Source organism: Drosophila bipectinata, chromosome XR (assembly GCF_030179905.1).
Source record: "Drosophila bipectinata strain 14024-0381.07 chromosome XR, DbipHiC1v2, whole genome shotgun sequence".
Taxonomy (NCBI): domain Eukaryota; kingdom Metazoa; phylum Arthropoda; class Insecta; order Diptera; family Drosophilidae; genus Drosophila; species Drosophila bipectinata.
In genome coordinates, this window is record NC_091735.1 from 10,978,641 (window position 1) to 11,246,783 (window position 268,143).

Here is a 268,143-nt window from a genome sequence, read left to right on the forward strand (position 1 = left end):
GACTATAGCCGTCCTTTCTTGTTTTTAAATTATCTTAGTATTCACAATACGATCAAACGCATACTTAGTCACTAAAAAAAAGACTGGGGTTGGGAATATGCTTTGACTAGGAGCAAGATGTGTTGGCGTTCAAAGTCTGGACGGAACTGTCGGCTTTAGGAAATCCGAATGATGGCTCAGCAAGTATAAATACCAATCTGATGAAATGCGTTGGCGCCGATAGCACTGGTGACGTGATTGATAAAAGACAACCTTACGAAACTAACAGCTGTCGTAGGCAATTAGCAGGCGGCAAGTAACCCACAGGTAAGACAACTCATCCTCTTTTTCCTCTTATTCTTTAACACAAAACCTGCCTTTGTCTTTTTAATTGATTCGACGATAAAAAGTATTGTGTCTATATATGTATGTTTATATACATACATATTATATTGCACATACATATTATATTGCAAAATATATTTTATATGTATTTTTTATATATATATTATACATGTTCGTTGTTTAAAAAAATTTAATCAAAAAATTAAACAAGATTTGACCTAGGAAAAGTTTTCATTTTTTTGACCTTATCATATCTTATCTTGACCTTTCCCCATTTCAAATTCGTAAGAAAAACAAGAAAGGAAAGCTAACTTCGAGCGGAGCCGATGTTGATATACCCTTGCAGTTAAAACCGGATATACATATATCGCAAACATCGGATATAGTTGGCCGATCCTTATGATTACGTCATTATAAAACCAATTACATAATTACAATAAAAAATCCGAAAAAAAGTCCCAAGCTTCTATTTTCAAAAATACGAAAGTTAATATATCTACCAAATACCAATTCCGATCGTTCAGGTATATGACAGCTATAGGATATAGTCGGCCGATCCGGGACGTTCCGACTTATATACTGCGTGCAAAGGAAAGAAGGGTGTGTGCAAAGTTTCAAGTCGATAGCTTTAAATCTGAGAGACTAGTTTGCGTAGAAACAGACAGACGGACATGCTCATATCAACTCAGGAGGTGATCCTGATCAAGAATATATATACTTTATAGGGTCGGAGATGTCTCCTTCACTGCGTTGCACACTTTTGGACAAAATTATAATACCCTCTGCAAGGGTATAAATCAAACAAGAAAGAAAATCTAACTTCGGACGGAGCCGAAGTTGATATACCCTTGCAGTTAAAACCGGATATATATCGCAAACATCGGATATAGTTGGCCGATCCTTATGAGAACATCATAATAAAACCAATTAATTACAAATACAAAAAAAGTCCCAAGCTTCTATCTGCAAAAATACCAAAGTAGGTATTTCTACCAAAAACCATTTCCGATCGTTGAGTTATACGGCTATAAGATGTGCAAAGTTTCAAGACGATAGCTTTAAAACTGAGAGACTAGTTTGCGTAGAAGCAGACAGAGGGACAGACAGACGGACATGCTCATATCAGCTCAGGAGGTGATCCTGACTAAGAATATATGTATATACTTTATAGAGTCGGAAATGTCTCCTTCACTGCGTTGCACACTTTTGATCAAAATTATAATGCAAGGGTATAAAAATATGGATAAAAAAGATTCTAATATTCATAAATTTATTCCTATTCGTTTAATAGGATCGAATTGTCGGAAAAAAATCGTTAAAGTAAATCCTTTTTCCATCGGGTTTGCCTTTCAACTGGATTCTTGCATTATCCTGGAATATAAATGGATTTTATTGATTTTCACTTTAAATTTAAATTGGTCTTACCATTCCTACAGGTCCTACAGGACGTAGGGAGCTTTTGTTTTGTTCACTATGAAAAGATTGTTTTGCTTTCATTTTTAAAAAAATTATTTAACAACAGATGATGCCTTAACAAAACAGTTAGAATATTAACAAAAAATATTTTACCATCTTGGTATGAACATCCAAGTTGTCAGTTAAATTTTCTATCTAATTTAGGAACTTGCTGCCATTAGTTGATTGGTAGAGCACAATTCAAGCAAACTTTAATTATTTATATTGCTTTCAAAGTTTTCAAAAATATTTTCAAAAGCCATATCCATGTAAGTTTACACGACTACACATGACAAAACATCTTGCGATAGTTTCTTTCTCGACTGTACCTGAAGAAAATAAATTGCAAACATGCGGTTTTTTTCATAGTAACAGCTAAAAAGAAATGGGTTGAAAGAACCAACTTAAATTTCGAACAAGTTTGTTCGAAAAGTTTAGTCAAGCCCTGCATTTGTGCATGTGACAAGACCGTAAGTGAGGGATATCTCCAAGTGGGCTGTTGAGGAGTGGCGGTCCCTTTTAATTTCTGTGTCTTATTTTAATAATGACATTTGGCATGACATGCAATGCAAAAGAATGTTCTTAGCACTCAAAGGAAGGTAAAAGAAACACGATGGGATTTCTTTTATTTTTAAATAATATTTTGAAATTACAGTCCAGAATGTTTTCCGTGTTATTATAATTTTAGTCATCATTTGAAGACTAAATTTTTTTTAAATTTACGTGCTGTATCACATGTTTTTTTCGTGCTGTAAATAAAATACAAATAAAATAGGCACTTTATTAAAAATGTAAAAAAAAAAAAAGCTAACTGCGGTCATGGCCACAGTTTCAAACCCTTTTTTTCCATAGTTACATTAAGCCATAGCTGGCAGTGAAAATGCCAGTGATTACTTTTTACGCCCGGTACTCGAAAAGTACAAGGGTATATTGTAGTCGTATAAATGTATGTAACATAAAGTATGTATGTATATTCTTGACCAGCATTAACAGCCGAGTCGATAAAACCATGTCCGTCCGTGCGTCTGTCCGTCTTTCCGTATGAACGCGTGGATCTCAGAGACTATAAGAGATAGAGAAGATAGAGGATTTGGCATGGAGACTCCTATAATTCTGTTCAAGTCTGTTTCAAATTTTTTCAAAAATTTTAATATCTTCAAAAATAGAGAAATTTGTACATATGTATATAATTTGTTTTGTAAGCATATACATATCAATTTCGAAGCCTCTGAATTTATTTTTATAGCTTTCCAATTTTAATCAAATTTCTTCGGCGACCGCTTGATATATAATATACATACATATGTATATAGGCTCTATAATATACAATATACATATGTACATATACAAGTATAGACTCTATGTGTAAACTTCACTTTAACTAAAGTGTAACTCTTTAACTCAAAGAAGTTAAATATGAGTAGGATATTTTATCTTGAACTCTGCTTTTAATACTGACAAAAAATTGTAGTGTTTTCTGCCCTTTTTTTTAATGAAAAACACATGCAAACATATATATTTTCTTGAACCAAAGAATTTATTAAAAATTCCTAACAAAATTATTATTCATTTCACTACTTAACACTACGTTTTCTTTTCAATTTTCGTATACCTTTTTTTATTCTATAAAATATTTTAAAATTAACACAATACAAAACTTTGGTTCTGCTTCGTTTAAACTTCAGACACGTTTTGAGGATAAATATGTTCAAGGAATGCTTCGCTTTGAATTTCAGTAATATACAGTCAGCACAGAAATTATTCGGACATCCGTTAACATACACTTTTTTTTTATTAATAATTCGAAAGCAAAAGTAAAGCATAGCATAAAAAAACGCACGTATTTTTTTTAGATCGAAGTATTTCTAAGTAAATTTCCGATTTACTTAGATTAAATTTACGAATTTCCTAAGTAAAGTAAAAATGCTGATTACCGTTGTATTCACAAAGAAAACAGATAATCTTGAAGGCGTACGAATAATTTTTTTGCCGAATTTTAAGCCCTTGTTTTGCTTTTCTTTTTATATTTATGTACACAATAAAAATAATTAAATTTTTACTTAATAATATGTTTTTAAAAATCAGTTTTTAATAGAAAAAAATAAAAACACTGCCAAAAAATTTTTTTTTCCCCAGAAATAAGCCGTTATATAAGTATATTTCAGTGTCCGAATAATTTCTTTGCTGACTGTATATGTACATACATACATACATACATACATATATATGTACATATATGTACAAACATATAAGTAAAAATATAAGTATGTATGTATTTATGTTGCAATAAAGTTGACATCGGATATGGAGACGCTTTATAACATCGTCCGAATTTGGGGCAGAATCGTTTGTACCCTTACATACAACTATAATTAATCCTATCGAAATGAATATTAAAAGTATTGACTTATTTAAATTTTTTTTTGTAGTAATCTTATTTCTACAAAGGTATTCATTTATATTTTAAACTTTAAAATTTTAACTTTAAAATTTAAAGCATAAAACGTTTCAGTAATCAATCATACATACACATTAACATATACATTTTTATATTCTGAAAGACTGTTTTAAAGGGTACTCTAACAAAAAAAATGCTGGGGCAGCATAAAAAATACTCTATTTTTCAGTGAAGCCATGAAAAAAATTAAAAAAAAAAAACAAGAAAGGAAAGCTAACTTCGGGCGGTGCCGAAGTTGGTATACCCTTGCAGTTTAAACCGGATATATATCGCAAACATCGGATATAGTTGGCCGATCCTTATGAGAATATGATAATATAACCCAATTTATTAGAAGTTTCAGTTTTCTATCTTCAAAAACACGAAAGTTTGGTCATTTTCGATCGTTCAGCTACATGGCAGCTATAGGATATAGTCCACCGATCCTTTGGCATGCCGTATTATTTTGCCAAAAATAGCTCTCTTGTAAAATTTGAACTCTCTAATTTAAAAAACACCAAAGTTATACCATTTCCGATCTATCAGTTATATGACAGCTATAGGATATAGTCGGCCGATCCGGGCCGTTCCGACTTATCTACTGGGTGCAAAGGAAAGAAGGGTGTGTGCAAAGAAACAGACAGACAGACAGACGGACAGACGGACATGCTCATATCAACTTAGGAGGTGATCCTAATCAAGAATATATATACTTTATAGGGTCGGAGATGTCTCCTTCACTGCGTTGCACACTTTTGGACAAAATTATAATACCCTCTGCAAGGGTATAAAAAGAAAGGAAAGTTAGCTTCAGGCGGAGTCGTAGTTGATATACCCTGCAGTTAAAACAGGAAACATCGGATATAGTTGGTCGATCCTCATGAGAATATCATAATATAACCATTTTATTAAAATAAAGCTAAAACAAAGTCCCAAGCTTCTATCTTCAAAAATTCCAAAGTTTCCAAAATCGAAAATTCCAGTTATATGGCCGATCGTTCAGTTATATAAATTAGGAACCGATCGTTCAGTTATATAAGTCGGACCGGCCGGGATCGGCCCACGATATCTTATAGCTGCCATATAACTGATTGATCAGAAATGGTATAACTTTGGTGTTTTTAGAGTTAGACAGTTCCAATTTAACGTGAGCTATTTTTGGCAAAACATTACGACATGCCTAATTTCATGAGGATCGGCCGATTATATCCTATAGCTGCCATATAACGGAACGATCGGAAATGACCCAACTTTCGTGTTTATGAAGATAGAAAGCTGGAACTTAGTACAGATTATATATTTCATAACGATTGGCTGACTATATCTTATAGCTGCCATATATCTGAACGATCGGAAATGGTATTTGGTAGAAATACCAACTTTGGTATTTTTGAAGATAGAAGTTTGGGACTTTTTTTTAGATTTTGTATTATAATAAATTGGGTTATATTATCATATTCTCATAAGGATCGGCCAACTATATCCGATGTTCGCGATATATATCCGGTTTAAACTGCAAGGGTATATCAACTTCGGCTCCGCCCGAAGTTAGCTTTCCTTTCTTGTTTCCTTTTTTTCTTAAGAACTGTAACAGATATTTATTCAATTTGTTTTCAAACATATATTATAGTATGTATTATAAAAATGAACAAAAAAATTTTTTCAAACTAGCTAAGGACAACAAAAAATTAATACAATTTGCTCTCCTTGGAAAAAATAATAGAAACAAAATGGATAAATTCATCAATAAAAGGTGTTTTCCCAAATTTTGCAATCGAAACATGGTTTTAGCTAATATTTAGTGGTACAGCCATTATATTTTATAACTGCAATGCACCGACGATGCATAGAATTTACCAATTTCTTCTTCCGAAGAAATTTCTTCTTCGGAAAATGGCAGCATCACATTCTTGAGTATACCAAGGTATTGTGGAGCACACATTTTGTCATTAATACGGAATATCGGACCAACTCCAGAGGAGAAGCATCCCCATAGCATGATATTTCCTCCACCATGCTTAATCGGCTTTTTGTATGATTCGGTTTGAAATCTGTAGTTTTTGGGCGTCTCACTTATGCTCTAATCAAGTTGGTTAGATTTTTTTTGACATTCCAAGTAAAATTTTTTTACCAAAATTTTGAAAAAAATGTTTTAATTGTAGAGGGTAGAGGGTATTATAATTTTATCCAAAAGTGTGCAACGCTTTGTTGTTCTAATTTTTGTTCCAAGTAACCTTTAAAGCCTAGTACTGAGTTGACGAAAATCCGCCGTTGAAAATCCGATAACGATATCGCACTTTATTCAGCTACCGAGCTAGTGTGACCAAAAAAATTAAAAAATAAGGTAATACTGAACAGCTGTTGTTTGTAAACAAAAAACAAATAAGCAAAAATGAATTCAAATCAATTGGATGTTGGTGTTTTGTTTATGTATTTCGCCGCTAAGGAGCTGATTAAATAGAAATAGAAAACTGGGTCAAAATCAAAATCAATCATAAATCATTTCAATGCCATTTTATGGAATTAAAATTCCCCTTGTGGGTCAAATCCCATATTATGGGCTTCGCCTTGACCGCAGAAATTAATTTTAATTTCTCCTGGCGCGTCAAAAATTTTTCGGGCCGACTATTTATTTGTTTGATCAATTGACCCTCCATGTCACACCTATAGAAATAAATGCAATTATATCTATTAACTCCCCGATCAGCTGTTTATTTTTTTTGATCCGGCAACACCATTAAAATCGATAACAAAAATTTTCGTCAACTCAGTACCCGCAAAATCTAGAAGGCAAAAATTTCTTCTTCTTCTTTTTTTTACACCGTTTTTTTTATATGGAGTTTGCGCACCCTTTAAGTACTCTCGGTACAGTGGGTATTCAATATATGTGCATACTACAGCTGTAACTCGTTCGACAGCGGATTTTCGTCAACTCACTACTATGTTTTAAGTCCAACTATTTATAAAAATCAAAATTATAATAAAAAGATGTGTTGAAGAAAGTTTTTTAATGTTTTGCAGGTCACTTGAAATTAATACCCAAAATTTGGCACCATTATTAAATGTATAGTTAGATATTTTTAATATTTGATAGGAATAAAAGTTTGAATTAAAAACTGGCGAATTGAGCCTGAGTTGGCATCCTATTTTTTAGTACAAGTAAAATTTACGCATTCAAATTGCGCCCACATTTTTGTCGGTGTGGCAGCCCTATTCGGTAAAAGACATCGATAGAAGCACACATAGTTGCACGTTTCCGAGCCCGTTAATCGAAGTGGGCCCACTCAGCAGGCGCAACAAACAAAACAATAAAAAGCCACCACAGCAGGCTGTTTTTTACTGTTATTGTGGCAGCATAATACGGAGCTCAGTAATTTCAGACTCAGTTGATTTTGGAACAGTACGAAAGTCGGTGAATAAGAAGCATCGTCATCCAAAATCTGGCACACTGCACGCTGAACGTGCCCCGAATTGTCTAAACACTCGGGATCATTTCACGCGCAAAACATTTTCCCCAGTCTATCTGCTGCCACTTGTATCGCCGTATTTCTTAAGAGTTACAGAAGTATTAAATCGGCCCATCATAGCGTCAAGAATAGTGCCGCGCGGGCAAGGCAACAAGTCGAAAAGCTCAAGTTAGCCTGTTAACTAGTTGGCAGGTCAGCATTCTGCCGATCCAGGCACCAAATTACCGATAATACAAATTACAAAGAATTGCCTCTAAAAAGAAGCTGACTGTGGCTGAGGCGTGATGAGCGTGGACACGTATGCGCCGAGCTCGACGCTCTCGTTCCTGGACATGGACGAGAATGAGCTGCTGCCGGGAGCGGACACGCAGCCGACGCAGTATGACTACCGTGACTTCACTATGCCGTCCACTTCTCAGAGCCAGACGCAAGGCGAACAGCTTGAGCTGCACGTAAGTTTTACCTGCCATTCTTCATTTTCATTACTCTTATAGAAATATTGCCTTTCCTGATTCACTTAGCCGCGCCGCTCTGGTGGCGATTCACACCCTCGAATTGCCAGCATCACCAACGATCTGGGGGACCTGCAGTTCGAGGAGGAGGACGACGAGGCCGGCAGTTCATACGTTAAGGAGCTGCCAGCACATGCATGCAAGTACTGCGGAATTCACGACCCTGCCACGGTTGTGATGTGCAACAACTGCAAGAAGTGGTTCTGCAACGGACGCGGAAGCACTTCCGGATCGCATATCATAAACCATCTGGTGCGAGCCAAGCATCGTGAAGTGACTCTTCACGGTGATGGCCCGCTGGGCGAGACAATTCTCGAGTGCTACTCGTGCGGCGTACGAAACGTTTTCGTACTGGGCTTTATCCCGGCCAAGGCAGACTCGGTGGTGGTACTTCTGTGCCGCCAGCCGTGTGCCGCCCAAAATTCGTTAAAGGATATGAACTGGGACCAGGAGCAGTGGAAGCCTCTGATCACGGACCGCTGCTTTCTTCCGTGGCTAGTAAAGCAGCCTAGTGAGCAAGGCCAGCTGCGGGCGCGCCAAATCTCGGCGGCACAGATAAACAAGCTAGAGGAGCTGTGGAAGGATAACATCGAGGCTACATTCCAGGACTTGGAAAAGCCAGGCATAGATTCGGAACCGGCTCAGGTACTGCTGCGCTACGAAGACGGTTACCAATATGAGAAAACCTTCGGTCCGCTAGTGCGGCTCGAGGCCGATTACGACAAAAAGTTAAAGGAGTCTGCAACGCAGGAGAACATCGAGGTGCGCTGGGACGTAGGTCTCAACAAGAAGACCATCGCATACTTTACCTTGGCCAAGACCGACTCTGATATGAAGCTGATGCACGGTGACGAACTCCGGTTGCGGTACGTGGGCGAGCTCTACAACCCGTGGAGCGAAATCGGACATGTGATTAAAGTGCCAGATAACTTTGGAGATGATGTCGGCCTGGAGCTGAAGACCTCTTCGAATGCGCCGGTGAAATGCACAAGTAACTTCTCTGTGGATTTCATTTGGAAGTGCACTTCGTTTGACCGCATGTCTCGCGCTTTGCGCAACTTCGCCATGGACCGCAACTCAGTCTCCAACTACATATATTCTCGCCTGCTCGGTCACGGCCGACCCGATGCCAACGACGAGGTTCTTTTCCGTGGCCCTCAGCCGAAGTTGTACAGTGCTCCGCATCTGCCAGACCTCAATCGCAGTCAGGTCTACGCCGTGAAGCATGCGCTTCAGCGTCCCCTCTCGCTGATCCAGGGCCCGCCCGGCACGGGAAAAACGGTTACCTCGGCCACCATTGTGTACCAGTTGGTAAAGCAACACGGAGGCACCGTGCTTGTGTGCGCTCCCAGCAACACGGCCGTCGACCAGCTCACTGAGAAGATCCATAGGACAAATTTGAAAGTGGTGCGAGTTTGCGCCAAGAGTCGTGAAGCCATCGACAGCCCTGTGAGCTTTCTGGCCCTGCATAACCAAATCCGCAACATGGAGACAAACTCGGAGTTGAAGAAGCTGCAGCAACTGAAGGACGAAACTGGTGAGCTGAGCTCGGCGGATGAAAAACGTTACCGCAGCTTGAAACGCGGAACCGAAAACCAGCTGCTGGAAGCGGCCGACGTCATCTGTTGCACGTGCGTGGGTGCCGGCGATGGGCGCCTTTCTCGCATCAAGTTCACCTCCATCCTTATTGACGAGTCGATGCAGTCCACGGAGCCCGAGTGCATGGTCCCAGTGGTGCTGGGGGCCAAACAGCTAATCCTCGTGGGTGATCACTGCCAGCTGGGACCGGTGGTAATGTGCAAAAAGGCGGCTCGCGCTGGACTCTCTCAGAGCCTGTTTGAGCGCTTGGTGGTGCTGGGCATCCGACCCTTCCGACTGGAGGTTCAATACCGCATGCACCCTGAACTGTCTCAGTTTCCGTCCAACTTTTTCTACGAAGGATCACTGCAAAACGGCGTGTGCGCTGAGGATCGTCGGCTTAAGCTGGATTTCCCGTGGCCGCAACCGGAGAGGCCCATGTTCTTCCTGGTGACACAGGGCCAGGAAGAGATCGCCGGCTCTGGCACATCTTTTCTCAATCGCACAGAGGCGGCCAACGTAGAGAAGATCACTACTCGGTTCCTAAAGGCAGGCATCAAGCCAGAGCAGATTGGTATCATAACACCATACGAGGGCCAAAGGGCATATCTCGTTCAGTACATGCAGTACCAGGGCAGCCTTCACTCGCGGCTCTACCAAGAGATTGAAATCGCCAGCGTCGACGCGTTCCAGGGTCGCGAGAAGGACATCATCATCATGTCGTGCGTGCGCTCCAATGAGCGGCAAGGAATCGGCTTCCTGAACGACCCGCGTCGCCTTAACGTGGCACTCACTCGCGCCAAGTACGGCATCATCATCGTGGGCAACCCCAAGGTTCTAGCCAAGCAGCAGCTGTGGAACCATCTTCTTAACTTTTACAAGGACCGCAAAGTGCTCGTGGAGGGGTCCTTAAATAATCTCAAGGAGTCTCTCATTCATTTCCAGAAGCCCAAGAAGCTGGTTAACAACCTCAACATCGGCGCCCATTTTATGACCACCATGATTGCCGACGCCAAGGAAGTGATGGTGCCTGGCTCTATTTACGACCGAAGCGGGGGCACTGGCTACAGCCACAACCAAAGTCGACAGCTCCTCAACCAGGCGGTCAACGGCGGTCAATACGGGGCCAGCAGCGCCCCCTATGGCAGTTCTCCCCTTGGATACGGCGCCCCTACTTCCGGTTCCATCATGAGTTTTGGTTTGGGGGGTGGCGGAGGTGCCGCTGCTAGTGGCAACAACAACTATGGTGCGTCAAACGCCGGCACCAGTTGGGCGGCTGCCCAACTGCACCACGACTCCATCGGCTACATATCCAATGAGCACGGCGCAGCGGCTCTGGGCAACATGCCCGTGCCCGTGGGAATGTTCATGAACATGAGCAACCATCCGCCACGATTCTACAACCAACACCAGCAGGCTATTATGGCCGCCAAGCAGAACCGGGCCATACATCAGCCGGGAGGTAATTTCATCGGCGGCATGGGAGCCGGTAGCGGTTCAATGGGAGGCAACAAGAAGTCCCAGAAACCGATGAAATCAAGAGGAACCGGACAAGGAGGAGGAGGAATCGGTGGAATGGCCGGTGCATCCGTCACGCCCTTCAGCCAACAGCCGGCACCACTGTCGCTGCAGATGACCCAGCCAGGTGGATTCGCTCTTTCCCAGCAGCCTGAGTTGTCGCAGGACTATGGGCAGATCTCCCAGATGGACGGCTTGCTCTCCCAAGATGTGGCTTTTAATGTGGTGAGTGTGTCTCCGTCTACTTGTTAAAATAATAGTCTCTAATCTCTAATTTTCAGTCCGGCGAACGCAGTTTGAACCAATTCTCGCAGCCGTATTGAGAACCCGACTTGAGGAACACTAACTACAAACGATTACAAAAGCAACCCAACAAACGAAAATTTATAACAACTCAACTTTGAAGTCATCATCAAGGAGCAGCATCAGTAGGCAGCAGAACAGAGAAAATAGACGCGTACGGGAGACAGCGATTCTTATGAACACGGAAACGAGTGGGACACTAGACACCAACGGGATGGGATAGAGACAGCAGGTGGAGAAAGAGTGAACAGAGACTGAGTCTAGGAGATATTGGGACATTAAAAGTGCGAAGTGGGGTATGTAGCGGTCACGAATATCTCTCAATGAGGGCTGCCAGGATGCAGTGCAGCCGCAGCCGCATTCCAGTCCAGCCCCTGCGGCAACGTTTCCCAAACGAAACGCCGAGCCAAAACGCCATATAGACATGGACGCGCAACTAGCCCACAAGTATGCTCCAGTGGAGTGAGTGCTCACGGATCAACCAGCTGGTGGAAAACGACGCCCCATGGACCCATCGAGTTTCGTTTGTTTTGGCAGCCAAACGCACCAACTGGAACCGCAGAGACAAATACTCCCGCACAGAATACGAATTTACCAAGTGGCTTCTGGTCTCGAGCATCATTGATGCAGCCAATCTTCAGCTCCAGTTTTCGAGTTTTTTTCCCCGAACGGTTTACTTAGATCGACCCTAAACTGTCTTTTAGCATTTGTTACTCAAAACAAACCACAAAAAAAACCACAACTAAATGAAAAAGCAAAAAAATTAACCCAAACATAAGATGGGGAAAATCGCATTGGAACGTTATGGCCCACAGCGGCTGCATCGTTCCACCGAAAAAAAAATTTGAAAAATGAAAAAAAAAAATAGAAGAAACGCGTTGTGATCTTTCACCTTACCTACCACCCTTAAAACCACCCATTATTCACTGACACACCACACACATACCACAACCGGATTGCCGGATTTGGGGTCACGATCAGTACAGAAATATATAAATGCAGTTACAGCAGTGTGTTAATTGTTTTTAAAACGATGTGGAAACTGTATATTTTTTCTAATGGTGCGATTATTTTTCCCCACGCGACACTTTGAATCAAAAGAGATATGGTTTTTTTTTGTTTGAAATTCTGAATAAAGAATTTTTATTTTCCCTCGTGAAAATGTTTTTATATCTTGGCATGAATACTGAATGAATTATATTGGGTTTGAGTAAATGTGCCTATTCTTGGATCATGAACTTTATTTCCATTTTATTTAAAATAAACAAAACTATATAATTCATACACTTAGCATCCAGAAGAAACCCGTACCGAGCTTATTTCAACACTTGCAATGATTTTTTGGAAGATCATATGCAAAAAAAAAATTGTTTTATTGGGAAAGTAAACATTATAAAAGCCCAATAGATTTTGGGATTTATTAGAGCGCGGCAGATGAAGATACTGGGGGATACCCAGAAAACTGACTTTACTTCGTATATGCATACGTATGGTTGCCTGCCCTAGATAAAGGATCAGATCAGAGGGGTAAGAAAAAGATCGGACATTCTCGGGTGCGTCTGACGAAGGTACACACTGATGATTAATGACTTAGACAGAGTGATGAAGACTTAGTGAGTTAATTAGGAGGGTTTGTAAGTTTGCTACAAACTGGTAATATACAATCTGAATATTCAATGAAAAAGTGTATTTTATTTTACAACTTTGGTGTTTAAGTTTGGGACTTTTTTTAAATTTTTAATTTAAGAAATTATTTTGAAAGGAAATTTATGGATCAATTCCATTCACCCATTCATATTTAGGAAACATATCCGATCTGATATATGTCTTATATATATCTTATTATATATCATTTTCGGCTCCGCCTGAAGTTATCATATCTTTCCTGTTTTGGTTTTCAATTTTGGAATGACTTTATCCTCTTCTGGATAAAGAATACAAAGGTTTATGCGATGCCAAATTCACACTTTCATTTCTAGATTTCAGCCCATTCGTGTGTGCATAAACGAATGGTGGCAATTTCAGGTGAAATTGAATATAGGAAGTAGAAAGTAGAAATCTTTGGAAATTAACTTTCCGGTTCTTATTTGCCGATTGTTAATAACAAATTTTTTGTATCCATCGCGTTGATTGGTTTGTTTACTTTTTGTGAAAGTCTGGTCTTATTTTACACGGCTGTCATCTCTACTTAAAACAAATCCCGAAATTATATGTGTCGCATAATCAGGGGCTATTTCTATATCAAGCTTTCAAGAGAAGCTAGAAGGAACCATCTCCGACCCCATAAAGTAACTTTATATATTATTGATCAACAGCCGAGTCGATATTGGCATGCCCGTCTGTCCGTATGAGCTCATAGATCTTAGACTATAAGAGATTGAGCTATAAGATTTATCATGGAGACTCTTAAAATGCTCACGCAGTTCAAGTTTGTTTAAAAAAATTTTGCCACACCCCCTTTCGCTCCACAAATTGCAAATTTTTATAGCGCCAGTACTGGAAGGTTTTTTAAAAAACTTTTGACGCCAAACTATTTTATAGTTACATACATACAAACGGACATAATCCCATACAAACAGGCTAAAATCTTGAATGCGTGGATCTAAAAGAGCTATGTACTCAATTTGGAAACTTCGTTAATGTTTTTGGAAAATGTTTTGATGCCAAACTGTTCCAATGGCTTACGAATCAATAAACCGCCAAATCGAATAATTTTTAGAGGAGTTTTAGACTTCCTATTCTGCTTCCCTACTGAATCGGTATTGAATTTTTGCTGAGAATCTATACCGGTAAAGTTTAAAATTTAAAGGTTAGGTAAATTGTGGGGGGAAGAGATGGACCGGATCGGCCGACTATATCCTATAGCTGCAATATAACTAAAATATCGGAAATAGCATGTCCGTCTGTCTGTCTGTCTGTCTGTCTGTTTCTTTGATCCTACCTACCATTTCATAAGTATCGACCGCCTATATCCCATAGCTGTCATATAACTGAACGATCGGAAATCTATCGGAAATTAACATTTTTGTAGATAGTAGCTTAGGACTTGTTTATACCCTTGCAAAGGGTATTATAATTTTGTCCGAAAGTGTGAAACGCAGTGAAGGATACGTCTCCGAACCTATAAAGTAAATATATTCTTGATCAGGAACACCTCCTGAGTTGATATGAGCATGTCTGTTGGTCCGTCAAGTTTTGTGTTTGTAGACAGAAAGTTGGAACTTCGTACATATTCTATATTTAGTCAGTTGATCCGACCTACCAAACTTCATAACGACCGGCCGACTATATCTTATACATAGTTGCCATATAACTGAACGATCGAAAATGGCATTTGGTTCAAATACCAACTTCGGTATTTTTGAAGAAGCTTGGGAATTTTTTTCGAATTGTGTATTCTAATCATTTATTTTTAATTTTTATAATTCTCATAACGATTTGCATATGTATGTATATCCGATCATAACTGGAAGGGTGCATCAACGTCAGCTTCTCCCGAAGATACCTTTCCTGTCTTTTTATACCCTCGCAGAGGGTATTATAATTTTGTCCAAAAGTGTGTAACGCAGTGAAGGAGACATCTCCGACCCTATAAAGTATATATTTTCTTGATCAGGATCACCTGCTGAGTAGATATGAGCATGTCCGTCTGTCTGTCTGTCTGTTTCTTTGCACACACCCTTCTTTCCTTTGCACGCAGTATATAAGTCGGAACGACCGGGATCGGCCGACTATATCCTATAGCTGCCATATAACTGATTGATCGGAAATGGTATAACTCTGGTGTTTTTGAAGATAGAAAGCTAAAAACTTAGTACAGATTGTATTTTTGGTCAGTTGATCCAACCTACCAAATTTTATAACGATCAGCTGACTATATCTTGTAGCTGCCATATAACTGAACGATCGGAAATGGTTTTTGGTAGAAATACCAACTTTGGTACTTTTGAAGATAGAAGTTTGGGACTTTTTTAGATTTTATATTATAATAAATTGGGTTATATTATCATATTCTCATAAGGATCGGCCAACTATATCCGATGTTTGCGATATATATCTGGTTTTATCCGGCAAGGGTATATATACTTCGGCTCCGCCCGAAGTTAGCTTTCCTTTCTTGTTTTCCTGTCATGTTTGGTCTAAAATTTCGAATTATTATTAGCACGAATTTAAAAAAATTAAAAAAATTAAACCAATAACTATCATGACCACAAATTACTTTTTATTTCTAAGGAGGTACGATGGTATCTATATATTTAAAATTAATATCCATCCTTTTTGAACCAGTTTATACGGCCAACTTCGTGTAAATTGTTTATAAAAAAACTATGTTTATAGAGAATTACATTTTATTTTATTATTTTATTTTATTATTATTATTATTATTATTATTATATTATATTTTTTATATTATATTTTATTATTATTATTATTATTTTTATTAAATATCATTGAATAAATGCATACGATTGTGTGAATTTGTAGTTTATTGAACAGAACCTGGGTGCTTACACTTTTAGTACATTATTCTCTTTTTAAAAAGAAATACATACCACATGAGGGACAAAAATCGTTCACCTGGGTGGATGTTTACAATGATTAAAGGGGTTTTAGATAAAACAAAATTTACTTTGCGAATGCACCTTGACGTTGTATAAATTGTGAAAAAAGGTAGCAATTTACAATTTTTCTTTTGACGGATTTGGGAACACAAAAATTTGTCAAGGGTAATTTATTCATTTAACATTTCGTGAATTTAGAGTCGAAATATTTGTTTTTTTAATTTATTGAAGCGGCACACGTACCTGAAAACTTATGTGACTTCATGCGACGTTTTTTATCAACTAACCCTAACGGAGCACCTATAGTGTGACTACAGTCTGCAATCTTAAATGTAAATTTCGGCCTAGAAGGCAACGTGTGGACTTGTCGCTTCACCTAAACCCAAAGGAATATCCGAACTAGTACTGTCAGCTGATACGGTACGGCTCCTGCTATCCAGATTACTGCGGACATGGTTGTGATGGTTGTGAACGTTTGCAATTGGCCGAAAGATTGAAGCCAGGTCCAGGGTGTGCTCCAAGCGGCGACCGGAGGTCACGAATATGTATTTGACGCGTTCGAAAGTGGCATAGTCATAAACGGAGCGAGCCGTGTTGGATAGATCGAAGGGCTCCTCTATATTCAGCTCCTTCCATTGGTACACGTCGTTTTTTTGGCTCTTAGCCAGCCTGCAAGTAGACACGGGCAGAACGCCTCCAGTGCGTATGGAGATCGCATAGTTGCGGAAGCTACAAAGAATGCAAGTCAATTTATATGGATATATCTAAGATATTGAGACATCAGTGGCTGTACTCACTCAAAGTTGCTATAATACTTAAAAAATCCAAGCAGATGCTCCCCAAGAGCCTGGGTATTGTGCGTCTGGTACGGCTCGATCGGCTCAATGAGATCCAGGTCAAGGCAGTCCTGCTGATCAAGATGGAACTTCTCCGGGTAAAGGCTGTGCAAACACGGTAGAACGTGTGGAATGCATCCGTACTGCAAATAGTGCAGGACCATTAGCACCAGCGAGTAGCTAGAAATGGTCATCCGTTTGGCGTCGTTGATGTCGTGGTACTGGGCCCAAAGTTTTACAATCACCACCAGTGGCCGAGTCCGCCAATCCACTAAGTATTAAGGAAAACACAAAATGTCTATACTCGAGCTTCCAAACTATATGATAACTGGTACTCCTCTCCTCCACCCACAGCCTTTCTTTCTGTATACCCTTGCATATATATATAAGCATGGCCGTCTGTCTGTCAGTCTGTATCAAGACGAACGGGATCGGCTTACTATATTCTATAGCTGCCATATAACTGATTGATCGGAAATGCCATAACTTTGGTGTTTTTATACCCTTGCAGAGGGTATTATAATTTTGGTCAAAAGTGTGCAACGCAGTGAAGGAGACATCTCCGACCCTATAAAGTATATATATTCTTGATCAGGATCACCTCCTGAGTTGATATGAGCATGTCCGTCTGTCCGTCTGTCCGTCTGTCTGTCCGTCTGTCTGTCCGTCTGTCTGTCCGTCTGTCTGTTTCTACGCAAACTAGTCTCTCAGTTTTAAAGCTATCGTCTTGAAACTTTGCACACACCCTTCTTTCCTTTGCACGCAGTATATAAGTCGGAACGGCCCGGATCGGCCGACTATATCCTATAGCTGCCATATAACTGATTGATCGGAAATGGTATAACTTTGGTGTTTTTAGAGTTAGAGAGTTCAAATTTGACATGAGAGCTATTTTTGGCAAAATAATACGACATGCCAAATTTCGTAAGGATCGGCCGACTATATCCTATAGCTTCCATATAACTGAACGATCGGAAATGACCCAACTTTCGTGTTTTTGAAGATAGAAAGCTGGAACTTGGTACAGATTATATATTTGGTCAGTTGATCCGACCTACCAAATTTCATTAGGATCGGCCGACTATATCCTATAAGCTGCCATATAACTGAACGATCGGAAATGGTACTTGGTAGAAATATCAACTTTCGTATTTTTGAAGATAGAAGTTTGGGATTTTTTTTAGATTTTGTATTGTAAAATATTGGATTATATATTCCTATTCCCATAAGGATCGGCCAACTATATCCGATGTTTGCGATATATATCCGGTTTTAACTGCAAGGGTATATAAACTTCGGCTCCGCCCGAAGTTAGCTTTCCTTTCTTGTTTAAGTTAAAGATTGGATTCTATATTTGACAAAACAATACGACCCACCCACGAACTTTCAACAGATTTTATTTTTTGATCCTACGTACCTATTTTCATAAAGATCGGCCGTCTATATCCTATAGCTGTCATACAACTGAACGGTCGGAAATGGTATTTGGTAAAAATACCAACTTTGGTATATTTGAAGATAGAAACTTGGGATTTTTTGTATACTACTAATACAATTTTTCAAATTAACAGTTTTCTGGGATATTATATGGGCTTTTAGATTTTTCTTACATAATAAATACGACCAAAGACTGATTTTATTTTTTCCGCTAGAAAAAGAAAAAACTTTGTTTACAACTTACGTTGAGCATAAAGTTGGAGCAGGTAAGTGTTTTTAATGCCCACACAATTGTTGAAATTAAGGTCGACTTCGATGCCATTAAGGGTGTCCTTAAATCGGAGGATCGGCACTCTCGCCTCAATCAGATTAAAGTCTTGGAATACCTCTGTAAACAACCATTAAACAACTGCCCGCCAACAAAAAATATGAGTCTTACCAGTGTCCTTGAGAACTACATTAATCAAAGACAGGATGAGCAGGGCATCGGTGCGCTTTTCATTATGGAACTGGTGCTGCATTTGATGCTGGGATTGGGGGCGTTGCGTCAGCTGCTCCGGAAGGAGGCACATGTCGATGTCGGAGGAGTCTGTGCCAAAGCCCGTGATGGTCGATCCAACTAGGCAAATTCGATACCGCTCGAACATGGGCTGCTGCGAGAATTGTCAAAATTCAAAATTTAATCGTTCCAGTGGCCACTATGCATCGCAAAAATTTTACTCACATTCATCCAGAGAAATAGATAACGCCAGAGCCGCATCTTAACCTTGAACTTCTTGTGGGTCTGCTGAGCATCCCGGAATCTTTTCCAGATCTCCACCGAAAGGTCGTCGTACTTGCACAGGCAAACCAGTTGCTCCGGCTGGGTTACGATTTCTATGTTCCGGGCCTGAGCCAAGTAACGGTCGGGGGGTAGGACTAGGTCGTACCACGAAGCACCCAAGGCCCCAACCGGCGGGGTCGGCGATGATACTTGGAGAGGCTGGGGGCGAAGTGTCCCATAAGTGGGCATTCCATGCACATTAATTGGCCCATGTACGCTGGAATGGGTGTGGTAAAGTGGTGGGGGTGGCGGTGGTTGAGGGAGTGGAGAGTGGTATATTGGCTTCGGCAGAGGGGCCCGTGGACCAGATATCTCGACCAGATGGGGTGACAACTGGCCGGAAATCGACAGGTCTCCTTGACCCAGGCTGTGAATGAAAGAAAATTTTTTATTTCATTCACCACAGATAAGATTATCCATCACGTACCGACTGCGATTACTGCAGCTCCAATGAGAGTCACTGCCCAGGGAGCAGGACGAAAGCGCCGGTGAGACTGGACGCAGGCCAGCGGAGTAAACATCCTTGCTGTGGTTAGAGCTACTACTGACACTTGAGCCAAATGAAGCCTGGTAACAGGCTGACCCAGGATGCGACCATACAGCAGATGGGGTCCCTGATCCTCCAGAGTTGTATCCGTCGCCAAAGTGGAAAAAGACCGGTTGCGGCGGCTGCGGTGGCTGTGCATTGTTGGTCGGTGGTACTAAGTGCAGCCGCTGCGGGTGCGACTGCTGGTGTGTCAACATGTACGGTACAGTTGGCGGATAACTAGGATTTTGCACCGAAGACAAATCTCCAGACCCACTGGCTGCAGCCGCCGTAATCTCCTCATCCAGCTGGGCGCAGCTGATCATGTTTGTGGGCGTGGTGGCCACGGGAGAGAGGACAGCATGCCCATTAATGGGCACTGGAAAAGCGTTCGGGGACGTCACGTATATACTATGACCGAGAGTGGGAGTCGGTAGGGAAGCGGAACAGGAACCACGCACAGAGGCAGTGATAGGAGTCGGCAAGGAACGAATTGGATGCCCACCTCCTCCCACAGGTGGCGGGGTTGAGATTGTCGTCAAGGTAATGCTCGGTTTCACCAGCAAGGAGGACTTGACGCCTAGCTGCTTCGAACCTGCTGAGGCTCCGGTGCCTAATCCTGCTTCAGTTCCTATGGCTGGATCGCTACTAGGCACTGAAATATCCACATTGATGTAGGTGAGATTGTATAAGTTTTGGTGTTCTGCCATGAGGGGATGGTAGTGCTGGTAATATCCGTTTTTTCCCTCGCCTCCATGCATGCGCCGATGCATGGCGTTCACGTTGCTGCTGGCTAGGATCTCGATAGTGTTCTGTAGCTCCATTTGGTGCGGATGCTGTTTATACGACTCGCCGCTTCCACCTGGATACATATAACAAGAGCATATTATTTCTCACTTCCAGAAGCCAACGTAACGTATGTGGAAATAATTTTTTTTACAACTAATAAACTCAATTTCAGTTTTTAATTAATTTGAACGACATTGTTTTCTTATCTGAAGATATTGTAAATGTTATTCCTTGTGTTTCATCTCCTTCGACGATATCGTTACAATAAACCAGTGGTCGGCACCCCAATACATTGATATGATTTTACCGCATTAGTGTTAGTAACGAATAGCAGAAAGTAGGCTGTAAGCATGACGTTTCACACATGCATACTGTGTGTGTGTGGCAGAGCTTGGGCAGAGAAATTTCCTATGCCCCCGAGATAGGGCCGTGCCGACCTCTGCAATAAACTAAAGCTTGATTTCTATTTAACACGTTAAGTTCAAAGCCGCCTGGGGTGGAACATTTTTATACTTTTGAGACTGTTATACAGTTTTGTCCTTAGATATGAAGGACACATCTCCGACTATATAAAGCACATGTACATATTTTTGATCAGAACGAAATCAGTCTTCTTTCCGTTATTTTTTCAGTTTTAAGAGTACTGATACCTAAGTTTGGAAACACTATTTCTTATATTGCCCTCAATAATGTGAAGATGTGATGATTTCAACTCTAACCCCACGAAGTATAAATGGATTTGCTCAGGTCCACCTCAAGAGTTGCTGATGGGTATAAAAACTGCTTTTGAATGAACATTGGTACACTTGCAAACGAAAAACCTTGTATTTGCGGATCTAAATTTCGGTAGTAAAACCATGATTCAAATATTGATCTGCCTATTTCATATTCTGAAATGAATGTGAAGACCTACACTGACTTTGGTAAACGAAAGAAAAATCGAAGGAAACAAAGATTTTTCGATCGTTGAAATAGAGGCATTTTTTTAGAATTCAATCGAATCGAAATGTTTTTTGAATTGAAGGAACGTAATAATAGCATCTTCTCTCTCCTCTAAATTAAAATGTCTTAATTTTAAATAGTTAAAATCCTTCGATTTAATTGCCAGAAGTGTCCTAGATGTACATACCTGGCGCCTTCTTGTTGTTGTTGCAGCTTTGTCCATGGCTATCAGCGTGCTTACGCCTGAAGTGCGAGGAGTTCATCCCGTACTGATGTGGGTGGTGATGTTGTGGATTGTGGTGATGCTGGTATTGCTGGTACTGGGCATAATGGGAGTTGCGGTACCGTTGCGACGAATAGTCTGATCCCACAGACTGGTGTGTGTTTTGCTGCCGCAAAACGTTGTTGTTAGCACTGGCATTGGCATTGTTGGTGCCATTACCAGTTGCCGTTCCACTACCGTTCTGTTGACTGCTTGCGTCACTACTATCGGGAAATAGCTCTTTCTGCAAGAAAGAGGCGATTGTCAACTGCTTCGGCTGCGGATAATAGTATTGATAGTAATTCTGCTGCTGATGTGAGTGGTATCCGGAGTTACGTCTATGTTCAAACGATAGCGGCCGTTGCTGCTGCTGTTGCTGATGATCAGCAGATCGTGACACTGGTGGTGGAATCACTTGCTTCTAAAAATGAATATTTCTTTAATCGATTGATTGATCTTGCTTACTGGTATTATAAGTTTATCCAAATGTTTAAAACCTACGAAAGGGGATCTTACAAAAAAATGTACCTTCTGACTATGAATGTACCTTCTGACTATAATGTATCATATAAGTAAACTTTACTAAACTGAGCCAAGCACAGTTGAAATTGAACGGAATGGAGTGCATAGGTATACTTGCTTACATCTTTAATTTGATTTTCCGCTGGCTGCGAGTAGTTTGTCTTCCAGAAGCTCAGTGGCTGTTGCTGCAGGGGTCGCTGCTTAGTCGCTTCTTGAGTAAGTTGTTCCTGCTCCTTGCGCCTGAACCCCACGGCCACTAGCTCTTCCGCTTCCACCCGAGGCTCTTTGGGTTGGCTAGGCTTCGAAGCTGGATGACTTCCATGGGTCGTATTCGGATCCGCGGTGGATGATTTTGAAGTTGCTTCCAACTCTTCAGCGAGTTCGCAGTTTAAGGAGCTGGGACAACCCCGGTAATAGGCAGAAGTTACTTCTGCTGATGTGGGAAGCGAGTTGCGCTTCTTGTTATTGTTGCTGCAGCTGATGTTGCAATTGACGTTAATTTTGGTGCTGTTGCTGCTGCCGTTGAGCCATTTTACTGGCTTACTTTGCATCTTGCTGCTGTTGCTGTCACTAATCTTGCAATCAGGTATTGGTTGCTCAATTATATTTTTATTCTTCATTAACAAATTGTTATTATTGTTGTGGTTGTTATTGTTTAGCTGGTGTTGCTGAGGCTGATAGTATGAAGATTGTTGCTGCTGCTCGCTGTTATTGTTGTTGGTGTTGTCAAAGTGTTTTTTGCGTGCCATAGAGCTGCTGTTGTTGCTGTAATGGTTAGACTGATGTTGCTTGTTGACTTCGCCAATGTTGTTGTTGTTGCTGCCGCTGTTGTTGTTGTTATGGTAGCTTGTCACCTGGCGCAGCAAATGGCCGGTCTTGCCGTTGTATTTGGGGAACTTAAGCTGGCACTGCCCCGTCTTTGGGATTGGCGACCCGGCGGACAGCCGCTGCCGAAACTCACGCTGCTGCTGCGTTAGCTTCTGCTGCTGAACGGACGTGGATGCTGGCTTGCTGCTATCAACGACAACGTCTGCTGCAAAGATCTTCATTTTGCTGGCTACAAAAGTTGCATGCATAGCCAATTAATATCCACAGAAATATCAATTCCCCTTTTCGCAGATAAAGCTTTTATTGCAATAAATAATTGCTTGAAACGGCTAAGAAATAAATTTAATTTAGGCTAAAATTCGATTTTTTTGAACGGATTTTCTTGTTTTTGAAACAATATATAATTCTTTTTATTTTAATTTGCGCCTTTTTTAAAAATTTTTTATTTTTGCAAATATTTTTTGTTTGTACGCAATTTTTTTCGTTAAACTTTTTAATTTTTTTTCTTTTTTTTTAGTTTTTAGATTTTTTTATCTCATTATTTTAGATTATTTATTTATAATAGTTTAGTTCATTTCATTCGAGGTGAACGTCTCTTCACTTTTGGTACTAAAATTTTTTGACGGAATGCAGTGTAAAGTACCGTTTTTCCTTCTATTTACTTCAACAAGAGAGACATATATACACACTAAGTCGAACACTTGCGATCTCCTTTTTTTTGTCTTTCTTTCGCTATGTGCGAAAAGGACGGCGTGCCCGAATACCGTTACTTGCAGGGAGAACCCCTTTAAAAGCTGCCCCGCCAACTATGAAAATTAGAATCAATACCATGTATTAAGGTTTGAATTATGACCACAAACTTACCAGCCAAATAAGTACGTAGAAGCGCACGGGCTCGATCTAATCGGTTATTATGCTTGAGCGATTTGCGGGACAATCCGCTTTTTTAAATTTCAATACACACTTTCAACATCACTTCAAACATTCATAAAAAAAAATAAAACTGCGCTCTGAACGAGGTCAAAAAGTGCGCGGGTATTGCTCGCAATTGAAGGAAAACTACAGCACTGATTCGAAAAAGGTATTTCAGTGTTGGGTAATGCAACATGAGGATCAGCTGGATCATGCGCAGGAGGTTCTGTACTAGTTCCAGATCTGTTTTAGGGCATCGTTTCAAGACGAAATCTCGAAATAAATTTTTTGACTGGCTCAAATATTATTAAGAGTAAAGCAATAGTAACCATCTTACTTATTTAAAGAACATACCATTACCATTACCACTACCATTAAAAACAAAAGTTTCCGCAATTAAATTGTGGTTTAATTACCTGAAAGGGAAGCAAGTTCCATCTTAGGACCAAGAGTAATTTTAACTGATTTATTTTCTGAAGTGAATAGATCACTTCTATTAAAACTGATACTAAAGTTGAAATAAAGTTGAATAAAGAAACAAAGTTGACATTAGAACCGATTAAAGAGTGATTTCCACAAGAGTCGAGCCGGCAGCATGGAGTCCCGTCCAACGCAGCTTTTGTGGGTCAATCTATGGAAAATTAAGACATAAAATTACTATATTTAATATATATTATATATACTTATTCTGCATAAATAACAATTCTATAAAAAAAACCAATTAAAACTTAAATTTAGAAGAAAATAAAAATAAATTTAAAAAAATCTTAAACAGAAAAACTAAAACTGTTTTAAAAACAATATATTTTTTGAATTTTTTCAATTTATGTAGAATAAAACTCACTGGAAATTGGCGCGCCGTAAACGCTCCAGATAGCCTTCTGTAGAAACAGCGGAGAGAAATATCTTTCGCACCAGCCGCGGGACCTGATCATGCAACTGCCGCGCCAAGGTAAGATGCGTATTCGCAGCACTAGCCACCTCGAAGATACACTCCTCCACACCCTTATCTCCACTCTCGCCACGGATGATTCGCTCCTGACTGACGCCGTGCCGAATGAGTACCTCTATCGGCACACAAACAACCTGTTTTCGACCAGCAAGGGGAACGGCCCGCAAAAGAGTGGCGATGCCCTGCGCCTTGCCCAAATGGGAGGCTGCATGGTCAACCTGTACGTCGCGCACTTCGCTCACTTCCACCAGCAAGTGCAGCAGTGAGGAGAAGGCTTGTTCGGCATACTCTTCCAGTTCCTTCAGGGATTCAAAGGCTTTGTTGACAGGGCGTTCTCTAGCTGTAACCAGACGCCGCAGGTAGATCCTGCTTAGCTTTCGGGTGCCGACTGTGTTCTTCAGCTCGCGTAACACGGGTTGGTCCTTTATGTAGGAGCCTTGGGAGTCCTCTTCAAAGCACTTGTTAATGGAGTCATACCAGAACTTGAGACGCAATTTTCCTATTTGCGGTTCAATGGTCTGAAAAAACAGCACTTTCATTAATATCCAGATATAGAAAATTCTGTATTTTTTTTTAATTCAAAAGGCAAGGCAAGCAGATCCTATCCATTTAATGATGTAATCTATAAGTTTTGGTCCTGTGCTGAGCACATATACATGTGCTGGCTTGCGTAAAGTAAGCCGATGGAACAACACAAGCGATCGTTTTAACCTGTTCAAACTAAAATAGTATGCAGGATTTAAGTTACCGCCATTTGCTTACTTTTCCGCTGACTGATCTGGAAATCTCTACGTTAAAAGCCCGTAGAGCAAAGGCTGCTCGTCGCAACTCACGGGGAAGCAGCAGTGTACTCAGATAATTTTCGTAGTCGTATTTTCTAAAAGACACTTTTTTGAAATATGCTTGTAGACAAAACGGTCGATTTTTACATACTTAACCAGGTTCATGCAGTGCTTTGCCCCGTGTCCATTGCTCTCTGCGTCGCCCACATGTTCCTTGTTGGTTTTGATCTGTTGCTGGCTGCCCGCATGTCTGGCGATATATTTCCCGTAACCGGCATTGAGTAACAATCGGTCATTCCAACTTCGTACCAGGCGCCGCATCTGTTTTTTTTTTCAGCTGACTCGGTTATTTGGTGTGACCAAGATCTAGGTTACGTCACGCCAGAGTGGCCAAAAACCATTGAAATATTACCGCTCAAATTTTATTATTTTAATTCAAGAAAATTTTAATAAATAATTTCAATTTTAATTTTAATTTTCAATTATTTATGTTATTATTAAACTTTAAAAAGAAAGGAAAGCTAACTTCGCGCGGAGCCAAAGTTGATGTAAAACTAAAAATCGGATAAAGTTGTCCGATTCTAATAAGAATATCATAAAAATACCAATTTATTTTATTTATTTATTAAGCATAGTACTGAGTTGACGAAAATCCGCTGTCCAACGAGTGACAGCTGCCAAACTCCATATAAAAAAAACGGTGTAAAAAAGGAAAGAACAAGAAATTTTTGCCTTCTAGATTTTGCGGGTACTGAGTTGACGAAAACTTTTGTTATCGATTTTAATCGTGTTGCCGGATCAAAAAAAATAAACAGCTGCTCTCGGGGAGTTAAAAGAAATATTTCAATTTATTTTTATAGGTGTGACATGGAGGGTCAATTGACCAAACCCAAAAATAGTCGGCCCGAAAAATTTTCGGCGCGTGAGGATAAGTTTAAATTAATTAGTGCGGTCAAGACGAAGCCCATAATATGGGATTTGACCCACAAGGGGCATTTTAATTCCATAAAATGGCATTGAAATGATTTGTGATTGATTTTGATTTTGACCCAGTTTTCTTTTTCTTAATCAGCTCCTTAGCGGCGAAATACATAAACAAAACACCAACATCCAATCGTTTTAAATTCATTTTTGCTTGTTTTTTGTTTACAAACAACAGCTGTTCAGTATTACCTTATTTCTTCATTTGTTTGGTCACACTACCTCGGCAGCCGAATAAAGTGCAAAATCGCTATCAGAATTTCAACAGCGGATTTTCGTCAACTCAATACTATGCTTTACAATACAAAATCTAAAAAAAAAGTCCCAAACTTCTATCTTCAAGAAGTTTATGATCGCCAACTCGTTGGGGTGGTTGTGTAGTCTCTGGATGTACTTGCTGCTGCTTCTCTGGATCTCCTCCTTCACCCATGGGAAGCCAAGCGCCTCGTGGATTGTCTGGTTGTCGTGGTAGACGTGGGCCCCAGTGGCGATACGGAGGGCTCTATTTTCAAACGTCTGGATAGTCTGAATATTAGTCTTGCTGGCCGTGCCCCAAAGTTGGATCCGTATGTCCAAATTGGCCAAATAATCGCCTTGTAGATTAGGATTTTCGAAGAGGTCCTTAGCTTCGACCTCCTACCCATCAGCATATAGTACGCCTTCAAACTTACTTCACACTGCTTTCGCTTTTTGGGTTGGGAATTCAAGAATGATATAGTTTTTTAATGAATACATTGTAAAAATAAATTATGAATTCAACAAGAAAAAATAAAAAATTCTTTTTTAAAAAAAAACCTAAATTTGATAATTTTTTTTTTATTGATTTTATACAGGTGCATCACTTAGAACCTATTAGGTCCGACGGCCAGTCCAAGGGAATGTGGACCTTAGCAGGGGAATAAACGTTTTTTCTATCTTAATTGTGTTCGTTTGCTTGACATGATTCAGTTTTAAGAACCGCAACAACCGCCTGCACTGCAAGTCTGAGTTGGCTGAATTCGTCCAATTCTCCGGTTTGGTCTGAATCCTCCATAACCACCAAATCCTCTACCATTACCGCCCCCGCCACCGCCACCGCCTCCACCACCCCAACTACTGCTGCTCCACCCGCTTCTTCGGCGGGAATCGCCGTTATTGTCGTCGCTATTGAAAGGAGCCACAAACGATTGGAACCTAATAATATCACATTAGCGAAGAGTATTATTTGGTAGCCGCTTTAATTACTCACAATTGCTTAATAGCAAACCAGATAGCCACAAATATGGCTAAAATGCGCCGCATATCCCAAGGGCGCTTCTCCCAAAGGCGACCATCTGCAAGAAAACACAGGAATCAGTAAGTGACCGTTTAAAAGAAGGCGCATCCTTACTGTGATCAATGTACACCATTCTGCCCTAGAAATCTCGAAACCGTTCTGGCTTTGGAAATTTACTTCTAATATTGCTGGATTTTTGACTATTTGTATACACAACTTGACGTGGTTTATTAGAGATGGACGAACGAGGGCTACTTGGTATTTTTCAATAACTTTTTAGTATAAAATACTATGGATCGTCAGTATTTTAAATTATTTTCAACGCTGAATTGAAAAATTTAGTAGGTAAAAAAAAAAATGGCCAAAAACTTACTTAAACGATTTTAGTTTTGTTAAAGCTTACTACCTCAAACAATTTGTTTCAACAAAATCAAACTAAACGTTTTCTAATAAACTTAATGTGTTGCAAATAGCTACTGAAGAGCTAATAAGCTTGATATCTAAAAAATTATACGAAACTTGTAAAAATCTTTCTAAAAGGCCAAACTTCAACCAAGAGTTCCGAAATCAGAATTTGTGTTGTGTTGATTTAACATCTAAAATATTTATTGGGCGATTATTACTTAAAGCATAGTACTGAGTTGACGAAAATCCGCTGTCGAACGAATGACAGCTGTCAAACTCCATATAAAAAAAACGGAGTAAAAAAAGGAAGAAGAAATTTTTGCCTTCTAGATTTTGCGGGTACTGAAGCATAGTACTGAGTTGACGAAAATCCGCTGTCCAACGAGTGACAGCTGTCAAACTCCATATAAAAAAAACGGTGTAAAAAAGGAAAGAAGAAGAAATTTTTGCCTTCTAGATTTTGCGGGTACTGAGTTGACGAAAATTTTTTTTATCGATTTTAATCGTGTTGCCGGATCAAAAAAATAAACAGCTGCTCTCGGGGAGTTAAAAGAAATATTTTCATTTATTTCTTTAGGTGTGACATGGAGGGAAAATTGATGAAAAGAAAATATAGTCGGCCCGAAAAATTTTCGACGTGCCAGGACAAATTAAAATTAATTTCTGCGGTCAAGGCGAAGCCCATAATATGTGATTTGACCCACAAGGGACATTTTAATGCCATAAAATGGCATTGAAATGATTTGTGATTGATTTTGATTTTGATTTTGACCCAGTTGTCTTTTTCTTAATCAGCTCCTTAAGCGTAGTACTGAGTTGACGAAAATCCGCTGTTGAAATTCTGATAGCGATTTTGCACTTTATTCAACTACCGAGCTAGTGTGACCAAAAAAATGAAGAAATAAGGTAATACTGAACAGCTGTTGTTTGTAAACAAAAAACAAGCAAAAATGAATTTAAAACGATTGGATGTTGGTGTTTTGTTTATGTATTTCGCCGCTAAGAAGCTGATTAAGAAATAGAAAACTGGGTCAAAATCAAAATCCAAATCAATTACAAATCATTTCAATGCCATTTTATGGCATTAAAATGTCCCTTGTGGGTCAAATCCCATATTATGGGCTTCGCCTTGACCGCAGAAATTAATTTTAATTTGTCCTGGCACGTCGAAAATTTTTCGGGCCGACTATATTTTCTTTTCATCAATTTTCCCTCCATGTCACACCTAAAGAAATAAATGAAAATATTTCTTTTAACTCCCCGAGAGCAGCTGTTTATTTTTTTGATCCGGCAACACGATTAAAATCGATAAAAAAAATTTTCGTCAACTCAGTACCCGCAAAATCTAGAAGGCAAAAATTTCTTCTTCTTTCCTTTTTTACACCGTTTTTTTATACCCTTGCAGAGGGTATTATAATTTTGGTCAAAAGTGTGCAACGCAGTGAAGGAGACATCTCCGACCCTATAAAGTATATATATTCTTGATCAGGATCACCTCCTGAGTTGATATGAGCATGTCCGTCTGTCCGTCTGTCCGTCTGTCTGTCTGTCTGTCTGTCTGTCCGTCTGTCTGTTTCTACGCAAACTAGTCTCTCAGTTTTAAAGCTATCGTCTTGAAACTTTGCACACACCCTTCTTTTCTTTGCACGCAGTATATAAGTCGGAACGGCCCGGATCGGCCGACTATATCCTATAGCTGCCATATAACTGATTGATCGGAAATGGTATAACTTTGGTGTTTTTGAAGTTAGAGAGTTCAAATTTTAGGTGAGAGCTATTTTTGGTAAAATAATACGACATGCCATTTCGTAAAGGATCGGCCGACTATGTCCTATAGCTGCCATATAACTGAACGATCGGAAATGACCCATCTTTGACCCAACTCGTGTTTTTGAAGATAGAAAGCTGGAACTTGGTACAGATTATATATTTGGTCAGTTGATCCGACCTACCAAATTTCATTAGGATCGGCCGACTATATCCTATAGCTGCCATATAACTGAACGATCGGAAATGGTACTTGGTAGAAATATCAACTTTCGTATTTTTGAAGATAGAAGTTTGGGACTTTTTTTAGATTTTGTATTGTAATAAATTGGATTATATTTTCCAATTCCCATAAGGATCGGCCAACTATATCCGATGTTTGCGATATATATCCGGTTTTAACTGCAAGGGTATATAAACTTCGGCTCCGCCCGAAGTTAGCTTTCCTTTCTTGTTTTATATGGAGTTTGACAGCTGTCACTCGTTCGACAGCGGATTTTCGTCAACTCAGTACTATGCTTAAGCTAATAAAAGTACATAGGTATTTTGAAGGTAATTTTTGGTTGGTTCAAATCCGACAATAAAGGTTGTTTGAACGTATGTTAAAGCTTGTATAAAAATAAATTGCATTCCACCCATGGCAATACAACAAAGGGCTTGTTATAAGTCTAATAGCACTAAACCTTTATTTTTACAAGCGGGTATTGCATATTATATAGGAATATCTGCAGGTATTATTTTTAGAATAGGATATTTATAGGTATTGGAAAAAAGTACATATAAATTGATGCTAATATTACAATATTACAAACAATTAATAAAATAAACATTCGATATAAAAATGATAAATTTAACCATAAATGGTGGTTAAAAAGTTGACGACCTAGTACTGCAACCCAGGAATCACTGATCCATTGTTTGGCAGTATTCCGCTCAGCTTAGAGTTTAGAAACACCACGTCATAAACGTCACAGGGACGAAATGGAACGTCACGGCCGGGTCATGGTGAAGCAGTTTAACATGATCATCTTTGGATTGGCGCGACATCCGCCCAATAGATGGGACTGGACATCGCTACTATCCTCAGCCGCCCGCAGCAGGTGCATTGCAGGTCATGGTTTGAATTCGCCCTATTCGCTGGTTGGGTCTTAGTCCTCCGTTGCCAGCGCTGTATCCACTTCCACCCCCACCTCCACTGCCACCTCCTCCGCCACCTCCTCCACCACCACCACCACCTCCACCTCCACCCCACCTGTCCCAGGTATTTCTGCGTTGAGAATTGTAGTTATCGTTGCTGTTAAAAGGTGCAAGGAAGCTCGCAAGCCTAAGATAAAATTTCAAAAATTATGTATATACGCTGACATGTAATTAGTTTTGCTTTCCAAACTTACAAATGCTTGATGGCAAACCATATCCCCAAAAACAATTTAACTATTCGTCTCCAATCCCAGGGTCGTTTCTCCCACACGCGGCCATCTGTTTTAAAGCAAAAAAATAACACACATTGCATTAAATATGAAAAATATCTCTTACTATGGTCGATATACACCATGATGCTGCCTCATCTGCGCAGTTTCGATCGTTTTCAGAAACTTATTACACTTTATAAAATTTGTAAAAAAAACATCTGACATGTTTTAGAGAAGGCAAAAAAAGTGTCTCAAAAACATCGATATCAAGTCCATCATGTCATGAGTTTTCCACACTTTGTTTGGCATGACCAGAAGAATTAAAATTGTCAAATTCATTCAATGTTTTTTAGAACATTTATTTGGGCCCAATTATTTGTACTTTTGAAGTTATAATATGTTCATTGCATTTTCAAAACTTTCATTTTAAACGATAACCGTTATTTAACAAATATTGAAAAATAATCGATATATTAGAAGTGGCAATTATACCAGCTCTAGTGACCGCAACGTTTCGGGAATTGGCGTTTGTTGTTATAAAAATTGGTTTGGCGAAACGTGCCCACCAATATTTTTGTTGAAGCAGAGCGGTTATAGGTATTAGTATTAAGTAGAAATGGACTCCAGGAAGCACTGAGGCAAATCACCAACAGGTGAGTTCAGGTGGAGACTGGAACTAACTGGAGGAACTAACTTGCTTGGAACCCATTAACGCAGCATTGATACTAACCCCGGTCCTTTTCCGGCCAATACCCTCCGGAAGACGAAACATCATTTTGATAATTGTGGGCAGTGAATTTTTCTAAAAATAGAGGAACGTGTCAAATGTCGATGTATTACACCTTGGGACTACGTCACACATACTTTTTCTAACATTTTGCAATAAACGCTACCCTGTTCCCTTAAATGTGTGATAAATTTGGTTGCCTCCCGTGTCTAAATGGTTCATTATCTTCGTTTGGAAGAGTGTCGTTCTTCCACTTCCTTTTACTTAAATTTTGCGTGCCTTGAACTATTTTTGAATATGAATTTGTGTTCGTACGTGGGTTTATGTGGAGCTGGTTTTATTATACCCTTGCAGAGGGTATTATAATTTTGGTCAAAAGTGTGCAACGCAGTGAAGGAGACATCTCCGACCCTATAAAGTATATATATTCTTGATCAGGATCACCTCCTGAGTTGATATGAGCATGTCCGTCTTTCCGTCTGTCTGTCTGTTTCTACGCGAACTAGTCTCTCAGTTTTAAAGCTATCGTCTTGAAACTTTGCACACACCCTTCTTTCCTTTGCACGCAGTATATAAGTCAGAACGGCCCGGATCGGCCGACTATATCCTATAGCTGCCATATAATTGAACGATCGAAAATGACCCAACTTTCGTGTTCTTGAAGATAAAAAGCTGGAATTTAATACAGATTCTATTTTTGGTTAGTTGATCCAACCTACCAAATTTCATTAGGATCGGCCGACTATATCCTATAGCTGCCATATAACTAAACGATCGGAAATGACCCAACTTTCGTGTTTTTGAAGATAGAAATCTGGAACTTAATACAGATTATATTTTTTGTCAGCTGATCCAGCCTACCAAATTTCATAAGAATCGGCCAACTATATCCGATGTTTGCGATATATATCCGGTTTTAGCTGCAAGGGTATATAAACTTCGGCTCCGCCCGAAGTTAGCTTTCCTATCTTGTTTTTTAATGATATACATACATTTGGCTGATACCAAAATTTGGTCTTAAATTCATTCAAGTTACAACAAAAAATTAGAAAGTGTAACAAAATAAATAAACTAAAATAATTCCCTCAACATGTGTAACACTGTGCAACGTCACATCTCGCTGCACTCCTTTTTGGGGAATCAGTTTATTGTACTAGTTGCCGGCAATGCCAGAGTTGCTCAGTTTGGTTAGCTGGTTGGTTGGCTGATTGGCGGGTCTGGCATGCTGAATGGGTGACTGGAAAGGCTTAAAGAATTTATGCGTTCTGGTATTATTATTGTCTCTGTACTTTTTTTTGTAGACGGCAGCCAACGCGATCGTATGTACGCATTTCTTTTCGGCGGCTCAGCGTTTATATGTATTTCCCCTCTGACATCATTCGCGTTAGATCAGATCGTTCAGTGTGTAGGGGCTTATGTATTATTTTGCCTGGGTTTACATTTTCGTTTGTTTGTATTTGTTTTGTGTTTGCGATCCGATCCGATGGTCGAAACCAAAAGGCGATTCCGAATCAAGCACACTCTCCGCTACCGCCAGTCGTTAAACGTAATGCTTCGGAACCGGCCTCTGAAAGTCTGGAAATTGTCGAATGAGCCGCAACCTCGATCGCAAGGATTCGCTAAAGAAAGCAGCAGTACGGATTAGCTAGCTCCCAGGATTCCACTAGCCGAGTGATTCCTTGAGGGGTTACTCAGACAATCACCACCTCCTCTGCCCCCAACAATGTATTCGGCGGGTAAATAAGTTAACTTCTTAATAAATTTCATCACTTGTACCCATTCTCATTCTCTCTGTTATGCAAATTGTGTTCTTTTTCGTGTATATTGGATTTTTTGAAACTGTTTCTGTTTTGTAGCCGAGAGCATTTTGTTTTATCTTTAGTTTGATGAGTTTGGAATTAGTTTCTCTTTTTGTTTTGGTCCAACGCTCCAATGGAACTGTGCACCGGGAGCGGACCATCAGTTGCAGCTGACTAGCCGCATAGTGCGTACATTAATTCATCATCACGTCTATTTGTAGTTCAGATAGTAGACCTACCGCTATATCGGACTATTATGTAATTGACCGCATTTAAATAACCTAAAATAGTGGCCATGGGAACAGCTGGCCTTTCCGACGAAGACGGCCCGTGGGCCAACGAGCCATCAAATAAAATTATCCCCACTGGGGCTCTATTATCGGCATTTATAAGCTTATCGGTAATAAATTTAAGATGGTATTCGCTACCCTCGGCACACAAATTAACGCGACTTAGGCTCTGGGTTTCTTATTTGATTTCCTTAAATGAATGCCACGGAGCATGCTGTTGCTCCCCGTATCTAAATTACACGTCAAATGTAAATGAAAACATACGGGCGATAGGTGGAAAATATTAAGAACAATAACTGAATGTTCAACTACAGATTATAAAAAGTCAAAGTTCGCCAAGCTCCAAATCGGATTAAAGCTTAGATTGGGCAGAATACAAAACAACTATTCGAAAATAATCTTTGTAATATCATGGGTTCTTTTTATAAAAGTTTCAAAGCTTTTTAAAAATTTTAAAAAGTTCACCGGTAACTTAAAAATTAAGAATAACTGACCCTAATACTTTTTTTAATTGCACAACCCCTATCAGTTTTAACGTCCAAGTAAGTGTAATTGGCATTTCATTTAGCAATTAAATTTTTCACCACCGCCTTATCGCTTCTTCACTCATGCCACCTCATCTGCCTCAAACCACTGTTCTGCTGTTACTCCAGCCGACTAATCACTCCATGCCCTTTGTTGCAGTCCGCACTTACGACTACGAGTATCCCGAATCTGAGATGGACGAACGGGAGAGCCTATACTTTGACACAATTTCTCTGGCCGACTCTGAGGCGGCCGCCGCGCACCGCAAGTCGATGTCCCAGTCAAGGAACACCATATACCACTCGGCGGTTGACTTGGCCGACAACGAAGGACGTAACAGTCTTCGTTTGGGCGCTGCTGAGAACGCGGTTTTGGCATGGCAGCCTGGCTACCGCCAGTCAACAGCGCTTGAGCACCTAAGAGAAACGGGAGGCGGTGGTGACCACACGGATGCGGCCATTACCGCTCAAATCCTGGCCCTTCAGAACGGACGCGGCCACCTATCCACCGGGATCGGTGTGGGCGTAGGTGGCGGACACGGCAGAAACGGCTCTGGCGGCGCTGACGCAGGATGTGGTGACGATGAGGTCTCTAGACGTCTTTTAAGAAATAGTAGCACCATTTCTAATAAAGATAAGAAATTGCCAATAACATACTCCCAGTGGAAATCGAGGGTAAACAACAACAGTAACATTACTATTCGATTCAAAACCCAAATGCAATTGCCACGACGATTACTTCGCACCTAGACAAATTACAACCGCTTTCGCTCTGCTTTCGCATTAGAAACTCGAATATCCCCATGTTTGCGCGGCTGTTGCTGTTCCATCTTGTCACACCTCTCAACGTGTTTACCAGCACAACAAATCGACTTCACCATTTATATCTACATTTTCATCCTTATTGCTATTTTTAGTCCTCATTTGTAAACTTCAATTTTCGGTCGTGGGCTGTGATATCTCTGTATCTTTAAATATTCTGTAAAAACTGAGGTATAAGTATTAAAATCCATAACAACTATGGACAGTTTAGGCAGGTTTCTTAATTACATGTTCGCGAAACCAACAGCGCTCTGATCCTTTCTCTCCCAAATTAAACATAATTTTCTAAATTTAACGGGCAGAATTATTATACCTTCTCAGGCATAAGATTTCTGTTATTATTTATTTCGAGAGTTCTGGAAAATATAAACATTTAACCAGTACGATCAAACATACTTTACTCTTGGGTTTCAGTTAGGACTAAACAAAAATTTTAACAAGAAAGGAAAGCTAACTTCGGGCGGAGCCGAAGTTGATATACCCTTGCAGTTAAAACCGGATATATATTGCAAATATCGGATATAGTTGTCCCAAACTTCTATCTTCAAAAATACCAAAGATGGTATATCTACCAAAAACCATTTCCGATCGTTCAGCTATATGGCAGCTATAAAATATAGTCGACCGATCGATATGAAATTTGGTAGGTCGGATTAACTGACCGAAAATATAATCTGTACTAAGTTCCAGCTTTCTATCTTCAAAAACACGAAAGTTGGGTAATTTCCGATCGTTCAGTTATATGGCAGCTTTAGGATATAGTCGGCTCTTGTGTCAAATTGAACTCTCTAACTCAAAAAACACCAAAGTTATACCATTTCCGATCAATCAGTTATATGGCAGCTATAGGATATAGTCTGCCGATCCCGGTCGTTCCGACTAATATACTGCGTGCAAAGGAAAGAAGGGTGTGTGCAAAGTTTCAAGTCGATAGCCTTAAAACTGAGAGACTAGTTCGCGTAGAAACAGACAGACAGACATGCTCATATCAACTCAGGAGGTGATCCTGATCAAGAATATATATACTTTATAGGGTCGGAGATGTCTCCTTCACTGCGTTGCACACTTTTGGACAAAATTACAATACCCTCTGCAAGGGTATAATAAGAAAATGTGGCTTTATGAAAATTTTATTTTTCCGATGCTGAATTGGATTTGCCCTAATCAGAAACCATATTAATTATAAACCCCATATAGATATGTACATACACAAGTGCATGAGAAGGGTTTGAATATTTATGCATTTTATATTGAAAGATATATCAGATGTTTTAGTGCTTACTAAAAAAATCTTTAGACTTTTTACTCAAAAGTAAGATTTTTAAATATCGGCGAACAACAACTTAAAATAGTTCAAAATAATTTTATCCGATTTGATTAAAAATTTAGCACAACTAAATACCAAAGCTCCTTCATAATCCGAAGAACTTATATCTGTTAGTAATAATCACAAAAAAGGTATCTTTTTTATATTTTTGAGAACATACGTTTAACTTTTTAAAGATTAAACTCCCTGAAATGGCAGCTAACTTGCCATAAAAGGAGGCCCTGGAAGGGATCACTGCTCACTCTGATGTATCATTTAATCCGCATCCAGTCCTTAAATTACTTTTAATCAAGTTCAATGTGATCGAGTTCTTGCCGCCTTGTTTACCGCTCGCTTTTCTTTGTTTGTTTGTTTATATTTTTCCGATTCCTATAGTTTGCTTGCCGGATTGAGTATGAACACTTTTTGCGAATTTTGTATACCTCATGTAACTCTTAACACTAAGAACGGTCCGGGGCAGGCTGGAGCCTATCACCGTTAACGTATTAAGTGTATGTGTCATGTGTTCCGGCAGCCGTCACAGCTGAGAGCAGATGACGCCAAGCACCAGCACCGGCACCAGCACCATTTCATTTGTGTTTCCCAGCCAAGACGCGTCGGTTGTTTGTTTGCCGCTTTTGGTTTTCGGGTTCCACCATGCTGTGCTGCGGCTTACTGTTCTTCCAGCGCTCCAAAGATGAGCAAGAGGAGTCCGATATGGTGAAGGGGGTGTTTGGCAGGGGTCAAATCATTGGTGGCCTTGTACCTTAGGTGTAAAGATGTGATACGCCATCAGCTCTCAAGGGCACCGGGAAGTGAAGCACGCGCACCCACACGCTTTGTTTTAGTTAAGATAAGCAAATGTATTTTTAAGATACTTTCGTTGTATTTCATTCGCTCAGATACTAATGCTCTCTCTTTTTTTCTCTTTGTATCTGCGGATCTCTCTACGGACTATTACGGAATGCGGTATAGACGTATCGACGCTTCGACGATGGTAATCGCAGCGTGGACTTTGTGCTTGCCTACAATGGGGAGATCCAGTTGGAGGAGCATCGGCGCAAGCGCGAAATCTTTGAGACAAATTTGCGGCGGGAGGGCCTCCAGCTGGAGCACAACAAGGTACAGCGCGTGCACTTCATTAAGATCCATGCGCCGGCGGAGTTGCTTTACCGCTATGCCGAGATTCTCAAGATCAAGGTGCCGCTGAAACCCATTCCAGGTGAGGACCAAATCTTTGCCGAGTCCGCGCACGAGTTCAAGTCCTGCTTCACGCGAATGTGTCGCAGCCTATTCAGCTCTGTGCAGCTGAACACGGCACTCTTCCCGGAACGAGAGAGCCGCATTCACCTTGAGTTCAGCCGTAACTACCTGGATCTGTACGACAAGGAGCATCCAAACTTCATCGACGCCAGTACCCGCTACTCTATTATCAACTTTATTCTGCAGCGCCAGCATTTTGTCGAAGGCGAAGAGATGGCCGACAACCTGGGCATCGAGAAGCTCGTCCAGGACGGGGTCTACTCTTGCGCCTACACTCTGCACGACGTAAGTACGGTTGTGCCCTCGTTATGTGTGTCTCCTATGTAACGACTCCTATTTATTTCGCAGAAAGACGATCGCGATCGCTTACTAAAGGAATGGGCCAACGTCAGCAAGTGGAAGAAGTAAGAAAATACATTGTTTATGTTATGCTTAGCAGAGCTTCTTCTCGGAAACTTTGTTTACCCAACTACAGAAATTTTAGTAGGATACAACGTCTTTCCTACAACTTAGTATAAGTTGGGAACTAGATAGGTGAACAAATTAAAGAAAAGTTTTGGCCGAGATAAGTTTTTTTGAAACGCAAAAGAAGGTTATACATCGGATATAGTTGACCGTCCTTATGAGAATATTATAATATAACTAATTTATTACAATAAATTTAAAACAAAGTCTCAAACTTCTATCTTCAAAAATACAAAAGTTGGTATTTTTACTAAAAACCATTTCCGATCGTTCAGTTATATGGCAGCTATAAGATATAGACGGTCCATCATTATGAAATTTGATAGGCCGGATCGACTGAAAAAAAATCTGTACGAAGATTCAACTTTCTATCTTCAAAAACACGAAAGTTGGGTCATTTCCGATTGTCCAGTTATATGGCAGCTATAGGATATAGTCCGCCGATCCTTATAAAATTTGGTAAGTGAAGTTAATTATTTTACCAAAAATAGCAATCATGCAAAATCTGAACTCTCTAACTCTAAAAATACCAAAGAACATAATACCATTTCCGATCCCGGCCGTTCCGACTTATATACTGCGTGCAAAGGAAAGAAGGGTGTGTGCAAAGTTTCAAGTCAATAGCTTTAAGGATGTAGTCTCATGTGTGAGGTTGAAAAAATCGATTTTTTTTTTGTCACATATTTCGAAAGTACTGTTTATTAAGAATGTACTGTTAGTGTTTCAAATAAAAATCTCAAATAATGACAGCGATACAGCCCATAATCGAGAGCGCGCCTACACCGAAAAGTATGAGTTTCTCGGTAGCGTCTAAACTTTAAACGCGTTTTTCTCGAAACGACATTTTTGTGTGCGGCGCAGGTGATTCAAAAAATTCTATGGTACCGATCTAGCTGAAATTTAGATATGTTGTTTTAAAATGTAACACCTCTGTCCCGTACTAGAATCATTTATTTTTAATGATTAGTTTTTTTTTTATCATTAATTTAAGATAAATTTTTTAATTTTTTGTTTTGTGAGTTCGCCATTTTGTTTTTTATTGATGAAAATATTTCATTCTAGTACGGGACAGAGCCATAAGCCTACAAAACAATAATCTATTCTAATTTTTTGTTTCGGATGACTCTAGCAGTCGAAATCACCTGCGCCAGGGACCTACCTTTTTTTTTATATGCATACTTTGGGCTGCTATAAAGTGTATTAAACTACACAAGAATAAATTAAACAAAATATTTTCAAATAGTTTATGATGCTTATAAAAACATATTTAACAAGAAAGGAAAGCTAACTTCGGGCGGAGCCGAAGTTTATATACCCTTGCAGTTAAAACCGGATATATATCGCAAACATCGGATATAGTTGGCCGATCCTTATGATTACATCATAATAAAACTAATTAACTAAAATAAAAAATCTAAAAAAAGTCCCAAGCTCTTATCTTCAAAAATACGAAAGTTGATATTTCTGCCAAAAATCATTTCCGATCGTTCAGTTATATAGCAGCTATAGAATATAGTCGGCCGATCCTAATGAAATTTGGTAGGTTGGATCAACTGGCCAAAAATAGAATCTGTATTAAGTTTCAGCTTTTTATCTTCAAAAACACGAAAGTTGGGTAATTTCCGATCGTTCAGTTATATGGCAGCTATAAGATATAGTCGGCCGATCCTTATGAAATTTGGCATGTCGTAATATTTTGCCAAAAATAGCCAAGCAATATTTTGCTCTTGTGTCAAATTTGAACTCTCTAACTCTAAAAACACCAAAGTTATACCTTTCCGATCAATCAGTTATATGGCAGCTATAGGATATAGTCGGCCGATCCGCCGTTCCGACTTATATACTGCGTGCAAAGAAAAGAAGGGTGTGTGCAAAGTTTCAAGACGATAGCTTCAAAACTGAGAGACTAGTTCGCGTAGAAACGGACAGACAGACGGACAGACGGACATGCTCATTTTAACTCAGAAGGTGATCCTGATGAAGAATTTATATACTTTACAGGGTCGGAGATGTCTCCGTAGGTGGCTCAATCTTCTTCAGATGAATGACGTTCCTGGTGTATTTTTATCCATTTCAAGTCACTTCGGCTATATTTCCATCTCTTCTAGTCACTTTATATATTGTCGGGTCGAATGTCGGGGTGAGCTTGTGGGGAAAATAACGTTTTTAATGAGAACCTTATCTCCTGGCACTATTTGCTATCTCTTTTCTATTTAGACTATGTCCCTGTCTTTTTCTTTGTAATCAACTATTTCGTCGAATATTTGGTATATTTCCTGGGATATTTTATATATATTATTAGGATATATTATCCCTTATTGTTCGTCTGAACATCATCTTCGTTGGAGTTTCTCCTGTCGTACTGGGAGGTGCGACATTATACATCATGACAAATTTTTGCAGCTCCTTTATATACCCTTAGAGAGGGTATTATAATTTTGATCAAAAGTGTACTGGGTTGCACACTTCTGCGTACTGCATAGGAGACATCTCCGACCCTTTATAGTGTATATAGTCTTGATCAGGATCACCTCCTGAGTTGTTATGAGCATGTCCGTGTCTGTTTCTACGCAAACTAGGCTCTCAGTTTTAAAGCTATCGACTTGAAATATTGCACACACCCTTCTTTCCTTTGCACGCAGTATATAATTAGGGACGGCCTGGACTTGCCATAACTGGCAAGTTATGTCATATAGAAAAGTTATTCCATCACTTTTTTTTTTAGAATTAAAGAATTAGAGGAATTTTGTATGGGTTCTAGTTTTGGCAAAGTAATACGATATACCCAATTTCATAAGAATCAGTCGACTATATTCTATAAATGCCAAACAACTGTCGTGTTTTAGAAGATAGGAGGTTTGAACTTTCTACAGATTCTATTTTATGCCAATTGGTCCGACCTACCAAGTTTTATAAGGATCGGCGGATCAGTTAAGACATATAACTGACCGGTCGGATATGGTATTTAGTGTTTGGTTAAAATACCAACTTCGGTATTTTTTGAGATAGAGGCTTGGAAATATTTTTTTTAATGTTGTTTTAAAAATTAGTTTATTATTAAATTCTATTAAGAATCGGCCCACTAATCGGCCTTATTATCAAAATATATTCTATGTTAACTGCAAGGGTATTTTAACTTCGGCTCCGCCTAAACTTCTTTTCTTGTTCTTCTTCAGTTTGGCCGACGTAAAGAAAGATTTGTCCGGTCACAACTATGACCATATGGTTTTGTCTATGGTTTGTCCCTATATAGGCAATATTGAAGAAATTGGTTCACATATTCAAGATTTAAATAAGATTATTTATTTGGGGTAATTTTTTATCTTATTTTATATGAATTATATTGAAATATATCTATACTTGAAATATTCGGTTTTATTGAGATTATTAAGCTCGTGTGTAAATACGAACTAAGATTTGATGAAATATCTCTCGCAGCCTTCAACCACTGGACCAAATCAAAGACTACTTTGGGGCCAAGGTGGCTCTGTACTTTGCATGGCTAGGATTCTACACCCAGATGCTGATACCCATTAGTGTGCTGGGAATACTCTGCTTTTTCTACGGATTTCTTACATGGAGTAACGATCCGATTAGCCGGGATATCTGCAACGACAACGGAACCATCATGTGTCCACAATGCGACCGCAGCTGTGATTATTGGAGGTTAAATGAGACCTGTACGTCTTCGAAGTTTAACTATCTGATCGACAACAACATGACCGTAGTGTTTGCCCTGGCGATGTCGATTTGGGCCGTGGCCTATCTGGAATTCTGGAAACGGTACTCCGCGGGTCTAGTACACCGCTGGGGTCTAACCGGATTCAATCACCATGTCGAGCATCCGCGCCCGCAGTACCTGGCCAAGATATCGCGATCCGAAAAGCTGTCTGGCAAGACGGAGCTCCAGGACGAGAATGGCAAACGGTCGATTCTGGACCCCGACGTGCCCTTCTGGAGCATCAAGTTCTTGCCAAATTTTACCAGCTATAGCATAATGATATTGTTCGTAAGTTTAACTCAAAATTTTGCCGAGTTTGGATGTTTATCGTTTGACTTTCAATAGATTTGCATATCAATCATCGCCATCGCTGGTATCATAATTTACAGGATGGCGCAGCGCGCTTCGCACAGCATTTTGGGCAACGAAAACTCCATGACGTTCAAAGTTATGATACTGCCCATGACTGCGGGAATAATCGACCTTATTGTCATCTCCCTTCTGGACTTGGTTTACTCCAGCCTCGCCGTCAAACTGACCAACTACGAATACTGTCGCACCCAGACGGAGTACGACGAGAGCCTGACCATAAAGAACTACGTATTCCAGTTTGTTAACTACTACTCCTCGCTCTTCTACATCGCGTTCCTCAAGGGAAAGTTTGTCGGCTATCCGGCCAAGTATAATCGCGTCCTAGGCTTTCGTCAGGAGGAGTGCAATCCGGGCGGCTGCCTCATGGAGCTCTGCATGCAACTGGTCATCATAATGGCTGGCAAACAAGCTGTGAACGCTATCGTGGAGATGCTTATTCCTTATCTGATGCGCACCTTCAAGGAGCTGACCTATCGCCACGGCTGGTACAAGAACAACAAGGACCAGCGACTGGTGCCGTACAACCAGTTTACTGAAGACTATAACCTCCTGCCCGCCGAAAATAACTCTCTTTATGCGGAGTATTTGGAAATGGGTAAGTTTCCTTTGAAAATAAATTTAATCAGCTATAATTTTAAGGAGTAATAGGGGCCTATGGTTGGATATATGCAGGCATACAATTCTGTTAAAAGTTGATAGTTTCGTACCCTTGGAGAGATTATTACAGTTTTTTATACCCTTGCAGAGAGTATTATAATTTTGGTCAAAAGTCTGCAGCGCAGTGAAGGGGACATCTTTGACGCTATTAAGTATATATATCCATATATTCTTGATCAGTATCGCCTTCTGAGTTAATATGAGCATGTCCGTCTGTCTGTCCGGCTGTCTTTTTCTTCGCAAACTAGTCTCTCAGTTTTACACGCAGTCTATAAGTCGAAACGGCCGGTATCGGCCGACTATGTCCTATAGCTGCCATATAACTGTTCGGAGCCATATAACTAACTCTAGAAATGCTACTAACTGGTGTTTTTAGACATAGAAGTTTGGGACTCTTTTTTTAAATTTTGTTTTGTAATGAATTGGTTATATTATGATATTCTCATAAGGATCGGCCAAATGTATCCGATTTTTGCGATATATATCCGGGTTTAACTGCAAGGGTATATCAACTTATGCTCCACCCGAAGTTTGCTTTCCGTTCTAGTTTTTATCTGTTTTAGTTTGTTTTTTTTTTGCCATATTTTACCTTATATGTATTTTCTCCTTCAGTTGTGCAGTTCGGGTTCATTACACTATTCAGCTTGGCCTTCCCCCTGGCCCCGCTTCTGGCCTTGCTAAATAATGTGATTGAAGTCCGACTGGACGCCATTAAAATGCTCCGCTTCGTGCGACGGCCCGTTGGGATGCGGGCACGCGACATTGGAGTTTGGCACAGTATTATGACCGTCGTTACTAGAATAGCCGTAGCCTCGAGCGTAAGTCTATAAAAATATGAATCGAAGCCGGTGGCTCTTCTAAGTTATCATCCCATTCTTCTTCTGCTTTTCAGGCAATGATTATCGCATTTAGTTCGAATCTGATACCGAAAATTGTGTACGCCGCGTCGATGGGCGACCCAGAGTTGAACAACTACCTGAACTTTACTCTGGCGGTGTTTAATACCAAGGACTTCCAGGTGGAGCCGCTGTTGGGGGGCAGTCAGTATGTGAATGAAACTCAGTGCCGCTACACCGAGTTTCGGAATCCGCCATGGGACGAACAGCCATACAAGCGCCCAATGATCTATTGGAAGATTTTGACTGGCAGGCTGGCCTTCATTGTAATTTACCAGGTGGATAATAAGCCAACAATTGATTAAGTTTTCACTAAACATTTGCTCGATTCCACAGAACATTATCAACATGCTGCAAGGTATTCTGCGTTGGGCGGTTCCCGACGTCTCTGGCCGCTTGATGAAGCGCATTACGCGCGAGAACTTTCTGCTCCGGGAGCATATAATCGACTACGAGAAGCATCACGCCATGAAGCAGGCCCAGATGACGGTAAATGGCCTGCGTCAGCGAACAACGGACACCCAAGCACCTGGTTACGATGACGCCACTACTTTCGTGTAAATAGAGCGGTGTGTTACTCCTTGGTTTCTAGACTAAAACCCGTGTACATACAAACACTTATGATCCCCGCAATGGGGGCTCGTACTTAAGATGTTTTTTTTGTACTGTTTGCATTGGGAATGCTCAATGAATTTGGGACACGGTGCTCTTGAGTCAAGGAACTGCATTTTTATATATACCCACACGAATATTTTTTTAGATTTTTATTTAATTTCCAGTTTAGAGCCAAGAGAATCCGGTAGTTGGCAGCAAATGATTATACAACTATAAGTATATAAACATATAAATATTAAATATACATTTCAATATTTTAAAATAATATTTTCACGTCCAAAGTGCTTTAACAACGAGGAAGCATATATGATTTGTGAACAAACCCGTTGCTGATAGCAATCTACTTCTATGAAGCTTACCTACGAAACATCATGAAAAAACCGAATAGAACCTACACCACAGATTGTGTTAACACTAATATTTTAACCAGTGGTCGGCACGGCCCTATCCCGAGGGCATAGGAAATTTCTCTGCTCGAGCTCTGCTCCACACACACACTATAAATGTGTGAAACGTCATATTCACAGCTTACTTTCTGCTATTCGTTACTAATACTAATGCATTAAAATCATATTAATGTATTGGGGTGACATAACCATTCAATGTACCTAACAATGTTGCCCACAGCCGAATACCGAATACCCTTTCCCTACAATTATTTTTTAATTGTTGATTATTGCCAAGCGAGAGCATTGCACATAGCGCAATATTGTTGTTTTGATAAAAATATATCTACGACTAACAAACTATTAAGATAGAGACTAAGCCCGACATTCATTTTTACGTTGTGTGCAGCCTGCCGCATGTGAAATTAGAAAAAAAAAATAAAAAAAAGAAGAATTCAAAGGCAATATTAGTCATTGTGTTTTAATTATTAAATGCCTTATTTTATTAAAAAGGCATTTAAATTATTAAATGTCTAAAAAGCAAGTCAATTGGGTAAAAATTGACGAAGCTATGAATATTTAGACTAGACATGGGTAATCATCGTTCCTTTTAGGGAATAAGTTCGTTCGTTCTTTTTTTAGGACTGAACTAGGTCGTTCTTTTTGTTCTTTTTGTAAATTTAAAAAATATTAGAAATTATTATTTAAGCAATTTAAAATTAAAAACTTTAAACATTAAAAAAAAAAAATTTTTAACACTTTTGAAGTGTTTCCATATTTTACTGTGTTTTTTTATACCCTTGCAGAGGGTATTATAATTTTGTCCAAAAGTGTGCAACGCAGTGAAGGAGACATCTCCGACCCTATAAAGTATATATATTCTTGATCAGGATCACCTCCTGAGTTGATATGAGCATGTCCGTCTGTCCGTCTGTCTGTCCGTTTCTACGCGAACTAGTCTCTCAGTTTTGAAGCTATCGTCTTGAAACTTTGCACACACCTTTCTTTCCTTTGCACGCAGTATATAAATCAGAACGGCCCGGATCGGCCGACTATATCCTATAGCTGCCATATAACTGATTGATCGGAAATCACCCAAATTTCGTGTTTTTGAAGATAGAAAGCTGGAACTTGATACAGATTCTATTTTATTTTTCTTTCTTGTTTTTAGATGCATTTCGCTGTTGTCCACTCAAAAGTTTGTTTACAAACAATTTTCAGTTACAGGGATGCATAATAAGGGTGTAAGAAAAATGACCAGGGATTGAGAAAAAATATCAGGGAATGTGAAAAATTATCAGGGAATAATAACAAGGAACAAAGATCAAAGAACCAAGACCAAAGAACAAGAACAAAGACCAATAACCAAAGACCAAAGAACAAGGAACAAAGACCAAAGAACAAGAAACAATGACCGATGAACGATGTGAACTAGTTCAGATCGGTCTTTTGAGTGACCGGGTCTTTTTTGTTCGTTCGTTCAGGAACAACCCTACTCTAATTTAGACGGGTTTTAAGGTTTCTTAATAGGTGATCAAAAGGGTTTAAATCGTTTTCTCACATAACATGTTTTCAAAGTCGGTGGCCATCTTTGTTCCAAAACTACTGTACCGGCCGACTATATCCTATAGCTGTCAAATAACTGTTTGATGAGAAATGCTGTAACTTTGGTGTTAGAGTAAAAAAAGTTTGGATTTTGCAGTAATGTTTTTTTTGGCAAAATAATACTAGTCTTCTATCAAGGTGGACGCCAAGGAACGTTACTTTGTTGGCTTAAGGGATCTGCATCCCGTTTGGTGAAAGCGGAGGGCATGTTTGTATATTAAGAGTAAAGGTTACATGTTTACACTTTTTTTCGTTTATTTTCATGCGCCAGTCGGAAAACAACCTTTGTGGGTGTATGTTGGCAGATACGTTTTAATGTTGTGCATGAGTCCATTAAGCCTAACTCGGTCGAAAGCTGAGCGTATTTCGAATGTAAATCTTTTCACGTGCTCGATAATTCAGTGGTTTCTTCGGAAGCCAAAATGGAGTGCCGGGATAATATTGCAAGCTTCCAGATGTGGTATTAAGAGCATTTTTATTACAAGCATTTTTCAACCAATTAAAAAAAAAAAACAAGATAAAAGGCTTAGGGACTGTATGATGACGGAATTGTGTGGTCTTTTCCAGACTTTGGTATCATTATAATTTTGGATGTCTTCCACTTTATTGGGAAATAGCCAAGATTCATGATCCCATTATATAGTTTCCAGACGACCTCTATAGCGCATTTTGGAAGTTCGATCAGCATCTTTGGCGTCAGTAGGCCACCACCGGGAGCCTTTTTTGGTTTTGGCCCTCTTATGACATTTTCGATTTCGTTCGGCCGGAATGAAGGTGCAGTTGGCTGAGGCATAAACTCTGGCTGAATTACTGGCAGGAGGAATGAATTTGGGGCAGGGTTTGGCTGGAAGACACTTTGAAGATGTGTAGCGAATGCTTCAGCTCGGTCTTCGTCGCTGCGAGCCCAGCATCCCGAAGAGTTTCTTATTGGGGTGGTCGTTTCAATTGGGGCGTTAAGATTTGGGTGGGTCCTCCACAGGGAGGCCGCTTTGTGCTTCTTGGCGAAAGATTGTGGATGTACCTCAGCTGTGCATTTTCTTCCTGTTGGTGAAGAGCCTGGTCGAGTGATCGGGTTGCTTCCTTAAGGTGTTGCTCTGAAGCTGGTTATCTGCGTTTTTGCCAATCCAAACGCGTGCGCCTCTCTTCTCTTTTCTGATGACTCCGAAGTCCGAGACTGCTTTGGCACTTATTAGATTGCGAGGTATGTTTTTTGTCACCGCAAAATCAATAAGGTCGTGGTGCGGTTAACCAGTATGTGGGCCTTCTAGTTTATTTCTCACATTTATAATTACATTGTACAATTGCCTTTTTTTGGGAGTCACTAGACCTGATCCCCAGTGCGTATGTTTGGCGTTGTAGTCTCCTGCGGCTATAAAACGATCCTCAAGTTAATTGTAGAAGTCGATAAATTGTACTTCCTAGATTGAGAAACGAGGAGGGCAGTTGACTGAATTTGTATCAAGAAGAAGTCTGCCTGCCTGCAAGAAGTTTGTTGCGAACCTTTTGTGAAAATGGTGTTTAATGTGTTTTCTGATTAGAACTTCAGTTCCGCCGTGGGCTTTCTCATCTAGATGATCTGTAAATTTTATAGCCTCGTATTTAAGAGTTGTATTTGCTTTTATGGTGTATGGTTTTCTGTCGAGAATTGTGACAATTCTAGTTTATGCCTAGATACCAGTCTAGATTATTTAGACTGTTGTGCTACGAGCAGCTGTATTACCATGTTCTGGTTTTGAACAAGTGTTTGCGTGGTCGTTTTAATAAAGGACATAAGCTCCATCATAGTTTGTTGGAGGGTAAGCATTAAAGTTTCCGTTTTGCTATGTGGTTGTTCTGGGGCCTTTTGAGCGCTTTGTGAGTTAGGCTGAATTGGATTTTCTATTCCAGATCGTAGAGCATCGGCATAGGAGAAGCCGTTGGTGGTGTTTAGGGGACCGAATGAGTACCTTGTAGCTTTGGCGAAAAACAAGTCTGGCATAGCTTTTGACGCAATGTACACATTCTGTGGATTTTGGTTGCGCGTTGCGGTCGTTTGACGCATGCGACTCTTCAACTCCTTGCGTTTTTGTGGCTCTTCAAAAGTGATTCTCTCATGCAAAAGATATTGCAGCTTGTAAACTGGGTGGACTTCGTTCTTCTTCAGCGACCTGCTTTGTGGCTCGAGCTCGACCTAGAAGAGAGGATGTAGCTTTTTGTTTTTATTAAAGGGCCCTTTTCTTAAAGGGCGGTTTTAATTTTCGCGGCGGTAACTCCCGAAGAGTTTGTTTTGGGACTTTTCATACCCGGTACTTGTTGGTTAACATGTATAAACATAAAACATTTAGGAAGTTTATAATTTTATTATTTTTTTTATAATAAAAATGTAAAGAATTAAATTATTTATTAACAAAAAATAAAACCCAAGAAATTATGATTATGTTTAAACAAAAATAAAATTAATCTTATGTAACAATCTTCCGTTTTTCCTTGTGGAATCCTGAGACCTCCAATAAATATTCAAACCGGATGTATCCAACGCTTTCAATGCTCTCGATTGAAAAGTGATGGAAACAAATCAATTGGAACGTTGTCTTTCAGGTTTTATAACACTCAATTGGTAGCTACACCAGTAATACTACTTAGATTACAAACAATTGATGCGTATCTACAACAGAAAAAAAAGGGTTTATTTTTTAGTCATATTTGTGTATTTAATCTAAAAACATATAAAATGTGTTCCATGTACAGAGAAAAAATCCATCGCCATCCCTTCCATTTATATTCCATTTTTTGATTGCTATTCCCTAAATGCTAACAATTATGACTTAGTGAAATTTATAATGAAATCTAAATCTAGTTGCTTCTGATTTTCAAATTATTTTCGATTCTAAATATAAAAATTTTGTAACTGAGAAAACTTTTATCTTTTAAATTATTTGTACTCCATTTTAAATACATTTTTGCAACATTTTTTATTGCTAAGTTAGTTTAATATGAGTTCCACTTGAAGAATGTTTGAATTGTTTCAGTTAAAGTTAATCATTTAATTACAAAAAAACTCTTTGAACCCAATTTTTCCCGCTGTGTATGTGACATACATTGCAGCTTAGTGACCAGTTGAATTGGCTGCCGGTTTAATGCAATTTGAAATGTGTAAAGTAACAGCCCCCACCCACTTGGTTGTTTGGTGATCGGTTGGGATCCAACCCCTATCACAGCAGGCGAGGTGTCTTCCAGCGTGGGGCGCTCGGAGCTCTGGGCTTAGTTACAAATGTGTCTCGTGTGGTGGCAAAGTGGTTGACGCAACGCTTGAGTGCAACCTTGAGTGGCAAGAAATCCTGTACCAGCTATCTTATTGATCCGGATTTGTGCCAGCTATTCGTCATAGCGATCGATATGAGTTCGGTGGGTTAAAGATAACTTGACCAGAACAGATCTGGAAAAGATTACAGTTCAATAGAAGAAATCCGAGCCCGCCAACCCCTTTAATCTAATTGAAAACTTGTTGTTTTTTTTTCGTGAAACCCCATTACATCTTTTATCTAGTGTCTGTGTATTACCTCCTAACATTTCAGTTTAAACAAATTAAGCATCTGAGTCCGAAGGAACGTTTGGACTTCCTTGAATCTTTTGATTTGGTTTTCTGCGACTGCGATGGTAAAAATTTCCTAGCCGACCTTAGAACTGAAACATTCATTACAAAAAGTTCAATTTCCGCAGGAGTTGTGTGGTATCCTCTTCAGGACTTTATCCCCGGATCTGGGAAAGCCCTGGCTAACTTGGAGCGCTTTGGAAAAAAAGTTACGTTTGTGACCAACAACAGCATTATTTCTGTAAAGGATCACATAGAAAAGTTTACTAAACAAGGTCAGCTGTTGGTACACGAGGTATGTAATACTCAACAAAGTATCGTTATACCCATTAACTGTGAGGTACAAAGTGTTATCGTGTATTCGAAAAAATATAATTTATCAGATAAGATCCAATATCATTATTCCAAATCCGCATTCAAATTACGTTATATTTAGTATTTATATCATTTATTTATTTATATTATATGCCATATCAAAAAGAGAACTTACATCCTTAAGTTTTGAAATTAAATTATAATTAAACAATTACTCATTTGAAATTGGAAGCTTTTTCAAAATATACTTATACTGCGGGTCCTATACAAACTTTATTTTATTTCTATTATAATTATAAAAATATTTATTTGCATTAAATCGAGCATTTTTTTCCAGGACCAAATAGTTCACCCTGCTCAAACCATTTGCGACCATTTAAAGTCAATTAACTTCACAGGAATTATATATTGCCTTGCCACCAATTCTTTTAGAAAGGTTCTTACGGACGCGGGCTTTCAGTTGACCGAGGAGGTGAGTAGCCAAATGCCACCTTTAAACTGATCTCTGATCTGGGTCACAAATATGTATAGCAAGGAACCGATATGATCAAGAGTCTCAAGGATTTGAACGATGCCGTATATGGCGGAGATCCCGTCCAGGCAGTCGTAATCGATGTGGACTTTAATTTGTCGGCTGCTAAGTTAATGCGGGCCCACATCCAACTTCAAAATCCAAAGTGCTTATTTCTCGCTGGAGCTGCAGATGCTTTTATACCTTTTGGAAAAGGCGAGGTTATTGGTGAGTTTTCAAAGCAATTTTGGACAACAATACAAACGTGGAATCCGAAATTCTAAAATTATTACCTAAACTTTAGGTCCTAAAGCATGAAAAAAGTTTAAAAAAGTTCGGCTTATCCGCTTGCTAGTTTAATTTAATTTAGTAAAGCGATTGGAACTCGTTACAATAGGTATTAAATTCGGAAAACAAAAGGTTATCAGTCCCAAAAATTTTATATATTTTAGGTCGTTTGAAAAGATGATTTTGTAAGCTTCTATTTAAAGTCAAATTTGAAAATAAAAGTTATTACTTTTAACATTTTATTTACTTTTCATTTACTCATTTAACTAAAAAAGGAAAAAAAATTTTAGTAACTGAGACTAGGTTGGATAAATAATGTCTATCTATAGTCAGTAGACTTAGTCGTGAAAGCTTTTTTAAAAAGGCACTAACTATTCCAATTATAATTTAGGTCCTGGAGTCTTCATCGATGTCTTATCTCAAGCCGTGGGGCGACAACCTATAACTCTCGGAAAACCCGGGAAAGAACTGCGCAATGTCCTATTGAAGCGCTACCCGGATATCCCGGCGAGTCGAATTCTTTTTGTGGGCGACAGCTTGACCAGCGACATAGCTTTCGCCCGCGCCAGTGGCTACCAGACACTGCTCGTCCTCACCGGCGGAACGAAGTTAAAGGACGTGGAGTTTCTACCGCCAGGGCATCCCCAGATGCCGGACTATTTGACTGATTGTTTGCATGATTTAACGGATATTCAAAAATAATTTTTTGGAACAAATCAAATATTTTTTTTCTCACATAATTAATAAATAATCATATTATTCCACATAATCCTGGTAATGTCGACTGGAATGTTAAATAATAGATGTTTCTCCAATAAGTTTATTTTTTAAGCATATTAATTGTTCCGTTTTAAATAAAATTCACAGTCCTATACCGTAGTACCTAACGAATACATGAAAAGAGATCCTCCAAAATAATAAACGTTATTAGTTCAATGAGTTCATTTCCTTAACTGATTTTATTTATAAGAATCCAAACGAAATCAATTACATAAATGAAAATATTATTTCTCAAATGTCTTAGATTTTCTATAAGTTTAAGATATAAGTATATCAGGATTTTACGGATTAAGAAGATTTTCAACGAATTGAACGAAGGGATCGAAATCGGTGACCCTTTTGTGTGCGATAAATGGTGTTCCCTTACGGTTAGTAGTGTTGTTATTAAGTGATCGGAAATCCGATTAATGTATTTATTTCAAGGGTGCCCAAGCTCTGCATACGGGAGAGAAAACTTCCATACCAATACAAAAAATCACTAATACTTTGGTGCGAGAATTTTTTTTCCCCATCCATGTGAGTGAACTGTAAAATAAAATTAAAATTCACAAGAGGTTTAAAAAAAATAATATAATTAAATTATTATAGCAATTTTAAAAAAGGTCCTCCATTTTTATATATGTTTTTATGAACCTTAAATGTTAGCGTAACAACTGCAAAGTCAGCTGTTGCATCCGAAAGCACGTGCGCTAAGTTTGTAATTTTCACATAGTGATTTGTTAAATTAGATTATTCGTGTAAAACACCATTTGAAAAGAAAAATAGTAATGGACACTGATTTCACAGGCTTGTACTACATGTTAAATGTATTAACTGTTTAAATTGTGCGTGTCTATACTAAAATTTTGTCATTTTATAAATGCACCTTAAGCTGAATTTTGGGAATCAAATTTGAACTTTGGGAAAAGTTTTGAAATAGAAAGTTTTCAATTCGTCCAAGTGTATGTTGTAGCGTGGTCAATACTGAGCAAAGGCTGTTAGTCTTATTGTGCACTTTTCCCCGCTATTGTTGCCATTTGAATTTTTCTTAGAAAACCGATCACTTTCTCCAATGCCGATTTGGTCGCTTCTTGGAACAGCGGAAAGGGCCGGGCTGAGCAACAAATGGCTTTACAATTTTTTTTTGAACGTCATGGAAATAACAATGTTGATAATGCCGTTTTGAAAGAAAAAAGCCACCAATTTTTAATGGAAGTAATGGAAAATGCGTTGTTCCCGAAACAAGAAAGCACAGCCGATAGATCCAATTATTTTGTCCCTTAATTTATCGAGACGCATAAAAAACTAAAGAGGGTTTCACTTCCAATTGATGTTTGTTTGTCTGTTTGTCAGACAAATAATAAAATAATGTTTGTCTCGAAGAAGACGAATTTAACGATTCCAGCTTGTTTTTTTATACCCTTGCAGAGGGTATTATAATTTTGGTCGAAAGTGTGCAACGCAATGAAGGAGACATCTCCGACCTTATAAAGTATATATATTCTTGATCAGGATCGCCTCCTGAGTTGATATAAGCATGTCCGTCTGTCTGTTTCTAGTCTCTCAGTTTTAAAGCTATCGTCTTGAAACTTTGCAAACACCCTTCTTTTCTTTGCACGCAGTATATAAGTCGGAGCGGCGGATCGGCCGACTATATCCTATAGCTGCCATATAACTGATTGATCGGAAATGGTATAACTTTGATGTTTTTAAAGTTAGAGAGTTCAAATTTTACACGAAAGCTATTTTTGGCATAACATTACGACATGCCAAATTTCATAAGGATTCATAAGGATGACTATATCTTATAGCTGCCGTATAACTGAACGATCGAAAATGACCCAACTTTCGTGTTTTTGAAGATAGAAAGCCGAAACTAAGTACAGATTATATTTTTGTCAGTTGATCCACCCTACCAAATTTCATGAGGATCGGCCGACTACATCCTATAGCTGCCATATAACTGAACGATCGGAAATGGTATTTGGTAGAAATATCAACTTTCGTATTGTTAAAGATAGAAGTTTGGGACTTGTTTTAAATTTTGTATTATAATAAATTGGGTTATATTATCATATTCTCATAAGGATCGGCCAACTATATCCGATGTTTGCGATATATATCCGGTTTTAACTGCAAGGGTATATAAACTTCGGCTTCGACCGAAGTTAGCTTTCCTTTTTTGTTTTTAGATAATATTGATATATTAAAGAAAATGAAATAAATGAATAATAAGATTAATACTACTGTATGAAGGAATTTCTTTTTTCTTTTTAAACTTTTATATGCATTTGTATGGAAAAACACTGAAATCCGGTATTTTAAACGTTATCCGATTTGCAAATAGTAACGATTGGTAAAGTTTTATGTCGATATATCCAAAACTGACCGAGTTATTAATTAATGCCACAAAAACATGTCAAAAAACCCATAGTGCAGTGCACTATAGGAAATATGACCACTTTTTCTGGCCAAAAATAATATCTCAATAACGAAACAAGATATTTAAGTTCTGATTTTTGATTTGAGTTCACATGATCAATAGATTTAAGATTTTAAAAAAATGTGGGCGTGGCACCGCCCACTTTTTAAGAAACACATTCTTACTCAAAAACTATGCAAGATATTTAGATTTTGATTTTTGATTTGAGTTTATATGGTCAAAAGAACTCAGAAATGAAAAAATTGTGGGCGTGGCACCGCCCCCTATTTAAAAATAACATGCTAACTGTTCGGTTTTGCAGTAGTCTCACAGCTAACAGATTCACATTCAAGGTGTTGAGGTTGCCTCCTTATATTATGAATTTCTTCGAAAGTGCATAAAAGGTCATATTCATATTACACTCATTTGAAGAAAATTAAACAATCTACTACATGGACTAAATTACATTGTCCGACTCGGCCAGACTTGGTTTAAATCTCTTTTTAAAAATGTGATTTATTTATAAAAGTTTCTTTTGCTAGACTACTTACATTTTCACTTTATTAAAAAGACAACACAAATTTTTTGGATACTTCACATACACAAACACATAATACAAACCACATTGAGAAGTATTCATTTCAAAACTTTTGATTTTGTCCATAAAATTTTCAGTATTTGCGTTTTTAAAATAGCACCAAAAAATCTTAAATTCTAAGCCCATGTAAATGTTAACATCAACAGCTGTTTTTAACAGCTGATTTTTTCGCAGTGGTGCCATTTGTGGAAATTTCTGGTACGCAACATTAAAAATTAATCTATTGTGAATGATATGCAGTTAAAATTATTTATATTCTTTAACTTTCAAAAAATGGTTTTTGGCCAGAAAAAGTGGTCAAATTTCCTATAGTGCAGTGGTCAGCACCCCAATACATTGATTTGATTTTAACGCATTAGTATTAGGGCAGAGAAATTTCCTATGGTCTCGGGATAGGGCCGTGCCGACCACTGCTTTATAGGGTCGGAGATGCCTCCTTCATTACGTTGCACACTTTTGGAGAAAATTATAGTACCCTCTGCAAGGGTATAAAAATTTTCTGCGAAGAAGAAATTTATCGCTTCAGGTCGACTATTTTGGCAGAAAAAAAAAAACAAGATTGAATTTCTTGATAGTGTTCGGCACTCGAGCAACAAAATGCGTTCGGATTATCACGATTGAGGAGATGGGGAAAACACGAACAATTTTTATTGTAATTGCCCTTGCCTATACTGGCAGCAACACACGTACATATATGAAATTTCATTTCCTTTCATATGGGGATCAATTCCAACAACAAAGGAGCACCGAGAGCAATGAGACTGGGCACCCCTGCCTTAAAGGATGTTCTTTATAGTTATATTTAAATTTATATTTCTATTGATTTTGTTTTTCATACTTCAGCAGCAGGTGTTTCTCGAATCATTTATAAGAGTGTCCCCTGAATATGATAAAAAACTATTTTGCTGTTGTTTCCATTTTGTTTGTGGGTTTATTTATTTGATGAGTGCTTAAAAAATGTTATATTAAATGTTTATAGATTAAATATTTTTTATATATATTATAAATTTGGTGTATATTAATTGGTGATTTGTATATTAATAGGTGGGATCAATTTTTAGTTTATAAGGTAAATTTTTGTAGTTTTACCAGTTTTGGACCATTTTTCTAAAAAAAACTTAAAAATTAAAATTAAAAATTTTTTAAAACCTATAACAAAAATATAGGATCATATTTTCCTTGTATGCGTATACATTTCCGACAATTGATCCCTCATTTTGGCCTCTTTCCTTGTCGTTGCCGTTGAAACTTAATTAGTAATTTAAGGCGGGAATATATTTTTAACAATAACATATGTGGAGGTAAGACCAATTCCCGCATATGAAGTCAAAGTTCCCCCGATTTTTTCGGAAATTTTAAAAGTTTGACTTTGGTGACTGACCGAGGAGCGTAGCCACATCCGCCATGGAATCAGCATAGAAGTCGGGAATGCGGCTAGGATCGGTCTCCGAATGGAGCTGGTCAAGAGTACAGCCGCCGGAAAGGACGAGCAGCGTCTGAAAGCCGCTCTGCCGTCCAAACACAATGTCTTGGGCCATCATATCCCCGACCATGAGCACCCGGCCCGGCTGATCAATCTTGTAGTTCTCAACAAGCAGCTTCCCAAGTTCGCGACCCGGTTTACCCAACGTGACAGGCTCTCTCCCGCTTGCCTCCAACAGGATATTGGTGAAGGCCCCGGGTCCAATAATGTTTACTCCTTTGCCTAGTGGCAGTAAGCGGTCGGTTGCGCCTTCGATAAACAGGCACTCCGGATTCCGGAGGTATAGCTGGGCCCGCAGCAACTTCGTGGAGCTCATGTTGAAATCCACATCAATTATGACAGCGTTCACTGGCTGCTGGTCGAATATCTTCTTGGCCAGGCTTTGGAAGGTGTCATCGATAATCTCATTAGGCTGAAAAAAATGATATAGTTATACGATTTTGTGGAGAAGAAATGGGCAAAAACGAATGGAACTCACAAAACATCGTAACATTTAATACAATTGGGTGCCTTTTAGTTTTCTATTTAGAAAAAGGGCTTAGACTATCTTAAAAGTTTCTAAATTAAAAAGATCAACTTCCCCAATTCATTGAATGACTTACCCCATCAATGAGCTGAAAACCGGCCTCCCGTAGTACCGCCTTGTATGGAGGACTGGCGATGATATAGATGAGTCCTTGGAAGTTAATTCCGCGCAAGTAGTTCACAGTGCTCTGGGCCGGGTGCGTAATCTGTTCCGGACGCACTGGCACCCCGATCTTCTCGAAATGACGAACGGCTTGTTCAACAGTGCGAACGCTATTATTGGTGACGAAAATCGCTTCTTTCCCAATTCCTTTAAGTGCCAAAAATGCCTCCGGTGCTCCGGGGACCGTGTTGTACATGTCCCAGATTACGCCATCAATATCACTGACCACTCGGTCGAAGGAATCGATGAATTTATTTTTTTGCTCCTCACTTAGTTGCAGGATATGCTGCGGATTGGGCTGTTAATTGGATTACAAACTTACATTACATTTGGGTACTTATTATTGATATATTAGTACTCCAAACTGAATTTTTATCCTAACTACACAATACTAACACACTATATTAGAATCAAGACCTTAAGAAATATTTTGCAATAAAGAAACTCGGTCAGAAGTCGTGAATGAGAATCGATAAATGTGTAATTAGGTATAGCGCCCCGAGACTATTTTAATCACTAAAAGTGAATTCATATCAGCGGACACCGATCTTGGAAGCGGTCATCTTATTTCTTATAGTTCCTAAACAGTTTTACAAATATATGTATATTCATATATATACTTTATATATGTATGTGTATATAACGTTTATAAACATTTTAAAATTTTCGTAAAAGTCCATTCGAAAGTTCGGATACAAAATTAATGTTTCGAATGTTCCTTATACAAAAATTTAGTTAAGGAAAAATAATATCTGTAAGAATCTGTATAGTCGGCCTGTCGTATTATTTTGTCGTAAATAGCATTCGTAAATAGAATCCGAGCTCTCTAACTCTAAAAACACCAAAATTATTGCATTTTCGATCAATCAGTTATATGGCAGCTATAGGATATAGTCGGCCGATCCCGACTTATATACTGCATGCAAAGGAAAGAAGGGTGTGTGCAAAGTTTCAAGTCGATAGCTTTAAAATTGAGTGACTAGTTTGCGTAGAGACAGACAGACAGACTTGCTTTTATCAACTTAAGAGGTGATCCTGATTACGAATATATACTTTATAGGGTCTGAGGTGTCTCCTTAACTGCGTTGCACACTTTTGACCAAAACTAGTAAATTACCTTCTGAAAGGGTATTTTTCCAAACATTTGGCAAAACTCTACCGAATTTCATAAGGATAGGCCGACATCTTATAGCTGCCATATAACTGAACGGTCGGAAATGGTAATTATTTAGTAAAAATACTAACTTTTGTATTTTTGGAGATAGAAGCTTTGGGCTTTTTTTTTAGATTTTTCATTGTAATAAATTGGTTATATTATGATATTCTCATAAGGATTGACCAACCGTATCCGATTTTTAAGATATACCATAACTGCTTTTAACTGCAAGGGTATATCTACTTCGGCTCCGACCGAATTTAGCTTTCCTTTCTTGTTAAAGATAGAATCTATGGAATTTTTTCAAAATTGTACAATAAGAAAACAGTTTTGGGTGTTGTTTGCCGATACCAAAACAAATATTTGTTCGCTATACACGCAGGGGGATATCTTTTGGAATTATATTACACAATTTTATCGTGAATTTTTCAAAATTCCAAATTGGGGTTTTATGTTTGTAAAAATTAAGTGGCAGTTGTGCCTACCTCTTATGGGAATTGGTCACTTATTTTTACTCAATCGATGGTTTATCTATAACGGGGTATGTATGTTTCTTACACTGCTGCCGCTCTCCATGGTAGTTTCAGTTGGATTTGCGATCAAATTCAACCTTCCGAGGAGTTGTCTTCGTAGGTGAGTCTCTCAGCCAACTGTTGACGCGAATACTACGACCGCACTCATCCAAACTGAAACTGAAACTGAAAACGAATTAGCACCTCAAAGCGACTAATGGAATGGCAACAAAAACAATAATAATGGAATATTAACCAAAGCATGATAGAAAAAAACACACTCTTATCGCTTATCTCTCTTATAACGTCCAGCTCTCATGTCGGCAATATGATACGCCCGTTTGCACACTGCACATTGGGCGGAAACGCCGTTTTTTTATACTCTAGCAGAGGGTATTATAATTTTGGTCAAAAGTGTGCAACTTAGTGAAGGAGACATCTCCGACCCCATAAAGTATATATATTCTTGATCAGGATCACCTGATCATGTATGTAGGTATGTATATAAGCATGTCCGTCTGTCTGTTTCTACGCGAACTAGTCTCTCAGCTTTGAAGCTATCGATTTGAAACTTTGCACACACCCTTCTTTCCTTTGGAAAACAACGCAGTATATAAGACGGATCGGCGGGAGCGGCGGACTATATCCTATAGCTGCCATACAACAAAATAATACGACATACCAAATGTCATGAGGATCGGCTGAATATATTCATCCAACCGGTGTGGGGGCAAGGAAAAAAGGGATAAAAAAAAAAACAAATTGATCCTCAGTACATTTTGAAGAAACAAGACTTGGAGCTCATCTCATCCAACTGAAGTCAGCCGAAATTGGGCGCCCTTCCTGGGTTGGCCCCTAGGTTTTCACAGGGTTAAAAAATACATTTTTACCTGAAACCCTGTCCTTTGTCACACTTATACATACATTCGTGCCAAGGCGGTTAGGTGTTATGTTAATGCATGTTTAATATTTAAGAATTTAATTGAACTGAAAGATAAAACAAAGGCAAACAATAAATCATAAATTAAAATAATATAATCAGAAAAAAAGGAAATGTGTGTCAGAGTACACAACAATGAGAGGAAGTTAAAACGGTAATTACAAGTTAAGGGAAGTCCAGCCAGTGATGATCCCAAAAATGTAGGGTTTGGTCCAAGGAAGGGAGGGTCTCCCCTGGGCCCGATATCGCCATGTCCAATCGTCTGCTTTGTTTTAGTAAATTAATAAATTGTGTAACGTAGTAATTTTTTTTTGTTTGAAATTTATTTTTTTTTGTATGTTTAGTTTAATGAATTAGTTTATATATTTTTTTTGTGAAAATGCCTTCAGGATCTTTCCGGGTGTTCCCATACCTCAAGAAAAATGATTAACGTGTGGTAGCCGGCATAATAATGGAAAATCCCGATAGGAAAATAGTCAGATTTTAACATAGGTTTGCCCTATATTAGTGAAGCGCTAAAAACATCGATAGTAGCGATGAAATATAACTTTTCTACAAACCTTAAAATTGACGTCTTCCATCTCTAGATAATATTAGCAGTATTTTTCATATAAACAAAAGAAATATTGTTTGGTATTTTTTAGGCCCATATTGATAGGTGTTTCGTTTCAAGGTTGAATTTTGTTTGCTTTGGTTTTTCCGATTTCAATAGGCCTCCATATCCTGACTTATTGAGATGAATAATCTATAAGTATACCGGAGGACTGTTTGACATCCAAACAAGGCGCTCAGCCAGGCGGTAAAAGTTTACTCTACTCACAGGGGTTCAGGAATTGCTGCACCAAACCCAATCGGATCGATAAATGGGCGCCGAACACTCGCAGCAGCGGATTGAAGTTGATGGGCACGAAATCCTCGATGGCCGCCAGTCACAAGGAACTGGAGCGGGTGTAGGGTCAGGGGCGACATTGGCCGCAGGCGCAGGCTCACTTAACGATGGTAGCGGCATGGTCCTGGCAGCAGCAGCTGCGACGGCGGCGGCCAACAAGCGACGTGGCCACCGACAGGCGAGTGGTGGAGCCCCTGGACCTGCTAGTATTATGATAGCAAGCAAGCAGATCATCGCAGAGGCCGCATCCCCCGGGAGCACGGAGCTGAGCAGACCTCCGTCGCCGCCATTGAGCGTCTGCTCCGATCTACCCTACGTCTCTTACACTGATCGTCCCATTGGTGACTCACCAAAGATACGCAGTAAGCCGACGCACATGCTGCAGCAAAACAGTGCCTTGCGCGCGGCTGCCAGGAAGTCCCATCCAGGGGGTTTTACCAGCTCCATTAAGCCAAAACGGCCGCAGTCGACTGCCTCTAGTCACAACATTGTTATAGTGCGGCCCGGGGCTATCGATGCTGGCGAGGATGTGGATCAGGACCTGGCTCGGTTGCGCAACATTCCGCAATTCCTTCCTGTCCTACGCGAGTCGATCACCTCGGCAACGTACACGCGGGATGCAGAAATCCTTGAACGGCTCCACTCGCAGCACCTCGTAAACATATGCACACGCATGCAGACACACCTGAATCTGTGCGCTAACTATGTTTCCAGCGAACAAAACCATCTAGTCGAGCGCACCAAAGTGGTCAGCAACTCGATTACCACCTTGTTCGCCAGCTTCGTGGATTTGCAGAAGACATACGCCTCGTACGCGGAACAATTCGTCAAGATTCGGAACGTTTCCCACCAGCTCAGTCGCTGCAATTCACTGCTGCACGAGAATATTGCTAGCCTTGAAGCCATCAACAACTTCCTTGACGACGAAGACCGCCTGGAGCCTTTCATCTGGCGGACTGACGACAACAAGTTGAGGGGCGAGGCGGAGGGAGCCATTGGGGGCAACAGCAGCCGTTTGTGGCGACTATAAGAAAGAGATTACTATTAAATAATTTATTTAATGTGAATATTAATGTTATTGATTCCCGCATTCGCACTTTTTATTAGTAAATTAAACAATCAAGAAATCGAGTGTTTTATTATTTTTAGATTATATTACATTACTGCATTTTATCGGTTGAGAATCCACTAATTTAAAACAAATCGCTAACAAATTTAGGAACTTTCTGACAAATGGGCCCTCAGGAATTTCCACTCTACTTTCATCAATATGAAAGACAACAAAAATGGAAAGCTAACTTCGGGCAGAGCTGAAGTTGATATACTCTGGCAGTTAAAACCGGAAACATCGGATATAGTTGGTCGATCCTCATGAGACTATCATAATATAATCAATTTAATACAATAAAGCTAAAACAAAGTCCCAAGCTTCTATATTCAAAAATACCAAAGTTGGTATTTCTACCAAATACAATTTCCGATCGTTTAGTTATATGGAAGCTATAGGATATAGTCCGCCGATCCTCATAAAATTTGGTAGGTCGGATCAAATAACTAAAAATAGACTCTGTACAATGTTGCAAGTTCTTTCTATCTTCAAAAACACGAAAGTTGTGCCATTTCCGATTGTTCAGTTATATGGGAGCTATAGGTTATGGTTGGCCGATCCTTATGAAATTTGGTATGTCGTAAAAAATAGCATTCATCCAAAATCCGAACTCTCTAACTCTAAAAACCCCAAAGTTATAGCATTTTCGATCCATCAGTTATATGGCAGCTATAGGAATACAGTCGACCGATCCCGGTTCCGACTTATACATATGCCAACGTGCAAAGGAAAGAAGGGTGTGTGCAAAGTTTCAAGTCGATAGCTTTAAAACTGAGAGACTAGTTTGCGTAGAAACAGACGGACAGACAGACGGATCAGGAGGTGATCCTGATCAAGAATATATATACTTTATAGGGTCGGAGATGTCTCCTTCACTGAGTTGCGCACTTTTGACCCTCTGAAAGGGTACAATGACACTACTCATCTCTTTTTCGTTAATTTTCACTTAAAATGTTAAAATCGTTGCATACATGTTTGCATACGTTGCGTACATACATATATGTATGTACATACATAATTAGGAGAATGATTATATGATCGAGTAATTCTATAATTGAATACCACTGGTAATTTGTTTCTCTCATATTTGGATGTCCTCCACTGAGGTACTTAATGTTTTTGAATGAATTTTATAGGAAAACGTCTTACCAAATAACAGCGGTAACCCCACAAAAAATCACTATTTAATATTCAATGTTAACCAAGCCATTCCCAGTCAGTAAAACAAACACGTGGTTTAACAATTAGATAGCATTAAAGCACATTTATACAATTCGTGTAAAGTGAATTTTACCTAAAACTAAATATAGCACATAGATAAACATTCATACATTTCTTACTATGAGGAGCAAATGTGGAACATTTGAGTTGTGGTTTGATTAATGCCTGAACAACAATTTATATATAATATATGTACACACGACATTCAAATGTAACACTATAGTAAGTGTGGTAAAGTCAAGTCCGGGTTGTTATCACTGATAGAGACATGTAGGCTAATTTGGTGATTGGCTCGTCGAAAAAACCTTTGTGGGGATGAAACAAGAGTTATGAAATGCTGTTGTCACAGAACGCTGTGACGTGAACCCGCTTGTATCGGTCGCCTCCGATCCGGACTCCGTCCGAAAAACTCGGCCGGGGCAGTGCCCGCACTAACTTCACGAGGGTCAGGCAGCAGAGGAGTAGATTGCCGACGGCACACAGTAGAACGACGCCATGGGCGCAGAGAACGGCCACCAATAGAAAGGGGTGTAGCGAAAGTAATTGCTAGCGCTGCAGATAACAGCTCCAGTAGACCAGCAGCATGAGCAGCATGTTGGCACAACTTATGTTCTAGAAGAGCTTCTGCATGTGAATGCGGTCTTGGACGTTGCGGGCATGCTGCTGCTCCTCAATTGACTTTAGCTCTTTGGTCACGGTGGATCTGAGGCTGGCATCCAAAGCCAAGGCGTCGATAAAATCGCGACGCGCCTGCATTGGATTCCAAGCGCCTGCATGGGCCTTAGCTCTTCGGAACAATGCTTTAACATTTCGTGGATCCAAGTTAAGCACTTCGTTGCAGTGTTCGATGACGGCGTAAAAGTCTCCGGCGATGAGTCGGCACTGTGCATAGTTCAGCAGCAGCGGTATCTTGATTGCAGCAAGCTCTTCCCACTCGGGATCATGGGGCTTCTCTTTCAGCAACAACTGCTCAATGATGCCCACAGCGTCGTTGTAGCATTTCTCGGCCTCCGAAAAGCGACTCGCTTTGTAAAATGCATTGCCGCGCTCTCGCAGGCTACTAGTGGCCAGCATCTTCTCTTCGTCTGACATTTGCCAACGATCTTTTTCGTACTCCTCGGGCAGCTCAATAGATATTATCTCAAAGATAAACTCCAGGTCGATGGGGTGCTGCAAAAGATCGTCCAGGTCCGTGTAGCCGATACCCTCATTCTGCAGGGTCATACCGCAGCAATGGCGCCGCTCTTCTGGCTTTTTTCCAATGTCTCGAAGTGTTTTGGAAATAAACGGATACTGGGCGCAGAGCTGTACGAAATAAATGTGTTGTTAGTGGGAGAAGTGAACTTAATTTTGAACTATGATAGAATTTTAAAAAAATGTTTTGAAAATTTCATAAAAAATTTTTAAAAAAATTATAAAATTAAATTAACGAAATACACAAATATATAAAGTAAAATATAGGAAATTAGCCAAAAGCTCTCCATGCAAGGGTAAGTCAAATCAGCGCCCAAAGAGTCAAATGTCACAAAATTGGATATATTTCTTACTGATTTGTGTACGGTAAACTTGGCCACCTCGTTCAGCGACATTTGCTGCACCATCACCTCCCAGACCTCCAGCTTGAATTTCTTGCCCATCACGAGCTCCATCGGCTTGCACATATTGCGGCTATCGTCTACGATGCGAGACTCGCCCACCTTACGTGTCTGGAAATGAAACTTCACCTGTAAGCAAAGGGGAGGGTTGATTAGAAAACCACCACCCACACAGACGTCCTTGGCCCAATTTAAACGGCTGGACCATGGCTATCGCTGCATTGCCCTTAACGCAGATAGGGCAGATAGCTCACCCTGGTGCCTGGCTTCAACTCGATGTACGCATTGCCTGGGTGTAAGATTTCCTTTCGAATGGGTTTCATCTTGGTTTGCTCCTCCATCTCCAGGCGCATAACCACTCAGCACAGGTAAAAGCAATAAACACAACTTCTCCCTACAGCGAAGTAATAAATAGGGTTGTTGACAATGTGGCCAGCTTAGTAATTTTTTAGCCCAATCAAGCTATTTGCATTTCCTAAATCTCGAAACCACTATTTCAGATTTTTGGCAATTCAGAATATATTTCATAAAAAACTTTTCGAATAATAAATAAGAGAACCTGTTGGAAGTTAGAGTACAAGTTACATACATTTTATTATTATTATTATTAATATTATTATTTTTATATAAATATATCGATATTTTATTTTTGTTTTTTAAATATATTTACAATAAACAATTGTAATATGAATTAACCCTTAGATTTGGATTCAAAAATGCTTTTTATAAATACGATATTAAAAGTTGTTGTCGCGGAACGGATAAGTTAGTCAGGAAAGGTATCGATAGTGAGCCAGTTTCAATTACTAGCGACTACTATGCGCTAGTTATATGTCATTATAACTAAATGATCGGAAATGCTATATACTATATGCTTTATTTTCGATATATATATCCGATATTAATTGCAAGATGAACAACTAAATTTCATAGCGATCGGCCGACTATCTTATAGCTGCCATATAAAGCATAGTACTGAGTTGACGAAAATCCGCTGTTGAAAATCCGATAACGATATTGCACTTTATTCAGCTACCGAGCTAGTGTGACCAAAAAAATTAAGAAATAAGGTAATACTGAACAGCTGTTGTTTGTAAACAAAAAACAAATAAGCAAAAATGAATTCAAAACGATTGAATGTTGGTGTTTTGTTTATGTTTTTCGCCGCTAAGGAGCTGATTAAGAAAAAGAAAACTGGGTCAAAATCAAAATCAAAATCAATCACAAATCATTTCAATGCCATTTTATGGCATTAAAATGCCCCTTGTGGGTCAAATCCCATATTATGGGCTTCGTCTTGACCGCAGAAATTAATTTTAATTTGTCCTGGCGCGTCGAAAATGTTTCGGGCCGACTATTTTTTTGTTTGATCAATTGACCCTCCATGTCACACCTATAGAAATATGTAAATGCAATTATATCTTTTAACTCCCCGAGATCAGCTGTTTATTTTTTTTTGATCCGGCAAACACCATTAAAATCGATAACAAAAATTTTCGTCAACTCAGTACCCGAAATCTAGAAGGCAAAAATTTCTTCTTCTTCCCTTTTTTACACCGTTTTTTTTTATATGGAGAAATCCGCTCTGGGGCCTGCTGGGGCCTGTCGCAAGAAATTTTTGCGTCCATTTTCGTTGTATGAAATGGGTTGTCTATATGCTGTATGGTTAGTGATATAACTTAGTACAGATTATATTTTTGGTCAGTTAATACGACCTACCAAATTTCAAAACGATCGGTCGACTATATCTTGGTCGAAAAATGGCGAGTATGACGTGGAAGACAAGGACCGACCGGGTCCTGTGAAAAAGTTTGAAGACACGGATTTGGAGGCTTTGCTGGATGGGTGTGACTCAGCAATCAATTTTAGCTATGTATACGCAATAAAGCCAAAATTTATGAAAAACGGCGGTTTTCTACTTGTACACCCATTATAGTATATGTATGTATATATTCTTTATCAGCATTAACAGCCGAGTCGATATTCCCATGTCCATCTGCCCGTATAAACGCGTAGAGGGTGCAGTAGCTACGCGATTCGTTCCTAAAAAGAGTAATTTTTTTGACAGTTTGTAGTCTTTGAACTAGCATAGATGCAAAATAAAGGCGGCAATACCTTTTAGCATAAATTTCCAAAAAGGTTAATCCCAAAATAGTCAGAATTTCCTGGCGGAAGACTAGTCCCACAAGACACAACAAATAAGTTATAGAATGTAGTTGTATGCAGGTATTAATTTTTATATTCAACATTTTCTTTCATACGCACAAGAGTTACAAGAAAGTTACGAGGACCGTGAATAAATTAGTTTTATTTTGTAATATTCCTTAACAATTGCGATTAAGATGGGATGCCTCTTACCCTATAGGATGCCAAGTGTCCTTGGCTTACTTGATTCTTGCGCATTATTATTTATTAAAATTATTTTTTTGTACAATCTGAAGTATTTGTGGGTCTCAATGAATATTTAGCTAACACACTAAGTCTACTGATTTTTCGTTTAATGATTAGTTTTAAATTAAATTTTTCAACATCATAAAGTTATGCAAGTCCCTTATAAGTCTCTAAAAATAATAAATTATTGCACATATAAGTTAGAACAGTTTTCCACTGTTTAACAATTAATAGTTCCTCACGACGCCTGGGGTCTGTGGTTGATGTGTCCAATGATATGTACGCTACGCTTCCGACTATGGTGCTTTACGCAAGGGTACTCATAAAGTAAAATATTGCCATGTTAGTGGTGTAGCTGTAAGTGTGAGGGTGTAGGTGTGATGTAGGACTCTTTTATACTAGGCTAATGTCCAATTCAATGTCCTCCCAGATGGATCAAACGTTTGTGTTAAAACAGTAAAGCCCCTTCCACGTTTAGCGCCTGCTGTTGCTGCTGGTTTTTCTGATGTTGCTGTTGCTGTTTCTGCTGCTTCTGAAAATGTTGTTTGTCTTGATATTGCTGGAATTGGTGTGTTGTTATAGTCGTTGGCGACTTGAGTTCCTCCACTATAATGACACCGTTTTCATCCACTGTGTGATTCAACAGTAAATTCTCGACCTGCTCATCGGACAACAGTTCTTTGGGTTCTGACGATCTGCAATGTTTTGTATATTATCATGTAGGTTCTCTTTGATAAAAACACAAAGCTTAGACGACAGTGATCGGCGAGAAGACAGCGATTGCATAAAACAGAAACAAAGGTTAAGTTAGTGCCAAGTTGGAGTTATAACATTAAACAGACTAGGTCATTTGATTAGGTAGAAAATTTTACCACCTTAAATCGCAAACCTAATCTGACTATATAAAAATTTGACTAAATATAAAATCTGAAAATAAAAATTTCAATTTGTCGGAATTTGAATATGAATTTGAACGCAATCCAAATTTAGGTTTGAATTCTTTTTAAAGAAATAGGCCCATACATTTTGACTAGCTAGTATACTTTGGTTTTTATAACTTAAAGTTTGAAAAGAGCTCGGAACAAACTTTTTATACCCTTGCAGAGGGTATTCCTATATAATGTTGTCCAAAAGTGTGTAAAGCAGTGAAGGAGACATCTCCGACTTTATAAAGTATATATATTCTTGATCAGGATCACCTCCTGAGTTGATATGAGCATGTCTGTCTGTTCGTCTGTCTGTCTGTTTCTACGCGAACTAGTCTCTCAGTATTAAAGCTATCGACTTGAAACTTTGCACACACCCTTATTTGCACGCAGTTTATAAGTCGAAACGGCCGGGGTCGGTCGACTATATCCTATAGCTGCCATATAACTGATGGATCGGAAATTCTATAACTTTGGTTTTTTTAGAGTTAGAGAGTTCAAATTTTACACGAGATCTATTTTTTGCAAATAGCGACATGCCAATTTATTACGACATGCCAAATTTCATAAGGATCGGCCGACTATATCCTATAGCTGCCACATAACTGAAGGATCGGAAATTTTATTTGGTGTTTAGTAAAAATACCAACTTCGGTGTTCTTAAATATAGAAGTTTGGGATTTTTGTATTGTAATAAATTGGTTATATTATGATATTCTCATAAGGATCTGCCAACTATATCAGATTTTAGCGATATATATCCGGTTTTAACTGCAAGGGCATATCAACTTCGGCTCCACCCGAAGTTAGCTTCCCTCTTTTGTGTAGAATTATTCTGTCAAGAAAATCTAGAGGATAAATAAAAGAACACATACATAGAAAGCTATTTTTTGTAAAGCATGCTGCAGAAATGACTTTTAGCTTAAATATTGAGAAAGACTCTGAAAATTAAAATAAATAGAAATAATAATATAATTCATAAATAATATAGATAAAAAAGGTTTTTAATTTGTCAAAGCCAAAGTTTCTTGCAAAAAAAAAAAAAAAGGAAAAATAAGAAAAATTGGAAAATAAGAAAATAATTAATTAATGTTTAAAAAAATTAACTAGAAGTACCTTGTATTAAAAACAGTAATGTTATATGCATTAAATGTTATATGCACGAATTAAATATGAAAATGGTGAAGCATAATTTTAAAGCATCAAAATTATAGAACACACTGATTGGTATACGGTTAGGGAGGACATTTAAATACAACAGATACTTTTCGGATTTGAATTTTCGTTTTGAGCAGTACATACAGAATTTTTGGATAAAGCGAGTGTGCGTTCGTGCTGTTGTTGTTACTATCATTATTATTATTATTATTTTAGTTGCTGTTGTTTTTGTTGTTATTGTTTTTGTTGTAGTAGTAGTAGCAGTAGTAGTTGATGTTGAAGTTAGTAGTGGAAGATATAATTATGGGAATCAAAGTAGCAAAAGCAGAGACCAAATTAAACCAGCCAATTTATATCGATTTAAAATTTTGCGCTTGTAGTTGATGTTGCGGTTTAAGTTGCAGTACGATTATTTGGTGGATAGATGGGTGCAAAAGTTGCGCTGGAACTGGATGATCGTCGTTGGTTGGTTGGTTAAGTGGGTGGGGGGGTTGGTTGGTAAGTTGGTTGCTATTCTTGACTGTGGCTAATTCTTAATGACTCAAATGAGCCGGGTCAGGCGGCTCTGCAGTGAGTTGAGCAGACTGCGACCACTGCCACCGCCATTCCTACCACCACCGCTCTCCCCGCCACTGTCTACTGACCTGCTAAAGAGGAAAAAGTCACCCCCACTGGAGCTGCTGCCTCCTCCTCCTCCTCCAAGAGCACCGCCTCCGCCGGTGGTTGCGCCACTGCCACTGGATATCGTCATGGCAGCCACAGTGCCTCCGCCTAGAAGAGCTTCACCTTCAGCGCCTCCCTCGCCAGCAACCTCCGACTCGCTGTTTCGCCGCTCCAGGGTGCGTCCCACCCTCTGGAATCCATAGCTGAACACGTCTTTCACTTTATCACCAGCGTCGATCAGCAGGTCCAGGCTCTGACGCCGACCGCCGCTCTTGAAGCTATTGGAGCGGGACAGCCACTGGCTCAGGCTCGCCTTACGGCTCATCTGTTGCATCCCGGAGCCGCCGTTGTCGTCCTGGAATATCGTGGTGCACGTCACCTTACGCTTGGGCTCGTCCGAAGAGGAGGTTGAGTTCTGTGACTGACTGTCCGCGTCGAAATGACTTCGGCCTTGCTCGAAACTGCCGAGGCCGCTGCCAGTCGCACAGTCCAGGCCATGCTGATCCAGCAGGGACTGGTTCGAGTAGCTGGAGCTAGTGCTGTCCGAGTGCGACAATCGGATCTCCGTCCACTGATCGATGTCGTTGTCCACCGGAGCTGCCGCGCCAGACACCGAGCCGGAGGCAGATTCCAGGGAGCCACTGCCAGCCTGGGAGCTGAGCTTGACCTCGTAGGCCGCGTGCAGTCCCTGGGCATGGGCCGAAAACGACCCGGAATCCCGGTCAGCTGCACTAGTACTGGCTGACTTATGCATCCCGCCCGCCAACTTTTGCGGAAAGGTGAGCACCGCATCGAAGTCCGACAGCAAGTGCGGACAGTCGTGCGGATCAGAGCGCGATTCGCGGGACGAAGTGGCCGGATTGCCGCCCAGGCGCTCCGGCATGCGCAGGTACTCTTCCTCCTCCTCGGGCTCCGCCTTCCCGTCCCGTGCCTGGGGGGTCGCATCCGCATCGGATTTTAGGCACGCCGTCAGTGCGTCAACGGCGTCGACTTGCCGAAGCATGGCCTCGTAGTTAAGCAGGTTGTTGCGCTGCTGGCGCTGGCGATGGATGTCCTCGGAGATTTGCTCGAGGTTCTTGAGTGCCTCGTTGTAGGTGAGCTTCGCCGCACTGACCTTCGCTTCCAGCTCGTTAATGCGCGTCTTCTGGGCCTTCAGGAGTCCATTGTAGTTCGCTCGTGTTTCGTAGTAGGGCCTGTGGGGTAAGTTTGGAGCGGAAATATTCCGGTTAGTGGATCAGCGTATATTTGCTTGTACGGGGGCCATACTCACGAACATAGTGTACAATACAAAGCGTGCATTATGCTAAAATATCTCAATAATAGTAAATTGCTCTTGAGCTGCAATCTAAATAAACAAAACCGTAAAGAGCCAACGAAAGAAGATCCAAAATTCACCATGAAAATAAACAAAACAACCAAAAGATATAATAAAAAAAAATATTAAAATAAAAGGTCCAAAATATAGGGTCAACTAAATGATTTAAATATTATTTAAAATTATATTATCTCGGCTAAAACAAGAATGTTCTATTTCAACTTAAAAAACTTTTGATCTTTTCAGTTTACATCAGTTAGAAGTCATACATTTAACAATATTAACTAAATCATTTATTAAAATTAAATCAATAATTGAATTATTTTATATTAAATTTTGAATTGGCAAAAAATGTATCGTTTGGGGGAAAACATTCCAAAAACCGTTAAACGTTATTTGTGATTTTTAATTACACTGCTTTTACCTTAAATTTTTCAACTCATTATTATTTTGAATAAAGAACTGTATTTAATTTTGACAAGCATACTGCATATTTACTGTACGGTTACTACATTAAGTATACATATAATTTTTATGTAAAAAACATAAAACAGAATATAAAAGAGAAAGTAAAAGATCTCAAAAGTTAATTTATTAAAAACGATAACCAAAACAGAGAAGTGCCTTTTGAAGAAACTTATAATCTTACCTGGACGCACGCAGGGCCTGCTTGAGCTGGCCCTGCAGCTTGCCGACCCTATTGTTGGCCACCTCCAGCTTAAGCTGGCACATCTTGAGGGTGTTCCTGGTGTCGGTGACCTCCAGCTGGGACTGGTTCACTTTACTGGCTGCGTGGCTGAGCATCTCCTGACAGGCGGTGTCCAGCGTGGCCTTCTCGCCGAGACCCTGCTCGGCCAGATAGACCATCTCTTTGGCGGCAGCATGGATGGACTTGGCCTTTTCATGGCCAGCGGCCGCCTGCTGCGTCTCCTTGGCCAGTTGTGCGGCGTAGATGCGGGACTCGTAGTAGGGCTTGGCGGCGTCAATGGAGTTTCCCAGCTTGTGGGCGGAGGCCTTGATCCGCACCACGCTTTCCGCCAGCAGGCGCTTGAACTCGCACTTGGCCTCCTTGAGATTGGGAGTTGAGTTTTACGATTTGAGAATCGGGTGAATGTTCGATGGGGGGAAAAATCAATAGTCGCTACTTACGTCGAGCTCCACCTCGTACCGATTAATGTTGTCGGTGGCAGTGTTCAGCTTCTCCAGTTCGACCTGTGGTTCTCCAAGGGATGAGCTGTGTTATCAAGCCAATGGGAATGGCCAGGTACACATGGTCATGCACCACCTACGTACCTGCACCCTCGGATCCACGGGCGTGTTGCTCTCTGTTGACATTGCTGCGTGGGCGCTGATAGGTGTTCCTTAAGATTTTCACAGTTTTTCCTGCCAGTCGGAGATGGGCGCTTGCATGCCGGAACCCAATGGAGTACTGCACCGATTCTAGTAGTCAATTGCTGTTGCCAATTCGATTCATTTGCACACGTTAGTAATCAAGAGCTGAACTAAGTCGGAGTTTGATTGGTTACGAAAGCTCTTCTGTAGAAATCGCGCACAAAGCTTTTTGGCAGCTAAAAGCTCGGGTCCATCAGCTGACAAGAGTCAGCTGCATAGTACTGAGTTGACGAAAATCCGCTGTCGAACGAGTGACAACTGTCAAACTCCATATAAAAAAACGGTGTAAAAATAGGAAGAAGAAGAAATTTTTGCCTCCTAGATTTTGCGGGTACTGAGTTGTCGAAAATTTTTGTTATCGATTTGAATGGTGTTGCCGGATCAAAAAAAATAAACAGCTGATCTCGGGGAGTAGAAAGAAACAATTTTATTTATTTCTATAGGTGAAACATGGAGGGACAATTAATGAAACGAAAAAATAGTCGGCCCGAAAAATTTTCGGCGCGCGAGGAGAAATTAAAATTAATTAGTGCGGTCAAGGCGAAGCCCATAATATAGGATTTGACTCGCAAGGGGCATTGTAATGCCATAAAATGGCATTGAAATGATTTGTGATTGATTTTGATTTTGACCCAGTTTTCTTTTTCTTAATCAGCTCCTTAGCGGCGAAATACACAATCAAAACACCAAAATCCAATCGTTTTGAATTCATTTTTGCTTATTTGTTTTTTGTTTACAAACAACAGCTGTTCAGTATTACCCTTTTCCTTAATTTTTTTGGTCACACTAGATCGGTAGCCAAATAAAAGAGCGATTTCGCTAGCACACGTGTGACATCGGATTTTCGTCGTCATAGTACTAGGCTTGAAAGCCCAAGGCACAGTTTGTTAAAGGTATAATATTAATATTGTTTGATCACTTCAAAACAGCTAAAATAAATACAAAAAAAAAAGTTAGAACGACAAATCGTGTAAATATAAAATCCGTGCGTTATTGGAAGAAAAATACTTTTTGGTCAAATTAAAACTTTTATTTTTGTTTAAAGCCTAGTACTGAGTTGACGAAAATCCGCTCTTGAAATTCCGCTTGCGAAATTGCACTTTATTCGGCTGCCGAGGTAGTGTGACCAAAACAATGAAGAAATAAGGTAATACTGAACAGCTGTTGTTTGTAAACAAAAAACAAATAAGCAAAAATGAATTCAAAACGATTGGATGTTGGTGTTTTGTTTATGTATTTCGCCGCTAAGGAGCTGATTAAGAAATAGAAAACTGGGTCAAAATCAAAATCCAAATCAATCACAAATCATTTCAATGCCATTTTATGGCATTAAAATGCCCCTTCGGGACGGCCAAATAAATCTTCCCCAATTTCCTGGATAGAAGTAACTTAATACAAAAAAAAAAAAAAAAAAAATGCCCCTTGTGGGTCAAATCTCATATGGGCTTCGTCTTGACCGCAGAAATTCATTTTAATTTGTCCTGGCGCGTCGAAAATGTTTCGGGCCGACTATTTTTTTGTTTGGTCAATTGACCCTCCATGTCGCTCCTACACAAATAATTTGAACTATTTATTTTACCTCCCCGAGAGCAGCTGTTTATTTTTTTTGATCCGGCAACACGATAAACATCGATAACAAAAATTTTCGTCAACTCAGTACCCGCAAAATCTAGCAGGCAAAAATTTCTTCTTCTTTCCTTTTTTCCACCGTTTTTTTTATATGGAGTTTGACAGCTGTCACTCGTTGGACAGCGGATTTTCGTCAACTCAGTACTAGGCTTAAATTTTCGCAAATGATGCCATAAAATTGGTATCAAAATATGTCTTGTCTCACAAATCAAAAATGACGAGAAGGATTTCTACTAATTTAATTAGATCTATGATTTTTAGCTCATCGCATTTAGCAATTTTACCTTGATTTTCTACATTATTACAACAAAAAAAGATCCAAAAATGTCGTATATCAAGCATATAACTGACCGTGACAAACGAGATGAACAATTAAAAATTTTCTATCTTTTCGCAAGAAACCTGTATAACATTCTTTGGTACCGGTTGGCATGCCTCTGTACATTTCTGGTATATTTTTTTCGATCTGACCCTGTCAAAAACGAGCCCCCATAGTTAATTTTAAGTGTGACCGTGCAGCATTTATTTTAAATAATAAATTAAATATATTGGAAGAAAAGCGGTGGTGGTTGAAAATAACACCAAGATTTTAAAATAACTTTCTGAACAAAAAAAATTATATACAACATGCTTCGGACTTTATAAAACGTCATTACTGACCTTGTCCATAATATAATTTATTTTTTGTTTTTTTGGTTATTTTTCTTAGCTTTTATCAAATACATTTGTAAACATGAATATATTTGTGTATCATCAATGCGAATTTCACAGTTTTTCTACAATAGTACAACTGAAGTTCCGGCTATTACATCATCATGCGTTTTGAATGGTAAATCGAAAAATACCGTCATTATTTGTGCAGCGACTAAATTGTCATTGCAGCACTCTGGTCACACAATAGCTTCGTCTGTCTGCACTTCTTCGCGAACCAAGCGACAAAGTAAACCGGGCGGTTAAGTACGAACCGGGCAAGCGCAAGCAGTCGCGCGCTGTGACTGCAATTCGTTGAGAACAGAGAACAAACCAAAACCAATTGGACTGAATTGGACCAATCGGAACTGCTGAACTGAGAGAAGCGGTAGCATCACAGTGAAGTCGTCGTGTCGAAAGCCGTTAAATAAAAAAATAATACAAACGCAACGTGCTTGTTGTAAAGTTTTTTTTTAAATTTTTTTTGTGGTAACCAGTTCTTTTAAAATAAAAATAAAGTTTTCTGTGTGTGCCTTAGCCCTTTCCGTTGCTTTGTCCTTTTTTAAGAAATGCGCGCGCGCAAAGAAGGCAGCTCCAACTATATGAGAGATTGGGTAACTGACCACCAGCCGCAGCTTTTAAAAGGAAAGTAAATTTCAAGTCCAGCCCCAGATTTTTCCAAAATAATATAACAGAAGAAAACGCCCGCCTGGCTGCTGCTTTTGTAATTATTGCTGCGGCTGTGGCTGTTCTTTCTGCTTCTGACATTATCTTTTCTTGGCCTACGACGCATTGTCTTGACCGTTGTTTGCTTCCTAACTCGTTTTTGTTCAGGCCTTTTTGGCTTTTCCTTTTCTCTCAGCTCTATTGGCTCTCTCTCTCTCATTTAGTTCTGTCTTAGGCTTGCTCCCCAGCTGCTCCCCCTCCTGCGCCATCTGCACAAACTGTCTATGAATGCACTTGGGCAATCGCTTTGCCTTTGCCACACGTCTTGCGGCAGTCCCACTAGCAGAGCAAGAAGCAGCTGAACCAGTACCCAAAACATGCTTCGTAAAAAATCAATAACGGTATTGGCAGCCAAAGCTTCCGTTTATCCAGCGCGTCGCTTCCTCCAGCAAAAATGCCATCTGTCCTGGGGGGCCAGACCCCAGCAATGTTTATGTTATAGCCAAACCAATTCACAACAAAAGCCGAGAATGCGTGCGAAATCGACATTATTCACGGGCCTCATTGATTTCGATACTCCAGCAAGACGGTCCTTTGTTAGTGAGACTATTCACTGCTTTCAAATAGAGAGCACTTCGTGAGCTTCTTTGTTGAAGTGCCCCTCAATCAGCGACATCACGAAATTGTCGCTATAAACGAAGTTTGAAGCTGGGAAGTACTAAGAGAGCCGAAAAAGCGAGTGCATATGTGTGTACAATTGTGTGTATCAGCTGCACTGCGCTCTGCAGCTGGCCCCGTTGCCCCCCGAAGCGTGGGTGCCACAATTAATGTTTATTCAAAAGCCAAACATTTAATTAAGGTTAACATGGCGACGGCTTCTCTGCTCCTGCCTTACCAACTCTTCTATATCCCTCTTTTCCCCTCTACTTATCTCCATCTTTCACAGGCAGTCTTCTACGCATCTCCATCCAGCTCTAGCAACAAAAACATCAACTCCCGTAAATAAAACCAGAAACGACGTCGGTGCTTTCTGGTAAGTTTTCGTTCCTTCCCCTTTAACTTGAATCAGGGAGGTCGCTTCCCCGGGGAACCGTCTTCCATCATAAATTTGTAATTCTCATTTGGAATGGCTGGCAGCTGGTTTCATTTACAGACACCAACGTCTGCATTTCGGCCAAAAGCATTCGATGGCTAATACAAGGGCCAAGACAGACCTTTATTTTCCATTCCCGATGAGTCACATTTGAAAATAGGGTTCATTCATTCAATTGCAATCCAATAATTGAAAACCAAAACGTGTCTTTTTCAAACCTAAAAAAAAGAAACTCATTAATTAAAAGTATTTTTATGGTTATATTTATAGTTAGTTATATTACAGTTATATTATAGTTATATTTTATGACGTTACTGGCACTCGCACTTCTTACGTACATATATATTTGAATTGAAAGGTTCAAGAAGAATACTTTTAAGGAGTTGAAACCCTTTACAATTTTGGACGATTAAATGCATCTTATCCCATTGTTGACTGTTGGCATTGTTCACCGTGCAATTTTGTTCACCTAAATATGTTGTTTACAAAAAAAGGTCACACGAAGCGCATTTCAGTTGCAGAGTTCAAGAATGTGGGCCAAGGGGACCACTTGAAATCCAAAGCTCTTTTGTCAACCAATACGAACACCACATAAAAATTCTTATTATTCGGCTCCTACAGAATAAGAAACCACTGTTTGATGTTTGTTGACAAGAGAATACATATCTATAGGGTCCTTGTTGAAGTCTAATCAACGTGGTATTTTATTTAAACACGTTGGTTTTTAAATGAAGCGCAGCTTGAAAAAAAGGGATCATAAGAGACCGAAAAAAAAATGTACCACCTTATAACGAAACTAAGTTGTGTATTTTTATTCATTGATCTTCAAAACTATATATTTTTATTCATTGTTCAATCTTAAAAAGTTTTTCCAACTAAACTACTATCCTTATACACTTCGTCCGCCATAAATAGATTTTTAATTAGAGGCAAGAATAAGGCAAGAGAAACCATTTGTATTTTATCAATTTTAAAGTAACTTAGTTATTTTTAAAGGATCCAAGGGTATAGAAACTTCGACTTTGCCTCAAGTTAACCATTCGAGTTCTTGAAACTTTTCAAGTTCTTGTCTAATTGTGCGTCGAGCTGCGTGACGTTGAGGGGAATGTGGCATGCACTGTGTTTTGACTCGAGGGCAACATGAAACGCTACACGCTATAACGCTATACGGTTTTGGAAAAGTGCAAGTACCACTTTTTGGAGGTGGGCCTGGCATTGACTGACTAAAGAAGACTTAACATAACAAAAACAAGAAAGGAAAGCTAACTTCGGGCGGAGCCGAAGTTTATATACCCTTGCAGTTAAAACCGGATATATATCGCAAACATCGGATATAGTTGGCCGATCCTTATGGGAATAGGAATATATAATCCAATTTTTTACAATACAAAATCTAAAAAAAGGCCCAAACTTCTATCTTCAAAAATACGAAAGTTGATATTTCTACCAAATACCATTTCCGATCGTTCAGTTATATGGCAGCTATAGGATATAGTCGGCCGATTCTAATGAAATGGTAGGTCGGATCAACTGACCAAATATATAATCTGTACCAAGTTCCAGCTTTCTATCTTCAAAAACACGAAAGTTGGGTCATTTCCGATCGTTCAGTTATATGGCAGCTATAGGATATAGTCTGCCAATCCTTACAAAATTTGGCGTGTCGTATTATTTTGCCAAAAATAGCTCTCACCTAAAATTTGAACTCTCTAACTTTAAAAACACCAACGTTATACCATTTCCGATCAATCAGTTATATGGCAGCTATAGGATATAGTCGGCCGATCCGGGCCGTTCCGATTTATATACTGCGTGCAAAGGAAAGAAGGGTGTGTGCAAAGTTTCAAGTCGATAGCCTTAAAACTGAGAGACTAGTTTGCGTAGAAACAGACAGACGGATATGCTCATATCAACTCAGGAGGTGATCCTGATCAAGAATATATATACTTTATAGGGTCGGAGATGTCTCCTTCACTGCGTTGCACACCTTTGACCAAAATTATAATACCCTCTGCAAGGGTATAAAAACACTTTTACCACTGTATTTAAAAATTAATAATGTATTCGCTGAAATTTTAAAAGTTTACATACAAAGATTTCAGACTGCTCGTTGAGTACATAGACTGGGCTTTTATTATTCATTTAATAATGCTTTATTTATATCATGTTTAAAATTGAAAAAATTTAACCCTTTACATGGTGGTGATGCAGATCTGCATCATACCGTTTAAATTCAATTATTTATCAAACTGCGTTACAAAACTGTCCAAAATCTTTTTGATGCAGTTCAGCAACTTTCATTTTTTATATAAAAAGTGTTGATCACTCACAATTCTGTCCAATACTCAACAGGTGATTACTTTCCCCGCCAATTTGGTGAATGTGGTAATCTGAATTGGTTGTGCAGTTTCTGATCTAAAATATAAAAAACAAAAAAAATTATATAATTGATTCAATTAATGTTTAAAAACAGGAAAATATTATATTTAGTTGTATATTATTGAGTTTTTGTGTTTGTTGCATTATAATACAATTAAATCATTAATTTCGCTAAGTTTAAAAAATCGGTTTTTTTTGCTTTTTGTAAAAAAAATTAAGAAAAACCAACCTTAAAAAAAAAATAAAAATAAGTGTATTTTTTATTTTCACTTATCTACCGAACAAAAAAAAATCAAGAAAATCGGAGTTATTGCCATGTAAAGGGTTAAAATTTAAAAAACTTGTATCGTTATTATTTGTTCTAACCTTAAATGGACTTGGCATTCAAATGAAATAGGTTTTAATTTTCTAATGGGGATATGGGCTTAATTCAGTGGTACCCACACAAATACATTGACGTGTCAGACTTGCCTCAGTGTTCGGATACGTAGAATTTTCCCGAACCACTACTACAACTACTTTTTGTGACCAGAAGTCATTTTTTAAAAGTCCTTAAAATAAGGATCTAATGACGTCATTACCCAAAGATAACATTAAGCTTTAATGTTTTATATAAAAAGGTTAAAAGAATAAGCCACTGTTAAGCTATACTCTGTTAAATGACACTGTTATCACCAGTAAAATCCACAAGGTTTGAAAAGCAAATTACTGACGTTTTTAATACCTTTAAAAAAAAAAAAAATCAGTGAAAAATCTCTTTTGATTTACTGGTTATTTTAGGCCACAAAAAGTGGTTGTTGGCCCCATAGTAAGCACACTAACATATACAGACATTTTACAATGTTAAAAGTGTCGGTGTGCAGGCAGAAGCCGGGCAGAGAGATTTCCAACCTCATGGGATAGGCTTTCGGGCACCACTGATTTAACATTGTAGAAAAAAAGGAAATATTTGTAGAAAACTATAGTTAAGGAATCTTAACAAATTTATGAACAACAAGAAAGGAAAGTTAACTTCGCAATTATGATATTCAATTATGACTCTTCCAATTATGCTATTCTCATAAATATCGGCCACCTATATCCGATGTTTGCGATATATATCGGGTTTTAACTGCAAGGATATATTAACTGCGGCTCCGCCCGAAGTTAACTTTCTATTCTTGTTCATTGTCACTTAAATCTTCTAGTTAAAATCTTTCTTGTTTATTATTAATGAGACAATGGATTTTTTTAAGAGCAAAACACTTTCGAAAAACCGTTTTTTCGAAATAAATCAAGATTTGAGGGTGTATGAAAAATTTCAAACATGGTTTTATACTATACTCGACCTAATGAACAATTCCTACTAGGTCTCTTCAAAAGTTCCTCCAACTTTTCTTTTTTTGTCGCACTGTGTTATTTATTTTTAGGCCGGTGAGTTGGATAAATTGGGTTCAACAGAATTGAACGGTTTTATCTTTTTCTTTGTCGAAAATACCTTAATGAAAGGAAAAAAAATTTATCTAAATTAACTCACTTTGAATAATGGAATCTCCGAAGAAAATTTCTGAGCTTCTTTAAATTTATTTGTGTCTAAATTGACTGTTAATTTAGCCATAATTTTTATAGATTTTTTTAAAGCTGGAACTTGGTAAAGATTATATATTTGGTCAGTTGATCCGACCTACCAAATTTCATTAGGATCGGCCGACTATATCCTATAGCTGCCATATAACTGAACGATCGGAAATGGTATTTGGTAGAAATATCAACTTTCGTATTTTTGAAGATAGAAGTTTGGGCCTTTTTTTAGATTTTGTATTGTAAAAAATTGGATTATATATTCCTATTACCATAAGGATCGGCCAACTATATCCGATGTTTGCGATATATATCCGGTTTTAACTGCAAGGGTATATAAACTTCGGCTCCGCCCGAAGTTAGCTTTCCTCTCTTGTTTTTTAAATATTTTTTATTTTATTTGTTTTAAAGTTTTTTAAACATTTATAAAGCGATGGTCAAATGAGTTGGACGATTTTTGTACAAAAATAATTCTTTTGCTATTTCTAGTTCGTTTTTTCCTTGAATACTGCTCTTCCGTCTGGAGTCCTGCCTACCAAAGTTGCCTTTTGTACCTTTTGGGTCGATTGCCACATAACTTTCGATCTTTGGAGGTACCGATCTGCAGATAACACTATTAAGAAAAAAAAATAAAGTAAAGCTAACTTCGGGCGGAGCCGAAGTTAATATACCCTTGCTGTTACAACCGGATATATATCGCCAAAATAGTTGGCCGATCATTATGAAAATTTCATAAAATGTATTACAATATAAAAATTAAAAAAAGTCCTAAACTTCTATCTTAAAAAAAACCAAAGTTGCTATATTTACTAAACACCAAATACCATTTCCGATCGTTCAGTTATATGGTATAGCTATAGCTAGAGATATAGTCGGCCTTTCGTTATGAAATTTGGTAGGTCGGATCAAATGACCAAAGATAGAATCCGTACCAAGTTACAACTTACCAAGTTACAACTTACCAAGTTACAACTCAGGAGGTGAACCTGATCAAGAATATGTATACTTTATAGGGTCAGAGATGTCTCCAACACTGCGTTGCACACGTTTGGACAAAATTATAATACAGTTAAAAATTGATTTGGATTTTAGAATCAAAATCGAACCAAAAGTAAAAAGTGATTTAGACCCCGACTACTGTCTAGGGGCAGAAACGAGGGGAGTGGATGGGGCAGAGGCGAAAACTTGTTCTATATTTAACTGCCTGGCCGCAGTTTGCATGCCACATTCAATTGCTGCCCGGCTGCTGGTAGCAAGTATGTAGCTTCAGTTGGTTCACATTTGACAATTACAGTTGCAGTTTCCAGTCCGTCGTCCGCCGCCTGCCGCTGTTTGTCAATTACCAGCGGATACATATACGTACATACGTATATTTCAATTGATTTCTAATTAACTATTTGCTTAGCTGCGTAGAATTGCCCAAGTGTGAGTGTTCTCACGTGTACACTTGATCCGCTTCTATTCCATGTGCCACCGCCCTGACCTGCCCCAACCTCGTTTCCATACCCTCGCTGAGGCTATTGGGATTTTGGGCAGCTGAGTCATCTGAAATACCGATAATAGCGCTAAGTCTAAGATCTTCCTTGACAGTCCAGATTCCAGTTTTTTCCGTTCTTGGCTAATACTTCTTAGAACTGTTAAACAATCTGTAACATTCATACGCGGTACTCTTAAAAAAATTCGTTTAAAATTTGTAATTAAAAAAAAGGAACAATTCGAACGAGGATAGTATAACCCAAGAGTGTATGTAAGACAAAATAGCAAGGGTATTTAAGCCTTGGGACTACCATAAATTATCTTTCTTTCCTTTTCGTTTCAGTGTGGCATTAAGGCAAAGAAGAGGGTGCCAACTTTGTTTTTGTCGCCTTTTAACCATTTGTAGGTCAAGTCATGTCTTGTTCGTGCGTTTATCTTCCGGCTATGTGTGCGGGCGGCTTGAAAAGATGAAAAGCATTTTATTTACGGATTACTAATCGCCGCCACAGATCAGACAAACGCCAATATGCGAGTCAATTAGTGCATGTAGGCGCAGAAATTAATTTGTTCGCCAAATGCGACAAAGTCAGCAAAAAACAAGAAAGGAACGCTAACTTCGGTCGGAGCCGAAGTTGATATACCCTTGCAGTTAAGATCTGATATAAATCATAAATATCGGATATAGTTGGCCGATCGTTATGAGAACTTTATAATAAAACCAATTTATTGGGGTTTAGTTATATTTAGTTATATGGCAGCTACAGGATATAGTCGGACGATCCTGGCCGTTCCGACTTATATACTGGGAGCTAAGGAAAGAAGGGTATGTGCAAAGCTTTACAAATTGAATCGATATCTTTCGATATCACCCTCTTCTTTTCAAACTGAGAGATTAGTTTGTGTTGAAACAGACAGACGGGCAGGCGGACATGCTCATATCAACTCAGGAGACGATCCTGATCAAGAATATATATATTAATAGGGTCGGAGATGTCTTCTTTAGTGTGTTGCATACTTTTGACCAAAATTATAATACCCTCTGCAAGGGTATAAAAAATGCCGCTCAAGAAAACGTTGGGTTTCTTCGAGCTTTAATTTAATCATGTCGAGCGGCTCAAGGGGACAGAGCAAAGCCGAAGGTAGATTGGATTGGAAGTAGGGGGAAAAGATATTGGAAATATAATATAAAATCTTTTAAAAAAGCATCAATGTAATATATGTTTAAGTCCTTATGATTAGTTTAATAGATTTTTGATTAGTACCTTATTAGTACCTAATTAGTAGTAAGAGCTTCAAGTAAATGTACTTTCAGTTTAGAAGTTATTTGTGCAGGAATTTCGAACGTATTATGATTCTTTTTCTTATCTGAGACGTTGTATCATTGATACATGGCGCCCCAAGTAACTTTTGAAAAAGTCTTTAAACGTCTTAGCGGACGTTACGGCAAGGGTGTAACTTCCAACCCACCGCGAAGTAAATCATTCGCTTAAGAACTACCCAAGGATTTGATCACCGTCCATTATAAATTTTCCAACATAGACGATTCTGCTCAGCCGGCAGTGGAGCGCGAGCTCTATGGAGTAACTATGTGTGGACAACGGAATGCGCTGGCAATTAAAATGAACTCACGCTGGCAACCCTGAGAAAAAAGTGGCGGACAGCTGGACGGACATCTTTGAAGTGTTGCGGAGAAGCGGGGTAAAGTGTTGAGTTTTAGACTATAGACTGTAGACCAGGGGTGCCCAGCCCCATTGCTCTCGTTCTTCCATTGTTGTTCGAATTGCTTTTTCTTATGAGAAATGAAGTGTCATATATGTGTGTTGCTCCCAGTCAGGGACCGTAATTGTTATAATTTTTGAAATAAAAATTATAAAATAAAAATTAATTGTTAATTTTATACCCTTGCAGAGGGTATTTTAATTTTGTCCAAAAGTGTGCAACGCAGTGAAGGAGACATCTCCCACCCTATAAAGTATATATATTCTTAATCAGGATCACCTCCCGAGTTGATATGAGCATGTCCGTCTGTCCGTCTGTCTGTCTGTTTCTACGCGAACTAGTCTCTCAGTTTTAAGCTATCGTCTTGAAACTTTGCACACACCCTTCCATATTTTTTTTGTCAGTTAATTCGACCTACCAAATTTTATAACGATCGGCCGACTATATCTTATACCAAATATAGAAATAAAGAAATATATATACTATATAGAAATACCAAATATAACTAGAAATACCAACTTTGGTATTTTTGAAGATAGAAGCTTGGAACTTTGTTTTAGCTTTATTTTAATAAATTGGGTTATATTATTATATTTTCATGAGGATCGAACAACTATATCCGATGTTTCCGGTTTTAACTGTTAGAAGTTAGCTTTTAACTGAAGTTAGCTTTCCTTTCTTGTTTATTATAATGATATTTATTTGAAACCCCTTGTGAATGTTACTATAATTTAATTTTTTAGTGCATCGACATGAAAAAAAATTCTCGCTCCAATGTATTGGTGATTTTTTGCACTGGTATAGGAGTTTTCTCTTCCGTATGCTGAGCTTGGGCACCCCTGCTGTAGACTCTAGTCGGATGAAGATGAATAGCCAGGGTCCGATCTGGACAATTCCTTTAGCTTGCCTAAACTGTACATCTCCATACATGCTATAAAACGATGTTTGACTAATAGGCTTACACAATGCATACTTTTATTGCCTCTTTGATCTGCCTGCCAGTTATTAGCAGACAGTTACTATTCGGGGTGGGATCCCGTAAAGGCCAAAACACACCCAGCAAACGCAGACAAATTATATTTGTTTATGCTCGTAATTAGCTACCTCAGAAAACATTTACATACCTCTCATGATCTGCCTGTTTTCGGATGAGGTGGCCAGTAGGGCAATTGCGTGATAAAATTGGCATTATAGTGCTGGCGCCTGCCACTCGAACGGAGAGCCACTATTGTTCTTCGACTTCAACAGCCTCTTGAGGCTGTCCAAAGGTTCGTGGCTTGTTTGGCTTGTTGTTTCTTAATTGCCATTGTGTGGAGTTCTTTCAGAGATAATTACCCTTATGTCAGGTTGCATGACAGGTGAGTAAGGTTCTAGAAATTCTGAAAGAATCAGAGCCAAACATAGCGAGGAATCTAAGAGATATTATGCAAGCCGATGACGGACATAATATCATAATTTATTAGCTGCTTTAATGGCCACTTTTTACGATATTGTCCATCCGATTATGGCAGGCAATTAACTGGGGATCGTTGACAGAACGGCAAGCATTCGACAATTTAGTGTAGTCGTAAAAAAATACAAAAATTTTAGACGTATCCAGACGTATCTTCGGCTCATACAAATGGCTTGATTAAGAACGCCGCTTTCTGGCTTGCTAAACACCCAGGCACGTCACAAGGCACAAATCTGGCAAAAATCGTAATCGTAGCGATCGCCAAATTCGGCACAAACGAACAAGTTCTCCATAGAACCCATGTCAGCGCTAGGAATCTAATTTTAGCGCTTGCCGCTGGGCTCTTTATGCTCCTCAGTACTACGGGTATTTTTATAAATCATTGTTTGGTATTGCTCATTATTTTCGTGACAGGGCAAAAGACTCTGTTGTCAGTTGTTCAACACATGTTGGCCACTAAAAAGATGAAAGCGAAATATCACTGCGGAATATACTGTATGTGAGGCGTATCGGGGAGGATCGATTCGGAATCCATACAAACTTAATGACAACAGAAAAGGAAAGCTAACTTCGGGCGGAGCCGAAGTTGATATACCCTTGCAGTTAAAAGCGAATATATATCGCAAAAATCGGATATAGTTGGACGATCCTTATGAGAATATCATAATATATACAGTTTATTCCAATACAAAATAAAAAAAAATTGTCCCAAGCTTCCATCTTCAAAAAACCAAAGTTCGTAGTTTTACCAAATACCATTTCCATTACCATATCGTTCAGTTATATGGCAGCTATAAGATATAGTCGGCAGATCGTTATTGTTCGTTATTGTAGGTCGGATCAACTGACCAAAGATAGAATCTGTACGAGGTTTCAACTTTCTATCTTCAAAAACACGAAAGTTGGGTCATTTAGGATTATTCAGTTATATGGCAGCTATAGGATATAGTCGGCCGATCCTTATGAAATATGCTACGTCGTATTATTTTGCAAAAAAAAGCATTTTTACAAAATCTGACTACTCTTTAACTCTAAAAACACTAAAGTTATATAATTTCCGATCAATCAGTTATATCGTTCCGACTTATATACTGCGTGCGAAGGAAAGGAGGGTGTGTGCAAAGTTTCAAGTCGATAGCTAAGAGACTATTTTGCGTAGAAACAGACACACAGACAGATGCACATGCTTAAACCAACTCAGGAGGTGATCCTGATCAAGAATATCCATACTATATAGGCTCGGAGATGTCTCCTACACTGAGTATAAAATTAAATTATTACGTATATACCCATATAGCATGCTGTTTCCAGAAACATTATTAAAAGACATTATTATTAAATTATTACGTATATACCCATGCTACCCATGCATGCTATATAATACTGTCATTATTAAAAGAGGAATTGATAAATTCTCTCCTTAAAATTTTTGGGGATATCAAATTGTTGTCAAGCGAAAAACGTAGTGCCATTAGAACCTCTATTGATAGCACTGCAACTTTTTCTTTGCAACTTTGATTAACTTAGATCTCGTGGTCTGTTGGCAAGGTTTTGTAGAACAAAATCCACCAATCCTCCAAAATCCACAAATGGCCACCTAATCCCACACCCACAGTGGGAACGTACCCACAGTTGCACCACAAAAGCGACCCCCGTCGCTGACACTAAATCCTCTCTGCTACTCTCTGCATACAGCTTAAACTTGTGTAAAATTGATTTTTCATTCAGTTGCAGAGTCAGCGAACGCTGAAAATGGCATTAGCCCCATTAGCTGACAGGAACTGCGCCGGAAATTATATTCCTTACCTGCAAGGGGTGACTTAAGTAAAGCCACAAAAAACACACTCCGAAATAGCCATACTGGGAGTACGAATATCTTAAACTCTTCCGGGCCACCAACTCGTCTTGAAGTTCAAAATGGGATGCTATACCGTACCCCTTTGCAAATTTTAAATTAAATTTAATGTAGCTCTTAAAGAATATGCAGTACGTTTTTTGGTGATTAGATAACAGGCGGTATCTTGGGTATACGAAAGGTAATCGAAAGCCTTTAGTTCAGTGGTCGGCACCCCAATACATTGATATGATTTTACCGCATTAGTGTTAGTAACGAATAGCAGAAAGTAGGCTGTGAGCATGACGTTTCACACATGTATACTGTGTGTGTGTGGCAGAGCTCGGGCAGAAAAATTTCCTATGCCCCCGAGATAGCCGTGCCGACCTCTGCTTTAGTTGCAGGTATTTCAATTTTTTTAATAATAATAAGCTGGTTTAAAAAAATATAGGGTTCATTTATAATTGCTATAATAAAATGTATTTTTCTTATAATGATGTTTATTTGAAACCCCTTGTGAAAGTTACTATAATTTTGTTTTTCAGTTCACTGATATGAAACAATATTCTCGCACCAATGTATTGGTGATTTTTTGCATTGGAATGGGAGTTTGCTGTGCCGTTTGCAGAGCTTGGACACCCTTGCCCTAGGCACTGCCCATTGTAATTTTGTGAACAATCGTGACATGTCTCCGTCCAACCACACATATTATACATGTTCGTTTAGATATTCTTCATTAGCATCAACAGCAGAGTCGATATAGCTTGTGTTTCCGTGAGTGTTTCTTCGGTCTATACACAATTAAATTTCCTTTTCTGGCATTTGACATATGATAGCCTTTTTCCCAAAATAGCCTTTTTCCCAAAATATTCCCATCTCCTTAAAACTTAATAAATATTTTGCCATTTTAGGATGCTTTTTCTTTCTGAATATGCCTCTCTGGCAGGGTATCTAAGCTTCTGCATCGCCCCACTTGAACTTTCTCTTTCCACTCCGTTTATTTGCTGTTCCCATTTTTGCGGGGGGTCACGAAGCTGTCGCTTTGAAGTGGCGTGGCAAGTTGATAAGACGAGAAGAGATAGATAATCAGACAATACACATATGAGGCTATAGGAACCGCATCCGCAGACGTGAGCTGATAAGTATATACAAACTCAAAATAATTACCATCAATGTCTCACGAGGGGGCGGCTGTCGTTGCCTGTTTCGTTTACGGCCTGGGACGGAGTAGTAAACCTTTTATCGATTCGCCGATTCTGCCAGTGATGTCATGGAGATGTATGTGGACAGATACGCCGAAACTGAAGGGGGATGCCAAGAGGTTGGCGTGTCAAGGTCGAGGGAGAATTTTCTACCAAATGATGCAATCAAAACCGAAAGTGTCCTCATCTTGACGAATTCATAATTTTGTATTTTCTTTAGAAAGGGAGGCATCGTGGGGCATATATGTAGGTTTATCGATGTTCATCGATGAGCGGAGTTTTTTGATTATTTTTCCGATTTTATTACACTAATGATGTTTCATAAGTAATTGTAGCTATTATGCATTTTATTAGAGGGCAGATTTATTAAGTAAAAGTTTTTTTTATGGGTTAAAGATTTATGATCCAAACCCAGAATTTCCATTCTAATGAATATGCCCTTCTAGAAAGGTCTTTCTGGTTTGGTTTTGTGAGCTTAGTTGAACTTTTGAGACCTGTTATAACGATAAAGGACTTTTAGAAATTAAAAAAGTAATCGGAGATTTACATTATTCTGCATATCTATAAGTAAGAAACTTTTTTAGGCTTTATTAGCTTTTTTGCTTTTTGTTTAAAGGGGTGATATAAGTGTTAGAACCAGGGACCGTAATCATTATCAGTTTAATTTTAAAAATCACAAAATAATTTTTATTCTCTGAGCGAAAAATATGAAATGAATGATCATTATTTTTGATTTTTTTTATTTTTCGCTTATAAAATATCACTCTATTCATAATTTCGCGCTATGTATTAAATTTTCTTAATATTTGACTGCATATCTTATTAGACAACATATACAGGTTCCATTTAGTACCATAATTTTTTCACTAACAGCCTCCCGTATCATTAAAAATTGGAAAAAAATAAATATGAAGATTTTTTTACAACAAAAGATACTTTATCCTAAAGCTTCAGATTTTTATTTTTATATTCGGCAAGGATTCGCTTTGAGGATTACACATTTGGACAATTTCCACGTTTAAAACAAGAAAGGAAAGCTAACTTCGGGCGGAGCCGAAGTTGATATACCCTTGCAGTTAAAACCGGATATATATCGCAAACATCGGATATAGTTGGCCAATCTTTATGAGAATATAATAATATAACCCTATTTATTATAAAATAAAATCTAAAAAAAAGTCCCAAACTTCTATCTTAAAAAATACCAAAGTTGGTATTTCTACCAAATAACATTTCCGATCGTTCAGTTATATGGCAGCTATAAGATATAGTCAGTCGATCGTTATAAAATTTGGTAGGTCGGATTAACTGACCAAAAATATAATCTGTACCAAGTTCCTGCTTTCTATCTTCAAAAACACGAAAGTTGGGTCAGTTCCGATCAATCAGTTATATGGCAGCTATAGGATATAGTCGGCCGATCCTTATGAAATTAAGCATGGCGTATTATTTTGCCAAAAATAGCTCTCATGTCAAATTTGAACTCTCTAACTCTAAAAACACCAAAGTTACACCATTTCCGATCAATCAGTTATATGGCAGCTATAGGATATAGTCGGCCGATCCGGGCCGTTCCGACTTATATACTGCGTGCAAAGGAAAGAAGGGTGTGTGCAAAGTTTCAAGACGATAGCTTTAAAACTGAGAGACTAGTTCGCGTAGAAACAGACAGACAGACGGACAGACGGACATGCTCATATCAACTCAGGAGGTGATCCTGATCAAGAATATATATACTTTATAGGGTCGGAGATGTCTCCTTCACTGCGTTGCACACTTTTGACCAAAATTATAATACCCTCTGCAAGGGTATAATAAAATGTTTTTGGACTTTTACTTTTATCCAAAATTAAAATATGGTATGCTCTACTAATTTTAATAAGAACTGATTGCTCTACTAATTTCAATAAGAAAATTTGTTTCTTTGATTTATAGAAGCTTTATATTCAATTTTCCCAAATTTTAGTGGAATGGAAGGCTGTTAGTGAAGAAATCATGGTGCTAAATGGTACCTGTATATGTGGTCTATGGAGATATGCAGTCAAATCAAGAAAATCTATTAAATAGCGCGAAAACATGACCTGAGTGATATTTTTGAGCGATAAAAAAAAAAAATCAAAAATAATGATTCTTCATGATTTTATTTTTCGCTCGCAAATAATGACTTTTTTTCTGATTTTTATTTTTTGATCAGAAAATAATGTTTTATTTGTGATATTTATTTTTCGATCATAGAAGAATAATTATTTCCCTGGTTAGAACATCTTCCGGCAACATGTTTCCTTGCAACTACCGGGATGCAACTGCTGGTCATTGTCATTCTTGACTGTTCTTGAAATGATGTACATACATACATACATTTGTATGTTGTTTCTGGTGGCAGGTGTGTTAGCCAGCGAGTAGCCAGACCGCCCAAGGGTCATCAGCACCCCGAGCTCATAATACCTCAAGTATTACAACAAGGACACTCTGCCTTTTCTTTGCCCGTGGCGTACAACTGAAATTCATTTTGCATATTTAGTTCAACAACCCGGCTCTGGCGCGGAGGTGGCTTGGTGTTGTTTCAGTCTTTTCCTTTGCCGTTTTGTGTGAAGGGTCCATTCCGTGGGCGAGTCTCTGGGCTAACAAAGGCATTAAATAGTTACGGCTTCGAAGTGGCCAGTTCATCCCTAGAACATCCCAGACGGTGACAAAAAGTCCACTTAGTATATACCTTGCCACTACTGTATCGTAAAGGCGATCAAAATTTTTTAATAGAACTTTGTTCAAAAATAATAAGACACTTCAACAAACATTAGCTTATACTTTGTACTGCAAAACGTGTAATAGCTTAAATTATATTTAAGTGGGATTATTAGTAGTGATTGCCTCTAAACTTGGACGATTGCTGTCGATATAGTCGATTCAGTCGATTTCATGTTTTAGTTGGACAATAGCTCTTTGAAAACGCTCCTCTATTTCCCTTTGAAAACTTAAGATAGCATTGAAATACCTTTTTTTTAGCATAATGCAATACCTATAAGCAAAGATTATAAAGTACATAGATGGGACATCTCATACAAAGAAAAATTTTCTATGGCGGGTTCAGTGGAACGAGCGGGTTCCATTGCGCAACAAGTTAAGTTTGAGAAATTTTTTGCGCGACAACGAATGAGGAATAGCCGAGTGGTAGAGTGCTTGGCTGGTGTGCAAAGTAAAACGAGTTCAAACCAGGCTTGGGACATCAATTTTTTTAAATTTTTTTAAAAATTTTTTTCCGTCGTGGAACCCGCAGTAATAATGAAAACATTTTAGAGCGGGTTTCACGGCTGGCAGATGAGAGAGGGAAAGAGAGAATTCTATTTGTAGATCGTAACATCTTTGGAACGATGAAAGTTTGAAACGTTGTAATCAAACCAATGTGAGAGTAAAGAGATCAGAAATATCTTCTACTATCCTTACTCGTCTGTTTTTCTATGGCTCTGTTTTTGGTATGGATTCTAGTGCCTCCCTTAACACCAATTTAAAGTATCATAAAATCAACTTCGAGGGTAGCCTAGATGGATAGTGCGCGGTCCTTATTCATGGGGTCCTGGGTTCGATTTCATTATTCATCCGAAACTTCCGTCACTTATTTTTATACCCTTGCAGAGGGTATTATAATTTTGTCCAAAAGTGTGCAACGCAGTGAAGGAGACATCTCCCACCCTATAAAGTATATATATTCTTGATCAGGATCACCTCCTGAGTTGATATGAGCATGTCCGTCTGTCCGTCTGTCCGTCTGTCCGTCTGTCTGTCTGTTTCTACGCGAACTAGTCTCTCAGTTTTAAAGCTATCGTCTTGAAACTTTGCACACACCCTTCTTTCCTTTGCACGCAGTATATAAGTCGGAACGACCGGGATCGGCCGACTATATCCTATAGCTGCCATATAACTGATTGATCGGAAATGGTATAACTTTGATGTTTTTAGAGTTACAGAGTTCAAATTTGACATGAGTGCTATTTTTGGCAAAACATTACGACATGCCAAATTTCATTAGGATCGGCCGACTATATCTTATAGCTGCCATATAACTGAACGATCGGAAATGACCCAACTTTCGTGTTTTTGAAGATAGAAAGCTGAAATTTAATACAGATTCTATTTTTGGTCGGTTGATCCAACCTACCAAATTTCATAACGATCGGCCGACTATATCTTATAGCTGCCATATAACTGAACGATCGGAAATGACCCAACTTTTGTGTTTTTGAAGATAGGAAGCTGGAAATTGGTACAGATTCTATTCTATATTCCGGTTTTAACTGCAAGGGTAAATCAACTTCGGCTCCGCCCGAAGTTAGCTTTGCTTTCTTGTTACAACAATTGTAATAGAATGCAATTAAAAATAATAATAAGAACTTAAAAATTAACAGTAAAACAAGAAAGGAAAGCTAACTTCGGGCGGAGCCGAAGTTTATATACCCTTGCAGGTAAAACCGGATATATATCGCAAACATCGGATATAGTTGGCCGATCCTTATGGGAATAGGAATATATAATCCAATTTATTACAATACAAAATCTAAAAAAAGTCCCAAACTTCTATCTTCAAAAATACGAAAGTTGATATTTCTACCAAATACCATTTCCGATCGTTCAGTTATATGGCAGCTATAGGATATAGTCGGCCGATCCTAATGAAATTTTGTAGGTTGGATCAACTGACTAAAAATAGAATCTGTATTAAATTCCAGCTTTCTATCTTCAAAAACACGAAAGGTGGGTCATTTCCGATCGTTCAGTTATATGGCAGCTATAGGATATAGTCGGCCGATCCTTATGAAATTTGGCATGACGTAATGTTTTGCCAAAACTAGCTGTCATGTCAAATTTGAACTCTCTTACTCTAAAAACACCGAAGTTATACCATTTCCGATCAATCAGTTATATGGCAGCTATAGGATATAGTCGGCCGATCCGGGCCGTTCCGACTTATATACTGCGTGCAAAGGAAAGAAGGGTGTGTGCAAAGTTTCAAGACGACAGACAGACGGACAGACAGACGGACAGACGGACATGCTTATATCAACTCAGGAGGTGATCCTGATCAAGAATATATATACTTTATAGGGTCGGAGATGTCTCCTTCACTGCGTTGCACACTTTTGGACAAAATTATAATACCCTCTGCAAGGGTATAATAAAAGTAAATACAAATAGAATCAAAAAGAACCGCGGTTGTTTCAATTTTCATAACGTTTTAGTTTTATGATTCTTTTTGTATTTACTTTTATTTTTTATTATTTTTTTTACTGTTAATTTTTAAGTTCTTATTATTATTTTTAATTGCATTCTATTACAATTGTTGTAAAAATAAGTGACGGAAGTTTCGGATGACAAAATGCCGGAAGGACTCCCTTGAAATTTTATAAGCATTTTATTAGCGGGACATAATGAAGAATAAAACATTTTTAAAATTGTAAAATTAAAGAAAAATATTACAATTAAGAAAAAAAAAAATAATTGTAAAAGAAAGAAAAAGTACAAAGTCCTCACGAGGATTTGAACATAAGAAAATTACACATAGAGTAACTACTCTATGCATTACGCTACCATCCTGTCTCGCTCTGCAGCGTTTAAAAATACTATTTGTTCTACCAACTATCAGATCGGCGCATAGAAAACCGAAACGAGAAATTGAAATTTGAAAGCTAAAACATTTTTACTCCGTCGTGCGAGCAGTCACACATATGTACATACATAGATTCACATTTTTGTTGACGGATACATGTAAAGAGTTCTAAAAATAGAATCGTATGAATGTGCGTTCCCCCCTCACCAACAAGCTCGACGAAAAAAGTTGACCGTTTTGGGCCCTGATGTCCCATCTATGTATGTACTTTATAATCTTTGCTATAAGGCAGTCCCCGTCAGTCCGTTAACAAAATGACAGATTCCCAGTGAAGCAGTGTTGTCCAATAAGTGTGTTAACCCTTAAAAGGTGACTAGGTGAATCATGATACAATTATACAAGGTAGTCCATTCGTTGACTTAAGTCCCTTATTTTAATTTTAACATAGTAAGCGTTGAATAGTGCGAGTGAAACGGCTATACAATACTTTGATTCATGATACAATTATAATTGTATCATGCTTTGATTAACCCTTACACGGGGCATGGGGTTAAAAGTTTTTCTTAGATTTTCTTGAATTGTATCATGAGGTGAATAAAAAAAATTATGTTCTCTATAATTGTTCTTCACCTATTTCCATAACATAATTTTTGATTATTTTGAAAGTATTCGCTTTAATTGTCTTGGTACAGGGAGTGTTGAATATTTATACCCTTGCAGAGGGTATAATAATTTTGGTCAAAAGTGTGCAATGCAGTGAAGGAGAGATCTCCGACCCAATAAAGTATATATATTCTTGATCAGGATCACCTCCTGAGTTGATATAAGCATGTCCGTCTGTCTGTCTGTTTCTACGCAAACTAGTCTCTCAGTTTTAAAGCTATCGACTTGAAACTTTGCACCCAAACTTTTGCACGCAGTATATATGTAAGTCGGAACGGCCGAGATCGGCCGACTATATCCTATAGCTTCAATATAACTGAACGATCGGAAATGGTATTTGGTTTTCTACCAACTTTGGTATTTTTGAAGATAGAAGCTTGAGACTTTTTTCAGATATTTTATTATAATAAATTGATTATATTATGATACTCTCATATTTTCAACCAACTATATCCGATGTTTGTGATATATATCCGGTTTTACCTGCAAGGGTATATCAACTTCGGCTCCGCCCGAAGTTAGCTTTCCTTTCTTGTTATTCATAAATTTAATTTCTCGATTGGGCTTAAAAAAACAAAAAAGTCAATGCATTAACACACAGTTGATGTTAAATACATATTTTAAAATTTATATGTAAAATGGCTTTACGCTTTACAGCACTATATGTAAGTGGTCTTAAAATCAAATGAAATTCAACGGCGAGACTACCTTATAGTTATTGTGTCGTGGTTTTTAGTGCCGAAATGACTATTTTTCATTTTGCATCATTCGACTATTATTTTTTTAAGTTTACATGAAAATAACCAAGTTTTGTTGTAATTGATTTGTAATTGACTGATGTTTTATTGCCTAAGAAAGAAAAAGCTAACTTTTGGGGGAGCTTACATACTTATGTATGTATACTATATACATACATATATGAGCTTAGGCTACCTTGCCTTTGCCCTTAAAAAAGGCTCGAGTTCGCTTGAAAAGACTCGAGTTCAGTCCCCGGCAAAGAAAATATTTCCAAAAATGTATAACACGACCAAAATAAAGATTTACTACAAATACTTTTATTGGATTTACAATCAAGTGTTTTCATTTTTATAGTTTTCATTGTTTTGCAACAAACGATATCCTTAGGATAGGATTTCTTACACGAAAGTGATATAAATAAAGTGATAAAATAAAACAAGAAAAGAAAGCTAACTTTGGGCGGAGCCGAAGTTTATATACTCTTACAGTTATAACCGGATATATATCGCAAACATCGGATATAGTTAATCGTCCCTTATGACAGTATCATAATATAACCAATTTATTTCAATACAAAATCTAAAAAAATAGAAAATAGTGTTTAAGGTTCCAACTTTCTGTCTGGGTCAAAAACACGAAAGTTGGGTCATTTTCGATTGTTCAGTTATGTGACAGCTATACGATATAGTCGGCGAATCTTTGTGAAATTTGGTATATCGTATTATTTTGCCAAAGCATTCATACAAAGTCCAAACTCTCTAACTCCAAAAACACTGAAGTTATAGCATTTCCGACCAATCAGTTATTATGCAGCTGTAGGATATAGTAGGCCGATCCCGTCCGTTCCGACTTTTACTACATAAACGGCGTGCAAAGGAAAGAAGGGTGTGTGAAAAGTTTCAAGTTGATAGCTTTAAAATTGAGAGACTAGTTCGCGTAGAAACGGATGGAAAAAAAAAATTAATACCCTTTGGACAAAATTATAATACCCTCTGAAAGGGTATAAATATGAAGGAAAAAAATTAGACCTAACTACCTCCGATACTAAGAAACAAAATTATTTCACTTTCAACTTTTTTTTTAATTGGTGTATCATTTATTTAGATTTCAACAGTTAAGTTTTAATTCCTCCACATTATATATGTAGTTTTATCTTCCTATGCAAACACGGTATGTGGTTCGCCCCCTACGTGGACAACTTAATTACAATTAAAATGAAAATGATAAGACTAGATTGAATGAATAAACTAGGTATAGAACATAGTTTTAATCAAACAATAAATAAATTAATTATAAAATTTAAATTTTAAGGTCGCCTTTCTTTAAAAAAAAGGATCATTCTATCCTCAACTTGTGTATTCGAATTTGGTTATAATTTAAGTAAAGAATTAAAAGTATTATGAATATTAAATAAGGCTGTGTGCTTTCAGTTTGATGTGGTTCAGAATAACAATATTTTGAATAGGAAACGTAAAAAAAATGAACAATAAAACCATTGTTTGATTTAGGCATCCCATTAAGAGAAATACTTTCGAATTGAAAACCTCAAAACGCAAAAGCAGCCAAAAATGAATTCAGTTTAATTAACTGCCAATGGGAATGCGAAAGATGTTTGTTTAGACTAACTGGCAAAAATTTTTAATTATGAGTAGTTCGCGTATAGTCGCATATGCAGCTCTTCCAAGTGCTTCGCGGCAGATCAACTCTTGGAATGTAATCACATGCAGTACCTTAACAAAAATTTCAATTATAAATATGTTCTACCCTGGACCGTAGATTATAAATATAATGGCTAGAACAATTGACGACCAGAACCGCATTTTCCATTATTGTTTCGACACTTCTGCTGAGAGCTTAGCCGAACAGGCTGATTTGACAACCTAGACAGACAGCTTCCAATGACTAAGAAACGAGGCTACTGTCCGAGTGTCCGCCTGTCAGTTTCCCCGCCTGTAGTAGATATTGGCGTGGCAGCCAATCTTCCGTCTAATTAAAAACACAGATCAGAACAGAGGAAAAATTTACATATATACCTTTGTGTATATTGTTACTCCTGAAAACATTTCCGAGTTCCAAGATTCTAAGTAAAAACCAAATTATGATTTCGACCGTGTTCTCTGTGCGGATTGTATTTTTAAACGGAACAGCTCAAAGGGGGAGATGCATTTACACAAGATTAACCCTTGGGATATCAACTCCAGAGTTCCATCAAATTATATAACACACCGGAGGGAATGTGTTAAAAATAACATTTTTATTGATTTTATTATGTGCGATGGCCTTTCGGAGTAATTTCCAGGGGCGCCCTTGCCTTGCATTTGGCTTTGCCAATCGACTCATTGTCTACATGTTTCTACATATGCATGCTCGATGCGTCTGCAGATGTTTTTAAGGGGTTATATACAGTTGTGATATATGAAAAAATCGATTTTTTTTTATTGCATATTCTTGAAGTATATTCTATTGGGAATACTCTCACAAAAATTCATAATGATCGGAGCATTAGAACCGAAGCTGTAGCTATTTATAGCACACTATCTGCATATAAAACTTGAACAAACTTGAAACTTTAAACGCGATTATCTCAGAATCTTTTTTTTGGGAAATTACTTTTGCGGTGGACACGATTACTAAAAAACTACTTATCCGATCAACACCAAATTTTGACCACTTATTTATTATTATTAGGATTGGCCGATAGTGTACTATAGTTGTCATATTAGTTATACTAAAACTCGGAAACAATCACGAACAAAAATTAAAAATAGATAGAAGCTTCTAAAATCATATTATTGGAAGTTGATCTATTAATAGAAATCCCATATAGGTTGACCATCCATGTCGAATTTTCAAAGTACAATACAATAGAATACAAAAAACAAATTTCTTACAACAGAAAACCAAGTGTAACAGCAAGGGTATAATAGCTTCGAATCCCCCAGAAGGTAGCTTTTCTTGCTTGTTTATAACTAATATATCTTGTGTATATCAAATACTTATTTTCGTAGGAAGATGATGCATAAACACTTTGCTTAGACACGGCAATACATTTTTGAGTTTATATTTGACGGAAGCTGTTTTTCATTTCAAGTTTCTGCGCAAAGTTAAATAACTTTTTAAAATGTGTATTTGTACATACAAATTTTATTCTTTATTTATTCTTTTGAATAAATGAAGAAATGAAAAGTGGGGAATTTGAGTTGATAAAGAAAGACTGCAGTGGGAAGTTTTGTCCTTGAAAACAGATCTGTTTGAAATTTAAGCAAATTTTCTTTTATAAAAAAAAACAAGAACGAAAAGGTTTGATGCAGGTGGAGCTCCAATCGGAGATTACTCCATTACTGCGTTGCACACTTTTGACCAAAAATATATTTATTTCTTTTCATATTCTGTTATTACAAAGTATAAAATCCTGGCAAGAGTTCAAAACTATCTTTTTCAATTCAAAAATAATTCATAAAGCTGGAAATAATAATTCATTTGGAAATAATTCCAAAAATTCAATTCTATTCCAATTCAAGCTGTTACTTAGTGTAATTACTTAAATGAAAAGTTATTAGTGTCAGAGTACAGACCCAGTTATTAGTACAGACCCAGACTCTAGAAATAAGAATTTCGTTGTTTTAAGCTTAGAGATACACGATACATATATTTAATGATTAATTTAAGAAATTACTCGGATATAAAAAGGTACAATCAGGTACAATTACATGGTTTAATATTGACTGAATGTCATAAAATAAATTTATTTTAATTTATTAGTATACAATGTACTTATCTGTAAGTTCTTTTTTGACATATTGTGACAAAAGCCATTACAAAATAATATAATAATAATAAAATATTCTCAATGGTCCAATTGTTCTCAACAATACTTCAAGAACTTTAATGAGAAAAGGAGGTTTTTCAAGTACCTTGAGCAAATTGCATACCCTACCAAGATCTACCATGGTTTGGTTCTATTTAAACAAAAGGCACACTTGTAAGAACAGATTTACATTATTTGATTCCCATAAAAACGGTATATTATGTTTATTTCATATGAACAAATCAACCTGAGAATACTGGACGACTATATCCCTTTATTTCAAAGGAACTTAAGATGTAAGCTTCTAGACAAAATGCAACACTCTCGACAAGTCGTATCTTTAAGTATTTTGCTTAAAGACTTTTTCTGGAAAATACAATGCGGCTGTTCAGTGAAAAAAGCTAAAACCTACTGAACTCATCATATTGGAGACAGTGTGTGAAGCTTGAGGAACAAATTCGAGAGGGCTGCGTTTTCAAATTTTTTTTATTGTATTGTATCTGCCAGTGCCATTGCACTGCATTGAAAGAGTCACGTAAACAGAGGTATTGGGTGGAACCCACCTGAGTTTTCCTTAGAGATAAGCCGACAGTTCACATTCCCCCACCCCCTGACGCTCACCGATAACCTGGCTCGACAATGGAAGCCAGAAAGTATTCTCCGCCTTTGTCCGATAAGCGCAATGGGGATGATTTTTGTTCGGAACTAGCAGCAAATAGATAGTCTAGATTACAAAGAGAACACACTGTAGTAGTACTTGTAGTATTTCCAGTATTTCCGGTCCTTTTAGGATGTAAGTGAATTTCTGATCAAATGAATTGTAACAACTTAAATAACATATAGGTGTGTTTCATTAGAAAACAAGAAAGAAAAGCTAATTTCGGGCGGAGCCGAATTTGATATATTTGATATATATCGCTAGTTGGTCGATCCTTATGAGAATATGATAATATAACCCAATTTATTATAATAAAATATCTAAAAAAAAGTCCCAAACTTCTATCTTCAAAAATACCAAAGTTGGTATTTCTACCATAAACCATTTTCGATCGTTCAGTTATATGGTAGTCCGCCGATCGTCATGGAATTCGGAAGGTCGGATTAACTGACCTGAAAATACAATCTGTAATAAGTTTCAGCTTTCTATCTTCAAAAAAACGAATGTTGGGTCATTTTCGATCGTTCAGTTATATGGCAGCTATAGGATAAAGTCGGCCGATCCCTTTGAAATTTTGGCATGTCGTATTATTTTACCAAAAAAAGCTCTCACGTCAAATTCGAACTCCCCAACTCTAAACACACCAAAGATATACCATTTCCGATCAATCAGTTATATGGCAGCTATAGGATATAGTCGGCCGATCCCGACTTATATACTGCATGCAAAGGAAAGAAGGGTGTGTGCAAAGTTTCAAGTCGATACCTTTAAAACTGAGAGACTAGTTTGCGTAGAAACAGGCAGAAGGACATGCTCATATCAACTCAGGAGGTGATCCTGATTAAAAATAAATATACTTTATAGGATCGGAGATGTCACCTTCACTGCGTTGCACACTTTTGGACAAAATTATAATACCCTCTGCAAGGGTATAAAAATCACATAACGGTTGGTTATAATGTTAGATATGTATATACATATAACGGCTTTTTACGGTTAATTATAAAGGATATACTCGGCTGATGGGTTGCTTATCTTTATAAATAAGATTTTGAATAGACAATTTTATAATTTAGTTGTGGAAGCAAAAAAAAAAAATGTTACCACTGGGAACAACGAGTTCTTTTATTTCTTAACAACGAGTATATTTTCATTGTCGGAAATTTGGTTTAGTCTGCTTAAACATTGAGTAGCAATATATGTAGTTTTAAAACACCTAACCCATCCAAGTCCAAGTTCCAAATCGGATAGTGTATCTCTTATACTTTTCGATATCCACGCGTTATAAAATTTAGCCCGATTGTATGGAAAATGGTATATACATATATATGGATATATCTCCTCCAAAAATCGGCGAAATATATCCTCCAAATATATATTAACTATATAATAGTTTGGCATAAAAAAAACTTCCAGTACTGCGCTAAAGAATTTCGATTTGTGTGGGCGTGAGGGGCGTGACAAAACTTTGAAACTAACTTTAACTGCGTGGCGATATCGACTCGGCTGTTGATGCTGATCAAGAATTTATATACTTTATGGGGTCGCAGATGATTCCTTCTCTATGTTATATACATACACGACTACAATGTAACCTTGTACCCTAGGAGTACCGGGTATAAAAAGCAATTGGCGACACAAAGTGGCAGCATCGAATATTTTACATGTGTATAAATAAACACATTATTTTTCGATGGCGAAGCCGTGGAAGTTGATGGATGGCGAAAACCGGCTACGGATGCACTAATTGATTTTATCTCGACCCCTTGCAAGGCCAAAGCCAAAAAGGGAAGTTTTGGGGGCTTTATAAACCCACCCGTATAATTAAATGCGGCAAGTAGGTTGAGGCTGGGGTATAATTAGTTTTTCTACGAATAGCCAAGCGAGCAACTTTGTTGTCCACCAGAACTGCAGACATCACATATGTATGAGCACTCTATAAAGTATTCGTTTTCCATTGAAAGAACCCGACCACGATGCGAATGTGTGTTGTTGGACTTGGAAATCAATTTTCTACCACATGGCGGATAAGCCCTGGGGCTCTGAATTTCGCGTTAAGGGGAATTATCTGTACCATTTTTAAAAAATCGAAAAATTTTTGTTTCGCTTAAACATTTTTTTAGGGTGTTAAAAATAACATATTTAAAGATAGAGTCCGGCAAAAGTGCCAAAGTGTTGAAATTTTCCATTCTGCGGCGATGCCTCACAGGTATATCCCAGGTATATATCACAGGTATATTGTAAGTACTGTACAACTTTAAACGCGTTTTTCTCGAAACCACTTTTTTTGAGACTGCCGGAAACTTAACTAGAACAAATCTTAACCGATCGATTTTGAATATTGACAGTATATTTAAAATAACTTTATCTATCGACACACTTAGGATTTTTTTATATTGCTTACTTTTTTTTATTAACAATTTTGTGACTTTTTTTCGTGAAAATTTTAACTCTTTTTTCAATCACTCGCCATTTTTCAAAAAATCAATATATCGAAAAAATCCTACGTGCGTCGATAGCTGTTGGTAGCTGTAGAAACTAACGAAAATTTGTTATTTGTTCTACATCAAAAATTAAGGACGTTAGCTGTCCGGCCATGGACTCCCTTCAAAAAAAAGAGCCTACGAAGAAATGCTGCACAGCCGCCATTTTGTTTTCGATTTATTCGAAATTATATTCGAATTTATTTTGTACTCCGCATCTAATATTATAAAACCTAATTTACAAACTTTCGATAGGCTTTTTCATTTGGCGAAAAAAAATTCCAGAAAATCCGTTTTTTTTTTCCCCCAGTTACTCGGATGTCCCCCCATAAATGGATTGATGGATGGGACTTGTTATGATGATACATGCGATCAATCTTAAGACTAATATTTGTCTTTACCAAGTAAGCGTTTACATTACCCACTTTTGGACGGAAAGCTATTGTCAAATTTGTTTTTGATTATTATTGATCGCCGAATCGAATTTTCTTCACCTGCCGTCCAAACGAATTCAAATATACATATTAGGGCGGGTCAATTTGTTCCTGTCCAAAAAATCCTGAAAATCGTCCCCCATAATCGGAATCTACGAAGAATTCTAAGAAAATTTCACCAAGAAACCATGTGTCTAAAATGAATTCCTAGCTCGCGCCGAGAAGCTTCAAGATTGCATATATCCTCGAAATATCTGCTAAAATACCACTGCCAGATCCGGCAATTCCATCGCACATACAGGGCACCGAACGATGTGTGCAGTTGTTAACACATGTCTCACGGCGAGTTATGCGACAGAATCGAGATGCTGTTATGTCATTGACTTTAGAAAGTCGTTCCAAAGTTCCTCAAATGGAGTCAAAGAAAGACTTCAGATTCTATTAAGATGACGGTATAGTCCAAGTCAAGAAAATGCAAAAACTACCTACTTGTTTGAAAGCAAATAAACTTTATATTAAAAAATTAAATTAAATTCCGCCTTTTATCATGCCACGCCTACTTTTATTTAGTTGCTTAAAATGCCTTTGAATATATATTTAATTTTTCAGATCGATACCGTACTTCGTTAAAAAGTTACAGACTCATTGATCCAACTTTCATATAAGGCTATGAGGCTAAGTACATGGCTAGTTTGACTCTTTCTTTAGAAATTAAAAATAATTTATAAGTTAAATAAATTAAAAAAAACAAGAAAGGAAAGCTAACTTCGGGCGGAGCCGAAGTTTATATACCCTTGCAGTTAAAACCGGATATATATCGCAAACATCGGATATAGTTGGCCGATCCTTATGAAAATATGATAATATAACCCAATTTAATATAATACAAAAACCAAACCTAAAAATATCCCAAACTTCTATCTTCAAAAACACAAAAGTTGGGTAATTTCCGACCGATCAGTTATATGGCAGCTATAGAATATAGTCGGCCGATCCTTATGAAATTTAGTAGGTTGGATCAACTGACCAAAAATAGAATCTGTACTAAATTCCACCTTTCTATCTTTAAAAACACGAAAGTTGGGTCATTTCCGATCGTTCAGTTATATGGCAGCTATAGGATATAGTCGGCCGATCCCTATGAAATTTGGCATGTCGTAATGTTTTGCCAAAAAATGCTCTCATGTTAAATTTGAACTCTCTAACTTTAAAAACGTCAAAGTTATACCATTTCCGATCAATCAGTTATATGGCAGCTATAGGATATAGTCGGCCGATCCGGGCCGTTCCGACTTATATACTGCGTGCAAAAGAAAGAAGGGTGTGTGCAAAGTTTCAAGACGATAGCTTCAAAACTGAGAGACTAGTTCGCGTAGAAACGGACAGACAGACAGACAGACGGACAGACGGACAGACGGACAGACGGACATGCTCATATCAACTCAGGAGGTGATCCTGATCAAGAATATATATACTTTATAGGGTAGGAGATGTCTCCTTCACTGCGTTGCACACTTTTGGACAAAATTATAATACCCTCTGCAAGGGTATAAAAATTATAAAATTTGTTGTAAAAAGATGAATCAGAATTGACTCCAACATAATTGGAAAATGCGTACGTTTTTTTTAAATACATTAAAATGTCTTAAATACCTCGAAATATCTTATGTACCTCATAGTGCAATCTTGAAGCTTCTCGGCGCGAGCTAGGAATTCATGGTTTCTTGGTGAAATTTTCTTAGAATTCTTCGTAGATTCCGATTATGGGGGACGATTTTTGCGAAAAAAAATTGACCCGCCCTAATACATATACATACATAGACATCGTTAGTGGGCCATATAGACCCTGTTCTATTCTATAATGAAGGAGATTTCGATTTTCTTTTTTCTAAATGTCAGATTGCGTCATTGGCTTTTCTATGGCTTTTTGCTTAATTTATGGCTGGGCGCCAGACGACAAAAGCGAAAATTGGAAATTGAATTCTGATTGATTAGTCGAGAGTTGCAAGGCCGTCAAATTGTCTGGATGCCGACCTCGATACGATTAATGCGTGGTCCATCAGCTTCATCTGATTTTCTTCAGGGTGAATTCACCCAATCACGTGCGAATTCTACTTGATTGAAATGGAAACCAAGCCCCTCATTATATTGGGGAGGTGGGGCTACCTGTCATAGAACCGCAAGTGTCCGTCAAACGAAAACATTTAAAAAACACGAAAAATTCTCAAAAATAATTTTTTTGAGGTAGACGTCAGGCAAATAAATAAATACCCAAAGTCCATACACATGTCCGATTTATTTCCAAAAATTACATGATTTCTATACACTTGAAACAACAAAATGAACTATTCATATTTTAGAAATCATAAGAAATGTGTGTATATTTGATGAGAGTTGAAATTAATGAAAAGTAAAACACTTTTTGTTCAATAATTTAAATAAATTAAATTCCCAATTTAGCAAAATTTAACTACAAGCTATAATTTTCCTATTTATTATTTTTGTAACTGGTATAACTATAAAACACGGTAATAATAATACTTATAGAAAACTATAAAATTATTTTTATAAAATGAAATAATATTGTACAATTAAAAAAGTAGACCTAAATGTTCCTAGAACTTTCACCTTTCTTCCCTCCCAGTATATCCTTTAAAGATACTTTCAGTAGCGGGTTATGTAAATACTTTTTATTAATTATATAAGTACTCTGAATTTGTGTTCAGAATCAAATATTGCTTAATGAGCAATGCTCATGATAATGAAACTTTAGTCAATATAAACCTTAAAAGTGTTCTTTACCTTTTCGGTGCAAGTATACTTTAAACACTAATGTGCCACATTGGGCGTATAGAATACCTCATACATTTACTTTAGATTGACAAACTTAAAGTAAATTTTACTTTTTTCATTAGTTAATACATACTATTATATACATATACATATATATAAAATACATACTATTATGTATTATATTATGTATTATGTATTATAATATTAGTATGTATTATTAACCCAATATTTAACGTAAATACCATTTTATTCTTAAAATCGAGCTACGTATTTGAAATACCTTAAGAAATTTTTTAAAATTAATAAAAATTTTTTTCGGCCCGTTCCATATTAATTAAATTAAATTTGTCATGAATATTCCTCAAATATCTCGCTAAATCACAAACTAACTAAACATAAAACTTTTTAATTTTAAATGTCTTTTAATGATTTTTTAATGTAAATAAAAAAGTTTAAATATATGAAAAGTATTATTTTGATGATCGATGGCTATTGCTATTTTATGGAAAAACTGAACTCGGTTAATTTAAATAAAACTTAACTAACTTTAACTTTCGTTTTTTTTTTGTTTGTGCGATAGCGATATTCATTAGAAGAGAAATTTTTTTTTTTTTCGTTTTAAGAAAGCCATAGGACTCTGATTCGTGACTTTTTTTTACTTTGGAGATGCATAATAAAGAATAATTTGTTTTTCTTTTTTTTTTATACTTTTCGAATACAAATAAACAAATTATAAAAAATGGGTTCTGTGCCCCGTTTGTTCAAAATGGGAGGATCCCTCTTAAGCAAATTAAAAGTACACATATGAAGTAAAACTGAGTAAATACATACTTGATTTATTTCTTTCAATGTATTTGGAAATTGATGACAAATGTTGTGGGTGGATGGATGGGGTTAGTTGATAGAGTTCTTCTACTGTTGAAACTATTCAATCTCCTTCTAGCTAATGCGATTCATCGATCAATGGCAAGCTGACAGCGCTCGTATCATACGAATTCATTTAGCTTAAGCTCATTTAACTAATTTCGCCGCAATGGCATTGAGAAAAATAACATCTCGAGCAACAGCTTGCAGCATTTACATATGTAGGACACATTAATATCATTTCCAAAATACGCACGAAATTCCCACTTGATATGAATTTATAATGGCAGCCATTATTCCGGTTTGTTTTGGCTTTTTGCTGGTAGCGGCCGTTTAGCAGCTCTCTGTTCAAACCTAGGCCGTGCAACGTTCGACTATTTACACTTGCATAACTCAGAAATGTTTTCGGACAAGTAGAATAAATAAAATTTTGGACAAGCGCCGTGCATACACATCAAGTTCGGCCATAGTCTGGGTGTGTGTACGTAATATGAAAATATTCACGTCTCATTATATTATTGTCACTGCGAAAATGCAAATTCGAAATGCGCACATCCAAAATGATTCAAACAGCCCACATAGAGCCGAACCATAGAGCCGAACCAGAGCCAGGCGGCGCAGGCAAACAAATTGGCGACAAATCAACGAAATAGTCCCCACCGCTGACTGGCTTTCCGACTGCCTGACGGTATGCGTATGCCTTTGTTTGTGGCGGAATCTTTTCGACAACTGTTTAAACACCAGGCCCAACATGATCCGCTGGTTGGGGGATTAACAGGGTTGTTTTATTCCAAAAAGAGCCTAACACGATCGCTGTTGGAAAGTTTATTGACCAGAAACCGAAAGTTCTTAACTCTAAAGGTCTCTTGCAACATTTGGGTAATGGAAAGATTGTTGTATCTTGTTGACCAGTTATATTATACAAAAATTATATTATATATTATACGTAAAGTAAGAAATACATCGATAGACTACATAACCACGAAAATAATTTTTCCTTAAATCTAGTAGACAATAGTTAGAAGAACACGACAATTAGAAGACTAACAAGAAAGGAAAGCTAACTTCGGGCGGAGCCGAAGTTTATATACCCTTGCAGTTAAAACCGGATATATATCGCAAACATCGGATATAGTTGGCCGATCCTTATGAATACATCATAATAAAACCAATTAACTAAAATAAAAAATATAAAAAAAGTCCCAAGCTTCTATCTTCAAAAATAAGAAAGTTGATATTTCTACCAAGTACCATTTCCGATCGTTCAATTATATGGCAGCTATAGGATATAGTCGGCTGATCCTAATGAAATTTGGTAGGTTGGTCCAACTGGCCAAAAATATAATCTGTACCAAGTTTCAGCTTTCTATCTTTAAAAACACGAAAGTTGGGTCATTTCCGATCGTTCAGTTATATGGCAGCTATAAGATATAGTCGGACGATCCTTATGAAATTTGGCATAACGTAATAGTTTACCAAAAATAGCTCTCGTGTCAAATTTGAAGTCTCTAACTCTAAAAACACCAAAGTTATACCATTTCCGATCAATCAGTTATATGGCAGCTATAGGATATAGTCGGCCGATCCGGGCCGTTCCGACTTATATACTGCGTGCAAAGGAAAGAAGGGTGTGTGCAAAGTTTCAAGACGATAGCTTTAAAACTGAGAGACTAGTTCGCGTAGAAACGGACAGACAGACAGACGGACAGACGGACATGCTCATATCAACTCAGGAGGTGATCCTGATCAAGAATATATATACTTTATAGGGTCGGAGATGTCTCCTTCACTGCGTTGCACACTTTTGACCAAAATTATAATACCCTCTGCAAGGGTATAAAAAGACATCACATACTCGATCTCTCCGATAGATAAGTAAATACAACCCACTAAAAAGATGTTATATATAAGAGCTGGAATCATTGTAAAACTGTTATTTCTGTTTATTTAATATTAATATCATACAATTTATTTATTGTTTCTAGTGACAGATTGTAAATAAAACAAGATTTAAAAAAGAAATATATACCTATATATGTATATATATTATATGTACATTCTTAATTATACAAAAAGGATTTTTTAATATTTAATCTCCAGTCGATGGTGGATTGTCATCACTCACCTTTGACAGTAAATTCTCAAGTAAATTTTTCAATTTATTTATTAAACAAAATTGTTTGTTTACATTTTTAGGCTATGTTTTCAAAATGTTGTTATGTTTGGCTTTTCAAAAATTTAAAAGTAAATTTTAACTTTCTGAAAAATAAAGTCAAAATATATTGTAAGGTGGACATAAGGTGAAAGCTAACGTTTTTTTTTGCCGAAGTACAGGGTATTATAGTCTTCTATTCTTTTCTTTGTGTGCGAGCTAAGCGTTTCCTCAAACCTACATATGTATGTATGTACATATGTACATACAATATCAGATCTTAGGGAGCTCTATGAGTCTAAAAGCTCAACTTTCATGCGTTTTTTTATAAAATATAAAATATAAAATATAAAAAAAGCTTTTTATATTTTGAATACCAATTTTGTTTAAGTTTATTTATTTATATTTAAGAAAATTGCATAAGTTAAACACGAAAGGAAAGCTAACTTCGGGCGGAGCCGAAGTTGATATACTCTCCGATATACCAAAAGTTGGGTCACTTCCGATCGTTCAGTTATATGGCAGCTATTGGATACAGTCGACCGATCCTTATAATATATAAGCTGCCATATAACTGAACGATCGGAATTGGTTTTTGGTAGAAATATCAACTTTGGTATTGTTAAAGATAGAAGTTTGGGACTTGTTTTAAATTTTGTATTATAAGAAATTGGGTTATATTATCATATTCTCATAAGGATCGGCCAACTCTATCCGATGTTTGCGATATATATCCGGTTTATACTGCAAGGGTAGATCAACTTCTGTTTTCCTTTCTTGTTTGTTTTTTAGATGTCTGGACATTTCTAGAAAAATTTATTAAAAATAATTTATGTTGGAATTCTGGGATAGACAGTTTTTTATGTTCAAGTGTCTTCAGGCTCTTGATTCCATCTCTTCTCTTGATTAATTTTGAAATAATTTTCATGTGACGCACATATTTGTTAGAAATAATTTTTCTGAGTGTTCATTTTACTAAAATATGGGTGGGATTTCTTAGGTGGTTTGCAAAGCAACGGCACCCCTTGGCTTTTCGCCCGCGTATCATCCATTATCAGACGAGGGGAGCGTACACCTTACACCAGTTAGTTGTGGTATGTGGCAATGTTCCACGTTGCTTATAAATTTTTCCATGCCTAATTGATTTAACGTCTCTGTCCCAGCCGAATATAGATATCGATCCATTGGCGGCAATCAAATATTTCACGCTGCACTCGTAAAAATTTTGTTTTGCGCTAGTAACACTAATTTTATTTTCGAAATCGATTTGTGCAGAATATTTAAATGAATTTAACGGATTGCCGTATACTAATCTCAATCAATCTCCCAACGAAACACTCTTGTCAGCAGAATTTGTTCGGCTGTGTACTGTGGGCCACTTCAACTGCGTGGGATGGCCACTGTCCTCTGTCCGCTGGTCGCTGGGACATTAGTCTAAACACTGATTGATTTCACGTCTGCTTGTGGTTGTTTAATTTTAGCGGATATTTTCAGCGCACAGAAGGAGAGGTTGGCAGCGTTACTCGATGTTCGTTGTCGGTGGACGGTTTCCCCTCCATTGCACTATGGGCCGAAACGCCGTTTTTTTTGGCAGCAACTCCAGTTTTAGAGATACTGGCCTCAAATTTAGACATACGCTTAAACTATTTTTGTCGAATTTCGAATTTTTTTGTTTTTCAAATTTGACCACGCCCACTTCGGGCGGAAACGCCATTGTTTTTGCATAAAGATATACTGGGCTAAAATTTTGCATATATGCTTGAACTATTTTTTTCGAATTTCGAAATTTATTGTTTTGGAAATTTGACCACGCCTATGGCCGCCCCCTACTTCAAGAGTTGGCCATACTGTCATTTTTACTTCATTTTTATATAAACTTAAGTTTTTCATAAAAAGAACTACAACTTTTACTAAATACGGTTCTATTAGTTATAATATTTAATTTAAACCTCTAACAGCGCCGTCTTTCCGGTGGCTCTCCCCCCAAACTCCATGAGAGAACTCATAAAAACCTGCAACATGTATTGTTTTTTCGAAAAGGGACAAAAATGGGCAAAGAAGACCAATTAAATTTGAATTCCTATATATTTATAAGTAACTTCACCTGGTTAGTTGCTTGCGCCGATATGCGACATTCCTGCTAAATAGACACTTACAAAATAATTGACAACACAGACACAAATGTAATGAGAACGCGAAATAGTTTTATTATTGATTTTTCATACCTTGATCTTTGTTTTCCATATTTAATCTGGTATTTTCACTCAATTTAAGTTAATTGTAACACAATTTAAAGTTGCCGCCAATTTGCAAGTTTCAGGATTGCAATGAATCAGCTGGTTAAATGACCGCGCTAAATTAACAGGGTTGCAATAAAGCTCAAAAAAATGTATAATTATATTTATTTGGAATGTCTATTCATCAAAATTTTGTGCATGTTAAAAAAAAACGTTTCATAATATTTTTTTGATTTTATGCCGCACTGGGACCATAGTGCATTGGTTGCGTGCCATGAACTGAACACACGTCCATTTTCCACTTCCCATTTCTCAAAGATCCACCCACCACCCAAATCCTCCCGACACACCTCACATGGCCAGCATGCAGTGGCTGAAGGTCAACTGCTCAAAATTCTTAAACGTATTCGTTACATTTTTATACCCTTGCAGAGGGTATTATAATTTTGGTCAAAAGTGTGCAACGCAGTGAAGGAGACATCTCCGACCCTATAAAGTATATATATTCTTGATCAGGATCACCTCCTGAGTTGATATAAGCATGTCCGTCTGTCCGTCTGTCTGTCTGTTTCTACGCAAACTAGTCTCTCAATTTTAAAGCTATCGTCTTGAAACTTTGCACACACCCTTCTTTCCTTGGCACGCAGTATATAAGTCGGAACGGATCGGATCGGCTCGGCCGGATCGGCCGACTATATCCTATAGCTGCCATATAACTGATTGATCGGAAATGGTATAACTTTGGAGTTTTTAAAGTTTGAGAGTTCAAATTTTACAAGAAAGCTATTTTTGGGAAAATAATACGCCATGCTTAATTTCATAAGGATCGGCAGACTATATCCTATAGCTGCCATATAACTGAACGATCGGAAATGGTATTTGGTAGAAATATCAACTTTCGTATTTTTGAAGATAGAAGCTTGGGAATTTTTTTTAGATTTTTTATTTTGATTAATTGGTTTTATTATGATGTAATCATAAGGATCGGCCAACTATATCCGATGTTTCAATATATATCCGGTTTTAGCTGCAAGAGTATATCAACTTCGGCTCTGCCCGAAGTTAGTTTTCCTTTCTTGTTTACTTTGCTTGTGGGACCCTTTGAGTGCTAATACCCAGTTCTTTCGAAGCAAAGAAGGTGTATTAATTTGGCTCGAAGGGGAAAAGTTCTTATTGACTCATTAATAATCCTCCAAAAATATAAAAGTAAAATTTCAATCCACATAAAAAAAATGTAAATAATTCGTTAAAAAGCATTGGCACTTTTTTAAGTGGCCAATACTTATGCGTATATGAAATAAATGTTTCCATACAAATAAAAATACAGTCGAATCCCGATAATTCGTACCCCGCTAAATCGAAAATCGCGATAATTCGTAAAAAATTCTGACCCCTTGAAAAAAACTCGTTAATTCGTAAAAATTCCATACATTTTGGTCCCCTCGTTAATTCATAGTATTTGGCGCAACGGAAAGAACATTGAACCTCTTATAAATCGTAATGCAATGCAAAATTTTTTGTAGTTAAAGCACCGTTTGATTTTTCAGACAGCTATGCCGCCTTTATGTCGCTATGCATCATGAACTTTGTGTTTCTCTCACTGTTTTCGTTTAGTTTGCTGTTACCAATTATTGTTACCAACAAAAAAGGAAAGCTAACTTCGGGCGGAGCCGAAGTTGATATACCCTTGCAGTTAAAACCGGAATATAGAATAGAATCTGTACCAAGTTCCAGCTTTCTATCTTCAAAAACACGAAAGTTGGGTCATTTCCGATCGTTCAGTTCTATGGCAGCTATAGGATATAGTCGGCCGATCCTTATGAAATTTGACATGTCGTAATGTTTTGCCAAAAATAGCACTCGTGTCAAATTTGAACTCTCTAACTCTAAAAACACCAAAGTTATACCATTTCCGATCAATCAGTTATATGGCAGCTATAGGATATAGTCGGCCGATCCCGGTCGTTCCGACTTATATACTGCGTGCAAAGGAAAGAAGGGTGTGTGCAAAGTTTCAAGACGATAGCTTTAAAACTGAGAGACTAGTTCGCGTAGAAACAGACAGACAGACAGACGGACAGACGGACCGACGGACAGACGGACAGACGGACATGCTCATATCAACTCAGGAGGTGATCCTGATCAAGAATATATATACTTTATAGGGTCGGAGATGTCTCCTTCACTGCGTTGCACACTTTTGGACAAAATTATAATACCCTCTGCAAGGGTATAAAAATTACCAATTATTTTAAAGCTTGAATTTTTGTTTTTATACCCTTGCAGAGGGTATTATAATTTTGGTCAAAAGTGTGCAACGCAGTGAAGGAGACATCTCCGACCCTATAAAGTATATATATTCTTGATCAGGATCACCTCCTGAGTTGATATGAGCATGTCCGTCTGTCCGTCTGTCCGTCTGTCTGTCCGTCTGTCTGTCCGTCTGTCTGTTTCTACGCAAACTAGTCTCTCAGTTTTAAAGCTATCGTCTTGAAACTTTGCACACACCCTTCCTTCCTTTGCACGCAGTATATAAGTCGGAACGGCCCGGATCGGCCGACTATATCCTATAGCTGCCATATAACTGATTGATCGGAAATGGTATAACTTTGGTGTTTTTAGAGTTAGAGAGTTCAAATTTGACATGAGGGCAAAATAATACGACATGCCAAATTTCGTAAGGATCGGCCGACTATATCCTATAGCTTCCATATAACTGAACGATCGGAAATGACCCAACTTTCGTGTTTTTGAAGATAGAAAGCTGGAACTTGGTACAGATTATATATTTGGTCAGTTGATCCGACCTACCAAATTTCATTAGGATCGGCCGACTATATCCTATAGCTGCCATATAACTGAACGATCGGAAATGGTACTTGGTAGAAATATCAACTTTCGTATTTTTGAAGATAGAAGTTTGGGATTTTTTTTAGATTTTGTATTGTAAAATATTGGATTATATATTCCTATTCCCATAAGGATCGGCCAACTATATCCGATGTTTGCGATATATATCCGGTTTTAACTGCAAGGGTATATAAACTTCGGCTCCGCCCGAAGTTAGCTTTCCTTTCTTGTTTATAATTTAATGTTTTTGCTTAATTGTTTAATTTTTATACCCTTGCAGAGGGTATTATAATTTTGTCCAAAAGTGTGCAACGCAGTGAAGGAGACATATTTGACCCTATAAAGTATATATATTCTTGATCAGGATCACCTCCTGAGTTGATATGAGCATGTCCGTCTGTCCGTCTGTCCGTCTGTCTGTTCGTTTCTACGCGAACTAGTCTCTCAGTTTTGAAGCTATCGTCTTGAAACTTTGCACACACCCTTCTTTCCTTTGCACGCAGTATATAAGTCGGAACGGCCGGGATCGGCCGACTATATCCTATAGCTGCCATATAACTGATAGATCGGAAATGGTATAACTTTGGTGTTTTTAGAGTTAGAGAGTTCAAATTTGACATGAGTGCTATTTTTGGCAAAACATTACGACATGCCAAATTTCATAAGGATCGGCCGACTATATCTTATAGCTGCCATATAACTGAACGATCGGAAATGACCCAACTTTCGTGTTTTTGAAGATAGAAAGCTGAAACTTAATACAGATTCTATTTTTGGCCAGTTGATCCAACCTACCAAATTTCATTAGGATCGGCCGACTATATCCTATAGCTGCCATATAACTGAACGATCGGAAATGGTACTTGGTAGAAATATCAACTTTCATATTTTTGAAGATAGAAGTTTGGGACCTTTTTTTAGTTTTTATATTTTAGTTAATTAGTTTTATTATGATGTAATCATAAGGATCGGCCAACTATATCCGATGTTTGCGATATATATCCGGTTTTAACTGCAAGGGTATATAAACTTCGGCTCCGCCCGAAGTTAGCTTTCCTTTCTTGTTTATTATTAAAATTTAATGTTGAATTTGAAAAATGTACATACTTATAATGTTTGTTTAATTTTAATAAAGATAAATACATATGTAAACATAATGTGAAATGTAAAAACCCCGTTTATTCGACTCTTTCATTTTTGAGCCCCGTTAAATAGAAATCTCGATAAATTGAATTCCCGTCTAATTCGTAAAAAAGTGATCCTCTTGCCATTTCGAATTATCGGGACTCGATTGTATTTTGCTTTTGACCAAATTTTCAGAGAAATTTAATTTCAAAGAATGTTTAAACTGTTTTATGCATGCTTATTGTATGTTTGCTTATCAAGTATACTTTTGTAAAATACTAAAATATTAAGAAATAGTATATCCTACATATTATATTATTATTATTTTATCTTTTTTAATTTTTAAAATAAATTAAACAATTTTTAACAATATGCCATAAGATAAACGTAGATTTTATATAACTTTGAAACTAAATATTAAAAGTACTGGGTTATTAATACTTCGAAACAATGATAATTAACATTGAAAGCTTTTCAAGTCAGGCATATATAGTAAAATATATTCCTTAATAGAAAAATATAATACATATTTTCAATATTTCTCTATGATACGCCAATGAAACAAAATGAAACGCTACTGATTTTGGCCAAGTTTTCGTCTTAATGTCTTCTCTAGAGCCTTTTTTATATATATTTTTTTTTCTATTTATTTTTATCTCGACAGCTCCAAAAAACACACCCCAAACATCGGAGGCAGCCGCCAAAGAGCGGCAGCGGCGGCGACGCCGCATGGACCATGCCGTGAAAGCGACGCGCGGCCGTCCGCTCAACACGCTGCGGTTCGAGAACGACGAGCTGGAATGTCTCTACCAGCGGTACACGCTCAAGCTGCAGCGCTTCTCGGTGCTGGGCGTGGTGGCCCTGGTCGTCGTTCTTTGCGGCGTCATGGCGGCCTTGTCGTTGTCCTTCAATAATGCACCCACCTTTCAGGTAACTACATTCCAAACAAGAAAGGAAAGCTAACTTCGGGCGGAGCCGAAGTTTATATACCCTTGCAGTTAAAACCGGATATATATCGCAAACATCGGATATAGTTGGCCGATCCTTATGAGAATATAATAATATAACCCTATTTATTATAAAATAAAATCTAAAAAAAAGTCCCAAACTTCTATCTTCAAAAATACCAAAGTTGGTATTTCTACCAAATAACATTTCCGATCGTTCAGTTATATGGCAGCTATAAGATATAGTCAGTCGATCGTTATAAAATTTTGCAAGTCGTATTATTTTTCCAAAATATATGTCATGTAAAATCTGAACTCTTTAACTAAAACATGATAGTTATACCATTTCCGATCAATCAGTTATATGGCAGCTATAGGATATAGTCGGCCGTTCCAACTTATATACTGCGTGAAAAGGAATAAAGGGTGTGTGCAAAGTTTCAAGTCGATAGCCTTAAAACTGAGAGACTAGTTCGCGTAGAAACAGACAGACAGACGGACATGCTCATATCAACTCAGGAGGTATTCCTGATCAAGAATATATATACTTTATAGGGTCAAAGATGTCTTCTTCACGTTGCACATATTTGGAAAAAATTATTATACCCTCTGCAATGGTATAAAAACAAAATCTTCTATATATTAAGTTTTGAGGATATTTAATGAATCGCGGACCAATCATGGAATTAATTTGTACTTGTAGACTTTCCAGAACACTTTTGGGAAGTTAAGAATTAAACATTTTTTAATCCTAGTATTTAATTATTTATAATAAAAATAATATCATAATCTTTTTTTTTATACCCTTGCAGAGGATATTATAATTTTGTCCAAAAGTGTGCAACGCAGTGAAGGAGACATCTCCGACCCTATAAAGTATATATATTCTTGATCAGGATAACCTCCTGAGTCTCTCAGTTTTAAAGCTATCGTCTTGAAACTTTGCACACACCCTTCTTTCTTTTGCACGCAGTATATAAGTCGGAACGGCTCGGATCGGCCGACTATATCCTATAGCTGCCATATAACTGATTGATCGGAAATGGTATAACTTCGGTGTTTTTAGAGTTAGAGAGTTCAAATTTCACATGAGAGCTATTTTTGGCAAAATAATACGACATGCCAAATTTCGTAAGGATCGGCCGACTATATCCTATAGCTGCCATAGAACTGAACGATCGGAAATGACCCAACTTTCGTGTTTTTGAAGATAGAAAGCTGGAACTTGGTACAGATTATATTTTTGGTCAGTTTATCCGACCTAACAAATTTCATAACGATCGGCCGACTATATCTTATAGCTGCCATATAACTGAACGATCGGAAGATAGAAGTTTGGGACTTTTTTTAGATTTTGTATTGTAATAAATTGGATTATATATTCATATTCCCATAAGGAGCGGCCAACTATATCCGATGTTTGCGATATATATCCGGTTTTAACTGCAAGGGTATATACACTTCGGCTCCGCCCGAAGTTTGCTTTCCTTTCTTGTTTTGTGTTAAGTTACTTCCATCCAATCAGGAAATTGGGGAAGATTTATTCAGCCGTCCCGTATAATAAGAAAAGGGTAAACGCCACCGCCTAAATATCATAATTATCTTACCAACCCACAGAATATTTTTAATGCAATCGTTGGTGTGCTGTTCGGAGTGATCCTGGTCCTGCTGCAGTGCTCCGTGATCAAGGACCATCACCTGCCGACCCTCTGCTATGGAATCCTGCTCTTTACCGCCAGCATTTGTGTGGTGTCGATGCCCACTCTGGGCAGTGTCTTCCCGGTGGACACCAAGGAGGTAATGGCCGAGGGCGTCTGGCAGATCGTATTTGTGGTGTTCCTGGCCTATGCGATGATGCCACTACAGATCTGGGAGGCGGTGGCCTTCGGAATCGCTCTGCCCTTGGTACACATCAGCCTGACAGTGTACAAGATCTTCACGGATACTTTGCGGTATCTGGAGTACAACCAGCTGATTGCCAACATTGTGATTTTCATTGGCGTGAACGTGGCTGGGCTGGTGGTTAACATTATGATGGAGCGGGCCCAGCGACGAACCTTCCTTGATACCCGCAATTGCATAGCTGCCAGGCTGGAGATTCAGGACGAGAACGAAAAGCTGGAACGACTGCTTCTCTCAGTTCTTCCCCAACATGTGGCCATGCAGATGAAAAACGACATCCTCTCGCCAGTGGCAGGACAGTTCCATCGCATCTACATCCAAAAGCACGAGAATGTGAGCATTCTTTTCGCGGACATCGTTGGCTTCACGGTTCTCTCGTCGCAGTGCAGCGCCCAGGAGCTGGTCCGTCTACTCAACGAGCTCTTTGGCCGCTTTGACCAACTGGCCCATGTAAGTAGGGGAAAATGCCTACTTGTTTTATTTTTGGTATTTTGTGATTTATCCTTGCCCCTTATAGTCGGCCATAAGCCGATTAAAAACCATTTAAAGAAACCCTGAATGCCTTTTTAGTTTCTGGTAGAATGGAAAAAAAGAAACAAAATGGTATATAAGGTCGAGCTGAATTTTAGAAGATATTTCTTAAGGATGTAGTCTCATGTTCCGGCCTACTTTAAGAGGTTATTTAAAAAAAAAATGTTTGTAATAAAAAATAATGCGATCGTTTCAATTTTCAAAATTAATTTTAAATTAATGATAAATGATTCTAGTACGGGACAGAGGTGTTACTTTTTAGAAGAACATATCCAAATTTCAGCTAGATCGGTACCATAGAATTTTGTAAATAACCGGCGCCGCACACAAAAATGTCGTTCCGAGAAAAACGCGTTTAAAGTTTAGACGCTATCGAGTAACTCATACTATTCGTTGTAGGCGCGCTCTCGATTATGGTCTGTATCTCTGTCAATAATTGATATTTTTATTTGAACAGTATTTTCTCAAATAACAGTGCTATCGAAATATGTGAAAAAAACTGATTTTTTCAACATCACACATGAGACAACATTCTTAAGGGGGGACATCTGAGTAACAGGAGAAAAAAAGGCGGATTTTCTGGAATTTTTTTTTGGCCAAATGAAAAAGCTAATCGAAAATTTGTAAATGAGGTTTTATTATATTATATTTAAAATACAAAATTTTTTTTTAATAAATCGAAAATAAAATGGCGGCTCTGCAGCCTTTATTCGTAGGCCCTATTTTTTTAAGGGGGGTCCATGGCCGAACACCTAACGTCCTTAATTTTTTATCTAGAATAAAAAATCAGTTAGTTTAGTTAGTTTCTGTACATCAACGGCTATCGACACACGTAGGATTTTTTCGATATATTGATTTTTTACAATGGTGAGTGATTGAAAAAAATTTTCAATTTTCACAATCAAAAAACGTTACAAAATGATTGATAAAAAAAAAGTAAACAATATAAAAAAAATATAGATAGAAATAGGTATTCTGAGTATACTGTCAAAATTTTAGATCGATAGGTTAAGAGTGGTTCTAGTTATGTTTCCGGCAGTCTCAAAAAAAGTGGTTTCGAGAAAAACGCGTTTAAAGTTGTAAGTACTGTGGGATATACCTGTGAGGCATCGCCGCAGAATGGAAAATTTCGACATTTAGACACTTTTCCCGGACTCAATCTTTTGATATGTTATTTTTAAGACCCTAAAAAATTTTTTAAGCGAAAAAAATTTTTCGATTTTTTCAAAACTCTACTCAGATATCCCCCCTTAAATAGAAGCTTATCTGTAGTATAGTTTTTAATCTTTTAGAAACTAAAATTCACCTTCGCACATAGGGTGGAGAACATCTGTTTTAAATCGGTTAGATTTATTAATAAACAAGAAAGCAAAGCTAACTTCGGGCGGAGCCGAAGTTGATATACCCTTGCAGTTAAAACCGGATAAATATCGCAAACATCGGATATAGTTTGCCGATCCTTATGATTACATCATAATAAAACCAATTTATTACAATAACAAGAAAGGAAAGCTAACTTCGGGCGGAGCCGAAGTTGATATACCCTTGCAGTTAAAACCGGATATATATCGCAAACATGGGATATAGTTGACCGATCCTTATGAGAATATGATTATATAACCCAATTTATTATAATACAAAATTTAAAACAAGTCCCAAACTTCTATCTTTAACAATACCAAAGTTGGTATTTCTACCAAAAACTTTCTACCAAATTTCCGATCGTTCAGTTATATGGCAGCTATAGGATATAGTCGGCCGATCCTAATGAAATTTGGTAAGTTGGATCAACTGATCAAAAATAGAATCTGTACTAAGTTTCAGCTTTCTATCTTCAAAAACACGAAAGTTGCGTCATTTTCGATCGTTCAGTTATATGGCAGCTATAGGATATAGTCGACCGATCCTTATAAAATTTGGCACGTCGTATTATTTTGCCAAAAATAGCTTTTGTGTCAAATTGGAACTCTCTAACTCTAAAAACACCAAAGTTATACCACTTCCGATCAATCAGTTATATGGCAGCTATAGGATATAGTCGACCGATCCGGGCCGTTCCGACTTATATACTGCGTGCAAAGGAAAGAAGGGTGTGTGCAAAGTTTCAAGACGATAGCTTCAAAACTGAGAGACTAGTTCGCGTAGAAACGGACAGACAGACGGACAGACAGACGGACAGACAGACGGACAGACGGACAGACGGACAGACAGACATGCTCATATCAACTCAGGAGGTGATCCTGATCAAGAATATATATACTTTATAGGGTCGGAGATGTCTCCTTCACTGCGTTGCACACTTTTGACCAAAATTATAATACCCTCTGCAAGGGTATAAAAAATCTAAAAAAAAGTTCCAAGCTTCTATCTTCAAAAATACGAAAGTTAATATTTCTACCATTTACGATCGTTCAGTTATATGGCAGCTATAGGATATAGTTGGCCGATCCTAATGAAATTTGGTAGGTTGGATCAACTGGCCAAAAATAGAATCTGTATTAAGTTTCAGCTTTCTATCTTCAAAAACACGAAAGTTGGGTCATTTCCGATCGTTCAGTTATATGGCAGCTATAAGATATAGTCGGCCGATCCTTTTGAAATTTGGCATGTCGTAATGTTTTGCCAAAAATAGCTCTAGTGTCAAATTTAAACTCTCTAACTCTAAAAACACCAAAGTTATACCTTTTCCGATCAATCAGTTATATGGCAGCTATAGGATATAGTCGGCCGATCCGGACCGTTCCGACTTATATACTGCGTGCAAAGGGAAGAAGGGTGTGTGCAAAGTTTCAAGTCGATAGCTTCAAAACTGAGAGACTAGTTTGCGTAGAAACAGACAGACGGACAGACGGACAGACGGTCAGACAGACAGACGGACATGCTCATATCAACTCAGGAGGTGATCCTGATCAAGAATATATATACTTTATAGGGTCGGAGAGTTCTCCTTCACTGCGTTGCACACTTTTGGACAAAATTATAATACCCTCTGCAAGGGTATAAAAATTGAATAACAAGAAAGGAAAGCTTACTTCGGGCGGAGCCGAAGTTGATATACCCTTGCAGTAACCGGATATTTATCGCAAACATCGGATATAGTTGGCCGCTCCTTATGGGAATATGAATATATAATCCAATTTATTACAATACAAAATCTAAAAAAAAGTCCCAAACTTCCATCTTCAAACATACCAAAGTTGGTATTTCTACCAAAAACCATTTCCGATCGTTCAGTTATATGGCAGCTATAAGATATAGCCGGCCGATCCTTACAAAACTTGGCATGTCGTATTATTTTAGCGCAAAAATAGCGCTCTTGTAAAATTTGAACTCTCTAACTTTAAAAACACCGAAGTTATACCATTTCCGATCAATCAGTTATATGGCAGCTATAAGATATAGTCGGCCGATCCGGGCCGTTCCGACTTATATACTGCGTGCAAAGGAAAGAAGGGTGTGTGCAAAGTTTCAAGTCGATAGCTTTAAAACTGAGAGACTAGTTTGCGTAGAAACAGACAGACGGACAGACAGACGGACAGACGGATATGCTCATATCAACTCAGGAGGTGATCCTGATCAAGAATATATATACTTTATAGGGTCGGAGGTGTCTCCTTCACTGCGTTGCACACCTTTGACCAAAATTATAATACCCTCTGCAAGTGTATAAAAATAAACCATTATGTAAGGCTTAAGATTCTTAAAACGTTAAAACAAATAAATATTTAACATATTTTTAACTTTCTTTTATGCCAGGACAACCATTGCTTGCGAATTAAAATCCTTGGAGATTGTTACTATTGCGTTTCCGGCTTGCCAGAGCCTCGAAAGGATCATGCGAAGTGCGCCGTGGAAATGGGACTTGATATGATCGATGCCATTGCGTAAGAGTGTTTAATATATTTATTCTTTAAAGACTTTCATGAGGAAAAATTTTATTCCATATTTCGGGTTAAAGTATCCTTCACATGCATTTTAATGATATTATTTCTCCTAATTTTGTACAGCACTGTGGTGGAGGCCACTGACGTCATCCTGAATATGCGCGTTGGCATCCACACGGGCCGAGTGCTTTGTGGTGTTCTGGGCCTCCGGAAATGGCAATTCGATGTCTGGTCCAACGACGTCACCCTGGCCAACCACATGGAGTCGGGTGGCGAGCCAGGCCGGGTGCACGTTACCCGGGGCACCCTGGACTCCCTCTCTGGGGAGTACGAGGTGGAGGCTGGTCATGGAGACGAACGATCCTCGTACCTGCGCGACCATGGAGTCGACACCTTCTTCATCGTGCCACCGCCACATCGCCGCAAGGTAAGTTCAGCACCTCCCAAAATGGGAAATGGAACTTAGAGTTCAAGATTAAATGAGCATCATGGTTTGATAGACCTTCGCATAGAATTTCTTAGTTTAGTTGGACATACAATATAGAAAGTTTGATTAATTTTATCTAAGGGACACCCATAATTAAAAATTGGACAAAATTAAACGTAACAAAAAGTTTAAATTCATAAACTTCTGAAAAGTAAGTATGATTTACAAATCACTTGTAACCAACAAGTATGTAAAAATGTAATTGAATTAAATAAATTTAAATCTTTATAAAATGTTTAAATTATTATAAACAAGTCGTCAAGTTTTGTTTAATTATTTATGTTTATAATTATTTTATATGTTTTTCTACATAGAAATAAATATATAATAAGTAAAAGGCGCATTTAATATATATTTATTCCTTATGTACCACTTTTCTCATGTTTAATTGAATATACTATCATTAAACACTAAATTCTATTCAAATTAAAGTATTTTAAGAGATTGTATACCTGGTACTCGTGTAAATAAGAGATACTAATATATAATTTTGCATTCAGTCTTCACGCACGTAGTTTAAGTTTGTTAATTGACTCAAAAAATGACTTTTGTGTAGGTCAGATGCCAACTATTCTAAAAGTATTTCATAATAATAATAATTTTTATTTATATCTAGAAAATAAAATTCAGTAAGTTCAGCTCAGCACCAGTTGAGTAAAACACGAAAAACTAAATTGTTTTAAATACATGCTTGTAAGGGCTACTGCAAAGGAGAGACGTGGAGTTATCGACCTACTGACTATAGTCATCTTTTCTTGATTAGATTTCATTTAAGAAATTTATTTGTTATTATTATATTTATGATTCACCACGTAAAATATATTATAAAATACGTCAAAATCGATTTATGTGTACTAGCTTTGTATGACTAAAATAATGAAACAAGAATTTATATTTCTTTAATTTATTTAATGTTACATTATTTTTCTTTCCAGCCTCTCATGCTGAACACCTTGGGCGTACGATCGGCGATTGGCAGTCGGCGAAAGCTCTCGTTTCGAAACGTGTCCAACGTGGTCATGCAACTGCTGCACACCATCAAGTTCTCGGAGCCAGTGCCGTTTTCGAACATTGCCACCGGGTCCTTCCCCTCAGCGGTGGGTGCTCTGGGGGGAGGGGTCGGTGCGGTGGGCGTGGTACGTGGCAGCACCTGTGAGTCAAACGCCGGCAGTGTCCAGGTCTCCGAAAAGGGATCCCGCAAGGTAAGTGGTCTGACCTACCCAGCGTACCCAGAACTTCGTCCTGGGAGTGGGATGGGGGGAGTATCTGTGTTGGGAGTTCAAGAGTTTCTGTTCCTATAGCTCGGTTGTGTTCTGTTAATATATCTCCAGTTTTGTGCATGTCCGGGTCGGTTTTGGGGTCACGACGAGTTAAAAATGATAAGTTACGGGGTACTGATAATGGGTTACGGGTTACGGGTTACGGTTTACGGGTGGCAGGTGATCCAGATGGAGGCTTTGACAGGTGGAGTACTATATCCCGAAGATCCCAACCCCCCGATCTCCCTTTCATTTCGTATTTTGATTTGTTTCCTTTTGTTCTATTTCAGGATGCGGTAAGTTTGCCTCGCCCATGTCTAAGTATTTCTGCCACCAGTCGAAACCCGAATCCGTTATCGATAACCAATAGCATAACCGTTACCGTTCATTTGCCTCAGTTGCCTGTCTTATCAGTTTCTTGATTTCCGTACATTTAGGCCCTTTGTTTCTGTAGTCGCATTGAATTCGAAAGTATTATTTATTTATGCCGATTTATAAATTGTATTATTTGTCTGTTCTAATATCATATAAAAATATGGGGCAACCGTAGTGCTGCGCTACTAACCACTGTAGTGTAAAATATAGTAGAAACGTATTTACTATATTTTAGTTGCATTTGCCTCGATGTTGTGTGAGTATTTTGTAGTTTGATTATAGAAATAATTGACCCACTCGGAGGCAAAAACATCATCTTTTGATTCTAGGCAGTAGTGTTTTACGGAAAAATAAAGATCACGTTTAACACGAACCCGTTCGAGCATAGACACACGATAGCTCTCATTAGAGTTTCTAGGAGTACCTTTTCAAATGCTAATTGAAGATTATTTAATCGTATACACTGTCTTTGGTAAATAGTCCACCGTTATTGCGTTTTTTTAAGTTAATGCAAAAAGTATCTGTTATAGGGTATGGCTTTTATCGATAGTCGTCAGGTTTGAGATTCCCAATGTGCACAAAAATTACAAAAAATATCAGCAAAATAAATCTAAATACTCTCTAGCAGAAAAATCTTAACTGAGTAACAAAATCGAAATTTTCTTTTCCCCTAAAAAATTCTTTAGAGTCTTAAAAATAACATACCCTAAGGTAGAGTCCGGCAAAAGTGTCAAAGTGTTGAAATTTTCCATTCTGCGGCGATGCCTCACAGGTATATCCCACAGTACTTACAACTTTAAACGCGTTTTTCTCGAAACCACTTTTTTTGAGACTGTCGGAAACATAACTAGAACAAATCTTAACCGATCGATTTTATATATTGACAGTATATTTAAAATACCTTTATCTATCGACACACTTAGGATTTTTTATATTGCTTACTTTTTTTTATTAACAATTTTGTGACTTTTTTTCGTGAAAATTTTAACTCTTTTTTCAATCACTCACCATTTTTCAAAAAATCAATATATCGCAAAAATTCTACGTGCGTCGATAGCTGTTGGTAGCTGTAGAAACTAACGAAAATTGATTATTTGTTCTACATAAAAAATTAAGGACGTTAGCTGTCCGGCCATGGACTCCCTTCAAAAAAAGGGCCTACGAAGAAATGCTTAACAGCCGCCATTTTGTTTCCGATTTTTTCGAAAAAAAAATTTATTTTGTACTTTGCATTTAATATAATAAAACCTAATTTACAAATTTTCTATAGGCTTTTTCATTTGGCCAAAACAAATTTCAGAAAATCCGTTTTTTTTCCCCCAGTTACTCATATGTCCCCCCTTAAATCAGGATAATCTCAAATGACAACATAACATTTTACAGCCTTAAATAAACTTGTTTATATAAAATTAATATGATAAAGTTTGATATTTTAAGAACTATGTTAAAAAAAATTCATTATTACAAAAATACCTAAACTGTAGTTTACTTGAAGTTGGTTTTAGTTTCATTGAATTCCAAAGTATCAATGGATAATCTATTTGACTTTTATTATCATAAGCTTGCGCACAATTTTGCTGCCACCAGATGCTCCTTATTTTGGTTAAATAAAGATAACATTTAATTTCTCCTAATGCGCCTTGTTATCATTTATTATAACTATTCACGACGCTCCGATAGTGCTGCAAAAACATCGATAGTAACTTGATAAAACCAAAAAATTTCTAACATTTTATAACAATTTTGTAATAATTCATTATGTGGCTTAAAGAATTATCTAGAACCTTTTATTTTTTATTATTATTATTATTATGAAAAAATTAATCCAAAAATTAAAATTTTACATCAATTTAAAGTATTACTTTTTTTATTGAATAAAGTTTTTTAATATTTCTGGGTAAATTTGGGGTATGGGAATACGTATAGTGAACTTTTTTTAAAGTTCACTATTAAGCATAGTAGGTATTTTCACTAAAAATAGCTACGCGATCACCAATCTTTTTTTAGTCTCAACAATCTGACTTTGAGTTTTGACAATCGTTTTAAACTCGATAAATTTTTGCATTTTATGTTGACTAATTTAATGATTAGCCTTCTTAAAAAAACGAACCGAAAAATTGCCCCATTCGACTGTTTTGCAGCACTATGCTCCTTAATTAATAGTACCTATTTCTGCTGTTATTTATTTTTTTGACACAATTGACACTACGATAAGCTTATAAGAAACACTTAAAACACTGAAATGCTCACTAAGATTTACATGAAACTGTGTATATTCTCCGATCTCTAGGTGATTCGGCTGCAAAAAATGTTGCATGCAGCACCGCCATCGCACTCCATGGGCTACGGCAGTGTCGCCGTTGGCGGTGCAGTTGGTGGTGCTAGTGGTGCAAGTGCAAATGGAAGTGGCTGTGGCGGTGGAAGTGGATGTGGTGGGGGCAGTGGTGTACAAGTGACCGTAGGCATAAATCCCAATTCAACTGCGAGTACGATTAGTCGCATACGTAGGCACGATCACAAGACCAATAAAGTGAGCAGAACAGCCAGAAAAGCAAACAAATCCTATCTTTTGTTCAATCGTTTAATAGTTCAATTGTTCAATCGTTCAAGCCTTTCAGTTTCTCTGTGTCGTTCATGTGTTTTCCTTGCTGCACGTTATTTCAATCATTCAATCGCATTTGTTTTTACATACTGTGCTAAGTCTGATTGCTCCATAAGTGTGTTTGACCATTCATTGCTTTCATCGAGTTCTGCTTTTCAAGGGCTTCAAGACACCTTCAATCGACATATTTTTCAATAACTTAAGACGTTAAATCCAAATATAAAAAGCTATGCATAATTTGTTATATCCCCACGAAAAAAGTTGTTTGTTCAGTGCGGGGCTCGAACTTCAAGTTAAAGAATTATTGGAAATGAGCGTGGGTTCCATTTAATTATTTTAAATATATAATTAAATTCTGTAAAAAAATTTTAATTTTATCCCAAAAACCTTTTACTAAAAATTCCGAAAGAATTAAAAAGCTTATCGGAAAGGTGTCCTATAACTTTTTATTTTGTAGCCTCTTTTAAGTAGACCTTGTTACCTCAATCTATTATTAATTACACAGTACACAGTATAGTATTAACACAGTACAACACTTTATATAGAAGATACCTATAAATATACGGTACTTAGAAAAAATTAACTGTAGAATCTGGTATATATATCTTTTTCAATGATATCTAAAAACTAAAAAAATATCCTGGACTTATTTAAAAATATTTTAAGAAGCAGCGGTTCCCTCCGCGCAATTTAAACTAAATCAATTTTTATAGAAATCAAGACACGAAGGGTTCTGTGACTGAGAATTGACAATTGGTCTTTGATTGAAAAGGATCTAATTTATTTGTGAACTGTTGAAAAGATACTGAATTAGTTTTTAAATTGTTTTCAATTGAAATGGCATGATATATGTACATATATATATATATTTTTTTTTTTAATAAAATATCAATAGATCCCATGATTAAAATGTGTTTATTTGTTTATTAACTTCCAAGAGCCTTAAAAGTCATTGTTGTAAAGAATGCGGGAAACAGAAAATTGTCTACTAGCTCTAGTCTCGAACTAGTGTTTAAGGCTTAGAGTCTAAGCTTTAAAGCTATCGAACTTTTCACACACCATTCTTTCCTTTGCACGCAGTATATAAGTCGGAATAATTGGGAACTTAAGCTTTAAAATCTTAACACTTAAGAACTTAAATGTTTTTAGAGTGAAAGACTTTCTCTAGAATCTAAGTATTTTTGGCAAAATAATACCACCTACCAAATTTCAAAAGGCTATATCCTATAGCTCCCAACTGAGCGATCGGAAATGATCCAACTATCATTTTGGAAGTATTTTTATTAGATATTTTATGAAGATAGAAGCTTGGGATTTTTCTACATCTGGTATTCCAATAATTGGCTTTGTAATAAAATTCTCATTAGAATCGCCTTGCTATATCTGATATTTGAGATTGTATTTTTGCGATATGTATACGGATTTAACTGCAAGGCTATATCAACTTCGCCATTAGGCCAACGACCACTTTTTGTGACAAAAACTTTGTGACTTGGACTTTTTTTGTTTTTTAAAAGTCCTTAAAATAAGGATCTATAAGGTATATAAGTCGGAACGACCGGGATCGGCCGACTATATCCAATAGCTGCCATATAACTGATTGATCGGAAATGGTATAACTTTGGTGTTTTTAGAGTTAGAGAGTTCAAATTTGACATGAGAGCTATTTTTGGCAAAACATTACGTCATGCCAAATTTCATTAGGATCGGCCGACTATATCCTGTCCTATATCCTATAGCTGTCATACAACTGAACGATCGGAAATGACCCAACTTTCGTGTTTTCGAAGATAGAAAGCTGGAATTTAATACAGATTCTATTTTTGGTCAGTTGATTCAACCTATCAAATTTCATTAGGATCGGCCGACTATATCTCATAGCTGCCATATAACTGAACGATCGGAAATGGTATTTGGTAGAACTTTGGTATTTTTGAAGATAGAAGTTTGCGACTTCTTTTTGGAACAACTATATCCGATATTTGCGATATATATCCGGTTTTAACTGCAAGGGTATATCAACTTCGGCTCCGCCCGAAGTTAGGTTTCCTTTCTTGTTTTTTTAGATATTTTATTGTAATTAATTGGTTTTATTATGATATTCTCATAAGGGTTGGCCAACTATGTATATCCAATGTTTGCGATATATATTATGTATATTTCATAACTGCAAGGGTATATTAGAGCTGCAAAAACATCCCTGGTACTCCCATCGATAGTGCGGACTAAACCTCAATACTATCGCTCATATATTAACATTAGGGGTATTCATGTAAAACCAACATACTTAAAATAATTTTTTTTTAGGGAATACCCCTATTATATTGGTTTCACATGAATACCCCTGTTTTAATTAAAAACGAATTTAGTTTAAATTCAAATGAGATCTTTTTAATTCATATTTGGAAGGAGAAATTAAATCACATTTCTTTGGTTAAAAACCAATTTTTGTTGACAAATAACAGTTTGTGGAAGATTTTTGGCTTCAGGGACGCCCGTCGGTCACAGATTGTTAGAGACTAGAAACTAGAGAAAATTAGTATATATTAAATTTTTTTGTGTGCAAAACATGCGTACCTTCTTATTCGTTCGAAGTCCAAGTGATGGGAATTTTTTGTAAAACTATCGTGATAGTCTGAAAAATATCGAAGTCGGTGACCGGCGGCCAACCATCGATATTATCGATGGTACTATCGATTTTTTTGCAGCTCTAGGGTATATCAACTTTAGCTCCGCCCGAAGATAGCTTTCCTTTCTTGTTTTAATTGAAGTTTAAAATTAAACAATTAAAATTATTAGGATTAATCACCGATATTTGGCTAGTTTTTCATAAGGTTAATTCCTTGAAATATTTGAAATTCCTTGAAATTTTTTTGAAGTACGGTTATGTAAAGGTTATGACAATATCTTGTATTGTAGTAGATTTTAGCTTTTTATTTTAAACCATTTAATGAACATGTTTTTTAAGTTTAAACTAAAAAAATATATTAGTTGTATTCCAACAGAACAGGACCCATGTCATATGTACATAATTACATAGACTTCAAAATTCAAAAATTTATTCTCCAGGCCTTTCTTGACGTAGTTGACATCTTTTAATGATACTTTGAAGTAATACATTTATATTCAGAATATAAAATAGATAATTATGAAATATATATATAAATATATTATACTTTATAGAATATAATAAAGGCAATGCAAAAAGAGCTTAAAAATTAAAAAAAATGATGGTTCATTAAATTTTGGTCGCTTAAGACCGTTTATTCGTGAAATTCATATGAAACGCAACTGCAAGAATATACACCCATTGATTCCAATACTATTCCATCCGTCATTAAATAACCGATATGCATGTTTCAGGCGTATTTAGAATTTTTTTGAAAATTTGCTTGATCAGCTCCCTCACACAGCATGCTGCGCAAATTCATGGCCTCCAGAATGTAGCTCGAGTCCCCATAACGCCCATGGAACATCCGTTAAACTACATATTTCTTCAACCTCAAACTTTAGAGTATAAGCCTTTAGCTCAAGCAAACAGTTTACGCGCCAGCTAGCGAAGAAAGCCGCCGGAATAGAAAGCTCCTCTAACATTCTACTGTCTTTCTGCTCCCTTTCGCATGGCTTTCGATTCAAATTCCGCCTTTGCATCGCCGCATCTGGATCCGTTACCTGCACATCCGTATCTGCAGTCGCAGTCAAAGGTGGCAGACAAGTTCAAGCGGCCCTTCCGGAAACGACACTCCGTGGCCGCCCATCACCAGCCCACCAACCGGGTCAACCGCTTCCTCTCCCAGGCGATCAATGCCCGATCCGTGGACTGCGACAAGTCGGAGCACGTAGACAGGGTGACGCTGCGGTTCCGGCAGAGTGACATGGAGCGAGAGTACCACAAGGACTTCGATCTAGGCTTCACCACTGCCATGGGCTGCTCCCTACTGTTGCTCATTCTGGGGGCTGCTCTTCAGGTCACCGCTCTGCCGCGGACCCTCATCCTCCTTCTCCTGTTTCTCACCGCCTTCATCTGGGTGAGCGCCATCCTGATGCTCCTTCTGGCCGTGCGGCTCAAGTGGATCATCTGGGACATCTCGGAATGCTTCACCCTGCGCATGGCTATCACCATCTTTACCATTATTCTGATATACTCCGTAGGCCAGGTGAATGTGGTAAGTGAAAGGATGCTTCTAACTCTAGTTAGTTTCAACTATTTCAACTAACTGCTTAACTAACTTTTGTTCAGATTATCGATGAATTCTATTAAAATTGTCTGTTCAGTGATTAAATGGGGAAATGTCTATTTTGTCCAACAATGGATTTTACTATAATAGTCGGTGTCGGGTCAGACAGCAGCCGCTAAATGAGATATAGTTTATTTATTAAGCTAAAGTATGGATATATCACCTTAGTTGGTCGACTCTTTCTCGGCCGCTCGACTTCAACGAACCTATTTTAAGAGCTTTAGCTGCTCAATCACTATGTCGGGCCGCCCTCTCCGCTATCGAGAGCTTTAGCTTCTCGTATGTCTAGTCGTGCCGCACTCTCTATCCATATTAATAGTCACTGCTTAGCACCATAAGCTGGATGATGGTTGATCATGGATCATGGATGGTTGGATCACAATGGTTGATCCCAGTTTCATCTGCCTGCAGTATAAATAAAATATAACGTAAAATAATTAAATTCTGCTTTTCATTTCCCGGCATTGAAAACTCTCAATGACCAAACAGTCGGAGTTTGAATATTTAAATTAGAAAATTCGATTAATAAAAGTTTTGTATCAGTGACACGAGGTTAAAAAAAAAAAAATTAAATCAAATCAAAAATACAAAAAAACAAAACAAATACAAAAAAAGAAATTATAAAAAAAAAGGCTAGCTTTACAACCTTATTAGCCCCTTGCATAGGCTAAAAAACTTTTTTTGTAAAGTTTACCGATATAATAAAGAGTATAAATGAAATTGAATATAAATTGCCATTTATTAAAAAAAAAAAATATTTTAAAATAGATTTTATTAAATTCGTAATAATCAATCATCTTAATATTTAAATTGTTTCCCTTCCATTCAGTTCACTTGCGTTTCCGACCACCCCTGTTCTGAGAATGGCACTATTCCAGCTTGGACCAGTCGTCAGATGCCGCAGGAGCCCCAATTCTTTTCGTACTCTAATGACTCGCACCGAAAGTGCTCCCTGCCCCAATACGTGTCCTTGTCTGCGGCCTTCGCCTTCCTATCTGTGTCTGTATTTCTAAGGTGAGTGCCATGTCATAAATAATACAGGGAAGAAACTAATAGCATAATCCCCTACACAGACTACCCATCATATTCAAGTCACTGCTGGTGTTAGGTATGGGCACCATCTACGGACTGTTTATCGAGATGTCGCATCAGAATATCTTTAAGTGCTACGACAACCGGGTCAAGTAGGTCACCGCTAATGTTTAGCATATTTTTGGCCCTTCGACATTTTTTGTGTCTGCTAACCCACTGACCCGCTCTCCACAGTGCTTCAATTCCGCTTCACTTGATCTCACTGGCCCGCATCGCCATCTTCATGATTGCCATACTGGTGCATGGACGGTTAGTGGAGGGCACCGCTCGGCTGGACTTCCTCTGGCAGCTGCAGGCTTCCCAGGAAAAGAAGGAGATGGATGTGCTGCAAGAGTCAAACAAGCGGATACTGCATAATTTGCTGCCCGCTCATGTGGCTGCACATTTTCTCGATGCGCAATTCCGCAACAACATGGTAAGACTTTCCACTCAAACCTTTTCCCTTCCCACTGACCCAAAACGGAAGAGTCAGGAGGACGGAAGGAAATCATAGAGGAAAACATTAGCCAAAGAAGGAATAGGATGACTCCAAAAAATTTTCCACTGATTTAAACTCTTTCCCCAACCAGGAACTTTACCATCAAAGTTATGCCAAAGTGGGCGTCATCTTTGCCAGCGTTCCCAACTTCAACGAGTTCTACACGGAGATGGATGGCTCGGATCAGGGCCTTGAGTGTCTCCGATTGCTCAACGAGATCATCGCCGACTTTGACGAACTGCTCAAGGAGGACCGTTTCCGGGGAATTGACAAAATCAAGACCGTGGGCAGCACCTACATGGCCGTCGTCGGCCTTATTCCGGAGTACAAGATCCAGCCCAATGATCCCAACTCAGTGCGACGCCACATGACCGCCTTGATCGAATACGTAAAGGCAATGCGACTTTCCCTTCAGGAAATCAACAGTCATTCCTACAACAACTTTATGCTTCGTGTTGGTAAGTTTCAGGAGAAATGGATCAAGTTATTATGTAACAATATGATCTTTAAGAGGTTTTGAAACTTCAGATCCTTGTAATTGTAAATTAAATCTCTTAAATTTGAAAGTCCAAATGAGAAATGAAAAGTACAAAAAAACTTTGCTTTTTATTAACTTTATTTCTAAAGTACATATGTTAATCATTGAATTCTCAATGCTATAAATTTTTACGAGAATATTCCTTTTTTTTAAAACATAAATTTGGGGTATGAGACTACGATTGGAAGACTGAAATCTATGAGAATCAACTCTGCAAGAAAACTTAGGCAAGAAACTTAGAATACTTTGTTATTATAAGTTAACAAATTCATAGTTGCTTCCAACTAAGAGGTTGTACTAATATAAATCTATTTGACCATGTCCTTAATCAATTTAACCATGTCCTTAATCAATCCTTAATTAATTAATCATTAATTTGTACTCAGATGTCAGAGTGTTGCAAAGGGAGCCAGATAACTTTGAACGCCTTTTTGATTTTTATTAAATCGGTGATATTGATTTCTCGAAAATAGAAAAACGTATTTGTCTGAAATTTTTACAAAATCTACTTGGATAATGATCCCCTGGTAATGAATTTATTTTTAAAACTATATTACTTAATGGACAATAGGTTATTATCTGCATCATGTATTCTTAAAAAGAATTAATACCATTTTATGGTTTTGGATATTCTAAATCAGCAAAAACGACATAACAGCAAAACACTTTGTATACCCTTGCAGAGGGTATTGTAATTTTATCACGCAGTGTGCAACGCAATAAAAGTGTGCAACGCAGTGAAGGAGACATCTCCGACCCTATAAAGTATGTATATATATTCTTGATCTGGATCACCTCCTGAGTTGATATGAGCATGTCCGTCTGTCTGTTTCTACGCAAACTAGTCTCTCAGTTTTAAAGGTATCGACTTGAAACTTTGCACACACCCTTCTGTCCTTTGCATGCAGTATATAAGTCGGGATCGGCCGACTATATCCTATAGCTGCCATATAACTGATTGATCGGAAATGGTATACCTTTGGTGTTTTTGACGTTAGGGAGTTCCAATTTGACGTGAGAGCTCTTTTTGGCAAAATAATACGACATGCCAAAATTTCATAAGGATCGGTCGACTATATCGTATAGCTGCCATATGGCTGAACGATCGAAAATGACCCAACTTTCGTGTTTTTGAAGATAGAAGATAAAGATGAAACTAAGTACAGATTCTATTTTTGGTCAGTTGATCCAATCTACCAAATTTCATTAGGATCGGCCGACTATATCCTATAGCTGCTATAGAACTGAACGATCGGAAATGGTATTTGGTAGAAATATTAACTTTCGTATTTTTGAAGATAGAAGCTTGGGACTTTTTTTTTAGATTTTTTATTTTAATTAATTGGTTTTATTATGATGTAACGATCGGCGAACTATATCCGATGTTTGCGATCTATATCCGGTTTTAACTGCAAGGGCATATCAACTTCGCTTTCGCCCGAAGTTAGCTTTCCTTTCTTGTTTAGAAAACATTTCTACAACGCACTATGGGCAAAAAGTACCAAATTGCGGCATTGTTACCATTTTTATACCCTTGCAGAGGGTATTATAATTTTGGTCAAAAGTGTGCAACGCAGTGAAGGAGACATCTCCGACCCTATAAAGTATATATATTCTTGATCAGGATCACCTCCTGAGTTGATATGAGCATGTCCGTCTGTCCGTCTGTCCGTCTGTCTGTCTGTTTCTACGCGAACTAGTCTCTCAGTTTTAAAGCTATCGTCTTGAAACTTTGCACACACCCTTCTTTCCTTTGCACGCAGTATATAAGTCGGAATGACCGGGATCGGCCGACTATATCCTATAGCTGCCATATAACTGATTGATCGGAAATGGTATAACTTTGGTGTTTTAAGAGTTAGAGAGTTCAAATTTGACATGAGTGCTATTTTTGGCAAAACATTACGACATGTCAAATTTCATAAGGATCGGCCGACTATATCCTATAGCTGTCATATAACTAGACGATCGGAAATGACCCAACTTTCGTGTTTTTGAAGATAGAAAGCTGCAACTTGGTACAGATTATATATTTGGTCAGTTTATCCGACCTACCAAATTTCATTAGGATCGGCCGACTATATCCTATAGCTGCCATATAACTGAACGATCGGAAATGGTACTTGGAAGAAATATCAACTTTCGTATTTTTGAAGATAGAAGTTTGGGACTTTTTTTAGATTTTGTATTGTAAAAAATTGGATTATATATTCCTATTCCCATTAGGATCGGCCAACTATATCCGATGTTTGCGATATATATCCGGTTTTAACTGCAAGGGTATATAAACTTCGGCTCCGCCCGAAGTTAGCTTTCCTTTCTTGTTCAAGATAGAAACACTGAACTTGGTACATATACCTAAATTAAGATGGCCACGCCTTTCATCCCGCCCACATTATCATAAAGTTGGAATTTTCGATTTTTTTAAATATATTAACGTAATATATATTTCATAAATGTGCACTTAATGTATTTAATTAATGAATTTTTTAGCAATTTGCATTATAAAATTATTTTAGATACCTGAAAAATTAAATTTAAAATTACTTATAGCCCAATATTAAGTTTTGTAACTCCATACCTTGGTGCCAAGTTAATAATTTATTCTTCCCAAAGCGCTTCCGCCAACTCTAGCGAATCCAGCCCGGGTATTTCGAATTCCTTATCTCCGACTTCTTCTACGTGATTAATTTTGTCTACACATGCCCCTGTTGTTGGAAGCTCAATATCAGAAGATTCCAAAAGATCTATAACATCTTTTGGTAGCCTTTTATATAATTTAATCTTTGACACTCAACTATATAGATTTATAGTTGAAACCAGTGGGTCAGAGGAATTTAAAAGGCTAAAGAATTTTCAGGACTTTCAATGGCCTTTCAATGACTTTCAATTTTCTTTGTTCAATGCTTTTTGCAGTAGAGAAGAGTCCCCCGTTTTCAATTTTTTGCCCAATGTAGTAGAAGTTGCATGCAACAACAGTGGCGTAGAATCTTCAGTTTGATCAGTGGCGGATTTAAGTCCAGTGGGCCCAGTGGGCAAAATTTGTTCAGGGCCCCCCTGTCACCCCATACCCCCATTTTTTTTGCACATTTTTGAAATATTTTTGATTGGTTCTTGCCGTCGAGGTGCTTTCCCTATCGGAAAACCTTACAAAACGTTTAATATCGACGCCATAATATGGGAAAAAATTATCCCACCCCAAACATTTTTCCAACAAAAAAATAAAAAAAAGAAATCGAAGGTGTAACTTTCAGCAAGAGGGGCCCTGAAAGCCTTTCGTCGGGGGGGCCTAGTGGGCAAGCGCGCCTTTGCCCACCTGTTAAATCCGCCACTGAGTTTGATCGACCAGATCAGATGCCAATTTTCGCTTTAATCTGAGTCCTGCCTCAGTGTAACATATGTCAAGCGCCAGGCATCTTTAAAAAACTCAATTTTATAGTTTTCAATTTTTATACCCTTGCAGAGTGTATTATAATTTAGGTCAAAAGTGTGCAACGCAGTGAAGGAGACATCTCCGACCCTATAAAGTATATATATTCTTGATCAGGATCACCTCCTGAGTTGATATGAGCATGTCCGTCTGTCTGTCCGTCTGTCTGTCCGTCTGTCTGTTTCTACGCGAACTAGTCTCTCAGTTTTAAAGCTATCGTCTTGAAACTTTTCACACACCCTTCTTTCCTTTGCACGCAGTATATAAGTCGGAACGGCCCGGATCGGCCGACTATATCCTATAGCTGCCATATAACTGATTGATCGGAAATGGTATAACTTTGGTGTTTTAAAAGTTAGAGAGTTCAAATTTTAGGTGAGAGCTATTTTTGGCAAAATAATACGTCATGTCAAATTTTATAAGGATCGGCCGACTATATCCTATAGCTGCCATATGACTGAACGATCGGAAATGACCCAACTTTCGTGTTTTTGAAGATAGAAAGGAATTTAATACAGATTAAGCTGCCATATAACTGAACGATCGGAAATGGTATTTGGTAGAAATATCAACTTTCGTATTTTTGAAGATAGAAGTTTGGGACTTTTTTTAGATTTTGTATTGTAATAAATTGGATTATATATTCCTATTCCCATAAGGATCGGCCAACTAAATCCGATTTTTGCGATATATATCCGGTTTTAACTGCAAGGATATATAAACTTCGGCTCCGCCCGAAGTTAGCTTTCCTTTCTTGTTTAAAATAATTTTTGGCAAATACCATCATTATTGGTCCAAAGGAAGAAATTTCGAAAAATCGGGCATATTTGCAAAAAAAGAAAGTCTTGTTCCACCAAGACAACGCACCATCTCACGCCTCAAAAGTCGCCATGGCGAAATTCCACAAATTGCGGTTCGAACTGCTTGACCATCCACCTTATTCACCGGAGGTTGACTCACAAGTACTAGCACCAAGCGACTTTTTTTTGTTACCTCAACTTTAAACTGCACTCGGCGGCCAGAGATTTTCGTCAAATGAGGAGGCAATCTCTTTCGTGAACTCGTATTTTGCAGACAAAGACGTCAAAAACTATTTGGAAGGGTTGCAGAGATGGGAGCGTCGCTGGGAGAAGTGTGTGGAGTTACACGGAGACTAAGCAGAAAAAAAAAAAAATTTTTGAAAAAGTCGCGTTCATCATGGTTAGGTCGGTTATTTATCAGTCAGCCCTCGTATGTCAATCGTTTGCGAACAGGCTTTTCGCGTGGAATATCATCTTTAAGAAACTTAATTTTTAAAGATGATGCGAGCGAGCATTCTGTTGCATTTTGGCAAATTAGTGTTAATGAATCCAAAGAAAAGGCTGAGTTTATCTTTTATTATGGTTTGCTGGACATCACTTAATTCAGCCTCATCAATATTTTGCAAAACAAACTGCTGCACAGCAGCTTGTTGGCGGTTGTTGTCGCTTCAAACATCAAGCAACGTTGAATGTAAAAATGTAACTGCAACTGCTATTGCTGAAAATCGGGCAATGTTAACCAGTATTTGATTGTTAATAGTTTGGTTAGTAACAATCAGCTTCAAAATTGCCTCGACTGGCTTAGACTCACAAGTTACACTCCACAGAAACACAGATACATTTGTAGGCAGCGGCCTAAAAACATACCAACAACACATTGTACGATTGGACAACATAACACATGTACATGTACTACATACCTTGACGATTAAATTCCATATTTAAGGTTTTTTGTTTAATTTACAATTTGAAGATAAAACTCACAGAAAAAATCATAAACTTTCTCGCCAAAATCTTTTTTTTAAATGACCAGATCATAGTCTTTAAATATGGAAAAATAACAAAATACCAACGAAGTCTAACATTTTTTAAAAATATGTTTCAGTATTCTTGAAGTATTCTAATTCAGAAAATAAAGTCAATTTAATAATACGGAAAAAAGAAAAATGTAAAAATTCCGCTATTTGGGACTTTTTGCCCATAGTGCAACGGCTACAAAAGTGGAATTGTACAATATCTTTAACTTCTCGACATGCGTTTTGTAGCTTTAACATAAGTAAATAATAATTGTCATGAAACAGTTTAAGTTCTCTTCGTTTAATAAATTTTACCAATTTATAACCATTTGCAGGAATCAACATTGGACCAGTGGTGGCCGGTGTGATCGGAGCCCGGAAGCCGCAGTATGACATATGGGGCAACACGGTAAATGTGGCTAGCAGAATGGACTCAACTGGAGTCCCAGGGTACTCTCAAGTTACTCAGGAGGTGGTCGACAGTCTGGTGGGCTCCCACTTTGAGTTTCGGTGAGCTGACAACATGAACCCAAATTAACCTGTCCTTAAATAAAAAACCATTTCGTTTCAGATGTCGAGGGACTATCAAGGTGAAGGGCAAAGGCGACATGGTCACCTACTTTCTGTGCGACAGCGGCAATAAGTCGCTAAACGGCGAAGTGCGGAACGCCATGTCCCTGCCGCAGGGTCTCCATGGCCCCGACTACTACATGAAGGCCTCACAGTTCCCGGATAACCGTGTCAACACAGAGACCTACAGCAAGAAGGAGAATGGCCACCTGTACGGAGTCCGCGGTGGTGGCGGGGGCGCCGGTATCACTGGAGGTGGCGAGGAGCAACAGCTCCTGCTGCAGCACCAACAGAAGAAGTCCGACGCCCTGCCGCTTCCCGCCTCCCCGCCACCACCGCCAGTGCACCACCACCTGCACCACCAGCAGCAACAGCGCCTTAACAGCAAACTGCAGAAGAATCCGATCTTTATTGGCAACGGCGGACTGCCCAACATCCGGGAGAACGGACACAATGGCGAACAGCATCTTATGACAAACGGCACCGCAAACGGAGGTGGCTTCATGGCTATCACGATGACCTCAACGGCTGCGGTGGCCGCCCCTCTCCAGCATCCGTGTCCTCCTCATCCACACCCAGTGCAGCACCAGATCCTTCTCCAGCACCAGAACCAGCACGTTCCTTCGGTAATGTTGCGCGAGTTTAATATCACTGAGAACCCAACTTTAGGCGGCCGGCATCCCCAGATGGAGCAGCTGCCGCAGCACCACGGCAGCCTCAATATGGGTATGGGAATGGGAATGGGCATGAACACGGGTATGAATATAGGATTGGGAATGGGAATGGGCATGGATGTCGGCAGTGCCGGGGTGCAAGGCGGTGACTGCTTCATCATGCCGCGACGCGATCGAGATCGTACCTATGCGTCGCCTTATAACCAGCATGGTCATCATCCACTGCATCACCTCCATTTGAATCCGACTCTGAACCCACATCAGAACCAGATCCAGAGCCACAATCTGCAACCGGCATCATCTACCAATCCGGGCTATGGCCATTGCCGGGAAAGCGAACCGCTTTTGCATGCCAGTAGCGTCGCGCCGGTAGCCAAGGTGAGTGAAGAGGCCGAACACCTGCTTTGGAGCAAAGAGATCCTCCTCTGAACAGCCCCTTCTGACCAGCACGCCTTTCCTTCCTTCAAGTGGCTGCAAGCAACTAACCTACACCAGAACCCCATCCCATTTATTAACTAACATCTATGATCCGAAATAGACATTTATGTTTGTGAAGCACTAGCTAGGTACTTCTTATCTATAAACATGACTTGCTAAAATATATAAAATATAGAGATTATAGAAAAAAAATCGTAAAACACACGAGTGAATAGGAAAGCTATAGACACGTTTATATTATTGCTTGGCAATTGTAATAGAATTCGTTGATTATCGTTTTTCAATTATTTTTATACTGATCTCCAATTTTATTCCTACATATTTGATTCCACTATATACTATATCCTACTATTTTAAACGACTTTGATTGCACAAATTCATATAGAATTATAGGTTAAAGAATAGGCATATACATACATAGCTTGTTAGTAAAATAATCGAAAATCATATATACTAGAATCATATAATAAAATATAAATGTAAGAAAAACTATGATACGATATGAATTTATAAAAACACAATTTTATAAAAAGGTCCAAAGTAAGCTAAATATAGGATCTGAATTTTAGCTATAGATAACCGGTACTTAGTATTTACATATACTCTCATTGCTTTTACGTTAGTTTCACTTTAGAGACACAAAACAAATACAAAACGTTATTTTATCATGTAAGACAGATTTAGCATTTAATTTTGAAACGATATTTATGGCTTTTACTTTAAAAATGTTTTATTATATCGTTCATTTTTATTGTTATTGTCAAATACCAAAATCGTAAAAAAAATAAATTAATTCACTGGTACAGATAATAATATAGGCATGAAATTTGTTAGAAAAACTAAAAATCAGAAGTAGAATCTTACGAGATTGATTTTTAAAATTAGCAAAATCTATAATGTTTAAATAATTGGCTCTGAAATATGGAAACATGCAATTTATTTTTAGAATATACTTGAAATAGTTTAGGAAAAAACCTATTTTCTTACTAAATGTACTTTCCACAAACAAAATGGCCTGTTTTCCGGTGACTCCCTGGACTCGCTGCTTTCCCTTCACTTCTATTAATCCAAAAAAAAATATTTGAATATGTGTGTGTACCAATGTGTCTAACTCTTTGTGTCCGCTCTTTGCATGCCCGCACATCTATCTCTTGCTCATCCGACTCCATCACCGACACCGACTCCGACTAACCACGCCCCTAGATCATGCCCATGCAGCATGCGCAAAAGTATGAGCCACCACGTTATACTTCTCCCAACTCCATGTTGTCGCACCAGCAGCAGCCAAACCTTAGCCAGGAGCAGCGCCAGTACGCACTGTATTCGCAGCAGCCGCCGTTGCCGCAGCTGCCGCCGCAGACCGTTCCGACGAATCCGGTACCAGGCATCCAGACGTACATGAAACCCCTGCCGAAGCTGCCGCCGGAGCTGGAGGAGAACCGGGAGATGTCCTCCACGGATGATCTCAGCTCGCGGCCGCATTCCCCGTCGATGAGCAGCTCGGACGAGAGCTACTCCAAGACCACCGAGGGTGAGGGCGAAGGCGAAGAGGATTCGCCGCGCCACCACCTGCCGCACTTGTCAGCACATCACCGGCACGGAGGCGCTACCGGAGGGCTGGTAAACCCACTGCAGTGGCTGTACCCTTGCGACATCCAAGTGGACCCTACCTCGCCGGTGGTAGACATGACCCAGCTGCATGACTTCGACCAGAGCTCCACCACCGAGAGTCAGGGCCAGCACACCTCCAGCCACACAACCAGCAACACACAGGCCAAGGGCGAAACCTGCAGTAGCTTCGACTACCAGAAGGAGCTTTCAGGAGCCGTTGGAGGTACCAGCGGAGTGGTCTCTAACGGGCTGCCCACTGCCACCAAGTCGCCCTTCGAAAGGGAACTCCAGCGAATACTCAACGAATCCTCGCGAGCCAAGTGCCTGGCGGCCACAGCTACCACCACGGCCACTGGAACCACTGGCACCATCGATCACACAACTAGCAACGGCAGCCGGGAGTTGACTTATTCGCTGAGCAACTCCAAGCTCAGCTCCACCAATGGCCATGTTGTCGCAGGATCCGGATCGGTGGTGGGAAACAGCAGCGGAAGCAGCAACGGCAACCTAAGCGGTGGCAGTGGCACTAACTCCAACAGCGGCAACAACAACCAGAGCAGCAACCGAGATCTCCCATCAGAGCAACCGAATCAGCAGCATCCGGTGGCGGAGCTGCCTGCAAGCAACAGCTTCGTCATTTCCAAGCATCCCGTGGGCCTGGAGGCCATTAGGGAGATAACGCGCAACAAGAACCCTTCGGATTCGAGCCAAATGTGAGTAGTCTGAATCCAGTGGTGACCAAAATGCAGTACAATTACGTCACAGTACGTGCAGTACGTCACAGAAAATACGATTTTTTATACCGTTGCAGAGGTTATTATAATTTTGGTTAACTGCAACGCAGTGAAGGAGACATATATAGACATAGACATAGGGTCTCCGACCCTATAAAGTATATATATTCTTGTTCAGGATCACCTCCTGAGTTGATATAAGCATGTCCGTCTGTCTGGCCGTCTGTATGTTTCCACGCAAACTAGTCTCTCAGTTTTAAAGCTATCGACTTGAAACTTTGCACACACCCTTCTTTCCTTTGCACGCAGTATATAAGTCGGAACGGCCGGGATCGTCCGACTATATCCTATAGCTGCCATATAACTGATTAATCGGAAATGGTATAACTTCGGTGTTTTTAGAGTTAGAGAGTTCGAATTTGACGTGAGAGCTATTTTTGGCCAAATAATATGACATGCCAAAATTTCATAGGGATCGGAGGATATATCGTATAGCTGACATATAACTGAACGATCGGAAATAACCCAACTTTCGTGTTTTTTAAGATAGAAAGCTTAAACTTTGTACGAATTCTATTTTTGGTCAGATTATCATTACCTACCATATAACAGAACGATCGGAAATGGTATTTGTTAGAAATACCAACTTTGGTATTTTTGAAGATAGAAGCTTGGAAAAATAATACGACATGCCAATTTTCTTAAGGATCGGCCGACTATATGCTATAGCTGCCATATAACTGAACGATCAGAAATGACCCAACTTTCGTGTTTTTGAAGATAGAAAGCTGGAACTTGGTAAAGATTATATTTTTGGTCAGTTAATCCGACCTACCAATTTTTATAACCATCGGCCGACTAAATCCTATAGCTGCCATAGCGTTCAGTTGAACGATCGGAAATGGTTTTTGGTATTTTTATTTTTTGTATTTTTGAAGATAGAAGTTTGGGACTTTTTATAGATATTGTATTATAATAAATTGGGTTATATTATCATATTCTCATAAGGATCGGCCAACTATATCCGATGTTTGCGATATATATCTGGTTTTAACTGCAAGGGTGTATCAACTTAAGCTCCGCCCGAAGTTAGCTTTCCTTTCTTGTTATACCCTTGCAGAGGGTATTATAATTTTGTCCAAAAGTGTGCAACGCAGTGAGGGAGACCCTATAAAGTATATATATTCTTGATCAGGATCACCTCCTGAGTTGATATGAGCATGTCCGTCTGTCTGTCTGGCCGTCTGTCTGTCTGTTTCTACGCGATCTAGTCTCTCAGTTATAAAGCTATCGACTTGAAACTTTGCACACACCCTTCTTTTCTTTGCACGTTGTATATAAGTCGAAACGACCGGGATCGGCCGACTATATCCTATAGCTGCCATATAATTGATTGATCGGAAATGGTATAACTTTGGTGTTTTTAGAGTTAGAGAGTTCAAATTTGACACGGGTGCTATATTTGGCAACACATTAAGACATGCCAAATTTCATAAGGATCGGCCGACTATATCCTATAGCTTCCATATAACTGAACGATCGGAAATGACCCAACTTTCGTGTTTTTGAAGATAGAAAGTTGAAACTTAGTAAAGATTCTAGTTTTGGCCAGTTGATCCAACCTACCAAATTTCATTAGGATCGGCCGACTATATCCTATAGCTGCCATATAACTGAACGATCGGAAATGGTACTTGGTAGAAATATCAACTTTCGTATATTTGAAGATAGAAGTTTGGGACTTTTTTTAGATTTTTTATTTTAGTTTTAATATGATGTAATCATAAGGATCGGCCAACTATATCCGATGTTTGCGATATATATCCGGTTTTAACTGCAAGGGTATATAAACTTCGGCTCCGCCCGAAGTTAGCTTTCCTTTCTTGTTTAGATTTTTTATTGTAATTAATTGGTTTTTTTATGACGTAATCATAAGGATCGGCCAACTATATCCGATGTCTGCGATATATACCCGGTTTTAGCTGCAAGGGTATATCAACTTCGCCTCCGCCCGAAGTTAGCTTTCCTTTCTTGTTTTTGTTTTAATTGGGTATATTGTAAAAATTTAAAGATGGTTAGAAAAGGTTGAGAATTTTGTATGATCTGGAATACGAAATTTGGGTCATACATAGTAAAACAGCAGTAGATTTTTATATAGCTAAGCTAGGTTTTTTGCTCATTCCGATACGAAAAAATTACGATAGATAATTAACGGTATAATTAAAAATAACAGTCTGAATTAGATACTAAAGCCGGGGACCTGTAAACATACTAAGAAATTGAAAGGCCAATAAAACGAAGCCAATTCCGAAAGTTCCAAGTTTCTGGCGTTTCTGAGAAATGAATCTATGAATACCGTTTACTTAATACCGAAATAAATATTTTAAAAACTGGCAATAATTTTTTGAAATGAATAGTTTTTTTCAGATATATATTTTTTTATTTATATAAACTGTAAATATGTTAACTAATCAATTCAAATTCTTATACTGGCTAATAATATTACATTTTTCAATTTTTTATTCAGTTCAATTCGAATATTTATATAAATAATGTGTTTCGTATTCGCATTCATTCGTAAGACGCCATTGCTTTACCATGATGAAGGATATACTTAGCATCCTATTAACATTCCTATCATTATACTTGTCGGGACTTTCCATCCAATATTTTGTGGTGTAGGTTCAAAGCTTTTATAATCGGTTGGTGGATGGCAATGTGTCACTTTTGGTTTTAGAATTTAATTTTTTTTTAATTTTCTAAATTATACAAATATGGATTTTGCAGGCAAACCTCGGATACGGAATCTTGCGAGATCCTACACGAGAATCGCAATCACTTCCAGGTTTTGACCCTGCTGGAAATGCAAGCCGCCAAGGCGCTTCACGAAGCAACTCAGCCGCATGCGTATCCTCATCCTTATCCACAGCAGCAGCAGAGGGCACACCGCCAGCGACCACGATCCAAGGAGCTTCAGTACTGCCACGACAGTCTGGACGGAGCGGGTCATACACCGCCGCCGCAGCAGCAGCGACGCTACCATCATCACCAGACGAGGCTGCAACACCAGCAGCAACAACAGCGCTACAACCACATGCAGGATCAGGAGGATCGTGACGATACAGAAGACAACCTGGCCGACGAGGAGTTCGAGGACGACGACGTGGGTCGCGCTGTGCGCCAAAAGCGTGTCCAGAAACTGGACCTCAGCCATAAGCGGGCGGAGGCGGGTGTCGTAGCACATTTGAATGACGACGGGGAGGAAGACGAGGAAGAAGAGCAAGACGAGGGTACCCGCGAGGCGGCGCCGTTAACCAATGGCACCCATCGCGGTCTCGAGGCGAATGTGATAAACGACGAGCTGAAGTACGGGGCGACGCACATGAACCACCAGTCCATGGACTCCAATCCCTTGGAGAGCCAGTCGGAATGGTCGGACGACGATTGCCGTGAGGAGGCTACAGGTAAGAAGCTATAAGGAGGGTACAGGAGAGGGTTTCATTGATGTATCCCTATTTTATTTTCTTCTTTTTTGCGAAAAAACAGTTTTTTCAAGGTCTTGTAGGTGGGACCTTTTTCCCATTCCGCTCCTAGAGGGGCCCGTAGTTTTCTCTCTCGGTGTTTGTAAAAAGTTACCAAAGTGTGTCGAAATACTAGAAGAACCAACTATATACTATAACTCAAAACACTCCTTCATATTTTTGACGTTTATATTTTCGGACGAATTTGATTCACACATATTTTAAATTAAAAATTTTTTGGATTTATATATCATGCGATTGGAAAATCGAAGATGTGATACACGCATCAATTTAGCAGCCTTTACTAGCAGCTTTGTTGGGCTATGAAATTAGAAAAAAATGTTGGTTTGAAATTAATATTGATTAAATTTTGAACTGTCCTGTTAATGCAAAACAATAAAAGCAACTATTTTTTATTTCAGGTGGCGCCGAGTCCACGGGATACATTACGGATGAACCTGGTCTAGAGAACATATCGCTACTGAACGAGGCTGGACTCACCGACGCGGAGGGCGCCCTATCGGACGTAAACTCACTGTACAACGCTCCGGACGTGGACGACACATCGGTGTCCAGCCGGGCCAGCTCCCGCCTGCTAAGCCTAGACTCACTGAGCGGGCTCTATGATTGCGACATGGACTCGAAGCACGAGTTGGCCATTGTCAGTGTCTCACACAAGATCACTAGCAAGTTCGGACCTCCTTCCTCGCCGGCCCAGCAGTTGTCCTCGCAAATGCAGTTGCAGTGCCAGTCGCAAACTCAACCACAGGGTCAAACTCAACCCCAAAACCAAACTCAAAACCATGCTCCGATCAGGGCTCAGTCCGTGGAGGACCTAGGAGAGTGAGGCGGGAAAAGTACTTATGGATCAGGAGGCGGTAAACACTCAAACGTTGTTATTGCCACGTGCAAATGGTATCTATTAATTAGGAATAGAGCAACCTAATGTAAGCCTAAGCTAGACTAAGAGACAAATATATATATATATATATAGATATATATATTTACGTATGAACGGTAGCTGCTTTGAGACCTTTTCGGTATTCGGAATTCGGACTAGACGCAATATGGTTTTACTGTGGCAGTAGTAAAAATATTTATATACCTAGTATATGCATAATAATCTATAATCTCTAATACATATGTGTACTGTATTTAAGCACTTGCGTAATCATTGGTTATAAGAGTTCCAGTTGTCCCTGCGTCATTGATGTTTAGCCGGAGCTCAAGACATCCAAGGCGTTTAGATCCACGATACCCCAAGGACCTAGTTATTTAAGTACGAGTCTTTATTTTAGTAATCGAATAAGACATGGTAGTCACTTCACCAATGCATGACATGTTGTAAATAACGCTAAGTGTTACAATTATTATTTACCAACCTAGATGTTAAGGCTATTAATCGCCCATAGACTGCGACTTGAGTTTAAGCAGAATTTTTGAACACCAAAAATTCCCAACCGTCAATACCACATGATTTGATTAGGAAAGATCCCGATCCCAAAATCAGAAACCAGATTATATATATACGTAAGCTCCCGCTTTTTCGGACATTAATCCCAATGCTTCCCTTATGTTAATACGCCAAGCGTCTGATTACCAGTGCCACTTTCGGGCTAAAAGGCAAAGCTTTGTTTTGCAAATTTCTAGATTAGGTTCCCAGGAAGCTGGAGGAAGAGGACGAGTGACTCTAAGTCCCCCTCAGCCCCCACAATCCTCCGCACAAGTTTCAAACCAATTTTTTCGCCATTAGGCACACGCATCTTAATCGTAACCGCAATTGTAATCTTACACTTTATTTATGTTCGACCTAAGATCTGTACATAGGATACTCGATATAATGAATCTGAATTTGATTCGAAAATATAAAGCGGTAGGGCGGGGAAATAAATGAAATATTCTTGATATTGTGGCCGGATTCGAAGCGAAAATTGAGAGACAAACAGTGTTCAGCTGTGCAAATTCTAGGATAGTGCAAACAAATAAATCCATATTTTGTGTGTGAATTTTTGAGTCTCCCTACTAGGAGCGCCGGATATAATTATATACTAATTACCAATTAAAAAGCCACGAAAGCAATAAAATTTACAACCACAGCTAAACCGCAAACAGCCCACAGATAAACTTCTTATGCAAATACAAACAAAAGAAAACACAAACAGCGCGGATCTGTCTGGGGGCCTCAGACACTATACAAACTACATATATGTATTTGTACATAGAGTTGAAACAAATGAAAAAAATATTTATGAAGTCGCATGCATGCAACTTACTGAGAGTGGGACGTTGCTGCGTGCATAAATATTTATTTTTTTGAACAAAATGAAAGCATGATCAAAAGGAAGTGCACGCAAGGACAGTCATCTGTCATATATAGCTACATATACAAATTATTGGTGCGTAGGCCTTAGCCATAAAGCCAGTAGGGATCTTTCGGGAACACACATATTTTGAAGAGGCGTCGGCGCGATTCGAAGCATGAGAATGTTTATGCAACTAAAAGGATGGCAGGCCTACTTTAAGAACAGAAATCTACTAAACATTAATAAATAAAATGACAGCATATCAAATATGTCAACAAAAAATAATATATGTGTATCTACTATATATATACAAAAAGTATTTAACACGTGTTTTATTTCTGGGTTCCCTTTCTTTGATGTTGGAAAAGGAAGTTTTGGAGGGTTCATTTAGAGAATTCATTTTCAAAAACTACTGAAGATGTAAGTTACATCTGTAATTGGTAAGAATTTTTATTCACGCATTTTTTGTGGAAATAAAACTAGGAAAGTGAAAGGAAATAGTATTAGAAATAGTAAAAACAACAAATAGTATTGATTATTATACATTTTAATAATTCAAAATATAAATTTTCTAATAAAGTTTTGGAAAGCAAATGAGTTGGAAAAAGACAGGACTGTAGTCGAATTTCTCGACAAAATAAGTATACATATGCTACCCAACCTCTAAAATAAAGGTTATTCCTAGCTTTTTATACCCGTTACTCGCAGAGTAAAAGGGTGTATTGTTTTCGCGTAAAGTACTAAATATATATATTCTGCTGTTCAAGAGCCGAGTCGATGTAACCATGCCCTGCTAAAAGAAAATATAAAACATGTTAACAAAACATAAAACAAAATAAACAAACAAGCTGTGTCTGCAAAATTAATCAAAATTTGGGTTTAATGATTTTCCATATATGTTTTTCTTTCCTATATAATTAGGATGTACATATACATGATTCACATATGATTAGTTTTTTCCATGATTTCCAAAGCACTTTTCTGCCAATAATTTAACGGTCCAGCCGGCAACCTTATGAGCTTACCCTCAAGACTCACATCGCCATTTAATGCCACGATTTCATCCTCGCACTTATATTTGAGCGCGCTGACCTGGAATATAAAATTATCTATCACCACATTTTCCAGGGATCCATATGCCTCCATCTTTATGGTGTTCATAAGCTTGGCTCTATTCAAGATAATAATTTGGTACAAAAATATGGGTAAAAAATTCCAATGTCTTACATTCTCATAAAGTGTGGTGCCTCAAGACGCAAGCTTTTTATTATAAGTAAAAAATGGTTTAGAGGCAGAAGACGATTTTGTTGATTTGAGCCGGAAACTTGCGATCGTCGGAGGCGAATGCTTTTGATCAGCAAGCTCAGCGAATTCTGAAAGATAATTAACCGAAGTATCCAGGAGTCCAAAATAGTGGAGTGTTTCTCAATCAGATTTAAGTGAGCCGATAAGGCATCCGACGATAGTTTTATATTTTTTTCATCGTTACTAACTTTTAATATTATAACGGAAAGACAATGGGCGTAGGTTTCGAGCTTATATTCTATAAGAACACCTATTAGTTCCTGAAGTTCAGGGTCCAAATACTTTAAAGAGGTTCCAAGCTAAAAATTATAGATAAATGTGAAAATTTAAAAAAATTAGAAAGATACAGAATCTCACCATTTTATATTGGATTACAATCTTCCATATGCGATTATTTTTCAACTCAATTTGATCCGTTTTTAAAAGCTCTCTAAACATATGATACATATCCGGCATACAGTCTAGGATGAATGGACTTTTTTTAGGTAAAAACTTTTTCGGCATTGAGATGAGCAACTCCATAATCATGTCACATGCATCAGCGTCAATGGTTAAACAAGCTATCCCACCAATATTTATTTCCATAATTGAACAGTAAAGAAACATTGACCGCCTTATGTCTTCCTTAGCTTTTTTTAGCTCAGCTAGACAGAATTCTTGTAGTTCCTGCGCTAAAACTGTTATACTTAGATTCAATTCATCGTCTAAGTCATTAATTTTATTGTATTTTCGGACGAGCATCAGAGCCAAACTCTCACAGCCATAAAGAACTAAAATCGTAAAAATAAACAACCAAATGTTATTTATTTAAAGAAAAAAGAATAACTAATCTTACTTAAATCTTCATTTCCAAAGGTCTTTTTCAGCAGTAGTTGTGCAAGCGACTCATAAATATCTTTATAATAATCATGCGCCAGCTTGTCTAATAATAAGAGACTGTGAATTCGCCTTAAACACTTTACATATGCCTCTAGCATTTCAGTTATTTCAGAGGACCTTGATTCAGTATCATTCAACTGTATACAAAGCTGTGCATGCTGCGTGCACAAAGACGCTACTGTTGGGGACATTAAATCATTTCCGGTTACAGCAGAAGATCCTAATAAGTTTTCAAAAAGTCCTTGGAACACTGAGCACTTAAGAGTGTCGTCGGTTAGAAAACTTTTTAGGCAGAAACGTTCGATATCACGCAGCGCCTAAAAAATAAAACCGAAAATATAGGATCTCATTTATTATCAATAATAATAAAAATCACCTCCATTTTATGCTCTGCCACTAAACGGAAATCAATGCAACTGTAGATGCTGTATAGAATACTCCGTGCGCCATTTTCCAGGGATGGCGATGCCATTATTGCTGGTAAACATCGCAATAGGCGGTGCACCTGTTGACGTGAGTCCTCTGAAATGGAATATTGCGCCATGTGCAATTCAAAGATTATGCTTAAGGATTGAGCACCTATTAGGCTCAATTCAAATCGCGAATTTGGAGCCGTCAATATTAAGACGTAAAACTCGAAGCTATGAAGCTCAGGAAAATAAATTATGAGTTCTTTTAAATAGCGCGTAAGTCTAACTCTAAAAGCATCGTAGATAGTATTTTCCCGGGTGCCATGCGACATCTTTATGAATGTCTCCAATATATGAAGGACTATTTCCTGATTGGTGTACTGACGCTTGGATAACTTTATATAAACAGTTGCCGCTAAAGAACTTACACCAGAAAAACTACGGGGCATTCTAAGGATAAGCGCAAGCAATAACTCGAGAAAACTGTGCCGAAAGCACTCCGTACTGACCACATGGCTGAAAATAAAATGTTTTATATGAATTTATTTTCAAAAAATATTATCTAGAGAGGGTCATTTCTATTTTGGGTTATATGAGAAAAATGTCTTACTTTTGAAGCGTCAATAAATATTGTAAAATAGCAGTTAGAAGCGGCCTAGAGCGACTTGATTTGAGGTCCTCAAATTGCAGCGCCAGAAACTTTTCGGTAATCATTTCGTTGGTAAATATACGCAAATATAGGTTTTGGTATTCGTCGCGCGGTTTCTCGCTGGAAAAAAACCTTATCATTTTGTCTAGGAACTCATAACCTTTAATGTAGCAATCATCGCCTTTCATCTGTAATTATTAGGATCATTTAAGGCCGTACACCAACAATAAATAAAAGTAATAACATTGCCTGAATGGTCAAAACAAAAAAGACAAAGTCGACAGCATAATTTTCTACACCACAAAAAGTTCTAAAGTTCTCTCGAAACATGTTTAGCATAGGAGTCAGAATAATTTGGCAGGTTTCATGATATCTAAAAATACTTAATAAATTAGTAAACATATTTCCAAATATAAGATACTTACAAGATTCCAAAGCGAACATCTATGGAGAGAGCATGACATAGCCCTTTGAGTCCAGCAGATGAATCGGCGTATCTTGGCAGAAGTTTAGACAAACCTTTTAGAATACTGAAAGCTTGAGGAAATATCCATTATCATTAGTTTTTAAATTTATGCTTTGATTTAAAAATACGTATGTTTCATTGCATTAAATGGCTGAACGGTGTCAAAGATAGAATACTTTACTTTCTTTAAAAAAAAAAAAAAAAAAAAAAAAAAAACCAACGATTTTTTTTTCGAAAAAAAAGTATTTCTAATTCGTTAGTCGATAAGGTCGATAAGATGAAAACTTAAAAGAATTAGAATTAGATATGAAACTATCCATTAAAATATGAAAGACTAAGTTAATGCCTTGAGAAATACGAGACCTTACTCCATCAACTTCAATAGCTTTTAAAGCTTAAACTAATCGAATGAAATGCATAGAAACAAAAATAGATAAAGAATTTTATATTATATTATAGTAGATTATAGAACATTTTAAATTTTTCGGGCATATATTTTCTTTAACGGCACGCTAACGCATGCGGTAACTGCAACCGGTGAATTGCAGTCCACAGTGATATAAAGATCTTTATATGGTTGGAAATTATTTCTTGTAAAATTATAACTTACATATTCTGGTTAGGGGTTCGCAGTAAAATCTATTCTCTTTTATGTCTTTGCATACAAAATGCACAACTTGATTCCACTTAACGGTCAATCGCATGTAGGATGACATTGGATGCGCCAGTTTGAAGCACCGGTCCCCCTTTCCGTATCGAGATTTCCAGTTTGAATCCTTCTCCAGCGCCACAGAAACTTTGGCCAAGAGATCAGGTACCACATTAAAAAACGAGTCCACTGCTTCCAGTACAAACGGCACGGGAACAAAAACGTAATCGGAATTTTCACTGGCATACGGATGATCTTGAGTTCGGCTGAACTCCTTCACACTAATGTTAAACTTTAAGCCGATGACATGAAAACATTGGCCCACAAAATTGTGTGACGCTTTGCTAATCCAACTATTTGGATCTAGGGTCTCAGAACTCAGAAACTCCATGATGAATCGTTCGGCCACCACCTAAAACCAAAGTTTTTATTGTTGAAAAATCAACCATTAATCCATTAAACTTACCGTAAAATTTTCTCCTGTTGATAGGGCATTACCAAAATCCATCTTTCGTAGAAAACTCTTCAACCTCTAAATTTTTGTTATTCGCTGAACTTGTCAGCGTTGAAAAAGTGCGCAACGCATGTTGAAAACAGTGCTGCCAGAATTTTCAAAACAAAGGCTTATTAGAGTTGCGTATTATTTTTGATTTTTCAAAGTTGCAAATATATAAAAAATATGAGGATACACTAAACAAAATACATTGAGAAGAACAAAAAATTAAAACTGCTGAGAAGATAAAGATTTCCTATTTTAAATTATGAATTTAAAATAAAAATTAATTAAATCGTTATTTAAATTTTATCATAAATACTCGTAATTCTATCTAAATCTCCAATAATTTTAATTAAATTAGTCGTTATGTTATATGCCAAATGTATGGCAGCACACATGCGCTTGCGGCAGATGCTTAGACAATCGATAGTCACATATTGTTGTGTACAATATCTATTACCGATAGTTGAAGATGGTACATTCAAATCAGTGGTGGGAAACTCTAATTTTGTATTATTCGCGGACACAGGGCACTTATCTTAAGGGGACCCCCCCATTCTCGGTTTTAAAAAATCGATTTTTTTTTTTAAATTTAATTCGAACTTGTAACTATTCAAGAATGTTCCCTGAAAATTTCAAGTACAAATTTCAAAAACTCTTAAAGATATAGCCGATTTATGGTGGAAGCCTCAGGCGACGGCGAGAGCCGTCTCAAAACTTTAAACGCGTTTTTCTCGAAACAGTGTTTTTATGACTGGCGCATGAGGTTACTCAAAAACTATTAATCCAATCGGTTTTACACGTTCCAAATTTTAACACGTTATTCTATACATATATAGCTCTCGTATGAACTAGGATAAATCGAATCGGTGAAGATCTTCTTTACTTTTCAACTTGATTTGTGGCTGAAAAAAATGGAAATTACCAAAAAAAAATTTCAAAGGTCCGCCATTTTGTTAATTTTTGAGCCAAGCTAATAATGCTAGTTCATACGAGAGCCAAACATGTACTTTTTCTAATCCCGTTGGAATTTTTGGATTCAGATGTTCCAGTGAGCGGAAATCACATGCGCCGCCGAAAAGAAGGGCTTTTCTTTGATCACAAAAAACAACAACAAAAACAAAACAAAAAAAAATTCTGTGAAATGATTTTGTTCCTTTTTGTGTCTTAATATTTGTAAGCACAGTTACAACCCTAAAAAATAATTTATGTTCATTTGCCAGCCCATTGAAAATCGTCAAAATTTAAAATCGAGAATGGGGGGGGGTCCCCTCAATATAAATTCGTTAAACAGTAGTACAGGCCAGCTCCGGATCTAAAATTTGTCGGAAAATAATATGAATTTTTCTCGTTTGGTTTAACATATACAATGCTGTGATATAGCACAGAGTTCTGAAATGCTTGCAGATTAAGTGTAAAAGGTTTTCAGATCGGAAATGAAAAGATCCCAAAGATTTTTTTTTCGAAAAATCGGATTTGACCCAATTTTGGTGTTTTTGGGGATAAAAAGTTGGAACATTGTACAGATTCTATTTTTGGTCAGTTAATTTGACCTACCGAATGCCATAACGATCGGCAGACTATATTTTATAGCTGCCATAAAACTGAACAACCAAAAATGGTATAAGGTAAAAATACTAAGTTTAGTATTTTTTAAGATGGAAACTTGGTAATTTTTTTTAGATTTTTTATTATAATAAATTGTTTTTATTATGATACTTGCTGACCCGGCGAACTTTGTTTCGCCTTAACCTTAATGGCAATAAATAAGCAGATTGTGTTTTTTTTTTTATTGGAAAAAGTACAAAAAATCCAAATAACTACATTAATCATTCATTATTATTTCGTTTTGGTCAAAAGTGCGCACCGCATTGAAGGAGACAATGCCGACCACATTAAGTATATATGTATGTACATAGCTTATCTCGGGGTGTAAAAATAATTCTTTTGATTTATTTTGACACCCAAAACATGGAGCGAAAATTGAAAGAAAAAAATTGTCGGACCCAAAAATATTCGGCCCGCGAGGATAAAGTCAAGCTAATTAGTACGGTCAAGACGAAGCCCATAATATGGGATTTGACCCACAAGGGGCATTTTAATTCCATAAAATGGCAATGAAATGATTTGTGATTGATTTTGATTTTTCCCAGTTTTCTTTTTCTTAATCAGCTCCTTAGTGGCGAAATACATAAAGAAAACACCAAAATCTAATCGGTTTGAATTCATTTTTGCTTATTTGTTTTTTGTTTACAAACAACAGCTGTTCAGTATTACCCTTTTCCTTAATTTTTTTGGTCACTCTAGCTCGGTAGCCAAATAAAGAGCGATTTCGCTAGCACACGTGCGGATTGCAGATTTTCGTCGTCAGAGTACTAGGCTTAAGGATCAAACAACTATATCTGATGTTGAATTTAAATTTTTTTGTGGGAACTTTCAAATAGTATAGGAAACACAACATGTAAAATAGGTGACGTTGACTAAATGTGTCTATAGCATTTTATTGTGCATTAGTGCAATGACAGAGTATTCTTTATTTTGTATTCCTTATTTTTCCTTATTATTTTTCCTTATTCCTTATTATTTTGTATTCCTAATTTGCACCTATGTACTATAGGCCGAAACAGCGTTTTTTTTATATAAACTCCAATTTCAGAGATACTGGGCTAAAATGTTGCATATATGTATGTTTAAACTATTTTTGTCGAATTTTGTTTTTTAAATTTGACCACGCCCACTTTGGGCGGTAACTCCGTTTTTTTTTCATAAACTCCAATTTTAGATATTGTGGATATGCGAATTATGTTGATTTTGAAGTTTGACCACGCCTATGCCGGCTGCCTACGTCAAGAGTGGGCCATATTACCATTTTTACTTAATTTTTACTAGCTTAAATTTTTCTTAAAAATAACTAAAATTTTTACTAACAAGAAAGGAAAGCAGCTATAGTTATATGGTTAACTATAGCTTATATGGCAGCTATAGGATATAGTAGACCGATCCTTATGAAATTTGGCATGTCTGACTGAGAGACTAGTTCGCGTAGAAACAGACAGACAGACGGACAAACGGACATGCTTATATAAACTCAGGAGGTGATCCTGATCAAGAATATACATATATACTTTATAGGGTCGGAGATGTCTCCTTCACTGCATTGCACATTTTTGACCAAAATTATAATACCCTCTGCAAGGGTATAAATATAGCTCCATTAGTTGTTAAATTTAATTTAAACCTCTAACAGCATCGTCTTCCCGATTGCTCTCCTCCCGAACTTCGAGTAGCGCTGCATTAGAGATATAAAAAATATTAAAAAAAACAAGAAAGAAAAGCTAACTTCGGGCAGAGCCGAAGTTTATATACCCTTGCAGTTTAAACCGGGTATATATCGCAAACATCGGATATAGTTGGCCGATCCTTGCCAAAAATAGCGCTCGTGTAAAATTTGAACTCTCTAACTCTAAAAACACCGAAGTTATACCATTTCCGATCAATCAGTTAATCAGGCAGCAATAGGATTTATCCGGCCGATCACGGCCGTTCCGACTTATATACTGCGTGCAAAGGAAAGAAGGGTGTGTGCAAAGTTTCAAGTCGATAGGTTTAAAACTGAGAGACTAGGTCGCGTAGAAACAGACAGACAGACGGACATGTTCATATCAACTCAGGAGGTGATCCTGATCAAGAATATAGATACTTTAAAGGGTCGGAGATGTCTCCTTCACTGCGTTGCACACTTTTGACCAAAATTATAATACCCTCTGCAAGGGTATAAAAATAAATAAATAAAACCTCATAAAAACCTGCAATATGTATTGATTTTTCGAAAAGGGGGGAAAACCAGTACTAACAAGAAAGGAAGGCTAACTTCGGGCGGAGCCGAAGTTGATATACCCTTGCAGTTAAAACCGGATATATATCGCAAACATCGGATATAGTTGGCCGATCCTTATGAGAATATCATAACATAACCAATTTATTACAGTACAGTAAAAAATCTAAAAAAAAGTTCCAAGCTTCTATCTTTAAAAGTACCAAAGTTGGTATTTTTCCCAATTACCAATATATCCGAAGCAATTTCTGATCGTTCAGTTTTATGGCAGCTATAAGATATAGTCGGCCGATCCTTTTGAAATTTGGTAGGTCGGATTAACTGACCAAAAATATAATCTGTACTAAGTTCCCACTTTCTATCTTTAAAAAAACGAAAGTTGGGTCATTTCCGATCGTTCAGTTGTGTGGGAGCTATAGGATATAGTCGGACGATCCTTATAAAATTTGGCAGGTCGTAATATTTTAGCTCTCGTGTAAAATAAAAAAACAGCTCTAAAAACACCGAAGTTATACCATTCCCGATCAATCAGTTATATGGCAGCTATGAGATATAGTCGGCCGATCCCGGCCGTTCCGACTTATATACTGCACGGAAAAAAAAAATAAGGGTGTGAAAATTTTCAAGACGATAGCTTTAAAACTGAGAGACTAGTTCGCGTAGAAACGGACAGACAGACAGACGGACAAGCTCATATCAACTCAGAAGGTGATTCTGATCAAGAATATATATACTTTATAGGCTCGGAGATGTCTCCTTCACTGCGTTGCACACTTTTGGACAAAAATATAATACCCTCTGCAAGGGTATAAAAAACAAGCTGGAATCGTTAAATTTGTCTTCTTTGAGACAAACATTCGTATTCGCAATCGTCACACTTACCTCAATTGAAAGTGAAAGACTGTTTAGTTTTTATGCATCTCGATAAGTTAAGGGATAAAATAATTGGATCTGATGTATCCAAAGCTCAGTTGAACACATCAGCGAAGGAATGTAATCGGCTGTGCTTTCTTGAGTGGTGACGCCTGTCTGATTTATACAACTTCTTCTCCAAAATAGCCGTATTTGCACCGACTGGAAGCACCGTATTTCCCATTACTTCCATTTCAAATTGGTGGCTTTTTTCTTTCAAAATTGCATTATCCACATTGATATTTGCATGGTGTTCAAAAAAACATCAGCTCAGCCCGGCCCTTTCCGCTGTTCCAAGCAGCGACCAAATCGGCTTTGTAGAAAGTGAGGTTATCTAAGAAAAATACAAATTGCACCAATAGTGGGGAAAAGTGCACAATAAGACTAACAGCCTTTGCTCAGTATTGACAACGCTATAACATTCACTTGGACGCATTACAAACTTTTTATTTCTTCTATTTCAAAACTCTTCCCAAAGTCCCCTGAAAATTAAAGAGTTAAATAGTTTTAACTGTAACTTTAAATCTGAGTTCTTTTGACCATATAAACTCAAATATCCTAATCTAAATATCTTGTTTAGTTTTTGAGTGAGAATGTGTTTCTTAGATAATGGGCGGTGCCAAGCCCAATTTTTTCTTAAATTTTAAATCTCTTGAACACGTGAACTCAAATCAAAAATCAGAACTTAAATATCTTGTTTCGTTCGTAAAATATTATTTTTGGCCAAAAAAAGAGGTCAAATTTCTTTTAGTGCACTGGTCTAAAGTGATAGCAAAAAAAATCGAGAAGGCAAATATAATAAATACATAAAAAAATATTACTATGTTTTATAGTAAGAGTACGGCACATGCAAAAATATTTTCCTTGTTTACGCCACACAAATGTTAATTCAACTGAAATAGCCTGAAAATTTTCAATGAAAACTTGAAAAAAAGTGTGTTGCTTTAATATTTAATCAACTATAAACAATTAATTTTGCTAAATAAAAAATTTAATTGTGGTTTGCATTAGGTTACACATCGTATACCTCTGCCAACTTGCAGAGTCCCGTATAGTTTACATTGGCGCCCATCTCGCAGCCGGAGGCCTTGAAACCCTTCTGGAAGACCGGCTCTCCCACCCAGTTGGTGGTGGCGTAGTTGCAGGCCATCAGGAACCAGTTCATCCCGTCCTGGTAGTAGAAGGCAGCGGCGCATCCGCAATGTGTGTTTTTTTCCTGTGCCATCGCCGTAAAATGTCCTATTTGACTGAGGCAAAAAAAAAATGAAAATTTTAGAAAATTTGTTTGAATGGGTTAAGATTAGAGAATTGAAACTTAATACTCGACACAACTTAAAAACACATGTATGTACATATGCATAAATTTATGTACCTAGTCTGGTACTGTTGTGATAATTTTGTGAAGTTCTAAATAATCTCTAGTACTTACTAAAATACTTGTAAATTTTATTGGTAAAAAACATTAATTTAAAACAACCTTGATTTAAATTTTTTTGGTTAATGGACAATTGTTTACTGTCAACTAAAAAAATCTCGTACTAATACCTCTTTTTTTATTTTCTCAAAAAGTGAATCTTTCGATAAGCTCTATAATGATTAGCACTTAATTAAGCACTATTAAAACGTCATCTATAAATAATTATTGAAAATTTTTTGAAAGCACTATAATGATTAGCACTATAATTAGGCACTACAAAAACGTCATTTATAAATATTTCTTAAAAATTTCTTATATGTCATATTTTTTTTTAATTGCATTTTTTAAGTTTTAAATTTTATTTTTATATCTGACACACACGATATTTTCATCTATCATTTTTATTTTGGTTTTTTTTTTACTTTTAAGGTAAATATAAATGAATATGATTCATTTTATTCAATTTCCATTTTTAATTTCAGCATTAACTTCAAACTTTAACTTGGTTTGGTATAGAACTTTAAACCAAAAAATACAATATTTTATATTATTATTGATATTATTATAAAATTAACTTTATCTTTCATGTAATATAATCATTAACCAACCTTTTTTTAGTTCTTTTTTTTTTTGAAATTTTTTTGAAATTTTTTTTTCTTTTTTAGGCTCACTATATTACACGCAACCAACTTTTAATACGTTTTAAAATCAAACCAGCTTTCTATCTTCAAATATACGAAAATTGGGTCATTTCCGATCGTTCAGTTATATGGCAGCTATAGGATATAGTAGGCCGATCCTTACGAAATTTGGCATGTCGTATTATTTTGCGCCAAAAATAGCGCTAATGTAAAATTTGAACTCTCTAACTCAAAAAACACCGAAGTTATACCATTTCCGATCAATCAGTTATATGGCAGCTATAGGATATAGTCGGCCGATCCGGGCCGTTCCGACTTATATACTGCGTGCAAAGGAAAAAAGGGTGTGTGCAAAGTTTCAAGTCGATAGCTTTAAAACTAAGAGACTAGTTCGCGTAGAAACAGACAGACGGACAGACAGACAGACGGACAGACGGTTCATATCAACTCAGGAGGTTATCCTGATCAAGAATATATATACTTTATAGGGTCGGATATGTCTCCTTCATTGCGTTGCACACTTTTGGACAAAATTATAATACCCTCTGCAAGGATATAAAAAGAAAATGTGCTGTGGAAAAATTAAGACTGAACGTTCGCACTTTCATATTATTTCACTTTCATAATATTTCAGAATATTTCATAATGGCTTATATAATTCTGAAATTTGTCTCTAGTAATTATTGGCTTAGCAAGTGGGTTACTTACGGCCCGGACCAACTGCTTGGATACTTGTTAATTATCCCCATATTGGCATCCTTCTTCTCGTTCCACCACATATTAATGGATGCGATGATCAGCTCCGTAACTGTCTTTCCAGACTGGGCCCCCGAATAGCCGTATATGGCAAGATTCTGGCCACTGGCTTTGAACTTCTTCGTGTTATGGCAAGCGTCGTGGTTCATCTTGCATTGCTTTACATTGAGGGCAGCCAGGGCTGCCAGCTCGGCGTCCCAACGCATGGTTGCCATCCGCTTCGCAGCCTTGTATTTGGTTAGGAGTCCGCTGGCCAGTCGGTTTCGACGGTAGTTATGCATCTTAAGAATCAGCTGTTGATCCGATTTCTTAAAGCTTTCGGCTGTAGGACTGGGACTGGTGGGACAGGTCGATGCCCAAGCCTGTGGTTTGGTAAGATACCGTTTTATTGTTGTCATCGTAGTATTTAAAGTGAATAACACAAAAAAAAGCACTTCATGATTAACAGTTACTGGCATTTTTGTGGATTTTGAACAAAAATTCAATACACGAATGTAATATCTTAACCACAGATTTATACCAAAATCACCTCTCAGGGTATTGCAATTATACAATTCCCGGTGGAATTTCAAAGTTTAAATATTTTAAGCCAATCTAAGAGTTAATAAATATGCTATAAATATGCTTTGTTCTTTCACACTTTTATAGTTTTTTTGTATCGCCGTTTTCACTTTACTGATACTTTTAATCAGTTCCCATTATTTGAATCACAATATAAAGAACTATTTATAAAGGCACTTACACCATAATTGTTGCAGGCAATGTGTTTGGAGGTGCCACAAAGCGAGAAGTCACAGTAGTTCGTTTTTCCGAACGCCCAAGACATCAGGAAAATGAGTGGAAGCAGAACCTGAAGCAATCGCGACATCTTTATACTGTTTTAAAAGAAACCTTGTGGAACAGCTAGCTTTTATAGTCAGCAACGGAACTCAACTCACTTCTGGAAAAAAGCCCAATTCGACAATATTCCATTGTTCGATGAAAGTGTGGCTAAGATATTTATTTTTTTAATTATGCGATTTGTATCAATATTTGCTCGTAGTCCCAACTGTATTTTCAAAAAGCTTTTGGAACAATGAATCTACATATGTATGTATGTATGTATGTGTGTTCATGTGATAACCGAATTCAATACTATCTCATCACCTCTAATTTAAATGTCTTAAAAAACAAGGAAAAAAACCTTATAAATAATAAAAAAAAAAAACAAGAAAGGAAAGCTAACTTCGGGCGGAGCTGAAGTTTATATACCCTTGCAGTTAAAACCGGATATATATCGCAAACATCGGATATGTTTGCGAAATATGTTTGCAAATATACGAAAGTTGATATTTCTACCAAATACCATTTCCGATCGTTCAGTTATATGGCAGCTATAAGATAAAGTCGGCCGATCCTTATGAAATTTGGCATGTCGTAATGTATTGCCAAAAATAGCTCTCATGTCAAATTTGAAAATTTGAAATTTGAACTCTCGAACTCTAAAAACACCAAAGTTATACCACTTCCGATCAATCAGTTATATGGCAGCTATGGGATATAGTCGACCGATCCCGGTCGTTCCGACTTATATACTGCGTGCAAAGGAAAGAAGGATGTGTGCAAAGTTTCAAGACGATAGCTTTAAAACTGAGAGACTAGTTCGCGTAGAAACAGACAGACGGACAGACAGACGGACGGTTTTTAGAGTTAGAGAGTTCAAATTTGACATGAGAACATCAGCTCAGCCCGGCCCTTTCCGCTGTTCCAAGCAGCGACCAAATCGGCTTTGTAGAAAGTGAGGTTATCTAAGAACAAGAAAGGAAAGCTAACTTCGGGCGGAGCCGAAGTTTATATACCCTTGCAGTTAAAACCGGATATATATCGCAAACATCGGATATAGTTGGGCGATCCTTATGAAAATATGATAATATAACCCAATTTAATATAATACAAAAACCAAACCTAAAAATATCCCAAACTTCTATCTTCAAAAACACAAAAGTTGGGTAATTTCCGATCGTTCAGTTATATGGCAGCTATAGGATATAGTCGGCCGATCCTTATGAAATTTGGCATGTCGTAATGTTTTGCCAAAAAATGCTCTCATGTCAAATTTGAACTCTCTAACTTTAAAAACGTCAAAGTTATACCATTTCCGATCAATCAGTTATATGGCAGCTATAGGATATAGTCGGCCGATCCGGGCCGTTCCGACTTATATACTGCGTGCAAAAGAAAGAAGGGTGTGTGCAAAGTTTCAAGACGATAGCTTCAAAACTGAGAGACTAGTTCGCGTAGAAACGGACAGACAGACAGACAGACGGACAGACGGACAGACGGACATGCTCATATCAACTCAGGAGGTGATCCTGATCAAGAATATATATACTTTATAGGGTCGGAGATGTCTCCTTCACTGCGTTGCACACTTTTGGACAAAATTATAATACCCTCTGCAAGGGTATAAAAATACAAATTGCACCAATAGTGGGGAAAAGTGCACAATAAGACTAACAGCCTTTGCTCAGTATTGACAACGCTATAACATACACTTGGACGCATTACAAACTTTTTATTTCTTCTATTTCAAAACTCTTCCCAAAGTCCCCTGAAAATTAAAGAGTTAAATAGTTTTAACTGTAACTTTAAATCTGAGTTCTTTTGACCATATAAACTCAAATATCCTAATCTAAATATCTTGTTTAGTTTTTGAGTGAGAATGTGTTTCTTAGATAATGGGCGGTGCCAAGCCCAATTTTTTCTTAAATTTTAAATCTCTTGAACATGTGAACTCAAATCAAAAATCAGAACTTAAATATCTTGTTTCGTTCGTAAAATATTATTTTTGGCCAAAAAAAGTGGTCAAATTTCTTTTAGTGCACTGGTCTAAAGTGATAGCAAAAAAAATCGAGAACGCAAATATAATAAATACATAAAACAATATTACTATGTTTTATAGTAAGAGTACGGCACACGCAAAAATATTTTCCTTGTTTACGCCACACAAATGTTAATTCAACTGAAATAGCCTGAAAATTTTCAATGAAAACTTGAAAAAAAGTGTGTTGCTTTAATATTTAATCAACTATAAACAATTAATTTTGCTAAATAAAAAATTTAATTGTGGTTTGCATTAGGTTACACATCGTATACCTCTGCCAACTTGCAGAGTCCCGTATAGTTTACATTGGCGCCCATCTCGCAGCCGGAGGCCTTGAAACCCTTCTGGAAGACCGGCTCTCCCACCCAGTTGGTGGTGGCGTAGTTGCAGGCCATCAGGAACCAGTTCATCCCGTCCTGGTAGTAGAAGGCAGCGGCGCATCCGCAATGTGTGTTTTTTTCCTGTGCCATCGCCGTAAAATGTCCTATTTGACTGAGGCAAAAAAAAAATGAAAATTTTAGAAAATTTGTTTGAATGGGTTAAGATTAGAGAATTGAAACTTAATACTCGACACAACTTAAAAACACATGTATGTACATATGCATAAATTTATGTACCTAGTCTGGTACTGTTGTGATAATTTTGTGAAGTTCTAAATAATCTCTAGTACTTACTAAAATACTTGTAAATTTTATTGGTAAAAAACATTAATTTAAAACAACCTTGATTTAAATTTTTTTGGTTAATGGACAATTGTTTACTGTCAACTAAAAAAATCTCGTACTAATACCTCTTTTTTTATTTTCTCAAAAAGTGAATCTTTCGATAAGCTCTATAATGATTAGCACTTAATTAAGCACTATTAAAACGTCATCTATAAATAATTATTGAAAATTTTTTGAAAGCACTATAATGATTAGCACTATAATTAGGCACTACAAAAACGTCATTTATAAATATTTCTTAAAAATTTCTTATATGTCATATTTTTTTTTAATTGCATTTTTTAAGTTTTAAATTTTATTTTTATATCTGACACACACGATATTTTCATCTATCATTTTTATTTTGGTTTTTTTTTTACTTTTAAGGTAAATATAAATGAATATGATTCATTTTATTCAATTTCCATTTTTAATTTCAGCATTAACTTCAAACTTTAACTTGGTTTGGTATAGAACTTTAAACCAAAAAATACAATATTTTATATTATTATTGATATTATTATAAAATTAACTTTATCTTTCATGTAATATAATCATTAACCAACCTTTTTTTAGTTCTTTTTTTTTTTGAAATTTTTTTGAAATTTTTTTTTCTTTTTTAGGCTCACTATATTACACGCAACCAACTTTTAATACGTTTTAAAATCAAACCAGCTTTCTATCTTCAAATATACGAAAATTGGGTCATTTCCGATCGTTCAGTTATATGGCAGCTATAGGATATAGTAGGCCGATCCTTACGAAATTTGGCATGTCGTATTATTTTGCGCCAAAAATAGCGCTAATGTAAAATTTGAACTCTCTAACTCAAAAAACACCGAAGTTATACCATTTCCGATCAATCAGTTATATGGCAGCTATAGGATATAGTCGGCCGATCCGGGCCGTTCCGACTTATATACTGCGTGCAAAGGAAAAAAGGGTGTGTGCAAAGTTTCAAGTCGATAGCTTTAAAACTAAGAGACTAGTTCGCGTAGAAACAGACAGACGGACAGACAGACAGACGGACAGACGGTTCATATCAACTCAGGAGGTTATCCTGATCAAGAATATATATACTTTATAGGGTCGGATATGTCTCCTTCATTGCGTTGCACACTTTTGGACAAAATTATAATACCCTCTGCAAGGATATAAAAAGAAAATGTGCTGTGGAAAAATTAAGACTGAACGTTCGCACTTTCATATTATTTCACTTTCATAATATTTCAGAATATTTCATAATGGCTTATATAATTCTGAAATTTGTCTCTAGTAATTATTGGCTTAGCAAGTGGGTTACTTACGGCCCGGACCAACTGCTTGGATACTTGTTAATTATCCCCATATTGGCATCCTTCTTCTCGTTCCACCACATATTAATGGATGCGATGATCAGCTCCGTAACTGTCTTTCCAGACTGGGCCCCCGAATAGCCGTATATGGCAAGATTCTGGCCACTGGCTTTGAACTTCTTCGTGTTATGGCAAGCGTCGTGGTTCATCTTGCATTGCTTTACATTGAGGGCAGCCAGGGCTGCCAGCTCGGCGTCCCAACGCATGGTTGCCATCCGCTTCGCAGCCTTGTATTTGGTTAGGAGTCCGCTGGCCAGTCGGTTTCGACGGTAGTTATGCATCTTAAGAATCAGCTGTTGATCCGATTTCTTAAAGCTTTCGGCTGTAGGACTGGGACTGGTGGGACAGGTCGATGCCCAAGCCTGTGGTTTGGTAAGATACCGTTTTATTGTTGTCATCGTAGTATTTAAAGTGAATAACACAAAAAAAAACACTTCATGATTAACAGTTACTGGCATTTTTGTGGATTTTGAACAAAAATTCAATACACGAATGTAATATCTTAACCACAGATTTATACCAAAATCACCTCTCAGGGTATTGCAATTATACAATTCCCGGTGGAATTTCAAAGTTTAAATATTTTAAGCCAATCTAAGAGTTAATAAATATGCTATAAATATGCTTTGTTCTTTCACACTTTTATAGTTTTTTTGTATCGCCGTTTTCACTTTACTGATACTTTTAATCAGTTCCCATTATTTGAATCACAATATAAAGAACTATTTATAAAGGCACTTACACCATAATTGTTGCAGGCAATGTGTTTGGAGGTGCCACAAAGCGAGAAGTCACAGTAGTTCGTTTTTCCGAACGCCCAAGACATCAGGAAAATGAGTGGAAGCAGAACCTGAAGCAATCGCGACATCTTTATACTGTTTTAAAAGAAACCTTGTGGAACAGCTAGCTTTTATAGTCAGCAACGGAACTCAACTCACTTCTGGAAAAAAGCCCAATTCGACAATATTCCATTGTTCGATGAAAGTGTGGCTAAGATATTTATTTTTTTAATTATGCGATTTGTATCAATATTTGCTCGTAGTCCCAACTGTATTTTCAAAAAGCTTTTGGAACAATGAATCTACATATGTATGTATGTATGTATGTGTGTTCATGTGATAACCGAATTCAATACTATCTCATCACCTCTAATTTAAATGTCTTAAAAAACAAGGAAAAAAACCTTATAAATAATAAAAAAAAAAAACAAGAAAGGAAAGCTAACTTCGGGCGGAGCTGAAGTTTATATACCCTTGCAGTTAAAACCGGATATATATCGCAAACATCGGATATGTTTGCGAAATATGTTTGCAAATATACGAAAGTTGATATTTCTACCAAATACCATTTCCGATCGTTCAGTTATATGGCAGCTATAAGATAAAGTCGGCCGATCCTTATGAAATTTGGCATGTCGTAATGTATTGCCAAAAATAGCTCTCATGTCAAATTTGAAAATTTGAAATTTGAACTCTCGAACTCTAAAAACACCAAAGTTATACCACTTCCGATCAATCAGTTATATGGCAGCTATGGGATATAGTCGACCGATCCCGGTCGTTCCGACTTATATACTGCGTGCAAAGGAAAGAAGGATGTGTGCAAAGTTTCAAGACGATAGCTTTAAAACTGAGAGACTAGTTCGCGTAGAAACAGACAGACGGACAGACAGACGGACGGTTTTTAGAGTTAGAGAGTTCAAATTTGACATGAGAGCTATTTTTGGCCAAAAATTACGACATGCCAAATTTCATAAGGATCGGCCGACTATATCCTATCCTGGAATTTAATACAGATTCTATTTTTGGTCAGTTGATCCAACCAACCAAATTTCATAAGGATCGGCCGACTATATCCTATAGCTGCCATATAACTGAACGATCGGATTTGACCCAACTTTTGTGTTTTTGAAGATAGAAAGCTCGAACTTGGTACAGATTATATTTTTCAGTTAAGGTCAGTTAATCCGACCTACCAAATTTCAAAACGATCGGTCGACTAGGTACATACATATGTGCATATGTACATACATGTGTTTTTAAGTTGTGTCGAGTATTAAGTTTTAATTCTCTAATCTTAACCCATTCAAACAAATTTTTTAAAATTTTCATTTTTTTTTTTTGCCTCAGTCAAATAGGACATTTTACGGCGATGGCACAGGAAAAAAACACACATTGCGGATGCGCCGCTGCCTTCTACTACCAGGACGGGATGAACTGGTTCCTGATGGCCTGCAACTACGCCACCACCAACTGGGTGGGAGAGCCGGTCTTCCAGAAGGGTTTCAAGGCCTCCGGCTGCGAGATGGGCGCCAATGTAAACTATACGGGACTCTGCAAGTTGGCAGAGGTATACGATGTGTAACCTAATGCAAACCACAATTAAATTTTTTATTTAGCAAAATTAATTGTTTATAGTTGATTAAATATTAAAGCAACACACTTTTTTTCAAGTTTTCATTGAAAATTTTCAGGCTATTTCAGTTGAATTAACATTTGTGTGGCGTAAACAAGGAAAATATTTTTGCATGTGCCGTACTCTTACTATAAAACATAGTAATATTTTTTTATGTATTTATTATATTTGCCTTCTCGATTTTTTTTGCTATCACTTTAGACCAGTGCACTAAAAGAAATTTGACCTCTTTTTTTGGCCAAAAATAATATTTTACGAACGAAACAAGATATTTAAGTTCTGATTTTTGATTTGAGTTCACGTGTTCAAGAGATTTAAAATTTAAGAAAAAATTGGGCTTGGCACCGCCCATTATTTAAGAAACACATTCTCACTCAAAAACTAAACAAGATATTTAGATTAGGATATTTGAGTTTATATGGTCAAAAGAACTCAGATTTAAAGTTACAGTTAAAACTATTTAACTCTTTAATTTTCAGGGGACTTTGGGAAGAGTTTTGAAATAGAAGAAATAAAAAGTTTGTAATGCGTCCAAGTGTATGTTATAGCGTTGTCAATACTGAGCACAGGCTAGAGCTGGAAAAAACCTCGATGCAACATCGATACTATCGATGTTGGCGAAAATTTTTTAAAATCGATGTTTTATTTGTTAAATTTCCATAGTTTGGCAATTTTTTAAAAAGGGCACTGATCAAACAGCGACTTGTACGCAATGTGGAAAGGTCCTTAAAACATCAGGAAATACCAGCAATTTTATGCAGCATTTAAGGACTGCACATCCTGTAAGTCAGCAAACAGGGAACATTTCGGTTTCACCATGCATGAACCAATTTCTGGAAAGTTCTAAGCAATACTCCAATACCTCTGCTCGAATAATCGCTATAGACAAAGCCGTAATGAGAATGATAGCATTGGACGTGCAACCTTTCAGCATCGTAACCGATCGCGGGTTTGTAGATTTAATGAAGTGCGTGGATCCGTTGTACAAGTTGCCAAGTAAGACGCAACGTTATATTAAAAAATGAGTATGAGGCCTCAAAAGAAAAACTCAAAAAATCATTACAGCAGGTAGATCACGTTGGGATTACCACGGACTGCTGGACATCTAAAGCCAATGAGGGCTATTTAACTGTAACGGTCCACTTTATCTTGCCATCCTACGACCTTAAGTCAGCCGTGTTGTCCACTAAAAAATTAATATCTCCGGAAAGCCACTCTGCTCTCACTATAGCGGATTCACTAAATCTAATACTAACTGAATGGAATCTCCTAAAAAAGTTACATCAATAGTAACGGACAATGACGCCAGCATGAAAAAGGCATGTGATTTGATGCAGATTAAAAACTTTCCATGTTTTGCGCACACCATAAATTTATTGATTCAAGACACTTTAAAACTTCCAATGCTGACTCAAGTGTTACAAAAATGCAAACGGATCGTGAACTACTTTAAAAGCAGCACAATCAGCGTATGAAAAATTTAAGAAGGCGCAAGGTGAAACTCCATACAGTTTGATTCAGGAGGTGCCCACCCGTTGGAACTCTGCTCTATATATGATGCAGCGCATTTTATTTACTAATACACACATATCGACAGTGCTTTTAGGTATTCCAAAGGCCCCACAACCATTAGGAGCGGAGGAAGTCCTTATGCTGGAAGACTTCATTAAAATATTGGAGCCTTTTGAGTATGCAACGAAGTCGACTTCGCATGAAAAGGTGGTGACCATATCAATAGTCATCCCCTTGATATGTGAGCTCAACAAAAAAATTGCTGACATGAAACATAAAATAATAACAAATGAAGGAAAAACAACGTTTCAATATATTAAGAACCGTATGTCAGAACGCTTGAGCCAATACGAAACAAGGACAGTGGCTAGACTTGCAACCATTTTAGATCCAAGATTTAAAAAACTCGGCTTTCTTTCCCAAACACATGCGGACGAAGCAGCTAAGGCCCTCGAAATTGAACTGTACAATAAAATGTCCAAATTAACCCACAATGCGCCAACACCACCAACTCTACAGCCGGAGAACCGGCAGTTTACCTTTTTGCAAAAAAAAGTGGCTGAAAAAACGAAGTCTGCCAGGGCAGACTCTATTATAGCTCTGCGACAATTCTTAGAGGTTTCCAACTCTCCGGAGGATGGCAACCCATTAACTTTTTATAAGGTATTTTAAATTTAAACTCTAGATATTCTATTTAAAATCCAATATTTATTTTATAGATGAGCCCTGACGAAATGGAACCTTTCAAAGCTACTGCAAAGCAGTACCTTTGCGTGCCAGCCACTTCAATTGCATCCGAGAGAGCGTTCAGCAAAGCCGGACAAATAATTAGTGACCGCAGAAGCTGTCTAAAACCACAAACTGTAGATAAACTTTTATTTTTAAACAAAAATGCAGATGATCTCCTGTAAATAAATGTTGAAATTCAAAAAAAAATATTTTTTTTTTACTTCGATAATCGATTATAATCGATGTTTTCCTTCTCAAACATCGATGTCACCGAACATCGATGTTTTTCCAGCTCTAGCACAGACTGTTAGTCTTATTGTGCACTTTTCCCCACTATTGGTGCAATTTGAATTTTTCTTAGATATCCTCACTTTCTCCAAAGCCGATTTGGTCGCTGCTTGGAACAGCGGAAAGGGCCGGGCTGAGCTGATGTTTTTTTGAACACCATGCAAATAAAAATGTGGATAATGCAATTTTGAAAAAAAACTGATTCCCTGGGAAAGCGTTATCCGATTTGGTTCAAAATTTCTATATAGTATTGAAATAGCAACAAATATCAGCTCCTTAAATTTCATCAACTTATCTTTACTTTTACCCGATCGTTCCTATGGGAGCTATAGGATATAGCTTCCTGATCCGAAAGCATCCTTTCATACTATATGTGCCTAGGTTCAAATAATAACGATTGGTAAAGTTTCATGTCGATATATCTAAAACTGACCGAGATATTAATTAATGCCACAAAAACATTTCAAAAACCCCATAGTGCAGTGGTCGGCAGGGCATAGGAAATTTCTCTGCCCGAGCTCTGCCGCACGCACACAGTATAAACGTATGAAACGTCATGCTCTCAGCCTTCTTTCTGCTATTCGTTACTAATACTAATGTATTAAAATTATATCAATGTATTGAGTGCCGACCACTGCTTCAAACTAACAGCTGAAGTTTATATCTTATATAATAAACATTTTTAAAAAGTCTGTTCATCCTTTCGAATGAAATAATAAAATGTGTCCTTATTAAAAAAATCTCTTTGATATATGTCAATGACATAAATACTATTATGAATTTGTACTGGGTATAATATTTTTAAAACCTTGCAGAGGGTATTATAGTTTTGGTCAAAGGTGATGCTCGCTCTGTCTGTCTGTTTCTACGCAAACTAGTCTCTCAGTTTTGAAGCTATCGACTTGAAACTTTGCACACACCCTTTTTTTTTTCCGTGCAGTATATTAGACGGAACGGCCGGGATCGGCCGACTATATCCTATAGCTGCCATATAACTGATTGATCGGGAAAGGTATAACTTCAGTGTCTTTAGAGCTAGAGAGTTAAAATTTTACACGAGAGCTAAAATATTACGACCTGCCTAATTTTATAAGGATCGTCTGACTATATCCTATAGCTGCCATATAACTGAACGATCGGAAATGACCCAATTTGCGTTTTTTTAAAGATAGAAAGCGGGAACTTAGTACAGATTATATTTTTGGTCAATTAATCCGACCTACTCAATTTCAAAAGGATCGGCCGACTAATTCTTATAGCTGCCATAAAACTGAACGATCAGAAATTGCTTCGGATATATTGGTATTTGAGAAAAATACCAACTTAGGTACTTTTAAAGATAGAAGCTTGGAATTTTTTTTTAGTTTTTTTACTGTAATAAATTGGTTATGTTATGATATTCTCATAAGGATCGGCCAACTATATCCGATGTTTGCGATGTATATCCGGTTTTAACTGCAAGGGTATATCAACTTCGGCTCCGCCCAAAGTTAGCCTTCCTTTCTTGTTTTATTTTAATATTTCTTCATAAGGATATTTTTTTATATGTTTTAGAGGGTTTTGGTGTGCAAAAGTGTGCAAAGCAGCGAATAAACAATCTCATAATCACCTCTGATGGCGCTATAACCATATCCGTCTGTCTGTTTCCGCGTGACTAGTCCAATCAAAACTCCCACTTTGAAGAATTTCGATTTTGCACACATCCTTCTTTTCTTTTCCTGCAAAATATACGTAAATCGGTTCGACCGAGATCAGTCAATTCTATCGTATAACACATCCATATAACGGATTGATCGGAAATAAAAAACTTTAAATATTGTGCAGATAACAGAAATTGGCCTGATAATAAAATTCGGACCGTATTCGGAAAAATAACGGGCGGCCAGCTACATATGCACAAATCCGATAATTGAAATTTTTTTTCGCTTTTTTGTCAGAAACTTTAAATTTTAGGGCAGTGGTCGGCACCCCAATACATTGATATGATTTAAACGCATTAGTGTTAGTAACGAATATCAGAGAGTAGGCTGTGAGCATGACGTTTCACACATTTATACTGTGTGTGTGTGGCAGAGCTCGGGCAGAGAAATTTCCTATGCCCTCGGGATAGGGCCGTGCCGACCACTGTTTTAGGGTAATAGAAAAAACATAGAAAATGTACAAATGTACATTGTACATTTAAGTTTTATTTCGACGTTTTTTTTTTTAAACATATTTGTATTACTATCAGCTGATAATGGAAAATTACTCACTGCAGAGGATTAAATAAAGTTTCGGTTTTGTTTTCATCTTTTTGCGTATTACTTGGGTGTACTGGCATAAACACCTGCCCTCATTATCGTAGAATTTAAAACAATCGGTTGTGATTACGAAGCCGAAGTTTAATTGTGTATCACTCCTATCGGATGACGTCTTTGGGGAAGATTGAACGATCCCTCTGTTGTTTGAGCATCCCACAAACACAAGGGGGTATACCTCACTCAGCTGCAAAACAATTGAGACATTTTGTTGACAAATATTTAATCAAATGTTGATAAAAACTGAGCAACCAAAGTTCCCCCCACATCGGCGGTGACGAGTTTTTTCCATAAAAGGAGGAGACGCTGCGAAAGGGCCAGCAATTACGTCTGGCAACCGAAATGCGCAATACCATTGTGACCACAGTCTGCCTCTTCTTGGCCCTGGGAGTCGCCTCCGCCACCGATTACTGCAAGGAGAGCTGCGGCGCCACCAAGAACCTGGGATGCGACAATAATGGAGTAAGTAACCTACGAAGAAACGCAATGAATCGTCATAAAGAGAATTAGCTGGTTTTAGGAGCTGAGTAAATTAGGGGGAAAAAGGTAGCAGAATTTTTAAAAAAGTATTTATAATGAACATTAACCAACACTAACCATAAAAATATTAGCTTTCTTTTCTGTTTAACACGAGAAATATTACCTTATCTTTTAGACAACATTACGTACATATGTATGTATATGTACCTGGCGTGTATACTTATAACTCATTTTAACAAGATCACTTAACAAGATAAACTTAAAGGCTCGAATTTAATTATATGACTGACAAATGGTAATGGCAAATCTTCTTGCTCTCACGAAACTCACAACGAAACATATCAGGTAAAGCTTATCTAAGAGCAAAAATATATTAAAAGCTTTATCATTTTCAAGACTCATTACGCTTTATCAACTCAGTAATTTCTTTATACTATGTAAGCTAGATAAGAGGGAATTCCATTAAAACATAATAATTAGACGCTTTCAAAGAAACAGAGGAGTCATTCTATTAAAAAATTTTGAATCTTTATGAGTTACGTATATTTATGCGTCAAATTCTACTATAGTGTTTTATGTGGCACCTCTGAAAATTTGGAAAATGGTTTAAAATCCCCTTGGGTTGAAATCAAACAATATTTCATGCAAAATGGTTTGAAATGTCATCATTTGAAATTCCGTCAAATTTGAAAAAGTGCTAAAAGATTTGAATGGAAAATGGGACACATTTTTTGGATTTTGAGTTATACATAATATAGTATGTCATTGTTTGCAGGCCTGGGACTCCAGCTGCCCCTCAGACGCCACCCTTCTAACCCTGAGTGCCGCCGAGAAGCAGGCAATCGTAGTCAGGACGAACGAGTACCGGAACATTATCGCTGGGGGTTTGAACGCCAACCTGAGTGCCGCGTGCCGCATGTCCACCATTAAGTGGAACGAAGAGCTGGCCTACCTAGCCTCCCTCAATGTGAAGAGTTGCGCTATGCGGCATGACGGATGCCACAACACAGACGCCTTCGACTGGTCTGGCCAGAACCTGGCTTGGATGGGCTGGTACAATCCCCTCAATGTGACCCATTATGTGCAGTGGGGCGTCGATATGTGGTATAGTGAAGCAGTCTACACGAAGCAGGCCTACGTCGACGCCTATCCCTCAAACTACCAGGGTCCGGCCATCGGTCACTTTACCGTCCTGGTGGCGGACCGGAACACGGACGTTGGCTGTGCAGTGTCAACGTACTCCGTGTCCGGCCAACCCTACAAGGCCTTCCTCATGGCCTGCAATTACGCGGCCACCAACGTTATAGGCATCAAGATGTACAGCTCCTGCCCCAAAGCTCCCGCCTCCAAGTGTACGACGGGCACCAATCCCAGCTACAAATATCTGTGCAGCTCTAAAGAGGTCTACGACGTCAACAATCTCTTTTATTAATTGAGTGTTTTCTCCAAATATAAACACATATGTATGTATGTCGGCCGAAAAAAGATTTTTGGAGATTTTGTAAGAAAAGACAAGGGCTAAGTCTTATGGGTGTTTTCTACCTTGTAAAGTAAAAAAAAATAAATTTTTTCATACATATGTATGTAATGTTATTGCAGAAAAATATTTTGTCTGGAGACTAGCTAGTCCCCACAAGCCCCCCCAAGTGAATGAAAAACATTTCATATTGAAATATTCGAAATATTTTTTTATACAAAAAATTCTCCCAAACTGATAAACTTTTGACATTTGTTTTGACAAAAGTTATCTAATTAAATTATATAATTACGATCGTGATATAGGGATAATAGTGATGTTAAATACGTATATGATTGCTTAAATTTAAGCAATTTCTTTAATTTTTGTTTTAAGACCAATAAATGTTGTAGGGTTAAGGTTGTGTTGCAGTTTGGGCCGATTGGTGGTGGTTTTTTTATTAAGTAAGTGGGTGTGGGTTATGTTGGTGTGCCCTAGCTCTATTCCTGTAAATTTAATTGTAAAAGTATGGCATTTCTTAGGGTTTATTTAAGGCTTAAATATTTCGGCTGTGTATATGGAGGAGTATTGTGGTAGTATAGTATTCGATTATCGAATTTTTTTTTTGCACTGTATCATACTCCGTCCGCTGATTTTAATCCATAAGAATAGAGAAAGTGTCGGTTTGTGTATTTTTTAGTTAATTGAATTGTAGTTGGTAGAGTTGGTATGGTTGAGTGGTAGATTTTTTTAGGTTGATATACATGAAGGTGTAAGCCTTTGTCGTATATGATTGTGCTTGTGTTGCAGCCGAATTTTTATTCCCGGTACTCGGAGCGTACAAGGGTACATTGCACTATTGGCAAAAAGTCCCAAATTGCCGCTTTTTTTTTTTTTTACCATTTTTGAAGATAGAAACACGAAACTTTGTACATATACCTAAAAAATAATGATAGATTTCGGTTTTATACCGATTTTTATACCCTTGCAGAGGGTATTATAATTTTGTCCAAAAGTGTGCATCGCAGTGAAGGAGTCATCTCCGACCCTTTAAAGTATATATGTATATTCTTGATCAGGATAACCTCCTGAGTCTCTCAGTTTTAAAGCTATCGTCTTGAAACTTTGCACACACCCTTTTTTCCTCTGCACGCAATATATAAGACGGAACGGCCGGGATCGGCCGACTATATCTCATAGCTGCCATATAACTGATTGATCGGAAATGGTATAACTTTGGTGTTTTTAGAGTTAGAGAGTTCAAATTTGACACGAGAGCTATCTTTGGCAAAAAATTACGACATGCCAAATTTCATAAGGATCGGCCGACTATATCTTATAGCTGCTATATAACTGAACGATCGGAAATGACCCAACTTTCGTGTTTTTGAAGATAGATTGCTGAAACTTAGTACAGATTCTATTTTTGGTCAGTTGAGCCAACCTACCAAATTTCATTAGGGTCGGCCGACTATATCCTATAGCTGCCATATAACTGAACGATCGGAAATGGTATTTGGTAGAAATATCAACTTTCGTATTTTTGAAGATAGAAGCTTGGGACTTTTTTATACCCTTGCAGAGGGTATTATAATTTTGGTCAAAAGTGTGCAACGCAGTGAAGGAGACATCTCCGACCCTTTAAAGTATATATATTCTTGATCAGGATCACCTCCTGAGTTGATATGAGCATGTCCGTCTGTCTGTCGGTCCGTCTGCCTGTCTATTTCTACGCGAACTAGTCTCCCAGTTTTAAAGCTATCGACTTGAAACTTTGCACACACCCTTCTTTCCTTTGCACGCAGTAATAAGTCGGAACGGCCCGGATCGGACGACTATATCCTTTAGCTGCCGTATAACTGATTGATCGGAAATGGTATAACTTTGGTGTTTTTAAAGTTAGAGTTCAAATTTTAGGTGAGAGCTATTTTTGGCAAAATAATACAACATGCCAAATTTCGTAACGATCGGCCGACTATATTCTATAGCTGCCATATAACTGATTGATCGGAAATGGTATAACTTTTTTGTTTTCAAAGTTAGAAAGTTCACGACTTACATAATTTTACACGAGAGCTATTTTTGGCAGAATAATACGACATGCCAAATTTCATAATGATCGGCCGACTATATCCTAAAGCTGCCATATAACTGAACGATCGGAAGTGACCCAAGAAGATTTTGAAGATAGAAAGATAGAAAGCTGGTAGTGTTTTTGAAGATAGAAAGCTGGAACTTGGTACAGATTTTAGTTTTGGTCAGATAATCCGACCTACTAAATTTCATAACGATCGGTCGACTATATCTTATAGCTGCAATATAACTGAACGATCGAAAATGGTTTTTGGTAGAAATATCAACTTTGGTATTTTTGAAGATAGAAGCGTGGGACTTTTTGTTAAATATTTTATTGTAATTAATTGGTTTTATTATGATATTCTCATAAGGAGCGGCCCACTATATCCGATGTTTGCGATATACATATGTCCGGTTTTAACTGCAAGGGTATATCAACTTCGGTTCCGCCCAAAGTAAGCTTTTCTTTCTTGTTAGTCATCAGCGCGGTTTGAGCCATCAAACCCGTAGCTGACACTTAATTTTCAATGCGTTGTTTGCGAATGAACATATATGTTCATACGTATATTTACGTTTTTATGCATTTCAAATATGCGGTCAGAAGAATGATTTGATGAAGTCTGCAGCGATACTTCAACTTTAGATTCATATTAAGTTATTTTATCTTGTTCTTGTCTGCATTTTAATTTACTTTTTGTAACTTCCGAATAAGGGATATAAATATCGCATCTGTGGAGCTGATTCATTTTTTTTATATTAATATAAATATTGTTGTTTTTTTAAAATTTTTTTCAATTAAAAAAGCTAAATCATTTTTTGGACATATTGTTGTCATATCTTTCGGCTTAAATTGGTTCATCATACCAGCGGTATTTTCTCTATTTAATGATTTTTACAGTAGAGGAAAAGTGTCACCCGTTTTAAATTTTTTGGCCAATGAATCTTTAGTTTTATCGAACAGATCAGATGTCGATTTTTTCTTTAACCTTTGTACTGCCTCAGTGTGCGAGGGCTTTCTGATAAATAACCGACCTCAACGTGAAGCTAGCGGTACATCTGAAAAAAAGTTTATACTTGTGCATATGTGCATATTATAATAACTACTCGCCAAAATTTCAGAAATTTATCTTGCGCAATAATCTGTTGACAGTCGTTTTTGTGAGTCGGTGATTTCGGTTTCGGTGATTTGGAAAAAATTGAATATCGAGCTGTAATTAAATTTTTGTTTTTGAAAGGCAATACGCCTTCACAAATCAAAGATGAGTTGGACTCTGTGTATGGTGACTCTGCACCGTCGTTTACTACCGTAAAATTTTGGGCAGCTGAATTTAAATGTGGTTGCAGTAGCTTGGAAGATGATGAACGTCCTGGGCGTCCAAAAACTGTAACCACTAACGATAACATCGCTAAAGTTCATCAATTGGTATTAGACGACCGCCGGATTAAAGTTAGGGAAATAGCTGAGATTATGAAGAAGTCAAAAGAACGTGTTTGTTATATATTAAACAACAATTATATATATTATATATATTATATATTATATATATATATGTTATTAAAAAACAACCTAAAGCTGTGTATTCGGCTGGGAAAGTGATGGCGAGTGTTTTTTGGGACAGCCATGGAATTATTTTTATCGACTATCATGAAAAACGGAAAAACTATAACAGGAGCATACTACGCATCATTATTGGACAAGCTATTTCGACAAGAAATTTCGAAAAATCGGGCACATTTGCAAAAAAGAAAGTCTTGTTCCACCAAGACAACATCGATTTTCGCCATGGCGAAAATCCACGAATTGCGGTTCGAACTGCTTGACCATCCACCTTATTCACCGGATCTAGCACCAAGCGACTTTTTTTTGTTTCCTCAACTTAAAACTGCGCTCGGCGGCCAGAGATTTTCGTTAAATGAGTAGGCAATCTCTTTCGTGAACTCGTTTCATTTTGCAGACAAAGACGTCATGTAGGGTTGCAGAGATGGGAGCATCGCTGGGAGAAGTGTGTGGAGTTACACGGAGACTAAGCAGAAAAAAAAAAAAAATTTTGAAAAAGTCGCGTTCATCATGGTTAGGTCGGTTATTTATCAGACAGCCCTCGTATGTCAATCGTTTGCGAACAGGCTTTTCGCGTGGAATATCATCTTTAAGAAACTTAATTTTTAAAGATGATGCGAGCGAGCATTCTGTTGCATTTTGGCAAATTAGTGTTAATGAATCCAAAGAAAAGGCTGAGTTTATCTTTTATTATGGTTTGCTGGACATCACTTAATTAAGCCTCATCAATATTTTGCAAAACAAACTGCTGCACAGCAGCTACACTTACACAGAACACTACAAGTTACACTCCACAGAAACACAGATACATTTGTAGGCAGCGTCCTAAAAACATACCAACAACACATTGTACGATTGGACAACATAACACATGTACATGTACTACATACCTTGACGATTAAATTCCATATTTAAGGTTTTTTGTTTAATTTACAATTTGAAGATAAAACTCACAGAAAAAATCATAAACTTTCTCGCCAAAATCTTTTTTTAAAATGACCAGATCATAGTCTTTAAATATGGAAAAACAACAAAATACCAACGAAGTCTAACATTTTTTAAAAATATGTTTCAGTATTCTTGAAGTATTCTAATTCAGAAAATAAAGTCAATTTAATAATACGGAAAAAAGAAAAATGTAAAAATTCCGCTATTTGGGACTTTTTGCCCATAGTGCAACGGCTACAAAAGTGGAATTGTACAATATCTTTAACTTCTCGACATGCTTTTTGTAGCTTTAACATAAGTAAATAATAATTGTCATGAAACAGTTTAAGTTCTCTTCGTTTAATAAATTTTACCAATTTATAACCATTTGCAGGAATCAACATTGGACCAATGGTGGCCGGTGTGATCGGAGCCCGGAAGCCGCAGTACGAAATATGGGGCAACACGGTAAATGTGGCTAGCAGAATGGACTCAACTGGAGTCTCAGGGTACTCCCAAGTTACCCAGGAGGTGGTCGACAGTCTGGTGGGCTCCCACTTTGAGTTTCGGTGAGCTGACAACATGAACCCAAATAAACCTGTCCTTAAATAAAAAACCATTTCGTTTCAGATGTCGGTATGGGTATGGGTATGGGTATGGGTATGGGTATGGGTATGGGTATGGGTATGGGTATGGGTATGGGTATGGGTATGGGTATGGGTATGGGTATGGGTATGGGTATGGGTATGGGTATGGGTATGGGTATGGGTATGGGTATGGGTATGGGTATGGGTATGACTTGCTAAAATATATAAAATATAGAGATTGTAGAAAAAAAATCGTAAAACACACGAGTGAATAGGAAAGCAATAGACACGTTTATATTATTGCTTGGCAATTGTAATAGAATTCGTTGATTATCGTTTTTCAATTATTTTTATACTGATCTCCAATTTTATTCCTACATATTTGATTCCACATATTCCTACTATTTTAAACGACTTTGATTGCACATATTCATATAGAATTATAGGTCAAAGAATAGTCATATACATACATAGCTTGCTAGTAAAACAATTGAAAATTATATATACCAGAATCATATCTATATATATAAAAATGCTTTGTTCGTATCTACGTCATTTATAGACTTGAAAAGTTCCCAACATGCGTAGACGTTCCAGCTCGGTTTATGTCTACTTTTGATGTTGATAGCTTATCTGCGTTTGCGAATGTTTAGGTGAGGGGCCGTTGTGCCGCTCACCTGAAGAACGCATCCGCGCTAAAGAGCGCACCCGCGCTAAAGAGCGCACCCGCGCTAAAGAGCGCGTCCACACTCGCCCCTCTGTGCCCTCTCTTCTCGCTCGTTGGTTGTCGTCGATCTCTTTCTTGTACTAGTTTTTAAGATTAATTCGATGTACGCAGCCAATAAAGCTGAACGCGTTTTTATACTCAACTGAAGACGCCCCCGACTTCTGATTTTTCAACCCCCATCCTGGAATCTTTTTGCGGACTCAACGCCCCCCTACACAGTTTGGTCCTTCGAGCCGGATTCAGGATATTCAGGATATTTTGGATCCACCAGCAGTTCAGGCATTGTTCCGCCAAAAGATAAGTACATTTTTCCGTCCCCATCTCTCTGCCGGTCTTCAGCAGTGATCCGAACATTAAATTTCGTTCACACTGCTGCAAGATTGTTTTTCCCTCCGTGTCAACTCCAAGTCCGAGTTTTCCGACACAACGGCAGGTTGAGTTTTTCTAATAATCTATAATAATCTTAAAATTCGGCAAATTTTTCTATCCGTCTCCGTTTTGTGTGCTGCCCATATTCCTCGCCGTTTTCGGCCTCTCCGTTATTCATTCGCTTGCCAACGGTCGAGGCATATGTGCATCCGCATACATACATACATACGCACATACATATTTTTTTGGTGCAATTAATCCGCGAAAAATTCGCAAGTGAACAGTGAAATTGTGTGGTGACAAAAAGAAGGCATAATTAATATTGGCCACCGGTGTGAATTAGTTCCGGAATTTCCAAATTCACCGAACAGTCCGCCGCTGTCGTAATATTTGTTTTTTATCTTCCTCAATCCGTGTCATTTTTTACACCACACAACTTTTCTGTTTCCCCAATTATACAGTCCACTTATCAAAGCTCCACTGTGCCAACATATGCCCACATGCCCTTACTTATATCCGTACCTGCAGGCATTTCCACATATGTATCTCCAAATATTTTCTGCCTCCGATTTCAGGAAATATATAACCGATAAAATTTAACCATACAGTCCACTTCTCGACGTTCCACTGTACCATCGTATGCCCACATGCCCTTGCCCTACTTGCATGTATGCCCATATATTTCTCAATATTTTCTGCCTCCAGTTCCAGGAAATATATAACCAAACAAACCAAACAAAAAAAATCAATTAATTATAAATTTATTTATTTATATTTATAACTACAAAATTTATTTATTTCGTATTTTTCCGTCCGAGCAAAGGGCCAGGGTTTTTTAATTTCCCTTTCCGGCCACTCAATAATTAAGGTAAAAAATTTAATTATCGAAAGAGGAAAAAATTATAATTAAATAATTTAATTGTCAATCGGCTTTCTGAACCTAGCCGCGGTTTCAATTCCACCGTTCCAGCTTCGGGTTACTTAACCTCCATTGATTAAAAATTGAAATTCTCAACTCCACCCGTCTGTTTCCAAAATAATTAAATCCGACAATTAGGCAAAAATTAATTATTTATTTTCTCTCTGTGTTAAATACAAGCCAAGGTCAAGTCCACCTTTCCGGCTCCGCAAATTCGAAAATAGTTAGGAATTAAATATTTACGTACGAGCCATACTGGTCGAAATATACATATATCGACAGTCATCAATTATTTTTCCGAACGAGCACGAATTTTCCGGTCCTTTTCCATTTTCCGCTCCGGCATTTTTCCTAACCTTACTCCTACTCCGCATCTGGCAACATCCGCCTAGAATCTCGACAAACCTTGGCCCATCTGGGTTTTTTTTTGGCTTCCTGAAGTTTCTCCCACATCCGAATTGTGCCGTTTCCGACGTTCCTCTCGACATCGGCGCTAATAATTCCCACTTGGCCTTGCAATCGCATTTCGTCCGAGATCTCACCGGGCTCATCACATTAGTGACCGGCTACCGGCTACCGGCTACCGGCTACCGAATTGGTGTCTGAGAATGCCCACGGGAGACGACCAAAAGCCACGTCCGATCCCGACCATCCGTTTGGAGAGATCTCGATCCGCTTCTCCGCGGACGCCTCTTTTAAAGCCTAAGGCGTACAGTGCCATTCCAAGGGCGAAAAGTGACGAATCCGTCAACACGAGCTCCGGTCCTTCACAGAGGCAGACTCGTTCCGTTGCAAAAATGGCTCAAAGTGCGGTCGACGTGGCGCTGAAGAAGTTCATCGCCACTTCAGATCGAGTTAGCCAATTTGAGGCCAACATTAATACTCCGGCCGCCAGAGAAACGGAAGTGGGCTCCCAATACATGTGCGAAGTCCACCGGGACCAAATTCGGGCACTGTGGGAGAAGGTGGAGAAAAGCTATGAGAGCTGCTCCGATTTGCTAGCTGAGTCCGACGACAATGCGGCCATCTCGACAGTGCTGGAATCGAAGTACAGCTACTGCTACTCCGTCTATTCGAGGTGTATTGCCCAGCTTCGAGAGAGAATTGCTTCCCATACCACTCCGGCTTCCGTCAACGTTCACACGCCCGCGTCTACAGGCTGCCGGTTACCTCCGGTGGATACCGAGGTCTTCGCGGGTGATTATCTTCGGTGGCCCACCTTCCGAGACTTGTTTACGGCCATTTACATCCAAAACTCGCGGCTCACCCCGGTGGAGAAGTTGTTCCACTTATTGTCCAAAACAAGTGGTGACGCCCACGCCATTGTTTCTAAGGCTCCGCTTACCCATGAGGGGTTTGTCGTCGCTTGGCAAAGCCTCACAGACCGCTTTGAGAACCGGCGGCTATTGGTCAATAGCCAGTTGAAAATCCTTTTCAACCTCCAGGCTATTTCACAAGAGTCCGGGGTCGCGCTGAAGGAGCTGCAAGCCACCATTCAGAGTTGTCTGACAGCCCTAGCAATGTCCGCCATAAATGTTGAGGCTTGGGACTGTCTCCTGGTATTTATGATTTCGTCAAAGCTCCCTAAAGTCACACTTTCCATGTGGGAGCAATCCGTACATAATAAGGCCGAGATTCCAACATGGAAGGAATTAGATAACTTCCTGACAGAGCGCCATCGCACTCTGGAGGCCATCGACGACGTCAGGCCTAGTGGCTCCGTGCAATTTCCGCCAAGGTCGGGACTTCCTACTGCCCCTGCTCGGAGGCTCACTTCATACGAGACTCGAGTGGTTCCGAGCCAAAAGAGCTGCGATCTCTGTGCGAGGGAGGACCACCCCATTCGCTTATGTCCGCGTTTCCTAGAAATGGATGTAAATGGGCGCTCTGATTACATAAGGAGGAAGCAGTTATGTTTAAACTGTTTTGCCCGAGGGCACCAGCAGCGAGACTGCACGAGCGCTCATACCTGCTCCACATGCCACAGCAGACACCACACCCTCTTGCACCGCGGCAATCCATTCGCAACCGCTCCAAGTCCGCCTACGCAGCTTACCGCTCCAAGTCCGCCTACGTCAACAAACGGCTCCGAGGATCAGTCGAATGTGCAGGTGTGTTTCGCTTCCGGGTCAGGAGCCGTCCTACTGGGCACGGCCCTTATCAACGTGTGCCATTTGGGGTGCACCGTCCAAGCACGAGCACTGATAGACTCAGGCTCCGAAGCGACGTTCATAACGGAGCGACTGTTCAACCTCGTCAAACCTCCCTTCAAGACGATTCAAGCCCAAGTTTCCGGCCTTAATCAGACCATTTCCGCGCAGTCTACAAAATTGTGCCATTTCTCCATTCGGTCGCCGTCTAGACCCGGGCTACAATTAGAGACTGCGGCTTACGTTCTTCCGCAGTTGGCAGGAAATCTGCCATCATATCCGATTTCGCGAGATCGTCTCAAGGGGCTGCCCAATATTACCCTGGCGGACCCCAACTTCTTTGAGAGCTCCCAAGTCGATGTGTTATTAGGAGCTGACATTCTTCCGTCCATTCTCCTCGGTAATTCCAAGGCTAATATCTGCGGGTCGCTTCTCGGTCAGGAGACCATTTTCGGATGGGTGCTGACAGGCCCATTATCTCCAGCCAACCCCCGCAGCGTGTCTGTTTTTTCCGCACGAGTTGCCCGCAGCCTCGGTGACTCACTGGTTCAGGGTTCCGATTCCGGATGCGAGCATAATTCTGTTACGACTCCTTCTCCGATTTACACATCGCATCACGCTGCACCGTGGCAATCAGCTGATGATCCGACTGATCCGGGTCTAATTCTAGATTCCAAGGTCATATTCAGCACGATGTCGCCACGCCCACGCAACGCCCCGTCACTGGAAAGCAGATGTACTCGAGGTACACTATCCTACCGATGCCGAGTCTGCAATGGGAGTCATCCGTTGAAGAAGTGTCGGCGCTTCCTACGCCTTAGTGCCGAGGAGCGGCTCCGAGCGGTTCTCGTGAACCGCTATTGCTCGAGCTGCCTGGCCCACGAGCACTCCGACGGATCCTGTCGGCGTGGGGACGGCTGTAAGACGTGTGGTCAGGATCACCACACGCTGCTGCACCCCGGGAACAAGGAGCACCGGTCACCGCCCGCGGGAGACAGTACACGGGGTGTCTCGCTCTCTCGTCGGCCGTCATCCGCCAACTCCCGGCGCGGTTCGGGTGCTTCTCCCCCTGCGTCCGCCATTTTCCGGCATTCCCAAACCGATCCACGGCCGCCGACTTCAAGACACTCTTCGATAACTCCTCGGCATTCTTCCGCCACTGGCCGGCAGCCATCAAGCGCTCCACTGCTTTCGTCCGCCACTCATCGGGTGCCGCCCACCGCTCTTCAGCCCGCGTCATCCGCGCCTAGGCAACTTTCCGCCTCTCCTCGAGGGCCCCCGCAGGACGCGCTCGCTGCGCCCACCCTATCGTCGCTGCTGAGACGGAACAGCGTCAACATCGGGACCCGGATTTTCGACACGGGGGCCTTCATCGACCCGTGTACGCCCTCTAGCTGCAGTGACGCATAGCTAGCGACGAGGGATCTGTTGCAACCCGAGCGATTGCAAGGGGGGGGAGAATGTTTAGGTGAGGGGCCGTTGTGCCGCTCACCTGAAGAACGCATCCGCGCTAAAGAGCGCACCCGCGCTAAAGAGCGCACCCGCGCTAAAGAGCGCGTCCACACTCGCCCCTCTGTGCCCTCTCTTCTCGCTCGTTGGTTGTCGTCGATCTCTTTCTTGTACTAGTTTTTAAGATTAATTCGATGTACGCAGCCAATAAAGCTGAACGCGTTTTTATACTCAACTGAAGACGCCCCCGACTTCTGATTTTTCAACCCCCATCCTGGAATCTTTTTGCGGACTCAACGCCCCCCTACACAGCGAATATATAAGTTTTTTTTGCGTTTCCCCGTGCCCCTACTTTTCTATTTAGGCAGACAGCTAAGAAGAAAATGTCAAATGAAAATGTCAGAAACGAAGTCATTAGAAACGAAGTCATGCCACCCAAGAAGTCGAATTTTGGTCGTCTTACTCGCAATACAAAAGCAAAAAGACGTAACATTTCGAATAGGACTGACGAAGAGCAGGCCTCCATTCGAGAGACTGAGCGGCTGAGAGCCACGCGGATGCACAACGCGGAGACAGCAGAAACGCGAGCAGCTAGCCTTGAGCGAACACGATTGAGAGTCTGGCAGTCGCGTTCTGCAGCAATCGATTTGATTCGGTCTCAAAATAATGAACGCGACAGGGCAAGGGTAGCTGAAGCGCGTTTACAGCTTGCAACAGATCGAAACCTGCAATACAATCGTCTTGCATTCCGATATAATCCAACTGTTGATTACAGCTCGAATCGCAATGTCGTTATTGGCCGGATGAATCAGGTCTGCACACACTGTCAGGCTCTCAAATTCAACAACGAACCAAAAGGATTGTGTTGCGCTTCCGGGAAAGTGAAATTGCCTCAACTTGAAGCACCACCAGAGCCTCTGCACTCTCTATTAGCTGGATCTACTGCTGAATCGAAGCATTTCCTGTCGAACATTAGGAAATACAACTCTTGCTTCCAAATGACGTCATTTGGTGCGGAAATTATAACTGCGCAATTCATGCCAACTTTTAAAATCAAAGGACAAATCTATCACAAAGCCGGATCCCTGCTTGCGTTCTCAGACACCGAACACAAATTTCTTCAAATGTACTTCATTGGTGATGATGGAGCTGAAGTCGATGCACGTTATGGAATCAGTACCTCGGTGAAGAAGCCCATTATTTCGCAGCTACAGAAGCTTTTTAACGAACGGAACCATTTGGTGCGTTTGTTCAAAACAGGCATCTATATGATGCCTTCGGATACCCATAAAATTGTCATTCATGCAGACAAAACGCCTGCTGGAGAACATATCAGGAGATACAATGCTCCAACTATAGACGAAGTGACAATTGTCATAGTCGGGGATCAGTTCAAACCTCGAGATATTGTTCTCCATCGACGAAACGATCGATTGGTAAACGTCGCATAAACTCACCGTTGTTACGATGCTTTGCAGTATCCACTCATCTTCTGGGATGGTGCCGATGGATATCATTTCAATGTGAGGATGGTAGATCCAGTCAATGGTGTAGAAACGCATAAAAAGTGCAGCGCGATAAACTTTTACTCATACCGATTAATGGTTCGGAGGACCGATGACAATCATATGTTGAAATGTCGTCAGTTGTTTCATCAGTACATTGTCGATATGTATGCAAAAATTGAAACAGAACGTTTGCTGTTTCTCCGATTGAATCAGACGAAACTTCGGTCCGAGGAATATATCCATCTGCGGGATGCTGTGATGAATGACCGTAATACAACCAACGTTGGAAAGCTCACGATTTTGCCATCCTCATACATAGGTAGTCCACGAAAATTATTCTTTTTTGTTTGACTTATTTCTTATGCGTGCAACCATAATATGCCACAGCGAAACGTGGCAGGGTACTGCTAGTAATAAAATATAAATGTAAGAAAAACTATGATACGATATGAATTTATGAAAACACAATTTTATAAAAAGGTCCAAAGTAAGCTAATTATAGGATCTGAATTTTAGCTATAGATAACCGGTACTTAGTATTTACATATACTCTCATTGCTTTTACGTTAGTTTCACTTTAGAGACACAAAACAAATACAAAACTTTATTTTATCATGTAAGACAGATTTAGCATTTAATTTTGAAACGATATTTATGGCTTTTACTTAAAAAATGTTTTATTATGTCGTTCATTGTTATTGTTATTGTCAAATACCAAAATCGTAAAAAAAATAAATTAATTCACTGGTACAGGTAATAATATAGGCATGAAATTTGTTAGTAAAACTAAAAATCAGAAGTAGAATCTTACGAGATTGATTTTTAAAATTAGCAAAATCTATTATGTTTAAATAATTGGCTCTGAAATATGGAAACATGCAATTTATTTTTAGAATATACTTGAAATAGTTTAGGAAAAAACCTATATTCTTACTAAATGTACTTTCCACAAACAAAATGGCCTGTTTTCCGGTGACTCCCTGGACCCGGTTGCTTTCCCTTCACTTGTATTAATCCAAAAAAAAAAAAAATATTTGAATAATATTTGACTGCTCCTATGCTGAGATAAGGAGATATGGTGGAAGGGAACTGTCCTTCGATACCGCTGGCTTAGAGACTCAGTCGGTATATTAGTTAATAAAGGATTTGACGACTAAGTGCCGGAGTTTCATTAGTATGAGCTGGTGCTCTTGCTCTATTGAATACAAAATATGAACTAACTTAAGACTTAACAAAAGCTCATGCAAGACCGCATGCCCGTGGCAGACCGCTAACCATGGACTTTTGCAGAAGTCATACGATCGCTATCAGCCAATGAGACAAGGCCACTGTCCATAACGGCCCATGAGCTTTAACGGCCACCAGTCCATAACGGCCCATACATGAGTGGTATAAGAGTTTGTAATAATAATAATTATACTAATAATAAGTAATAATAATAATTATACTAAAAAATGGTAAATATTTATAAAGGGAATTGGCCTGCTCAGCCTAAGCTGGGAGTTGGTTGTTAACTACTCCCCCCTTAAATTGGACACCGTCCTCGGTGACAGCCAATTCGTCGATGGACTATCGTAAGCGGGATGCCTCTCGTTTGCGCCTGCAGTGTTGTTGGAGCAGGACCAAGCCGCATAGTGTGAGGCTGACGGCGACTCCCGCGGCGAACCAAATCCTTGGTGCACCTCCAGCCGACGCGTCGTCTTTGAGCTCCTGCATCAGACGCAGGTTGTGCTCGTTCATTCGTTGTGGTAGTGGCTGACTAAGTATGTGATCGTGTCCGCGATTCCCAGGCTCTTTTCCACAGAGTAATTGAGGTTCAAATCCTTTCAAAAGTAAAAAGGTGGGTCTCTATCATGGTTGCTGTGGGACCGTCATCGATGGTAATCCTCGTAAGTTTTTCGTTGACGATTATTACTCCGTCGTCCACGATTGTAAGGGGTTTTAGATTGCTAAAACCTCGCCTGCACGTAATTGCCTGGCGCAAGGTTTAGTTGTGGGTTAGTGTCGTGGGACGCCTTTTGTAAAATGTGGCCAAGTTGGTAGAAGCGCAATCGGAGACTGCTAGGACTCCGTCATCGCATTCCGCCACGATGTTGTCTCTTATTTGTAGCATAGTATGATAGTGTGCGACAGGGAAGAGCAGGACTTTTTACAAATAAGCCTAACTCTAGGATACTGGACTATGTAAAAACATTAGATTGAAAAAAGTTATATCTTAGATACAGCCATAAGGCAAACTATGGGGACCTCCGTGAGCTGTTCGTCAAAGATAGAAATAAGGTCGTTGTGATTAAATATATTTATAATATTGTTCTTAACAAGTGCGAGCATGCAATTTTGTAACTCTGAAATAAGGATTCTATTCCTGGCTAGAAGTGTTTCGAAAAGGTGGCCGGCGTCAACTAACCCGTCCCTTTTTCCCTTGAGAATTTTATTTACTGAATCTGTAAGAAAGGTAATGTGTTTCTGTGTTGATTACAACCTGACTATTGCTTGCGCTGCTTCCTTTGTTTTAATATTATAGAGGTCCTCCGCGTCGGCCGCGCCTACCACAACCTAGAGTGCCGAGTCCAGGAAATCTAAGCTCCTGGCCATTCTATCCAATAACGGAATATACTTTGCGTGAGAGAGTCGGTGGTTAGCGTGCTCGCTATAGACAGCAGTAAGATTAGTATCACGGCAAGCCTGTGGGGATTGCGGTAGTATCGAGTTCTGTATAACATAAGGGCGAGTATGGATGGTGTAGATGTTTATTTTATATTGTCCTTATGGACCACCCTCCCTTTAATGAGAGCCGACGTGGGTAGATCTGCTTCTATGCGCTCTTCTGAGTAGAGCGGCGTCAGCTTATTTCCGAGTCTTTTATTATTGCGCCCGAGAACCTTTTCCTCAACTTCAAAGACTCTGTTTTGTCTTGAAGTGTTTATTCTGTCGAGGTTGGTCTGTTGCGCCTTGTCACTCTTGGCTCTAATAGCCTAGTTGACTTCGTCGCTGTTGGCATGGATAACTTCCGCTGGCCTACAATCCGTGACTGAGTGCAACGATCTATTTTATTCTACCGTAGCCCGCAAAATTAATTCCACAGTGTCATCACTTTTTTTTATCGATTTTGAGGCACCTGGCTATTTCTGCCAAGGTGCTGTGGAATCTTTCCACTTGGCCATTGGAGCTACTGTGAAGCGGTGGCGCATTAATGACATCGATGCTGTATTGGTTTTTCAGCAAAGACGTAATCGTTTCAGAATTGAAGGAAGCCTCATTGTCACAATAGATGGTTCTAGTTTTGTGGTAGAAATTTACCAATTGGAGTATAGGGGCCCGTACATCAACTATTGCCCTAGAAGATAAGAAGATGGGGTGCTTCCTAACTCCTGTCGCTTGGGGTGGCGATCGTATTTGGCTTTATTGCAGACTTTGCAATTCGCGAAAACTTCGCTGGCCAGTTTTGACATGTTCGGGAAATAGTAGTCACGAAGAATTTGCTTGGCGTTTTCTTGCGCAGCCCTGTGGGCGCGGTTGTGTTCGGCATAAGCGATTTCCAGCTGTTCATTGGTATTTGTAATGTCAGTTACAAAGTTTTTACAGTGCCAAAATTTCGTTGCAGGGAACTCCTGCCTCAAGGCGTGTTGAATACAAGCTAGTGTCGGAAAGTCGCAGTGGATCGCGTTTACGACGTTGGCGTTGATGATTTCTTTTACAGATTCGACAAGTAGAGTTTTGTTATTAAAGTGAATTACGTGGCGAGTTCTATTGCCAAAAACAATGAAGTCTCGCCGAAGTGTTTGGTTTGCCTCTTCCAAAATAATTTGGTTTCTGAAACAGTTTAGGGGTTTATCCGTAGTCTCGATGGTGTATGAGAGCGAAAGCTCACTATTCACCGTGGCAGCATCGGACTGAGCCTCATCCTCTAGGTTGTTCAAGTGTTGCCGAGACAGTGCATCGGCTACAATGTTTTGCTTCCCAGGCGTGTAAAACACCTTCCCTTTGTTTTCGCCTATAAAGGCCTTCCATCGCTTGTGTTTTTGTCAGATAACGCGTAAGTCAGCGGCTGGTGGTCTGTGAAGATCCGAACCCCCTGAGTGCCGTAAAGGTAGTTCTGTAGTTTGCCTATGGCCCAAACTATCGCCAACAATTCTCTTTCGTTGGTGTAATTTAGTAATTTACTTGGTGATCTTTAAGCGTACGCGAGATCATTGTAATGGGCCTCTTGTTTTGGGACAATACCGCGCCTATTCCACTGGCTGAAGCGTCGGTAATTTGAAATCGGGGTTCATCAGAATGACATCTTCTGATGCCAGGATATCACGCAGATGGTCAAATGCATTGCGCTGGGTTTCATCCAACGTATTAGGAAGTTTTTTTCGACATGTTTTTACTGACCGATCCGTTTTGCCCTTTGAGAATGTGAGTAAGGGGCCTGGCAATGGAGGAAAAATTCTTGATAAAGATTCTGTAATAGCCCGCCAGGCCGAGGAAGGACCTGAGGCTAAACAGAGTTTTGGGTTCGGGGAACTCTTGTATTGCCCTGACTTTTTCAGGGTCTGTTTTTGTTCCCCCTCTAGTAACTATAAAACCTAAAAATTCTACGCTTTCTTTAAAGAATTTAGTCTTTTCTCGTGCCACCTTCATGTTGGCATCGATAAGCCGCTTAAGCACTATATTGATGTGCTTAACATGTTCGGTTTCGTTTTCGGAAAAAATAATAACGTCATCGACGTAGACGTAACATATCTTGCCTATTTCTTCCCGCAGCACATCATCGATGGCTCTTTGGAAAATGCTACCTACATATTTTAATCCGAAAGGCAGTCGGCAAAATTCGTATTTCCCTCCATTAACTGAGAACGAGGTTTTTTCCCGATCTTTCTCGGCCAAGTATATCTGATGGTACCCTGACCTCAAGTCTAGGGTAGTAAAGTATTTGGCTTTCCCCAAGTTCGCCAGAATCATGGGAATGCTTGGCATAGGGTAGCGATCGGCAATTGTTTGCTCGGTTAGTTTCTTAAAGTCGATTACCAAACGCTTCTTCCTGATGCCATTATCGTCAGTCCCTTTTTTGTCAACTACCCAAGCAGGGCTGTTGTACGAGGATCTGGAAGGCCTGATTATGCCATTGATCAGCAGCTCCTTGATTTCGTTGTTAACAAAGTCTGCTGCCCCCATGGGGTAGGGGTATAATCTGGAGTAGACGGGTTTGTCACTCTTAGTTCGAATAGTGGCGATGACAGAGGTGTTGAAAGTTAGCGCCTCGTTAGAGGTCGAAAACACCTTTATTCTTTTCAGAATAACTTTTTTGAATTCGGCTCTCGCCGAATTTGGATGACACCACGAATTTGGTGTCATCAATTTTGGTGAAAAAATTAACGTTTTCACAGTATTCCGTATTTTATTACGCTGTCGCCTAAGTCCAATGCCACTCCTGCTCGCGTTAGCGAGTCGAACCCTATTATAGCATCGAACGTGCTCAGTGTGTCCAACAAAAAAAATGGGGCATCTAACCCAAAAATGCGCAATTTGCACTTGTTCTTGACGTCACTGATGCCGTAAATAGAGCTCACAGTGAAGGGGGTCTTGACCGGCATTACATTCCTTAGCTCCTTTACGGGCTTAACGTAATTCTTTGCCGCCCCCGTGTCTATGAGTATTTTTAGTGTTCTACTAGCCAACTGTCGCTCGACGAACGGCAGTCGGGAGCGCTCCCTAAAAAATTAAGGAGGTCATTAAGTTCGGCAGTGTCAACATCTTCTTCAAAGTCGGCCACTTCCGTTTCCGCTGTGGCGGAGTAACTTTCCTCCTGTTGGGGTTGGGCTATATTGTTAACGCGTTGGCGTCTTTGGCCCGATTGACGATGGGACGAGTTCTGCCTTTTGTAATTATTATTACTTTGCGGTTTCCTCCAGCTTGTCTCCTGTGTGAACTTGGCCGTCGAGGGGTCTACTTCCATGGGTTGAACTTTATTCTGGTGCATGGTTTCAGAATCCTCGCATTTCGGGAATAGGTTATCCTCGTGAGACTTACCTTGGCCCTGCCTAGGAATGAAGTGCCGATTTTTATCCTCAGCTTTCCATTGTCTTCCCTGACCTTTATTGTTGCGTCTATTGCCCTCATAAAAAGGGGCCTTGTCTTCTATGGCTTTCGCGTAGGATGCCGCGAACGCACTTCTTTCAATGCTGTTCTCAGCCTCCCGCGCTAAAGCTATTGCGGACGGAAGGTCCTTAGGTTGTGCTGGCCCTGCAATGAAGGCATGAAGGGCGTCATCCCTAACCTCCTTATTCAAGAACGTTGCCGTGTCCATAGTATGAGACATGACTATCTTGTTGGTGACGAGGGTGAGTTTCCTCTCGACCTCGTCATAATACGTCATAAGGTCGGCATCTCCTTGCCTAACCATTTCTAAATTCTGGCGTAGCACCCTTAGGGACGTTTTGTCCGCGTATGTACAATCCAGCCTATCAAGAATTGCATCGAATTTTAAAACGTTATTATGGGACGTGAGGAGTGATCGCGCGTTACCGCAAATTTTGTTCTTGATAATAACCACTGCTTCATAGTGGGTCTCGCTGCCTTTGTATCTCTTTAATACCTCATACGCATCTAATGCGGCCTGCCTCCACGACACGTATTCGTCATGGCTGCCACTAAAGGTTGGGAGCGATTTTACGATGTCTAATTTGACACCGCACTCTATGGTGGGGTCCGGTGTTACCCTTTCATATACTTCTACTTGGGGTGCCTGCACAATTAGCGAGCTGACGGCATTTGTTATGAGCGCTTGTATAATTTCTGGGTTCATTGTTGGTGATTCTAGTTGTGTCGTTGTGTGATAAAATCCGATTTCTTCACTATCGTCACTGTCCACTTCCTGTTTTACTTCCCTGTATTCCCAACTCATCGGCCGCAAATGGGGCTGAGGAAGTTAATCGGCAGTAATAAGGGCGAAAATTTGCGTTTGCGCACGACGTTTAGTTGGACAACACCTGTAGCCAATTCAGGGTCTTGCGACGATGGAAAATTATTTCAGAGGACTTACTACACGGTGGGTGAAGCACAATTAATTGCAAGAGAAAATATAATAGTAAACCCGCAGAATTTATACATCCCAAGACAAACTCCAGTTGGGAATTGGTTGGAGCGAAGCAACAGGCTTAGCAATCACTCAAAATTTCTGTTTTTTTTTCAAAATAAACACGTGCAAATCAAGTATCTTTACAGAATAATCAAGGGAAAAAGGTGAGGGGCAAGTTTTCCTATGCGTGATCAAAAATGCAAATAAATATATATTTCAAATAATTGTTTGTTGTATTTTTTAAATTTGAATTTAAATTGCTAGCTCTGGCACAAGTTTGTAGGTAAAATTTTTGTCGATATTTATTGACTTTTTTAAGGTAGGGTGTGGAGAGTTCGTAGACACTTTTTTTATTACAATATCACGTATTGACCTGGATGCTATCTTAGGCGCACAGTCACTTACATTTTATATTCCTTAGAGTGAGATTCGAAGAGTGATCAATCTGTAATATTATCCAGTAGTTGGGCGACAATTAACGGGTGTGAGGGGAGGGGAACGGTCGAAGTGGTGTCCCTCGCCGCTGTCTCCAATAATTAGTAGCCGGTTGCACGTACTGCTCCTATGCTGAGATAAGGAGATATGGTGGAAGGGAACTGTCCTTCGATACCGCTGGCCTAGAGACTCAGTCGGTATATTAGTTCATTAGTATATTAGTATCATTAGTATATATTAGTTCATTAGTATGAGCTGGTGCTCTTGCTTTATTGAATAAAAAATATGAACTAACTTAAGACTTAACAAAAGCTCATGCAAGATCGCATGCCCGTGGCAGACCGCTAACCATGGACTTTTGCAGAAGTCATACGATCACTGTCAGCCAATGAGACAAGGCCACTGTCCATAACGGCCCATGAGCTTTAACGGCCCCCTGTTCATAACGGCCCATACATGAGTGGTATAAGAGTTTGTAATAATAATAATTATACTAATAATAAGTAATAATAATAATTATACTAAAAAATGGTAAATATTTATAAAGGGAATTGGCCTGCTCAGCCTAAGCTCGGAGTTGGTTGTTAACTTGTATACCAATGTTTCTAACTCTTTGTGTCCGCTCTTTGCATGCCCGCACATCTATCTGTTGCTCATCCGACTCAATCACCGACTCCGACTAACCACGCCCCTAGATCATGCCTATGCAGCATGCGCCAAAGTATGAGCCACCACGTTATACTTCTCCCAACACCATGTTGTCGCACCAGCAGCAGCCAAACCCTAGCCAGGAGCAACGCCAGTACGCACTGTATGTAAGTGGACCCTACCTCGCCGGTGGTAGACATGACCCAGCTGCATGACTTCGACCAGAACTCCACCACCGAGAGTCAGGGCCAGCACACCTCCAGCCACACAACCAGCAACACACAGGCCAAGGGCGACACCTGCAGTAGCTTCGACTACCAGAAGGAGCTTTCAGCAGCCGTTGGAGGTACCAGCGGAGTGGTCTCTAACGGGCTGCCCACTGCCACCAAGTCGCCCTTCGAAAGGGAACTCCAGCGAATACTCAACGAATCCTCGCGAGCCAAGTGCCTGGCGGCCACAGCTACCACCACGGCCACTGGAACCACTGGCACCATCGATCACACAACTAGCAACGGCAGCCGGGAGTTGACTTATTCGCTGAGCAACTCCAAGCTCAGCTCCACCAATGGCCATGTTGTCGCAGGATCCGGATCGGTGGTGGGAAACAGCAGCGGAAGCAGCAACGGCAACCTAAGCGGTGGCAGTGGCACTAACTCCAACAGCGGCAACAACAACCAGAGCAGCAACCGAGATCTCCCATCAGAGCAACCGAATCAGCAGCATCCGGTGGCGGAGCTGCCTGCAAGCAACAGCTTCGTCATTTCCAAGCATCCCGTGGGCCAGGAGGCCATTAGGGAGATAACGCGCAACAAGAACCCTTCGGATTCGAGCCAAATGTGAGTAGTCTGAATCCAGTGGTGACCAAAATGCAATACGATTACGTCACAGTACGTGCAGTACGTCACAGAAAATACGATTTTTTATACCGTTGCAGAGGGTATTATAGTTTTGGTCAACTGCAACGCAGTGAAGGAGACATCTCCGACCCTATATATAGGGTATATATTCTTGATCAGGATCACCTCCTGAGTTGATATAAGCATGTCCGTCTGTCTGTCTGTCTGTCTGTTTGTCCGTCTGTCTGTTTCTACGCAAACTTGTCTCTCAGTTTTAAAGCTATCGTCTTGAAACTTTCCACTTCTTTGCTTTGCATGCAGTAAATAAGTCGGAACGGCCGGGATCGTCCGACTATAAGTTAACAACCAACTCCCAGCTTAGGCTGAGCAGGCCAATTCCCTTTATAAATATTTACCATTTTTTAGTATAATTATTATTATTACTTATTATTAGTATAATTATGATTATTACAAACTCTTATACCACTCATGTATGGGCCGTTATGGACAGGGGGCCGTTAAAGCTCATGGGCCGTTATGGACCGTGGCCTTGTCTCATTGGCTGACAGCGATCGTATGACTTCTGCAAAAGTCCATGGTTAGCGGTCTGCCACGGGCATGCGGTCTTGCATGAGCTTTTGTTAAGTCTTAAGTTAGTTCATATTTAGTATTCAATAAAGCAAGAGCACCAGCTCATACTAATGAAACTCCGGCACTGAGTCGTCAAATCCTTTATTAAATAATATACCGACTGAGTCTCTAGGCCAGCGGTATCGAAGGACAGTTCCCTTCCACCATATCTCCTTATCGCAGCATAGGAGCAGTACGGCCAACCGGCTACTAATTATTGGAGACAGCGGCGAGGGACACCACTTCGACCGTTCCCCTCCCCTCACACTCGTTAATTGTCGCCCAACTACTGGATAATATTACAGATTGATCACTCTTCGAATCTCACTCTAAGGAATATAAAATGTAAGTGACTGTGCGCCTAAGATAGCATCCAGGTCAATACGTGATATTGTAATAAATAAAGTGTCTACGAACTCTCCACACCCTACCATTAAAAAGTCAATAAATATCGACAAAAATTGTACCTACAAACTTGTGCCAGAGCTAGCAATTTAAATTCAAATTTAAAAAATACATCAAACACTTATTTGAAATATATATTTGTTTGCATTTTTGAGTGGCGATCACGCATAGGAAAACTTGCCCCTCACCTTTTTCCCTTGATTATTCTGTAAAGATACTTGATTTGCAGATTTAAAGATACGTGTTTATTTAAAAAAAAAAAAAAAGAAATTTTGTGTGATTGCTAAGCCTGTTGCTTCGCTCCAACCAATTCCCAACTGGAGTTTTTCTTGGGATGTATAAATTCTGCGGGCTCACTATTATATTTTCTCTTGCAATTAATTGTGCTTCACCCACCGTGTAGTGACTCCTCTGAAATAATTGGCCATCGTCGCAAGACCCTGAATTGGCTACAGGTGTTGTCCAACTAAACGTCGTGCGCAAACGCAAATTTTCGCCCTTATTACTGCCGATTAACTTACTCAGCCCCATTTGCGGCCGATGAGTTGGGAATACAGGGAAGTAAAAAAGGAAGTGGACAGTGACGATAGTGAAGAAATCGGATTTTATCACACAACGACACAACTAGAATCACCAACAATGAACCCAGAAATGATACAAGCGCTCATAACAAATGCCGTCAATGTCGCACTAACCGCACAGGAGCAGCGCTGGCGAGCAGAAATTGAATCAGTTAGAAACCAGGTCAGCTCGCTAACTGTGCAGGCACACCAAGTAGAAGTATATGAAAGGGTAACACCGGACCCCACCATAGAGTGCGGTGTCAAATTAGACATCGTAAAATCGCTCCCAACCTTTAGTGGCAGCCATGACGAATACGTGTCGTGGAGGCAGGCCGCATTAGATGCGTATGAGGTATTCAAGAGATACAAAGGCAGCGAGACCCACTATGAAGCAGTGGTTATTATCAAGAACAAAATTTGCGGTAACGCGCGATCACTCCTCACGTCCCATAATACCGTTTTAAATTTCGATGCAATTCTAGCTAGGCTGGATTGCACATACGCGGACAAAACGTCCCTAAGGGTGCTACGCCAGAATTTAGAAATGGTTCGGCAAGGAGATGCCGACCTTATGACATATTATGACGAGGTCGAGAGGAAACTCACCCTCGTCACCAACAAGATAGTCATGTCTCATACTATGGACACGGCAACGATCTTGAATAAGGAGGTTAGGGATGACGCCCTTCATGCCTTCATTGCAGGGCTAAAAAGACCTCTCAAATCACTCGTGCTGCCAGCACAACCTAAGGACCTTCCGTCCGCACTAGCTTTAGCGCGGGAGGCTGAGAACAGCATTGAAAGAAGTGCGTTCGCGGCATCCTACGCGAAAGCCATAGAAGACAAGGCCCCTTTTTATGAGGGCAATAGACGCAACAATAAAGGTCAGGGAAGACAATGGAAAGCTGAGGATAAAAATCCGCACTTCATTCCTAGGCAGGGCCAAGGTAAGTCTCACGAGGATAACCTATTCCCGAAATGCGAGGATTCTGAAATCATGCACCAGAATAAAGTTCAACCCATGGAAGTAGACCCCTCGACGGCCAAGTTCACACAGGAGACAAGCTGGAGGAAGCCGCAAAGTAATAATAATTACAAAAGGCAGAACTCGTCCCAGCGTCAATCGGGCCAAAGACGCCAACGCGTTAACAATATAGCCCAACCCCAACAAGAGGAAAGTTACTCCGCCACAGCGGAAACGGAAGTGGCCGACTTTGAAGAAGACGTTGACACTGCCGAACTTAATGACCTCCTTAATTTTTTAGGGAGCGCTCCCGACTGCCGTTCGTCGAGCGACAGTTGGCTAGTAGAACACTAAAAATACTCATAGACACGGGGGCGGCAAAGAATTACGTTAAGCCCGTAAAGGAGCTAAGGAATGTAATGCCGGTCAAGACCCCCTTCACTGTGAGCTCTATTCACGGCTCCAGTGACGTCAAGAACAAGTGCATAATGCGCATTTTTGGGTTAGATGCCCCATTTTTTTTGTTGGACACACTGAGCACGTTCGATGCTATAATAGGGTTCGACTCGCTAACGCGAGCAGGAGTGGCATTGGACTTAGGCGACAGCGTAATAAAATACGGAAACTTTACTGAAAAGCTCAAGTTCTTTGACTGTGAAAACGTTAATTTCACCAAAATTGAAAACATAGTGGTACCAAATTCGGCGAAAGCCGAATTCAAAAAAGCTATTCTGAAAAGAATAAAGGTGTTTTCGACCTCTAACGAGGCGCTAACTTTCAACACCTCTGTCATCGCCACTATTCGAACTAAGAGTGACGAACCCGTCTACTCCAGATTATACCCCTACCCCATGGGGGCAGCAGACTTTGTTAACAACGAAATCAAGGAGCTGCTGAGCAATGGCATAATCAGGCCTTCCAGATCCCCTTATAACAGCCCTGCTTGGGTAGTTGACAAAAAAGGGACTGACGATAATGGCATCAGGAAGAAGCGTTTGGTAATCGATTTTAGGAAACTAAATGAGCAAACAATTGCCGATCGCTACCCTATGCCAAGCATTCCCATGATTCTGGCGAACTTGGGGAAAGCCAAATACTTTACTACCCTAGACTTGAGGTCAGGGTACCATCAGATATACTTGGCCGAGAAAGATCGGGAAAAAACCTCGTTCTCAGTTAATGGAGGGAAATACGAATTTTGCCGACTGCCTTTCGGATTAAAAAACGCAGGTAGCATTTTCCAAAGAGCCATCGATGATGTGCTGCGGGAAGAAATAGGCAAGATATGTTACGTCTACGTCGATGACGTTATAATTTTTTCCGAAAACGAAACCGAACATGTTAAGCACATCGATATAGTGCTTAAGCGGCTTATCGATGCCAACATGAAGGTGGCACGAGAAAAGACTAAATTCTTTAAAGAAAGCGTAGAATTTTTAGGTTTTATAGTTACTAGAGGGGGAACAAAAACAGACCCTGAAAAAGTCAGGGCAATACAAGAGTTCCCCGAACCCAAAACTCTGTTTAGCCTCAGGTCCTTCCTCGGCCTGGCGGGCTATTACAGAATATTTATTAAGAATTTTTCCTCCATTGCCAGGCCCCTTACTCACATTCTCAAAGGGCAAAACGGATCGGTCAGTAAAAACATGTCGAAAAAACTTCCTATTACGTTGGATGAAACCCAGCGCAATGCGTTTGACCATCTGCGTAATATCCTGGCATCAGAAGATGTCATTCTGATGTACCCCGATTTCAAATTACCATTTGACCTTACCACCGACGCTTCAGCCAGTGGAATAGGCGCGGTATTGTCCCAAAACAAGAGGCCCATTACAATGATCTCGCGTACGCTTAAAGATCACGAACTAAATTACGCCACCAACGAAAGAGAATTGTTGGCGATAGTTTGGGCCATAGGCAAACTACAGAACTACCTTTACGGCACTCAGGGGGTTCGGATCTTCACAGATCACCAGCCGCTGACTTACGCGGTATCTGACAAAAACACCAACACTAAAATCAAGCGATGGAAGGCCTTTATAGACCAAAACAAAGGGAAGGTGTTTTACATGCCTGGGAAGCAAAAAATTGTAGCCGATGCACTGTCTCGGCAACACTTGAACAACCTAGAGGATGAGGCTCAGTCCGATGCTGCCACGGTGCATAGTGAGCTTTCGCTCTCATACACCATCGAGACTACGGATAAACCCCTAAACTGTTTCAGAAACCAAATTATTTTGGAAGAGGCAAACCAAACACTTCGGCGAGACTTCATTGTTTTTGGCAATAGAACTCGCCACGTTATTCACTTTAATAACAAAACCCTACTTGTCGAATCTGTAAAAGAAATCATCAACGCCAACGTCGTAAACGCGATCGACTGCGACTTTCCGACACTAGCTTGTATTCAACACGCCTTGAGGCAGGAGTTCCCTGCAACGAAATTTCGGCACTGTAAAAACTTTGTAACTGACATTACAAATACCAATGAACAGCTGGAAATCGTTTATGCCGAACACAACCGCGCCCACAGGGCTGCGCAGGAAAACGCCAAGCAAATTCTTCGTGACTACTATTTCCCGAACATGTCAAAACTGGCCAGCGAAGTTGTCGCGAATTGCAAGGTCTGCAATAAAGCCAAATACGATCGCCACCCCAAGCGACAGGAGTTAGGAAGCACCCCAATTCTTTCATATGTAGGGGAGATGTTACATATTGACATTTTCTCTACCGACAAAAAGACCTTCCTAACTTGCATCGATAAGTTCTCAAAGTTCGCCATTGTACAGCCCTTATCTTCTAGGGCAATAGTTGATGTACGGGCCCCTATACTCCAATTGGTAAATTTCTACCACAAAACTAGAACCATCTATTGTGATAATGAGGCTTCCTTCAATTCTGAAACGATTACGTCTTTGCTGAAGAACCAATACAGCATCGATGTCATTAATGCGCCACCGCTTCACAGTAGCTCCAATGGCCAAGTGGAAAGATTCCACAGCACCTTGGCAGAAATAGCCAGGTGCCTCAAAATCGATAAAAAAATTGACGACACTGTGGAATTAATTTTGCGGGCTACGGTAGAATACAATAGATCGTTGCACTCAGTCACGGATTGTAGGCCAGCGGAAGTTATCCATGCCAGCAGCGACGAAGTCAACTCGGCTATTAGAGCCAAGATTGACAAGGCGCAACAGACCAACCTCGACAGAATCAACACTTCAAGACAAAACAGAGTATTTGAAGTTGGGGAAAAGGTTCTCGGGCGCAATAATAAAAGACGCGGAAATAAGCTGACGCCGCTCTACTCAGAAGAGCGCATAGAAGCAGATCTAAACACGTCGGTTCTCATTAAAGGGAGGGTGGTCCATAAGGACAATATAAAATAAACATCTACACCATCCATACTCGCCCTTATGTTATACAGAACTCGATACTACCGCAATCCCCACAGGCTTGCCGTGATACTAATCTTACTGCTGTCTATAGCGAGCACGCTAACCACCGACTCTCTCACGCAAAGTATATTCCGTTATTGGATAGAATGGCCAGGAGCCTAGATTTCCTGGACTCGGCACTCTAGGATGTGGCATGCACGGCCGACGCGGAGGACCTCTATAATATTAAAACACAGGAAGCAGCGCAAGCAATAGGCAGGTTGTAATCAACACAGAAACACATTAACTAACTTACAGATTTAGTAAATAAAATTCTCAAGGAAAAAAGGGACGGGTTAGTTGACGCCGGCCACCTTTTCGAAACACTTCTAGCCAGGAATAGAATCCTTATTTCAGAGTTACAAAATTGCATGCTCGCACTTGTTAAGAACAATATTATAAATATATTTAATCACAACGACCTCAAATCTATCTTTGACGAACAGCTCACGGAGGTCCCCATAGTTAGCCTTATGGCTGTATCTAAGATATAAATTTTTTCAATCTAATGTTTTTACATAGTCCAGTATCCTAGAGTTAAGCTTATCTGTAAAAAAGTCCTGCTCTCCCCGGTCGCACACTACCGTACTATGCTACAAATAAGAGACAACATCGTGGCGGAATGCGACGACGGAGTCCTAGCAGTCTCCGATTGCGCTTCTACCAAGTGGGCCACATTTTGCAAAAGGCGTCCCACAACTAAACCTTGCGCCAGGCAGCAATCAGCAATCTGAAACCCCTTACAATCGTGGACGACGGAGTAATAATCGTCGACGAAAAACTTACGAGGATTACCATCGATGACGGTCCCACAGCAACCATGATAGAGACCCACCTTTTTACTTTTGAAAGGATTTGAGCCTCAATTACTCTGTGGAAAAGAGCCTGGGAATCGCGGCCTTAACTAACATCACGGGACACGGTCACATACTAAGGCAGCCACTACCACAACGAATGAACGAGCACAACCTACATCTGATGCAGGAGCTCAAAGACGACGCGTCGGCTGGAGGTGCACCAAGGATGTGGTTCGCCGCGGGAGTTGCCGTCAGCCTCACACTATGCGGCTTGGTCCTGCTCCATCAACACTGCAGGCGCAAACGAAAGGCATCCCAATTATGATAGTCCATCGACGAATTGGCCGTCACCGAGGACGGTGTCCAATTTAAGGGGGGAGTAGTTAACAACCAACTCCCAGCTTAGGCTGAGCAGGCCAATTCCCTTTATAAATATTTACCATTTTTTAGTATAATTATTATTATTACTTATTATTAGTATAATTATGATTATTACAAACTCTTATACCACTCATGTATGGGCCGTTATGGACTGGTGGCCGTTAAAGCTCATGGGCCGTTATGGACCGTGGCCTTGTCTCATTGGCTGACAGCGATCGTATGACTTCTGCAAAAGTCCATGGTTAGCGGTCTGCCACGGGCATGCGGTCTTGCATGAGCTTTTGTTAAGTCTTAAGTTAGTTCATATTTAGTATTCAATAAAGCAAGAGCACCAGCTCATACTAATGAAACTCCGGCACTGAGTCGTCAAATCCTTTATTAACTAATATACCGACTGAGTCTCTAGGCCAGCGGTATCGAAGGACAGTTCCCTTCCACCATATCTCCTTATCGCAGCATAGGAGCAGTACGGCCAACCGGCTACTAATTATTGGAGACAGCGGCGAGGGACACCACTTCGACCGTTCCCCTCCCCTCACACTTGTTAATTTATATCCTATAGCTGCCATATAACTGATTGATCGGAAATGCTATAACCAGCGTTTTTAGAGTTAAAGAGTTTGCATTTTGTACGAATGCTATATTTGACAAAATAATACAAACCATCAAATTCCATAAGGATCGGCCGACTATATCCTATTGCTGCGATATAACTGAACGATCGGAAATGACACAACTTTCGTGGTTTTGAGAATATAAAGTTAGAACTTCGTACAGATTATATTTTTGGTCAGTTAATCCGACCTACCAAATTTCAAAAGGATCGGCCGACTATATCTTATAGCTGCCATAAAACTGAACGATCAGAAATTGCTTCGGATATATTGGTAATTGGTAAAAATACCAACTTTGGTACTTTAAAGATAGAAGCTTGGAACTTTTGTTTTAGATTTTTTATTGTAATAAATTGGTTATATTATGATATTTTTATAAGGATCGGCCAACTATATCCGATGTTTGCGATATATTTCCGGTTTTAACTGCAAGGGTATATCAACTTCGGCTCCGCCAGAAGATAGTTTTTCTCTTTTGTTTTTTTTTTTCATTAAATTTGGTTAATAAATATTTTTCAGTATTTTTTTTTTTGTTATATTCGCGGACTTTCATAATGTGAAAATGGCTTGTGCATCAATAAGAGCATCAGCTAGCATTCCTGTATTCATCATAAAGCTTAGAGGCCCAGACGACCGAGGGGCGCTCGAGAAACGATTTGTTAGTACATATTAAGCTATTTGAAATTTGTTAAGCTAAGAGGAGTTAGTAAGGAAATTTAAAATTCTATATTTTAAATTAGAGGGACAGGAAAGAGAGAAACAAGTACATATGTACGTACATCCATTTTTTCACGTACAGAAACTTTCCCATCGGCAATATCTAACAATTGTTTAGAGAAAGTTTTGGCGGATGGATCCCGAAGCATTTGAACGCGCATAGTCTTCATCAGTTGTAGTGATGATTTAAGCAAGCATTAATTTAATCAGGGCATGTTGAACGTGGAATAACGGGAAGAGTTTGTCTGAAATCACCTGAAAGAAGAAACAAAGAGCCGCCAAATAGTTTATCATTGTGTTTTATCCCTCAATGTCGTATCCTATTCGCCTCAAGGAGAATGTTTACGTGCCATTGTGCATGATATTTAACATCAGGTTCTTACTGGAATGCTAGTCGAAGAAATTGCTCTAATGTAAATGCTCGATTAACTTGTTGCCGTTGTTGATAAATTCTTCTTCTTTTAACTCTGAATCTTCGCGTTTCTGTTTGTTGCAGTTGCCTTCGTCGTACGTTCACCTTGTGCTTCTTTCGATTGTGATTCAAGTAACTGCGCCATGCTCACACGCACTTTTTCATTATCTTCTTCGATTTAATCTTCTGATCTTCTTGCTCTTTTATCTTGTGCGGCTCTAGAAATGACCATTCGACGACTCAGATTGGCCCAGTTGCGTTTTCTTGACATTGCTGACTGTAGATCAGTGGTCGGCAGGGCCCTATGTCAGGGGCATATGACACACATAAAAGTACGATAAGTTACGTTCACAACCTACTTTCTGTTATTCATTACTAAAAGAGCAGCCATTTTGGAGGAGTTTAATTTAAATAATTTTTTAATCCCGCTCTTAACATTTAGGGAGATGAAAAATAGACGGTGTCCGATTCTTAGCCCTAACGGATATGTACACAAAATTTTACGAAAATCAGTCGAGCCATTTTGGAGAAGTAAAATGACTAACACTAGACAAGCTGTCGAACTGGATCAAAAGTATCCTATGTCCGTCTCAGAATTTTCAGACAGAAATATTAATTTTCTTCTGGTCACGTAGTTAATACTTCAAAAACACAAGTATTAATTCAAGCTTTCAAATCGGGTGGATTTAATTAAATTGGGCCATATATTTGTGACTAATTTAAGATAGTAAAAAAGCTGTTTACTAAGTTAAACACGATCGCTGCGAACTAAGGAAGAAGTCCATAAATTGAATGTATCAGTTCGGATAAGGTTCAAATTTTATTAACTGCCGGTACTGGACTGAAAAATTTTTCAACCTACCCCACGGCATCAATTGGATGTCTTATCGATTTTCTGTTTGGCTGTTCTTTGAGTATTTGGAAGCTTTTAATACTGTCTGCAGTTTGTTAAAATATATTAAACATAGAATAATAAGTTTTTTTATTTATAAATATGTAGAAAGATTTCTTTGATTCAAGCTATTTTTTTAATCCTATTAAAATCTAAAAAGCCAAAACAAATTTCCACCCGTATAGATTATTAAGTGATTAGATAACGAAAATGTTGTTTTTTGCAATGAACATTAAAAATTTGTTTGTCTATAGTTTAAACAAACCTTTTGTTATGAATGATACCTCTTTTTAAGAAAGTGCAAGTGTTGATTAAATGCTTAAAATTGTACGGAAACTAACTATACACCATGTATAGTTAGTTGCTGGTTTCATAGATACCCATAAATCGTCTCCTAAAAGATTTTTATAATAAAGTTCAATGATCGATTGATAGCGTTTTATCTAAATATTTATTTCAGTCGGAAACATGTCCTCGAAAAAACGCATAGGGCGCAATTCTATATATAAATTATATTTTAAATTGGTAATCCCTCATTTTATAAAATAATACATTAATAAATATGTTGCTAAGGAAAATATCAACTATAACTTTATGTAAGGATTTGTGAAGAGACTTACAGACTTAACAATTCCATCTTGTAAGAAAATGTGAAAATTCAAATACCAATAAATATTTTCCTGAATTTCTCAGCTGGGCACCTTGACAAAGATCATACTATCGGAGGAAACCGATTGGCACACAACAAAATGAATAACCCGTAAATGAAGTACGACGATTAGATTATACTTGTCTGTTGTGTACGGCAATTTAAATGGAGCTCGGCTAGCTCGGCTGATGATAATATATGGTAACTCTTTAGGTGATAAGTGGTCATTCGAGGAGCCATATAAACTCACCGTCTACTCAGAAGCTCCATAGTAAGCGCTAGAAGTCGAAGGCAATATGAAGCTCGCTTTGTTCACAATCCTGATGGCGGTCATGGGAGTGTCCCAGGCCACCGACTACTGCTCGTGGGACATTTGCAACGGGGGCAGCCACATCGCCTGCGGGCACAGCAATTGGTGGGACAGCGCCTGTCCCGGGGACGCGGAACTGATCGACATCAACGACGACTATAAGTGGGTCTTTGTCCACTCTCACAATGATAAGCGCAACTACATCGCTGGAGGATACGATCCCAACCATAATGCCGCCTGCCGTATGGCCACCATGGAGTGGGATGATGAGTTGGCCTATCTGGCCTCCCTCAATGTTCGCCAGTGCAACATGGTGCACGACAGCTGCCACAACACCGACGCCTTCAAGTACTCCGGACAGAACCTGGCCTGGCAGGCCTACTCCGGCGACCTGCCTGACATGGGATATATCCTCGACAACAGCGTCCAGATGTGGTTTGACGAGGTCCACAACTCCAACAGCGGCATTATCTCTGGAGGCTACCCCGCCGGCTACAGTGGACCGTAAGTGAAAGGGATGGTAATTTGAATATCCTGTGTATAGCACATTGATTAGTGCGGCTTATTTCACTTTTATAAGATTCTTTTTATATTGTTAGTATATTAGTATATTCTTGATCAGGATCACCTGCAGAGTTGATATAAGCATGGCGATGGAAGTCGATGTCCATCGACTTTTTCTTTCCTTTTGAACTTTTGAGTAATTTTATTATTTCGTTTTCATAAAACATACAAGGATAAGGATAAGGATAAATTAATGAAACATTATTCAATTACTAACAAATATTTTCTACTAAATCTTATGCTATTGAATGATATTCCACTTTAAGGGAATTTTGTTTAACCTTTTTTTTCCATCCATAGTGCTATTGGTCACTTCACCGTGATGATGTCCGAGAAGAACACTCGTCTGGGCTGTGCCGCCGCCCGTTATAACCGCGATGGATGGAACCAGGTGCTTGTGGCATGTAACTACGCCACTACGAACATGATCGGCGCCCAGATTTACTCCAGCTGCGACTATGGATCCCAGGGCTGCAATTCCGGATCCAATGGCGAGTTCGGCAACCTCTGCTCCAACTCCGAGTGGTACGATGTCAACAGTTGGTAAACATTTCAAGATAAATAATCCTCAAAATTGAAGCCCAAAAAATAAAGGCATTCGGCAATTTATTATTCAGATTTATTATTCAAACTTAAATGAAATTTGAAGTTTTTTTTTGGGTTTGAAAGTTGGTCTTTAATTTTGACATATTTACTTTACACATAAACTTTACTTATCTACTCTACATACTCTACATTTCTACATCTACTCTACACATACTTTTTTATCGGTTCAAAAAGTATTTCAAAAGCTGTTAAGTATTTGTATACCCTAGCAGAGGGTATTATAATTTTGGTCAAAAGTGTGCATCTCCGACCCTATAAAGTATATATATTATTGATCACGATCACCTCCTGAGTTGATATAAGCATGTCCGTCTGTCCGTCTGTCTGTCTGTTTCTACGCGAACTAGTCTCTCAGTTTTAATGCTATCGACTTGAAACTTTGCAGACACCCTTCTTTCCTTTGCTTTATATCCGATGTTTGCGATATATTTCCGGTTTTAACTGCAATGGTATACCAACTTCGGCTCCGCCCGAAGATAGTTTTCCTTTCTTGTTTTTTTTTTCATTAATTTTGGTTAATAAATATTTTCCAGTATTTTTTTTTTTATTTTCGCGGTCTTTCATAATCTGGAAATGGTTTGTGCATCAATAAGAGCATCAGCTAGCATTCCTGTATTCATCATAAAGCTTAGAGGCCCAGACGACCGAGGGGCGCTCGAGAAACGATTTGTTAGTACATATTAAGCTATTTGAAATTTGTTAAGCTAAGAGGAGTTAGTAAGGAAATTTAAAATTCTATATTTTAAATTAGAGGGACAGGAAAGAGAGTACCAGTACATATGTACGTACATCCATTTTTTCACGTACAGAAACTTTCCCATCGGCAATATCTAACAATTGTTTAGAGAAAGTTTTGGCGGATGGATCCCGAAGCATTTGAACGCGAATATTCTTCATCAGTTGTAGTGATGATTTAAGCAAGCATTAATTTAATCAGGGCATGTTGAACGTGGAATAACGGGAAGAGTTTGTCTGAAATCACCTGAAAGAAGAAACAAAGAGCCGCCAAATAGTTTATCATTGTGTTTTATCCCTCAATGTCGTATCCTATTTGCCTCAAGGAGAATGTTTACATGCCATGATATTTAACATCAGGTTCTTACTGGAATGCTAGTCGAAGAAATTGCTCTAATGTAAATGCTCGATTAACTTGTTGCCGTTGTTGATAAATTCTTCTTCTTTTAACTCTGAATCTTCGCGTTTCTGTTTGTTGCAGTTGCCTTCGTCGTACGTTCACCTTTTGCTTCTTTCGATTGTGATTCAAGTAACTGCGCCATGCTCACACGCACTTTTTCATTATCTTCTTCGATTTAATCTTTTGATCTTCTTGCTCTTTTATCTTGTGCGGCTCTAGAAATGACCATTCGACGACTCAGATTGGCCCAGTTGCGTTTTCTTGACATTGCTGACTGTAGATCAGTGGTCGGCAGGGCCCTATGTCAGGGGCATATGACACACATAAAAGTACGATAAGTTACGTTCACAACCTACTTTCTGTTATTCATTACTATAAGAGCAGCCATTTTGGAGGAGTTTAATTTAAATAATTTTTTAATCCCGCTCTTAACATTTAGGGAGACGGTGTCCGATTCTTAGCCCTAACGGATATGTACACAAAATTTTACCAAAATCGGTCGAGCCATTTTGGAGAAGTAAAATGACTAACACTTGACAAGCTGTCGAACTGCTGTCGAATTTTCAGACAGAAATATTAATTTTCTTCTGGTCACGTAGTTAATACTTCAAAAACACAAGTATTAATTCAAGCTTTAAAATCGGGTGGATTTAATTAAATTGGGCCATATATTTGTGACTAATTTAAGATAGTAAAAAAGCTGTTTACTAAGTTAAACACGATCGCTGCGAACTAAGGAAGAAGTCCATAAATTGAATGTATCAGTTCGGATAAGGTTCAAATTTTATTAACTGCCGGTACTGGACTGAAAAATTTGTCAACCTACCCCACGGCATCAATTGGATGTCTTATCGATTTTCTGTTTGGCTGTTCTTTGAGTATTTGGAAGCTTTTAATACTGTCTGCAGTTTGTTAAAATATATTAAACATAGAATAATAAGTTTTTTTATTTATAAATATGTAGAAAGATTTCTTTGATTCAAGCTATTTTTTTAATCCTATTAAAATCTAAAAAGCCAAAACAAATTTCCACCCGTATAGATTATTAAGTGATTAGATAACGAAAATGTTGTTTTTTATACCCTTGCAGAGGGTATTATAATTTTGTCCAAAAGTGTGCAACGCAGTGAAGGAGACATCTCCGACCCTATAAAGTATATATATTCTTGATCAGGATCACCTCCTGAGTTGATATGAGCATGTCCGTCTGTCCGTCTGTCCGTCTGTCCGTCTGTCTGTCTGTCCGTCTGTCTGTTTCTACGCGAACTAGTCTCTCAGTTTTAAAGCTATCGTCTTGAAACTTTGCACACACCCTTCTTTCCTTTGCACGCAGTATATAAGTCGGAACGGCCCGGATCGGCCGACTATATCCTATAGCTGCCATATAACTGATTGATCGGAAATGGTATAACTTTGGTGTTTTTAGAGTTAGAGAGTTCAAATTTGACATGAGAGCTATTTTTGGCAAAACATAACGTCATGCCAAATTTCATAAGGATCGGCCGACTATATCCTATAGCTGCCATATAACTGAACGATCGGAAATGACCCAACTTTCGTGTTTTTGAAGATAGAAAGCTGGAATTTAATACAGATTCTATTTTTGGTCAGTTGATCCAACCCATCAAATTTCATTAGGATCGGCCGACTATATCCCATAGCTGCCATATAACTGAACGATCGGAAATGGTATTTGGTAGAAATATCAACTTTCGTATTTTTGAAGATAGAAGTTTGGGACTTTTTTTAGATTTTGTATCGTAATAAATTGGATTATATATTCCTATTTCCATAAGGATCGGCCAACTATATCCGATGTTTGCGATATATATCCGGTTTTAACTGCAAGGGTATATAAACTTCGGCTCCGCCCGAAGTTAGCTTTCCTTTCTTGTTGCAATGAACATTAAAAATTTGTTTGTCTATAGTTTAAACAAACCTTTTGTTATGAATGATACCTCTTTTTAAGAAAGTGCAAGTGTTGATTAAATGCTTAAAATTGTACGGAAACTAACTATACACCATGTATAGTTAGTTGCTGGTTTCATAGATACCCATAAATCGTCTCCTAAAAGATTTTTATAATAAAGTTCAATGATCGATTGATAGCGTTTTATCTAAATATTTATTTCAGTCGGAAACATGTCCTCGAAAAAACGCATAGGGCGCAATTCTATATATAAATTATATTTTAAATTGGTTATCCCTCATTTTATAAAATAATACATTAATAAATATGTTGCTAAGGAAAATATCAACTATAACTTTATGTAAGGATTTGTGAAGAGACTTACAGACTTAACAATTCCATCTTGTAAGAAAATGTGAAAATTCAAATACCAATAAATATTTTCCTGAATTTCTCAGCTGGGCACCTTGACAAAGATCATACTATCGGAGGAAACCGATTGGCACACAACAAAATGAATAACCCGTAAATGAAGTACGACGATTAGATTATACTTGTCTGTTGTGTACGGCAATTTAAATGGAGCTCGGCTAGCTCGGCTGATGATAATATATGGTAACTCTTTAGGTGATAAGTGGTCATTCGAGGAGCCATATAAACTCACCGTCTACTCAGAAGCTCCATAGTAATCGCTAGAAGTCGAAGGCAATATGAAGCTCGCTTTGTTCACAATCCTGATGGCGGTCATGGGAGTGTCCCAGGCCACCGACTACTGCTCGTGGGACATTTGCAACGGGGGCAGCCACATCGCCTGCGGGCACAGCAATTGGTGGGACAGCGCCTGTCCCGGGGACGCGGAACTGATCGACATCAACGACGACTATAAGTGGGTCTTTGTCCACTCTCACAATGATAAGCGCAACTACATCGCTGGAGGATACGATCCCAACCATAATGCCGCCTGCCGTATGGCCACCATGGAGTGGGATGATGAGTTGGCCTATCTGGCCTCCCTCAATGTTCGCCAGTGCAACATGGTGCACGACAGCTGCCACAACACCGACGCCTTCAAGTACTCCGGACAGAACCTGGCCTGGCAGGCCTACTCCGGCGACCTGCCTGACATGGGATATATCCTCGACAACAGCGTCCAGATGTGGTTTGACGAGGTCTACAACTCCAACAGCGGCATTATCTCTGGAGGCTACCCCGCCGGCTACAGTGGACCGTAAGTGAAAGGGATGGTAATTTGAATATCCTGTGTATAGCACATTGATTAGTGCGGCTTATTTCACTTTTATAAGATTCTTTTTATATTGTTAGTATATTAGTATATTCTTGATCAGGATCACCTGCAGAGTTGATATAAGCATGGCGATGGAAGTCGATGTCCATCGACTTTTTCTTTCCTTTTGAACTTTTGAGTAATTTTATTATTTCGTTTTCATAAAACATACAAGGATAAGGATAAGGATAAATTAATGAAACATTATTCAATTACTAACAAATATTTTTTACTAAATCTTATGCTATTGAATGATATTCCACTTTAAGGGAATTTTGTTTAACCTTTTTTTTCCATCCATAGTGCTATTGGTCACTTCACCGTGATGATGTCCGAGAAGAACACTCGTCTGGGCTGTGCCGCCGCCCGTTATAACCGCGATGGATGGAACCAGGTGCTTGTGGCATGTAACTACGCCACTACGAACATGATCGGCGCCCAGATTTACTCCAGCTGCGACTATGGATCCCAGGGCTGCAATTCCGGATCCAATGGCGAGTTCGGCAACCTCTGCTCCAACTCCGAGTGGTACGATGTCAACAGTTGGTAAACATTTCAAGATAAATAATCCTCAAAATGGAAGCCCAAAAAATAAAGGGATTCGGCAATTTATTATTCAGATTTATTATTCAAACTTAAATGAAATTTGAAGTTTTTTTTTGGGTTTGAAAGTTGGTCTTTAATTTTGACATATTTACTTTACACATAAACTTTACTTATCTACTCTACATACTCTACATTTCTACATCTACTCTACACATACTTTTTTATCGGTTCAAAAAGTATTTCAAAAGCTGTTAAGTATTTGTATACCCTTGCAGAGGGTATTATAATTTTGGTCAAAAGTGTGCATCTCCGACCCTATAAAGTATATATTATTGATCACGATCACCTCCTGAGTTGATATATGTCCGTCTGTCCGTCTGTCTGTCTGTTTCTACGCAAACTAGTCTCTCAGTTTTAAAGCTATCGACTTGAAACTTTGCACACTTGTTTCCTTTGCACGCAGTATATAAGTCGGAACGACCGGGATCGGTCGACTATATCCTATAGCTGCCATATAACTGATTGATCGGAAATGGTATAACTTTGGTGTTTTTAAAGTTATAGAGTTCAAATTTGACATGAAAGCTATTTTTGGCAAAACATTACTACCAAATTTTATAAGGATCGGACGACTATATTTTATAGCTGCCATATAACTGAACGATCGAAAATGACCCAACTTTCGTGTTTTTGAAGATAGAAAGCTGAAACTTAATACAGATTCTATTTTTGGCCAGTTGATCCATCCTACTGCCATATAACTGAATGATCGGAAATGGGTTTTGGAAAAAATACCAATTTTTGTTTTTTTAAAGATAGAAGCTTGGTATTTTGTTTTATCTTTATTTTTTATAAATTGGTTATATTATGATATTCTTATAAGGATCGACCAACTATATTCGATGTTTTCGGTTTTAACTGCAAAGGTATTTTATATTTAACAAATTCGTTACCACGTGACGGCTTCTGTAGATTTTTTGCTATTTTCGAAATAGATAAACCAGAATTATTCTCTTTATTTAACAAATTCGTTACCATGTGATGGCTCCTGTAGATTTTTTTGTTATTTTCGCAATAGATAAACCAGAATCCTTGTAGGCTTGGATTTTTCATTTTCCGCCTCGGATAATGAAGGCCCATGCCCCATTTTAACTCTTTTAATTAAATTTACTCTTTAAATAAATTAAAAAGCTCAAGTAACTCAAAATTGCTGTGCTTGTTTCAACGATACCGACAAAGTAATATTCATGTTCTATTCAAGTGGCACAAGAATAACATTACATTTTTTCGAAAACTTGGATTATATCAGAAAGCGCGAAAAATGTCTGCACACAAATAATAAGCAAAAATTACATTATTTGATCATTTCGTTTTCGAAATGATCAAATTATGAGCCGTTCTAAAGGGAACATACAGGGTGTCCTATTCAAATGGCGATCGGTGTATCATAGTCGAAAAGTCGAACTTTAAGCAAAAGATTTTCTTGAACGAATTTTGTTAAAAATGAAATTGCAGAAATAAAATTGAATCTTTAATTTTACCGAAACTATATAATTATAGTATATTTAAGCGATGGTTATAAATTTTGGTTGATTTGTGGCACATATTTTATAATAATTTGCCATTAAAAACTGAATTTTTATAAAAAGCGACAAACGATACTTTCGCATATATGCGACGAAATGTATGTATATCTTAAATACAAACTCCCACTTTACAGCAACTTCGGCTCCATTCAAATTATCTTTTCTCTCTAGTTTCATATTTATGTTTTAATAACTCTGCTTATTTGTAAATCTTAAAGTTCTGTAGAATATATGTATGTATTACAATAAAAGCTACTTTTTTTGTTTACTTTTTTTGCCACTGCTGTTTTTTTGTTTTTATTAAAAACTAAATGTTCATTGGCTGTAAAATCTCTTTCAGCTTCTCTTCAGTTTTAAGAGTTGTCGCGATTGATTCGTCTCCTTTGGAGTCTTTCTTGGACTTCGAGGCATCCGGATTCTATCAGGCTCTGCGGGTATATTGCTTCCGGCGACTGTTAGGACTCGATGGCCGGTAAGGGGATCCAGGCGGCACAGTTGTGCGTAGTCATTGTGAATACTACATTTGTTGTGAAATGTCCTCGTAATCAATTTACTGTGTTTTACAATGTACATACAGCAGCCCTTAAATAAATGCATTTATCGATAGCTTGTACTTTTCTGAAACAAGTATATTTACATCTTTGTGATTCCCATCAATTTGATATTTGTTTCGGGATGTCTAACAATCGTTGTGCAATTTTAAAAATGTTTCAACAAGGAAATCGCCAATACGACATTGTTCGTTTACTTGGCATATTAAAACAAACGGTCTCTGACGCTACCCGGCGATTTAATGAGCTTGGCCATGAAGGTGACCGTCCCGGACGAGGCAGACCATGCACCGCTAACACTTCCAGAGTTCGCCAGATCGTGAAAAAGCGGATCACTCGGAAGTTCAGAGTCTCGGCCAGAAAAATAGCCCGTGAAATCGGAGTGAATCGAGAAAGTGTTCGGTTGATTGCAAAAAATGATCTTAATCTCAAGCCCTACAAGCTCCAAAAAATGCATCTTTTTACGGATGACAATAAGCGCGTGAGACTCCAAAGATGCCGTCAGCTAAAGCGTCGCGCCGCAGGTCAAAAATGGGAGCGTATTCTCTTCACGGACGAGAAGATATTCACCATCCAACAGGCGCACAATCACCAAAATGACAGAAGCTGGTCTGCTAAAGCTCCAGGTACCTCTGCAAAAATCGAGCGCCGTCAATGTGAGCAATCTTTAATGGTTTGGGGAGGAATATGCGCCACCGGCAAAACACCCCTTGTTTTCATCGATCAAGGGGTCAAAATCAATCAGGAAGTGTACCGCCTGGACCTTTTGGAAACTGTTGTGCTGCCTTGGGCCCAGCAGCACTTCGGTGATGCGGAGTGGACGTTTAAACAGGATTCAGCGTCACCCCATAGAGCAAAATTGACTCAGGACTGGTGCAAAGCCAATTTTTCGGACTTTATCACATCCAGTGAATGGGCACCTTACTCGCCAGATCTTAATCCGATGAACTACAGTGTGTGGTCTATTTTGTAGTCCAGGGCATGTGCTTAACGCTACATAAGTTTGGAGGCGCTGAAGCAATCATTGCTCCGAGAATGGGATCGATTATCGGAAGAAGACCTGCGGCCCATTGCGCTAAATTTTCAAAAACGTTTAGGGCTCTGCATCGCATCCCAAGGAAGCCACTTCGAAACCGGCTGAATATATGTTAACACAATACCTATTTAATAGTTGTGTATCTGCATTTTTTGTCAAATACAGTTCCTTAAAAAGTTATGATCAAAAATGTTTGTCCGGGTTATTTATTGTCACCCTGTATAACTGAACGATCGGAAATGGTTTTTGGTACAAATCCCAACTTTGGTATTTTTGAAGATAGAAGTTTGGGACTTTTTTTAGATTTTGTATTATAATAAATTGGGTTATATTATCATAATTTCATAAGAATCGGCCAACTATATCCGATGTTTGCGATATATATCCGGTTTTAACTGCAAGGGTATATCAACTACGGCTCCGCCCGAAGTTAGCTTTTCTTTCTAAAAACACCAAAGTTATACAATTTCCGATCAATCAGTTATATGGCAGCTATAGGATATAGTCGGCCGATCCGGGCCGTTCCGACTTATATACTTTGTGCACAGAAAAGAAGGGTGTGTGCAAAGTTTCAAGACGATAGCTTTAAAACTGAGAGACTAGTTCGCGTAGAAACAGACAGACAGACAGACGGACAGACGGACAGACGGACATGCTCATATCAACTCAGGTGGTGATCCTGTTCAAGAATATATATACTTTATAGGGTCGGAGATGTCTCCTTCACTGCGTTGCACTTTTTTGACCAAAATTCTAATACCCTCTGCAAGGGTATAAAAACATGTTTGATGAATGCCTCCAGAGAATTGACGCCCATGTTAGAGCCCTCTACTCGTTCTGCAGGATTCTGCACTTCGCCACTCGGCACATCTTGTGGCAAGAGTTCAAATTAGGTGTACCCTCGCCTCATGGAGTGCCACGCTCGAATTTAATGATGCGACTAATGGGCGTCATCTGAAAAATATACTTTCCTTGGCTGTTTCAATGTTTCTTCTATCCTTATAATGCTTTCCTTTCCACTACTTTCTCCAGGCTTTTGATTAATTTTCATGGCTTTTGGCCCTCCGTTCCTCCAGCAGTGGCTCTCCGCCCCTGTTTATTTATGCGTGTTCCGGCGTTTGTTTGCTTTGTGAATACGTGATTCACTTACAAGAGAAGGGGGATGTGTCACTCATCACCTTACCATCTGTAACAAAAATATAAATAACAAGGATAATTTCTTCTTTCATTTGTTGCATAAATAAAAAAAAGGAGACCAGAGCCAGAAGCAAAATTGAGTTCCTTTCTCGGGACACCTTTGACCCTCAATTGGTGGTTAGAATTTTAATATAACAATTTCATCATTTTCCTTCATTTCTCATTATTTTTCCATTTTTCCAAGTTAGGGTGGTTTTCCATGTATTTGTTTCCATGTTTTCCATGACCATAATACAAATAAATACGTTAATTATTATAAAAATGCACGACGGAATAGAAAATTTATAAGACAAGAGATTTTTTGTATATTAATTTTTAAAAATAAAGTAATTAAATTAAATATGAGCTAATTACACATAATAACATAGTTTCGTTTTTTACTAAGTAATTGGTATACATACCAGCTTCATACGTATTAAGTTGTTTACTCCAATATCTTTCAAACGATTAAAACAACAAATTTAACAACTTTGAAATTTTCCTTAAATTTCTTGAAATAGGTTAAAAACAATATTTGTAACAACTTAAGTATTGCTAAAGATCCAGAAAAAAAAATTTATTTGTTTTCTAATTTTAAGAACAAGAAAGGAAAGCTAATTTTGATCGGAGACCAAGTTGATAGAGGTCGTAGAGTACAGTAGAGATCGGATATACATATAACGAAATATTAAGTTCTACAAGAATTCTTACAAGAATTTCTTTATAAAACTAATATCTTCTAAGAAAATTAAGAAAAAAACAAGAAAGGAAAGCTAACTTCGGGCGGAGCCGAAGTGTATATACCCTTGCAGTTAAAACCGGATATATATCGCAAACATCGAATATAGTTGGCCGCTCCTTATGGGAATATGAATATATAATCCAATTTATTACAATACAAAATCTAAAAAAACAAGAAAGCAAAGCTAACTTCGGGCGGAGCCGAAGTTGATATACCCTTGCAGCTAAAACCGGATATATATCTCAAACATCGGATATAGTTGGCCGATCCTTATGGGAATATGAATATATAATCCAATTTATTACAATACAAAATCTAAAAAAAGTCTCAAGCTTCTATCTTCAAAAATACCAAAGTTGGTATTTCTACCAAAAACCATTTCCGATCGTACAGTTATATGTCAGCTATAAGATATAGTCAACCGATCGTTATGAAATTTGGTAGATCGGATTAACTGACCAAAAATAGAATGTGTACCAAGTGCCAGCTTTCTATCATCAAAAACACGAAAGTTGGGTCATTTCCGATCGTTCAGTTATATGGCAGCTATAGGATATAGTCGGCCGATCCTTATGAAATTTGGCATGTCGTATTATGTTGCCAAAAAAAGCTCTCATGTCAAATTTGAACTCTCTAACTCTAAAAACACCGAAGTTATACCATTTCCGATCAATCAGTTATATGGCAGCTATAGGATATAGTCGACCGATCCGGGCCGTTCCGACTTATATACTGCGTGCAAAGGAAAGAAGGATGTGTGCAAAGTTTCAAGACGATAGCTTTAAAACTGAGAGACTAGTTTGCGTAGAAACAGACAGACGGACAGACAGACGGACAGACGGACAGACGGACAGACGGACATGCTCATATCAACTCAGGAGGTGATCCTGATCAAGAATATATATACTTTATAGGGTCGGAGATGTCTCCTTCACTGCGTTGCACACTTTTGACCAAAATTATAATACCCTCTGCAAGGGTATAAAAATCCAAAACTTCTATCTTCAAACATACCAAAGTTGGTATTTCTACCAAAAACCATTTCCGATCGTTCAGTTATATGGCAGCTATAAGATATAGTCGGCCGATCGTTATGAAATTCGGTAGGTCGGATAAACTGACCAAAAATATAATCTGTACCATGTTCCAGCTTTCTATCTTCAAAAACACGAAAGTTGGGTCATTTCCGATCGTTCTGTTATATGGCAGCTATAGGATATAGTCGGCCGATCCTTACGAAATTTGGCATGTCGTATTATTTTGCCAAAAATAGCTCTCATGTCAAATTTGAACTCTCTAACTCTAAAAACACCGAAGTTATACCATTTCCGATCAATCAGTTATATGGCAGCTATAGGATATAGTCGGCCGATCCGGGCCGTTCCGACTTATATACTGCGTGCAAAGGAAAGGAGGATGTGTGCAAAGTTTCAAGACGATAGCTTTTAAACTGAGAGACTAGTTCGCGTAGAAACGGACAGACAGACGAACAGACAGACGGACAGACAGACAGACGGACAGACGGACATGCTCATATCAACTCAGGAGGTGATCCTGATCAAGAATATATATACTTAATAGGGTCGGAGATGTCTCCTTCATTGCTTTGCACACTTTTGGACAAAATTATAATACCCTCTGCAAGGGTATAAAAACAACAAATATTTTTTTGTATGTACAATAATAAGAAATTATGTATAATACTCTGGGAAACCTTTTAAACTAAATTATAGAATATTATAGTTTGCGAGGCAAAAGCGCAGCTACACGTACGAATCAGACGGGCAGACAATTTAAATTACCAGAGAGGCAGATGCATATACAGTGGACGATAGCTTTTTTCAACCAGCACTAAGCGAAAACTTTAAATATATTACATATAATATATTTATGTATTATTATACTAGCCAAACTAAGCGACATTTCGAATTAATTTAAACGCAGAACTTTAGTTTGATGTTATAACTTAAAATATAGGACTTCATTTTTTATCTAAGTTTATGTTTAACATATAAAATAATTGATAAAAAAAAAAAATAACAAATAGAAAGTACCACAGCTTTTTTCGGTCAGTGCTGGTTGAAATAAGCTGTGATCCACTGTATGTGCGTACATATAAGGATTCCGGGGACGTATCTTCAATCTATTTAAACTCATCGCAGGAAGCCATAAAATTGTGGCTGGCAGGAAGTCGAAGCGCGACAGGATATTTTTTTTAAAGATAGATATTGTCAGATGCAGCCGGTGAAGATATCCTGGCATGTTGCAGGAAACCCGTTTAGAGTCTGCGATATGCTGGCAATAAAATTGTGTGAAAAGTTTGTTCAGAGGCAATCATAAACCAATATATGAAATCGAGCATAAAAAAAGTTTTGCGCTACAAATTGGCTTTCAATAGTGCAAGTAGATAGAAATTTAAATTATGAAAGTGCCGCTGGTATTTACAAATTAAATTAATTCCACAATATTACTTATGATGTAAAATCGACAACCATAATTTTAAAATATATTTCAACTTAAATTTTAATTGGCTTAAACGCCTTACAAAAAAATGCTAATCTAAAAGCCTAAATCAAAAAATTCGATTAGAAATCACACCTTAGAAAATCAAAATGTAATTTCATTACATCACAATATTACATAAGTCATATACTTAGAGATTTTTAATAAATAAAACCCTTTCTATGTGAGTAAATGGCTGCAACGATATACATAGCTCTTGGAATTGAATAAAAAAATCTTTTAAAGAAGTAAAGGAAAATAAACCTAGTAGTAGTATTTTCTATTCTATTTTTTATACCCTTTTTATACCTGTTTTATACCTAGAGGGTATTATAATTTTGTCCAAAAGTGTGCAACGCAGTGAAGGAGACATCTCCGACCCTATAAAGTATATATATTCTTGAACAGGATCACCTCCTGAGTTGATAAGAGCATGTCCGTCTGTCTCTTTCGACTCAAACTAGTCTCTCTGTTTTAAAGCTATCGTCTTGAAACTTTGCACAAACCCTTCTTTCTTTTGCACGCAGTATATAAGTCGGAACGGCCCGGATCGGCCGACTATATCCTACAGCTGCCATATAACTGATTGATCGGAAATAGTATAACTTTGGTGTTTTTAGAGTTAGAGAGTTGAACTTTTACACGAGCGCTATTTTTAGAAAAATAATACGACACGACAAATTTTATAAGGATCGGCAGACTATAGCTGCCATGTGTTTTTGAAGATAGAAAGCTGGAATTTGGTTTATATAGATTATATTTTTGGTCAGTTAATCTGACCTACCAAGTTTCATAACGATCGGCAGACTATATCTTATAGCTGCCATATAACTGACCGATCGGAAATCGTTTTTGGTAGAATTACCAACTTTGGTATTTTTGAAGATAGAAGTTTGGTACTTTTTTTACATTTTTTATTATAATTGATCTCATAAGGAGCGGCCACCTATATCCGATGTTTTCGATATATATCCGGTTTTAACTGCAAGGGTATATCAACTCGTTAAGGGTATATCAACTCGCATACTCGTTAAGTCGCACGAGAAAATCTTATAGCTAATAATCTTATACATACATATATGTATGTATAATATAGCTGATATATAGGTATTACTCTATATAGCTAATATTTAACTGAACGATCAGAAACGACACAACTTTTGGTTTTTTTGAGGATCATTGCGCCAAAAAGGGTCTGTCAGGTCTTTCCGGCTTTAAAAATTCGGGCAGCTCTAACCAAACTTGGCGCATTTAAGAGCACCGTCTTTCTATGACGACACAATGCATTTTTGTACTTTCTATCGGCGCTTTGCATCTGCCTCCTTATTCGGGACCGCGTCTCGCATTCTAACTCTCTCGTGTTGGTCTCCGCTAACTCTCTAATTCTAACTCTCTCCGCTAGAAGTTTAAAGCGTTGAGCCGTTCTAGATTATTGTTATTCTCTTGCCATTCTTCTATATACAATCGTTCGCGACCATTATTACAATTCGGTTTATAGTTGCGATCTTATTATTAAAAATTTTTGACATATTTTGAAGTTACAGAAAACGCTAGGTAACTTAACATTGGTGACCCCGATGTTATTGTGCTCGGAATGATAATTTTTTCCGGTTGAAAGGTTACAGGTGTTCGGACTAGTCTTTAAAAAACGTCGCAGTAAAAAATACAGCTGATCTTTGAGCGTTTATTTTTTGTAAAACGTTTCATCCGATATTCTCGGCTTGCTATTTACCTGTGCATTTTCACGTTATTTATAGCTGCACAGTGGTATTCGGACTGACAATAAGCACTGAAAATATAAACATTGTTGTGAAATTTAATGCTGCTGAACATTGACATTTAATGTATTAATCTGTTCTGGGACTCTTTAGCAGTGGTCGGCAATCCAATAAATTGATATAATTTTAACGCATTAGTGTTAGTAACGAATAGCAGAAAGTAGGCTGTGAGCATGACGTTTCACACATTTAAACCAGTGGCCGGCACACCAATACATTGATATGATTTTACCGCATTAGTGTTAGTAACGAATAGCAGAAAGTAGGCTGTGAGCATGACGTTTCACACATTTATACTGTGTGTGTGGCAGAGCTCGGGCAGAGAAATTTCCTATGCCCCCGAGATAGGGCCGTGCCGACCTCTGATTTAGAGCGAAGTTTATCACAAGATGTTCGATGGCTCCACGAAAAAGTAAATCTAGTTAAAACTAACTAAGCTAATAAAAAGCGAAGTCGGACATTTTTGGAGAACGCTAAACAGCGTTGAAGAACTTCGTTCTTGCAATGAAAAACTTGTTCCAATATGGAGAATGCTTTCATTTTTAACGGTTCCTAGTCAAGATTAATATTTTCGTGCTGAATGGTTAAATTTTCTGTATCAAGAAGAAGAATTTAGCGTAGTAAAATAAACATCGCCCAACTATCGAATAAAGAAGTACGTCACAATGGGATAGTGGGCTAAATGAGTATTTACCTTTGAAGATCGTTGCAATATATATTAAATATAAATATCCATGATAATTCACTATAAATCATAGTGTTTTCATGTACGGAAAGAATAGTACGGGTCTTTTGGAGAGAATATAATAATTTGAGGTTATTTATTAGCTAATTGGGGAAAGAGCTTTAAATTTATATTATTTGAAACAAATTTTATTTTGTGATAAACGTCAATTGAAAAGAAAACAAATTGAGAATCTACAACCTTTTTTAAATTGGAAGGTCATTTTAACCAGGTGTACGATACAGTCGGGTAACCATCGATTGAAGTATTGGTAGTGGCTTTGCTGCAGACTCCACCGATGGCAATATCGATCATAGTTGTTACAAGCCATTTCTCAAACTTAACTTGTCGCGCAATGGAACCCGCTCGTTCCAGCGGGTTCCACTGCTGGAACCCGCCATAGAAAATTTTTCTTTGTATGAGATGTCCCATCTATGTACTGTATAATCTTTGGCAATAGCTACAAAGGCCTTCTGCTTAAACTCTGTGACATTTGACTTAAATATAGATCAGTGGTCGGCACCCCAATACATTGATATGATTTTACCGCATTAGTGTTAGTAACGAGTAGCAGAAAGTAGGCTTTGAGCATGACGTTTCACACATTTATACTGTGTGTGTGTGGCAGAGCTCGGGCAGAGAAATTTCCTATGCCCCCGAGATAGGGCCGTGCCGACCTCTGGTATAAATGTAAATTCTATATCTTATTAATTCTATGTTCTATATATAATTCTATGTTATTTTTATTTTACATTTTTAAACTACAATAGCTATATGTATCTTAAAGGAGGCTCATGTGGATGGTATCTATTTAATCTTCTTTTTGTAGGTCTCCATATTAGCCTCTTTGCTGGGGAGTTAGGATAAGAGCCAAGACGTTCATGATATTTTTCTGCATGTGTACGTATTATATCGCCTATCTTTAAGATTTTTAGATCTCATTCTATATCTCTAGTTCTCATGAGGGCACCAGCGGGCATTACAAATCGATCTGACAATCTTACTTTGCGCTACTCGTATTTTGTGCAGGTTTGACTTAGACGCTATGCCGTAGACTTGTAATGCATACTTCCAGATGGGGCTGAGAATAGATTTATAGATCCTAACTTTGTTGGACAGTGAAAGCTTATTTATTGGTGATAATAGCCAGGACATACTTGCTGCCTTTGAAAGCACAGCCTGCTTGATCATCGTTGTGTGCCTCTGGAAAGTAAGTCCTCTATCCAAAATCACACCAAGGTACTTGTAGTAGGCCTCGTGACGAAGTACAGAGGCAAGCATGGAGATGCCTGGGCAGTCTTTTGGCCTTATTGAGAATGTGACACAAGCACATTGGCTGCAGTTGATGCCTATGTTCCATTCTGTAGTCCACTTTTCAAGATGTCTCACGTACTTTTGCAGGCCCAAGGTGGCGATTTCTATGCTTGGACTTCTGAACATATCAGCAGTGTCGTCGGAGTAAGTTGCGATCAGCATATTATCATCGTCGGCTTCGGTACAGCCCCAGGAGTCTGGCATATCTTATATGACCAGAAAGTAAAGCGTCGGACCTAGTACACTGCCTTGGGGTACACCGGCTGAGATTGGGCATTTTGACGATCTTTCTCCATCGACAACCACACTGAATTTTCTTTTCGATATAAAGCTCTGAATGAGGAGAGAGAGCTGAGGCGTTAGGAGGTTTTTCAGCTTGCTTAGAAGACCATCATGCCATACTCTAACACAGGCTTGTCGAATGTCCACGAACACAGCAACTGCAAACATTTTGTTTTCCATGGCTTCCAGAGCGAAAACTTTAGAAAGTTAACAACAATCACAGAGATGAAAAACTCACCCAGCTAATATTAGAAAAAATTAAATGTTTTATTTCTTATATTAGAAAGCATTGGGCAAAATGCTTCCGTAACATAGGCAAATTCAAGAAAAAAAAACTCTGGATGTCTAGCTGGAAATATGAGTATAAAAGTTTGTGCCGAAAATAAGTCATCAAATAAACGAGGGCGTCCCGCATTGGGGATTCTGGCGAAAGGCTTAAAAACAAGAAAGCAAAGCTAACTTCGGGCGGAGCCGAAGTTGATATACCCTTGCAGTTAAAACCGGATATATATCGCAAACACCGGATATAGTTGGCCGATCCTTATGATTACATCATAATAAAACCAAATAATTACAATAAAATCTAAAAAAAATTCCAAGCTTCTATCTTCAAAAATACGAAAGTTGATATTTCTACCAAATACCATTTCCGTTCGTTCAGTTACATGGAAGTTATTACCAAAAATATAATCTGTACCAAGTTCCAGCTTTCTGTCTTCAAAAACACGAAAGTTGGGTCATTTCCGATCGTTCAGTTATATGGCAGCTATAAGATATAGTCGGCCGATCCTTATGAAATTTGGCATGTCGTAATGTGTTGCCAAAAATAGCTTTTATGTTAAATTTGAATTCTTTAACTCTAAAAACACCAAAGTTATACCATTTCCGATCAATCAGTTACATGGCAGCTATAGGATATAGTCGGCCGATCCCGTCCGTTCCGACTTATATACTGCGTGCAAAGGAAAGAAGGGTGTGTGCAAAGTTTCAAGTCGATAGCTTTAAAACTGAGAGACTAGTTTGCGTAGAAACAGATAGACGGACAGACGGTCAGACGGACAGACGGACATGCTCATATCAACTCAGGAGGTGATCCTGATCAAGAATATATATACTTTATAGGGTCGGAGATGTCTCCTTCACTGCGTTGCACACTTTTGAACAAAATTATAATACCCTCGGCAAGGGTATAAAAATTAGCTTCTGAACCTGTGAAAGTAAACAATAATTCAACTTCTCTTTTTATTCACGTTGCCACCATTTCAGCGAAAAAATTAAATGAAAACAAGAAAGGAAAGCTAACTTCGGGCGGAGCCGAAGTTGATATACCCTTGCAGCTAAAACCGGATACATATCGCAAACATAGGATATAGTTGTCCGATCCTTATGATTACATCATAATAAAACCAATTAATTACAATAAAAATCTAAAAAAAAGTCCCAAGCTTCTATCTTCAAAAATACGAAAGTTGATATTTTTACCAAATACCCTTTCCGATCGTTCAGTTATATGTCAGCTATAAGATATAGTCAACCGATCGTTATGAAATTTGGTAGATCGGATTAACTGACCAATAATATAATCTGTACCAAGTGCCAGCTTTCTATCATCAAAAACACGAAAGTTGGGTCATTTCGGATCGTTCAGTTATATGACAGCTATAGGATATAGTCGGCCGATCCCGGTCGTTCCGACTTATATACTGCGTGCAAAGGAAAGAAGGATGTGTGCAAAGTTTCAAGACGATAGCTTTAAAACTGAGAGACTAGTTCACGTAGAAACAGACAGACGGACAGACAGACGGACAGACAGACGGACAGACGGACAGACGGACATGCTCATATCAACTCAGGAGGTGATCCTGATCCAGAATATATTTACTTTATAGGGTCGGAGATGTCTCCTTCCAAAATCCAAAATTATAATACCCTCTGCAAGGGTATAAAAATCAAAAAGCAGCCAAATCGGTTGTTTTTTAAAGGATTTATAAACTTTTTAGTCAGCTTTCCTACTGCAAACGGCCATAATGGTAGTACGGTCGTAGGTTTTTTGATGTTGTTTTGCCCAAGCGCAAAAGTATGAAACAGAAATTCATACCGTCAAAGTTTAAATTATAAAGGTTAGTTACATTTTCGGTGGAAGAGATGAGTACCGGGTATATTAAAGTCAGGAAACTCGACTCTTGTTTCATTCTTGTTTCATTTACTTTTTTAAAAGAATGGAAATCAACGGATTCAAGTTTGACAATTTCACCTTTAAGTTTCTATCGTTGAATTGATTTCTATCGTTGAAAGTATTTCATGTCGGGTTTTAACTCACCAAAAAAACCACAAAAACAGGTGAGAAAAATATAATCAATTTTATTAACATTAGCCTTGGCATAAAAAAAAAATATTTTATTAAAATGACAGCCGTGGAATAAAATCTTTGTGTCGTCCCTTTGTTTACTCGTTTGTCTTTTGTAATGCCTTTTTTAACGATCACGCTAAAGGATATTTGGAATGGGGAAGGGCCCCTAGTGCACATTCCACATATAAAAGAATTTTTATAAATAATAAAGCCGCAGGAGAGGCCAAACAAGTCTCCGGGGTAGCTGCTCCCACACATACTGTCCGTAATAAACGCTGATACTCATAAAAAATGCTTTGCCATACATACTAACAGCATCTTGCAGGACAAAGGGGCGTATAACAGCAGCTCCTTTTCGCCACAGAAACTGCGATGGAGGTATAACCCCTTGGGAGGATATGTACACACATCCTGCCTACTAACAGTCTTACGGCAGTCCGTTAGTTTTTCCTCCTAAATTGACCACTCACATGCAACATGGGGCCAAATAGGACAATAAATATTTATATGTAAATGCGCGCCGTATTGTTCCGGGATAACCTACACCCTGGGGTATTGTTAACACCGCTGAAAGTGGACCGACACCGCTCTAAAGCAACCCATAAACTGTTCCAATTATATATACAAGTACATAATATAACTTGCCGCACCGGACACATTGCAGAGATGGACAAATCACTTCTCTTTTAGTTTTTTCATTAAGTAAAATTTTAAGTATAATCTACAGACATATTGAGAACGATTTTTGGCATTATATTTCTATTAAAGAATAATATTTCTATCATTTCTATTAAAGACAAATTAACTTTGAACTTTTAGGTATCGAGGAGCTTGGATTGGAGAGGTAAATGCATCATTTATATTTTTTTTGAAAGGGTTTTATAAAATTAAAATAAATAAATATAAAATATATTAGTAAAAAATTTGTATATTTAAAATATAAAATATTGTTTGCCTAGCACGAAAAAAGGGCTTCCTTTTTTTATAAACATGAATCATATTTTAGCTAACAACTCGGCCGGCCTTTTGTCAGTTATGTCAGAAGGGTCCACTATGATCTCTTTAATCCTCAATATCCGAAAAATATTGTAGTACGATTATTTATAAATTTTTTTTTTAATGGCAAGATTCAGCTCAGATTATGTGTTGACAGATTTTCGTTGAATACTCGTCAATACTCGTTGAATACAAGAGTACGAGTATTTTGTATGCGTGCAAATTTGTGTAACAAGAACAAGCATCTCTGACCTCGTAGTAGAATATTTCTATAGCTATAGGACATGATAGGGACGATCCCTATAAAATGTAAAATGGATCAGTTGACCAAAAACAGACATGATTACATCGACTTCTGGATTACTCTTGATTATTCTGGTTAGATTAGGTATATGTACCTATTTATACCTATACCTATTTATATACTTATTTATACCTATACCTACATATATGCATATATGTGTATAGGTATACCATTTCCTTCTTTTTATGTGTTTATATATAGTAGCGTATGGAAAATGGAAGCCCCAGCCTTTGCCTTAAATAATATCTTTCTATGGTACTAAATCAGTAGTCTTTAAAAAAAATGTAATGCGAAACCTAACAAGTACCTCTTTGTATCCACGAGTCCATTCAATTTGTCTGTCTGTACATAAAACTATACAAATTATGTCTTTTTAATTTAGTGTTTTTCTGACATTAGCATAATCTGTTTATTTATTTTTAAATTCAGTTTCAGTCTCCAATTTAGAAAGCGAAATAGATGTGACTATTAACTTCGACACTTATGGTATGTACGTAGATTTTCATTCAGGCGTTACTGTCGGTTTTGGTTTCAAATCTGCCGATGCGCTGGACTTACTTTTGACACCCAAAACCTAAATGTATACTTAGTTGTAGGTATGTGTGGTACTCGCATGTACTTATCAACAAGAATAGAGTTTTGGACTTGTCTGTGGTGACTGGCAGGTGCATGTCGTGACTAAGTATTTATATATTGGGGAAAAATAAATAATTTAAAGCTTTTTCGGCGAAATACGTTATATGCAATACATATGTGTACGTATGTATATGTCTAGGGGGACTGCTAGTCCCTAAGCATCAGTTTAAATGAGCCTATGGTATTCCTCATTAAAAAAGAGTATTTTAAAGTCCACGTGTTCAACAAGTTTTGGTTCTTTTCAAGAAAACATGTTTGCTTTTCGCTTGACGCATTGCCAGAGGCATTATTTGTTTTGATCGAGAGACTTGGACAGGCTATAATTAATTATCAAAATTATTTGCAAATTATCCATCGATTCGGTCAATTAGCAGACATAATGAAACCCTTATTCAATGATATTTCAAGTAATCGAAAGAAAGTGATAAAATGAAATTGATTTGTGATTCGTTTGTATAAAACAACCTAGATAAAGGCATTGGCGTTAAATTTCAAGCATTGAACACGATTTTAAATACAAATTCCAAAGATTGAGAGTCGAGGGATCGGACCCATGATAATACGAGATAAACAGCATGGCTTCAAACATTGGCATTGGAGTAAGACCTATTATTTGGGGCTCCTCTTAACAACGGTTGTGCGAAGCAATTAAGAACTATCAAGTTACTAACGAATTCATTAAAAACAAGAAAGGAAAGCTAACTTCGGGCGGAGCCGAAGTTTATATACCCTTGCAGCTAAAACCGGATATATATCGCAAACACCGGATATAGTTGGCCGATCCTTATGATTACATCATAATAAAACCAATTAATTACAATAAAAAATCTAAAAAAAAGTCCCAAGCTTCTATCTTCAAAAATACGAAAGTTGATATTTCTACCAAATACCATTTCCGATCGTTCAGTTATATGGCAGCTATAGGATATAGTCGGCCGATCCTAATGAAATTTGGTATGTTGGATCAACTAAATAGTACAAAAATAGAATCTGTACTAAGTTTCAGCTTTCTATCTTCAAAAACACGAAAGTTGGGTCATTTCCGATCCTTATGAAATTTGGCATGTTGTAATGTGTTGCCAAAAATAGCTCTCGTGTCAAATTTTAACTCTCTAACTCTTAAAACGCCAAAGTTATACCATTTCCGATCAATCAGTTATATGGCAGCTATAAGATATAGTCGGCCGATCCCGGCCATTCCGACTTATATACTGCGAGCAAAGGAAAGAAGGGTGTGTGCAAAGTTTCAAGTCGATAGCTTTAAAACTGAGAGACTAGTTTGCGTAGAAACAGACAGACGGACAGACGGATATGCTCATATCAACTCAGGAGGTGATCCTGATCAAGAATATATGTATATACTTTATAGGGTCGGAGATGTCTCCTTCACTGCGTTGCACACTTTTGGACAAAATTATAATACCCTCTGCAAGAATATAAAAAGAAAGGAAAGCTAGCTTTCCTTTCTTGTTTTGTAATAAATTTTTTATATTATGATTATTGCATAAGGATAAGGATCGACCAACTATATCCGAGTTTCCGGTTTTAACTGCAAGGGTATATCAACTTTGACTCCGCCCGGGGTTAGCTTTCCTTTCTTGTTTCAACCCGATTTCTAACATAGATGGATTCATGTAATCGGATAAAATTTTCGAGAACAGGCAAAAGAGGTTTGGTGTGTCCATACTGATAGACCATCACTATTAGTTGTTTGATTTATGGACTATTTGCCAGATTTTTATAAAACCGATTGACGATGAACATAAACTGAAGTAGCTAAAAAATATATTTCAGAGGAAGGAATTACCAATTTAGTGCCAGATATTAAACGAACAGGCTACGTGTGTTCATATTAACTCAAAGTACCTTTTTTTTAAGACTAATCAATTTTAACGAATATTAACCTTTTATCAAATTTTATAATTACATCTAAAATCTAATAGGTTTTTCCAAATGCAGGTGTTGCAAGTTGTCGTGCTTGCAAGTTCAGTCACATTTTTTAGAGATGTAAAGTTTTCTGCAATTATGCTGACTAAAGCGACTGCCTAGAAGCAATTAGCATGCAACTAAGAGTCGCAAAACAGAACGAATCGGTTGCCAGTGAAGGGTGTTCAAACATAATAACCATTGGAAATTAATCAGCAACTGCTCTGGCACTAACCAGCAGTAGCAGCCGAGTAGACACAAGCGTTCCGAGTCACGGAACAATGTGCCCACTTACCTGATATTTTGCATTGAATTACCAAATAACTAAATATTGTTCTACGATTACTAATGAGAGGGTCTGCGGCTCGATCGAATAGCCGCTTCTAATGGGTTTCTAGTTGCAGTCGAACAAAGAGGACGAGAACAGTAGTTAGAGCTTATGTCTAATAATATTACAGAAAATTGTTTTAGCGCTTTAAGTATTTTTTTAAAGTTATAGAAATACATAAACATACATGATACATATATGATTTGTTGTGCTTATATTCTATTTATTATCTCTATTAGATAATCAGGTTACAAGCGCGTGGCCTTTAAATTGTCTTTTATGTTCCTAAAATATTCGAACCATCTCCTTTTATAGTTATTACATTTTTAAAGTTATTAATGTAAATTTTTTTTTAAATAAATACAATAATAAATAAATAACAAAAAAAAGAAGAAATGTAGAGTTTAGACATTTAAACTTATAACTTTAACTTGTTCCTAGAACTATAAATTAGTAAACAAAAACGTAGTAACCAAAAAACCTGTATTTGCAGATAATTAAAACAGCCGAACTGCAGCCAAAGCTATTGTTAGATATTTATCTTATATACAACACAAATTAAGAATGTAATTTGTCGAACCTTATAAGAATTTTAGTACGGGACCAATATTTTATAATCCGAAATGCAAATCCCAACAAATAAAACCTGTTTAAAAATAAAAGCGCTTAAGAAAGCTGATGAAAAAGGATATGACAGATAGAGGAGTATTCGACAAATCCTAATGAAATTTTTTTCAACGGATTAATTGACCAAAAATAATAACAAAGAGGAAGCTTTTAAACTGATTTTATTAAAAAAAAAGACAATGTTGCATCAAAAACAGACATATATGTGTACATCAACAGAAAGTAATCTAGATCTAAAACATTAAATAAAATAAACCAAGTTTAAAGGGTATCGTAAAAATTTGGAATACGGTGATCGACACAAGAAATTTCTTGAATCTCAGAAGTAATACAAGTCAAGTAGCTAAATTTGTTTATAGCTTTTAATTAACTTAAGGGGTTATATACAGTTGTACCACACAAAAAAATGGAATTTTATCGATTTTTTTTTGACACCATAGAAAATATTTATGAAAAATGTTTTACCGACGTTGTTTAGTACATGTTTCTGGGTCCTTTTTTAAATTTTTTCATAAAAAAATATTACATAATAAAAATGTTATAGCCGAATTCCCGGATCGTCTTTTTTCGATGGTGTCTTGCGGTGGACATGATATCCCGAAAACGGTTCATCCAAAATCCAAAATTCAAAAAAGTTTAGTTAGTATATTGTATTGCCTAGTCCGTGAACGAAGTATTTTTAAAAATTTTGATTAACAAAAAAATGGCGACGTTTTTAACAAAAAATTTACTTTTTCAAGGTGTAAGATTTTCAATTTTTATGCTTTAAAAAAAGGAGTTTTCAAAAAAATTCCAAATCCCTCGTTCACGGACTAACTAATATAAGTGGTCAAAATTTGGTGTTGATCGGATTATTAGTTTTTTAGTAATCGTGTCCACCGCAAAGGTAATTTCCAAAAAAAGATAAAAGATTCTGAGATAATCGCGTTTAAAGTTTCAAGTTTGTTCAAGTTTTATATGCAGGTAGCGCGCTATAAATAGCTTCAACTTCGGTTCTAATGATCCGATCATTATGAATTTTTGTGCAAGTATTCTCAACAGTGTATACTTAAAGAATATGCAATAAAATCGATTTTTGAATCAATCACAACTGTATATAACCCCTTAATTCTTTATAAGGTCCGATTTTTATCAAATCTGAATATTAAGAAAATACTATTTAACTTTTTGAGCAACAGGAATAATAAAATACGATTTGTTAACTAGTACTGATTTTAATAGAAGGTAACATGTAGGTATTCTATATGTAGGTAACATAAAAAACACATCTAAGTTTTTATCACTCTGTGATATAATCTTAAAAGATTAACGGAATAGTCTTAAATGATTCTAGAATATATATAACTTGAAGTAATTCCAAACTTTTTTATACACTAGTTCCACTGTAAGCAAGTCTCTGGGGCGGTGCCGTCGGGTAGGGCTGATAGTGGGCTGGCGGGTGAAGCATCTCCAGTCAATGCACTTTTTGCGGTCTCGGCGGCATTGTGGCTTTGTAAGTCAAGGGCAGGCGTTCACTGAACCCTGTTTTTCAGCCCATTGAAACCCATCATCATCATAATCACCAAGAGCAATAATTATGGCCAAACGCTCAAGAGATACTGATTGTACCGTGTTGCAATAAACACAGTAATTGAATGTGAACTTCTAGGTGAAATCCGAAATTTATAAATTAAAGAGAAACTCATCTTTTCAAATCTCTTATTAATACAGTTCTCAGTGCTTAACAATACAGTTCATGGAAAAATAGCGTTTTTTCGTCTTGTTCATTAAAAATGTCTATCCATGGGTTAATCACTTCATTAAGAAGGTGTTCTAGTTTCCTGTGAAGTACCAACATTTGTTTTATCAACGACCATTTTCAAATAAATAATACGCCAATGTCGCTTGACTTGGCTCTTGTGAGTCGTAATTACCGTCTAAATGCAGAGAACTAATTAATGAAGCAATAAGGCAAGCCAATTTAAAAAAATATTAATTTTACCTTGAAATGGTCTTTAGAAAATATAGGACTTGGTACTGAAAATGGGAGATTTCTTGCTTAAAATAAAAAAAAAACAAGAAAGGAAAGTTAACTTCGGGTGGAGCCGAAGTTGATATACCCTTGCAGTTAAAACCGGATATATGGTATATCGCAAAATCGGATATAGTTGGCCGATCCAACTATAAAGAAGATTCAAGAATATCATAATATAACCAGTTTATTCTAATACAAAACAAAAAAAAAGTCCCAAGCTTTCATCTTTAAAAACCAAAGTTTGTATTTTTACCAAACACCAGTTCAGTTATATGGCAACTATAAGATATAGTCGGCCGATCGTTATGAAATTTGGTAGGTCGGATCAACTGGCCAAAGATAGAATCTGTACGAAATTACAACTTCTATTACAACTACAACTTCTACAACGAAATCTATCTTCAAAAACACGAAAGTTTGGTCATTTCCGATTTTTCAGCACAAGGTTACCAAATTCAGTTACCAAATTTCACAAGGATCGGCCAACTATATCCTATTGCTGCCATGTAGCAGGGAATAAGTTCGGAATAAGAATAAGATCCCCTTTTAGGGAATAAGTTCGTTCGTTCTTTTTTAGGACTGAACTAGGACTGAATTAAAAACTTTAAAAAATTAAAAAAAAAAAATTAAAATTTTAAAATTTTTAACACTTTTGAAGTGTTTCCATATTTTACTGTGTTTTCTTTTTAGATACATTTCGCTGTTGTCCACTCAAAAGTTTGTTTACAAACAATTTTCAGTTACAGGGATGCATAATAAGGGTGCATAAGGATGCATAATTTAAAACTGAGAGACTAGTTCGCGTAGACAGACAGACGGACATGCTTATATCAACTCAGGAGGTGATCCTGAATCAAGAATATACATATATACTTTAAATCGGAGATGTCTCCAACACTGCGTTGCACACTTTTGACCAAAATTATAATATCCTCAGCAAGGGTATAAAAACCTTGCGTAGTAAGCTAGAATATTACATATTATTACATATTACATTGAATTTTATCCTTTGATATTTGTTTATATATCTCAATAACATAAAAAGGTATTATGGTACTGTGTCTGATGCTAAAGAATGGTTCAGATTCATCAACTCAGATTTTGTAAATTCAAAATATGGAAAAGTATAAATATTATAAAAGTCTTAGCTTTAAAATGTGGGTTTTATAACTTCTTCCAAACAAGATTACTGTCTGGGGCTATGTTTTATGTATATTGTCTTTGTCTATTAACCGAATAGTTAACAGAGTAATTAAAAAGGTTAATCTTAAATATTAATTAGAGACTATTAAGTCTTACCTCCAGCCGTTTTATGTGTTATAAGTATTTGCAAAACTTTCAAAATAAAAGAAAACAGCGGATATGAGGTAAGTTAAAGTTAAGTTGTAAGAAATATACGTTATCGATTTAAAAAAGTAAAATAATAATAAAATAATAATAAAAAATCAAAAAAAAAAAAAAAAAAAAAATAGTAAAATAATAATAAGTTTTGAATATATGATTATAAAGTCATTTTTGCAAGAACTATTATATGGAAATAATTATATGGAAATGGAAATAAAAATAAATATTTGCGGGATATTTATGTACAATACACTTCTTAAGGGTTTTAGAGAGTTGTTTTTTATAAACTACTACTACTAATACTTACATAAAATGTAACTCTTTTTAAAAATAAATTCCTTGGTTTTAAACGATTCTGTCACTCGGGTCGCCGTAAAAAGTGTTCCAATGTCGAAGCCTAGACAAAAAATATTTAAAATATACTGAATTCTTCTTCAAGTTTAATTTAATAATAATAATTTAATAATAACAAGTTTAAATAATTCAAGTTTAATTTCAATTTCACTTATTATTTGAATAAACTTCGAACCTTTCCTCAAGTCAAGTAGGCAAAGTAGGCAATAGGAATGAGTTCCACGTGCCGATCAACTCTAAAACTCAAGTATCGGGTATCCATAGCTGAAACAATTGACTCGTGACAGCTGTAGGACTTGTGATGGTACCTCTACCTCCTGTTGCGGTATTTCCACCTGTAGCGCATTTTTCAGTTTCAGTGTTTTCTCAGCTTAGCGGGCCGGCAGCGATCACAGCGCGCGCCCACGCGCATACCAACACACACATCTATGCACACCTATATAGGTAACTCTATCTGGAAGCAGCGTCGACCGAGGCAGCAACAGAAGCCGCAGTAGCCGCGAATTTACCGTGCGGCGGCTGCCTAGCGGCATTCATCAAATTCAATGCGACAATTTAGTCGCTGAGTTCAGCTCAACGCTGATGGTTTACAGTCCGAAAGCACATAGCTAGTTAAGTAAAAAGCTGCGTTTCAATAAACACATAAAGCGCAGTTATTTTTCCCGCAGTACCGTTGTGTTGTACGCTGTAAGTTTAATTCGATTCCTAAAAGTGAGGCAGCTGCACCTGTAGCCATGCCAGTCGGTGTGTAGGCCAATAGAAAACCAGTCAAAAAATAAAGAAAATATATAAGAAAAATTGAAAAAAAGAAGCGGAAAGTAGACGAAAAGGAACCAAGCCGACTGCAAGGAATTCTAACCGCGAGTCTCAGGTAATTTTCCTCAGTGTACTTATAGTTCTTCCCTTGGCGATTATACAGACGTAAATGATTTCCTCCTGTGTGTGTGTCTGTGATGCTTATATTTTATTTTATTTTTTTTCATACTAATTTTATTAAAGACATGCATGTAAATTAAATCAAATCTGCGCTTTCATGAAATTCGTTTGCGCCGACATCCCCCTCTTCATCTTTTTGGGGTAAGTCTATCCCTTTCCACCATTTTAAGTGGCTAAGGCTAGAGAAAACGAAACACATAATTAATTAATTTATATTAATTTATAAACACACAAATTTTTTAATATTTTATTCAAACTTTCGAAATAAAGTTTAGAAAGAGGCTTTAGGGCTTCAATTTTAAAACACGACTGCTATAGTCCAATTTCCGCAAAAATAACACTAAGCAAATAAGCATTTAAGCCAAAAAAAGCACCCATTTAAACATTTCAATAACTTTTCAAATTGGTTTGGCTTAAAATCTTTTTAGAAACTTGTACTATTGGCTATTATAGGAGTCTACTTACAACATATATTAGCTTTGATTATCTAATAGTCCTATTACACACTTTATATTTTTTTCTAAAAATGACATTTTTTCCCCGTTACGTACATTTCAACGAACACAATATACCCTTGTACTGTACACTATACAAGACCCGGCTATAAAAAAGTGGAAAAACCAAAATAGTTTCAAAATACATTACAAATTGCTTAGAAAAAAAATACACAAGTGTCTACAGAATCTATGAAACAGCTGTAACTTCCAGCTAGCGTAACTTTTAGGCTTATTATTATTTAATTCCACATGCATAACAAAATTACATACGTACATATGTATGTATATGTATGTGTGGAGGCTAGTCAACCGACTATTAAATATAACAAACCATTTAAATAATGCACTTTATTCTATTTGTTTATATTTAACAATGAAATCCACTTTGGGTACAATTCCGTAAAAATTTCGGCGGTGATTCCCGGAGTGATTTGCCAAGCTAAATTAATTATAATTATTGACGGACACAATTTGAACCACTCTCGCGTTTAATTTATTCCTCACTCCGTTGTGTCGCAATTTTAAATGAGATACACAGTTTTGGCTGTTGTTTTGATTGTCCAAAATTAGTGGCTCGTTTATCATTATTTTCATCGACTCTATCGCTATGCCTTGTTTTTATCAGGTTTTGTTTTGATTGTTGACAGCTTGAGAGTGTGTCCTCAGTTGCCGGAACTTCCGCACATCGCCCTAGATAAAAATGAAAATAAAAGTTACTGTCGTAGTTGAATTGTAATGCGCGAACAATAAATGGCGCCTAAATACGATAACAATCGGGAAGAAGAGTCTTTTTCTTTTTTTCGGCAGCTAATTGCATTAAATTATTCCCAATTTAGAATCTGGCCAAAACAGAACTTTGTATCACCGCCAGACTTCGCACAGCTGTATCTTTGTATTCGCAAAATCGTATATATAATTGTATCTGGCTTAGACATGCAATTAATATATGTAGTAAATGAGTAATTTGGACCGCTATCGTTCCGATACGCTTGTGTGAAAAGTTTTGTCCGACAGCCGGAAATGAAAACAGTCGGAAAATAATCAAATGGAAGGTTTCAAATTTAATAACAGCCAATGGGCGCCCCGGGACGAAATATTTGACAGTAATTACATTAAATTTTGTATTAGAATTATCCAATCTTACATAAAATTTACTCGTAAACGACCTTTAGATCTTGTCATAACGTATTCCCGTGTTTATTAAATTAGCTCCACTAGGCAAGGGATGAGATAGCCGGTACTTTGTCACAATTGTATGACAATAAAAAAAAAACATTATGGGTTTACCATCTTGTCCTAAAAACTTTAAATTGGTTGATTTTAAGCTTAGCCAAGCAGAATGTGTTTATTATTTCGATAAATATTTCAAGCAAGCTATATATACCAAGAAAATTAAGAAGTTGTATATAAGGAAGCCTCTAGGAATTATGTTACATACAAAAATACCATTTGTCTGTAAAAGTTTGTTGAAAGGTAGCAACCTGTTACGAAAGAAGTCTTGTTTACTTTTTTCAACACGCCTATGGCCGTCAAGTATTCTTCGTTTGGATAATCAAATATGCTGCTTCCTGGAGTTGTACGTATCCATAACCATCGAATCGGCTATTTAGTATGCCACACTGTGTTTGGTAGCCAAGTCTAGTGACTATATGTTAACTTGACGTGACTTATGACCGGCCTAACTGACCTTAATAGCTCTTGGGGCTTTGTTTTACGCCTTTTCTTCCGACTTCTTTGATGAAGTCTGCGTGGGTGATTTGGGCAGACTACTATTTGGCCAAAACTGCAAGTTTGCTGAAGGTTTTTCTTAGTAAAATTTCAATGTCAAAGTCTTCTTCGGAGGTGAATCACAGTGCTCAAAAAGTTCGACTCTGGCTTTTATAGTAGTGTACCACGTTAATTATAACTTAAGTTTTTAAGTCCGAAGCTTTCTGATGAAATCTCGTAGAACCTATCATTTTATTGATTTCTCTTTAAGCCTAAACAGTTGCATTAACCTGAATATTCCAGTAGCGGAGAGTAATTTTTCGCAGTGAAACCTATATCATTTAGTTGAAAACGTGAATCCTAAATGCTTTTCTGGTACAATTAAAGGCAATTGAAGTAAAAGCAAACGAGATTTGCAATTTAAACCTAAACAATGCCTGAGACAATAAACTATTTAAAAGTAAGGTACAGTGGACCCTCGAAGGGGGGCTGGTGTGGAATTTGTGTGTGGATCGCTTTTAAATGGTTGCTTTTAATTACTGAGTGGTGTACAGACATTTTGTTTGTTGTTTGTTTGCTACTTTGCATTTCGTAGTTTGTATTTTGGCCAGTAGATTCGACCGCGTCATCGGTTGGCGGAAGTTGAAGATTAAAACGGTTACTGATGCACTTTATAGGTCGCCATATACTTGATTCCGAATGAAGGCCAGTTAGTTTTGCCGAAATTTCGTTCTTTTAACGACCTTGGATAGTGTTTTAACGAAAAAGCCAACAATCAATAAGAGCACTATATAGGCAATGGAAAAACCACAAGTTCTATAAATATTAATAATATGATTGATTTTCTTTTACTTAATTTAATTACATAAATATAAAGAATAAATATAAAGTATGAAGAACGTATAGATAAAAATGAAACAAAAAAACCTCATTATTATCAACACTATTATGAATACCTACTAAAAATTACAAATTATGGATGAACTCAGTCCATGAACTCATGAAGTCCATTCAAGGTTACATATTTAATAAAATTGACTAACTTATGTACATCCCAAAAAAATATTTTAACCTTTTAAATGGCACTAAAACCAATATTAATAATAGTTTTTTTTTTAGTGAATAAAAAATTAAAAATACCACTTCTTTATTTAATTTAGTTTTAGCTTAGTTAAAAATAAAAAATAAATTTGTTAAATTATTTAAGTAATTTGTTAATTTGTCATTCGTGGAATTACTCTTCTTATATTGCAATAAACAATGAAACTTGTATAATTAATTTTAAACTTTGAATAATTAGACCAAAAAAAAATATAATTCCACAATTCACTGACAATTTGATTACCAGTTGGTAAGTGTTTACTATTTTAATACCCTTGCAGAGGGTATTATAATTATTATTATAATTTTCGTCAAAAGTGTGCAACGCAGTAAAGGATACGTCCCTAATACGTCTTCGTCCCTAAATAGTATACAAATATAGTCTTGATTAGGATCACCTCCTTTGTTGATATGAGCATGTAAGTCTGTCTTCGGGCGGGGCCGAAGTTGATATACCTTTGCAAAACCGGATATATATCACAAACATCGGATATAGTTGGGCCCTTTTGAGAATATCATAATATAACCAATTTATTACCATAAAAAAATTAAAAAAACAAGAAAGGAAAGCTAACTTCGGGCGGAGCCGAAGTTTATATACCCTTGCAGTTAAAACCGGATATATATCGCAAACATCGGATATAGTTGGCCGATCCTTATCTGAATAGGAATATATAATCCAATTTATTACAATACAAAATCTAAAAAAAAGTCCCAAACTTCTATCTTCGAAAATACGAAAGTTGATATTTCTACCAAAAACCATTTCCGATCGTACAGTTGTATGTCAGCTATAAGATATAGTCAACCGATCGTTATGAAACTTGGTAGATCGGATTAACTGACCAAAAATAGAATGTGTACCAAGTGCCAGCTTTCTATCATCAAAAACACGAAAGTTGGGTCATTTCCGATCGTTCAGTTATATGGCAGCTATGAGATATAGTCGGCCGATCCTTATGAAATTTGGTAGGTTGGATTAACTGACCAAAACTAGAATCTGTATTAAATTCCAGCTTTCTATCTTCAAAAACACGAAAGTTGGGTCATTTCCGATCGTTCAGTTATATGGCAGCTATAGGATATAGTCGGCCGATCCTTATGAAATTTGGCATGTCGTAATATTTTGCCAAAAATAGCTCTCATGTCAAATTTGAACTCTCTAACTCTAAAAACACCAAAGTTATACCATTTCCGATCAATCAGTTATATGGCAGCTATAGGATATAGTCGGCCGATCCGGGCCGCTCCGACTTATATACTGCGTGCAAAGGAAAGAAGGGTGTGTGCAAAGTTTCAAGACGATAGCTTTAAAACTGAGAGACTAGTTCGCGTAGAAACAGACAGACAGACGGACAGACGGACAGACGGACATGCTCATATCAACTCAGGAGGTGATCCTGATCAAGAATATATATACTTTATAGGGTCGGAGATGTCTCCTTCACTGCGTTGCACACTTTTGACCAAAATTATAATACCCTCTGCAAGGGTATAAAAAGTCACAAGTCTATCTTCAAAAATACCAAAGTTGGTATTTCTACCAAATACCATTTTCGATCGTTCAGTTATATAGCACATATAGGATATAGTCGGCCGATCCTTACGAAAAGTGGTATGTCGTATTATTTTGGCAAAAATAGCATTCATGCAAAAATTCTCTAACTCTAAAAACACCAAAGTTATAGCATTTCCGATCAATCAGTTATATGGCAGCTATAGGACATAGTTGGCCGATCCTTTTGAAATTTGAGACGTCCTATTATTTTGCCAAAAATAGCTCTCATGTAAATTTTGAAAGCTCTAATTCTAAAAACACCAGTTATAGTTATACCATTACCGCCCAATCAGTTATATGGCAGCTATAGGATATAGTCGGCGGATCCCGGCCGTTCCGGCTTATATACTGCGTGCAAAGGAAGTTTTAAGTCCATAGTTTCAAAACTGAGAGACTAGTTTGCGTAGAAACAGACAGATGGAGAGACAGACGGACATGCTCATATCAATTCAGGATGTGATCCTGATCAAGAATATATTAACTTTATAGAGTCGGAGTTGTCTCCTATACTGCGTTTCATACCTTGGGACAAATTTACAATCACCTCTGAAAGGGTATACAAATAAAATTTAAGCATTCTTACTTAGGCTGTAAGAAATCAAGTCTGTCAAGAAAGTTGTAAAAACAACGCAATGTGTTTTGGCTTTTCTGATAAGAGCCATTCTATTTTATCTCACGGGAAAGAATTCAACACACTCTATAGAAGGTAGAATGAATCAACGGTCCATAATATGTTTTTGCAATCACTTCGCGATTGTTGCTTAAATTTAAAAACAAAACAAAACTTACACCACATTGGCATGATAAGGTTAATGTGCTTGGCACGTGAAGTTGTTTTGGGGGAGAGCAGACTGCCGGCCAAACACGGCTTTAGGCCACCTCGGTGTGGCAATTGTGTAAACACTTTCCGCGAACAACAACCCATGCACTTGCCAAAACAATTAAAAGCTACAAAGAAGAGAAATTCCAACAAAGACGACATCGAATGAAAGCAGCTAACTTTTAAAATTTCCAATGCCAATTCATCAAGAGCTTCACAGAGATAGAGCTCTCGGAGCCGGGAGATTTCGCTTGTAGAGATCGGAGTTCCACTAATTACATTTTGTAATTGAATTGCCCTGACACAAAAACATCAGATCCGCGATGTTCCACGACAAGCTTCGTTAACGACCCTCAAGCGGATGCCTGCACGGGGGGATCCCTTGTGGGTATAACCAATAGGGGTGTCATTAACAAAGTAGCAAGTAGCCGGATGCCAGATAACGGGCCCCCCTCAAGAAAGATGATACCACCGGACGCTACGAGTAGGCAATGACAGAAGTGAGTAAGGCCGAAGCCACTCTTGCTCAATTCTTCGCCCAACAAACACTGCACACTGTCATCAAAGTCAATTGAATTTGGAAGAATATGCGATTAGTATTATCACTCAGATTTCAAACCTTTCCGAGGTATTTCTTATTTCACTTCTAACACTTCTCCTATGAGTTTATTACATAAAATTTTTAAGGGGAAATGACATGATAATGAAACGTCGTAAAATATCTAATGGTATATTGATGGTGTTGACTGCTATATAAATATTAAAAAAAACAAGAAAGCAAAGCTAACTTCGGGCGGAGCCGAAGTTGATATACCCTTGCAGTTAAACCCGATATATATAGCAAACATCGGATATAGTTGGCCGATCCTTATGGGAATAGGAATATATAATCCAATTTATTACAATACAAAATCTAAAAAAAGTCCCAAACTTCTATCTTCAAAAATACGAAAGTTGATATTTCTACCAAATACCATTTCCGATCGTTCAGTTATATGGCAGCTATAGGATATAGTCGACCGATCCTAATGAAATTTGGTAGGTCGGATCAACTGACCAAATATATAATCTGTACCAAGTTCCAGCTTTCTATCTTCAAAAACACGAAAGTTGGGTCATTTCCGATCGTTCAGTTATATGGCAGCTATAGGATATAGTCGGCCGATCCTTACGAAATTTAGCATGTCGTATTATTTTGCCAAAAATAGCTCTCACCTAAAATTTGAACTCTCTAACTTTAAAAACACCAAAGTTATACCATTTCCGATCAATCAGTTATATGGCAGCTATAGGATATAGTCGGCCGATCCAGGCCGTTCCGACTTATATACTGCGTGCAAAGGAAAGAAGGGTGTGTGCAAAGTTTCAAGACGATAGCTTTAAAACTGAGAGACTAGTTTGCGTAGAAACAGACAGACGGACAGACAGACGGACTAATAATCAATAATATATATACTTTATAGGGTCGGAGATGTCTCCTTCACTGCGTTGCACACTTTTGACCAAAATTATAATACCCTCTGCAAGGGTATAAAAACACAATTTTATACTTTTTACATTTTTTTTTTGTTAAGTTTTTCATACGCTGTTTTTCTGAAGCCTACTTGACAAAATCTATGTTGTGAGAACGCCAAAACGCTATTTAAGATGGTCTCTAGGTTTTCGTTTAATTTAACACTAAAATGTAGCAAAATTTGTGTTTGGTACGTGCTGATTAAAAAAATGTAACTATTAAGATTATGAACGAACACCATATTCCAGAATTACATAAACCTTCACTGATTTATATTTATTAGAGCTTTACCTGTTTCGTAGATTGCCGCCCCCACGCCAGTACCATGTCTCCCAAGGACGGCAGCCTGGGCAACCCCGAGTACGGCAAGTACACGGTGAACCAGACGCCCGAGAGTCCTCCGACCACATCAGCGAATACGCACACACAGACCGTCAGCCACGAGAAAATTCCTTCATCGAATGAAAATACGAATGGTAATGCGACAACGACGACCACGAAGCGTTCCTGGCGGGAGAAAATCCGTCTGGTGGCCAACAACATCACCGTGGAACCCATCCTGGCCGCCTACATCATGCCCAGCGTTCTCTCCAACCTGGCCACTCAAAATCTCAATCTCGAGAAGGCCTGTCGGGTGAACATGGCCTATGGAGGTGAGGTGTGCGATGCACTGACCCGCCGCCAAACTGCTAACTACACACTGTAAGAATAAATAATTTAAAATGAAATCTTTAATTCATAGTTATGGATCCCTTGAATACAAGGGAGAGAAATAGGGATTTCTGGTAAAAATGCCAGATAAATCTTCGAGTTTATATAGTTGAAATCTTATTGGTCAGGATTACCTCCCAGATTATTATAGGTACATATGACCGAATATTAGACAACGATTAAGTTTCTCAGTTTTAAAACTATCGAGACATTGAGATGTTACATAAATTCGTCTTTAACTTGATGCGTCTCAGATAGGCCGACAATTTTTCATATAGCCCCATCAGAGAAATTGAACAAAAGTGTATCTCTTGTTTTTTTCCCCCCGATAGCTTTCATTTAATCAAACTAGATAAACTTTTACAACTTTCGGAATTTTTAAGATGAAACAGTAACTTTCCTCAGAATCATGATATCTTGAAGGATATTTAACTCTGCCCAAGACTTGAAGACTTCTCTCTATGTATTTTTTTTTCTATTTTTATTTTTTCTCACTTTATATATTTAAAACTTTTTATTTTAAAGCAATGCACCTTACTGTATAATAATATTTTAATGGATAAAGGGTCATAACGCATTTTCCTAAAGAAACAAATTTGCTGAAAGTATAAATATTTCATTAAACTGTCATATTTTTGAAAACGGAAATAAAGTAAAAATTCCCCTTTGAAATAAAAGAAAAAAAGATTTGTTTATAATTTGTTTGATTATTTTGATTGCATTTCAGTAGTTTTTTAAAAATAAATTGATAGAAATTTCGAAATTGATTTGTTTTGACGAAGCATAAAAACAAGCATCAATACATACATAAAATAAGCATCAAAAAACAAAGTTTACAATGCCTAAAAGTCTAGAAAATATATTTTTCTTTTGAAATAAAATATTTACTTTAAGTTTGTATAAAAATGGTTCGATAAGTTTTTAATTAAAAAATGAATTGCCTCTTAATACATTTGTTGCCTTAAACTTTAATTTATTCATTAATTTATTTTATCTTCTCACCAGAGAGGAGGAAACCGTGCAACAGATGGTGGCACGAATGGCGGCCTGGAAAACGGTGATCCAGTCGCTGTTCCCCTGCCTGCTGATCCTCTTTTGGGGTTCCTGGAGCGACCGCCATCGCCGTCGAAAGCCGTGCATCCTGATCCCAGTAGTGGGAGAATTCCTAGGAGTAGTGGGGCTTATGCTGTGCGTCTACTTCGAGAACGCGCCCATGGAGGCCGCCGCTCTCACGGAGGCCATCTTCCCGTCCCTCAGCGGCGGCTGGTTCACCATGCTGATGGGCGTCTTTAGCTACATAGCGGACATCACCACGGAGGAGGAACGCACCCTGCGGATTGGCATCCTCAACGTCTGCTTCTCGGTGGGCGTTCCCATTGGCATGGCCTTCTCCGGAGTGCTCCTCAAGTGAGTCCCTCGAATCCTTGTTTTATATGTGGAAGCAATTACTTCATTACATTTTGAAGACTGTTTAAAATTCGACGTTCAACATGATTAACTAACAAAAAGAAAATAAAAACAAGAAAGGAAAGCTAACTTCGGGCGGAGCCGAAGTTTATATACCCTTGCAGTTAAAACCGGATATATATCGCAAACATCGGATATAGTTGGCCGATCCTTATGGGAATAGGAATATATAATCCAATTTATTACAATACAAAATCTAAAAAAAGTCCCAAGCTTCTATCTTCAAAAATACGAAAGTTGATATTTCTACCAAATACCATTTCCGATCGTTCAGTTATATGGCAGCTATAGGATATAGTCGGCCGATCCTAATGAAATTTGGTAGGTTGGATCAACTGACCAAAAATAGAGTCTGTACTAAATTCCAGCTTTCTATCTTCAAAAACACGAAAGTTGGGTCATTTCCGATCGTTCAGTTATATGACAGCTATAGGATATAGTCGGCCGATCCTTATGAAATTTGGCATGTCGTATTATTTTGCCAAAAATAGCTCTCACCTAAAATTTGAACTCTCTAACTCTAAAAATACCAAAGTTATACCATTTCCGATCAATCAGTTATATGGCAGCTATAGGATATAGTCGGCCGATCCGGGCCGTTCCGACTTATATACTGCGTGCAAAGGAAAGAAGGGTGTGTGCGAAGTTTCAAGACGATAGCTTTAAAACTGAGAGACTAGTTTGCGTAGAAACAGACAGACGGACAGACAGACAGACGGACAGACGGACAGACGGACATGCTCATATCAACTCAGGAGGTGATCCTGATCAAGAATATATATACTTTATAGGGTCGGAGATGTCTCCTTCACTGCGTTGCACACTTTTGGACAAAATTATAATACCCTCTGCAAGGGTATAAAAACGTGACAAAATCGTATTCCTACGATGTGCTTTTGAGTTGCCCAGTAATTCAATCTTTTTACGTTATTTTTCTGTGCTTGTTTATAAAGAATTTCTGCCTAAAAGTATGCAATAACAAAATTAACCATCACCATTCGTCACTCAGGTGAAAGTCGACTACAGAATATGTTAAAAATATAAATGAAATACATATTTGAAATTGATTGTTTCTTAAAGCCTTATACCCTTGCAGAGGGTATTATAACTTTATCCAGCTTAGTAAAGGAAAGGTTCAAAATCCCCTCCTGAGTTGATATGAGCATGTTCGTCTGTCTGTCTGTTTCTACGCAAACTAGCTATAGACTATGTCTGTTTCTCTCAGTTTTAAAGCTATAGACTTGAAACTTTGCACACACCCTTCTTTCCTTCGCACGCAGTATATAAGTAGGAACGGACGGGATTATCCGACTATATCCTATAGAAATATCCTATAGAAAGTTGGTACAAATACCAACTTTGGTATTTTTGAAGATAGAAGCTTGGGACTTTTTTTTAGATTTTTTATCGTAATTAATTGGTTTTATTATGATATTTTCATAAGGATCGACCAACTATATCCGATGTTTGAGATATATATCCGGTTTGAACTGCAAGAGTATATCAACTTCGGTTCCGAACGAAGTTAGCTTTCCCTTCTTGTTTTTCTATTACCCTTGTCTTTGCAGGCAAATTGGATTCTACGGTGTCTTTTCCATTTCGGCCGCCTTCTACGTGATCGCTTTTGTGTACGGATTCTTTTTCCTGGAGGAACCGGTGGCTCGGCCAGAAAAGAGTGTGGAGCAAAAAAGCCTGCTGGCAGACTTTTTCGACAAGGAGCACGTGGTGCAAACGTTCCGTGTGGCGTTCCAAAAGGGCGAGAACCAGCGACGCAAGCGAGTGATTTTGCTGATGATCGTGGTGATGGTGATAATTGGACCACTTCACGGAGAGATGGCTGTAACGTACCTGTTCACCCGGTTCCGCTTCAATTGGTCGGAGGTAGAGTTCAGTTTCTTCTCCACCTATGCGATGTTCACCGGCTTGATTGGAGTCATCTTCTGCGTCGGCGTACTCTCCCATAAGCTGAACATCGACGACGCCCTGGTAGGTGTCCTCTCGAGCACCTCCAAGATCCTCTCCTCGTTCGTATATGCCTTTGCCACCCTACCGTGGCACATGTACCTTGGCGGCCTGGTGGAGATCTTCAACGGTACTGCATTCATCGCTATGCGCTCTATCGCCACCAAGCTGGTCTCCAAGGACGAGCTGGGAAAGGTGAACTCCCTCTTCGGTGTCGCCGAGGCGCTAATGCCGATGGTCTTCGCCCCCATGTACACCACCCTCTACGCGGCCACCCTCCGCGTTCTGCCCGGCGCCTTTTTCCTCCTCGGCGGTGGTCTTACCATGTTCTCTGTGATCATCTTCCTGTAAGTAATAGGGGAAATAAAGTTAAATTGGGCCAACTAGGCGTATTAAAAAAAAATTTTTTTTGTCAAAAAGGTACTTGTTGGAAACAATATTTACAAAGATACCAAAATTGTGTGTCATCGTCTTAAACGTTTTACGCAGTTATGATTTTATAAAAATCTAAATTTGTATTTTATCTTATTCTAATCTACATTGTACATATATACATAAGTATCCTCGTTCATAAGTATCTCCTTGTAAAATTTTGAATTTCCTTTCAAATCCCGAAAATAAGCCATTTTGTCGAAATTGGAAATATTTTAAAACCCTTTGATCATTACCTGCATTTATCTATTCTATAAAATAATCCATAACATATTTTGAAATTGGCTTTTCCAAACTGACTAAAACGAGATCACCGCAAAGCTTAGTTTTTTCAAAGAAATATTTTTAAATAATAATTTTAAAAATAATAATAAAGTATAATAATAATAAAAAATAATAATTTTAAAAATAATTTTACATGGTCGACATGGTATTATCAGCTTTAAAATAGCTTTTACTTAAGTAAATAATAATTGTCTTGAAAAAGATTAAGTGCAATAGCCCCTTAAAAAACTTTGACATCTGATCAAATCAAAACAGCTAATCGAAAATTTGTAAATGAAGTTTTACCATATTATATTTAAAGTACACAATAAAATTTTTTTTTAATAAATCGAAAACGAAATGGCGGCCCTGCAGCCCTTATTCGTAGGCCCTATTTTTTTAAAGGGGGTCGATGGCCGAACACCTAACGTCCTTAATTTTTGATCTAGAACAAAAAATCAAGTTTGGTTAGTTTCTGTATCTCAACGGCTATCGACACACGTAAGATTTCGATATATTGAATTTTTGCAAAATAGTGAGTGATTGAACAAAATGTTCAATTTTCACGAACAAAAAACGTCACAAAATTGTTGATAAAAAAAAAAGTAAGAAAAATAAAAAAATCCTACGTGTGTCGATAGACATGGGTATTCTGAGTATACTGTCGAAATTTTAGATCGATAGGTTAAGAGTTGTTCGAGTTATGTGTTCGGCCAACTCAAAAAAAGCGGTTTCGAGAAAAACGCGTTTAAAGTTTTAAGTACGCAGAATGAAAAATTTCGACACTTAGACACTTTTGCCGGACTCTATCTTTTGATATGTCATTTTTAAGACCCTAAAGAAATTTTTAGGCGAAAAAAAAAAATTTCGATTTTTTCAAAATTCTACTCAGATGTCCCCCCTTAAGTTGTGGGAACTTAAGAACCCTTTCAAGTTCAAACCCCCTTTAATTAAATACCAAAAAATATGTACATCATATTTTGTACAAAAATATGTACAACAAGAAAGGAAAGCTAACTTCGGGTGGAGCCGAAGTTTATATACCCTTGCAGTTAAAACCGGTTATATATCGCAAACATCGGATATAGTTGGCCGATCCTTATGGGAATAGGAATATATAACCCAATTTATTACAATAAAAAATTTAAAAAAAGTCCCAAACTTCTATCTTCAAAAATACGAAAGTTGATATTTCTACCAAATACCATTTCCGATCGTTCAGTTATATGGCAGCTATGGGATATAGTCGGCCGATCCTAATGAAATTTGGTAGGTAGGATCAACTGACCAAAAATAGAATCTGTATTAAATTCCAGCTTTCTATCTTCAAAAACACGAAAGTTGGGTCATTTCCGATCGTTCAGTTATATGGCAGCTATAGGATATAGTTGGCCGATCCTTATGATTCGGCATGACGTAATGTTTGGCCAAAAATAGCTCTCATATCAAATTTGAACTCTCTAACTCTAAAAACACCGAAGTTATACCATTTCCGATCAATCAGTTATATGGCAGCTATAGGATATAGTCGGCCGATCCAGGCCGTTCCGACTTATATACTGCGTGCAAAGGAAAGAAGGGTGTGTGCAAAGTTTCAAGACGATAGCTTTAAAACTGAGAGACTAGTTCGCGTAGAAACAGACAGACGGACAGACAGACGGACAGACAGACGGACAGACAGACGGACAGACAGACGGACAGATAGACGGACAGACGGACATGCTCATATCAACTCAGGAGGTGATCCTGATCAAGAATATATATACTTTATAGGGTCGGATATGTCCCCTTCACTGCGTTGCACACTTTTGACCAAAATTATAATACCCTCTGCAAGGGTATAAAAATATGTACATAAATATGTACATAAATACATTTAGTCTCTTGGACAAAACATTCTTATGTAATTCATTATAAACAAGAAAGGAAAGCTAACTTCGGGCGGAGACGAAGTTTATATACCCTTGCAGTTAAAACCGGATATATATCGCAAACATCGGATATAGTTGGCCGATCCTTATGGCAATAGGAATATATAATCCAATTTTTTACAATACAAAATCTAACAAGAAAGCAAAGCTAACTTCGGGCGGAGCCGAAGTTGATATACCCTTGCAGCTAAAACCGGATATATATCGCAAACATCGGATATAGTTGGCCGATCCTTATGATTACATCATAATAAAACCAATTAATTACAATAAAAAATCTAAAAAAAAAGTCCCAAGCTTCTATCTTCAAAAATACCAAAGTTGATATTTCTACCAAAAACCATTTCCGATCGTACAGTTATATGTCAGCTATAAGATATAGTCAACCGATCGTTATGAAACTTGGTAGATCGGATTAACTGACCAAAAATAGAATGTGTACCAAGTGCCAGCTTTCTATCATCAAAAACACGAAAGTTGGGTCATTTCCGATCGTTCAGTTATATGGCAGCTATGAGATATAGTCGGCCGATCCTTATGAAATTTGGTAGGTTGGATTAACTGACCAAAACTAGAATCTGTATTAAATTCCAGCTTTCTATCTTCAAAAACACGAAAGTTGGGTCATTTCCGATCGTTCAGTTATATGGCAGCTATAGGATATAGTTGGCCGATCCTTATGATTCGGCATGACGTAATGTTTGGCCAAAAATAGCTCTCATATCAAATTTGAACTCTCTAACTCTAAAAACACCGAAGTTATACCATTTCCGATCAATCAGTTATATGGCAGCTATAGGATATAGTCGGCCGATCCAGGCCGTTCCGACTTATATACTGCGTGCAAAGGAAAGAAGGGTGTGTGCAAAGTTTCAAGACGATAGCTTTAAAACTGAGAGACTAGTTCGCGTAGAAACAGACAGACGGACAGACAGACGGACAGACAGACGGACAGACGGACAGACGGACAGACGGACATGCTCATATCAACTCAGGAGGTGATCCTGATCAAGAATATATATACTTTATAGGGTCGGAGATGTCTCCTTCACTGCGTTGCACACTTTTGACCAAAATTATAATACCCTCTGCAAGGGTATAAAAATAAGTCCCAAGCATCTATCTTCAAAAATACCAAAGTTGATATTTCTACCAAAAACCATTTCCGATCGTTCAGTTCAGATCGTCCGACAGATCATATGGCAGCTGTAAGATATAGGCGGCCGATCGTTATGAAATTTTAAAGGTCGGATTAACTATAGCTATAAAATATAATCTGTACTAAGCTCGAGCTTTCTATCTTCAAAAAAACGAAAGTTGGGTCATTTCCGATCGTTCAGTTATATGGCAGCCAGGGCCGTAGCTAGCATGGGGCAGGTGGAGCGGTGCCCCAGGGCCCCCGAAGGGAAGGGGCCCCGCCGGGGCAAAAGACTTCCGTATAGGGGGCCCCAAATTTACTTGTTGCCCCAGGGCCTCCGAGGCTCTAGCTACGGCCCTGATGGCAGCTATAGGATATAGTCGGCCGATCCTTATGAAATTCAGTATGTCGTATTATTTTGCAAAATTCGACCTTTCTCACTCCAAAAACACTAAAGTAACAGCATTTCCGATCAATCAGTTATATGGCAGCTATAGGAAACTTTTACACACTTTTGACCAAAATCATAACACCCTCTGCAAGAGTATAAATATGTATGAATTAAACTAATTTTTATTTTGTAATTCCTTTCAGATGGATGTACCGTTTCCAGTTGAAGCAGAGACGAAGACTAGCCCGATCGGACGCGGAGCGGGCTTCCGTGAAGGATCCGAATGGCAACATCAACGCCATCGAAGCTTTGGCTCTGGCCAGCGAGGCCAAAGGTCAAATGAACGGCATCATTGCCAATGTGATACACGAGTCTCTCGAGCATGCCGATTCTCCACGTACGACTATCTCCGAGCCGGTCGAACGGGGAATCGAGAACCTGGGATTTATTCAGGAGGAGCTCCAAGACACCAAGGCGGTGTAGGAAGGCAACTTTATCCGGTCTCGTTTTATGTACATACTTATACAACCACGTTTTCCCAGGGATGATGAAACAGGAATATCGTGCAAGGATTCAAAAACTTAGATATCCTAGATCTGTAAAACCCATACGAGTTTGGGGTACTTTGCGAGATCCTAGGTTGAAGTCATCTGATTTAATTGAAAGCTAAATTTATTTCTTCATATTTTAAACCAGTTAAGAAAAGTATTCGAAACAAATGTTTCCAAATATCTAAAGATCGCACTCATCTTCCATCACTCCATGGACGCATGGGTAACAATTGTTTTAGTCTAAAGTCCTTTTTCCTATCTACCTAAAAAATAACATGTACAATTGCAAATACACATGCTTTTTTTTTTATTTAGCTCTAAGTGATTTTATGTATTTCCCATTTTGTTGTAATTTTTATTATATACAACGTTTTTTTTGTTCGTACCTATAAGAAATATTTAGAGGTATTTAATAAATGTAACTGCGCCCGAAACTTTGCTCCGTCTATTGACCCGTTGCGGAACGATATCCCGCATATCACCGTGCACTGCTGAAAACCACAATCTCTGCAAATGGCAAACAATTACACACACAAATAAACTGCCAGTGGGGAGGGAGGGCGTCCTGGCCCCGGGACTATCGTACCTTTCTGCACGCACACAGGACAATCGGAAAGGACACTGGACACTGCAAAGGGGCGCGAAACAATTGGTTTGCTCATGTCGCAAATAATTGTCGACTGCGTTTCACAAAACGGATGTGTTTTGTTGCCTGATATTGCTGCTCTTTTGGGAGTGTGTCCTTGCAAAAAAGGATGTGAGTGCATCTCCGTGATATGTCAGAAATTGGCGTTTTCATAAGGGTCAAGCCGACACTGTATCATTATGTCATTATCCCAAACATCTCATAGCGGAGATCTCATCTCTTCAGCAATTTCTTTTTCTATTGAACTATAAACATTTCTGACAACATGTCCAATTGTGTTCAATAGTTTCTATCATATTTTTGTTAGAATTATTTTTTTATGTTTGATTCCTCACAATAAAAAAGGAAATTATTTTATTTACTTTGTAACCTCTGTATTGAACATTACAGCGTCTGAATATGGCTGAAAGCTTTTATTAATAAATTTTTCTAAAAAAAGTGACTTACTCCCAAAAAAAGAATTTCTTTAATATTCTAATATAAATTAATTAAATTATAAAAGTTAAGTTTAAAACTTGATGGGACATTAAGGAAACTAAGTGTGACCTTACGCCGAAAATCGATGAGAAACTTGCAACGCTTTAACATAAGTACCGGGTATACCATTGTACCATCATTATAATAATTCATCGGCGAGGCATTCAATCAGATACATATATTGCAAAATGTTTCTATGAAAAGGAATTTAAATAAATATATTTTTAAATTATTATCTTTTTTGCTGAAGGGATAATTTTATGTTGCTATTAAGGCTAAGCTGCTTATATATACCTCAAATTAGTGATATAATTTTGATTTAAGTATTCAACGGGATCAATACAGATAATTAAGATTAAAATGGGATTTCAGACGGTTTAAAGGTACTTACTTACCTTCTAGTGAATTACAATCAGGCAATCTGTCGCTCGGAAGCATTGCCGCTCGCGATGCATTTTTGGCAACCGCATGCGGCACGTTCTGCACTTGACAGGTCTGGCAGGGGCGGTGGGCATGGAAGACAGCATCATCGATGGGCATCCCCGTTTTTCTGTCTTGCAGGGCTTTAATTACTTTTTCTATATCGACTGCGCCGAGTTTCCTTCAATAAAACGCCTACCTGTCCCAGGTGCAGCCCGCCTCCAACCGCCCACTTGATCGTTTTTTCCAAAGCCATTTTAGGCCAAACCCTTTATGTAGCCATGCCATGCTTAGCAACATTGCTGCTGGCCAACATGTTGCCGACTCAAGGCAGTCATGTGGCTGGCTTTCGGAAATATGATATGCCACTATGTTCTGTTTTGTCTGCTTTTTCTCTGTTGGCTTAAGATAAATTTTGACCCATAAATAATTGGGCTAAACAATGCGAGTGCAACGAATTCGAGCTCGGACTAGAATTGGAATGGGAATGGGTTAGGATGCGTATTTATTTATGTATTTATAGACAAACAAGCGGGACAAGCGGGGCGCCCATAAATCTAAAGCGGCCTTCATTTAATCTGGCTTAAACACGCATTTTCTTGACAATTTCACAGTAAACCGTTCATTTAACATGTCCCTGCTCTTGTTCCCGGAAAATTAATTGAGCACTCCACATAATTAATATGCGATTTGACTTCAAATGGTCGGGGACATAAATCAAGTAAATGCTAACGGTAAATCAAACGCAAACGCAAGCTCAGATGCAAAGTCTAAGGCAAGGGCAGAACCCACCGGATTGATTGAATCTCGCCCATGGTCCATGGGCAAATGAATTTGACCCGAATCAAACAAGTCAATTAGGCGAAAGAGCCGTAGTTGGCCAGCCGGGTAGAAAAATAAGTCCATAGACATAATTTCTGGTCTCTAGAAATTTCACTAAAAAATTCATTTTCGAAAAAAAAGTTTGTGCGTGAAAAGTCGATCGTTCAAGCACAAAAGAATTTCATTACGAACATTTAAAAAAAAAATTGAAGTAAATCGGTTCAGTAGTTTTCCGCCAATCCATGTCACCGCAAAGTCATTTTTCAAGATACACCATTTCGAGATATTCGCGTTTAAAGTTTCAAGTTCAGTTCAAGGCCGCGACGAGGCGCGCGGCTAGGAGCGCTGTAACTTTTTTTCTACTGCTCCAATCTCTATGAAAATTTGGGAAAATGTTCTCAAGGAGTTGGAGTTCTCAAATTTCGATTTTTTTTTAAATAAAAAAGTATATAACCCCCTAAATGAACGGTTTACTGTGAAATTGTCAAGAAAATGCGTTTATTTAAAAAATGCAAAATTTTTGACTCAAACGTGATCTGCGCAGGTACCATACGATCCCAATTTCCAAATACGATAGTTCTATAAATTTTACCCCGCTTGTGTGTAAAAAGGTATATATGGGTATATCTCCTCTAAAAATCGGTCTATTTGGATGTAATTTCAGAATGATATTCAGATATATACTAACTATTGAAATAGTTTGGCATCAAAAGTTGTTCAAAAGTACACCTTCGTGTACTGGCGCTAAAGAATTTCGCGATTTGTGGGAGCGGAGGGTAGTGGCAAAATGTTGAAACAAACTGAACCTAGGTAGTGTAGGAGTCTCCATGCCAAATCCTATAGCTCTATTTCTTAGTCTCTGAGATCTACGCGTTCATTCGGACGGACGGACATACGTACATACATGGCTATATCGACTCGGCTGTTGATGCTGATCAAGAAAATTTATACTTTATGGGCTCGGAGATGATTGTTGCATACATTCACACGACTAAAATATAACCTTGAACTCTACGAGTACCGGGTATAAAAATACTACAAGTGAGAGTTTAAACCAGGGGTGCCCAAGCTCTGCATACGTAAGAGAAAACTCTCATACCAATGCAAAAAATCACCAATACATTGGCGCGAGAATTTTTTTTTCCAATCCACTGAAAAATAAAATTATAGTAAGATTCACAAGGGGTTTAAATAAATCAAAATAACAAAAAAATACATTTTATTATAGCAATTAAAACAAGAAAGAAAAGCTAACTTCGGGCGAAACCGAAGTTTATATACCCTTGCAGTTAATACCCGATATACATATATACTGCAAACATCGAATGCAGTTAGCCGATCCTTATGAAAATATCATAATAAAACAAATATATTATAATACAAAATCTAAAAAAAAGTCCCAAGCTTCTATCTTCAAAAATACCTAAGTTGGTATATTTACCAAATACCATTTCCGATCGTTCAGTTATATGGCAGTTATCAGATATAGTCGACCGATCGTTATAAAATTTGGTAGGTTGGATCGACTGACCAAAAATAGAATCCGTACTAAGTTCCAGCTTTCTATCTTCAAAAAAACGAAAGTTGGGCCATTTCCGATCGTTCAGTTATATGGCAGCTATAGGATATATTCGGCCGATCCTTATGAAATTTGGCATGTAGTATTATTCTGCCAAAAATAGCTCTCTTGTAAAATTTGACTTTAGAAACTCCTTTGACTCTCTAACTTTAGAAACATCAAAGTTTTACCACTTCCGATCAATCAGTTATATGGCAGCCATAAGATATAGTCGGCCGATCCCGGCCGTTCGGACCTACAATATACTGCGTGCAAAGGAAAAAAGGGTGTGTGCAAAGTTTCAAGTCGATAGCTTTGAAACTGAGAGACTAGTTCGCGTAGAAACAGACAGACGGACAAGCTCATATCAACTCAGGAGGTGATCCTGATAAAGAATATATATGTACTTTATAGGGTCGGAGATGTCTCCTTCACTGCGTTGCACACTTTTGGACAAAATTATAATACCCTCTGCAAGGGCATAAAAAGGCCCTCCATTTTTAAGAAGAGCTTATAATTCTACTATGGCAAATAATGCAGAGCTTCTTACTTAAAAAAAAATGTTCGGCGAAGAAGGAATTTATCGCTTCAGGTCGACCATTTCGGCAGAAACAAAAACAAGAATGAATTTCTTGCAGTAAAAAGTTTACGGCACTTCAACAACAAAATGCATTCGGAGTAGCACAATTGAGGATAATAGGGAAAACACGAAAAATTTTTATTGTAATTGCCCTTTGCCTATGCTGGGAGCAACGAAGCTTATGGCGTGAGCAACGAACCTTATGGCGTGAGCAGTCTCACACAACTCCGTATGCATGAGCATTTACAAAAACAAATGAGAAGTGAAAGCAATGGGATGAGCACCACTGTCATACATCATACCCTTGACCTTCCCAATATGAGGGGTGTTAAAAAAAAACAAGGATGTTGAACAAAAGATAAGGAAGCTGGAGGAATGCTCTCCTTGACGTAGAAAAGTCAACCGATTTGACCGGTAAATTCCCGCAAAGGACTCTATCCGTGGGTTGCTAATGGGAGGATACGGGTGGTCGGGGATGATTGTGGGTGGTTATGGGTGGTTGAAGGCGGTAATGGGGCTTTAGCCGTAAGTGGGTCGGGCCACTCACTCGCTTAGACGCACTAGAAAAGGCCAGAAACACATGTCAGTAAGCCTATTCAGTCTCTTAACCTCATTCCTCGGTCTGGTTTTCGCTTTCTTCCCATTACTCACTCTTTTCCTCCACTACTCGACCTTTCCGTACTCTTCCCGTTCCTTTTCCTTTTCCTGTTACTTTGCCATTTCCTTTCAGCCTGGCCAATGTCACAGTCCGATTCCAACTTCGATGGCAATTGCTAAGTAGTTTCGCTTTTAGTGCAAAATAAAGTCACCCATTTTCTGCGTATTGTGCTTTTTTTTATTATTGTTGCCGCCACTTCCTATTTGTTTGATTCTGATATTTGCCACTCTCGAGGGTAAAAAAGTTTCTTCTAATAGGACTCTGTTTAGACCGGACACGGTGTCCTGGCAATTTCATCAAGAGGATGTTCGGTGTATAGCTTCCTTGCTAGGGATTGGTGGTTGCCCTAATCAAACGATTTTAACTCTGACAAGGGAACAGGTTAAACCTCTTTGCGGGCGGTGATCAAAAGGAGAGAGGGACGCCCTCACTTTCATCTTATCGTCATGGAATTAACTGCACCCCTGTCCCAAATCACCTCCATTTTTTGCACAGTCTTAACGTCAATTTGAGACCTTCAGATGCAACAGCTCCACACTTAGAATAAAATAAACACGAAATTTTAAAGTTTTTCCTATTCAAATGGTTGAATTTTAAGGGCTTGAAAAAATAAACTCAATCAGAGAATTTAAAAATATATTTTCTTTAATTTCGAATCCTTTTCGATCTGGTTGAAAAATTTACTTTTTTACCAAATATGTATAAAAAAACAAAATAGGAAAGCTAACTTCGGGCTGAGCCGAAGTTGATATACCCTTGCAGTTAAAACCGGATATATATCGCAAACATCGGATATAGTTGGCCGATCCTTATGAAAATATCATAATAAAACCATTTAACTAAAATAAAAAATCTAAAAAATAGTCCCAAGCTTCTATCTTCAAAAATACGAAAGTTGATATTTCTACCAAATACCATTTCCGATCGTTCAGTTATGTGGCAGCTATAGGATATAGTCGGCCGATCCTAATGATGGTATGTTGGATAAAGTGACCAAAAATAGAATCTGTTCTAAGTTTCAGCGCTCTATCTTCAAAAACAGGAAAGTTGGGTCATTTTCGATCGTTGAGTCATATGGCAGCTATAAGATATAGTCGACCGATCCTTATAAAATTTGGCATGTCGTAATGTTTTTCCAAAAATAGCTCTCGTGTTAAACTCTCTAACTCTAAAAACGCCAAAGTTATACCATTTCCGATCAATCAGTTAGATGGCAGCTATAGGATATAATAATTAATTGTGGCAGGAAATCTGTGTGTGGCCAAGATGCTCCTACACGTTGCACATAGGATATAGTCGGCCGATCCGACTTATACATATACTGCGTGCAAAGGAAAGAAGGGTGTGTGCAAAGTTTTAAGACGATAGCTTTAAAACTGAGAGACTAGTTCGCGTAGAAACGGACAGACAGACAGACAGACGGACATGCTCATATCAACTTAGGAGGTGATCCTGATGAAGAATATATATACTTTATAGGGTCGGAGATGTCTCCTTCACTCCGTTGCACACTTTTGGACAAAATTATAATACACTCTGCATGGGTATAATTTGTATTTGGATAATTTTACATATTTAACAAGAAAAAAAAGCTAACTTCGGGCGGAGCCGAAGTTTATATACCCTTGCAGTTAAAACCGGATATATATCGCAAACATCGGATATAGTTGGCCTATCCTTATGAGAATATGATAATATAACCCAATTTATTATAATATAAAATCTAAAAAAAGTCCCAAACTTCTATCTTCAAAAATACCAAAGTTGGTATTTCTACCAAAAACCACTTCCGATCGTTCAGTTATATGCAGCTATAAGATATAGTCAGCCGGTCGTTATAAAATTTGGTAGGTCGGATCAACTGACCAAAAATAGAATCTGTACTAAATTCCAGCTTTCTATCTGCACAATTTTAGACAAAATTATAATACCCTCTGCAAGGGTACAAAAGCATATTGTTTTAGGACATAAAGTTTCAGCTCGAAAAGTGTTGGTTATCAAATAGTAGACAAAGAGAACAGTTCATTATTAAATAAAACGTGGTTAAAAATGGTAAACAGCTCTATGATAGTAATTTTGTCCAAAAGTGTGCAACGCAGTGAAGGATACATCTCCGACCCTATAAAGTATAAATATTCTTGATCAGGATCACCTCCTGAGTTGATATGAGCATGTCCGTCTGTCTGTCTGTTTCTACGCGATCTAGTCTCTCAGTTTTAAAGCTATCGACTTGAAACTTTGCACACACCTTCTTTCCTTTGCCCGCAGTATATAAGTCGGAACGGCCGGGATCGGCCGACTATATCCTATAGTTTCCATATAACTGAACGATCGGAAATAGCCCAACTTTCGTATTTTTAAAGATAGAGAGCTGTAACTTAGTACAGATTTATGGTCAGTTAATCCGACCTACCAAATTTCATAACGATCAGCCGACTTTATTTTTTAGCTGACATATAACTGAACGATCGGAAATGGTATTTGGTAGAAATACCAACTTTGGTATTTTTTTAAGATAGAAACTTGGGACTTTTTTTTAGAAATTTAATTGTAATTAATTGGTTTTATTATGATATTCTCATAAGGATCGGCCAACTATATCCGATGTGTTCCTTTTTTCCTCTTATATCTTTTAGAGATCTTAAATAATTTTACATGAGCTCAGAATGAAAATGAGCACTCTTAGTGCTAGGCTGCAGTTTTGGATGCTGCACTTGCGTCGGGCAATTGAACCAAATAATTGTGGCAGGAAATCTGTGTGTGGCCAAGATGCTCCTACACGTTGCACATATGTACATACATCTACCACCCTAAGTCGATTACTCGCTCTTCCATCCCCGCGGCTCTCCACACTTGTAGAGTCAATTGCCACCACACACTAATGTAGTCCAAGCCCTGGTCCCAGGTCCCTTGAAGCAGGTTCCTCGCCCTTGCCGAAACTTGCCACATGCCACTCGGGTCCAGGCTTAAGTAAATATTTGGCCTTCGTGCCCATTACGTGTTTTTCCAATAGTCTCCCTATCTGATAATTGATGGGACGACGCACTTGAGATGCGACGCCTCATCGCCTGGGTCTTCGTTTCTCTGGTTCTCCGCACCTCGAGTGGAAGATTCAGCCTGGATGAAGAGCGGAAGCGCCTGTGATGCGCTGCCGCTATTCGGCATGCCTCAGTGCCAACGAACTGGGGATCCCGAAACGTGGTGAGATTGAGCGTGGAGAGAGCAAGACGCTCGCTGCCCTCTCATATTTTCGGGTTTTCTTTGTCGGACACAATCCAGGCAATCAAACGATTTGCTGGGAACCAAACAGTTCTCAAACTTGAAATTTGTATTTTTATACCCTTGCAGAGGGTATTATAATTTTGTCCAAAAGTTTGCAACGCAGTGAAGGAGACATCGCCGACCCTATATATTCTTGACAAGGATCACCTTCTCATTTAATATGAGCATGTCCGTCTGTCTGTTTCTATAAACATTTAGCTGAACGATCGGAAATGGTATTTGGTGTTTAGTAAAAATACCAAGTTTTGTATTTTTGAAGATAGAAGCTTGGGTTTTTTTTTTTAGATTTTGTATTGTAATAAATTGGTTATATTATGATATTCTCATAATAATCGGCCAACTACATCCGATTTTTAACATATAAATCCGGTTTTAAATGCAAGGGTATATCAACTTCGAAGTTACCGTTCCTTTCTATTTCCACTTTAGTGGGTTAATAAATCGAATAAAAACTGGTGAGTACATGATTTGATTTTGTTTTTATTTCTCAATTGTTAATTAAACTTTTCGGAAAATGTAAGGTCCTACTTAATATCCTGTCAGGAATAGAGGACTGTTGTACATTGGAAAATATTTGTGGGGAAACTGAGGCGAAAATAATGATAATGCTTCATGCCACGCATTTTGTTCATTAACTTGATGCGGTGTTGGAGTCAAGAGCTACAACAACAGGGATGTGCCCCTCTGAATCTCCTTTTCCCTGCCCGGTAGCTGTCCTGCCGCATCCATACCCGCTCCTCGTCCTGCGTGGCCAAAACGTGTCTTATATGAAAAACTTTATGCTTCGTTAAAAATGATGTACAAATCAAATGCCAAAAGCAATTCCCCAAACAAAGCCAGACAGAAAGCTGCAACAACTTTGGTAAGGGGCAAGGAAGTTGCTAGCAAGTGGGGGCAACGGCAGCTCCGGGGCGAGGGCGATGGGTGTGTTTGGGCCCAAGGCAAAAGGCAATGAGCAAAAATAAATAAATCATTTAAATGAAAGAAATCGCGTATAGAGACATGCGTGTGTGTTGGGGGATGTGGGTGGCTAGTTCACCCATAAGGCTCATTAAAAATACATAGGAGCCACCACAACACAACTGCAATGAGCTTAAATTTAAAACTAACGAAAATAAATAAATATACCGCTGGGTCCTGGATCTGGAGTTTCTGTGGTTATTTTGACCAAACCTAAATCTATGGTGTCCATGGCACATGTCCATGGAAGCTTTAGTCTTTGTTTCAATTTTTGGGAAAGTTACAAAAGTCAAGAGATAACAGCCAAGTCAATAAGTCTAAGATGGAATTTTTAAAGATTTTTAAAGTAATACTTTTTAGTAAAAAGTTTTTACATATTATTTACTAAATAACAATTTTAGCCAATGAAAATTAAGTGCCTTAATATTTATTCATATAATCATATGTATAAAATTTCTTTAAAATCAACAAAATGTTTTTTTACGAAGCATATTTATTATATTAATTAGAAATAATTTTCTTACCTTCAAATTCGGAATTTGCTTCTAATTAGGGGGCGAGTGGGCTATGAGACTTTCTGGACTTTTCGACCAATTGGCGATTTTTTAAACTAGTCCTAGTAACTTTGAATTATTTACATATTTTTGCTTCCAAAATCTGATAAAAAAAAAGCACCAAATATATGATTTTAGCTTGCAGAAAAAATAAAGATGGCTTGTAACAACTATGATCGATATTGCCATCGGTGGAGTCTGCAGCAAAGCCACTACCAATACTTCAATCGATGGTTACCCGACTGTATCGTACACCTGGTTAAAATGACCTTCCAATTTAAAAAAGGTTGTAGATTCTCAATTTGTTTTCTTTTCAATTGACGTTTATCACAAAATAAAATTTGTTTCAAATAATATAAATTTAAAGCTCTTTCCCCAATTAGCTAATAAATAACCTCAAATTATTATATTCTCTCCAAAAGACCCGTACTATTCTTTCCGTACATGAAAACACTATGATTTATAGTGAATTATCATGGATATTTATATTTAATATATATTGCAACGATCTTCAAAGGTAAATACTCATTTAGCCCACTATCCCATTGTGACGTACTTCTTTATTCGATAGTTGGGCGATGTTTATTTTACTACGCTAAATTCTTCTTCTTGATACAGAAAATTTAACCATTCAGCACGAAAATATTAATCTTGACTAGGAACCGTTAAAAATGAAAGCATTCTCCATATTGGAACAAGTTTTTCATTGCAAGAACGAAGTTCTTCAACGCTGTTTAGCGTTCTCCAAAAATGTCCGACTTCGCTTTTTATTAGCTTAGTTAGTTTTAACTAGATTTACTTTTTCGTGGAGCCATCGAACATCTTGTGATAAACTTCGCTCTAAATCAGAGGTCGGCACGGCCCTATCTCGGGGGCATAGGAAATTTCTCTGCCCGAGCTCTGCCACACACACAGTATAAATGTGTGAAACGTCATGCTCACAGCCTACTTTCTGCTATTCGTTACTAACACTAATGCGGTAAAATCATATCAATGTATTGGTGTGCCGACCACTGGTTTAAATGTGTGAAACGTCATGCTCACAGCCTACTTTCTGCTATTCGTTACTAACACTAATGCGGTAAAATCATATCAATGTATTGGGGTGCCGACTAGATATTTGGATATCAAAATGTTCACAGTTTCTGTCGTTATGGACATTTGACAAGCGTTTAATAAGTTTTCTATCGGAGAAGAGATTCCGTGTTGTAGTTGTTGACATAAAGTCTGCCAAACGACCCAGATTAGCTGGTGTACCACAAGGCAGTGTACGGGGTCCAAAATTGTACACATCAGACATGCCAGATTCCTTGGGCTTTACGGGGGTTATCGATGATAAACACAGGTGACACAGCCGTGCTCATCTGAGATCCATGTAGGGTCGCTGAAACTTTAGGCGTCTTTATTTAAAATGGAACATACTGCAGTAAATATGCTAATCACATTCGCAACAACGTCTAAGATCCTCTAAGATTTTCCTGAAATTACCATCCTAGGCTCTGTGCTACATGGAGTGATCTTAGACAGGGGACTCAATTGTCAGAGGCACTCAGCAGTGTTGAAACAGACGGTTTTATGGAAGGTTGTAAAGTCTCTCGGCTTCTATTGCCGAGAGACAGACGGCTTACAAGTTTTGGAAAGCAAGGTTCAAAGTGCCCAAGTTCCTTTAAAAAAAATAGCCATGCATCCTGCTACATGAAGTCAAGTGGCATTGAAAAGGCCTTCAAGTTTCAAAAAGTAGGTAATGTATGCCGGACACTCCGAAAATTTTTCTAAGAGCCTTGAATCTTTCCCCAATACCCAAGGTTTATCAACACCCTTTATCAACCAATACCCTGGTTTCTTTGAGGACCCAAGACTGAAGAGAAACTTTTTTACATCTTTGAAAAATAAAAATTCACAAAATTGTTCAAATTTATGGTTAACAAATGACATAAATGTCAACCCCTAACACCTAAATGATCAACCTGCTTAACACCTGCTGCATTTTAACCTGCATTACCGCCTCTACCCCTTAAAACATTCCCAAAAACAAACCTCATCTCTAATTTCATCTTCTCTGGAATTTCCCATAATTAAGGGGCGTCGTTAAATCTTAGGCTAGAGTGCCACGCCCCCATTGCCAGGAGCTGCCAATGGTCAGCGGTCATCACCATTATCTTTACCAAAGGCCTCAACATGAGGAGTGTGCCCAGCTGCGTCATGATCGTAATAATCAGGTTCCGGCCAGTGACCACTCTTTATTTTGCGGCACCCGAAAGCGTGTCGGCGTCATAATAACACATTTACAATATTACGGTCCGATTTAAGACCCCAAGCTATTGCCAACGTTGCCGGAAGGACGTTGTCAGTACACCTAGGAAAAAAAACAGGAATGATTGAATGCCTCATTTTAATTATTTTGTTAAACAGTATGTTCGAGTGATTTTGGATTCATCTATTAACTTCCCAAAACGATTGTAGATTAACACCTTTGATAGTCTTAAATCTAGAGTAGTTTTGGAGTATTCATGGAGGACAAAAAAATATGGTATTCGTTAGAGTACTTCCCGACCCCGACTCACATATTTCTGATCCAGATAACCTGAGTGTAGATATGTATAAGCATGTTGTCATAGATATATAAACTTATCTAAAGGATCCATGGATTTCCGATTAAGTTTAAAATTATCTTTTTCTAAAAAATTATCTAAAAGTATTATCTTTTTCTTTTGGTCTGTTTTAGAGCACCCAGAACTATGCAACAAAATCATGTTTAACAAGAAAAGAAAGCTAACTTCGGGTGGAGCCGAAGTTGATATACCCTTGCAGGTAAAACCAGATATATAACGCAAACATCGGATATATCGGATATTTGCCGATCCTTATGAGAATATGATAATATAGCCAAATTTATTATAATACAAAATCTAAAAAAAAGTCCCAAACCTCTATCTTCAAAAATACCAAAGTTGGTATTTCTACCAAAAACCAATTTCGATTGTTCAGTTTTACGGCAGCTATAAGATATAGTCGGCCGATCGTTATGAAATTTGGTAGCTTGGATCAACTGAAAATATAATCTGTATCTTCAAAAACACGAAAGTTGAGTCATTTCCGATCGTTCAGTTATATGGCAGCTATAGGATATAGTCGGCCGATCCTTACGAAATTTGGCATGTCGTATTATTTTGCCAAAAATAGCTCTCACCTAAAAATAGCTCTCACCTCTCTAACTTTAAAAACACCAAAGTTATCGATCAATCAGTTATATGGCAGCTATAGGATATGTATAGTCGGCCGATCCGGCCGAGCCGATCCGATCCGTTCCGACTTATATACTGCGTGCAAAGGAAAGAAGGGTGTGTGCAAAGTTTCAAGACGATAGCTTTAAAACTGAGAGACTAGTTTGCGTAGAAACAGACAGACGGACAGACGGATATGCTCATATCAACTCAGGAGTTGATCCTGATCAAGAATATATATACTTTATAGGGTCGGAGCTGTCTCCTTCACTGCGTTGCACACTTTTGACCAAAATTATAATACCCTCTGCAAGGGTATAAAAATTGTGACCGTGAACGGGGTGATGGTGGAAGGCAGCGAAATAGGCTTGACATAATGGAATATTATGGATATTGTGGAATCTTTTTACAAATTGCTGGTCAGCAGCGGCGTGGTGGTGGTAAGTGGCAGATAAGCGGTTGGGGCATGCCGCTGGGCGTGCTCGGAGCATTAAGAGACCGCTGTGCAGGAAGCGGGAAGAGTGAAACAATCGTTCGGCGACACAGTGTCTTCCGAAGCGGTCGCCTCTCGCATTCGCCATTGCCAATCTTCTTTTTCATATCCCAGACACTTCTCTCTGTCGTCTTTTATACTCATTACTAGTAAACTCGAGGGTAAATAAAGTTCTTAAGTTGCAATATTAACGAATCATTGAAAATTATTATAATTTGTATTTCATTTTTGTGGTTATCTCAGTAGTTTGGTTTTTGATTTACTATTTGTAAAATTATTGTTCATATTCCCATGTGCTAAAAATACGGAAACTCGAAAGAAAAAACGCGTTAAGTACCAGGGTATCCACATGGCCATCCATTTAACCCGTTTCTTACTTTTATCTGTCTGCGTTATGGATTTATGAATGGGTGGAATTTCGAAATATAATCATCACAGCGGAAGTTTGGGGATCGTAACGGGTGCGACCTGGAATCGCGAAATGTATTATACGATTTTGCTATTGTCTTTTTTATTATGTTTTCTGTTAAGAATGTTTTCAGGGGGAGGTGTGAAATAAAATAAATAAACTGTTGTAGATTAATACGTTTTTGAATTTATTATTTTTTACCTTTAAGATCTTCAAATTATTTTGGTCTTTTCGTCAGAAATGTGAGTATGAGTTAGAAAGAAAGCAACATTTTCAACATTACTTATAATCCATTATATATTAGTTAAACATAAAAATTTATTATATATTTTGCTTTTGATAAAAATAAATACATTTTTAAATTTGTAGATTACTTTGTTTTACTTTGTACTTGTGTAAAATAACTCATTTTTTTAGGATCCCCCCAATTTTGCTGAAAAAGTGAAGACAGTAATGTTGCTGACATTCTAGCAACATGCGTAGCAACAACCGTAATTTCTTGTTGACCGAACAGCGATGTCAAAGTTGTACTTTTAATCGCCCTCTAACTGCACACGGTAACATGTTGAGAGAGCATTGTGCCTTTGAGAACGTCGGCGCTCTCTCGTTGCTTTTACTCTCTCGGCAGCATCTATGCTAATTAACGTGAACAAGAAATCTAACAGATATAATATCTTATAGTTACCCTTTTAATGAAACGTTACTCACTTTAAAAGAAAAGTAATATTTACAGAAGTAATAAATTAGTAAAGTTGTTTCTTTTTATGATCTAATTTTTATTAGGTTAAATTATCATTTATATTTTATTTATGTGTTTATTAAATATTTGAATTATTATTTATTTATAATTTTGCTAATATTCAATAAACAAATAGTTTAAAAGCTAAATGTATCTTAAAAATTATAAAAGTACTAAGAAACAAACATTCAATGGCTAAAAATGTAATATTATATGTACATATATGTATAATCATAAAAATAATACAAAAAATTTGACCTTGGCTTATGTTTTTTTTTTGTTTAAATAAAAAAAAGGTATAGGGAGTTTTAAACTAAAATGCGGATTTGATCAAAGTCAATGAAATGAAACTATCAGGAAGTGCCTTGTGATTAGTATAGATGCAATCTTTGAGCATCTTACAATTTCCAGGAATGATAAAATTTATGTTCAACCCTTTTCTCTTCAACTAAATAGATGTAGCTAGCTTTGTTGGAGAAGTATGGTTGTATTACGACGATAAATATCAAAGTATTACGAGAAGCTTTCACATCTTCAGGGTATATATTTTATTAATGAATATTATTTCCTTATATATGTACATAAGTAAAGAAGTTATAAAATGATAAGATATTTTAAGAATATTGAGTTATGTGATATACATATGTACTTCGTATAAATAGGTTAAAATACGATGGTTATATCGTTAAAGTGTTATACGATTTAGGTTTAGACCAATC

At 38.2% G+C, this 268,143-nt stretch overlaps 21 protein-coding genes and 1 long non-coding RNA gene across 58 annotated transcripts; 10 read left to right on the forward strand and 12 right to left on the reverse strand.

Moving 5' to 3' along the window:
* Window positions 1-7,438: 7,438 nt before the first annotated feature.
* On the forward strand, window positions 7,439-12,766 carry Upf1 (Upf1 RNA helicase). 3 transcript variants are annotated; one of them, XM_070282971.1, is made up of 4 exons: window positions 7,440-7,875; window positions 7,945-8,135; window positions 8,205-11,516; window positions 11,573-12,766. In XM_070282971.1, the coding sequence occupies exons 2-4, from the start codon at window positions 7,968-7,970 to the stop codon at window positions 11,612-11,614; spliced, it is 3,522 nt and encodes a 1,173-aa protein (XP_070139072.1). In that variant the 5' UTR covers window positions 7,440-7,875; window positions 7,945-7,967; the 3' UTR covers window positions 11,615-12,766. The 3 variants fall into 3 exon arrangements, with proteins under 3 accessions (XP_017101619.1, XP_070139072.1, XP_017100799.1); XM_017246130.3 differs by having other exon boundaries at window positions 7,439-8,135; window positions 8,205-11,513; XM_017245310.3 differs by having other exon boundaries at window positions 7,440-8,135.
* Window positions 12,767-16,063: 3,297 nt separating this feature from the next.
* On the reverse strand, window positions 16,064-24,200 carry wisp (wispy). Of its 2 annotated transcripts, none has more exons than XM_070283077.1 (9): window positions 23,986-24,200; window positions 22,416-23,927; window positions 21,697-22,192; window positions 19,680-20,640; window positions 19,154-19,619; window positions 18,869-19,079; window positions 18,674-18,817; window positions 16,954-17,263; window positions 16,064-16,885 (listed from the first exon to the last, which is right to left on the reverse strand). In XM_070283077.1, exons 2-9 carry the CDS (start codon window positions 23,367-23,369, stop codon window positions 16,501-16,503), a joined length of 3,927 nt encoding a protein of 1,308 aa, XP_070139178.1. In that variant the 5' UTR covers window positions 23,370-23,927; window positions 23,986-24,200; the 3' UTR covers window positions 16,064-16,500. The 2 variants fall into 2 exon arrangements, with proteins under 2 accessions (XP_070139178.1, XP_017102785.2); XM_017247296.3 differs by having other exon boundaries at window positions 18,869-19,082.
* A 220-nt stretch (window positions 24,201-24,420) lies between these two features.
* sicily (NADH dehydrogenase (ubiquinone) complex I, assembly factor 6 homolog sicily) lies at window positions 24,421-26,146 on the reverse strand. The gene is made up of 4 exons (XM_017240904.3): window positions 25,919-26,146; window positions 25,748-25,862; window positions 24,878-25,503; window positions 24,421-24,664 (listed from the first exon to the last, which is right to left on the reverse strand). Exons 1-4 carry the CDS (start codon window positions 26,086-26,088, stop codon window positions 24,583-24,585), a joined length of 993 nt encoding a protein of 330 aa, XP_017096393.2. The 5' UTR covers window positions 26,089-26,146; the 3' UTR covers window positions 24,421-24,582.
* A 1,378-nt stretch (window positions 26,147-27,524) lies between these two features.
* LOC108126908 (glycine-rich selenoprotein-like) lies at window positions 27,525-28,277 on the reverse strand. Its single transcript, XM_017244079.3, has 3 exons — window positions 28,118-28,277; window positions 27,977-28,061; window positions 27,525-27,921 (listed from the first exon to the last, which is right to left on the reverse strand). The coding sequence occupies exons 1-3, from the start codon at window positions 28,134-28,136 to the stop codon at window positions 27,699-27,701; spliced, it is 327 nt and encodes a 108-aa protein (XP_017099568.2). The 5' UTR covers window positions 28,137-28,277; the 3' UTR covers window positions 27,525-27,698.
* A 2,555-nt stretch (window positions 28,278-30,832) lies between these two features.
* Window positions 30,833-31,867, reverse strand: LOC108125490 (glycine-rich selenoprotein). Of its 2 annotated transcripts, none has more exons than XM_017242889.3 (3): window positions 31,709-31,867; window positions 31,567-31,651; window positions 30,833-31,499 (listed from the first exon to the last, which is right to left on the reverse strand). In XM_017242889.3, exons 1-3 carry the CDS (start codon window positions 31,725-31,727, stop codon window positions 31,259-31,261), a joined length of 345 nt encoding a protein of 114 aa, XP_017098378.2. In that variant the 5' UTR covers window positions 31,728-31,867; the 3' UTR covers window positions 30,833-31,258. The 2 variants fall into 2 exon arrangements, with proteins under 2 accessions (XP_017098378.2, XP_017097587.2); XM_017242098.3 differs by having other exon boundaries at window positions 31,725-31,823.
* Window positions 31,868-32,066: 199 nt separating this feature from the next.
* LOC108133660 (anoctamin-6) lies at window positions 32,067-45,892 on the forward strand. Of its 10 annotated transcripts, none has more exons than XM_070282915.1 (10): window positions 32,067-32,237; window positions 35,085-35,599; window positions 38,028-38,600; window positions 38,664-38,719; window positions 42,219-42,789; window positions 42,847-43,468; window positions 44,143-44,348; window positions 44,423-44,704; window positions 44,763-44,983; window positions 45,206-45,892. In XM_070282915.1, the coding sequence occupies exons 2-10, from the start codon at window positions 35,120-35,122 to the stop codon at window positions 45,255-45,257; spliced, it is 3,063 nt and encodes a 1,020-aa protein (XP_070139016.1). In that variant the 5' UTR covers window positions 32,067-32,237; window positions 35,085-35,119; the 3' UTR covers window positions 45,258-45,892. The 10 variants fall into 10 exon arrangements, 9 of the variants coding, with proteins under 9 accessions (XP_070139016.1, XP_070139018.1, XP_070139014.1 ...); XM_070282917.1 differs by lacking the exon at window positions 32,067-32,237 and adding an exon at window positions 33,731-34,047 and having other exon boundaries at window positions 35,085-35,512; XM_070282913.1 differs by lacking the exon at window positions 32,067-32,237 and adding an exon at window positions 33,732-34,047.
* A 3,958-nt stretch (window positions 45,893-49,850) lies between these two features.
* LOC108133658 (uncharacterized) lies at window positions 49,851-52,604 on the forward strand. 2 transcript variants are annotated; one of them, XM_070276276.1, is made up of 7 exons: window positions 49,851-49,993; window positions 50,117-50,416; window positions 50,587-50,668; window positions 50,732-50,898; window positions 51,256-51,390; window positions 51,450-51,657; window positions 52,109-52,600. In XM_070276276.1, the coding sequence occupies exons 2-7, from the start codon at window positions 50,408-50,410 to the stop codon at window positions 52,417-52,419; spliced, it is 912 nt and encodes a 303-aa protein (XP_070132377.1). In that variant the 5' UTR covers window positions 49,851-49,993; window positions 50,117-50,407; the 3' UTR covers window positions 52,420-52,600. The 2 variants fall into 2 exon arrangements, with proteins under 2 accessions (XP_070132377.1, XP_017109157.2); XM_017253668.3 differs by lacking the exon at window positions 49,851-49,993 and having other exon boundaries at window positions 50,175-50,416; window positions 52,109-52,604.
* A 3,792-nt stretch (window positions 52,605-56,396) lies between these two features.
* Window positions 56,397-60,807, reverse strand: LOC108131623 (chronophin). 6 transcript variants are annotated; one of them, XM_017250595.3, is made up of 6 exons: window positions 60,688-60,807; window positions 60,438-60,537; window positions 60,226-60,322; window positions 59,382-59,521; window positions 57,582-57,965; window positions 56,397-57,391 (listed from the first exon to the last, which is right to left on the reverse strand). In XM_017250595.3, exons 4-6 carry the CDS (start codon window positions 59,397-59,399, stop codon window positions 56,852-56,854), a joined length of 942 nt encoding a protein of 313 aa, XP_017106084.2. In that variant the 5' UTR covers window positions 59,400-59,521; window positions 60,226-60,322; window positions 60,438-60,537; window positions 60,688-60,807; the 3' UTR covers window positions 56,397-56,851. The 6 variants fall into 6 exon arrangements, with proteins under 6 accessions (XP_017106084.2, XP_070139259.1, XP_017106119.2 ...); XM_070283158.1 differs by having other exon boundaries at window positions 60,438-60,540; window positions 60,688-60,798; XM_017250630.3 differs by lacking the exon at window positions 60,226-60,322.
* Window positions 60,808-60,857: 50 nt separating this feature from the next.
* Window positions 60,858-62,285, forward strand: BORCS5 (BLOC-1 related complex subunit 5). Its single transcript, XM_017232568.3, has one exon. It carries the CDS (start codon window positions 61,139-61,141, stop codon window positions 62,192-62,194), a length of 1,056 nt encoding a protein of 351 aa, XP_017088057.2. The 5' UTR covers window positions 60,858-61,138; the 3' UTR covers window positions 62,195-62,285.
* A 1,223-nt stretch (window positions 62,286-63,508) lies between these two features.
* Window positions 63,509-65,514, reverse strand: LOC108119388 (AH receptor-interacting protein). Its single transcript, XM_017232567.3, is given in 3 exon segments — window positions 63,509-64,798; window positions 65,041-65,217; window positions 65,343-65,514. Coding segments are annotated over 3 exon segments (1,254 nt in total). The 5' UTR covers window positions 65,442-65,514; the 3' UTR covers window positions 63,509-63,820.
* Window positions 65,515-67,376: 1,862 nt separating this feature from the next.
* LOC108119390 (SH3 domain-binding protein 5-like) lies at window positions 67,377-73,245 on the reverse strand. Of its 4 annotated transcripts, none has more exons than XM_017232569.3 (6): window positions 72,835-73,243; window positions 72,691-72,753; window positions 72,191-72,609; window positions 71,497-71,571; window positions 70,208-71,419; window positions 67,377-68,174 (listed from the first exon to the last, which is right to left on the reverse strand). In XM_017232569.3, the coding sequence occupies exons 1-6, from the start codon at window positions 72,874-72,876 to the stop codon at window positions 67,928-67,930; spliced, it is 2,058 nt and encodes a 685-aa protein (XP_017088058.2). In that variant the 5' UTR covers window positions 72,877-73,243; the 3' UTR covers window positions 67,377-67,927. The 4 variants fall into 4 exon arrangements, 3 of the variants coding, with proteins under 3 accessions (XP_017088058.2, XP_017088059.2, XP_017088060.2); XR_001772986.3 differs by having other exon boundaries at window positions 68,083-68,174; window positions 69,708-71,419; window positions 72,835-73,245; XM_017232571.3 differs by lacking the exon at window positions 67,377-68,174 and adding an exon at window positions 68,410-69,346 and having other exon boundaries at window positions 72,835-73,244.
* A 2,172-nt stretch (window positions 73,246-75,417) lies between these two features.
* Window positions 75,418-147,319, forward strand: LOC108124857 (adenylate cyclase rutabaga). Of its 12 annotated transcripts, XM_070276344.1 has the most exons (19): window positions 76,729-76,777; window positions 76,865-76,951; window positions 102,894-102,987; window positions 115,703-115,968; window positions 117,603-118,337; window positions 122,175-122,302; window positions 122,426-122,729; window positions 123,725-123,991; window positions 126,714-126,953; window positions 130,718-131,191; window positions 132,093-132,277; window positions 132,337-132,447; window positions 132,530-132,770; window positions 132,925-133,291; window positions 138,953-139,127; window positions 139,189-140,239; window positions 141,503-142,623; window positions 145,432-146,108; window positions 146,588-147,319. In XM_070276344.1, exons 4-19 carry the CDS (start codon window positions 115,768-115,770, stop codon window positions 147,010-147,012), a joined length of 6,702 nt encoding a protein of 2,233 aa, XP_070132445.1. In that variant the 5' UTR covers window positions 76,729-76,777; window positions 76,865-76,951; window positions 102,894-102,987; window positions 115,703-115,767; the 3' UTR covers window positions 147,013-147,319. The 12 variants fall into 12 exon arrangements, with proteins under 12 accessions (XP_070132436.1, XP_070132437.1, XP_043069040.1 ...); XM_070276334.1 differs by lacking the exon at window positions 126,714-126,953; XM_070276339.1 differs by lacking the exon at window positions 126,714-126,953 and having other exon boundaries at window positions 141,578-142,623.
* On the reverse strand, window positions 76,864-111,404 carry LOC138925565 (uncharacterized). Its single transcript, XR_011441805.1, has 3 exons — window positions 111,052-111,404; window positions 79,342-79,426; window positions 76,864-77,229 (listed from the first exon to the last, which is right to left on the reverse strand). It is a non-coding gene; the product is annotated as an uncharacterized lncRNA (long non-coding RNA).
* Window positions 147,320-148,863: 1,544 nt separating the features above from the next.
* Window positions 148,864-168,175, forward strand: LOC138925564 (venom allergen-1-like). The gene is made up of 2 exons (XM_070276345.1): window positions 148,864-148,908; window positions 167,935-168,175. Exon 2 carries the CDS (start codon window positions 167,957-167,959, stop codon window positions 168,167-168,169), a length of 213 nt encoding a protein of 70 aa, XP_070132446.1. The 5' UTR covers window positions 148,864-148,908; window positions 167,935-167,956; the 3' UTR covers window positions 168,170-168,175.
* Window positions 149,339-153,450, reverse strand: sunn (sisters unbound). Of its 2 annotated transcripts, XM_070276256.1 has the most exons (11): window positions 153,293-153,450; window positions 152,788-153,238; window positions 152,137-152,248; window positions 151,961-152,084; window positions 151,673-151,899; window positions 151,491-151,578; window positions 151,029-151,430; window positions 150,609-150,969; window positions 150,131-150,543; window positions 149,696-150,072; window positions 149,339-149,639 (listed from the first exon to the last, which is right to left on the reverse strand). In XM_070276256.1, exons 1-11 carry the CDS (start codon window positions 153,332-153,334, stop codon window positions 149,408-149,410), a joined length of 2,829 nt encoding a protein of 942 aa, XP_070132357.1. In that variant the 5' UTR covers window positions 153,335-153,450; the 3' UTR covers window positions 149,339-149,407. The 2 variants fall into 2 exon arrangements, with proteins under 2 accessions (XP_070132357.1, XP_043069071.1); XM_043213136.2 differs by having other exon boundaries at window positions 149,340-149,639; window positions 151,029-151,578; window positions 153,293-153,449.
* Window positions 159,076-161,837, reverse strand: LOC108124881 (venom allergen-1-like). The gene is made up of 3 exons (XM_043213181.2): window positions 161,626-161,837; window positions 160,836-161,245; window positions 159,076-159,316 (listed from the first exon to the last, which is right to left on the reverse strand). Exons 1-3 carry the CDS (start codon window positions 161,749-161,751, stop codon window positions 159,082-159,084), a joined length of 771 nt encoding a protein of 256 aa, XP_043069116.1. The 5' UTR covers window positions 161,752-161,837; the 3' UTR covers window positions 159,076-159,081.
* Window positions 163,998-166,759, reverse strand: LOC122322007 (venom allergen-1-like). The gene is made up of 3 exons (XM_043213180.2): window positions 166,548-166,759; window positions 165,758-166,167; window positions 163,998-164,238 (listed from the first exon to the last, which is right to left on the reverse strand). Exons 1-3 carry the CDS (start codon window positions 166,671-166,673, stop codon window positions 164,004-164,006), a joined length of 771 nt encoding a protein of 256 aa, XP_043069115.1. The 5' UTR covers window positions 166,674-166,759; the 3' UTR covers window positions 163,998-164,003.
* Window positions 168,176-173,358: 5,183 nt separating the features above from the next.
* Window positions 173,359-175,130, forward strand: Ag5r (Antigen 5-related). The gene is made up of 2 exons (XM_017238263.3): window positions 173,359-173,508; window positions 174,302-175,130. The coding sequence occupies exons 1-2, from the start codon at window positions 173,389-173,391 to the stop codon at window positions 174,956-174,958; spliced, it is 777 nt and encodes a 258-aa protein (XP_017093752.1). The 5' UTR covers window positions 173,359-173,388; the 3' UTR covers window positions 174,959-175,130.
* A 13,636-nt stretch (window positions 175,131-188,766) lies between these two features.
* On the reverse strand, window positions 188,767-194,144 carry LOC138925623 (uncharacterized). The gene is made up of 6 exons (XM_070276473.1): window positions 193,171-194,144; window positions 192,752-192,952; window positions 191,876-192,431; window positions 190,622-190,794; window positions 190,371-190,529; window positions 188,767-188,962 (listed from the first exon to the last, which is right to left on the reverse strand). The coding sequence occupies exons 1-6, from the start codon at window positions 194,142-194,144 to the stop codon at window positions 188,767-188,769; spliced, it is 2,259 nt and encodes a 752-aa protein (XP_070132574.1).
* Window positions 194,145-206,953: 12,809 nt separating this feature from the next.
* LOC122321917 (venom allergen-1-like) lies at window positions 206,954-208,214 on the forward strand. The gene is made up of 2 exons (XM_043213020.2): window positions 206,954-207,512; window positions 207,873-208,214. Exons 1-2 carry the CDS (start codon window positions 206,995-206,997, stop codon window positions 208,117-208,119), a joined length of 765 nt encoding a protein of 254 aa, XP_043068955.1. The 5' UTR covers window positions 206,954-206,994; the 3' UTR covers window positions 208,120-208,214.
* A 3,679-nt stretch (window positions 208,215-211,893) lies between these two features.
* LOC122321912 (venom allergen-1-like) lies at window positions 211,894-213,152 on the forward strand. The gene is made up of 2 exons (XM_043212983.2): window positions 211,894-212,450; window positions 212,811-213,152. Exons 1-2 carry the CDS (start codon window positions 211,933-211,935, stop codon window positions 213,055-213,057), a joined length of 765 nt encoding a protein of 254 aa, XP_043068918.1. The 5' UTR covers window positions 211,894-211,932; the 3' UTR covers window positions 213,058-213,152.
* A 23,014-nt stretch (window positions 213,153-236,166) lies between these two features.
* Window positions 236,167-253,036, forward strand: LOC108134392 (probable peptidoglycan muropeptide transporter SLC46). 3 transcript variants are annotated; one of them, XM_017254678.2, is made up of 5 exons: window positions 236,167-236,494; window positions 244,039-244,457; window positions 245,472-245,873; window positions 247,502-248,242; window positions 252,255-253,036. In XM_017254678.2, the coding sequence occupies exons 2-5, from the start codon at window positions 244,081-244,083 to the stop codon at window positions 252,532-252,534; spliced, it is 1,800 nt and encodes a 599-aa protein (XP_017110167.2). In that variant the 5' UTR covers window positions 236,167-236,494; window positions 244,039-244,080; the 3' UTR covers window positions 252,535-253,036. The 3 variants fall into 3 exon arrangements, with proteins under 3 accessions (XP_017110167.2, XP_017110166.2, XP_070132410.1); XM_017254677.3 differs by having other exon boundaries at window positions 244,058-244,457; XM_070276309.1 differs by lacking the exons at window positions 236,167-236,494; window positions 244,039-244,457 and adding an exon at window positions 245,357-245,374.
* The last annotated feature ends 15,107 nt before the right edge of the window (window positions 253,037-268,143 follow it).

What these genes read in the sequence shown, in the direction of transcription:
- LOC108124857 (XM_070276344.1), top strand. Translation starts at nt 115,768, where the DNA reads ATGGACCATGCCGTGAAAGCGACGCGCGGCCGTCCGCTCAACACGCTG. An exon ending in ATAATGCACCCACCTTTCAG is followed by an intron (nt 115,969 to 117,602) that starts GTAACTACATTC and finishes ACCAACCCACAG; the next exon opens with AATATTTTTAATGCAATCGT. An exon ending in CCTTCGGATTCGAGCCAAAT is followed by an intron (nt 142,624 to 145,431) that starts GTGAGTAGTCTG and finishes TGGATTTTGCAG; the next exon opens with GCAAACCTCGGATACGGAAT.
- BORCS5 (XM_017232568.3), top strand. Translation starts at nt 61,139, where the DNA reads ATGGGCGCCGAACACTCGCAGCAGCGGATTGAAGTTGATGGGCACGAA.
- LOC108133660 (XM_070282913.1), top strand. An exon ending in AACGTCAGCAAGTGGAAGAA is followed by an intron (nt 38,720 to 42,218) that starts GTAAGAAAATAC and finishes TATCTCTCGCAG; the next exon opens with CCTTCAACCACTGGACCAAA. An exon ending in CCTTCATTGTAATTTACCAG is followed by an intron (nt 44,705 to 44,762) that starts GTGGATAATAAG and finishes TCGATTCCACAG; the next exon opens with AACATTATCAACATGCTGCA.
- LOC108133658 (XM_070276276.1), top strand. An exon ending in GGTTTTCTGCGACTGCGATG is followed by an intron (nt 50,669 to 50,731) that starts GTAAAAATTTCC and finishes CAATTTCCGCAG; the next exon opens with GAGTTGTGTGGTATCCTCTT. An exon ending in GTCAGCTGTTGGTACACGAG is followed by an intron (nt 50,899 to 51,255) that starts GTATGTAATACT and finishes ATTTTTTTCCAG; the next exon opens with GACCAAATAGTTCACCCTGC.
- Ag5r (XM_017238263.3), top strand. Translation starts at nt 173,389, where the DNA reads ATGCGCAATACCATTGTGACCACAGTCTGCCTCTTCTTGGCCCTGGGA. An exon ending in TGGGATGCGACAATAATGGA is followed by an intron (nt 173,509 to 174,301) that starts GTAAGTAACCTA and finishes CATTGTTTGCAG; the next exon opens with GCCTGGGACTCCAGCTGCCC.
- LOC122321917 (XM_043213020.2), top strand. Translation starts at nt 206,995, where the DNA reads ATGAAGCTCGCTTTGTTCACAATCCTGATGGCGGTCATGGGAGTGTCC. An exon ending in CCCGCCGGCTACAGTGGACC is followed by an intron (nt 207,513 to 207,872) that starts GTAAGTGAAAGG and finishes TTCCATCCATAG; the next exon opens with TGCTATTGGTCACTTCACCG.
- LOC108124881 (XM_043213181.2), bottom strand. Translation starts at nt 161,751, where the DNA reads ATGTCGCGATTGCTTCAGGTTCTGCTTCCACTCATTTTCCTGATGTCT. An exon ending in TTGCCTGCAACAATTATGGT is followed by an intron (nt 161,246 to 161,625) that starts GTAAGTGCCTTT and finishes ACCAAACCACAG; the next exon opens with GCTTGGGCATCGACCTGTCC. An exon ending in CCAAGCAGTTGGTCCGGGCC is followed by an intron (nt 159,317 to 160,835) that starts GTAAGTAACCCA and finishes TTTTTGCCTCAG; the next exon opens with TCAAATAGGACATTTTACGG.
- sunn (XM_043213136.2), bottom strand. Translation starts at nt 153,334, where the DNA reads ATGGATTTTGGTAATGCCCTATCAACAGGAGAAAATTTTACG. An exon ending in CGAACCCCTAACCAGAATAT is followed by an intron (nt 152,249 to 152,787) that starts GTAAGTTATAAT and finishes TATTTCCTCAAG; the next exon opens with CTTTCAGTATTCTAAAAGGT. An exon ending in TATTTATTGACGCTTCAAAA is followed by an intron (nt 151,579 to 151,672) that starts GTAAGACATTTT and finishes TTTTATTTTCAG; the next exon opens with CCATGTGGTCAGTACGGAGT.
- LOC122322007 (XM_043213180.2), bottom strand. Translation starts at nt 166,673, where the DNA reads ATGTCGCGATTGCTTCAGGTTCTGCTTCCACTCATTTTCCTGATGTCT. An exon ending in TTGCCTGCAACAATTATGGT is followed by an intron (nt 166,168 to 166,547) that starts GTAAGTGCCTTT and finishes ACCAAACCACAG; the next exon opens with GCTTGGGCATCGACCTGTCC. An exon ending in CCAAGCAGTTGGTCCGGGCC is followed by an intron (nt 164,239 to 165,757) that starts GTAAGTAACCCA and finishes TTTTTGCCTCAG; the next exon opens with TCAAATAGGACATTTTACGG.
- LOC108134392 (XM_017254678.2), top strand. Translation starts at nt 244,081, where the DNA reads ATGTCTCCCAAGGACGGCAGCCTGGGCAACCCCGAGTACGGCAAGTAC. An exon ending in TTCTCCGGAGTGCTCCTCAA is followed by an intron (nt 245,874 to 247,501) that starts GTGAGTCCCTCG and finishes TTGTCTTTGCAG; the next exon opens with GCAAATTGGATTCTACGGTG. An exon ending in TTCTCTGTGATCATCTTCCT is followed by an intron (nt 248,243 to 252,254) that starts GTAAGTAATAGG and finishes AATTCCTTTCAG; the next exon opens with ATGGATGTACCGTTTCCAGT.
- LOC138925564 (XM_070276345.1), top strand. Translation starts at nt 167,957, where the DNA reads ATGGCACAGGAAAAAAACACACATTGCGGATGCGCCGCTGCCTTCTAC.
- LOC108125490 (XM_017242098.3), bottom strand. Translation starts at nt 31,809, where the DNA reads ATGTCAGATGTTTTTTTTACAAATTTTATAAAGTGTAATAAGTTTCTG. An exon ending in GCAGATGAGGCAGCATCATG is followed by an intron (nt 31,652 to 31,724) that starts GTGTATATCGAC and finishes GCTTTAAAACAG; the next exon opens with ATGGCCGCGTGTGGGAGAAA. An exon ending in TGGTTTGCCATCAAGCATTT is followed by an intron (nt 31,500 to 31,566) that starts GTAAGTTTGGAA and finishes ATTTTATCTTAG; the next exon opens with GCTTGCGAGCTTCCTTGCAC.
- sicily (XM_017240904.3), bottom strand. Translation starts at nt 26,088, where the DNA reads ATGCGGCGCCTGGTACGAAGTTGGAATGACCGATTGTTACTCAATGCC. An exon ending in CCAGATCAGTCAGCGGAAAA is followed by an intron (nt 25,504 to 25,747) that starts GTAAGCAAATGG and finishes CTGTTTTTTCAG; the next exon opens with ACCATTGAACCGCAAATAGG. An exon ending in TTACGGCGCGCCAATTTCCA is followed by an intron (nt 24,665 to 24,877) that starts GTGAGTTTTATT and finishes AATTTTCCATAG; the next exon opens with ATTGACCCACAAAAGCTGCG.
- wisp (XM_017247296.3), bottom strand. Translation starts at nt 23,369, where the DNA reads ATGCATGCAACTTTTGTAGCCAGCAAAATGAAGATCTTTGCAGCAGAC. An exon ending in CAACAACAAGAAGGCGCCAG is followed by an intron (nt 20,641 to 21,696) that starts GTATGTACATCT and finishes ATATGTATCCAG; the next exon opens with GTGGAAGCGGCGAGTCGTAT. An exon ending in TGTAGTTCTCAAGGACACTG is followed by an intron (nt 18,818 to 18,868) that starts GTAAGACTCATA and finishes GGTTGTTTACAG; the next exon opens with AGGTATTCCAAGACTTTAAT.
- Upf1 (XM_017245310.3), top strand. Translation starts at nt 7,968, where the DNA reads ATGAGCGTGGACACGTATGCGCCGAGCTCGACGCTCTCGTTCCTGGAC. An exon ending in GCGAACAGCTTGAGCTGCAC is followed by an intron (nt 8,136 to 8,204) that starts GTAAGTTTTACC and finishes TGATTCACTTAG; the next exon opens with CCGCGCCGCTCTGGTGGCGA. An exon ending in AAGATGTGGCTTTTAATGTG is followed by an intron (nt 11,517 to 11,572) that starts GTGAGTGTGTCT and finishes TCTAATTTTCAG; the next exon opens with TCCGGCGAACGCAGTTTGAA.
- LOC108131623 (XM_017250630.3), bottom strand. An exon ending in GTTTTCAGCTCATTGATGGG is followed by an intron (nt 57,392 to 57,581) that starts GTAAGTCATTCA and finishes CATTTTTTTCAG; the next exon opens with CCTAATGAGATTATCGATGA.
- LOC108119390 (XM_017232569.3), bottom strand. Translation starts at nt 72,876, where the DNA reads ATGTCAACAGAGAGCAACACGCCCGTGGATCCGAGGGTGCAG. An exon ending in CCGTGGATCCGAGGGTGCAG is followed by an intron (nt 72,754 to 72,834) that starts GTACGTAGGTGG and finishes GGAGAACCACAG; the next exon opens with GTCGAACTGGAGAAGCTGAA. An exon ending in GGTACGAGGTGGAGCTCGAC is followed by an intron (nt 72,610 to 72,690) that starts GTAAGTAGCGAC and finishes CCCAATCTCAAG; the next exon opens with GAGGCCAAGTGCGAGTTCAA.
- LOC138925623 (XM_070276473.1), bottom strand. Translation starts at nt 194,144, where the DNA reads ATGAGTTGGGAATACAGGGAAGTAAAACAGGAAGTGGACAGTGACGAT. An exon ending in TTATCGATGCCAACATGAAG is followed by an intron (nt 190,795 to 191,875) that starts GTGGCACGAGAA and finishes ACCAATGAACAG; the next exon opens with CTGGAAATCGCTTATGCCGA. An exon ending in CGCCACCCCAAGCGACAGGA is followed by an intron (nt 190,530 to 190,621) that starts GTTAGGAAGCAC and finishes CCACAAAACTAG; the next exon opens with AACCATCTATTGTGACAATG.
- LOC108126908 (XM_017244079.3), bottom strand. An exon ending in TGGTTTGCTATTAAGCAATT is followed by an intron (nt 27,922 to 27,976) that starts GTGAGTAATTAA and finishes TGATATTATTAG; the next exon opens with GTTCCAATCGTTTGTGGCTC.
- LOC122321912 (XM_043212983.2), top strand. Translation starts at nt 211,933, where the DNA reads ATGAAGCTCGCTTTGTTCACAATCCTGATGGCGGTCATGGGAGTGTCC. An exon ending in CCCGCCGGCTACAGTGGACC is followed by an intron (nt 212,451 to 212,810) that starts GTAAGTGAAAGG and finishes TTCCATCCATAG; the next exon opens with TGCTATTGGTCACTTCACCG.